Source organism: Ochotona curzoniae, unplaced genomic scaffold (assembly GCF_017591425.1).
Source record: "Ochotona curzoniae isolate NIBS_2020 unplaced genomic scaffold, NIBS_Ocur_1.0 contig_2210, whole genome shotgun sequence".
In the NCBI taxonomy this organism is placed as follows: domain Eukaryota; kingdom Metazoa; phylum Chordata; class Mammalia; order Lagomorpha; family Ochotonidae; genus Ochotona; species Ochotona curzoniae.
Genome location: NW_024465369.1, coordinates 48,032,320 through 48,320,677, shown reverse-complemented (window position 1 = coordinate 48,320,677; position 288,358 = coordinate 48,032,320). Strand labels below are relative to the sequence as shown.

Below are 288,358 nucleotides of genomic sequence, written 5' to 3'. Positions count from 1 at the left end.
GGATACAAGTCGTAACCCTACAGCAATGCCTTTCTTTCCCAAGGCAGGCTCTGCATCCTTTGTCCTTTGCCAAAGGAAATGCAGTTCTTTCATTTAAAATTTTTTTGGACGGGTTGTTAACCTCGTCTTTCGTGTTTTTTTGTTTTTGTTTTTTTCTTTCCAGAAAATTTCAGCTCATCTGGTCATTTTTCTGCATTTATATGGCATTTGCTCTTAGCACTGTCATTCAACTGCACACTTGTTAGTTTCAAATGCTTATTTTGTGTTCTCTGCCAACCCAAGCCTAAATCGTTCTCATTGTGATGGGTATAATGTAGGAACCCTGAAAAATCTTTCACATGGAATTGACTGGATTTCCAAACAAGTATCTAGCTCCAGCACATGAAAGTGTATATGGGGACTTCTGTTTTGGGATGTGAAGGATTAACAGAGATTAGAGTTGCTTCTTAAATTCCATTTAAATTAGAATTACATGCATACATGCACTGTAAATATGATTCATGTGTATACTAAAAGATTATCTTTTGTTGGGTTAACTGGTAATCTTGTTTTGCAAAATTTAGTAATGTTTCCATGGTGGATTTATCCACCCAGAGCAAAATATGGTCAAAGCTTGGTGTATGGCTGTAGTGCTGCTTTGGGGGTTTATGTAACTATTGTGAGTTAAATGGCATTCAAGACATTTTCCTCAGGAAGTTCATTGCTGATATTTTTAAATGTTAGTCATTTTTACATATTGATTTTGTATTCCGCAACTTTAGTGATGTTATCAGTTCATTGTCTTTTGTTGGAGTCTTTAGGTTTTTCTATAAATAGAATCATTATATGGAAATAAGGTTCATTTTACTCCCTCCTTTCCTATTGAAAAGCTTTTAATTTCTCATGTCTCCTTGCTCTGAGATTTCCCCTATTATGTTGAGTAAGAGTGGTAAGATTGGACATTCTGGACTCTTCAATGAAACTGTTAAATATATCTAGACAATGCAATGCTTGACTGTCTGCCATTGTCCATACCAGCAATGTCAGGGCACACTTAAATAACAGAAGAATGGACTTTTGACTGCCTGTGAAGTACTATACTATTGTAATAATATGGAGGAAATCAGTTGAGGGGAGGGAAAGCAGGGAGAGGTTTGGGGAAATCCCAGAGCCTATGGAATTGTACAATAAAAGTCAAAATAAAATAAGGGAAAAATTAGATATTTTTGCTTTGTTCCAAATCTAAGAACATGTTTCCAGGTTTTCACATTTAACATAATGGCAGTTATGGGTTGCTTTAATATATTCTTTTTTTTCCCCCTGTATATCTTTTTTTTTCTATATATATATTTTTTTATTTTGACAATTTTTACATAGTTAATTAGGGTAAAAAGGTTCAAGGGCTACAGGAAAGTGGGTAAGACTAGTATTTTTTCCATATTATTTCCTTCATGTTTAAAGGAGGGGTATTACGGGAGAAGGCCCACCCAACTTCCCACCCTTCCCAGGTCCCGGATGTAGGGCATGCTCTGAGATTCTTGTTCAAGTGGTTTTGATATTTCAACAGTTATGAATCGCTGCCAATCTTGCCACTCCAAGCACTATGAGGTCCTTGAAGAATCCACTGATTGACATAGTCCATCAAAGCTGAGATGGTTGGTTGACCTGTTCTGTCTTCTCTCTTTTCTTGGTTAGGGTTCTGAGTCCAGCATTTTGATTGGGGAGAGCTCCAAAGAAACTTTGTCTGAGGTGTTCCCAGACCAAATTCTTGTGCGTACTGGCCAGTACAGGGCCCAGCACAGTCCATTGCCCCGATCAACTGGTGGTTGCAATTGCTGGGTTGGCTCTGTTTTCACTCCCAACTTGCACTGGAACCAATGGGTATTGCAGTCCAGCCTGGTTCTGCCTAGCACATACTCGGCCCTCGCATAAGCTGGTGGGAGCTGCAGCCTAGTAGGAGCGACCCACAATAACCTCGACCAGAACTGCCCCCAATATATTCTTTATTATATTGAAATATATTCCTTCCATATCTAATTTATTGTGAAATTTTATCATGAGACAATGTTAAGTATTACAGAACGGTTTTTCTGCATCTATGGTGATATCTCAGGATTTTTATCCTTTGTTCTGTTGATGTGATGTTTTACATGAACTAATTTGCTTGCATATATTCAACCATCCCTGAATCCCATTATTTCTTCGAATATAGTGAATAATATTTTGATGTATTGCTGTATTGAATTTGGTAATATTTTATTGGGAATTTGAGCGTATTTGTTCATCAGGGAGATTAATCTATAGCTTTCTGTGCTGTTGTGTCCTTGTTTGGCCTTGTCAGCAGGATAACGTTGACTTCATAGCTGAGCTTAAAAGAATTCTATTCAAATTCTTGGACTACTTTTAAGAGAATTGGCGTTAGTTCTCTCTTAAAAGTTCAGTGGTATTCATCAATGAGGCTATTTGGTCTTGACTCCTCTTTATTGGGAGGTTTTAAATTACTGATTCAGTCTCCTTGAAAGTTTGGTAGAATTGGGCAGTGAAACCATTTTGTGCTGGGTTCTTTGTTGGAAGACTTTTTAAAATTAATGGTTGAATATTATTGCTTTTATTTGTCTCTTCAGCTGTTCAGGTTTTTTTGGTTCAATTCTGGTAAATTGTATGTGTCTAGAAATTTATCCTTTTCTTCTAAGTTTTCCAATTTGTTAGTGTATAATTGTCCATAATAGTTGCTAACCATTCCCTTCTATTTCTGTGATATCAACTATAGAGTCTCCTTTTTCACCTCTGGTTTTATTTAGTTGAATTTTTTTGTAATTATCTAAAGATATGTTGACTTTAAAAAAATTATATACAGAAACCAACAGATTTTCCATTGGCTATTCATTCCCCTAAAGCCCACATCTAGGGCTGAGCCAGGTGGAAGCCAGGAGCCTGAAACCCAAACCTCCAAATCTCCAACATAGGTGGCATTGCACTCACACTCTGGATCTCCAATGCTTCATTTGAAGCATCTCCTGTAACCTTCTAGGGTAGCCATTAACTGGAATCAGAAGTAGAGCCTGAACAAAGCCACTCTGATAAAAGATGCAGGAATGCATCCTAACTATTGTACCAAATGCTCACCTCTCAACAGTGTTTATTTTTTTCAAAGTCAACTGCTCTGTTAATTGAACCTTTGCATTTTTCCTTTAGTCTATAATTTATTTCAGCTCTGGTCTTATTTTTTTACTTCTTTGAAGGATTTTATTTGTTTTTGTTTTCCTAAGTCCTTGAGCTGCATTTTAGATTAATTACTTTAAATCTTGCCTTTAAAAAAAAAGATTTATTTATTTTTATTGGAAAGTCAGATTTACAGAGAGCAGGAGAGACAGAGGAAGTTCTTCCATCTGCTGGTTAATTTCCCAAGTGACTGCAAGGGCTAGAGCAGAACCAATCTGAAGCTGGGAGCCAGGAGCCTGTTTCAGTCTCCCATGTAGGTGCAGAGTCTCAAGGACTTAGACCATCCTCTACTACTTTCCCAGGCCACAAGCAGGGAGCTGAAAGGGGGAAGTGGAGCAGCCAGAATATGAAGTGGTGCCTACATGGGATCCAGACGTGTGCAAGGTGAGGCCTTCAGCCATTAGGCTACTGCAACATCCGGTCTTTTTTAATTGTAGATGTTTAATGCTGTCAAACTTCCTTCCCTCTTTCAGAACTACTTTTGCTGTCCTCCATAGGTTTTGGTACTTTATGTTTCCATCTTTATCTGTTCTGCAAAATTTTAAAATTTCTCTTGCTTTCTTCAAGGGCCCATTGTTTATTCAACACCATGATGTTTGATCTTCAGTATTTGCACAATTTCTAATTTTTAAAATTTATATCTTATTCTGTTTTAGTCAAAAAAGATACATGGTGTGAATTCATTATTTAGGAATTTGTTGAGAATTGCTTTGTAGTCTAATACCTGATCTATTTTAGAGATTATTCCATGTACTGATGAAAAGAGTGTGCAAGGTGCTACTGCTGGATGGAATGTTCTACAAATATCTGTTAGATACATTGACTTCGTAGTACAGCTTAGCCCTGATATTTCTTTGTTGATTCTTTTTCTCTGAATTTTTTTTTTTGTCTTTTGGTGTTTTCTTCCTTTCTTATGTATCTCAGCCATTTGGTTGTTTCTGTATTGATAAGGTTTGATTATTTTCATCATCTCTTTTGTGCATCTGCTCTTTAACAGATTTTATACTGTCACATATTTTCATAAGAGTAGTTATCTTCCTTTTGCATCAATATATAGGATTCCTTCAAGTATCTTTTGTAAGAGTGATCTGGAAGTAATAAATTCCCTCAGCTTTTACTTATTTATTTACCTTAACCAAATCTTACTATTTTGACTTAATTTCTGAAGCATAGCTTTGCTGGATATCATATTCTTGCCTGGCACACTTTTTTCCTCCCCAAAAGAACATTGACTATGTTACCTCTGAGAAAAAGAACTTCCCATAAATGTGGTTTTTCTGTTTTTAAAATTTTCTCTTTGTCTTGTAAATTTGACTATTTGACTACATTTTCTACAGTTGAGACCTTTTCTCGTCAGAATTATTTTAGGTCCACTGGATTTTCTACCTAGGTGCTTCATATTTGCTAAGATTATGGAATTTTTCAGCTCTTATTTAATTGTATACATTTTCTATGACATTTTATTTCCCTTTATCTTCTGGGACCCCCAAAGTTTAAATATTTATTGGTATCCAGAAAGTCTTAAAAGTTATATTCATTCTTTTTTTTTCTGACAGTGATATTTCAAAATGATCTAACTTTATGTTGGATCAATTTTTTCTTCTGCTTTATCTGATCTGTTATTAAGATTGTCAACTAGATTTTTAATCTAATCTTTGAGTTATTAATTTGCAAGATTTCAGCTTAGTTCTTTTTCATGATCTGTCTCTTTGCTGGGTCCTTCATTAACATCATCAGTGGCTTTTCTCATTGCTTTCTTTTATATCTCACTGAGCTTCCTTGCAATCATTCTTTCAAAACTTCTGACAGATAATCCATCAATTTCTTTTTATTTGAGGCTGGTTTTTAGAGACTTATTGTGTTTTCTATTAGGTATCATGTTATCTTGATTTTTCATACTTGTCCTTGCATTATCATTGACAAACCTGGCAATCTATTGTCTCAATCAATTTTATAAGGTGGTTGTCTATAGTGGAAAACTTTTTTCTAAAGATGCATCTTAGGACGTTCACTTGGTAGGCTGTATTGCTTTTGGTTACATCTGAGCAATATGGTATAGCCTCCCTAACACCTCCTTTTGAAGTAAGATCTTTGGGGTATGGCACATGGGAAATAGGGTTGAATCCTGTCCATCTCTGGGACTTGTGTGAGTATGGGGCACTCTAGCAGCCCAGTCAGGTGAGGTGCACATTACAGAGGGATGAGACTCCACTATGCACACACTTTAGCGATTGAAGTGGTCACATTCGGGATGAGGAATGTCATAGATGTTTTCTGAAGTACTACTTGGATAAGACCCACTGTCAGCAGTCCCTTCTAGCAATGACTGCCAAGAGCATGATACATGGGGGAAGCATTCCCAGGATCTATAAAGATGAGCATTAACAATGCCAGGAACTCTGGAAGACGCACAGGGAACCCAAAGTTGGAACCCCTGTGGACTTCTCTGCAGGCCCCACATGGATGAGCACCACTGACAGTGAGACTGCTCCGTGGGTTCTTCTGTGGTGCATGTTGATGGCAGGTGGTCCATGGGGCAGTGACAAGTAGTGGAGGTTGTGGAGCCCAAGAGATTTACCTACAGGCTAGCTCAACCTACAGTGGTATTAAATTAAAAATAAATACAAGAAAGATTTGGAAACTAGATGATACAATCAGCATCCAATCTCACTAGTTAAAAAGAATCAGAAGGGAATTTTAAAACTATTTAAACAGAATTAATGGAAATTGATAAATACTATATCCCAAATGGTAGTGTATAGCTTATGTAGTGGAAAGAAGGAAATAGATACATGTTTTTTATTAGGAATGAAGAAAGCTTGAATCAATGACTAAAGCTTTCACTGGACTCATGAGAAAAATGCAAATTGAAAGGAAACCAAGACAAAGGCACAAATCAATAAAATAGAAGACAAAAATCAATGAAGCCAAAGTCTTGTCCTTTGAAAAGATCGATAAAATTGATAAACTTCTAGTCATACTCTCCTGGGAAAGAAAGGGGGAAGACACAATGATCAATATTAGGATTGAGAGATGCAACATTATTATAGATTTTACATATATCAAATAAATAAAAAGAACATTATGGCCTGGGCCCAGCATGGTAGCTTGGCTAAACCTTGCCTTGAACGCTCTGGGATCCCATATGGGTGCCAGTTCGTATCCCAACTGCTCCACTTACCATCCAGTTGCCTACTTATGGCCTGGGAAAGCAGCAGAGGATGACCTGAACCCTTGGGACCCTGCATCCTCATGAGAGACCCAGAAGAGGCTCCTGGTTTCAGACCTGCTCAGCTTCAGCCAGCCACTGTGGCCACTTGGGAAGTGAACCAGTGGATGGAAGATCTTCCTCTCTGTCTCTCCTCCTCTTTGTATATCTGACTTTCCAATTAAAAAAAATCTTGGAAAGTCAGATTTACAGAGAGGAAGAGAGCTGGATGGGAAGTGGAGCTGCCAGGATCAGAACCGGCAGCCATATGGGATTGCGGCATATTTAAGGTGAGAACTTTAGCCTCTAGGCGACTGTGCTGAGCCCAATAAATCATCATCATCATCTTTTTTTTTTTTTGAATGAACAGCATTAAGACTAAATTTAAAAAGTAAGAAATTATACCAAGTGGGTAAATCATATACTGTCACAGCTTACTCAAGAGAAAATAGGTCAGCTAGGTAGTCCTACATCTAATAAAGTAACTGAATGTAGAGTTTAAAATGTTTCCCCTTAAAATGGAGTGGTGCAGTGTCTAAGATGTACTTGGGAGCCTGAATTCCATATCAGAGTTCATGAGTTCTAGTTCCTGTTTTAATTTCCTGCCAATACAAACCCTTGGAGGCATCAAATGATGGTTTCAAAGATTTTGGTTCCTGGACACCTGGACGATGGAGTTCCAGAATCACTGGTAATTGCAATCTCTCTCTCTCTGTCCCCTCTGTCTCCCCCATTCCCTCTTTCCCTCTCACATTCTCTTCTCTCTTAACCTCTCCTTCTCTCTCCTCTCTGCCCTTCAAATCAATAAATATAAGTTTTTTATTCCCACTAAGAAACTCTGGGTAGGGATGGCTTCACTGGTGCATTTTCTCCAATATTTAAGAAAGAAATATCAGTTCTATACAATCTCTTAAGGAAATTGATGCAAAGAAATGACTTTATAACTTATTCCAAGACCAGTATTACCCTAACAATAAAATCAATAACAAACGTTACAAAACCAGAAAGCTACAGGCCAGTATGTCTCACGAGACTAGACAACAAAATCTCTTCGGAATAATAGCACTTTGAATCTGGCAATATATACAAAGGTTACTACATAACATCCACTGGAGTTCAGCCCAGGAATCCGAGTCTAGTTTAACACTTGAAAGCAATGCAGTTAATCATATTAACAAACTAAACAAGAAAAGCCCAACCATGGCAACACATACAAAAAAACAATGTTTGACAAAAGTCTACATTCATTCATGTTAATCTTTTGGAAAAAAAAAAAACAAGGAATGAAGTGAATTTTCTTAACCTATGCAGGTGATACATAAAGCTTATAGATTACATTATACTTCATGGCAAAAGAGTGGGTGTCTTCCTCAGAGACTAGCAGCAAAACAAGGGGGTCATCTTTGATCACCCCATTCATCATGGCACAAGAAATCCTAGCTATTGTAACTAGCAACTAGAATTTAAATTTTTACGTGGAAGTTCTATTTATAATCACACACACACACATAGTATGACATAAAACTCATAAAATAAGTGTTGGACTTGTATGCGAAAGCCCGGTGAAAGGGATCAAAGAGCTAAATAAATGAAAAAGATAAACCCCACTTCTTATTGATGCTCATTCCATTCATCTCCTTCCATAATAATGTAACAAAGCAATGCTAGTCACTCAAGAATCCAAAGGAAGTGGAAGAGGTACATAACACCTTGCTTGGATCACTAGACAGACATGTGTCATCACACCTTATCACTAGGAATTTTTTACTAACTCTATGTCTCTTAAGTTTTGAGTGTTTTTTCTCCTTTTGTATTTTCCTCCTTCCCTTTCTTTCTCTTTGCTGCACTCCCCAATTTTCTGTTTGAATTGTTGCTTTTCTTCCAACCACCCAAACAGCTTAAGCCTTATCTCTGATTGACCTCACCAAAACTCTATCTCTGTAACAGTGAAGTGGAGACAAAAATTATACTTAATCCCATGCAATGCTTTGAGGATTAGGCAGAACAATACCTGTAAAGTTCTCAGTGCCAATTTTGGCATTGAGTTGGAGCTGAATAAATGCTACTGTTACTTGTAAGGGCATTTTGTAAGTTGTGATACTTCTGAGGGGGCAGTAGAGGGAGCACAGTCATTGGGAAGCAGACAAGAAAACTGACAGGACAGATATTGAATTCTTAGTACCAGACATTATGCCTGATCCATAGAGCCTGAGCAATCTACACACCTACTTTTAGAGACAAGGAGTTTGGAGACCAGATAAGCTAGGTGATTTATTTAATTTTTTACCATTTGAAATTGGCACCTCAGAAGTATTCTATAGAGTTCTCTGCTAGGATGAGGCAATACTATATTAGATGTGGGGTTTCTAACCAGGAAATTTGGAATGGGACATCATTAGCATGAAGAAGAATATTTGGGGCCTTTGTAGCAAACTCTCCAGGAATCGTAGTGTGTTGTATTACTTTGGATTTTCTTTTTCTTTGTATGGCTCTGTGGGTCTGGTGAGTTCAGAATCAGCAGGGGAGCAAGAAGTGGAAGATCTGAATATTTAGACTTGATTTTAAGAAAGAAAAGCAAAGGGGGTATAGAAATGTTCCTTTAGGGATGTCCGGCTCGGTTCATGAACCGAGGGTTTAGACAGTTTCCCTAAGAAATTGGAGAGAATCTGCAGGAAGAATTTCCCTCATGTCGCAGGCTCGGAGTAACGGTTACTGTGGGGAGGGAATGGCAGAAAGAGCAGTCTGGGTCCTTAGGGGTGGTGCCCAGGAGCTTTCTGAGGTGTCTGAGAGGCTAAACTTTTAATCTAACAATACTCATATAATTTTGCCTTTTTAGCTTTTTGACATTTGTACCAACAGTAGCAAAGCAATCAGTACTAAAATTATTGGTGTCTTAGCATAAAGCAAGAAAATGGTGTCAAATTAGATGAGTAGTCTGTGTGCTTCACTACCACACACTTAAAATTTTGACAATGCCACTTTGACTTAAAATGTTATAGATAAAGCAGTAAAAAGTATGGGCATTACTAAATGCCAGACCTTGAGTCCATGTCTTTTTATTGTTCTCTGGGATGAAATGGGAAATATGACATATCTGTCATGGCCATAAGAAGGAAAATCACTTCTGTGATGGTGTGAGTTTCCAAAGAGAAGTTTTCACTTCATGGAAAACAATTAACATTATCAATTGTGAATAATAAAACTGGAGCTTACAAACAAAAACAGGATTTGGAGAACTTATATCTGTTACCTCAAAGAGCTTGAAATAGCTTCCTAATATTTATATTGCCTTTCTGATGAGACCAAGTTGCTCATATCTGAGATGAACCTCTCATATTTGTATGATGACATGGAGCAGCATTTATACATATTCCATGGCCAATATTTTCCAAAAACTGCATTGTGGGGGCAAAACTTCCAATCAAAGTGCAAAATGCACCAGTGGATTCTAATAGAACAGTACCCATAAAGGTTAAGATAAAGTTTCAGATTCCATAATGTTTGTAGTCCTAAGAAACTACTGGCCTGTTGAGTTTTTGTTGTGGTACAAAGAATGACTACATTCAAATGCACTTACCATATTTTTCATTTTCCAACTACAGAACTATGTGACTCAATTTTCTTCAAATATTTCAACCAAAGCAATATTTTGTAACAGATCAAATGCAAAAGCAGATCTGGCTTTCTTCTCTCACATCAGACATTCGATTTTTAAAAGCATAATTCAGCAGCACTATTCTAATTTTTTTCTACTAGAAAATGCAATTGTTTTTCATAAAACACACCTAATACATAATGGGGTTGTAATGGTTAATGAATAAATATTTTCAGGTTTTTTTACCTCTCAAATTTGTTTAAATGCTGAAAAAAAATCATACAGGAAAGTAATACACAAAAATTGTTAAGGGTTGTCAACAGTTTTTAGGAATATAAAGATGTTTTAAGACCAGGCAGTTTAAGAAGTGCTGGGGAATCTCAAGGTGATGTCCTTAAAGGGAGGGAAAAAAAAAAAGCTGTGTTTCGTGTGTCAGGCACTCACCAGTTGACTACAATGATGATAAAGACATGCAAACCAGGATGACTCACACTATAAGGCAGGAAGTGCAAAATACCAAATGAGTGATATGGATCTGCCCTAATAGAGTAGCTAGGAACCACATGTTGCTGGCTATTAAGCATTTGGATAACACAGGCTATCCAAAATAAGATGTCCTGTGTATGCCAAATATGTACCACGGCTCAGATACTTAGAAATAAGAAAATGCAAAGTTTGAGGGTACTTTGAAAAGTTCATGGAAAATGGAATCAAAGGCTTATTTTGGTGCACAAATTTCAAAATATATGCTACAGAATCTTCAAGCAGCAGTTCTTGAAAATAAATACTCATCATTAAAACAAAACAAAACAACTATGCAGGACCTGATGACATGGCATAGCAAGTTAAGCTTCCCTCCACAGTTCCAGTATCTCATGAGGATGCTGGTTCGAGTCCTGAGAGCTCCACTTCTGATTCAGTTTTCTCTTGGTGTCTTGGGAAAGCAACATAGGAATGCCCAAGTCCTTGAATCCCTGCACCTGTGTGGGAGACCTGGAAGAAGTTCCTGACTCCCAACTTCAATCCAGCACAGCTCTGGCTGTTGTGCTTGTTTGGGGAGTGGATGGAGGATCTGTCTGGCTCGCCTCCTCTCTCTGTAACTCTGTGCTTCAAATAAAGGATAGATCTTAAAAAACAAAAACTATTCACGGGTTTCAGATTTTTTTTTTTTGCATTAAATGAACTCAGCTTTTAATATCATTTTCCATGAATTTTTTGAAGTACTTTTCTGTATTCAGGATATGCTGAAATGTTCATATGTGTTAGGTTAGTTACAGTATCACAATTCACTCTACTTGTTACCTTTTCCCCTTTTAAAGTTCCCTTTCCCCTTTTTAAACAACCTTTTAAAGTGGTCTTAAGATGATGTTAATTTGTGAATATGCCTTATATTTTCTCTTGGGCAGTGGTGGCTGGGTAGAATTGTAGCAAGAATGCAGAGCAGGGAAAGTTACTGTGGGGTTCTGTGTTCCAGGAACTTCGTGCAAGATGAAACAATTTCTGTAGGTGGACAGGTTGCAGGAGGACTTCCCAGTTGAAGCAAGCAAGCATCAGTAATGAAAGGTTAGATGTTTGCTTCGGCAGCAGAAGACACTTGCCTGCACAGAATCTTGTAGGGGACATGTCTCCTGGATAGAGCTTGTAGTGATTAAATTTGGACTTCCTTTTAACAGTGACCCTTCCCTAGAAGACAACTAGCCTGTCCAGTTGTTTATGGAATCACCATAAGCTCCTAGAAACAGCCCAGGGCTGGAGCAGCCAGGACCAAATCCTTCCTGATCAGTTAAATTTAGGGGGACATAGAAGATGTGACTGTGGGATTGACTAAGTTATGAAGGAGTGCGGAGGACAAGGAGGCAGGGTACATTTTAGCACATGATAAGATGTCGTATGGGACAGGAGAAGAATCCAGAACACTGGTCAGGTGAGTGGGAAATAAACCTTTTACACTGGCCTAGGGCTCTAAGCATGTATCATCAGATAGCTCTGGCTTTCTACCTAGCTTTTAGTCAGCTTGCCTTAGTCGTTTGTTATTGCAGGGGGTATTTGTAGAATGCTAGAGTTAACTACCAGCTCGGAAAAAAAAAAAAAATGAATTAACACTACAGATGCGGGAAAGCAAACAGTGGGTGCTCCCCTTCCCATAGGTGTCTTAATTTTTTGAGTCACTGTGGTTACCTTCTGCCACACAGAGCCTGCGGAGGTATTTGGAACCAGGTGCAACCAAGGTTCCTTTCAGCCCTTCTAGAACCCGCCTGGGTCACAAAGGCAGGGGCTGGGGTGGGGACACCACACCATAGTGACCAGGTACAGAGAGCAGGTCGCCTCCGAGGCCGCCGAGGCCAGTATAGGGAGGCACTGAGGCCTACACAGGGGTGGCCCACGAGGTCGCGTTCCTCCGAGCCAGCAGCTGGTGTGTGCGGCACAGTGAACTCCCTGGCTGCCTGGCCCCTGGCTGCCTCTGCTTCACCGCAGAGGAGGGCTGGGCCCGCCACACGCAAGGCCAAGGCGGCGAGTGGAGCCGCAGGTGTGGAAGTTTGCAGGGGATTTCGAATTCGTGGGGCGTGGCGGGGGGTGTGTGTGTGTAAGGCGGCAAGGGGAGCCGCAGGTGTGGAAGTTTACAGGGGATTTCGAATTCGTGGGGTGTGGTGTGTGTGTGTGGAGTGTGGAGCGGGAACACATCACTCGTGAAAACGGGAGGTGTGGGACTATACCCTTGCCTCTCCTTCGGTGCGCTCGGGTCACCTGCAGTCGGGAGGTGGCTGGAAGAGGGCGCCCCACGGAGAGAGGCGTCAGCAGGTCGGGGACCGCTCCCCGTCCCCCGCACTCCTAGAGAGTGGGTGGGCAGCGACCGAGTAAAGTCCCAAGGACTCAAACCCCTGACGCACAGGAAAGCCTCAAGTGGGAGGGGAAATGCAAATGTCCCGCCGCTGGCAGCGCTGGCCCGGCACCCTGAGGGGCGACTCCGGCTGTGGCGGGGAGCGCGGGCCCTGGAGCGGGGCCGAGGCAGCGCCGCGTAAGTAAGGGCAGCCCGCCCGGTGGAGCCGCCTCTCCCCGCGCCCGTGTGAGGAGACGGCCGGGCTGCGCCGGTGCCGCGGGGACGGCGGGGGCGCGCGGGAGGGCCTCGGGGCCGCGGCGGAGGCGTGACCGCCGGCCGGGGCCCACGTCGGGCCGTCCACTTACCCCGAGGGCCGCGGCGGCCGGGAGTTCGGGACGGCCGCTCTGGGGTCCTAGGAGAAGCGCAGCAGCCAGGGCTGTGGGCGGGTGGCTGCGCCCTGCTGAGCGCCCCGCAGCCCGACGGTCTGAGGCGGGTCGTGGCCGCTGGCAGGCCGAGGGTTCCAGAGCCCAGGGGCGTCGCTGGCTCCCAGACACAGCTCCTCTGGTGGGGTAGGAGAACCAAGGCTGTAGAGCGGGAAAGCCGAGAACAATCCCCGTCCCCCTCTCCCCACCCCCCTCACACTTGCCGGTGGGCATCTGAAGTGATGAAACAGAAAAGCTGGTCCTAGCGCCAGGCGAGGGCACCTCGAGAAGGGCATGGAACATGGGCAACTAAAGCATGTTCATTTTGGTGGGGAAAAAAATTGAAATCCTTGTATACAAGAGATTTTCAGAGTTCATGGAAAATACACAGATTTCGACTTTTTTTTTTTTTACACCAAAATATTTGTGTTTTTCCTTGAATACTTTGAAGTACTTTTGTAAATTCCGTATTTTCCCCCTCCATTTCAGCCTTGAGGTTAGCTGTGTGGAAGGAAGGCTCCCATGTTAAGGGTGAACAGCTTTTAAGAGAAGTTACTTTTTTAGAAAATTAGATTTGTATCCAAGTCATAGCAAAGATGTAACGATAGTCATTAAAATTTTAATGCAGCTTTTAGCTTTCATCCTGTGGTTTTGAAGAAGCTGATGGCACTCTGGCGGGACAGAGTTGACAGCAGTGTGGGACGGAATGCTCCACTTTACGTGGAAGGTGTATGTGTCAGATAACTGGGTGAACTTGGGAAACTTCATATCCATCCATCCCTGGAGTCATAGCATCCCAGGCAAGGATCATTTCACCTGTTTGGCCCTCATGGTTTTTGTTTGTTTTTCTTTTTTAAAAAGTGGGGAAATGCTTACCATCTGTCTTCCTTTATTCATTGTGATAGCAGGAGTGTCATTCACACTTGATTTAACAAACATTTATTAATCACTTACAACCTGCCTAGAAGTGCCATCTGTAAAGGTCTTCAGAAATAACATTCTGAAAAGTGAACATTTTTTCTTTTTTCAATTGCTTTCACTGTAAAAATATTGGCAATGATCTTCTTTCTATGCATTTTAGATCATCTACTGCAACTCATGGAAATTGTGCTAGTAGAAACCTGGAGAATAATAAAATGTATTATCTTGATGTTCTATGGCTGAAAGCAAATCTTAACATAATTGGGAGACTTATAGAAATACCACAGTTGTGGTTAATTATGTAAAAAATATTTTTCTTTGACCTAGTATTGCTGAAAAACAATAAAAATTTGGCTTTTAAAAAGTAAAATACTGGGGCCCAGTGCAGTCACCTAGTGGCTAATGTCCTTATCTTGTATCCAGGACCCATTTTGGGCACCAGTTTGTATCCCAGCTGTTCCACTTAACTTCCAGCTCCCTGCTTGTGGCCTGGGAAAGTGATAGAGGATGGCCCAAAGCCCTGGGTCCTTGCACCCACGTGGGAGATCCAGAAGAAGCTCCTGGTTCCTGTCTTCAGATTGGCTAAGCTCTGGCCATTCTGGTTACCAGCATGAACCAGCAGATGGAAGGTCTTCCTGTCTCTCCTTCTCTCTGTAAATCTGCCTTTCCAACAAAAATAATTTACTAAAACAAATAAAAAAGCCCTAAAGTTTATGAAAAAAAGTAAAATACTGCAGTTTCAAGGAGATGTCATGTTCATTTCTCTGAAAATAGGAGAAAATGCACACTTTTTTATGACAGATTACTAAACTTGTGTGGAGTCTTGCTTCTTCAAGATACTTGAGGGTTTAATCACTGTGTGAGGCATATTGGAGAGAAATTAAAGGTAGACTTTAGAATTTTGCCTAGCTATGGTAAATTATCACAGAGAGGAATAAAATATTGATTCAGAAATACCATGAACTAACTCAAAATGCATACATGAAATTCTTCAGGAAGCCAAGGTAGAGTTAGCCTAGGGCATCAGCAAAATAAAACTTGTTCTAGAAACTAGCAAGTCTGAAATTTTTAGGAAAGCAGTTTCAACTGAAGAAAGATTTATTGGGTATTTCTTACATTACAAAACCATGACAGTATTAGGAGGTATAGAAAATTTGCCTTCAAGTTCCTCCTTGTCTAATAATGCAGAAGGAGCAAAGGACAGGGAAAGAGTTTGTTGAGAGGTAAAATCGTGTGGCCAGTTGGAAGTGCATTCTTTAAGAGGAGCAAAGTCTTCCCAGAGACAGTAGAACAGAGATGTGGATAGGGCAAGTAAGGGTGTGGGCTTGGGTAGAGGAAGAAGGCATGAGGAAATATGTAAAGAAATTGCTGTATCTTTGGATTGATGTTGCTTGTTTCTGCCTTTAACGGGGGGATTATAAACTAAGAGAACTTTTTTGCCAGTTAGCAATAACTTTTGCATCATTTGAAATCAGAGAAGAATACATGCACTACAGCTATCAATCAACAGTACTCTAACCTTACTCCTTCTTTTATAGCATGTCTCAGTGGAATCAAGTCCAACAGTTAGAATTCAAGTTTTTGGAGCAAGTAGATCAATTCTACGATGACAACTTTCCTATGGAAATTCGACATCTGCTGGCCCAGTGGATTGAGAATCAAGACTGGTAGGCTCACACACACTGTGCCCTAGACATTGATGCACCAAATGTTTCCTGCTCTGTCCATGTGGATTTATTCTGTAGGAACTACCTCAAGATTTAAAAACTTTCTCAAAGGAGGGAAATGGAGATTGTAAATGAATCTTCATTGCAGATGAAAACGTGAAAGTTTTGGTGCTTCACTTTTTTTGTACTCCAACAATCATTCATATATGAAAAAAGCAAGTCAATTCACTGTTTATATCAATGCTCTATTTTACACACATTCAATGTAAGGTGTGTGTTGTGTTTTGTTTCTCAGAAAATCTCATGCTACCTTCTCCAGGAACCTCAGTCCCCTCAGAATGCTCTGTCTGCCCCATTTCCACAGCATGCTCCCTCCCTACCTTGCTCTGTCCCTCTGTACTGCTAGATTTGAGCAACTTGAAGGAAAATAACGCGCTCAACATTTGCTATGCCTTGTCAGGTCCTCTTAAGGTTTTATGTGTATGTGAAATTCCTCTCCAAAGCTTTCTTCATGTCAGACTACCCAATTCACAAATCTCCTTCAAAGCTCTGTCTGTTGTGTACAATTAATTGTTTTTTCTGGAGTCATCATTCTCATTTGTGACAAAAATACACATGTTGTAAAGTGCAGTTTTTAGGTGTTCTGCTCAGTGGCATTCGGTGTATCCATAGTGTTCTGCAACCATCACCATCACTCGTCTGTACATTTCCTTCTTCCCAACTTGAATCTCTGCACTCACTCAGCAGTAACTCCCAGTTCCTTCCACAGGCAACCTGTGGCAACACCATGTTGTTTGCCGCCTCTATGAATTGTGCTACAATAGGTACTTTAAGTGGTACTTCCCACTGGTACTGCACAAGAATTGACTTTTTAATGTCTTTACTATGAATTATTTTGTTTTTATAATAGTAGTCATCTTAATGAGTGTAAAACAGTATCTTATTGTCATTTTAATTTGCAATTCTCCAATGACTAGTGATATAGCAAGTTTCCATACATCCAATTTAATTTTTGAAAACATTTAAATGTTTGTCACTGTGGAATAGATTTATCACCTTTAAATTAGCATGGTAAAAGTGTAGATGTCTTACGAAGTTGTTTCCTGTTGTGTAAGAACACTTTATTTTTCAGGGAGGCAGCTTCTAACAATGAAACCATGGCAACAATTCTTCTTCAAAACTTGCTAATACAACTGGATGAACAGTTAGGCCGTGTTTCCAAAGAGAAAAACCTGCTGTTGATACACAATCTAAAAAGAATTAGGAAAGTCCTTCAGGTGAGAATGCATTCTCCTTTTTCAGACTATGCTAATGTTAATGTCTTAAACTCAATGAAAAAGAAAGCACCACAAATGCAAACATTGACCCTCACACAAGAGTACTCTAAAAAGTTCCTGGAAGATAGAATTCAAAAATTAATCGTATACTTTTAAAATTGATAGTTGCTCCATATCTGTTCTATGAACCTTTGAAAGATCATTTATATTATTTTCTAGCCAAGTTAAAGGGATAAAATTCTGAGTTCTGTGTTTAAAAATGTTATGCTTATTTTTATTAACCAATCTTCACTTTCTTATGAGGATTTTTTTTCATTTTAAAAAATAACATTTTTATATTCATTTTCTTATTCATGTGTACATTGTATTGTAAGAAAGTCAAGGCAAATGGCATATTTATCGCCTGTAATATTTATCATAACTTCATAGTGAGAACTTTCCAATCCTCTCTTATAGCTTGTATGAAGTGTATAAGAATACATAACTGTAAATGAAAGGGTATGTATGTATGTGTGACTTATACAGTTTATTAACAAGCTGTGATTAAATTCAACACCACTGAAGCAGAAATAGAAAGGACAGTCATTTCATAGCTGTCTTTCAGCCCTCATTTGCCTTTGATTTTCAAGCAACGGTGAGGCTTGTTCCCATCTCATAAGGAATGTGGCAGGCATAAGCATCCTTCCTACTTTGGTTCAAGTCTGTAAGAAGTGTTCAATGCTACTGCTCACCCCCATTGCATAGGTTCTCTCAAGCTGAGCCCATCTCCATGTTTCCATGGCACCCAGACATATCTGTGCACGTGACATTTAATATAGTCTGTTATATTGTTGTTTCTACATGGTTATCTTTTCCCTAAACTCTGAGGTTTTTGAGGGAAGTATTTTGTATTCACCTTTGAATTTGCAGTTCCCAGCATAAGGTAGAACTCTTACGGTTGCTGTGTAAATGTTTATTGATTAAAAAGATGAACGAATGGAGTAAGTCAAGGATCCAAAGAATGAAAGACAGGTTAATGCAGAGCTAAACCTAGAGGTGCTGTGTGATAAACTTAGAACATGGGTTGCTGTAGGAGTTGCTGAGTACCTATATAACACATATAACATTGAAAATACCTTGTGCCGTTTCTCAGTGAGGCATTCTTAAAATCACAAACATGTGATAAGTACATTTTTAGAAAATTGAATCTTGATTATAGTGGAAATGTGCTTGTTGTTACTGAGAGGCATATAAATATGGATTTTTATATTATTTGGATTGAACTAAGCCATTTTTACCCTCCTGATTACCCACACATCTGCAAGACCGTCAGCCAGAGGTAGGGAAATCACATGTTGCCATCAAGACAGGATGTTTTGTAGTGCACATCAGTTTTTCACGTTATTGTTTACCTCATTAGCTTATTATTCTAATCAATAAGCCTACGTCAGGAGTTGAGCCTTGATGGCTTGCAGTTAAATGGTCAGTGCTTGTGTTTTGTGTGACTTCTTACCAAAAGTAGATTTTATATTCTAAGCGGTTGGAGAGAGCAAACTTTTTTTTAAAGTCTATTTGTTTTTTATTGGAAAGGCAGCTATACAGAGAGGAGGAGAGACAGAGAGGAAGATCTTCCATCTGCTGATTCACTCCCCAAGCAGCCACAACAGCTGGAGCCGAGCCAATCCGAAGCCAGGAGCTAGGAGCTTCTTCCGGGTCTACCATGCGGGTACAGGGTCCCAAGGCTTTGGACCATCCTCGATTGCTTTCCCAGGCCACAAGCAGGGAGCTGGATGGGAAGCAGAGCTGCCAAGATTAGAACCGGCACCCCAAATGGGATCCTGGGCGTGCAAGGCAAGGACCTTAACCATTACGCTATCGCGCTGGGCCCAAGAGCAAACATTTTTAAATGATGAAATAAAATTTAAGAATAATGCTTGTGACACAGGATGTTTGTTTTATCTGAACACAGGCATGCTCATTGGCTTATTTTCTATGACTTCTTTTGAACCTATTGAGTTGAGAAGTTGGGACAGAGATCATATGGCCTACAGAGCCTGAAATAAAAATATTTGACTGTAGTGTGTGTGTGTATGTGTGTGTGTGCAGTATTTGACCCTTTATAAAGGGAATGCTTGCTGACCACAACTCTAAAAGTGAAGATCCTATAAATCACTGTACTAGAGGCACAGTGAAACGTAAGATAGTTAATGCATGGTCTTTGCAGTTAAAGAGGGTTTGGGTTAAAATTCTGAAGTGGCTTTGAGCAAGTCACTTCATCTTTCTGAGTCTCTAAATCTGTTACTGTAAATGAGGGTGATTTGTTAATGGCTTTTTGGAGTTGTGAGGAAGACTGTAGCTTTTATTCTGACAGAGAGCAGGCTTTCAATTAATGATTCTTATGTTCACAGGAAAAAAGCAGAATCTTCTTGGTGTAATGCAATGATCTTTTGTTCTTGGTGAGGATATGAAATTGCAAGAGGCTTCTCTGCATGTCCTGTCTGATGAATCTGGTTAAAACATCACTTCTGCCTCACTCCTTCACTGCTGGAGAATTTGTAGTAATTCCCAGTTCCCAGTCACAGTCCACTCAAGTACCAGCTCTTCTGCTGCAGTTATGGGCTCAGCATTGTTTTTCCTCTTTATAGCTTTCCTTATAGCTTAATGTATTTCCATAAACTTCCTCACCATCCCCACCTTGGCAAAATAGATCTGAGTGCTTGGTGCCAAACGTAGCATGCTCGCTGCAAAATGCCACTCAGCCTTGTCTAGGATGGTCCCATCACCAAGAATGTCCTACCATGCCCCCCAGCCCAGCTCCAGTCTATCCATAGAGAATCAGTCCGGGTGCCAGCACAGCGGGAACACCTTCTGTCTACTTCCATTGGCTTCCATTGGTTTCCATTAGTCCTTGTTCTCACATCCTGCTAACTACTAGCTGCAAGATAACTGTCATCACCTTATACCTCAATGAATGTGTCTAGTGAGGTCACAGCTATTTGAAGGTAGATTAACCACCTTTTGTGACCTTCCTCTAGTGATCTACTACACATGAGGAAATCAACCAACAATTTGATTAAGACAGTTTTTAAATCTTGTTTTTAACAGACTCATGAAATTCTATGCCTTTATGGCATACCTTGTGATAGTTCTAAACATGTATATACTGCATAATGTCCAATCAGGTTGACATATTTCCTCAAATATTTAACACTTCCTTTCAGTGAAAATATTCAAAATCCATCTTCTGTGCTTTTTAAGAGAAATGTGCAATTCATTATCATTATAGTCACCCTAATTTATGATAGACAACTAAAATTCTCATTCCTGTTGAACCGTTTGAGTTAAGCAACCTTTCTTAACCCTCCCTGTCCTTGCTCTCTTCAGCTAATTAAGATATTGGGGGCTGGGAAAAAAAACCTTGCCTTTTTCCTAGTGTTTCTGCATTTTTTATTTCATTTTTTTATTAATTCAGAACATAATAGAAAGCAACAAAGATCATTATCAGCTATGACTTTACACAGAAACAAACCTGCATTTTATGCTTTTTTTCTAACCTGTTCTATTCCCACGAAGTTTTTCTTTATAGGATAATTTTTTTTTATACGACAAGGTTCTCCTGTCTTCCACAAAAATGAAGAAAAGCTTTTATTAAGAAACTTGATGTTGTACTTATCTGATTTGAATATTTTCATCCTCTATGACTTCTTTATTTTGTTATTTTTAAAATTTATTTATTTTTATTGGAATGGCAGATAAACGGAGAGAAGGAGGAGGAGAGACAGAACTTTCATCTTATGGTTCCCTCCCCAAGCAGCCACAATGGTTGCAACTGAGCCAATCCAAAGCCAGGAGCCAGGAGCTTCTTCTGGGTCTCCCACATGGGTGCAGTGTCCCAAGGCTTTGCGCCGTCCTCAGCTGCTTTCTCAGGCCACAGGCAGGGAGCTGGATGGGAAGTGGAGCTGCTGGGATTAGAACCGGCGCCTATACGGGATCTTAGTGCGTTCAAGGTGAGGACTTTAACCCTATGCTGTTGTGCCGGGCCCATCCTCTAGGACTTCTTAACACGTAATATATACTAACAATTGTAACAAAAAGGAGCAAACTAAATGGCACCTAAGAAACTAAGTTAGGTATAAGATTTATTTGGGGGCTTTATCGAACGCTGAGGTCTCTGGTTTCAATACGTTAATTAACTGTGTTTGATATCAGTTAAAATTGGCCCAGGCTTCTTGACACTACAGAACCAATTCGTTTGAGAGCAGAGCTCATGCTAGAGAAGAGACATTTATTCAAGAGGCTACTTGTGCTAAGAACTCTTTAGTCCCCAAAATGCCTTTCCCAACTGGGAAGTTAGCAAAATGATTAAAGGAGGAAAGAGAGGTGAGGGGACCAAGGTCTCCAGTGAGATGATGGTGGCTGCCAGAGTCTCAGCAGTTCCTTTCATCCTGCTGTCATCAGTAAATCCAGTCTTTCATGTAGAGAGACAGGCAGATTACTTTGGAATTGCTGCCAATTTTCTCAAGATAAGTTTCTAGAATTTTCAGTTGAGCACTATCTGTTGAGTTGAATACTTTAATAAGTCACATCAGAATGTGAAAAGGAAGGGAAGATGTTATCATTTCAAATACGTATATATTAAATCTGCTTCCAGGAAGAATTTGGAAGGCATTGCTATGAAAGACAGCAGTGAAATGAGCACATGGTAGGTTTAAAGCAAGTTTCAGGGCAGATGCTGTGAATATCATTGTCTAGCTCATTTTGACAAACGGGGAACTGTCTCATGTCAACTCCTGAGGCATGTACTGCATTGAGTTCAAATGCTGGCTTTTCCAGTTACTTGTTACATAGAGATTTATAGTCTCTGGGCTCAAGTTTCCTTAGTTGGTTAAGAATAACATTTGTGCCCATCCTAGAGAGATGTGAAGAGCATTAAACACTCTGTTTACCAAGCATGCAATAAGTCTTTGTTAGAACATGCTAGAAATAAATATCTGCCATAGATATTATAAGAATGCTGTGCCTTATTCTGGACTATAAAAAATAGTGCAGACCTTATTTTTTGGAGGTTTTAGGTTTATACAGATATTGAGTTTTCTGAAAGTATAGAGCGCCAGTCCCCAAAAGACAAATATCATGTTTTCCTTGATTTATAGTATCTAATACAGAGTACACAGTAATATATGTGAGTGAAATTTTGAGATCGATTATTGTCTGTGCTTCGAACAAACAGTAATATTTCTACTTATTGTTGAATTCTGCATTTAGTAGATTAAACTTGTGATTATAAAGTAAACTGAAAGCATGTCATTGTAAAAAATAAGAGGAAAAAAGGAGAATAAGATGGAGAATACTTCGTACTCTTAAATAGGGTCTTATGAGATTTAAGAAATTTGCTTTTTTAAATAAATAAAAACTTATTTATAAAGTGATAAATTTTTAAATAGTTCCAAAATACTTCCTCTTCATCTACACCCTATCTGTTTTATACTATTAACTAATTACTTTTGTGTAGTATGTTTTTGTGTAGTATGCTTTTGTTTCAGTTGATGAACTAATATTGACAGATTATTAAGGATCAATATGTAATAAAATTCTACAGGGTTTAATAAATGCATGTCAGGTGTCCATCATTACAGGATCATACGGAAGGATTTCTTTGACTTTAACAACCCCTTATCTCCCACCCCTCCCTTTTTACCTAACCACCTGAAACTACTCATTATTTCCTCTTTATGGATCTGCCTTTTCCAGAAGGTCATGCAGTTGGAGTCACAAAAGAGGTAGTCTTTTTAGACTGGCTCTTTCACTCAGCCATAGGCATTTCAAGGTTCCGCTACGTCTTTTTGTGGTCTCCTAGCTCACTTCTTTCTGTAATGCTGATGTTCCCTTGTGTGCATGTACTACAATTTATTTAGTCATTTTTGGCAACTATGAAAAAAACTGCTGTTAGCATTCATGTGTGGGTTTTTGTGTGGGCTTAAGTTTTCAACTCATTTGGGTAAATCCCTAGCAGTGTGACTTATCTTGTACTTTTCTGTTACAAACTTCCTTTCCTTATTCACTTTCTTCTTTCTGGGTTTTCTTTACTACTCTATCTCCAGTATAGTAGGTACGTAATCTATCAAGTTTCTGAATACATGACTATAGCTATGCATATCACTTAAATAAGAATGGAATTGTATTGTATGTATTTTTAAAATACAATTTTATCTTTTTGCCTAAAGATGGTGTAACGTAATAACTGCTTAGAAGGTCAAATAAATGTTCACCTTAAGAAATTGTTTTCCCCAAAAGCAATTTACTCAAGTGAATTTTTAAAAAGAAACTGAAAAAACATTGAGATGAGAAAGGTGTAATGTGAAGAATTAGTAAACTTTCTGAAGAACTGTTTGTCCTCAGTAATGTAAAGTGTAATTGAATATGGAATATGACACTGTTATCCTCTTTAGGTGGACTATCTGTAATCTACGTATGTACTCCTGTATGAATCTAGATAATGAACTGGCTGCTGATGTGTTCTGATTCCTGGATTATTAGAATCCAGTTGTGAGAAGCACGTATTTGAATGCCCAGAGCTTATTTCTACTGCTTAACTTCTATTTGGCACATTCAAGGAATTAAGGAATCCATGGTACTGGAATTCAACAACATCCACCTCCCCATCTTTTTTTGTTTTTTAAGATTTATTCATTTTGGTTTGAAATGAAGATTTACAGAGACAAGGAGAGATAGAGGTCTTCCATTTGCTGGTTCATTCCCCAAATGGCTGCAACAGTCAGAGCTAATCTGGTCTAAAACCTGGAGCCTCTTCTGGGTCTTCCATGTGGGAAGAGAGTCCCATAGACTTGGGGTACCACATGCTGCTTTCCCAGGTCATAAGCAGAGAGATGGATTGTAAGTGGAACACCCATGATATGACCTGACACACATATGGGATTCTGGAAGCCCAGGGTAGAAGGTCAGCCTGTTGAGTCATGGTGTTGGCCCTAATCCACCCCTTCTAATACAAAACATCCAAGAACTCTGTTTCTTCAGAAGCTGTCACTGATATTTTTATTCCCAGGCAGGATCCTGAGCCTTCTGTGTCTTTTCTCCTGACTCTACTATTTTCTCTCCCCACCCAGACACACCACTGATCCAAAATTTGCTTTTTTTTTTAAGATTTATTTATTTATTATTGGAAAGGCAGATATACAGAGAGGAGAGACAGAGAGGAAGATCTTCCGTCCGATGATTCACTCCCCAAGTGCTCACAACGGCCAATGCTATGCCGATCCGAAGCCAGGATCCAGGAACTTCTTCCAGGTCTCCCACGCGGGTGCAGAGTCCCAAAGCTTTGGGCTGTCCTCGACTGCTTTCCCAGGTCACAAGCAGGAAGCTGGATGGGAAGTGGAGCTGCTGGGATTAGTACCAGCACCCATATGGGATCTCGGAGTGCTCAAGGCGAGGATTTTAGCCGCTAGGCCCCCCCAAAATTTGCTTTCATCAATTTCTCCCTTTTTGTTGTGATTTTACCCACATATTTATCTCCCTAATCAATAAGATACCTAGGTTTGTAAACTGATGAGTCTCACATAAATAGATTACCTTTTATTTATACACAACTTTCTTCAGAGTTCCTGAGATTTGTCCTTGTAAATGTGTGTGGCAGTATCTGTTTTGATTGTCATATGATGTTGTAATATGTGATTATTTCACAATTTATCCATTTTATCAGTGATGGTCACTTGAGTTAATTCCAATACTTCCTTGCTGTTTAGAACAATGTAAACATTTATGCATATGTCCCTGGATGTCCATGTGTATGCCTAGGAAATATACTTGGGATGAGACTGCTGAATCCTGGAATAAATACTTAATTCAACTGCATAATGCCAGAATTATTTTCCAAATAGCATCGTAGTGATTTTTATCACATGCTTGGGGCAAGGGCATTGACCTACAGACACATCCACAAACTTGTTATGGTCACAGATCATATGCCCACCTAGTAATGAATCCATCTTTATTTCTTCAGTGCATCTTTTGGGGGTTTGAGATAACTTTATTTAAATATTTGTTTACTTTCAAGTGTTTCATTCTTATGTATTCATCTAACCCTCTACATTTTTTAGTGGTACATGGTGTATACATGGATATTTCAAGAAGTTTGTAAGAAAATAGAATTGTAGTATATTTATATTTGTTTAGAAATTTTTGAAATCCATGCATAGTTTTTTTTTTCAAAATATTCATTTTATATAAACTGTTTTTCTTAAAGATTTGTTTATTTGAAAGGCATAGTTACAAAGAGAGGGAGGTACGGAGAGATATCTTCCATCCTCTGATTCACTCTTCAAATGGCTGCAACAGCTGGGCAGAAACCAGGAGCCAGGAGCTTCTTCCAGGTCTTCCACATGAGTGCAGGAACCCAAATACTTGGACCATTCTCCGCTGCTTTCTCCGGTACATTAGCAGAGAGCTAGATGGAAAGTGAAGTAACTGTGACTTGAAACAAGTGTCCATGTGAGGTGCTGGTATGAAAGGTGGTAGCTTTACATGCTATCCCACAACGCCAGCCCTTATACTTAATAAAGTGTCCTTTTCTTTAACACATAGTACTTTCATAGTTTGTGCTGAAATAATTCATAATCCTACTTTTGACTTCCATTTGTGTCAAAACTAATTTAAAGTTAATTCTACTTCAAGATAAAAAAAAATGCCAGGAAATTGTATTTCTAAATACATAAATAAGCTTAATACAAATTAAGGAAAATCACAAAAGCAAAAATTAAGAAAAAACTATAAAACAGAATTATAAGTAGGAGCTGTCATGTGGTTTGCATACATTCTTAGGACATAGAAATATGGATCATAAGTATGATAAATATTCAAAAACCAATGAGAGAACAAATGAACACACTGCCTACAAAAAATGAGAAGCAGACTTAAAGCTAGCTTTAAAACAGTAGCAAGCTACATGAAGTTAGAAACATTGCTGTACAGAGCTAGATTACAACATCTGTAATCTATATAATTCTATGCCCAGCCAAGTTGTCATACAAGATTTAAAGCTCACCACAAAGATATTCTCATAGAACAAATTACTGAAGAAAATCAGACACAAATTAAATATGCATGATAAAATACCAAAAATGCTACTAAAGCAAATGAAAACACAGTATAGGCCTTGTAGTGAAAACTTGAGATGTCCTCATCACATATTGGAGTGTCTGGATTTCATACCTGCTTCCCACTGCTAACATCATCTTCCTGCTAATGCAAACCAAAGAGACAGCAATAATGATGGCTCAAGTGAGCTGATTCTTGCCACCAGTGTCGGAGACATGAATTGAGTTGTTGTCTTCTAGTTTAAGTCCAGGGGCCATTGCAGGCATTTAGGGAATAATCCAGAAAGGGTTGGAAATCTCTCTCTCACAATATATGCATGCATACATACATATATCTATACATACATATTTTAAACAGTTATTGTAAGGCAAAATTTCTGAAAAAAAACACGAATAATATATGGTCAAAACTCATTACTTAATATAGTGATATTCTGCAAAAATTTACCTGAAAGAAGATAAAATACAAATAAAGGTGATTAAAGAAGTAGACTGGAGCTGTCTCTTAAAATAGCTGTGGATCTTGGTAGGAAATTTTTATCTTACTGCACGTATGATACAAAGCCGTGAGGGGTTTGAGTAGAGTTGTGGCAGGAGTGGATTTTTCTTTTTAAAAGTTATTTTGGTTATTAAACTGTTATTAATGAAATAGGAGGCTTGGAAGCCTGCTAGACAATTCCTTGATATTTTTTGAGAGTGACACACTATAGTCTCTTCTTTTACTGTAATTGCTTCTCCTAACTTGGAAGATGTCGTTTTATGTATTTTGAAATTGTACTGTAAGGATCAAAGGGAATCAAACTTTTCAAAATCAACACAAAATTTCCTTCCTGATTCACTTAATTTTTTCATCTTAAAATTTAATCATGTGCTTTTCATTATCAATTGGAAGTTAGTAAATTAATCCATTCTCAGCGTCAGTTTGTACCCAGTATGTCTTTTATGGATATCTTATAGCAATTTTATTATTTAGTCAAAATATAGCGAATTCTTGCTCCATTATAAGTCACATTTTTAACACTAAGAAGTCATAAAATTTACATAAATTTTCTGTATTTTGGGTTTTAAATTTTACCAACCTTTGTTTTTATTCCATGATACAGTTTCATAGGCTCCAGAATTTTCTTCTTCCCCCCTCTTCCCGAGTCCCCTTTTCAATTTCCCCCGTTATTACAATAGTATAGTCATTCACAATCAGTCCATCATTTTGCTATTTAAGTGTATCCTGACATCGCAGGCATGAAAAATGGCAGAGTCCAGCATCCTATTATCAAGATACATTCAGTAGTTTCATTGGGAGTCCATCTTTGATTTTTAAGTAGAGATGCACACTGCATTGTATCTTCACATCTGAATTTTCCCAACTTCTATGACCATTCCTCAAAAGTTAGGAAAGTAGGGGGATAGACATCAATAATCTTGTGTTATAAAAAAAAAATGTCTATCAATCAGAAAGCTCTATTTAGGGGTTTGGTGTTAACTCTGTGGTTAGTAAATCCACCACCTACACAGTATTTTTCACAGTCCAGGTTATTGTCTGTATTAGTGAGAGTTTGGACTGAGTGGGTGAGAGAACACGTGTGAATGTCACCCACACCTCACATGTCCTACCCTGTACACCACTGTGGTCTCCAGCTTGATAGTCCTTGGAGTGTGCTTAAACAAAAATATGTTTTAGAACTGGAAACTCCCTGAAAATTTGGCCATTTGGTAGATTCCTTCTTGTTCAGTCTGTAGACTTTCTGTTTTTGGTTCTGAATATTTGGTGATGTGAGATTGTTCTCATGATGAGAAAGAAAATTAACAGAGCAATTTGCAGTAACAAGGGAGGGGAAAAAAACCCTGCCAGATCTTATCCTCTAACTCATGCTGTTTTCACAGACAACTCCCCTTCCTTCCCCTCTGCACACCACATACACATAGAGGCGAAAGAGATGACCTCAACACAGACCAGAGAGGAATGTATAGCCACTTTGTGTTAATGCTGAAAAAGCTGAATTGTTCACTCATGCCACAGGAATGGCAGCCAATTTTTCAGTTCATAGCTCTTTCCTGTAATTCCTCACACACACTATTATCTGCCTATCTTAAGAGTTAATTACCCAATGTCACTATCACATTTCAAAGACAGATCTGTATGCTGTGCCATTTAAGGTGAATCAGTTGTAAAGATTTTGTTTACTGTATAGTTTGAGCTGATTAACAAAAGGTAGATGGTATGCATGTTGGCTGCTTAAAATGGAATCCAGCATGATCAGCTCAGGATCCCAACAACCTGAAATTTTGTTCAGGAATCATTTTGTGTATATTTTCCTCAAACCTTTAACCTACCCAGAAGTGCTTAGGTTGCTCTTTGTCTTTGTTGACTCTTATTTCACAATTTAGTACTAGAGTTCATAATGATTTGTCCTTACTTGATCAAATCATTAACTCATAGTATCTTTTTTAGATTCTTCTGTTCCATTCCATGAACAATAAAAATCTTCCTAGAAATAGAGACAAAGGTAGAAATACAGAGACAGACATAGACTTTATACAGTTTTTTGTCGCAACAAAGTAGAGAAGAGAATAACATAGGTGAAGTTGAAGTTCTGGGTGGAGACCTGTTGGAACATCATTGCAGTAATTCAAAGAACAAGAAATAAGGTGTTGAGCTAGATAGTGGTAATGGGATGAAAAATATGTGTTGGGATTGGAAGATAATTTGGTGAAGGCATTGACATGTAATGAGTGAATAGGTATAAATGTGTAAGGAAATGAAAAATAAGTGTTGTTTTAGAGCTTTAGCTTGGGTTATTACATGGATGTTGATGTACATTGAGATTAGGTTTGGGGGATGTCAGATAAGGAGATGAGTTTGACAAATTCTAAAGTGATGTGCCACAGGAAGCTCATAGTCAGCAACTGTAACTAATGTGTCTTTGTCTTCTGTCTCCTTCACAAGACCATGAGCTCCTTGAGTGAAATCATTTTTGTATTCACATTGCTTAACACAGCGCCAGGTGCATAATAGGAATTCTGTATCATTTTTAATAGAAAAGTTGAACTGGCATTGAAAAGATGAATATTGCCTTGTTGTAATGAGTACTCGCTAAATGGAGCAAATATCACCTCATAATGGCAAATGCAGTTTAGTTAGGGTTCCTAAGATTAAACAGATTTTCTTTTTCTTGCTGCCGTCAGCAATTTCTAAGGATAGAAGGAGTTGGCCTAGCAAGGATGTGTACTTAGAGCACACGACATGAAAGAGGTCTGGTTGGCTGGATGGGACTAGAGGCAGGCAGAGTTGAGAACACCTTTTAAAGGAAGGAGCGAAACACCTAACATTGAAAGTGGAGAAAATGCTTCACTAAGGATTGAGTGAAAGGAAGGTAAAGCTTAGACTGGACTTGTAGTTGTGTATAGGAGAGGAGTGCTGGAGGAGTGGTACTTCTAAACCAGTGCCAACTCACTCAGTCAAGAGTTCTGACTCTGGAATTTAAGAGTCCAGAGGGTTTTGAGGTTCCTCGTGCAACAAAAAACAGTACAATGACGAAGAAATTGTTAGAAGGCCTCTACTGTTTCTTTTTACTTCTCAGTATATATTTGTGGGATGGTTATACAGTCAGACTGAAAGAGATGTAGACTGAGGTTAAATATTGATGACATGTGTTTATATAATACACTTAGAACAAATAATATGATTTTTAATTTTTTAATGGGGAGAGAATATGGGAGGGAGAGAGAATATAAAGGTTGCTCCCATCCAGTTGTTCACATCCTGTATGCCCAAAACAGCTGAGATTGGACTAGGTTGAAGCTGGGAGCTAAGAACTCAATCTAGTTCTCCTGTGTGGGGGTCAGGAACCCAATCACTTCAACCATTACTGGTTCCTCCCAGCGTTCACACTAGCTGAAAGCTAGATCCAGGAACTGGAGTTGGATGTTAAACCTAGATACCAGTATGTACTGAAACAAGGGCGTTGTAACCTGCATCTTAACTGTTAGGCCAAACACTCAATCCAAGGGTGTCACATTAGAAAATGTTTTTATTGGGCCCGGCGGTGTGGGGTAGTGGCCAAAGTCCTCACCTTGAACGCACTGGGATCCCATATAGGTACCGGTTCTAATCCCGGCAGCTCCACTTCCCATCCAGCTCCCTGCTTGTGGCCTGGGAAAGCAGTCGAGGACAGCCCAAAGCCTTGGGACCCTGTAACCACCCGTGTGGGAGACCTGGAGGAAGTTCCTGGCTTCTGGCTCTGGATCGGCACAGTATTGGCCGTTGTGAGCACTTGGGGAGTGAATCATCGGACGGAAGATCTTCCTCTCTGTATATCTGACTTTGTAATAAAAATAAATAAATCTTTAATAAAAAAAGGAAAATGTTGTTATTGCTACATAATAAAGTGCATAAATCTTAGTTATTCAGCCTGATAGGACTTCCTATATTCATATCACTAACATTATGTCAAGATATAGAACATCTCCTGCAACCCCAAATCTCTTCCGTTTATCTCAAAGTGAAGACTACTCACAAAATGAAAAAGCAAACAACAAAGCACACACAAAGTGCACACTCATACAAACAGTATATCAGTTATTATGATTAATAGCACAATATATTTGTTTTGGGTATATTTCTTTAAAAAATTATTTATTTTACTTGAGAGGCAGGGTGATTAAAAATCCACTGCTTCATGTTCCAAATGCCCACAATAGCTGGGATTAGATTGGGGCTGAACCAGGATCCAGGAACACCATGTCTCCCACATGGATGACAGGAACCCAAGTAGTTGGTCATCATGAATGCCTCCCAGACAAATTAGTAGGAAGCTCATTGGAAGTGTGCAATAGACAAGACTTAAGCAGGGTGTCAGGTTTGGAATGCAGTTATCCAAAGCAGTGACTTAATCTAATGTTCCAGTGAGCTCCATATTTGGACTGTCTTGAACTAGTTATGAATAAATGGTTTTCTTGAGTTTTATTTTTTTCTACTTCTACGTTGAGTGTATCTTCTCCCCTTTTTTGAAGTTACAGTTCAGTATTCCAGTATATAAAGATATAGCAACTTACCCATTCTATGGATAGAAACACACTGTTTCCAGTTTTTGTGTATTACAAGTAGCATTTTTTGAACATTCTTGTCTGTATTGCTTAGTTGACAAACACTCATTTATTTTGACATATTCTCAGAGGTAGAATTGTTGGGCACTACAGATGTTTATATTTAGAACTAATCCCTCTAATTTGCAGTGGAGATTTATTGCTACCTGTGATGTGTAAGGGGATTCAGCTACTCCACATTCTTGCCCCAATACATGTTAATAGTGATCTTTTTCTATTTTATTTATTTTAGTGTATGTTTCATAGTATTTAAATGTAATTTTAATTTGCAGTCCTCTAATAATGTTAATAATTAATAATGAGAATCATCATCATTATTGGCCATTTTAAGATCTTTAAGGTGTCAAAGTCTTTTGCCTATTTAAAACTTATTTTTGCTTTATTGAGTTTTAATTTTTTGTATATTCTAAACAAATCTTTTGTCAGTTGTAAGTATTGGAGGCATATTCTTCAATATTTTGCCTTGCCTTTACAAATTTTGTCAAAAGGATGAACAAAAATTCCTATTTAAAAAATGTAATTGACATATTATAATTATAACTTGTATAGAGCACAATGTGATAAATCAGTGTGAGTATACTATGTGTGACAAATCTGGGTAATTTCCATTTTCATCTTCGATTAAGGATATGAAATACATGATTAAATGTATTTCCTTGGGTTAGGAGCCTCTTCCTTTTTGGTTCTTTATATAATACATAATAAATTATATAGTAAGATATAGTCACCCTACTGCCCTGCAGAACACCAGAACTTTAAATATATATAATATAAATATAGATCATATAAATATATATATGTAAAAAGCTGTAATTCAGCACCCATTATCCAGCATGCCTTTGTCCTCCCTCTCTGCTACCTTAATCAGCCTCTAAGAACCACTATTGTTTTCTTCTGTAAGATCAGTATTTTCCGATTTTACATGTGAGTGAAAACCACATGCCTTTCTTTGCCTGCCTTATTCACTTAACATAATTATCTTCAAGTTCATGTTGCTACAAATGAACTTTTATTGATTTTCATGGCTGACTAGTAGCTCATTGTGTATTTATCCTTCCTTTTCTTTGCCCATTCTTCTCTCAATGAGCACATTGTTTGATTCCATATCTTGGTTATTGTGATTAGGGCAGCAGTGAATCTCCGAGTGCTGTGTATCTTAGATAATACTGATTTTGTACCTTTAGATATATGAAAGTACTTCCAATGTTTGTAGAAATGGAATAGAATGATGTCTATTTTCTTGCAAAATTTTAAAATCCATATACACAGGTCTTCAAAAAAGTTCATGTAAATATTAATTACGAGAAAACCGTAAGTGGATCTCAAAATTTTTAAACTAAAATTTATCTTGTAACTCCCTTTTCTACTAACTTTTAGAAATGTACCCTTAAAATGCCCTGCGTTGGGATAGTTAGTTGTATGTGTTTTTAGTTTGAAGAACCTTCATATTGTTTTCCGTGGTGGATATACTAATAAATTAGTGTACCCTACCAACAGTGAAAAAGTTTTCTTTTCTCTTCATCCTTATCAACGTTTTTTGTGTCTTTTTGATAATAGCCATTCTGAGTAGGGTTAGATGACATCTCATTGTGGTTTTTAGCTCACTTCCCTGATGATTAATAGTATAGAACATTTTTTCATCTATTTCTTGACCAGTTTATATCTTTTAAGAAACACATATTCATATAATTTGTCAGTTTTGGTAAAAAAATTTATTTGAAAGGCAGGGTTGCATAGAGAAAGACAGAAGGATGGAGAGAGAAGGAGAGAAAGAAAAAGAAATCTGCTATGCACTGGTTTACTTCCTAAGTGGCTGTAATGGTTGGGATAGGGCCAGGGCAAAACCAGGAGCTTCTGCTGCTTTTCCCAGACCTTTATCAAGCAGCTGGATTAGAAGTGGGGGCAGACTGACTCTCATATGGAATGCTGACATTGCAAACAGTGGCTTTAATTGCTATGTACAATGTTGACCCCTTAATTATTTTCAAAATGGGGTTTTATTTGGTTGTTGAGTCTGTTGAATTAAACATGCTTAATTATTACAAGATCCAATTTTTAAAATATTTTAAAAATAGCTACTCTTCTTTCACTGTTTTAGAAAGATTTATTTGCCCCAGATCAAAACATACTTCTTCCTTTTCTTCTGGGACCTTTATTATTTTAACTTTTAAAATGTATGACAATGATTCATTGGAGGTAGTTTTTGTGTCTGGTGTAGGGTAGGGATCAAGGCAAACTTTTTCCATGTGGATATCCAATTAACCCAGAACCCTCTATGAAATGGTTGTTCCTTCCTTGTTGGATTGCACAGATGTCTTTGACATAGGTCAGATGAATCTCTGCTGTGTTGATCTATTTTTGCATTAGTAACACCTTTTAGTTAATTGCCATATATTCACAATATGTCTTGATATATGAAAAAAAACTGCAGAAACTTTATTCTTGTTCAAAATTCTCTTGATTTTTGCTTAGTCTTAAAAATTTTATATAAATGTTTATATTGTCAAATTCCACAAATAGTCCTGAATTTTAATTGCTATTACATTGAATTTGTAGATCATTTAGGGGAAACTGATATATTAATAATATTAAATATTCCAACCAATAAACATGAAATATATTCCTAGCTTATTTAGATCTTTAACTTTAGTACTGTTTCATAGTATTCTTGTGTATTTTACATCTTATTGATATAATTGCACCAGTCCTGCTGATATATGTATTCCACTTCTAATTTTTATTTTATCTTTATAAGCACAAAGAAATTAAAAATCTCACAAGTATCTTTGTCATTTTAAAACACTCTATTGACAGCTGTCACTAGTGTCACTAGTTCTTCCCTCCTGTGTCCTCATTTCTATAAAAAAGAAGTTAAAGAGAAACAAAAATCCTACCCCTTCCCAAGGGTCTGCTCAATTTTAAAACTGCAGTTGAACTACCTCAGTCCATTTCCTGTTACTTAATTCTGTAGGAAGCAACATTGAAATAACTGACTTTATAGCCTTTCTAAAGTCTTATTGATCATCGATGTCTCATTTTGCCATTTTTGCTATAAATTAAACTCATTTCACAATCATTCATTTATTGAACAAAAGAACTCACTGAATGGAAGAATATGTGAACATCCTCAAACAAGCAAAAAGCTCTGTGAATTTTCTAATGGAGAGATGATCTTTTTGGACTATAACTTTCCAAGTACATAAATTCTTTTTAACTCTACTAAAAAAGTTAAGTAAATATAGGTCCTAATCTCCAGCCTCGATTATAAATAGACATGTTCTTCTTTGCAAAAGACTAGTGTATGAATAACTTTGGTTTCACATCTTCTTTTAAAGTTAGCTGGCCCTGCTAAGTCATTGAACATCAAGCCATATGAGTTGTAAGCTTTGTAGGAGATTGATGTTTGAATTCCTATAGATTAGGTTATATATTTTTGCCAGTACAGTTTAGTATTATACTTAATTTAAGCAATTTATAATTTCAAAGGTGATCCATATCTAATAAACTTTCAAAAAAACTGCATCATCAAAAGGAATCATCTGTAATCCTTTTACTAATAACCATTGTGAACATTATAATTCCTGCTATTAATTTGTTTTAAAAAATAATGCTTGTATAACCTCCTTCCTGAGCTGAATATAATCACTTAAATATTCAGTATCTTTCCATGCTGTTATGTTATTTTTCAGCATCATTTTGTTCACTGATTAGTTAGACATTCATTTTTCTCCCAGTTTTTCAACAATATAAACAAATGACGTACATGTACCTATTGATAGCATTTCATTCCTAGTTGTGATTATTTCATTAGTAGAGTGGGTCTTAAACCCATGCGGCAAAATGTCTTGGGATGTTATTTTTTGGCTTGTCAAACTTATATATGAATGCAAATAAAATAGTTACTTTGTCCAATAATCAGTCAATAGGAATTAATTTATCATTCAATAAGAATCTAATGTTGATTCTTCTGGTAGATTAATGTGTGACTTTCCTTTGCATGACAGTTCAGGGATCTGAACCCCTCCTATCAGGTGACTCAGCCAGCCATTTCTAAGGGACCTGGAAACCTCTGCACACACACAGCAGGCACGGGAAGAGAGAGCACAAAGTCACAGCCACATCGTCAATTCCTTGGCCTAGAAATGGCCCATCCCTTTAGGAAGAAATAGTTGTATTGCCTCCCATGTCGCACAAGGGATGCTAGGAAATGAAATCTCTGCTGTGTTGAACCACCTCCCGCTTAGCAAAGGCTCATTAGAGAAGAAAAAATAATATTTGTGGACATTTATATATGCCTGTCACATCTTGAAAAGCTATTTTGGAAAACAGCTTGTCGATGTAAGCAAATTTGTTTCTCGATAACCTACAGAAATCTTCCCACAGGCGAAGAGGATATCCATGTAGCAGTGTTTATTACCTTATTTTTATAATAATAATAATGTGAAAATTGATTTTAAATGTTTATTCTTAAATGTTCAGAATGATAAAGCCAGCTGATGCATTTCTGCGTGTGCTATAGAAATATTAAATACTACGAGTTGAGTGATTACCCATGGAGAATAAGGAGTGGAAGTTGAACATGGAGCTCACACTGATTTTTGGCTTTTTTTTTTTTTACTTGAAATTTAAAGTACTAAAACCAAATGACATTGGTATTTTTAAAAGCCAAACTCATAGGTCTTGCTCCCACAATCTCCAGGGAGTAGAGCCTGGAATCTGTAGTTCATAAAAGCGTCACAAGTGATTCTGATAAATTGTTGACATTGAGACCACAGCTTTAGGATAAATTTTGGAAAGTGGAATTACTGTGTCAAAGGATGTGAAAAATGTTAAGGCTTCTGATAAGAATTGCCAAGTTGTCCTCTAGTAATGTACCAATTCACATTCCCACTAGCAGGGTGTAAAAGCTCATTCCATCATCAGCATTGAGTCGTGCAGTGTTTTAATCTTTGCCAGTTTGATAAATGAAAAATGGTATATCTGATTTATTTCGACAGAAAGGCTAGTTTGCTGGATTTGCTTCTCTTTGAGGGCACTTTCTGTCCCATCTGTCTTCCTCTTAAACCATGCATACAGATTCACCAGCCTCACTTGGCGTTTCACGACAAACATTATACAGAGAACTTGTTAAAAATGTTTGTTTCAAGCTCCCGCTCCCAATCCTGATTCAGCAGCTGGAAGGAGGAGTTTGGGAGCATGAGTCACACAGAATTCAGAGTTTGCAAAGTAGAGATGCATTCGAGGCAGGAGCATCAGAAGAAAAATGAGCATCGCTCAAGTTCAGGTGTAGGTATTTTGTATTCCTAGGATAGACTCTCTAGTCATTTCTTGCCATGCTGTCTGCCCAGGATGCAGTTCCCCTCTCCTCTCTTACCATCCATCAGGTTCTAGCCCACATCCCGCTCTGCTTGTCATTAAAATCCACATCGATTTCTCCCTCCTCTGCACTCCCACAGACTTCAGTGTCCAAACAACTCTTTGTGACACTTAATCACATGCTGCAATTACTTTAGATAGATGGGGATTGACTTACAGTAATAAAGATATAGTCAAACGTAAGTTTTGAAGTGTTTTTTCAGCACAAGAAGAAATGCCTGAGGATAGACTGGAAAATAGCCCTGCAGTAAATTACATTTGGCTGGTACTAAATTAAAAACAAAGGCAACTTCTAGAACAGCTAGAATTGGAATGCAGTTTTTGCTGATACAAGAGATCACTTGTTATCTTCCAGACTGAGAGAGATTAAAAACCCTTGATAACCATCCATGATATCAAGCTCAGACAAGTGTGGAAGAGGGCTGCTCCGTCATTGTTCTCAGTGTTGCTCTTCAGAATCTCTGGAGGCACAATTAAAAATCCACCACGCTCTTTCCTATCCAAAGATTCTGCTTCAACTGGAATCATTTTACACTTGATCTTAGCCAAAAGGCCGAGAAGCGATAACTGGGATCATTTTAGATTCCTCAGATGTAGCCAAGATCGAGACTCATTGCTTAAAGAAATGCAAAGCGTGTAGGTTCCTCATGTGTTTATTTTTTGCCATTCCAAATGTGTCATATTTCAGTTGTTTTTCTAGTGGAAGTGATGGAAACGTAAAGATTAACTTGGTGTCTACTGCAAGCCCCTGTAATTTCTGAGAATTTTGAGTCCATTTATTTATTCATCATTGAACAAATAAGCAATAAGATTCTCTACCTGAACACTGGTGATATTGGAGGGACACAACAGCTGGCAAGACAGAGGTGCCTCTTCCCTTGTGTGTATCTACCAAAGAAGATAAAAAAATAAAGTGATTGAAAGAAATTATACTGGAGCAAAACCTTCACCAAGACAACAGTTATCCAGTATAATCCATACCTAAAATGTATTACTTTTGTCTAAATGGGATGCAATATAATTTCACAAATAAACCTTCTGAATTTATAATGTTATTCTCTTGATTTATTACCAATTTATAGCTTTACTAGATTATATTCTTAGTCACTCAGATGTATTTATTTGTAGCTGAAATAGCATTTTTTAACTTTCCTGGGGCCTTTTTAAAATTATTAACTAAGCTGATTCTTTTTTTATTTAAACCTCCACTTACATTGTAGTTTGGCAGTCACTAGACAAGCTGATGAGGGCATGGATCCATTCATGGGTTGGAATGTGCAGTAGGCGAAATGGTGCTTGGACAATGTGGTAGCAAATCATAGGTCCAAAAGGGTTGCATTATGGAACCATTTCCCTCTTGTCAGCCCCAGTGGAAAATGGGACCATGAACTGATTATTTCAAATTGGAAATGAGAACAATGGATTGGTCCATCAGCCATGACCCTATGAACACATTTCATGTCCTAAGCAAAGTACTTTCAGGATCTTTTGTGTTTTCATATTAATTCTAGGATTGCTTTTTTTTTTTTTTTAAGATCTGTAGTGTCTCAGCTTTATTATTGTAATCCCACAAAGGCATAGCCTGGGCTAACACCTCCCTTGGTTTTCTTTTATCTCATCTGTACCTGTGAGCACTGGCTTTTTCCAGATGTGTCTCATCTGAGAGCCAGTGCTCACAGTTTCTTGGACACCTGAACTGGCATTTTCTGTGAACTTGACATCACAGGCAAGGCTTGACCACCAGATGGGAGGACACTGCTTAAGAAAGGGGAGATTCCAGGGCAGAAAACCAGCAACTTTAGAGGCTGTTGAAGAACATTAATGAGGTTAAAACTTGTCATTCCATCCAACTTAAGGATTTTATATGCATAGACTAGACTTTTCCAACAGGCTAGAAGCTACAGGAATGGAATTCTTTTCACTTCATGGACTTCTGTGTGGGTCAAGAGGCTGTTAATGCAAGTATTTAAGAGTTCCAAGATGGAAACATGTAAGTAAAAGGAAGATCTTGCTTATGCTTATTTTGAAATGAACTCTGGAGTTCAAACTGGCTTCAAAAACATAACTAAACCCTCTTCTCACCTGGCCCAAAATCATGAAGAAAAAGTCAAGGATGCAGCACAGTATTTTTTTTTTCATTTTGCATGAAGTTTTCATTTTTCTTTTCTTTTATTATATTTTTGACAATCTTTACATAGTTAATTAGGGTTAAAAAGGTACAAGGGCTATAGGAAAGTGGGTAAGACTATTATTTCTATATTGTTTCCTTCATGTATCTGAGGTAAAGGGGATATTGAGGGAGAAGCCCCACCCAGTCTCCCACCCACCCCAGGTCCCAGATGTGGAGCATGCTCTGAGATACTTGTACAGCACAGTACTAATCCAAAAGCTTTTCAGAGCTTAGAATAAATCACACTTTCTAGCTGAATTCATCCCCCACCTCCAAGAAAGAATTATTTTCATCTTGGAGCTTTGAACAATTGCTTTGTTTAAACCATGAATAAAGCAGATAATTCATGGCTGCTTTCCTGCTGTTTTCTCTATGGTTTGTGAGTTTTGGAGAACAAGCAGCCAGAAATCATTTTGATTAATGGGTTCTTGGTAAACTGATTTTCAGTGAATTGATCTGGAAATGGAATTATGTCTCCTTTGATTTTGGATCCCCAGTACCTAGTCTAGCATGTGGCAGATGCTCCATAAACATTGGTGAAATGGAAAGACAGTTGATATTTTTCTGCTGACAAAAATAATGCAATTCCAGGCTTATTATAATAATGTTTTTAAAAACAGAGGAGAAAAATAGTTACCATTTTTAGTCATACAAGCTAATGTATGAAGCTAGTTCAAAAGGTTTGTGGGAAGATAGAATTAAATGTAATATGCATTTCCCATGAACTTTTTGAAGATCTTCTGAGTATAAATGTATCAGTTATGAAAACAAAATAATGGTGATAACAACATATGAACAAAAACATGTAGAATTGTGCCAGTGTGGGGTGAGACTGTACCTTTTCACAGCCCCCACAAAATGGTGGATGGCTTCCAAGCTGAAAAGGAAGCAGTACAGGCCACACAACATGGACCCTATGACAATAAAATATTTGGTGGGAGAACCCCATGCTTTGATAGCAGGCTAATGTGACATCACTTGCGATAAGATGTACTATGATGATGTTCGTGCTACAACTGACTTAGTATCTCTACTCAGTGCTCAGCTGAAAATTATGCCAAGAGTAGAAAACACGAGTTATGCAACTGAAAGTTGTGACTTCCTGTTAAACTTTATGGGGGAGGTGAGAATAAAACAGTGAGAAAGAAACTGTACTAAATGTTGCCTTTGATATTTTGTTTCTCTCTTTGCTTGCACCACGATTCTATGCTCTATCACGTTCTGTAGCCAAGTGTCTTAGAAAAATTATACTTTTGATATGGAAGGACCATTAGAAATAAAAATAATCAGGATGTGTGCAATAAAGAGCAAGCAAATGTTGTTCATCAGGAAAGGAATATTTCGTTCACATAATCTCATTACCATGTCTTTGGTAAGACTTCAGTCTGTACGTTTTAACATGTATAGAGCAACTTTAAAAATTACACTCCATTTTAGCATTGCATTCAGCAATGCTTAAGATTTGTGCTTTTTAAAAATTTTTCATTGATAGTTATTCCTATCTCCTTCATAATCCAATGAAATTAACTAATTCTGTAAAGCTACCCAAATTGCAAAACAGTTGTAACCCAGACTAAATTATAACAGCAGCTTCCTGTGTACCACACTTTTGCTCAGACCACAACTTTCTTCAGAAAAATGTATTTAAACATCAGATGTCATCAGCTGCCAACTCTGGGAGTGTCTCCTGTCTGTGATAGCTGAACAAGAGGCAAAATAGCAAATGATTTGTATGAAAACATTTTCTCCACCAACATTACTTTCTCTATTTAAAAAGATTGTAACATTTACATAGCTTTCTTCACTGTTCTTGAGACAATTTCTACTATTGAAGAAGTCTTTTAAAATAAATATTCAAATACTTAAGTATACTACTTTCTATAATTACCTTGTTCTACACTATTTTCTTGAGACTTGTCCTAGAATTCCAATATGGAGCACTCGCTAAACTTCCTTAATCCCTCATCTTTGCAATAAAGAAAACAAAAACTAGATCTAATAGGATGTCCATTGTCTGTTTACAATATCTCTGTGTGGCCAGAAGTCTCCTGAACCAATTCAGTCTAATAAGTTTGGCTACTTTGTGTATCTTTCTGGGCATTATTTATATACAATTTTTTTTAGTCCATCGAATGTAGCACTTTTCCTTCTCTTTGATTCCTTCTCTTTTAGTAATTGTTTGCCTCCCATGTCTCCAGCTCTGAACTCTGACTTAGTTGTAAAATAAACAGACAGGGCCTGGCGTGGTAGCCTACTGACTAAAATTCTTCCCTTGAATGCACTGGGATCCTAAATAGGCACTGGTTCTTGTCCTGGCTGCCCCACTTGCCTGCAAGCTCCCTGCTATGACCTGGATGGGCAGTGGAAGATGGCCCACCCACATGGGAGACCTGGAAGAAGCTCCTAGATCTTGGTTTCGGATCAGCTCAGCTCCTCCCACTGGGGACACTTGGGGGAGTGAGCCAGCAGTTGGAAGATCTTTCTGTCTCCCCTTCTCCCTCTAAATGTTCCTTTCCAATAAAAATAAATAAATCTTAAAAAAAATAGAGTGACAAATATAAGATACGTGCAAGAGAACAGCTCAAGTTCAAAGAAGGGAAAGATGGAAGAGGGGATTCTTGTTTAGTGTGAGTTTTCTCATCATCCAAAGCAATGCTTGGTAATAATTATTATTCAGTACAAACTTGTGGAATGATTGAATAAGCAGGAATGGCTGTCAGCCCTGATTATAAGTACATAAGTGGATTAATACAGAGATAGAGATTGTCCCATACAAAGGTGTAGGTGTTACAGGTAGAGAATTCAATGTATGCCGAGAGTCAGAGGTGGGAAAGCAATGGGCAATTCGGGGAGCTTAGACAAGACAGTTTATGGATGTACTTGAGCCGCACATGTGGGTAGTGCAGGATAGGTGAGAGTGCACTAAAGTGATGGGAAAGGATTAGTGCAAGGAGGGAGCACAGTGGACTGGCAGTGGAGTGGAGTGAAATATTTTTTTAAAATAATATTTATTTCAAATAAATGGGGAGGGAACAGAGAGAGACAGAAGGATTGTCCATCTACTTGTTGACTCCCAGATGGCTGCTCCAAGCTTAGTTCAGGAATCAGGAGACAGGATCTTGCGCATGCATACAAGGGTCTAAGCACTTGAGTGATCTGCTGCTGCTTCCCCAAGTGCATTAGCAGGGAGTTGAATTGGAATTGCATTTGCTGATCAGGGAGTTGAATCAAAGGCAGAGCAGCCAGCACTTGAATTGGTGCCTGTATGGGATGCTGGCATTGCAGGCAACACTTTACCTCAACTGCCACAACGTTGGCCCTAAAAGATTTTTTTTTTAAATATCTGCTTTCCAGACCCTGTAGGCTAGTGAATAAAGTCCTCACCTTGCATGTGCCAGGATCCCATATGGGCACCAGTTTGTGTGCCAGCTGCCTTACTTACCATCCAGATCCCTGGGAAAGCAGTAGAGGATGGACCAACAGCTTGGGACCCTACAGTGGGAGACCTGGAAGAAACTCCTGGCTCTGGGCTAAAGATTGGTTCAGCTTTGGCTGTTGCAGTCACCTGGGGAGTGAACCAGTAGTTGGAAGATCTTTGTGTCTGTCTCTCCTTATCCTGTGCTACACAGATTATGCTTGTGTTAGTGAAATGTTACACAGATTATTAACTGTGTAAGTGAAAATTTCATGTAGTCACAAATGGCTGTATGTATTCATACCTATGCATGCATACATCCACAATACTATGATCTGGCTACACTGTACTAAGTGCTTTCATTTCCTCATGTAATCCTTACAACAATGCTGGCAAATCCCTCCCATTTTAAAAATGAGAGAGTTGAGGCTTGGGAAGGTCACACAGCTGCCTAAAGTCGATAGCTAAGAGGTGAAAGACAGGATACAAATATTACATATAGATAATCTACCCAAATTTTATCTTGATATTTCTGTAAAGCAACATAGTTTGTGATACTCTTTACAGTTTTATGGAGGAGTAATGAGATACAGTGAACATACTCAAATATAAAGTTTGATGGGTTTTGCCGTAAGTGTACACCCATGAAACTATTACTGTCATCAAGATCATGGACAAGCCTTTCACCCCCTAATGCTTTCCTGTGACCTTTTGTAATCTCCTCCTCTTCTGCCTCTCTGCCTGCTTCATCTGCAGGCAACCCCTGATCTGCTCTCGTTCATTGGAGATTAGCTTGCTTGTTTCTAGAGTGTACTTTGAACAGAACCATACCCCATTCAGTCCCTTTTTTTTTAAAATGTATTTTTATTGGAAAGGCAGATAAACAAAGAGGAGGAGAGACAGAGAAGATCTTCCGTCCGATGATTCACTCCCCAAGTGAGCTCAATGGCTGGAGCTGAGCCAATCGGAAGCTAGGAGTCTGGAGCCTCTTCCAGGTCTCCCACGTGGGTGCAGGGTTCTAAAGCTTTGGGTTGTCCTCGATTGCTTTCCCAGGCCACAAGCAGGGAGCTGGATGGGAAACAGGGCTGCTTGAATTAGAACCAGTGTCCATATGGGATCCCGGCGCGTTCAAGGTGAGGACTTTAACTGCTACACTATCGTGTTGGGCCTTGTTCCTTTTCAACTGGTATCTTTCACATAGCCAACTCTGAGATTCAGCCATATTTTTGCATGTGTGCTAACAGGTTATCTCTTTTTATTGCTCTGTGGTTGTCTATTGTATGTTTATACTATAAAATTTTATGATCATTTAAAATAATTCCTTGTACAAGTGAAAATTCCAAAAGTTAAAAAAAAAAGTGAGATTCCTAAAGTTGTTAGTATTTTGTTCCTTAATTTAGAGTTATTTGAACACTTCACCTCTTCATGGAATAGTAGACAGGTATTTACATTGAGAAAGAGTGGGATACGGAATTAGGAGAAAGGAGAGGAGAGGAAAGAAGTTGCCCCCAAGAGTAGATAATTAGCTTAGTAATGAAGTCATCCACATTCCACAACAGAATCTGTAGGTTGGTTTCTCTCTCCTCCTGATGCCAGCTTTCTGCTAATGCCCCGGGAGACAGCAGTGATGGCAGTGACACTTGGGTTCCTGTCACTCCTGTGGGAAATCAGGACTGCATTCCTGGCTTCTGGCCAGTCCTGGTCATTGTGTATGTTTGGCGAGTGAGCCAGAGGATGGCAGCTCTCTCTTTCCATCTGTCTCTCTCTGTCTCTTGCCTGTCAAATAAACATTTAAAAAATGTTCTTAAAGTTGTCCCTCAGATGAAATATTATTCCTGTCATTCAAAACCATATGCTGACTTTGAAATCTGAGTCTCATGGGCATGCATATAAAATCTGCAGTTTTGCATTCTGTATATGGTGTATATTTGAATTTTGAATTTAAGATTAATTCAGCGTATTATTGCATACTCTAGAAATAAGGAGTTTCAGTTACATGATTGAAATTCATCTTTGTTTTGGCAACATAGTTGTAAGCGGCCAAAAAAAATCCTCTCAGTTACATACATTTAAATCATGAAGAACACTTTAAAGAAACACTGAGAGATTGGTATTGATAGGACACTCAGCTCCAAAAAGCGTGTTAGACTCTTGGGTGCCAGGTTGGATTCTGGCTTCCCAGGCCTTCAGCTTCCCTGCCTGTAAGAGAGGGACGATTACCATCTTGAAGGGCTGCCAACCCGTGAAGTTAGCATTTGTGAATGTGTGGCACCCAGAACATGTTTGTAAATACTCTAGTTCCTTTTCCTTTAGAAACAAACAAAAAACCCACACAACTTTAGCCTTGTTGGGAACTTACGAGTTTCTTCAGCCATTCCTATTTATCACTTTTCATCTTCTCAATGTCGAACACGAAGCCAAGTACTTGAATTACTATTGAATAAAGGTTTGAGATATTTTTTTCTTTACAGTACTGGCATCAAACCAAATTTGTGACTGCACAGACTGACTAGCAGGAGAAGGCTTGTTTTGGGACTGTGTTACTATTGGAGCATTGGGGCATGTCTCCTGAAGGATTCAAACTATTGCATGCCCACATCTGCCACAAAATCATATGGAGGGTGCAATAGTTGAATGCTGGGTGGGAGGTGACAGCTTGTATTGGAAGCCAGGAATTTGCATATTGTGGCCTTTCTTTATGAATGGGGCCCCTTGAGAAATGTAACAGCTTATTGAGGACCCAGTGGTCTAGCTATAACATGTTGGCGCATGCTAGAAAAGGTAGTATTTAATAAACCATTTCCACAACTGGGAGAAGCTCAGAGAATTTGCCAAGTAAGTCATCAGGAAAATCCTATGTGACTTTAAATGCTTTGAAGTTTAACATTATTTCAGAAAATGACCTCATAAAGCTCATCGTGAGATTGTTTTTGAGGAATAGGCAACCTAAGCATTTGGAAAGAATGGTTTACATATTCAACTAACCACTATTACAGAAAGGCTTCTGGAGGAGCACTAAAATCTGGTCTGAGTTCAATGTCAACCTCTTACAAGGAAAGAGACCCAGGGAAATCACGTTACCTCGTGAATCCTCAATTATCCCATCTGTGGAGTGATGCTTCAGGCTGTTGGTGTTACTGAAAAACACCATATGAAGAAAGAATGGGAATAGACAGCACACAGAGCCTAGCACATAGCAGGCATTGATCCATGTTGAATGAATGCCTGTAGAAGACCACGTCTTCTTACGTAGATTGGAAACTATCCCTCTAGTTCCTCCCCACCCCTGCTTTTCTTTTTTTACAATTACTTTAGGAAGAATATTTTTTTCTTTTATTATTTAATGATACAGTACCATAGGCTCTGGGATTTCTCTTCTCCTTCCCTCCCCATAACTTATTCCCTGCCACTCCCCCCCCATATTATTACAATAGTATAGTCCTTCATAAACAGTCCTAAATCTGACATCCTACTATTTAAGCATATCCTGACATTGTAAGCATGGACAATGGCAGAGAGTCCATCATCCTGTTGTCAAAATACATTCAATAGTTTCATTGGGAGTCCATTTTTTATTTGGAAGTAGAGATGTATATTGCATTGTATCATCACATCTGGATATGATAGTCTCTATTACACAGTTACTATACATCCCCTTAATGAAAAGTCATAAAACAAAACCAAAACAGGAACAAAAATAGGTTTGCAACAACATGAAGTTAAATAACATGATCATAATTTTTAACTTATGTATTTGAGAGGCAGAGAAAGCAAGTAAACCTCTGTCTGGCTCTCTCTTCTAATGCCTACAATAGCCATGTCTGAGCCAGGGACAAAGCCAGAATGCAGAAACTCAATCTGGTTCTACCACATGAGTGACAGGAACACAACTACTTGAGTCATCATACACCCGGGGTGGGCATTAGCAGGAAGCTGGAATCAGATGCTAGGATTGTATGCTGAACTCAGGTACACTGATGCGTCATTTTGACGTCTTAATTGACATCTTAACCACTAGCTATACTCCAGTCCCTAATAATATTTTATACGTTTATTTTTTTAAAAAGCAATAATTTTAATCAGTAGATTTTATTTTGACCCCTTTTCATCTGTAAAACAGAAAATTCTACCTTCCCTCCAAGTGGTGCTTTGAGAATCACAGATCAGCCAAAGAATCTGAAATACTTCTTTAATAGCAGAAATGCACTAGTTCATCACTAAAACTTGTCTGTGTATGAAGAGCTAAGATCACTGGTTAGTACATTTTATAAATAGGAAAGTAAATCTAAGAATTTGTCATTTTCCAGTAGAAACCAAGAACTTTCTGTTTCTGCCAAATGGAAAAGGGTTGTCACGCAGTTTTATTTTTCAGGTAGTTTAGTAGGCATGGAAAATTCAATTAAGAAGAGCTTGTTTTGTTAGTGTATTTCTATGAAGTTTTCAAGGGCATGTACCCAGTGTTTTAGAAATTTAGGGGGCTTTCCATTAGTGAATAGTGCTGTTTTGGCCTTGACCTTTTGGCTGGTTTTAATGTTAGGCCCAACCACAGAATCAAGGTCCCAGGGTGACTTACTGGTTTTCTGTTTTTAACCTATTCATTACCTGCTTTGCTGATGCTGACCAAAAGATTTCCTTTTCTAAGAGCAAATCATCTTAATATTTACGTGCCTTGCATGCACAAACTGGTGAAGTGAAATAAGTGGCATTTCATCTGGCCCCTTTCTTCCCCTGCTGCCGCCGCCTCTTACCTACCTGCTGACCCAAACCTCCTCAATTCTTGAATCTCTTGCTGAAAACTTCACAGCACATATGGATATCTGTTCTCATAAAGTTACTCAGCTATAAAGAACAATACTCTCTCTCCTTTAAGCATATAGTGCTGGAGTTATAGTTGTTTCCAAAACACTTCTCCTGTTTCCATTATTCCTCTGTATATTGGCAATGAATCGCATTTTCCTTTTATCCTTAATGTGTTTCATACAGTACAGTACAAATTTTCTGAAAATCCTGGAATGTATTCCTTTTGTAAAATGTGGGCATGAATAAAAGAGAACTGTGAGACTTTGAATCCTTCATCCTATAGAAATTTGGGGGCTTTCCTAAATAACAAGTAACAGGGTGCTTCACAAAGATCAGAGAAATGATTATTTTTGATATTAAAAATGTTGATACCCATGCATAGTTGTTTCATAATAGAAATTTTCTGATGAACCTCTAAAGACTTCCTACTAAACATCCATTTCATTTTTTGGCATCTTCTAATTGCATTTTCTGTGAGCTTTCAAAAGTGTCTTCATACTTTCTGAAGAATTGCTGCTGTCATGGAGATTCTCTGCCTGTATTTGTTCAGCATCAGGAAGGGATGATAATAGAGTGAGCATGAAAAACCAGAGAAATTACATCCTGAATATTTTCACTTGGCCTGAGATAATCAAAACTACACTTAGTGACTCTGCAAATAAAACACTGCATCAAAGCCAAAAATGGAAACAGAATTTAAAAGTAGTAGCATAATGTGTAAGGGCACATGCATTCACAAATCAGACCCTCTGGGTTTGAAACCTGGCTCTAGTTTATTAGCTACATCGCTTCTAGCAAGGTCCTGCACCTTGCTGTCCTTATCTTCATGGGAAAGTGACCCCAGTAATACTACTTGACCCATCATCCATGGCTGTTGTGGCAATACAGTGATATAATTCATGTGACAAGAGTTTGGCATGGTGTCTGCCACCCAGGAAGCCTTAAATAAAACTGCTTTAATAATACACCTAAAGCTGAGTGTGGATTTCAAGTTTCTTTAGATTTCTAGCTAATCAGGGAAGTTATAAAGAATAAATGTGGGCTGGTGGGTTTCAAGCAATATACATGTTTTGAGTCCATACTGAAGTCAATATACTAGATTTGACAGCAGGACTAAAATGACAACCATCATGCCAAAGATCATTTTTCATTTTATTGACTTCATGGTAAGAACTACCTGTACTTCATATCATGCAACTTGAGTTTCTGCTGATGACAATGACTATGTAGCACACTTGAATTCAGTAGCACACCTGTGAAGTCCAGATATCACTTGATTGACAATCTGAATGTATCACTAAGAATGGTACATCTCACCTCCTCTGATAGCCACATTGCTGCTAAATTTGATTTGTGGTATCTTTTTCACTTAGAGGATTATGGGAATACTCTGCCCTAAAATTGAGGTTTCTCCTCATGTCGTAATGGTCCTATGGTAACATCTGATATTCTCAAACTAAGCACAAGCACAGTATCACAGTCTTGCACTGTCCCTGAAGGAAATATGTTTGCTATTCCTAAAATGATTTGTTGATTCAGTTTTTCCCTGAAAGCTACTCGAATTGGACACTTTATTATTTTTTTTTCTAAGCAGCCTCTACACCATGAAACTTCAATAGTACTGGGCATGTGTTTTGATTTGCCTTCTGTTCTGCCAAGTTGGAAAAGTTCCCAGTACCAACTGATTTATTTGCCAGAAAAGCCATAACAGCACAAATGACAACCCAAGGGTTATATGTTCTTTTTAATGTCTGTGTTTTAATGGATAGCTAATTACTTTTGGCTTAAGACATGTTGGAAGTAAAATCAAAATTTGGAGTATTCTGGTATTCTCTAATGTCATTCACTCCAACTTTTAATGCCACTGGTGAATCAGTTGAGAAGCTATCATGACTGAGCAAAAATTCCTCTGTAAGAGAAATGCTGATGGAAGCCTTGCCTTAGACCCCGTGCTTTGCCCTATATACTTAACTGCAAGTCTCACAGATACACTTGCAATATTAGACCATCCACAAGACCCCCCCCAGGCAGGTGCCAATACTGCTTCACCCCAGAAGTGAGTGGTTATTAGTCTGTTCATATCAGCTAGTAAAAATAATGAAATACTATGGAGAAATCAGGAACAACTAACAGAGTGATGATTCCACAGATGGTGGCCTGGCCAAATAATTCATTAGCATGCATATATTTAACATTATACAACAGGAAAAAATTAAAGCAAGAAGATATATCATATGAATACTTTAAAAGAAAGTATTATTTATTTATTAGACAGACCATGTTACAAAGGGAGAGACAGAGGGAAAATTTTACTGTCTACTGGTCCTCAAATGGCTGTAACAGCAGGTGATGAGCCAGATGAAAGCTAGGAGCCTGGAACTCCACCTGATTTTCCCATGTAAGTGGCAATGGCCTAAGGACTTAGACTTTCAACTGCTCCCAAAGCACATTAGCAGGGACTGGATTGGAACTGGAGCAGCTGGTCTTGAACCAGTGTTTATATTGGATGCCAGCTTACCTACTGCACCACAATGCCAACCTTAACAATACTCGTCTTTAATGAATAAAACTAAGGATCAATTTTATTTATGTTTATTTATGTTTATTTTATTTATGTATTTTAAGTAAGATTGTCTTCAAAAAGTTCATAAAATCCCATACCATCGTGCCTGTGTTCAATTTCTGTGTGATTCCTGGTTCCAGCTTTCTGCCAGTGCAGTCACTTGGAAAGAACAGGCTCAAGTCATTGGATCCTTGCCATCTATGTGGAAGATGAGTTTTGTTCTTAGCTCCTGGATTTGTTATAACTCTAACTCAGTCCTGGCTGCTACACTTGAGATCCATCACCCTACTAATGCGCCTATGGAAAGAGCAGAGGACAGCCCAAGTGCTCAGACTTCTGCAATCACATAGGAGACCTGGAAGAGCTCCTGTGAAGAGGGAACCAGCAAATAGAAGGCATCTCTCTCTCCCTTTCTCTCTCTCTCTTTCTCTTTCTCTCTCTTTCCTTCTTTCTCTCTCTCCTCTGTCTCTAACTGCCTTTCAGAAAAATAGAATCTTTAAGAAAAAGAAAAAATCATGCATATTTCAAACAGACATTTGAGGGTTTTGGCTAGAGAAATGGCATGATCCAATTTAGAAACAGGATCACTTTGCCTGCATGCTGAGGGGAGATGTTGGTGAGGCAAGACCAAAGGCAGGGACCTGAGTTTGAGAAAGGAGGAATAGGCCAAGCTGAATACAAATAGAGTTAGGGAGAAAGATTGAATTCTAACCAGTTATTCCTTTCAGTGTTAAACTTTGAGAACTGTTTTCTACAATATATGCTGATTATGTGTGAATTTAAATGACTAATTTTTTTGTTTAATCAATAAAACCTGTGATGAGTTTTTAAAAAGCTTTAGTAAGCCTTCTCCCTGAAAATAATACCTAGGCTCAATTTGCCTTTCTTTCTCAAACACCCACCTTGTTTCAACAGTTACCCCATCTCTGTGGAGCCAGGTAAGATGGGTCATTGGAACTTATCTCTGCCCAAGCATCAGGAGAACCAAGTCTTAGTCTGGGGATCTCGAACAGTGGCCGGAACACATCCTTAATAAAGTATTCACCATGTAACTGCAAAATAAAAGAATAACCGAGGTTTTGCAAAGTCAAAACTATGCCTTCATAAACATTTTATTTAGTTGAGAAGGGAGAGATCCCATGTGCTGATTCATTTCCAAATCCCCACACAAGCTCGAAGCCAAGAACTCAGCTTTGGTCTCCCACTAGATGACAGGGACCGCTCCCCACCTATGCCATCATCATTGCCTCCCAGGGTCCACAATAGCAGGAAACTGGGATTAGGACCTAGAGAGGTGAATCAAAACCAGCTGCTCTTCTGTGGGATGTGAGCTTCTCTATCAGAGTCTTAATGACTAGGCTGCATACCCCACAATTATTCCTTTTAAAGGGTAGACTGTGACTATATATATCCTAGGCAGGTTTTGCTGAGAAGTGTTTTATAAAATGATGATGCCATATATGGTGCTGCTGGTGATAGTAATGGAATATATTTTATGGCAAAATATAAATTGATAACTTTACATCATTTCAAAATTTTTTACTTACATTAAATGCCTAACTGAATAAAATAGTATTAATCTGCATAACAATGTTATATTTGCATATGCCTACTAAGAACTTAAATTTTTTGGTAATGGCATAAAAACGACCACTGATTCTAAAAATGTATACATTCTCATCCTCTCCTGGAAAACAAATGTTGTTTAGAACTGAATGTGGAAAAATCGTAAGTTAGTGATTTAGCTACTTTGGTCATAGCTTTGTTTGCTAGAAATGGTAGACTTTTCCCCTTTAGTTGTATAAATAATGCATATTGACTATAGAAAATTTCAGAAATAAAGACCCAGAGAAAAATAATAATTATCAACAATGCTATTAAACAGATCTTTTTAGCACTGTTCATAATCTAGTTATATTTTCTTGACTTTTCAAACAAAACTAATAGGTAGATGCATTTTCTTCTCAAAAATGGAAATTTTATTATTTCTTATTTAATGTAAAAAAGCAATCCTCAAAATAGCAACCTACTACTCACTGTCTCAAACTATGCTTGGTCATGAAAAATGTACAAACAAAACTACACATTTTTAATAATGGTTTATTTTTATTCTAAAGGCAGATTTTTAGAGAGAAGGAGAGATAGCAAGGTCTTCTGTCTGCTGGTTCACTCCCCAAGTGGCCTCAATGGCCAGAGCTGAGCCAATCTGAATCCAGGAACCAGGAACTTCTTTCTAGTCTCTGATGTGGTTACAGGGTTCCAAGGTTTTGGTCCATCCTATACTGCTTTCCCAGGCCACAAGCAGGGAGCTGGATGGGAAGGAAATCATCTGGGACATGAACCAGCATGCCCCTGGTACTTGAAGAGGGAGGATTAGCCAAGTGAACCATTGTGTTGGGTCCAAAGCTACAAGTTTTATAAAGACTGAGATGGTAAGAAATGTAAACAAGTTAGGGAAAAATTGTATAAGTCCCATGTCTGAACAGTTCCCGTCAAATGAAAACAGCAATTAACAGATATTAAAGACATAGAATCCCAAGATTATTTTTAAAGTAAAAAAATTAAAATAGGGAACTATGAGAAGGAAAACAGTAAATCATTGAATTGTGTTTTTTTAAAAAGATTTATTTATGTTTATTACAGAGTCAGATATACAGAGAGGAGGAGAGACAGAGAGGAAGATCTTACGTCCGATGATTTACTCCCCAAGTGAGCTCAAGGACCAGTACTGCGCCAATCCGAAGCCGGGAACCACGAACCTCTTTTGGTTTCCCACGCGGGTGCAGGGTCCCAAGGCCTTGGGCTGTCCTTGACTGCCTTCCCAGGCCACAAGCAGGGGGCTGGATGGGAAGTGGAGCTGCTCAGATTAGAACTGGCGCCCATATGGGATCCCGGTGCGTTCAAGGCGAGGACTTTAGTTGTTAGGCTATACTGCCGAGTCCTGAAGTGCTTTTAAAAAGAACCATAATTATGAGTTTGTATCATTTAGTTCTTACTAGGATGCTAGAGCAGCATATCTTTAAAATTTAATGTTTTTGGGCCCGGCGCGGTGGCCCAAGTGGTTAAAGTCCTCGCCTTGCACGCCCGGGATAGCATCGGCCGTTGCGCTCACTTGGGGAGTGAATCATCGGACGGAAGATCTTCCTCTCTGTCTCTCCTCTCTGTATATCCGCCTTTCCAATAAAAAAATAATAATAAAAATAAATCTTTAAAAAAAATAAAATTTAATGTTTTTTTTCTTTCTTGGGAACAAAATCGTTAATACCATTTGAAAATCAAATTATGCATCAGCTTCAAATGGAACAAACCTAGAAATTAGAGAGTTGGATCCTTCTAATTTGCTCTTAAAAACTCTGAAAGTTACTCTATAAAGACAACTTTCTTCAACCTGCCACAGTTCCTGTAATTCATGCCCTTTACATTGCTGTCAAAGATTTCAGATCTATAATTAGATATAAAAAAACTGTCCTAATTATTACATAAAATACACATGAGGATTAAAAGCACACATGGCATTAAAACCTAAAATGGAAAGAAAAAGCTCTGGTGACTGCAGTTAAATGCTGAAGTATGTGTAAAAACAATGTCAGTATTGGATCATGAAAGCTAAATGAGGAAAACCAATCCCGCTTTCCTTCTGAGAAGCATTGCATAGGAGAGATACTGAGAGAGAGAGAGAGAGATACTGAGTGAGAGACAGTGCGTAACAAGAGACTAGCAAGCAGCCTGTTAAGTATTTTCAGAGCAGCATTTGACGACTCCACAATATAAAATCTATTTCAGGAAACATATAGATATGTCAAACAGGAAGGTGTAGATTTTCAAAGGAGCAATTTGATTGGAATAAACAAAAAAAATCTAAGAGAATGATACAAAAAGAGGGAGACAATTACTAAGATAAAGGATTCTTTGGTAGGAAAAGAGAATAAGAAGTAGAACTAAATCCATGAAGCACACAGTTCATAGCATGGAAAATAAATACATAATATGGTAGTCACACTAGAAGTACATTGTGTGGTGGTGAGATTAGAGCAAATGGAAGTCAGAAAAAAATAGAGTGAACACAGATAATTGGTGAAGACAAACAAAATGGAGTAAGAATGACAATTGAGAATATTTTCCAAAACACTTTTCCGAGTTGACAAAAAACCAGGAAAATGTAGCTACAGGAAAAGTAGTGAAAGACAATACTAAATTTCTTATCTTCACTTAGAAATTTAAAAAGCTTAACTTTTACTCCAGACAAAAATCAGGTTTTGATCACAGAGTCACTTATCTGTGGTGCATTGTGGTTGCTGCAAGTTGAAGTGGTGAACCTGGAAGTGGTGCAAATGGAACTTGTGCATAACCCAGGGCCATTGTATCAGTGTATCAACCCACAGTCATCAGATTTTGTAGTAAATGTGAGGTTATCTGCCAGATGGTTGTGGTGAAGACTAGGCTGTGAACCAGTGGGTGCAAAAACACTTTTAAAAATGTGGTAATGAGCATAAAAACCTGGGTGTATTGCTTCCAAAACAGTGATAAACACAAACGTAAAACTGTATAGTGAAAGACAAACAAAAAGGGACAGAGTAAAATCAAGTGCACTCAGTTTGATTATACCAGACACTGCAGTGCTTGGGTTTGAGCCCAAGCTCTGACAGCCAGTTCCTGCTTCCTGCTGGTTAGTGCAGGTTAGGGGAGGCAGCAACGATGGCTGAAGTAAGTGTCTGGGTTCCTGCCACCTACAGGGTTGCATTCTGGGCTTCTGACTCATGCCCCTCAATTGTTGCAGGCCACTGGGAAGTAAACCAGTAGGTGGAAGCTTTTTGTCTCTGTCTTCTTCCTGAATAAATGAATAAATAATCTTTACAAATAAAGTTCTCACTTAGAATCAAAACACAAATATTTCTAGGCAATAACCTAAAATTAGTTTGTTAGGAAAGTTTAAGTGGTTGAGCAAAGATATGTCAATCTAATGCAATCACTATATTTTATGTTGCAATAAAATAATGAAATTGAAATGAGATATCAGAGTTGACATTTAGTACTAAGGACATGTAATATTTACTACTCATGAGGCTGTTCGATGATGTCAATTTCCAGTTCAAAAGGACAAACAATTATGATGCATAAAAGATAATTTTAAATGACTATCCATAAGCCAATATGCTCCAAAAATATTGAATCAATACATAAAGTAAAAAAAAAAAAAAAAATTCGGGCCCGGCGCGGTGGCGCAAGTGGTTAAAGGTCCTCGCCTTGCACGCCCGGGATCCCATATGGGCGCTGGTTCTAATCCCGGCAGCCCCGCTTCCCTTCCAGCTCCCTGCTTGTGGCCTGGGAAAGCAGTCGAGGACGGCCCAAAGCTTTGGGACCCTGCACCCATGTGGGAGACCCGGAAGAGGCTCCTGGCTTCGGATCGGCATAGCACCGGCCGTTGCGCTCACTTGGGGAGTGAATCATCGGATGGAAGATCTTCCTCTCTGTCTCTCCTCTCTGTATATCCGCCTTTCCAATGAAAAAATAATAAAAAAATAAATCTTAAAAAAAAAATTAAATAAAAAAGAAGTGAATAGTACTTGAGCAGTTAACCCATCAGAAAATTTGGTTTTCTGATGTATCATGTAGGCAAAAACTTAAACGAACAATATCTGAATGCTAAGGTTTAATGAGAGTTTAAGGAAGAATTTAACGAGCAGATTTTAATAGTGAAAAAATTATGAATAATTATAAAAAATTATAAATAATCCAAATGCCAGTTATGGAGAATGTGTTAAGTCTGACCAGTGCTAAAATAGTTACTCAAAAAAATTTTATTATTGAAGAATTTTTAAATCTTAGTAATCTTTTCATTATAAACTAATGAAAAGGCAGAGAGATATACATAGCATACTGTGAATTTTATGTTAAGACATATATATGTGTTATATGTATAGAGAAAATTAACGAACTGGGGTATGCTTCAAAATATACTCAGGACTTCTCCAGAGATTTTCTGATTGTTATGAATCTTAGTGACTTTGCCCTTACACCTTTTTCTGCAAAACACTTCTTAACTTCCACAATTGGACTTTAATAATTCACTTTGATATTGAAAAATCTCACGTGATTCTCACCACTGAGGATGGAAAGACAGGGTAGAGGTTTCACAACGGAGGAAATCAGAGTTGAGAGAGGTGAAGTGGCTTTTTGAAAAATGTCGTGGTTAATAACCAGAAGACTGAATCTAAAACCCTTGACCCCTGACCTCAGATCCCAAAGACTTTCTAGTGCATTATTCAGAGTAAACCATGATACAATAAAACTCCTTGTGCCAACATTGTTGGTTCCAGGTGTTAGGACCATTATCAAGGCCAGGGGTAAGAAAATAGGTAAATCCACAGCTTCATAGAAGTTTTTATCCAAGCTGCTGAGAGAGAGGAATGCTCTTGTTTAATGAGGATGAGGCAAACACATTTTGATGGCTGTTGGAGGCAGGGACAGCCATGAAGACCACAGTCAGTCAGCTTAAATAGTTCTGATATTTGAGGAACAATTTTACCCTGGTCAGCACCTTCTCTAAAGTAGCCCTGTGAGAAAAAGCCATTTCAGATATGAGCATGGTCCTGTAATTTGCATTTCAGACCAGTCCATAGACTACTGGGGCATGTTGCTCTGGGTATCCGTAACCTCAGGATTCACAGTTCTACAAGTGATTGTGGGACCTGTCTCCGTGTCCATGGTTGACCTATACATCACTAAAGCACCGACTTTCCATTATTTATGAGCTATTAGCACTTCCTTCAGTTTTTCCATTGCATGGCATTAATGCTTTCGCTACAGTTCAGATTTCAGATTTTTTCTCATTGGAAAATGTACAGGTGCACTTTGAGGGTTGCTTCATAAATGTCAACCATCTTCAGAAAATTTTCTTTTCAGACTGGAATGATTTTTCTACTCTTTGCCTTAGCAGTTTCAATTTTTTGCATATGATATAAATTAAAAATTTTTTTCCGATGGAATTTTATGATAAAAACAGCTTTATAATTTTCCAGTTTCTTAAATAATGCAAATCTTTGTAAGAATGGAAATGATAATGAAGAAAATGCATAAGAAGAAAGAGAGAAAAATCTCCCCAAATTCCACTGAAAGAACTGTCACTAACATTTTGGCCACCTATATTTTTGTATTTCTATAGTAAAGTCAGTCATACATTACTGACTGCTTTTTTTCATACAGATTCCTTTTCTTCCCACTGCTTTTCTCCTTACCTTCATCCATATCATTATCTCAAATCTGTCAGGATGAGTGTTCATCCTACCTTTCGTCCTTCCATATCTGTATCTGTACTTAGCTAATTAAGATGAAAAAATTTGTGATTTATTTTTACATGTATGTGTGAATGTTTATAGGACTTTATAAATGATGAAGTTGAGAATTTGTCATAAAGATGAAATTACTAATTTTTCCATTTTCCAAATGGTCAGAAATTTATTTATTCATTTACTTATTTAGAGAGATCAAGCATAAAGAACTCCCATCCTCTGATTTGCTCCTTATATGCCCACAACATTTGAGCTGACACCAGCTGGGAGCCTGGAACTCAATCATGGTCTCCCATATGGGTGTCAAGGACTCAATCACTTAAGCCATCTGCTGTGTCTGTGAGTATGCATCGGCAGAAAGCAAGAATTAACCCAGGGCTGGGAGCTAGATGAGAGCGTAGCCAGGAGTGGAGATCCAGTGTGGGTCATGATTGTGTTCATCGCTAGACCCCAAAAGCCTGCCACACCTTCCAAACTTCACATCACAGAAAATCCCTTCATTATATGTATGTTTTTAAAATAAGTGTCCTGGTACATATTGTTCTTTTTTTTTTTAATTTTCTGTGATATGGTTTTGTAGTTATAGGAATTTCCCCCTCAACCTCCCCTATAGTCCTTCAGTAACAATCACAAGTCCAACATTCTGCTATTTAAGTTTATCTTGGCATTGTAGATATAGACAATGGTGGGAAATCTAGTATCATATTGTCAAGATATATTTAACAGTTTTGTTGGGAGGCCTCCTTTTATTTGGTAATAGAGATACATATTGCAATGTCTTCACTTCCTGGTACGTTAGTTTCCATTATGTAGTTCATTTATGAGGATCTGTGAATATATATGTATATTTATATGTGTGTGTATAAATGCATATATTTGCCTGTTATGTGTTTGTTTTGTATTTTGCATGAGTGTTATGTCAGAGAGAACATATGATATTTGTCCTTTTTGGATTGGCTTATTGCACTGAGCATAATGGTCTCCAGTTGAGACCATTTGTTACATACAAAAGATAGGATTTCATCCTCTTAGTGTCCGAATAATATTCCATTGAGTAGATGTACCACAGTTTTCTTACCCATTCCTCTTTCAACATTTGGAAGTTTCCAGGTCTTTACTATTGTGGATTGTGTTGATATGAATATAGGGTTGCAGGTCATTTACTCATTTTGTCATAATCCTACCTAAAATTCTAAAAATAACAATAGGATATTCATTTTGCTACTACAGCAAGAGTTACATAATCTTACATGAAACAATTCTACGTGATGTAAGTGAAGGACAGACTGCTGTACCATCTGTCTTACTGCACTGTGAGCAGGTGGCAGGAACATCATTTCCACTGAAGGAACCAGTGGTACCAAAGGCAGCCTCACTACCAGTGGTGCTGGACAACCAAGGTGAAGGTTTCATCTAACTACCATCCTCAGGGGGCTATTTCAAATTCTGTCTCCTTTCAGGATTCCAGTTTCCTATCTTTTTGGCTACTAGGGACAAATAACTAATGGAAATTTGGGGAAAAAATAAAGACAAAGATCCTTACCAATAGATATCAAATAATATGCCTTTTCCCCCTTTTCCTTCAGTTCAGAATGAATTATTCTTGTAATTTACTCATCCTTTTATTTATCACTTGATAAGCATTTGTGTGAATTTGCTTTAAGATGACAGCTACTTCACGCTGATTTTTGAGAAAGATCAATGCCTCCTTTTTGCAAAATTCAATGCAGAATCAGACTGAGCCATAAAGTGTGGAAATGCTGTGCGGTAAGTCGTACAACACAAGTGGACATCAAGACCCATGAAGGAACTGGGATTTTATTCTCCTTGTAAGATACCAAGTGAGCTTGTGAGCTTGTCATAAGTGCTAGAAAGAGACAAAAGCACCTAGTGGGCACTTCGCATTCATTGTCATCACTTCTCCTATGCTCCAAGTTCTATGGGAGTGATGGCGGACCTGTCGTGGATGTCTGCACATTCAGTTGCTTGCATTGTAAGGGTATACAAAGATACTCACAGGACATGGCAGGGAGCCCCCATCAGCAACAAGTAGAACCAACAGAAGTGTGAAGACCTAAACTGTTGCAGGGAAGGTGGTTTAGTGTCCAAAAAATTTAAATTCGTTCATACTTTATTCACAGAAAATATGCAGTATGACAAAAGATTATTGTAGACTTCAAAATTATTTTTCACCAAAATATACTAATATTTAAATTTCATTTTCTATACACTTTTCAAGATGGCCTTATACCTTGAAAGCACTACTATCATTAGAATACAAACCAAACCTGTGGAGGAATCTGCACGATTAAGATTTGTAAATGGCTGGCTACATTATTAGTGTGTCAAGAAATAAATGATAAGTAGAGTTTGTTAGCTTCTACTTTGTTCGCTTTCTGAGCTAATTTTTCTTTTAATTACAACCCTGCAAAATCCCTCTGTAAGTATTGAATTTTAGTCATAGTGGTCAGATTGGAATCCACCTCTTTCAACCTCAATGACAGATTTTTTTTAAAGATTTATTTCTTTTTATTGGAAAGGCAGATATACAAAGAGGAGAAAAGACAGAGAAGATCTTCCTTCCAATGATTCACTCCCCAAGTGACCACAACGGCTGGAGCTGAGCTGATCCGAAGCCAAGAGCCAGGGGCCTCCTCCAGGTCTCCCATGAGGTGCAGGGTCCCAAGGCCTCGGGCCGTCCTCAACTGCTTTTCCAGGCCACAAGCAGGGAGCTAGATGGGAAGTGGAGCTGCCGGGAACTAGAACCGGCGCCCATATGGGATCCCAGCATACAAGGCGAGGACTTTTAGCCACTAAGCCACCATGCCGGGCCCAAGAATATTATTATTATTATTATTATTATTATCTTAATAATACCAAAGATTTGAAATAAAAATTTTAAAAAAATTCACCTTCAAATCTCATCTCCCAAAAAACAATCATTGGTAAAAATCTGATAGGCACCTCTCAGGTCTTTCATTATGGAAAACAAGTGTTTGGCCAGTGATTCTCCAGAGAAGACTGAATAAATCAGATGATAGCACTGTATTATTATTTCTGATTGCTGCAGTGGGTTCGTTTTTATTCAAGGCAGCTTTTATTAAGGCAGTATTTGTGTGCATGGGCAAGTTAGTCCTGAAGAAATACCAGGAAAGTCCCCACCATATCGTGTTGTGAAAACCCCTGAGTAATAACCTTCATATTTCTGGAATTTCTTTATATTTTCATTTTATATAAATATAAGTGTTTCCTGGAACACAGCTCAGTCCTACTTCAATAGCATTATTATAATCAATTTTGCTCATTTCTGTGAAATCAATGGGAAGATTTTTATGTTCTGTTTTTATTGATTTGCCATTTGTGAGCTTTCTAACACCCCTTGAGGCAAGACAGAAAGCTGTTTATGGAGTGCTTCTCCAACTACAAAGCTCCTTCTCAATTGATTGACACACCCCTCACAATGACTGTGTGATGAATGACAAATATAGTTATCCCAACCAATAGTGCAATAAAGGAATGAAGGTGAAGACATGACTTAGCCAAGGTTGCTTAGCCAACAACTGAGCCAAAACCCAAGCGCCCCAACTTTAAGTGTAGAGATGGCTCTCCGGCTACTTTGCATGCCAGTTGTTTGGGAGGGGTGAAGCCTTTACAGTTTAGAGGATGCACTCTGAGTTTACAGAAAACATGGTTCTTTTAAGAACTATTCTATTAAAAAAAAAAAAGCTGACAACTAATTTATATTTGCTGCCAATTACTACCTAACAGCATAGATGTACTATTAACATACATTGTAATAGGGCAAAAACATTTTACATAATTTGAGAATCTACACTTATCTTTAATCAAGAACATCTTTATGATGGAGAGAGAATTTAAAGCTAAGTTTTGAATTGTGAGAGTCAAGCATTCCTTTCAATTCATTTATTCCTGGTGAGAAGAATAGCCTAAGATTATTGTGAGAACTATAGCTTTAATAAGACAAACTAAAAAGATGATTTATTTAGATTTATTTTTAAAGTAGTCTAAGATTTACTGAAAATGGAGTAGAAAGTCCTTTCTACTCATACCCTCCTTAGCCTTCCCCCAACTCTGAACTCCACAGCAGTCTCCCAAGCTCTCTTGCCATTGGTATTATGTATTTATTGCAATTGATGAGTCAGTATAAATTCTTACGAACTAAGGTACATAATTCACACTGGGGTTAACTCTATGTGTTACACTGGTCTATAGACTGTAAGAAATGCATTATCTAGTTTCCACCATAACATTATGCAACATAGTTGCCTTAAAAAATCACCTCTATTCAATTGATTCATTCCTGCCCCTTCTCTCTCCTCAAGTGCCTGGCAACTATTACTGTACCTATGGTTTTAACTTTTGCTGAATGTAGCCTTTTCAAATGGACTTATTTCACAAAGTTACATGCATATGTGTTTCCTTTGTATCTTCATGGCTTGGTACCTCATTCCTTTTTGGTGCTGAACAATATGCTATCTGGATGTAACACATTTTTATTTAGTCATTTCCTGTTAAAGGGTATCTTGGTTGCTTCCAGATTTCAGCAGTGAAGTTTTTATGTAGCTCCTTTGGCTAAATACCAAGGAGAGGGTGGCTTGAGAAGAGTATCTTTACTCCTAACAAAAAAAACTGCCAAACTCAATTAAAGCAGCTGCCTTATTTTTTAATCCTAGCAACAAAAAATGAGAGCTTCTGATGTTCCAAGTACTCACTAGCATTTTTCAATGTTTATTTATTTATTTGAAAGGTATAATAACAGAGTAGTGACACACAGAGAAGGGTCTGTTATTTGCTGGTTCACTCAACACATGGCCACACAACCGGTAGGTCTGGGTTGGACCAAAGCCAGAAACCTATAATTTTGTCCAGGTCTCCCATGTATTTGTCCCAGACCTCCCATGTCTAGGTTTGCTTTCCTGGGCACATTATCAAGAAGCTGAATTGGAAGCAGAGCAGCCAGGACTTGAACCAGCACTCTGATATGGAATGGCAGCATTACAAGCTCTCTTAATCCCACTGCACCATAATGCCAGCCCCATTTGTTAATATCTGATGTTGTTAGTGTTCTTGACTCATTATTCTTGTGTGAACAGCTGCTGCATTTCCTTTATGCATTCATTGAAATCCCTTTTCCTTTTTGTATGCTTATTTTCCATAAATCTTGCTTGTTAAGATGCCTTGTTCATTTTAGAATTAGATTTGTTTTCTTATTGTTGAGTTTTGGAAGTTCTTCTCATATTACAGATAGCAACCTCTTTTCAGACACGCCTTTTCATTCCTTAAACATTGCCTTTTGCAGAGCAGAAAAAATTTTTTTTTCCTGAAGATTTATTTATTTTACCTAAAATAAGTTATAGAGTGAGAGAGGGAGAGATAGACACAGACAGATCTTCCATCTGCCTGGTTCGTTCCCCAAATGGCCACTACAGTCCGAACTGGGCTGACCCCAAGCTGAGAACCAAGAGGGTCTTCTGAGTCTCCCACGTGGGTATAATAGAGGCCCAAGGACTTGGATTGACCTCTGCTACTATAGTAGGCCATCAACAGGGAGCTGAATTAGAAATGGAGAGCTGAAACTCAAACCGGGTCATAGGATTAGCTGGCTACACTGCTGCACCACCAGCCTCAAAGCAGACATTTTCAATGTTAATAACATCTGATTGATCAATTCTTTTATGACACATGCCATTGGTGTTTTATCAAGAAATCATGATGAAACAAAATAGTCCAGATTCGTTTTCTCCTGTTATCTTCCAAGAAGTTTTAGACTTTTACATTTTAGATTTAGGTTTGTGGTTACTCGAGTTAATTCTTATGACGTACCTAAGCTTTGTGTCTATATATTTTGAATATGGATGACTGGCTGTTTCCGTACCATTTCTGAACACATTTTTGGGAGGACCAGCATTGTGATGTAGTAGCTTAAGCTCCTGCCTACGATGTTGGTACCCCAAAGGGGTGCTGGTTTGTCCAGACTGTTCTACTTCCAATCCAGCTCCCCTCTAAATGGCCTGGGAAAAGCATCTGAAAATGGCCCCAGTGTTTGTGTACTTACCTCCCAAGACTCCTGGCTTCAGCCTGGCCCAGCACTGGCCAGTCTAGCTCTCTGGGGAGTGAATCATCACTTGGGACATCTGTCTTTCTTTTTCTCTCTCAAAATAATAACTAAATCTTCCCCCCCCCCAAAAAAAAGAGAGACCTTTATCAAAGATTAGATAAGCACATTATAATGCTGTTTTAGAATATCCACTTAATCTATTGTTTATTAATTTCCCTCCATTTGGTGAGGTTTTCTGGTTTTGTATTTGTCTTGCTTTGTGTTTTATTGTACACCTGTCCTTAAGATTCTGGTAAGGATTGGGTAGAAGACATTCAGAAAAACTGCATGTTCAGAACAGAGAGAAAGAAACAGCAAGAAGCTGAAACTGGGTTCATGGTATATAGTGAAAATTGGCCAGTGTTTCTAATGCTGATGAAGGGCAAGAATAAAAGTGATGTAATAGTAATATGCATGGTGATAACCAGGGGGAATACCTACTCTACACTGGAAGTATGCAGTAGGTTGCAGATTATCAGTTTTTAAAAAAGCAAAAGAAAGATTTTACTTTGTAAATGCAGACAGATGCCTCATATCCACAGAGATTACAAATAAAGGAATTTCGGTATTTGGCTGCAGTATGGTAGCAAGTAGTTTAAAAATGAAAAAGCAAAACGTGTAAGTATGTTTAGCAGAAGATCTGATATAGCAGAGCAGCGGCTATCCTGTCTTCACCTCTGAGCCTTATCATTTTAGTTTAATCAAGAATTCAAACATCCAACATCTATATTGTTTTCTTCAACATAAATGTGGATCTGAAATTACGACAGTTCTCAACAAACTATTAGAGCAATCTGAGTTATGTTTAACCACAGTGAGTTCTGCCTCAGCTCACTTTAGCAAATGACTTCATAGCCCATTTTTTGCTGCTTATCTTGTCTTCTACACCTTACATTTCCACTCAAACTGTGTTTCCTGGGATTTTCCTCTAATTAAACTACTTGCACTGGCTTTATTTTTGTCTTGAGCTTTATTTCTGGAGAACCCTAAGCTAAGGCAGTTGTTCATTTTGTGTTTTCTCGGTCTGTGTCCTGGCTGCCCACACTTCCCATCCAGCTCCCTACCTGTGTCCTGGCAAGGCAGTGGAGGTGGCCTAGAACCTTGGGACCCTGCACCTGCATGAGATCTGGTGGAAGCTCCTGGATTCTGGCTTCAGATTGGCTCAGCTCTCACTTGGGAGTGAACCATCAGAATCCCATTTTGTCACTGTTGTATTTCTCTTATAGGAATCCTCTGAAATTTTCCCCTTTGTTTGACCTGAGACCCATTATAATCAACATTATAATCAGAGAATGACCTCTGACAAATCCTTCACAACTCAGAGGAAATTAGTTAAATGTTAAGGCCATTTCTCCCAGATGTGTTTACATTAAGAGAATCATTGGGAATAGAAATCAAAGGAGGGAATGTTTAATTGTGACATCCCAGGCTCTGTGCGATCTGAACGAAGGTTTATTTTTGGTAAACCATCTCACATCCATTATATCTGCTCTGGTACTTCTTGGACTATTTAGAAGAAAAAGAGCAGCATCACATTTTAATGGCAACTCAGATTTAGAAACTAAGTGCAAGGGCAATAGGAGAATTCAAAGGAAGCCAAAGAATCCTGCATAGAGATGCACAACAGAATGAAAGGCTACTCTTTGGTTTTGTGACACCTTTTTCCCACATTTTAACATCTCTGAAACCAGAATATATCTTGTAATCAGTAACACCTCTTGACTGTTATTGCACTGTGGCCATAATGTTGTCATCACATTCACATTGTCTCTAATGTGGATCTGAATCATGAATAGCTGTTTGTGTTGTTGTCACTTCAGTTGCATCATGTGCATTATTGCTACAGTGAATGATGAATTTAATTGCTGTCTAAAAATGTCATCAAAATATAAAATTATGGCTTAACATAGAAAAAAGAAGTTGTCATGAATGTGGAAAGGGGTAGACATAAATAAATAGGATACAACTTGGGCATTTTTAAATAAATATTTGTTACTGGCTGAATATCTCAAAATTTCCTGTTTTCTTAAAAAACAATGAAGTGCTTTTTAGGATGTAAGAAGATACCTACAAGTAAGTGAAGTTGTATTACATTTTATAACCTAAATTCATGTATAAAAAAGACTGCCTTTCATGCACAAAGCAACAGTGGGAAAAGAAATTGCCAAATATAAAAATGAAAGAAATCTCAATACAATAAGAGCCTGGAGGAAAAAAAAATCATGTATTTCACAGTATTATCATTAAGATGCACAGCATAAATTTATCAGAAACATCTTGCTGACTGAACAGAATGTACTTGCAACATAAAACCATTGAAGAGAAATGAATATATGTGCTTCATCAAATAGACAGTGCAAGAAAAATTGGTTTTCCTTGGCCAGATTATACTATCAGTGCAAAAGGAACTTGGAGGGGAGATCAAGATGATGGGTTTTGGTTATGAAAAGTGGATTATCACTGGGATCTCATGTCTACTTGTTAATTGCAGCAATTAACACCATATTGAACTTTAAACTGCAAAACTGTCTAAGAACTTCAAAGGTGTTGATAGGAGTGAAACATAGTAGTAAGTCTATGATAGCTGAACACAAATAGAAGATAAATTAGAAATCTTCTGAAGACAAACATCTGGAAAACTATTCTATATTGTATTTCTTGATAATTTCATGATCATCTCTCTGAACAAAATAATTAGTCTCACCTGAAATTTTAGTGACATGGCTGTTAATCTTGAGTGTATGACCAGACTACTGCAACCCCTCACCATTTTAATTAACAAGTCCAATTGACAGAAGAAATGTGAGTCCTGGTCCTAGTCTGACAGCCTTTTGAGGAGAATTTCTGGGAATATTGAGAAAGTTCCAGCAACAAAACACAACAGAGATGTTTATTATACACATTCTAAGGAAAGAATACATTACTGACATTCTTGATGATGCAAGAACATGATTATTTTAACAGAAAATTTCCCCATTTTAAACAAGTTTGGGAGTTTTAGGTAGACATTAACCAATTTACTCCACATATATATTTTTTTCTTTCTTTTTTTTGCAAAGTCAGATATACAGAGAGGAGGAGAGACAGAAAGGAAGATATTCTGTCCAACGACCACTCCCCAAGTGATCACAACGGCCAGAGCCGAGCTTGATCCAAAGCCAGGAGCCAGGAACTTCCTCCGAGTCTCCCACATGGGTGCAGGGTCCCAAGCCCCTGGGCTGTCCTCAACTGCTTTCCCAGGCCACAGGCAGGAAGCTGGATGGGAAGCAGGGCTGCCAAAATTAGAACTGGCGCCTGTATGGGATCCTGGTGGGTTCAAGGCGAGGACCTTAGCCACTGGGCCACCACACCGGGCCCCACATATACTTTCTAATATGCAATACTAATACATGACTACCTAGTGAAATAGATCAAATAAATAGAAATTCTACCTCATAGAAACAATAATGCTATCTTTTCATTTGATTATTGTTTATAACCCTGCCTGAACTCTAGAGTCTTACTTGTTGAACTTTTCATTTAATGAAACATTAAGCCTTTGACTATAACTTAAATGAAATATATTATCTCAGGGCCAACTTGGTAGATCAGAAAGCTAATTCTGCCACGGGCAACACTGTCATCCCAACTAGGCACCAGTTCTAGTCCCAGCTGCTGCACTTCCAGTTCAGCTCCCTGCTAGGAGCTGGGAAAGTAGCGAGGAATGGCTTCAGTCCTTGAGCCCTTGTACCCACATGGGACATCCAGAAGGGCTTCCTGGCTTTGAATCAATTCCAGCTGCTGCAGCCCTTTAGGGAGTGAACCTGCAGACAGAAGATATCTCTCTCCATCTCCTGTGCTTCTTTCAATAAATCTGCTTAAAAAAAATAAAATATTATCTCAAAAAGCAAAAGCAAAGAAAGAAATAAAAAGAAAGAGAAGAAAAAATAGAACAAAGGAAGGAAGGGGACACGGGAAGAACAGATAAGAAAAGTATAATTATGTTTGAAATTGTATCTATGAACTACACTGAATTTGTTCTTTATATTAATATTCCATTAACATGAGAATTGATGAAAATTACATTGTAGCAATTATGCATTTGCTGTAACCCTGAGACTCTAATAAATTGCTTGAGAAAAACAAAAGCAGAGGCCAGTACGATGGGTCAGTTAGTTAATCCTCCACCTGCAAGCATCAGCATCCCAGATAGAACCCATTCATGTCCCACTGCTCCACTTCCCATCTAGCTTCCTATTTATGGACTGTGACAGCCCAAAGCACTGGGACCCTGCATCCATCTGCAAGGGAGACCTGGAGGAAGCTCCTGGCCCCTAGCTTCTGATTGGCTCAGATCTGGCCGTTGTAGTCTTTTGGGGAGTGGACTAGTGCATGGAAGATCTTCTTCTCTGTCTTTCCTTTTCTTCCATAAATCTGCCTTTCCAATAAAAATAAATAAATCTTTTTTAAAAATTCTAAAAATACAGCAATTTCACATAACAAAAAATACCTTAAAAAAAGAAATATATCATAGTTTATTTATTTGCTTCTAAGCAAAAACCATTAAGAATGATAAAGGCCAGGTCATAGTAATGAAGCATTTCATTTGCTTGTAATATGACTTTTAGTTCTACTGGTAATATGAGTTTTATACAGTTAGTCTCAATAGACAGCACAGGTGAAAAATTCACAAAATAGATTTGACATACCTCTTTCAATAGCTGAGAAAAATAACGAAACAAGAAAAATTAGCAAGTATACAAAAAGGCAAGCGAAACACTTAACAAAGTTGGCTTAATGAAGCTATTTAAGACATTTGCCACCAACAACTTAAGAATTCACATCTTTTACAAATTCAAATGAAACAGTCACAAAAGATCCCTGTGGCAGGCTACAAAGCAGCTCTCAATACATTTAGAGTAGTCCAACTCCTTCAAGGCATGCTTCTTGATCAAAATTAAATTAAGCTAGAAATCAGTGTTTGAAAGATAAGCAGAAAAGCCTTATGTTTAAGAATTAACTAAAAGAGGCTCAGCACAGTGGCCTGGTGGCTGAAAACCTTGCCTTGCACACTCCAGGATCCCATATAATCTCTGGATCTAATCCTGGCAGCCCCGCTTCCCATGCAGCTCCCTGCTTGTGATCTGGGAAAGCAGTTGGGGATGGCCCATGGTCTTGGGACCCTGCACCTGTGTGGGATACCTGGAGAAAGTTCCTGGCTCTTGGCTTTGGATCGGTGCAGCTCCAGCCATTGTGGTCACTTGGGGAGTGAATCATTGGACGAAAGATATTTCTTTCTGTCTCTCCTCCTCTTTGCTTCTCTGTATACCTGACTTTGCAAAAAACAAAAAATTTTTTAATTAACTAAAATAGTCTTCATGGTAAAAATCCTGATGGAAGATAGAGATTTGAAAAGCAGAAAAATTCTATCAATATCTGCAGAAGAATCTATAGATGAAATTTTATAATTGCTGAAAGTTATTACAAAACATAAAGAAAAAGATTCATATTTGGCCTCATTAAAATTTCTAAAAATAATTTCAAAATTTGTATGTATGGACACTAGAAGCTTGTGAAAATACAGGCCAGAGTAGCTGGTATTTGCAACGCACATGTGTAGGAGAAACACATCATCAGAAATGAGCCTTTTCTTTTTCTCTGGCTTTCTCTTTCTTCCCTCCCACCAACATATACTTACTACATTGTTTTGTCATTGTCATTTTGAGGTTTCTGTACTTGGTGTCTATTGAAAGATGAACACAAATATGTCTTTGGTGGGAAAATAAAAGTGCTTATGTGGTATTGAATCTACACTGATCAATTTTCCATAAGATGTTTTCATCTCAAAACATTTAACTGTGAGATAATAAATTAAGGGAAAATACAAAAGCAAAATACAGATATTGTGGATGAAAACAGCATTGCTTTTTCACTTTTAAAAAGGAGGGAAAAAATGAGTAACTTACCCTCTCGAAATAGGAGAGAAGCCAAGTCTGAAAAGAAAGAGGAAAGAACTTTAAGAAAAATAAAACATGGACTTCAGAGTTAAAAAACACTGAAAGATAGTATCTGAATGACCAAGAAAATATTCACAATCAACAGAAAAACAAAGACAAATGCTGGTAATTCTTGGGATCTTAGAGAAACTCTAAGACCCGAAGCTCTTGGAGATGGTTGTCAAGTTTACATTAATAGAAGAACTTCTAAATCTTCCCTAGAGGAACCCTCTACTATTTTTACAATGGAATTTTTTTTAATTGAAGGCCAAAGGAGAAAACAAAGTTTTTGCTGTAGAAGTGAATGCAAATTACCTGAAAAAAAAATCAACAGATGGGAAAATTAACAGAAATTCTAATGAGAATTCCAAACTCAATGTGCAGGAATTAGAGCGTCAGTTTCCCTGTTTGATAGGACCATTTTTATTTCTTTACCTTCTGAGTTTCAGTCAACTCATTCTGCTTTCACTGTTGCCTCTTCTCCTCTTCCTGTCTTCTTTTTCTACTTCTCCTCCTCCTGCTTTTGAGATTTCCAATTTAAAGGGAGAAAGGGATTTTGGAAAGACTTAAGAATCTCAGAGTGTGGAACCCAGACAGTTGATATTTAATTTTACAAACAGTGTTAAGTACTTCATCTAGTATAATTGTAAGAGTAGACAAGGCCATAAATAACTGTTTACAAGCAATGGCTTCATTTTTGGATTACCAGTCTGTGAATCTACTTTTGATTCATTGTTGATTTCTGTTTTACGGATTATGTTTTTCTACTATTCACTTTTTGGTTATTTTGTGACTAGTAGTACCATCTTCAGTGAGGAAAGTATAGGGAAATTAAATAACTGCATTGTGTGCTGTGTTTTCTGTTAATCCTTCCTTGGAAAAACTCTACTAGTAAAGGCTAACAGTATTGACTCCAACAACGTTGTTGTTCAGATTAGTCCTGTAAGTCAAGGTTAGAAGCCTGGACACCTACAGATGCCTGGCAGGTAAGGTAAATGAGTGCTTGGTACATCGTTGTTGAGCACTATGCCACCAGTGGATGTGAGATGATCCCCTAACTGTGCAACTGGTTCTGGATTAGACCCACAGGCTGCTGACTTTCACTATATGTACCTTTAGATTTGAGAGTAAAATACATATGTCCGTCGATATCATGAAAATGTAGTTGCTGTAATGTGAGGTATATTCACTGAAGTATACTGAGATAGCCAATATTGACAATGTCAAATATGGACCAAAGCAAAAACTTTAAAATCATGAAGTGTAATATTAAAGTACTGGTATCATCCTGTTTCATGATAATTTGCAGATAAGCAACTTCTAAAACCTGAGATAAATCTAAAACTGAGCCCCTTGAATGTGGGTTTAACATATTCCCTAAAAAGATTCTCAAGAACAGTTATTTTAGCTGTTAAAAACGACTTTTAAAGATTCACTACAATATGAGCTCTTCTGTTGGCTTTTTTTAGAGTAGATTATTGGAACAATCGCCAGACAGTCTTCATGTTTTGGGCGAGATTATTGCTGATTTCCAGGGGCTGATGTTTCCTTATGATGTGCCTAATGAAGCTTTCATATTGTTTTGCTCACTTTTTTTTTTTCAGGGAAAATTTCATGGAAATCCAATGCATGTAGCTGTAGTTATTTCAAATTGTTTAAGGGAAGAAAGAAGAATATTAGCTGCGGCCAATATGCCAGTCCAGGTAATATCTTCTGAACTTATCTTTTTTTTTTTATCACACTGAGCTCACAGTTTCTAAACAGAAATTCTTCTTCTGATTTAGTTCCTTCTGCCAGTGTCTGTGTAATCAGCATCTTTTCAGTCATTTGTAATCAAGACCTCAGGATCCTCTATGAGTAGCTCCTTTTCCTTTGCATTAAGATAACTAAGCTTCTTTCTAGAATTTATATTTAGGGTCTTGTCTAAATATTCTTTTCTGCTGCTAATGGTCTTTCTGTGGTCCAGGATCTTAAAACTAGCCAAGGAAAGCAGCAACTACCTCTGGCTGAATTCCCACCATTCAGACTCTGTGTCCATTAGTGCCTTCAGCCTGGTAGACCAATCTTTCCCAAACTCTTCCGTAGCTTCCTATTCCTTCCTTGCAAGTGCAAACTAGGCCACAAGCAGGAGTTCTGTGTTACGGAAACTCATTTGACATTTTATCTCATAATCTTGAATGAACTCACTATCTGCCCCCTGAATACTTTTTCAGTTAATCCTTACGAAAGGGAAAAGAGTATATTAAAAATTCAGTTTTGCAAACAACATCTTCCACAATTCAGTAAATCATACCATTAATTATTTTTGAAGATTGAACAAATATTTCATGTTCAGTTCTTAAAAGTTTTCAGGTTGAGTATTAGTGAACTACGGCTGTTTTGATGACTTGGACATTGTAACTTATTAGGTGTAGAAAGATGGTATTGACTCAATCTCGGTAAAAATGAAGATGCTACTTTGAGTGTCAAATATCTCAGCTGTCCTTTTTTGTGACCTTCTTATTTGCAGTCATGTGTGTGAATGTCATTCCCTTCAGGTATCAGTCAAATTGAAACATTTGTTTCAAAGTCACTCTGAAAATAATCCGCCAAAACCACATTCTTTCACAAAAAAAAAAAACACCACTGTGTTATTTTAATTCATTTGAAAGGCACAGAAACAGACATCTTCCATCCACTGGTTTATTTCCAATTACCCTTCACAGCCATTGCTGGGCCAGACCAAAGCCAAGATCCCAGCACACAATACAGGTCTCCCAGATGAGTGTCAGAAAGTCTTCAAAAACTTGAGTCATTATCTGATCCCTCCCACATTGTACATTAACAGGAAGCTAGAATCTGGAGCAGAGCTGGGACTCAAATGGTATTTCAAAACGGGATTTGAGTGTCCCAAACACCATCCCAACCGCTGTGTCAGATAACTGGAAGGGCTATGGAGACCTAAATGAGAGAGAAGGAATTTTCAAAAGATTCTACTACTTAATGACATATGATTAAGAGTCAAGGTTCCACTTGAGATTTGTCCACTAATTGCCTTAGATTTTGATTAGGTAATAACCTTTCCAACCATGGCTACCTACCGAAGTGTAAGGTGAATGGGCAAGCTGGTAACTCGAACTCTCATTTGTTTACACCTATTGAAATTTGTATCTCAGGAAAACATTCAAAGGCACATTATGAGAGTGGCAAAAAAACAGTATTTATAGAAGTTACTTAAAATTTCTGCTCAAACAGAATAATATTTGTATTTTTTGTTTAGTAAATTAGTCTTGTTTTGAAGCAAAAATAATTTCATCCTTGCAGATGAACATTCCTAATTCTGAATATAAGCCCAAAATAATGCAGTTTCATTAAACTAATTTTAAAATTACATGTTTACTCTATAGAATGTCAAAATAATAAAGCTATATTATAGAAACTATGGGAAAATTAAATCATAAAACCATCTGTACATTTATAGTTCAGACATACTACTCTGATGCCATTTGGGGATATGATACATACTTGAGGTCGTATATCTATCCATATATCCATAAACATGTAAGCATACATCTATATACATATAAAAGCAGTAGGACTATTACTCGCACGGAGGCACCTCAACCAAGTTCACAGAAAGTGGAATTATAAGATCATATAATTTGTTTAGATTATTTGAGGCTTTTTCATGTGTGATATTTTTATCACCTGCTCTGTTCCTTAATACTGTTTATACCATTAAATATTTTTCTATAGCATTATTTTGAATGACTATAGAATTATTTTATATCACAGTGACCCAAACTTCAGTTTGAAGTATACACTACATAGTTTGGCTTCATCATAAGCCAATTTTATCAACATCAGTGAAAATAAATTCCTTTTTTTTTTTTCAGGGACCTCTGGAGAAATCTTTACAAAGTTCTTCAGTTTCAGAAAGACAGAGAAATGTGGAACACAAAGTAGCTGCCATTAAAAACAGCGTGCAGGTGAGTGATGCTCTGTAGGTAGCACCCAAATGTTGGTGTATGTAGAAATTATGGGGGGATTTGTTAATAATCTTTCAAACAATATGTCTACATTGTGAAGATTTCTTTGTTGGGAAGTTTTTTTTTTTTTTTACCCCAATTTGAACTTCATCGATTTGGGTTATTCAGGCTGTTTCTTCTTGAGCGAGCCTTTATTATTTTAAGTTTGTTCATGACATTTCTTCATTATCTTTTGAATCTGTGGAATCAAAATCTGTGGAGTCTAGCAATATCACACCTCTCATTTGACATAGATAAACTTTTTTTTTTTGGTTCCTTATCAGCCTACCTAGAGATTTCTCAGTTTTGTGGATTGAGAGAAGATTTTTTTAAAACAAAACTAGCTGCCATCATATTGAATATAAAGTAGGACAGTAGTTTTCCTTCCCAAGGGACACATAGCATTCATATCATTACTGCTTATATAAAAATAGTAGCAATTCCATAAAAATAAATAAACTGTGAACACTTAGAGATGAACTGACCCTTTAAATTGCCTGAATATAGCAGGAAGGTGGTTTACACAATAGTATTTCTGAGTATTTCCAGTTTCTGATTTTGTGATCTGCCATAGCAAGGAGGTATAAAAAGTCTCTCCTTAAGCTAGTTTCTCCTTAAGGCTGGCCACTGTGCCCCTACTTCTAACACACATCTTTCTCCTACAGACTCTAAATTAGTGCATACAGAAGTCATAGGGCTATTTGTCAATAAGTGAACATCTCTCATTCTCTGTGTTTACGCAGCAAAGCAAAACTCAGGTTCCTGGATGAGCCTGAACAAGACACTTTTACACATTGTACTGTTAAAACCAAAGGCTCTACTGACTGCAAGTGTGTAAAGGCAGGGAATGTGCTTTTATTAAAGAAAGAATAATTAGCCACATTAGTCACACAGGTAGATTTTTGCACCCATGTTAGTTCCTGCAAAGTGTGATGATAGAGCACACGCCCACATTGTGGAATGTCAACAGGACCCCTCCAACCAGGCCTGCACATCCCCAGATGCTGAAAGTGTTGGCTACTAATGACTTCTCTGGAGAATTCCTCTGCAGGAAGCCCTGGCCTATCTCCAGAAAACAGAGTTACATAGAATGAAAGAAAAAGCTAAATCCCTTGTTCAAGTCAGAGTTAATTCTGTGGCGCCTACCATGCTTGCTGAGCTTCTTAGGGCATCAAATCACAGATTCCAGCAGAGACCACATACTGGCTTAGTTCCTTCCTGCTCCTCATCCCTCTTTCGCTGTCCTTTCTCCTGAAAGCACTTGCCTAATAAACATCATGTACCTCATCCTTCTCCCAGATTCCAAATCCAGGAATCTTACCCTGGCATATAATACAAAGCAGTGTTTTCTTAAATTATTTTTAGATATAAAAATATATTTTTATTAGAGAAGTCAGAGATATATGAAGAGGAGGAGAAACAGAGAGGATCTTCCATCTGCTGATTCACTCCCCAAGCAGCCGCAATGGCCGGAGCTGAGCCAATCTGAAGCTAGGAGCCAAGAGCCTCTTGCAGATCTCCCACATGGGTGCAGGATCCCTAGACTTTGGACCATCCTCCACTGCTTTCCCAGGCCACAAGCAGGGAGCTGGATGGGAAGTGGGGCTGCCGGGATTAGAACCAGAGCACCCATATGGGATTCTGGCGAATATAAGGCAGGACCCTAGCCACTACGCTACTGCACCAGGCCCAAAAGCAGTGATTTTGATTCATTTTCTTTCCTCTTTATGCAATGACCTCAGCCTCTGTGGAATGTTTTGGAATGTGGCACTCCTGTAAAGATTTTCAGATCATTAAGGGAGCTTTTTCAGTTTGCTTCTGGGTGTTTCCACAGTTCGCTATTATAATGCTATGTGAAATGTTTTCAGTGGCTTACTCTAGCACTGACTTTTCAGTGGTAAGTCATAGAATGTTCTGTAAATTACCATTTTTTTAGCTTCTAATTTTTAGATCAGAAAGTTGAACCTAATATATCTCTGCCTTAAAACAATCATATTTTGCTACATTTCCACAATCATGTGTATTCCTGGAATTTTAGTAGTCAATGGCTTTTCACAGGTCTCTGTCTTCAGAATTTAACATTACGATAAAATGCTGCTGCCAGTGGTATTGGGGCGTAGTAAAAAGAAAGAAATAAGCAATTTGAAGCCAAAGTAGACAGCTGTGAATTTTTTTTTAAGATGTATTTATTTATTTCAAAGACAGAGTTGCAAAGGAGAGAAAGAGAGATACCTTCTACCTGCTGGTTCACCTTCCAGATGGCCACAATGGCTGGTGCTGGGCCAGTCCAAAGACCTGGAAACTTCTTCTTGGTCTCCCATGTGTGTACCAGGCCCCAAGGACCTGGTCCTCCATTGGCTGCTTTCCCAGGCTACAAGCAAGGAACTAGATTGAAGTAGAGCAGCCAGGGTATGATCTGGCACTCTCATGTTATACAGCACTGTAAGTGGAGTCAGCATATTTATGTCAGCTCCAACCCCCGCATTAATTTTTATGTTAAGTATCTATTACTGTGTAACTTTGGGACTCAATTTTCCTTTGTGAAAAATGAAAATAATTTGCTGTCAATTTCTGAAACTTAATATATGTAAGGTTTAGGACCCCATTTACTCAAAAATGTGTAGGAATCTTTATGGATGGTCACTATATTTCATTGTATTTTGTTTGTAAGGTTCATAAATATGGATAGGTCATTTCAAAGCGTAAGATGATAAATGGAGGAGAGAGGAGTAATCAAAGCTAGTGTTTGTGAAACGTGTGTTTGTGTCAGGCATCTTTCAGGCAGTTTTGGTTCATGAGATCCTCACAACACCTCCACAAGTTAGAAGCTGCTATCATCTCTTTCCTCCCCACTCCCTCCACTACATTTTACAGATGGAGAGGTGGAAGTGCAAAAGACGTTTGCTCAAGTTCCTATACCTAATAAGTCACCAAATTGGGTCACAAATTCAAAACCTCTTACCCAAAATTTGATATTCTCATAACCAATAATTTAGCTAATTAAAACTGGAGTTTATGGAGAAAGGGCTATTTGGGAGCAAATATAAGTTTCCTAAGAGAGGACTTCTTGGAGTTAGTGAGCAGTAGAAATTTTAACATGAATTAGTTATTCAGAAACAGAGATTCGTTTGAATCTTTGGGTGCTGTTGGAGAAAGAAAGCACCGAACAGTGCATTCTGAAACACTTAGGATGCTATTTCCTTGGCAAGCTTAATTGTAACAACAGGATATGTTTTCTCGTTAAAAGATGACAGAGCAAGACACCAAATACTTAGAAGATCTGCAAGATGAATTTGACTACAGGTATAAAACAATTCAGACAATGGGTAAGTTTTTGTTCTGTATATAATTCTGTATAGGGAGATAAAGACGGTGTGAATGAGACTTATTTACTGGCAAGATTGGTAGGTAAATTTGATCCACTATGCTAGGTAAGCACTGTTTTTTCCATTGGAGAGAAGATGTAGGTAATGAGTATTTATGTGGCTTTCTTTCTCTCACCATATAAATATATGTGTATACATTTTTTAAACCAACCAATTCAAAGTGGGTTACAAATTGCATGAGAAACTAACTAAAAAAAATAAAGGGGCAGATGTATGGCATGTGAGTTAAAACAGTGTCCCGTGGGTTGCCTCAATCTCATATCTGAGTGGATGAGTTTGAATTCCATCTCTGTTTCTTATCTTGCTTTCTGCTAATACATGCCCTGGGAAGCAATAGGTATTGGCTTAAGTACTTAGATTCTTGCCGCTGTTTTGGATGGCTTGGTTGGATTCCTCACCTGACTTCTGCCTCATTCAACGCTTGTTGTTGTAGGCGTTTAAGGAGTCAATCAATGGATGGAAGATCTCTGGCTTTCTCTATGTCTGTCTCTCTGCATTCAAATATTTTATAAGAGAAAATTTTCTAGTAGAATCAAAGTATTACTATCATGACTTTCTAATATGATCAAGGGGATACTAAAGTCTTCTTGAGTTTAAAAATATATATATGTGCGCGCGTGTGTGTGTATATACAGTGTATATATGTATGTATATTTACATATAAAATTAAAGTTTCTAAAAATCAAAAAGTACAAATTTGCTTAGTAGCAGAAATTTTGGAAAATAGATCCCAAGTTGAAATGACATGAAATCTAACTACAGAGAAGTACTGTAGAAAAACATTTCCTGTCAGCCATTTTTCTGTATGTTCACATTCCTATATATTTATTAATTTATTTTCAAAAAACAGATAATCTCTTGTATAGCTTTGGATGATACATTTTAAAGTCTTATTTCTAAACATTTCCTCTTGTTTGAGCCTTCAGAAATGTAACTGTATAAATGTAGACTTAAGGACACTAATTTATTTAATTATATATCTGTGGCTAAACATTAAGGACTTTTCACAAGTCCAGGATCTATAAGTAATGGCATATTGATAGCATAAAGTATATTGCAAGTAGAGGAACAGTGGACACTGGGCTGAGTGAGGCTGTCTTGGCTTTGAGGAATAAAGAACTTGGATGGAAGAGTTTCAGACTGATCTTTCCTTTGCAGATCAAGGTGACAAGAATAGTGCTCTAATGAATCAGGAAATTTTGACATTACAAGAAATGCTTAACAGCCTTGACTTCAAGAGAAAGGTTTGCACAGAATTTTAATTTGCCTTTTTGCCCATTTTCCTCCTTTTCCTAAATCTAATCCTAATGAAAAGCATTAAGCACTCAGATTTTATCCATTCCATTTATGTGTTTCCAGGAAAAGGACCACACTCTTTCTCTTCCTAGACTCACAGTGCCAGACCTCCACAGAGCCTCTGTGTGCTTTTTAATTACGGAAAACAGATTCTGTGCATCATACTTCCCTCACTCCCCTGCTTCTTCCCTCCTTCTTCAACAGTATTTTCAGAGTCATGACTTTAATCCATTCTGTATCCACGGGCTTAACTTGCTACTAATCATAATATTCAATAAGTAAAATGTAGAAAGACCACAAGATCACATTTCCACTGGAGTATAAACATAGGCTAAAAACAACAATCCTGTGCTAAAAGTGACGACTTCACCTTTTTTGTATGATCTGTTTAGCTTCCACATACCAAAGAAAACATATTTATCTTTTTGAACCTGGCTTCTTTCACTAAGCATAATGGTTTCAGCTGCAGCACTGTGTTGCAAAAGACAGGATTTCATTCTTCGTTATGGCTGGGTGGTATTCCATTATACGTATGTATGTGACATTTTCTTTATCCAGTCTTGCTGATGTGATACCTTTACTGCAGCTAATATGAACCTCAAAGTGGATCGTTTATACAGTGTATGTTCATCAGTGTTTCAGATGTGACTGAGCTGTAGTACTTAATATGCTACAATGGCTTCTGTTACATGTGGTATTTTAAATGTTACTTGAGTTTCTTTGTTTTCTCTGCATTGGGAGCAGCTCTCCTGCTCCAGCCCCTCCCATCATGACAATGGATGCTGGCTCCGAGTTTGCCTCCATTCAGTTACTAGCACCTCAGGCAGGGCTGCTGAGCTGGGCACAGTCTGCAGTGGTACTCAGAAAACCAGAGATACTCCCAGGTGAGGTCATCCAATGTTTCCTGACCTCATTTCTCTTTGAGTTAACTTGCAAGCCAGACCATCCCAAAGGACATTGACACAGCAGCCAAGTTCACTCGGGCTAAGGATGCCATGGGTGGGTGTCCGGCTCTGGGCATGGGATTGAGAACGTATTTCGGAACATTATCATTTTTTTAAAGGTTTATTTATTTTTATTGCAAAGTCAGATATACAGAGAGGAGAAGAGACAGAGAGGAAGATCCTTTGTCCAAAGTGGGGCCACCGGGATGAGAACTGGCACCCATATGGGATCCCATCTGAGGACTTTAGCCGCTAGGCCACCTCACTGGGCCCTCGGAACATCATCATTGTATGTGCCTGGATCCCATCTCTGGAGCAACAGCTCTTTATGCAATCCTGGGCTTTTCTGTCTTGGAGGCCACCCCTTTTTCCTAATGTTGGCCTTTCTTCTTTGCCATGTGAGGGAGTCCTCCCTACCCACCTTAGTTCTTAGTTCCATGCCTCAGCTGCACTTGTATGTTCCTTTTCCTTTAGCTCCCCAAGTGACCTGAGGAAAGTGGTTGGTTCAGGACTTTGAAGAGGGGAGACAAATGAATATTAATGTTATTATAAGGAAATATTTAAAAAATTTTAATAATTGGCAGAAATATATGGACTTTGTTCTACTCTGAGAAATTATAGTATTAAGCAATTTTCTGGACTCCAGAAAGTTTACTAACATTTGAATATATTCAATCTCACCAACTCCCAAGAAGAGGAATAACATTTTTTTTTCTTTAAAGATTTTATTTTTATTTGAAAGTCAGATATACAGACAGGAGGAGAGACAGAAAGGAAGATCTTCTGTCCGATGATTCAAACCCCAAGAAGCTGAAACAGCTGGAGTTGTACTGATCCAAAGCCACAAGCCTGGAGCCTCTTCCGGGTCTCCCACATGGTGCAGGAACCTAAGGCTTTGACCCATCCTCTACTGCTTTCCCAGGCCGCAAGCAGGGATCTGAATGGGAAGATGAGCTGCTGGGATTAGAACTGGTGCCCATGTGGGATCCCGGAGCATGCAAAGCAAGAATTTTAGCCGCTAGACTACTGTGCCAGGCCCATTCTTATTAAATGGAAAAAGAATGGAAACATTGTTTTTTCAACTTTTTATCTCTCTTTAAGAATAAATACAATTGATTTTTATCCCATCATTGATAAACCCCTAGTTCATATCTGAAAGTTCAGCTCCATTTTTTTTGTGTAGGAATTTCTGTGAGAACAAAAAGTACAAGGTTAATTTTTGCTCTAATTATAAAGTTACACAGTTGCATATCAGATTGTAAGCATGCAAAGTATTTATCAAAGACAAAACAAAAATCTATGCTGTGCATTTTACACATAATGTTTTAATAAACTTTACAAGTAGGGATTTGAGGGAGAAAAAGAACCTTGGTAATAATCTAATCTGTTCATGTAATTGTATAGATAAAAAGGTCAGATTCCAGCAAAGTTAAATGCTACATCTCAATTCATAGAGCTTGTAGCAAAGCCAGTTCAGAAATTCATATCTTCCAACTCCTGGACTTAACAAAGTTATACCATGCCACCCAAAATCCAGACAAAGACCTCATAAATATTAACATGAAAGGTCTCAATTTTTAGTTAGTTCATTTTGAAGTTAACATATAATCATATTTATAAAGGATAAATGTATGTACATCTTCTTTTAAAAGACAAGCACGATTTAGAGTACAAGAATCAGTGTCACAGGAGTGTGTGTATGTATATTTATACATATACATGTGAAGGCTCTTTAACAAGTTCATGAGAAATGCATATTATGAAAATGCTGTGCTTGGATTTTAAAACATATTAAATTTATTTTTAATTCATTTCCCTGTATTTGCATCCATTTATGAGACTATTGAATTGTAATCATTCTTCTTTATTTATGATATCATTTAATTATATAGTAAATTGCCTGTTTGAAAAGACATTGCTAGGAACCGCATGTGCATCCTAAAACAAGGTGTGAGGAGGGTGGTGGGCTACAACATCCACCAGCTCATACAAAAGCTGGCACGGAGAGGGTAGGCTTTGCCAGGTAAGGACCTCTAGCACCCACTGGCATGTGTGAGATCTGGGTCTGGGAGTGGCCTGAGCAGAGGAACTTGAGAAACTTCCCTTAGTGGATCTAGCTCTCGCTGGTGAGCACATGGTCCAAGTATGGGTGTTGGGCAGCCTGGGTAAGGTAGTTCCATCCATTGGGTTGGTTTTGGAAGGGGGCAGACCAGGCAGGGGCAAGCAAACATTAGGCCACTGGCAAGTGCCAAAACCAGGCTAGAGAGCAGGTCATGCCGGACTAGGCTATCACACCTACTGATTTGCATGAACCAGGGATGGGAGCAGACTGGGCAGGGCCAGGTTGCAGCACCTGCCAGCAAGAGTTGGGACTAGGGGCAAGCCGGGTCATACCAGGATGTAGCAAAGACAAAGACAGATCAGGGGCAGTGCCAAACTGGTTTAGAGCAACCACTGGCACACGCGAAATCTGTGGCTGGGAATAGGCCTGGTTGGAGAGCTAAGGGGATGGCCTAGTTGCGTTGTGGTTCCCACTGGTGGGCGCAAGGGCCAGAGCGGGGGCTGTGATCCGGTCTGGACATGGCTGCATTGTCCCTTGGTACAGGTGTGGAATAAGTCTGGGGTGCGCCAGACTGGGCCAGACTACAGCACCCACTGGTGCTTGTAAGAACCAGGGTGGGTATAGGACAGGCTGGGGTAGGTGTCTGCCCCTGCTGAGCCACACATGAGCTGTGTCTGGCTGGGCTGTAGCACTCAATAGTAAGAACTGGAATGGGTGAGGGCTGGTCAGGAAAGGCCACTGTTCCTGCTAGGACAGAATATGGACTAAGTAGGGCTGGCCCATGTACCCACTAATGTGCACAAGATCTGGCATTGGGAGAGGTTCTGATGGAGAACTTGGGGAACTCCTATGTTGGGACACAGTCCCTGCAGGTCAGCACAAGAACCAAGACAGGGAGCAGCCCAGACCGGGTCAGGTTATAGTACCCACTGGCATACATGGTACCCACTGGCTCAGGTATAGGGTGAGCCAGGCTGGGCCAATTCATATCACCCACTGGCAAATCTGAGAACCAGAATGGTATGTGGGTCATTCTGAGTCAGGCTTCAAATCCAGCCTGTTCACATTAGGGCCGGGGCTGGGAGCTGGCTGGACTGGGTTCGGTTGTAGCCTCCACCAGAGTGAGCTGGAACTGGGGTAAGCTGGGCTGGGCCAGGCTACAGCACCCACTGGCAAATGCTGAGGCGAGGTGGCCCATGCCAGACTGGGCTGCCGTGCCCAACCAATACATGCGAGAGCCTGTGGGAAGGGTGCGTACTCAGTAGGGGCCTGTGGGGGATTCCCCTGCTGGGCCACTACTTCCACTGGTGAGCATGAGAGCTGGGAATGGGAGCAGACCAGGCTGAGCAGGGCTAACACCTGCTGGTCTGCATGTGAGCTGGATTGGGGGAAAGCCAGGCTGTCCTGACTGTACCTACTGGCGCATATATAAGCCAGAGTGGATGTGGGTTGGTTGGGCTTTGCTACAGCATCATCTGGCAGATGCTGGCATGGGGGCAAATTCTCTCAAGCTAAACTACAGAACCACATGGAAAGTGCAAGATCTGGGAGTGGAAGTGGGCCCATTAGGGAAAGAGTGGGCACCCACTGGCATGAATGGAGACTGGATAATGAGGTTGGTTGGGTTGAACTAGGCTTCAATGGCCATTGACATCTATTAAAGCTGAATGGGATATGGGACAGACTGGATAGACTGTTACACATACTGGTAAGCTCGTGAACCAGGGCAGGGGGTGGGTCTAGCTGGGAGTTATTGGGGATTGCTCTGACTAGGCTGCAGCCCCTACTAGTTTACGTGAAAGACAAGTGTGTGATGGGCAGAATCAGGCTGGGTTGCAACAACCATTGGTTTGCATTGAGGAGAGGGTTGGAGACAGAACTGACTCAGCAATTGCAACCTACAGTGTGTACATAAGCTGATTTGAGCGACAGACTGGGCCGGAACCTTTATTAGCAAGCACAGACAATTATCAGATCTGGGATCACCTCAGATGAGGTTTCTTTGGGAATCCTCCCAACTGAACCACTGGACTCAAAACTTCAACCATGGAGAGAATTGTAGGTTCTACGGTCTGGCTGTGGAGTGCATGTGTCAGAGCTGGGCCTCCTCAGTGGCTTAGATGGAACAATGGACAGCATATCAGATGCACATTGAGGCTATGGCAGTACATTGGACCCTGCAGGGACACTTGGTACCATAACAGAGGATGGAAGGCAGAACATATTGATCCACTACCCCAGCCAAGCGTTGACAGTGAATACCTGGGCAAATGGAGACTTCAGTTGGATTATGTCAGTCAGTGAATTCTCGAGAGATTTCATCGTGATTGGAGTGGCAAGATTGGCAACTGTTGAATTATCAAAAACACTTGAGCAGGACCCTCGGACCATGCCCCACATCAGGGACCCTGGGATGGTTGGGAGGCTGAGTGGCTTCTCCCTTATCTTCCCCTACCCCAAGTTACAGGAAGGAAAAAAGGAAAATAAAGACAATGTGGAAACAATGGTCTCATCCACTTTCCTGTAGCCCTTGACCCTTTGCACCCTAATCAACTATGTAAAAATCATTAAAAGATAATTTTTAAAAAAGAGACATTGCTAGGGAATACAGAAACTAGTATTTTGTATAATGGTCAAAATCTTAACCAGCATCTATCACCCAGATTCAGTTGTTTTAGATGTCAAGCTGCTGCTTCTTTTCTTCAGCAACTGTCTTCAGTAGTCATCTTGTTTTCAGGAAGCCCTCAGTAAGATGACCCAAATAGTGAATGAAACAGATTTGCTAATGAACAACATGCTCATAGAGGAGCTGCAGGACTGGAAGCGGAGGCAGCAAATCGCCTGCATTGGAGGACCACTCCATAATGGGCTCGACCAGCTTCAAAACTGGTAAGACAAAGTGCCTGGAGTTTCTAGTGAAAACCACAGGAAATACAAAACTTCAGTGTTGCTCAGCCAGAGAAGGCAGCCTCAAACCAGAATGTCAGGTGTAGAGCTTATTAATGGCTTGTTAGTGGCTAGGAACTCTGTAGTTCAAAATATAGATATTTGTGTTCTTGGTTTTCACTTTTCTGGGGCAGAGGAATGAAGCATCTATGGAGTCACTTATTTTTCTCTAGAGATGTTAATTTTAAAAGACCCAAGTCCAGTTTTGCAATCAGTTATATACTTTCTTTAATGACACACAACACATAATTAGCTTCAAAAATATCTAAATATCTAAACTTTTAGAAGTATGTGACTTAAGAGCTCAGAGTTAAATATAAGTTTTGTGTCTTCAACAAAGCAATTTATTTTGCTAAGGATGTTTTTTAAGGGATATACAATTTCAGTAAGATAGGAGGGGTAAGTTCAAGAAATCTGTTGTACATCATGATAACTAGTTAATAACAGTACAATCATAGTTGAATATTACTAAGCAATCAGTATTTAAATATTATTATCACACACAAAATAAGTATGTGAGGTAATGCATGTTATTTGGATTACATAAATCCAATCCACAATTTATAAGTAACTAACAGCATCACATTGCATACCATAGATGTATAAAATTTGCATTTGTTGATTACAAAATAAATTTTAAAAATCTGTAACACAGCACAGACTTCCATATCTATTGACACACATGTAATTAAATGTTGGCATTATCTTTTGCATTAGGAGATGGAGTTTTCTATTATGCATGCAAGATAAATCTGATTAAAATAATAACTAGGAAATAGAAGGAAAATGTTCAATTAAAATTTGAAATTGCTTTCTTTTTTTAAGATTTGTTTTTATTAGAAAATCATATATACAGAGAGGAGGAGAGACAGAGAGGAAGATCTTCTGTCTGATGATTCACTCCCCAAGTAGTCACAACGGCCAAAGCTGAACCCATCTGAAGCCAGGAGCCCAGAGCCTCTTCCGGGTCTCCCACGTGGGTGAGGGTCCCAAGGCTTTGGGCCTCCCTCAACTGCTTTCCCAGGCCACAAGCAGGAAGCTGGATAGGAAGTGGGTCTGCCAGGATTAGAACCGACACCAATATGGGATCCCCGTATGCAAGGCGAGGACTTTAGCCACTAGGCTTCCACCCGGCCCCCTGAAATTGCTTTCTAAATAGCACAGCTCAATCTAAAGGAAGTATATAATACATTGAGACTCTCTCAACAAAAGTTCAGCCCTAAACAGCCTGTTTCTCAAGCAAAGTAAGGAGTTAGGCTCACTTTAAAACATGCTGATTATCTAGTCACATTGTACTTTGCTATCATGACAGCAAGATAATTAAAAAAAGAGAGAAATAAAGTATTCAGATGAGAAATAAGAATTGGACAGCTATTTGGGCAATTTTAAATGCAGGCTACTTTAATTAGGAAAAGTTGCTCTGGGACCAGGTGGACCTCTCAAGTCTGAAGGGACTTTCCACCTCCCTTGTCATTGGAGGCCCCTGCCAGGTACATTTTTAATCCTCTTTTTCTGGAATTTCTGAGTCTCTAGTGCCCACCTTCGTATCTGAAGCGAGAGAACCAGGTAGTGAGTTAAACTCCAAGCACATATTTCTCACATACTTCTCTCCAGAGAGAGACATGCTGACCAGTTTTGGTCAATCCTTAGGACTTTTATAAACTTGTCAAAGAAGTCAATTTCTTAGAGAAGAAATTGTTCTTAGAGAAGCATTCTTAATCTCATGTATGTTACAGTCTTCAGTTTGTTCTTTGTTTGCCCTTTAGTGAGTGCCACTTTCTTAGGATAGTGAGGCTTAGAAAGTTCAGGAAATTACAAAATTTGTTTCCAGGTGCTAACAAAATGTCATAAATGATGTCTGTAATAGAAGGTATGTGTGTCTGATGCCTATTTTGACAAAAATGGATTAGGAAAATAAACACTAACTCATTTAATTAGTAAGAGTTCAATTACTATTTATTAAGCATAATCAATTTTAAAATGCTTGTCTGTTAAGTGAAAAAATACTATCTCCACATTTCATTTGCTGTTCAATAGCTTTACACTATTGGCAGAAAGTCTGTTCCAACTCAGAAGGCAATTGGAGAAATTAGAGGAACAATCTACAAAAATGACATATGAAGGTGATCCTGTCCCGGTACAAAGGACACACCTGCTAGAAAGAGTCACCTTCTTGATCTACAACCTTTTTAAGAAGTAAGTAACATGTTATCCATTAAAAATACTCATTGCAGCCTCACTTCTGCTGACCTGTATCACCTCCCAGCCCAGGGATTGGATGTGTAGATGGAAAAGTGGCAGGGAAGTATCAAAGAGTAAAGGTCAAGAAGTGAACAGTCTCAGAAGTTCCAGCAGCCACGTTTCTGCTCCTCACTACTTGTTTAACACTTCCACCACTCATGAGTAAAGTTACATCATTCAGTTACAACCATCTTTCACATTTAAGAACAAATTTCGGGGATTTCTTTGTAACTGCATTTCTCAGATGTATTTTTGTGTGTGCTTAGGTGCTCATCTAAAAGGGAAAAGTAGTCATTTATACCAGAAATGCAAATATTTAGACCAAAATTGGCATGAAATTTATCTCCATTTCATATCATAGGTGATTCAAGTATAACAATCATTTTCTACTGTTACTTAGGGACAGTGTTTAGTCATTTCCCTATCTCATGGCGATTATTTAAGAGAAGTCATTAGAATGATGTGGATTTAATGGAGGTTTGAAACCCTTTGAAGTGTAGAAAATGTGGACTTCCGGAGAGGAAAGCATCCTGTTCATCTGTGAATCCCATCTGTGCTTTCAAATGACACGTTTCTTTCCTTTTCATCTAGCTCATTTGTGGTTGAGCGACAGCCGTGCATGCCCACCCACCCTCAGCGGCCGATGGTCCTTAAAACCCTCATTCAGTTCACTGTGAAACTCAGGTAGGTCAGAGGGGCTCTGTGGTCTCATGGGTTTGTGGAGCAGCAGCTGTGGTGTAACCAGACATCCCGTCTCCTTGGGCTTTACGTTCAGGTGGTCAGTGTTGACTACCTAGCACTGAGCTTGTTTAGACACCTACAGTATGAAGGCAGGAGCCCTGCTTGTCAGGAGCAAGAGTTTGCAGGGTATGAAGAAGATGTGAGGGGTGTCTGCACAGGGTATGGGATCATTGTATCAGGCACAAGATATAAATAAAGTGCAGCACAGGCTGATTTGGGAGGCGGCTGGAGACACTGGTGATGGAGAAGTGCTGCAAGAGAGAGACAACAGAAATTGTGGCATGCTGAGTCTGTTTTGTGACAGTATGAAAGGGGGACAAATAGATTGGAGAACACAGATTAGGACAGATCATGAAGATTTTGGGTATCATCTCCAGAAAATAGGCTGGCACATCTTCGTGCCACTAGTTAACTGCCTGCTTGTATTTACCAAAGAAATTTCCAAGGCTGCAATTTTCAGTAGCTCTTTACTAGGTACCAGATTTAAAGATATATGACTATTATGTTCTAGCTGCTTTGTTTTTTTCTGTGCATTGATTTTTTTCAATAACATGAGCAATCAAGCTTTCCCTAATGGCATTTGTAACAATGAGCTTAAGTTCTTATTTCTGAAGATGTCCATTGTGCCTCAAATCCAAAGGTCTGAAGCTTTAAGCTATTGATCACTAACTCACCTCTGGAAACCAAAACCACAGGTGAATACAACAAGAAGTGCTGATGTTATGCTAGAGCGCATTTTAGGGTCCTGTGATAAGGACCCGAGCTCACGCAGTACTACTGGAACTCCATTTGAAAGTGAAGGTATTTCTTTTTCAGTTTACATTTCAAAGATCCTAATTAAAATGTTTAATCAGATTTGTGTGAGTTTAGCACCAAGACTTAAGCATTGAAACCAAAAAGCAGAAGCCATTTTTATTTTTAAAATTTCTTTCTTCTCCAAGTTTCTTTCCTCGTGCCCACATGGCTGTATAACTTAGCAACAGAAACAACAAAGAGAAACGGAGTAGACAGATGGTTGACATCCCACTTTTCGTAGAGACTTTCCTGTAGATGATACAGTAAGGTTCAGATGCTCTCTGACACTAAAGGGAGAGCTCAGTAGGGACCACTCAGCAGAAGCTTCCCAGTGGACAAGTCTCTGGCTCATTAACCCCTTCTATACTTTTGGCACTAACAGCCTTTATTGTCTAGTTTAGAGTCTGGCTTACTCTTCCACATGACTGATGGGTCTCCGTCCTTCATCTCTGATCTCTGTTCCCCACTGTTGTGATAGATGATCCTTTTATAGAGTAGTCACTGTTTCCCCTAAAACTCCTCTCTATCAAAGCATCGCGTGCACTTACTTCAAGGAAAGAGTGATGCAGCATGGTGGCTTAACAGGCTAATCTTATTAAGCCACCATCCTCTATGGATGCTGGTTCATGTCCCAGCTGCTCCACCTCCAATCCTTGTACCTGCTTATGGCCTTCTCAGTAAAAGCAGTAGAGGATGAACCAAGTTCATGGACCCCCTATATCTGTGTAGGAGACCCAGAAGAAGTTCCTGGCTCCTGGTTTCTGGACCAGACTAGCTCTCTGACCGTTGTGGCTATTTAGGGAGTAAACCAGTGCATGGAAGATCTCTATCTCTTTTCTTCTGTTGCTACAGCTGCTGCTGCAACTTCTCCCTGTAACTCTGCCTTCCAAATAAAAAATAAATATTTTCTTAAAGAAACAAATTGTTATTCTGAAGTTTAATCACTTGTTTGAAGTTTGGTCTTTTTTAAAATTATGAACATTTTTTGCTGCTACTTAATGATAAGGTTTTAAAGGTTACAATGTATTTGAACTGAGATTTTTCACATTCTACAGCAAGGACTGGCGTTTCTCAGTATAATCACCATAAAATCACCAATATTAAAATATTTAGTTGTGCTAAGTTCACAAATAGATTTTTTAATAGTATAAGGATAAAATTTAGCCATAATAATAGAAAATTGGGAAAATATTACTTCTATTTATAGATTTCATTCAAATTAGATATTTAACGTATATATTATATATGTATGAATTGTATATGTGAGAGAAACATGTGTATATTTTATCTACATATGTGTATAGGTATATACATCATTTATGTATATGTTGTGTGTGTGTATATATATAATGTATATTGTGTACACAATATGTACATGCATATTCCTAACCTGGCTTGTGTACAAGGGTGCTTTGAAAATTCATGGAAAAGCAAAGTTAAAAGATAAATTTTATTTGGGTACAAAAAATGAATATAATTACTGCATGATTTTTTTTCTTTGATAATGCACATATTCTAAGAACTTTTTAAAAAGGTTATTTTATTTTCAAGGAGTTACAGAGAGAGAAATGGAAAGAGACATCTTGCATTTCCAAGTTCGATTCCTATTTGGCCGGCAGGAGACAGGAGTTTCATTAGGATCTCCCACTTGATTGGCAGTGGCCCCAACACATGAGCATCATTGCTTCTTTTCCCAGGCCCTTAGCGGGGAGCTGGATCGGAAGTGGGGCATGTGGGACACTGGCATCACAAGCAGCAGCTTTACCTGCCACGCCACAGTGCCAGCCCCTCTGTGAATGGCGATTCCTCTGTTTGACACACATCAGCTGGAGCAATATGGAGGCACTTTCCAAATGTTTTCCCAATAATGATAGCAAGTGGCTGAAGTCAGCATTGAGAAACATGGCAAACAAAAAGGGAATTGTACATTTTTAAAACACATTGACGTGTAACTGGAGATAACAGAAGCTTTCTGTGTGTGTACTGCCATGAACATATAAAAATGTATGCTTCAATATGAAAACAATGAATATATTTATATTTATGTTTTATTATTTATTGATGTCTCTTTATAGACTGCTGATAAAATTGCCAGAACTAAACTATCAGGTAAAAGTGAAAGCATCAATAGACAAGTAAGTTTTCTAATTTCATTTTGAGAAGTGAAAATGTAAAAGGTTTTAAATGAATTGTCCTTATTTCCCAGGATGATTTCAAACTTTTAAACTTACTGTTCTGATGTTCCATGTCAGTGCACTTCAAATATTTGGTTTTAAAGTTAATTTACAAGAGCCTAATCAAGACATGATGTTAAAAGCTTTACTATAAAGGCTTGGAATTGTGTATACTATCCTTGAAAATACCATAGAATACTTTTCCTAGAGCTAATACACACCAAATTTTAAAGAGTATTTTTGGTTTTACAGGAATGTTTCAACTCTAAGGTAAGGTACTTTAAGTTTGTAGAGCTTTTTGCTTTCCTTGTCAAAACTGTACCTGTGACCATGTAAACAGCTAAGATTTCCTCTCTAGCAATCGAAGATTTGTCCTTTGTGGAACTCACGTCAAAGCCATGTCCATTGAAGAATCCTCCAATGGGAGTCTCTCAGTAGAATTTCGACATTTGGTAAGTTTGACAATAAAAAAAATCACACTGGTTTCTCCTCCTTCTGCCCAGACTGGATACATCTTTTTCAGTTAGCCTTATAATCCAATGTATTTTATTTGTCAGTATTTCCTACATGAGATCAAGGACCATTTCAGCAATAAAATATGTCATCTATGAAAAACAAAAATGGTACACATCACACTGAACTCAGGAGCTGCGACTTCACAATGATGGTGTGGTATCTAGGACACAAAATAGCTGCTCAATATATTTTTATGATACTGACATAGTTAATTCATCTCATGTTGGATCAGCATTCCTGGTTTCATTTGCCAAATCTCCCCAAGGAGTGATAGCTAATAGCAACATATGTAACTGACAGCGTTTCTCATTTCAAGAGGACAGCAGGAAACAGGCTGTTCCAGAGTAGGGCAATTGTGCGGTTTGCTTTGACATGTCTAGAAAGCTCTGACCCAGCCTCCTCCTCTTGCTTCTTGGTTTTACCACTTCCTTTTGACCTAGAGTTCTTTTCCTGTCTTTTTTCTATTTCTTTGCATAGTTCTTAGATTCTGAAAGACCTTATTGCTATTCTTGCCAGAAACAAGTTACTTCTCTGGATTATTGATTTAACAAGTACCTCACCTGAATCTTGGGGCACCACTGAATCAGCCTCAAAAGATCCACTAAGATAAAATTTCCCCAGTTAACTAAGAGATACCTGCATACATAAATTTATGCTAGTTTTGGATTTGTGTGAGTTTCAGTATTGAAGAGCACAGTTTTTAATTGAATCCCTCTTGTTTGAGACTACTAAATAAATAAAATGTAATAGAGAGTCATGACTTTGTAAGTAGCACTCTTTGGTTAAGCTCATTTCCCATCCTCAACAAACTTTTTCAAATATGGGCAAAGTTTGACAAATAAGCAGTAAGAGCTCTTAACTTGGAGGTGTCTTTCTTATCCCAAAAAAGTCACATGCATAAGGAAGGGACAGGGAACATATCAAAAATGTGTTAGGTTTCTATTTCAGATGCTATGGGATATAAAATAATAAGACCTTAGTTTTCAATTCTACTCACTTTCTGTAAAGCACTTTGACATTTATTATCTTATGCATAATAATAATTGATTTTTCATACAAAAATAGATAAAGTAGAAGCAATTTTTCAATGATTAAAAATCACCTTATTACCAACACCCTGATATAATGCATTTAGCAACCTTAGTTTTATGGTTTAGAGATTTTAAAAAATAAAATATGTACATATGAGTATATTTCATAGTATGATCAAATGGTACACAATATATATGATTTGCTCTATTTTCCATTCGGTAATCTGTATCCTAAAAATTCTTGTGGCAGTAAATCTTTCACTATAATGCCACTCAGTAACTTATTTTGCCAAAGGACACATTGCCTGAATTTATTTCCCATGTCCTCCGGTTGGACTCAGTTTTGTAGAGTCTTAGAATCACACTGGCCACAGGTTGGCTAAAATAATGCCGTCCAGGCACAAATGAGTTTTGAATAGGTTCCAAAAGATCCCAGCATGGTTTTCTTTTCCCAAATGTTGGCTGAAAAAGCAGTGATAATGGTATGCCAACTTGCTCACTTATCTAACTGGGAGTTTCTAAAGTCTCATTCTGTGAAGTGAAGCCGGAAACTCCTATCTGCTGAATGTAGACAGTCGGGCCAGGTTTCAGTGAGTTACAGGTGGAGTTCCTGTCCTGGAAGTAACCACAGATAGCAAAATGGTGGCCAGTAGGTGTGCTCACCTAGATGTGTGGCCGACAGTGCTCCTCCATCTAAACATTATTGTTTCTTATTCACAGCAACCAAAGGAAATGAAGTCCAGTGCTGGAAGTAAAGGAAATGAGGTAGGTAATATATTTCCTAGACAATTTTTCTAAGAAATAATCATATTTTAGTTTTACTAATCTCTTAAACAGCTTGATTTATTTAAAATTCAACCGTGCTTTTCTGATTAGAAACATAAAGATCAAAAACCACAGACGATAAGGGGGGACATTTAAAGGTCAAAAAACACATAGGATGGCACTTTACAAAGAAAACCACTGTTAGCAGTTTGTTATGCATTGTTCCAGTCTTTGTGTTATTTTTTAAAAAGACTTTATTTCATAGCCTACTTTTTTCCCAAAGCAATGCATGACTGAACAGCTTTCCACAAATTTAAATACTCTTGAAGAACACAATTTAAATTGACCACATTAAATTGCATTTTAGAGGTATCTTGTAATTTCTTTAATCAGTTCTCTATTATTACAAAGTATCTTAAAATCACTTCTGTTCCCACTGAGATAAGGTAATGATCAAAAATCATGACACATTATGTGAAAATCGTTAAGTTAGAAAAAAAAGCTTATTACTTTGTGGTGTCAATTTCTTTGCCCTTTAAGGTTTGTGTTTCACCTGATGGATTGAATAAAAAAATCAACTGATTTAGTTCACGCACTTTCATTCATGTCCATGTGCAATGGAATGATCAAATCCTCTTTTGCAAATGACCTTGGAGTCCTTTGTGGAGTTGTCATGGAAACTAGGGCATATATTTGTATTTATGATCTGTGTATTTGAGTTTATGCTCTGAAAGTGACTAAATATGCTCTGATGGAGAATACTGGTGAGTTTTTGTTCCTTGATCAGAATAGGAACACCTGACACATGCTGCCTGAATATGTGAGATGACCAATGTAACAGTTAAAAAGCAGTAACTCTTACTGCTTGTATGCTTTGTGCAGATCCAAGCTCCTGTGAGGAAGACATTTGTAGTCACAGCTTTTTATGAGAAATATATTTAAGTATTTAGAAGACAACATTTTATAAATCAAGCATCCACTAATATCCTTTCTTATCACGATCTTGAAACCACAAACATCTATCACAAAAACTTCAGGCCCTACCACATTCCCTTCCTCAAATTATGGCCTTATTTATATAAGAGATCAGTTAAAGATCAGTTGTCGGATACCACAGCCCCACCGGTGATGGGTTCATTCCAGTTCCAAGGGCTGACGCTGTCCTAAGCAGATCTCTGCAATAAGATTTTTAATTTAAGGACACTCTAGTAAATCAGTGGGAGAGATTCTTTCCATCATGGAGAAGCCTGTACAGGTTTTCTGAACTTCCTAGTTTAGTACATTGCAAATAAAAACCCATTATACTTATCTCACTATAGAATTTTGACCAGCTATTTCCTACAACTTCCAACCTTGAATTTTATTTCTATGTCTGAACAAAGCATGATTATTCTGTGGTTCCCTTAAGCAGAATCACTTAAAATGGAAATAAATCTTAAGAGCTCAGCTCTATCAGGGCATTGTCATTTTTACAACAGCAAAATCCAAGTTTTCACTTGATTTCCCCAGCAACAGAAATCGAAGTAAATCACACTCTACTGTATACTGTCTCATTAACACTATCTACTTATACTGCCTTAAATTTATTTCCTCTTATTTTCCAGTTAATAACAAAATCGTATGGTCACATCAGAATGATTTTATTTCTTCCCCTACTCTTTTTCCAGGTTGGCTAAATCAGGTCAATTTTATTTTCAGGTATTCCTTGAGCTCCCCCTGTTGACAAACTTTTAGTATGACTTTTCAGACAAACCCAGGCAAGAATCTTGTGTCCAATATAGGAACAATTGACCAAGTCACTAAGTGTGTGAATGCAACTTTTTGTTGTTGTTGTCATTGTTTTCATTTCATACCTGTTGTTGAGTTTGTTTTGTGACTTCTCATTTAAGGGAATGTATAATGATGGCATAGTACAGACTATCATATCTAGATATGAAGATACAATGCAATATGCATCCCTGCTTCCACATCAAAGATGGACTCCCAATGAAACTGTTGGATACATCTAGACAATGGGATGCTGAACTATCTGACTTTGTACTAGCAATGTCAGGGCACACTTAAATAACAGACTCAGGGAATCATGACTCCTTATGAAGGACTATAGTGTTGTAATAATATGGGGAAAATAAGTTGTAATAATATGGGGAAAATAAGTTGGGGGATGGGGCGGTGGGGAGGAAATCCCAAATCCTATGGAATTGTACCATAAAGTTAAAAAATAATAAATAAGTCATGGACTTGGGTAACGATAACTGAGGGAAGACAGTAAAGGAGGGCAGGACAGCTGGTGACAAAATTGAGTTCATAAAACCATAAAGTCAGGGATTGCAGGAACTAATTTCAGGAGAATGAGAAACTAGAATGTATTAACCTCATTTTCAAATTCCAGAAATTTGCTGCTGTTCACAGCCTGCAAGGAGCATGTTTAATAAATTCTCATTTGATATGTTTAGGGTGTCTCAGGCCCTAACCTCGATTTGTGTAATTCCTGAGACAACACTAGAAAGGCTGTTATTAGTCAGATATTTCAGTTTAAGAGACTGAGGCCCTGGCTGGCCACATAACAGCTGGTGGTGGGAATGGGGTCATGCCGTGGTAGTCTGGATCCCACGTGCCCGCTCCTGGCTACCATGCTATGCTGCCTATAAGGGCCACAAATCTTTCCTGAATAGAGTCTGAGAGGTTATTTCTCCTCCTTGACCCCCTACCATTTTATCCCACCCCATCTATCTCCCAAAATGTCCACACTTGACTAGTAGCTTAGAAATCGGACTTTCATGCCAGAATCCCCACACATGTGAGAAGGGGTTTAAATACTTCCTTGGAAATATTGAGTGCTCACTTGACTGTCTTCCTTTGCTTCTCTCCTGTGCTTTGAGGGGGTCACTGAGTTGGGCTCATGCCTCTTGTAAGCAGATTGCCCTGGCTGCAGCCCACTTATCCACTCTTAACACCCAGCTGCCTTACCCATAGAGTGGTGCTGATGTCACTCTACACTTTCTAGGGTTGTTGTACCGCACCAAGTGAGAGGATGCATGCAGATGTTTGCAGCAGCTCTTACGGACCAGCCTTCCCTATTGTACGTAGTCTGTGGGAAGTGGGTATTACACTCGGAAACTGGCTTTAGAAAGTGACAAGTGATTCAAGACAACTGCTGATGCTCATTCTCCTCTGCCCACATGCTCAATTCTTGATCCTTTTTGAGGGACCTAGGACAACTAGCTTTTCTAGTTCCAGATCTCTGAGACCTCAGACCATCATTTATGTATGCCCTTTTATGGAATCCATAGAATCTCTGCTATCTCCCCACCATACGATACACACACAGCTTTGGCTTTCTCAGTTCCGCTATTATGGTCATAGGAGTTTGGGTGGAATAGTTACCAAATGATTGCAAACATACCAGCATGTCATAAATGATAGTTTCCCCTTAAGAGTACCATTTCAAACTGCCTTAGATTTCCAGCATCCTGTGACTGACTTTGAGATTACCCAAAAGAGATGACCTTTAGGAATGGGGAAGAGAGGAAGTTACACAAAACCCATCCTGTTCTCGTAAGATCCATAAAGACCCGCAAAGTGCTTTGGGAATAACCTCAGCATTAGGGGTTGGTGAAACATAGAACTCTGGCCCCTTACTCTGTCTATGTCAGATTTGTTTTATGTACTTAAGAAATGGGAAACTGGATGGGAAATGTACCTGCAAGAATGTGCTCCAGGCTTAGAAATAATTTAAAGTCCATCAGATCAGACAATTTCTGAAGCTCCTCAAACAAAGATTTCACAATCCCCTCCAGAAACACACATGGCAGGCTTTCAATGTTTTTAAAATAAGTTTTAAAGAATTTGCTTTGAAATTTTTCTATACCCCTTGCCAAACCTATAAAACAGTGTCACAAAATCAACATTAGCAACCACTGCATCTTTCTTCCACTTTGGTCCCTCCCTCAGAACAATCCCAGTAGCCTGTCTGGAGAGCTATCATTCTCTCGCTGTAGAGTCAACTTCCTTGGGAAGGCACCTTGCCCTGGGGGTCCTTATCTGGGCAGGAGCAGGCTCTACAGAGTGATTATTTAAGTGGGAAAACTCTTTGAAAAGGGAAGCTGCAACTGCAGCCATCCAGGTTTGTTCTGTGTCAGTGGGCTTTCACTGATAAATGACGGCTTTAGCCACCGACTGAGGTGTTAGGTAATTTTGTTTATGTGGTGGAAAGTCATGCAGCACAAAGAAGCTATTAGTGAAGCCTGGGTGACTTGATTTTCATTTAACAAAATAGCCAAACAGATGTTCTTTCAAGGTTCAGTGTTTTCAAACACAGACACACTACTCACACTCCAACTAGCTCCAAAATTCTCACAGACACCTTCTGAATTCACTTTAGGAGTTACAATACTTTTTAATAGGAAAAATCAGTGCAAGAATATCACCACAAATAGGCTTGTTAGAATGCCACATCAGTCATACTGAAGTTTTTTTTTATATGCTAAGTACAGTTGTCATTTCACAATTTTTTCTGACTAAAGACTGTCTTTCATGTTTCTGTACCATTTCCCCTCTTCACATTGCTTCACAGCATCCCGCCCAATGACCGCCACAGAGTATGTGCTCCATAGATATTCATTAGATGAACAGATTATTTTCATTGTTTTCTATTCCACTTATTTTTTTCATGTGCAGCATTATCATAAATTATAGCTTGCTGTGAAACGAGCAAGAAACTTGGATGAGAATCATCTTTATCCCTGTCATGCTTTTACTTATTGGAGGTTTGCTTTCAAGAGCTAAAGTTATTTGCTCCTATATTTTAAGTTTCCCAGCTGTCTGCTTAGGCACTGAAAAGAGGGGGGGAAATAATATAGCGGTATCTGAACCTTTTATTGGGATATATATTTTTTTTCCAGATGAAGACCCAGTCTAGTTATTTAGCTATTTTTCCAGTTTCTTAGCAGATTGTCCAGGTGCAATCCAGTCAATGCAGTTATAATATTCAGTATCACATTATATATATATATATGTGTGTGTGTGTGTATATATATATATATATATATATCTGTCTCTCCTCTCTGTATATCTGCCTTTCCAATAAAAAATAAATAAATAAATCTTTAAATAAAGAATGTGTTAAGTAGTAAGTAGAAAAGTCATTATTCCTCAATATTATAGACAGTGGTTATAAATAATAATCAAATCTCAGAGTATTACTTTTTCTCATATATGTTTTTTTTCTTTGTGTATTAGTTATCAAAAATCCAGAAAAACATATTTGTCCTTTTGAGGATCAACTTTTTTTTAAAGATGTATTTATTTATTGGAAAATCAGATATACAGAGAGGAGGAGAGACAGAGAGGAAGATCTTCCATCCGATGATTCACTCCCCAAGTGACCGCAACGGCCAATGCTATGCTGATCCAAAGCCAGGATCCAAGAACTTCTTCCAGGTATCCCACACGGGTGCAGGGTCCCCAAGCTTTGGGCTGTCCTCAACTGCTTTCCCGGGCCACAAGCAGGGAGCTGGATGGGAAGTGGAGCTGCCGGGATTAGAACCAGCGCCCATATGGGATCCCGGCGCGTTCAAGGCGAGGACTTTAGCTGCTAGGCCACACCGCCGGGCCCGAGGATCAACTTATTTGACCAAGCAAAATGCTTTCCAATTACATTTTTTGTTGCAAAATACAGGATTTCCTTCTTTTTAAAAGCTAAGTAATATTCCATTGTGTGTATAAATCACAATTTCTTTATCCAATCATCATTTGATGGACACATCTGGATTGATTCCATATTTTTGCAATTGTGGGTTATGCTGCTACAAACATGAGGGGGTTTAGGGAATTCATATGCTGATTTAATGTCTTGGGATTAATTTGCAAAGGGTGGAACTACCAGGTCATATAGTAAATCTGTTTTTAGGTTTCTGAGGACTCTCCATACTGTGGAATGATTGTGCTAGTTTATATTCCCACCAACAGTGGATTAGGATGCCTTTCCCCCCATGTTCTTGTCATTTGTTAAGTTTTTATTTTTGGATCATAGTTATTCTAACTGAAGCAATGTGAAATCTCATCATAATTTTTATTTGCATTTCCCTGATAGCTAGTGATCTTGAGAATTGTCAGTTAGCCATTTGTATTTGTATTTCCTCCTTTTAAAAATCTATATTCATACTCTTGGCCCCTTTCTTAATTGGATTGCTATTTTATTGTTGAGTTTCTTGAGATATTTTTCTATACAGGATATTAATCCTTTATCAGATGCACAATTTGCAGATCGTTTCTCCTACTTTGTCAGTTTCTGCTTCGCCTTTTTTAGTGTTTCTTTTGCAGTCTGGAAGCATCTTAATGTTATGTATTCCTGTTTGTCTATTTGTGCCTTTATTGCCTGTGCATCTGAGGTCTTCTCTAAGAAGTCTTTGACTATGCCAGGGTTTTGCAGTTTTCTCCTATATTTTCCTCTAGTAATTTGATTGTTTCAAGTCTTAGATCCCCAATCCACTGTGAGTTGATTTTTGGATATGCTTTAAGACTCCTGTCTTATTTTGTACATTTTCCTGTGTAGTTTTGATTTTCCACCACCATTTGTGAAAGAAATTGTCCTTTCCCCAGGGAGTGATTTTAGCTCATTTGTCAAAGATTAGTTGTTTGTACAGGCATAGATTGATGACTGGGACCTGTATTCTGTTTCATCGGTCAACATGTTTGTTCTTGTGCCAGCACCAATCTGTTCTGATTATAATTGCCCTGCAATATGTCTTAAAATCTGATGTTGTGATGATTCCAGCTTTATTTGCATTGCTTAGGATTGCTTTAGCTATTCAGGGTCTTTTCTGATTTTGTATGAATTTTAACATCATTTTTTTTCCAGATCTGAGAAAGAGTACCTGGCATTTTGATTGAGATCATATTGAATCTATAAATTGCTCTGGGCAGTATGAAAATTTTGATTATATTAATTCTCCCAATGCGTGAACATTGAACATTTTTCTGCCTCCTTTTTCTTTCCATGATTTTTTTTAAAAAAAACATTTTATTTCTTATGATGTTTATATAATTGGCCAGGGTAGGAAGGGTCAAGACTAAGGGAGAGAGGGTAAGAACGTTGTTTCCAATTTTTCCCTTTCTTCCACCTGCATCTGAGGGGAGGGGTGAAATTGAGGAGCTGCACCCAGACTCCCAACTGCCCCAGTACCCAGGGATGGGGAATGGCCACCTGATGTCATCCTAGGGTCCCCGATGTGGAGCATGCTCCAAGGGTTCTGCTCAAGTGGTTTTGATAGCTCTGAAATGCTGTCGATTTCACTGAAGCAAGGATGAGAAAATCCTTCCAAGGTCCATTTGTTGACACAGTCCTCCCCAGAATCTCCATTTGGCCAGATAATTGCTGTCAACGCTTGTGTGGGTTAGTTGACCGATTTAGGCTGCTCTCCCTCCTCCGCACCAGACATCCTCTGCAGATCCAGGTGGACTGCCATATCCTCCGTGGGCATTTGTGCATGCTGTCCACTACCTTCGCCACTTAGGAGACCCAGTTCTGACACATGCACTCCACAGTCAGACCTCAGATCCTACATTTCTCTCCTTGGTTGGATTTCTGAGACCAGCAGTTCAGTTGTGGGGATCCCCACAGAAACTTTGTCTGAGGTGATCCTAAACCTGACTCTTGTGTGGGCTTTTGTATGTATATATGAAAGCTATTGATTTTGGTGTGTTAGTTTTCTAAAAAAATATTTATTTTGAAGGACTGAATTAGAGACAGACAAGTCTTCATTCTGTTGGTTCACTCCCCAAATGGCCACAACAGCCAGGACTGGACTAGGCTGAAGCCTGGAGCTGCAAACTTCTGAGTCTCCCACATGGGTATAGGGGCCCAACCACTCAGGCCATCCTCTCCTCTTTTCCAGGCTATTCGCAGGGAGCTGGATTGGAAGTAGTGATAACTCAAACCCATGTTTGATGTCAGTACTCTAGATGTAGATTAACTCACTACACCGTAGTGCTTGCCCATGTGTGTTGATTTCATATCCTTGTACTTTGCCAAATTTTTATGAGTTCCAATCTTAGTGGAGTCCTCTGATTTCCTTTTGTATAGATAGGATATATTACAGAATGGTATTGTCAATACCACCATATTCCCATGGGACTTTGAGCAACTAAAACCTGACTTATGTGAAAGCTATGTGTGAAGGGAGTAGGCTAACCCATCTTTAACCATTTATTAACTTGGTTTTGGGCCCGGTGTGGTAACCTTGTGGCTAAAGTCCTTACCTTGCATGCACCAGGATCCCAAATGAGTGCCAGTTCATATCCTGGTGACTCCTGCTTCTCATCCAGCTCGCTGCTTGTGGCCTGGGAAAGCAGTAGAGGATGACCCAAAGCTTGTGACCCTGGCCCTGCACCCACATGAGAGACCTTGAATCTGGCTCCTCGCTTCAGATTAGCTCAGCTCCGGCCATTTTGGTCACTTGGGGAGTGAACCAGCAGGATCTTCCTGTCTCTCCTCCTCTCTGTATATCTGACTTTCCAATAAAAATAAGTAAAATCTGTTTTAAAAAGGTTTATTAACTTGATTATAATGGCTAAATATTTAGACACATGGTATTGAGTCTCCATCTGTGCAATTGCCTGAGGCATCTCAAATGCTCTCTGTGGGTCTATTTCATCCTGAATTCTATTCAACTCAGTAGCATGTGAAAGGCACCCATTATTGAGCATAAAAGGAAGCTGCAGTCTCTTTCATTGTCCTGGGGTAAGCACTCTGTCCCCCCACCCACAATAGGATAGTGTGAATTTTAGTTTAAAAAAATTTTTTTTGTTATTGTTGCTAGTCAACTTGCTACCTAAACACTTAATCTAATCCTTGACAAAAGAAACAATGCATTTCAGAATTGGGGGAGTTGGGGAAAGTGAACTTGGCTATTTAGTGTGTTGATCTAGCCAAAGGAAGGAGAGGAATTTTTCATTTTCCACTTCTTGCTAGACAACAAACTCCAGGTTCAATACTTTATTGGCAGTAATGTCTTCCCATTGGAATTGTTATTCTTACCATCATGTTAGACTGCGGTTTACTTCTTATATCTTAATTCAAATAGATCTCCCTAAGCTCCCAGATGACCCTCGAATTTTACCCTGAGTTTGAGTTTAAGCACTTCCAGTTCTACTTCACATGTTCCCAGGGTTTATTTTGAAAACTGTTTTATCTTTACACCTCCAAAATTTTTACATCTTTTTTTGTGACTACATGCCATGTGAATCCACCACTTTGAGAATAATTGCCTTCCAAATCCCATGCAGAGTCATTGTTGCAGTGCAAAATCTGATTCCACAAGGCTGGGGATGAAGCCAGAGAGCCCACTTTTCTAACAAGCTTTTAGATGATGATTATTGCTGCTGGTCGCAGGCATAGCGAGGTGTGCTGTAAGATTTCATCAGGGAAAAGTTTCAGTTTTCTCTCCCACTGCTTCCCACTCTCCCCAGAAATGATTTTTTTTTAGTTACAAATACTGATATTCCTTTGTTTTAAAAGCTTTATATATTTAACTCCTAAAATAATTCTAGAAAAGGTTAAGCTAAAATATGCACATTACCTGCAATCTTTATAACATCATAATGTAACACTTTTTGTTTGTTAGTATATTTAACATTACATTACTATGATTATGTATAAAATAGTTAAGAGCTGAGCCACATAGAATAGTATGATAATACTTCCATTCTTCTACCATTTCTCATTTTTCCTGGATTTAATAGTTGCCTTGAGGTTTCTTATTTAACTTATTTTACATACTTGTCACGAAAGAGGCCCCAGACTTTCCATTAAAATTAGGAAAAACTTCATAATACAGTCAAACACCAATCTATGAGTTTCTTTTTCTTGGTAACCTCCCTTTGGAAATCCTCCATGATCTTGCTCCATCATGGCTGGTTGGCCGTTAGTGTAAAATTGTTGTTTTTATTTTCTTTTGAAATTTTATTTCACCATTATCTTAGAGTCCTTGTTCGTTTACATATTGATAAGCTTTTCTCCAAAGTGATTGTACCCATTCCTATAAACAGTATGTAATTATTATTTGGTCATGTCTTTAGTGTTTCCTCGACTCCATTTTTTCTCTTTTTTTTTTTTTTCTGTAACTTTTGTTAATTGTTAAAGTTCACTCATCCAATCCCTGTCTTTTCTGTAATTTCTTGTTCCTATGATTTCTGGACAAATTCCTCTCCTCTACTTCCAGTCCTTATATTGACTTGCCTGCTTATCTTATTATATTTTTAATAATTTGTTATTATGATCATTTCTTTCTATAACATTCTTACTTCACTGACATAATAATATTGCTATCTGTGGCTTTTAAAAAACATAAGAGCTTTTTAGTGGGCATTTTCAAATATGTACAAAATGAAAGGGAAAATTGATTAACTCTCCAGTTATGCTTCACCTAACTTCATCAATAATGAACATATTTCCTGATTTTTTATGTATATATATATATAAAACCTCTTTTTCACCTAAACACATATATTTGTAAGATTCCTGAATTCCAGGTAACATGGCTTTTCACTCATTAATGAAGTATCTCAAGAATATGAAATTTTCAAAGTAATAATCATAATACCTACAATACAGAAAAAATAACTGGTTTCTTAAAATTCTTTCTTGATAAAACCCTATTTTCTTCTAAAATTTTAATCTTACATTTTGTGTTTACAGTGTAATAATTTCATGACTTCTCAAACTGTGTAATTGTTGAAATACTTGAGAGTGGAAATGCAAGTATTTGGGAAGCATTTGCTGTAAGAGTTTATTATCTGTTTCAGAAACAAATTTGGCATTAGATAAGAAGTGTGTATAAGACAACAATTTCTTTCCCATCTTTTAGGGCTGTCATATGGTGACTGAAGAACTCCATTCCATAACATTTGAGACACAGATTTGCCTCTATGGCCTGACCATAGATTTGGAAGTAAGTGTTTCAATGAACATATTCTATGCTTACTAATAACATTTGCAGGAATAGGTTGGCATTTGTAACATGGACAGTCAATGTTTCAAATTTTAAGCACATTCCCTATATTTTAACTTATAAAAACACCATTTAAAATATTCACTAAATAGTTAACATGCTATTCTGGTTAAACACAAATGGTAAAATCTCATGAATCTCATGAATTTGATATATGTTGAATAATTTGTTGCCAGGTTTCATTTTTGCTTGTTTATTTTCTGGGACTTCTTGAGTCATGAATAATCTATAGATAAATTAATATCTTTGAACTGTTTTATTTAATATGCATTATATTTTTAAAAATTCAACTCACATAAAATTTTCTCAGAAAGTTTCTGTAGCACAGTGAGCAAAGACAAAGGATAGGAACATTAACAGTACATTATTTTGATTCTTTTACATCAGTTTCCATTAACACAAAGAAATAAAAAACTTCAGATTAGATTGAACATGATTGCCTTGAAGGCAGGAAACCAATGATGCCTTATTCGTCATTCTATTGCTAGAAGCTATTGCATGCCTCTCATATAATACACACTCCATATTTGTTAAATAAATAAGCAAATGGGTTGTATGAATGAGTAAACATAATTTCATACTCCCTGAACATGACCATATTTGTGGAGTGTGTGTGTATGTGTGTGTGTGTGTGTATAAATAAATATATATATGCATATATATATTTGCTTTTATTCTTTTCATCTTGATACATATAAGTGCCATAGTAAAAATTTTCGTGGAGTCCTCCTCACTGCCTTTCCCTAAGCCTCTGTTTGCGTGACCTGGCGATTTCCCTGAATCTGCTGTCTGTTCTCTGGCAGGCAGTACTGTCAGCTGATTGGTTTTTCAGTCTGGTCTGTGAAAGCATATTTATTCCAGAAGCGTATTTAAACCACAGTACCAACAGTCTTCAACCATGTGCTACCAGACCACGGAGCTCTGTTGCCCACAGTTCATCTTGATATTTTTCACATAAAAACTTTCAGTACTGATGTTATGTGGGTTTTAGGTCATAATTTAAATACACTGATTCCTTCCAGAGGTAAATTTAAAATTCAGTTCTTCAATGTGACGTAAATCAGCCTTGTTGATTGCATTTGAGATAGTATATGTCATAACATAAACATGTGATGTCAGGGAAGGCTGCCTTACACTGCTCTCTGAAAGAATTCCAGTTCTTTCTTCCACATGCCCTTTGGGCCCAGAAAGTTCGCTGCCTTCACAAGTCATTTTTGTGATTAGGACACTGGATTAGAAGAATAAAGCTAGTTTAAGATAGCCCTGTAGAGGAAAATGTAAAACATGAGATCAGTAAGGTAGAACCTCCTGTAATAAACTTTTCTTCTTTTGAACCAGACCAGCTCATTACCTGTGGTGATGATTTCCAATGTCAGTCAGTTACCTAACGCCTGGGCATCCATCATTTGGTACAATGTGTCAACTAACGATTCCCAGGTAGAGTGTTCTTGTCTCTTCTCCTTTAACTGTATTTGTTTTATCATCAGCAGAACCCATCTGTGTGCATGTTGGATGTGTTCTGGCCTTGTTTTTTTTTCTAGTTTCATTCCTCTTGGGTCACGCGTTTAAAGTGGCATGTAATTATAAAAGGCACAGAGGGAGGCAGAGATAGAGAGACAAGGAGGCAGAGAGCTCCCATGCTGAGGCTTGGGTGCGCTAAAACCAGCAGCCCAGAACCCCACCCAGGTCTTCCGTGTGAGTAGCTGGGAGCCAACCATTTGAGCTATCACTTGCTGTCTTCCAGAGAGTGCGTTATTAGCAGGAAGGAGGTTGGAAACAATGCCAAGATGCAAATCCAGGCATTGCTATGCAGGACACAGAGACATACCAAGCAGTATCCTTACTGCTGTGCTGAATGCCCGCGTGTAAAATAACATGTTATCAGATACATGGAACCCAAGACAATTCTGGCTTGCAGACATGACAGGTACTTGCTATTTCTGAGGAGAGACTGGTTTGCTCCTAACTGTGCCTGTCACAGAGAGTTCAAGGGCCATGTAGACTGCGGGGAAATTCAACTCAGAGATGAGTAGTGGGATAGCTGTTGGGATCCAAGGCCCACATGTGGCGTAGCTGCTTACATTAAGTCTTGGGATGCCTTAACTCATGTCGGAATGCCAGGTGTGAGTCCCAGTTTCTCTGCTTCCAATCTAGCTTCCCAGAGTGCACGGCCTTGAGGGTCAGCAGGAAATGGCTCAGAGACTTGGACCTTCACACCCACGAGGCAGACCTGTCCTGGCCCAGCCCTAGGCATCTGGGGAGTGAGCCAGTACCTGATATGCTCTCTCTGTGTGTCTCTCTCTCTCTGTCTATCTCTCTCTTCCCCCTACTTTCCTTCTCTCAAATAAAATAAAAATTAAAAATCAAAACATTTTTTAAAGCTTTATTTTTTATTGGAAAGTCAGATTTATAGAGAGGAGGAGAGACAGGGAGATCCTCTGTCTGCTGATTTCACTGTCCAAGCGGCCGCAACAGTCAGAGCTGAACCAATCCAAAGCCAAGAGCCTGGAGCCTCTTCCAGGTCTCCCACGTGGGTGCAGGGTCCCAAGGCTTTGGGCCGTCCTCTACTGCTTTCCCAGGCCACAAGCAGGGAGCTGGATGGGAAATGGGGCTGCCGGGATTAGAACTGGCGCCCCATGGGATCCTGGCGTGTGCAAGGTGAGGACTTTAGCTGCTAGGCTACTGCACCAGGCCCTCAAAATGTTTTTGAAACTACTATTGGTCCCACTTTCTTCACATAGTCTTGTCCATAAAGGTAGAGATACTGATTTCAAATAAATAACCAGAATCTTCATCCATCTTGCCTAACTATATTCAGGCAGCATATATTTCTTCGTGGATTATCTGCTTTTCTTCCATCCTGGACATCAGCTGGGTTTTAATGCCATCTGGTGGTTATTGAAGATACTGACCAAAAGTTGGCCCTAAGTCACAACAAGCAGGGAACAGATGCTCTTCTAAGACAGCCAGGGAAGGGAGTGGCAAAGCATTTGAATTAGCACTTCCCCTGTTCCCCTCTTATAAAAACTCAGTGCGTTGTCCTGGAAACCACCAAGGTCTAGAGGAAATAGCTCACATGTAAACAACATTTCTTCTTAATTCAAAACAAACATTCCCTCCAAAACAACTCTTTTATCATCAAGTTTAAGAGAAAAGAGCAGACAGAATTCAATAGAGAATGTGCCTGGCCTTCAAGGCCAAGAGCAGCCAGTGCCCCTGAGATGAAGTGCAGTTCTTCTTTGGAACCTGCACACATTCAGTTTTCCTTCCAGACCCAGGACAGGGAAGGAGAGATGGCACGCTTCTCTGTCCTCCAGCCTCAACGCACAGCCTGACACCTCGCTTTCATCAGCAGCCTTCTGTAAGGATGTCGCCATAGACACACTCACCACTGTAGACTCACTCAGCTCCAGGATGAGAACCTCTGAAGACAGACACACACATATATATATACACACAGTCTCCAAAGCATGGATTTACAACCCAGTTATCAAACCAAGTTGAACAACGAACTCTGGTTTCTCCTCTTAATTCTATCGTATCTTGAAAACTCAGCTCTTAGACCTTGAGCGTAATCTGTGCAGGTCACTTATCCAGAAACAATTCTTAGCTGCAATTTCTAGGGAGGTAGCTTTCAATTTCTAGGGAGGTAGTTTTCAATTTCTAGGGAGGTAGTTTCAAAAGAAAACTACCTCCCTAGAAATTCTTTCTCCAGCTTCCCTTCCTGTCACCCATTAACGCGGAATGCTGTGTCCTCTTTCCTCCTTCTGAAATCTCTTGCTGTCCAGCTTGGTTCCTGTTCACCAGTCACCTCCTCCAGGGATGACACTCAATTCCTACCTCCTTTTAGAGGTACCTTTCTTGACTTTCACATCTGTTCTGAAAATTTGGAGTGAAGTCTTCTGTTCCATACACCCAGTTTCTGACAGATGACCATACAGAATAGATTCCTTTCTAGAGCAAAATAAGTATGCATAAGACAAAGACTGGAGCTAATCACAAATAAATATCCTAGAACCACCTTCCTTAGGCTGGGATTTGACTATTGTATTTTCAGGTGGTCTGTCTGGTCAAGGAATACTTAGTGCCAACCCATGGTAAATTCATTAGATAACACGAATAATATTTAATATGAGTATTATTTCAGAAACAAATATCTGTCCAGTTATCTGTTGGGAAGTGTTAAATGCATATGAATTGCTTGATAGTCAGTAGTCCAGGTGAAGTTAGAGATGGCAAGTGTTTCTTTTGAAAAAGGTGGAGTCCTTTATTATATTACCCTCAAGGAACAGAGGGACCTTTAGTAAAAGAATCAGTGTTAAGAGAACAATAGCAGTTGGGCTTTCGCCTGCCTGTTAGGATGTCTGTGACCTACATCAGAGTGCCTAGGTTAGATTTCCAGCTCTGATCCCAATGCCAGCTTCCTGTCACTGTGGACCCTCGGGAGCAGCAGGTGATGTCTGAAGTAACTGGGCCACTGACACTCATGTGAAAGACCTGGATTGAGTTCCCAGCTTCCAACTTCAGGCTGACTCCCAACCCTGGCCATTACACAGGCACTGAACCAACAATGGAAGATCGATATCTCTCTCTATCTCTCTCTGTCTCTCCCCCTCTCTCTGCCTCTTGAGCAAATAATAAAAATTTAAGCAAGAGTGGGATGAGAGGATATTTTGTATTGATTACTTAGATTGACCTAACAATTGTAAATTAGGAATCCTATGGACTGAGTTACTGTATTTTCAGTGTAGTTAACAAACATAATCACCCTTAATACTCCATTTCAGAATTTGATTTTCTTTAATAATCCTCCATCTGCGACTTTGAGTCAACTCCTGGAAGTGATGAGCTGGCAGTTTTCTTCTTATGTTGGCCGAGGCCTTAATTCAGATCAACTCAATATGCTGGCTGAGAAGCTCACAGGTGAGACCTGGTAGATACGGAGACTTGGCTCTGTTTTTGCCACTCAGGTGTTTTAAGAAAACAGGATGATATCACAATCATTAATTACAATGAACAGTGAGTCTATTGAGTGCCTCTTATGACACCAGGCATAGAGTTCTGTATTGTCACAAAATTTCTTCAGGGCTGCCATTATTTCACCCAAGTTAGAGATGAGGATACTGAAATACAGATGCCGAGGGACTTGGCCACAGCACAACTGGTATCTAGCACAGCCAAGTCACAGGCCAGGCCTGCCAAGCTCTAAAGCCCCTTTTCTTTCCATTCCACACTCCAGTCCCGAATGCATTCTTAAGCCATCATACTGATACGATGTGAAGCATTCATGGTGCCTTGATCTTTCTTCCTCATCTCTCAGTTGACATTAGCCAACTGGAGAATGGCGTATCCCTTTACCGGGTCCAAGGCAATTCAATAGAAACTGTAAACTACCTAGGTAATATTTAATTCTACATAGCAAGAAGGTTATAGCTTTGACTGAAATTTTTAATGTTTATCAAATAGTCATTGGCATTACATATGCCACCCATAATCTAAGCTTTGTCTAATAGAGTTTAAAATGATATTTGTATTTTGACAAGACTGAGGTAAGTACACTTAGCATCCCTAAAAGTGTCTGTTTGGATCTGACATGTTTCTAGTTTACAGGAGAATCAAAGAAGTGTTTGAGTAGCAGCAATAGAAGCTCATGTGACTTACGCTCACTTATGACACTGCGTTGCTTGCCAATTGCACCTGTTACCTGATTAATAAGTGTCTAAGTAATGTTTCAGTGCATTAAAAATTTTACTTACTGTGAACATCTTGTGGGCTTTATTTAATTCATAAATGACAATAGTAGACATTCAGTAAATCTTAATGAATGAGTAAAGCTTTTTAATATATAGTATAAATAGCAACCATAACTTTTCAGATCCTTGTCAAATTATCCTAATAATTTCCTTAAAGATTTATGTAGATTCTCCTGTGTGCTTTCACTGTTCTGGATCAAAACAGCCAACAACAACCAATTACCTAAAGACACTCTAGTTCATTCTTTTTGTCTGAATAGAGGGGTCTGTCGGTAATGTAGCTACAGCTAACTTATACAAATTTATTTTAAAATGCTTATTCACAGCATTAAGCTGTTCTTACTGTCTCTTATATGGGTCATGTTTGTGTCCACCACAACTTTTCCTACATTCTTAATTCCTAGATTGTCCTCCCCCCCCCACCTCTGACAAATTACATCCTACCTGTTCTGGTAGCTTCCCAAAGCCATTGTTAACTCCTCCATCAAAAGCTTCTTCTCTAGAGAGCAACTTTCTTAGGAGAAAGGCTGATACTTTTCATTTCTACTGCACCTAACACTCCATACACTGTGAACTCATAGCAGACGCTTGAGAAATATTTATAAGGAAGGGGAGAAATCTAAATTGAAGAAATAACTGAAAAGTCTTATTGTTGGAATAAAGTATTTCATTTTTTCCTCTCTTTTTAGTCCAGTCCACCTACAGTGATGGTCACCTGACTTGGGCAAAGTTCTGCAAGGTACAAATGGAAAGGAAACACTTTTGGGGTACTTTTTAAAATCTAATACTCCCTTTAAACCTCCCTACCATTTAGCTAGGGAGCTAAGGATTTCCTGGAGAAGGATGTGTTTAAAAGAAAGTGAAGTGTCCACTTTAACGAAAAGTTCTCCTTTTAGAACTTGAATGAGTCTGTCAATGTTACTAAAATGACCATGATCTGAGTGTGCTTGTTCATTGTAACAGGAACACTTGCCTGGTAAATCATTCACCTTCTGGACATGGCTTGAAGCAATCTTGGATCTAATTAAAAAGCACATTCTTCCCCTTTGGATTGATGGGTGAGTTACTGGTTATGGTTTCCCTGTCAGTTAATTATGTTCTTTTTTCCCATCTTGTTTTGTTTTGCTTCCTTTTTTCTTTCTAATTTAGGTATTTTTGGTGTCTCAGGAATCAAAATAGTTTCAGTTTCTGACATTCTTCTCAGAGTGCCAATATTTATATCTGCAGATGAGTGGTCCAGTTAGCACTGACTTAATGATACCCAGAGCAAACTTCAGGTGTGTTCTTTGTGAATGAAATAAAATGCAAATGCTGCAACAATGATCAAACTATACACTGTTCTGTTTTAGGTATGTTATGGGCTTTGTCAGCAAAGAGAAGGAACGGCTCTTACTAAAGGATAAAATGCCTGGGACCTTTTTATTACGATTCAGTGAAAGCCATCTTGGAGGGATAACTTTCACCTGGGTGGACCATTCTGAAAATGGTACATGATCCTACTGTTTATTCATGTGAATTTGGCATTTCTGAGTGTGGTCATTGAGATTTCTGGTTTTGTGTGTGTGTGTATGTGTGTGGACTTGCTTTCCCACGTGTTCAGTGGATTTGAATCTTAGCTGTTGCACTGCCCCAGAACAGGGTACACTGAGTTGTAAAAGCCTGCGAATCGGCATCTCAAAGGCACTTGATCTGTTCTGTCCCGACCGCAGGGCGTGTGGTGTTGCTTTCTTACTGTGACTGAGGACCGTCTAGGCAGGAAGAACGCCCACAAAGTATGTCAGTGGAAACCTGGATATCCTTGCGATTACTGTGTTTTGTTTTGTTTCAGGAGAAGTGAGATTCCACTCTGTAGAACCTTACAACAAAGGCCGCTTGTCTGCTCTGCCATTTGCTGACATCCTTCGAGACTACAAGGTTATTATGGCTGAAAACATTCCGGAAAACCCTCTCAAGTACCTATATCCCGATATTCCCAAAGATAAAGCCTTTGGTAAACACTACAGCTCCCAGCCGTGCGAAGGTTAGGATGTTTTTGTTTAATTTCTTCCTTAACAGCATGGAAAATAACCTCATCTTGAAGCAAAGTAAATGAAGTTCCTCTTATGTTTGCTTTGATCTTTGAAAGGTTTAAGGAACCTATGGTGGTCAAAGACTTAGAAATGAAGTGGTTTGTCAGCAGTTTCCGCAGAGGAACTGCTGGGCTGTCTGATTGGCAGAGTGACACTCAGTAGCTGAGTTACACTTCACCATGGCCATGGAGGTCTTTCACAGCCACTTATAGTGCTTCATATTTCTCTCTCGTAAAAAGGAGTGGCTTTGACTTCACTTTTATGAGTTGGAGGAAAGGACAAAGAAAGAAATGGTAATGATTTCATTTAAGGGTATTTGTATTTTGCCAACAAGCTCCGGGGCTTGTAAGTTTTATATTTTTTATCTTGCTGTCTTCTTACAATGTAGAGTCTATTTATTCATTTGCCAGGGAGCGTACATGGGGTCTGTATTTCATCTACCTTCTTCCCAGCCTACCAAGTGTATTCTAAGACTCAGAACTGTAGCTAGCCAAAATTAGCCTTCAGTAGTTATCTGTTGAATATATGAAAGCTCATGAGATTAGCTGTTATAAGTTCTCTATTCTGTTAATTTAATGAAAGTGTAATCACTGCTGTGTGTGCATAGGTTCTGTTTGACTACTCATGGATTGAAAATATTTTATCTTTTTTTTTTAATGTAGTTATATCTTTGAAGGGGATTGAGGGACAGTGAAAGAGACAGACCTTCCATCTGGCCTCTTCACTTCCCAGAGGGCCACTACAGCCAGGGCTGGCCCAAGCTGATGCCAGGAACTTCTTCTGGGTCTCCCACATGGATAACAGGGAATCAAGTCCTTGGGACATCATTTGCTGCTTGCCAAACACATCAGCAGGAAACTAGATTGGAAGCGGAGGAGCCAGGGCTTAAATAAGCACTCCAGTAAAGAATATTATAGTCCCAAGTCTCAGTTTTACCCTTGCCACTCCACAACAACTGCCCTTGGAAATACTGCAAATTACATCTGTACTGAATCTGTAGAGACACCTTTTGTCTTATCATTATTCCCTAAACAATATAGTATAACAACTATTTACATAGGATTTACATTATTAGGCGTTACAAGTAATCTAGAGATGATTTAAAATATACAAGAAAATGTGGTTAAGGTATAGCAAACATTATTCCATTTTATATAAAGGACATGGCCACCTAGAATTTTGGTATCCAAAAGGATCCCCGAAGTAATCCTCCATAGTTATCAGGGGCCAACATTTTATACATCTTATGCAAAATTTTATACAATTTATAAGCACCTTCCTCTTAAGCAATTAAGTCTTTTGAGTACAGTTTTATGGAATTCTCTACATTTGTTACTCACAGAGGGTGACTTGATGCCACCCAGTTTTACCCCTGTGAAACAAACACATAAATATCTTATAGAAAAGAAAACAAAAACAAAACCTGAGCCTTGTAAGTTGTCTATACATCTGATCAAATGAGCTAACAAATGTCAATACAACAAATTATAGTTGGAAAATTGACCCCAGCACTGGTTCAACACAGAGAAATCTGATGAATGTGCCCAAGGTTGAGTGCACACGTCACTGTTGCTATAGAAAAGTGTGGCACTTTTTAGGAATACTGATATTTGTGTTTTAAAATGTGTGCTATCAAAGGTTATGGTTGGTGTCCATTTTAATGAAAAGAACCAGGTTACTATAAACCCCCATCATCCAAAACATGAAAAAGCAGTTCCTGTAATTACTATAATCAAACATAAGTGCACTGTAGAAGACAGGCAGTATACTTGATTCCCAGTTTTTCTTAAACCTTTTGTGCAAATATTATGTAAAGTTGCATTATGTTGCCAAGAGATTTTTTTTCTCTCTTCTTGCATATTTTATGCCTATCTTAAAGATGGGTTCTTATACCCAACTAAAAATTTCCATAAATCACTAAATAACTATATTGTCTTTGTTGATGCTGTGGGTATTTTTCCTATTTTGTGAATATTAAAACCTGTTTTTCTCCAACATTGTCCCTTTCTTTTCTAGTTTCAAGACCAACGGAAAGGGGAGACAAAGGATATGTTCCTTCCGTTTTTATTCCCATTTCAACAATGTGAGTAACCTGAGTCATTGCAAAAATACTTACTATTGAATTAGTTTTTTAAAAAAATTGAATTATTTTAAAAGCAGAAGTAGAGAGAGGAAGACAGATAAAGGTTGAGCTTCCTTCCATCTGCTGGCTTATTCCCCTAATGGCCACAATGTAAAGGGCTGGACCAGGCCCAAGGCGGTAGCCAGGAGTTTCTTCCAAGTCTCTCATGGATGCAGGGGCCCATGCCGCTGGGCCATGTTCTGCTCTTCTCCCAGATACAATAGCAGTAAGCTGGTTCAGAATCAGAGCAGCCAAGACGTGAGCCCTTGCACATACGGAATGCTGATGTCATAGGCAGTGCTTTATCTGGTATACCATAATATCAGCGCCTATTGAATCTATTTTTTAAAAAAAGTTTCCTCTGAGAGATTTAAGGGTAAAGCAAAGAACATGTAACTGAAAATAAAGCGTACTTATGTGCAAAACAAAAACACTGCCTATCCCCTTTCAATACTAAGACTAATCTTCAGGGCACTGCAACTTCTTACTACTGACATTTTGCTGTGCTTTTATATGTCATATATCCCATCATAAGTTGAATGTTCTGCTATGAAAGGATGAATTAAGCATCTCAGTGTCACCCAAAGATGCAGACATGAGTTCCTGATGCAGTCAGTGACCTTGAGCTATTGCTTTCTAATCCTTTTCAATATTCACCTTGTTCTCTCTTCTAAGTCGAAGTGATTCAGCTGAGCCACAGTCCCCATCGGACCTGCTGCCCATGTCTCCAAGTGTATATGCTGTGCTGAGAGAAAACTTGAGTCCCACAACAATTGAAACTGCAGTATGTTCCCTTTCTTTTCCATTGCTGGTCAATAGTGTTTGCAATGAAGTTAAAGTGTGTGAATCCAAGCAACTGAAGTAGTGCCTGGGCAGAGAGAGAACCTGTTTATTGGAGCAAACATGTGAGCATAACACACGAGGTATCCGTGTGGTCCTGCATGTTGCTATCATTACAGGCATTGAAGCAAGCACCTTGACTAGTTTGAACTGCCTTAGGTTCTTTCCCTCAAAATATTCCTGCTTGCCACGCTAACACACTGGACCTGCTGTGTGATCCTTGGCTCCATCTGTCTCACTATTTGCCTAGACCAAACAATATATACCAGTAACTATTTACTAGTCTCGTGTATTACCTATCTTAACTGCTCAGGCACCACAAATTCCAATTCTTCCTGGTGGTTATGTGAATTCCTAGTCCCTGGAGCTGTTCCAAGTAGCACCTGAATAACAACCACAAGCTGCACAGTGATGAGATACTGCTGCTAAAGAACTAGGTTGTAACCTGTAATGCAGTAATGTAACCCGGGATGTATTCTTTTTGTTCGTATCCTCAACTACTGCCGGGGGTTCAAATCCACCAATTTGCATGAAAGTGAGCATATCTCAGAATAATAAAACCCTAAGCCCATGAAATTTGTATCTGTGTAGAAACCAAGTGTATTTTAGTTCCTTCTTGAAGGTTTCTAGGGATAGGGAATCTGCTTCTCTTCAATACTTTATCTCCTTGTGAATTGTCCTTAAACGAAGATATTTTTGCCACACTAAACTTCTGAGCATTTTGTAACCATTTCCTTCTGATATTTCTAATGGGATTTCTTCAGAGGAGCCTCTTACTTTAGACTGAGAATCCCATTTACTGTTTTAAATACTTAGTAGTTAATTGTTGGAAAGATTGTGCACTATTTGGCAGACAAGAAAATGTTTAGCCCTCCCTTGCCCAAGTAATGATTTATATGCAAAGCAGAAATTTTCTCAAAGATAATTTTCATTTTTTATTTTAGATGAAGTCTCCATATTCTGCTGAATGAAGGTATAAACCCTGACACCCCAAAGAAAGAAGCAACTGAAAAAGTTTAAAGACTGTTCTTTGCCAACAAAAACATTGTATTTCTTCAGCTTAAATACTGGTTTCCAGGAAATGGTTGAAGTCTCAAGCTCTCCTCTTACTGGCTTGACACTCTTTGGTGGGGAGTATTGTGGACTGAAATGTTAAAAAACAAAACTTAAGATAAATTTTCAAAACAACTTTAGGGAACCAGTGTTATTAACAATATAATGTTAATGAACAACTTGTTTGTATGTGTTTATCTCTGATTTTGTTTCTCAGATGTTACTTGCAATTTTGGCTATGGAAGGTGTAAGTTAATATTTCAGAGCAAGTCAAGAATAACAAAATTTACACCTGCATGACTCAAGCCAGCAGACTGGCCTGAGAAAAATCCAATCAGCAGGTCAGTGTCCTGAGTTCTAGTCTCATGCAGAACCAAGGTGGAAAAGATGATAAGACAATAACAGCAGCAGGTCACAGAACTCGCAGGGGTGAGTTGGGTGGATGCTCTGAATTATTGTATCAACAATATCCCAACAGTGGCTCTGCCACCACAACCAGAAACCCGTCCCATTTTAGGAGGAAGGATCCAGAGTCACCCAGGTGATAATCCAGTAAAGTGTACTGAAAATGCAGACACTGAAAGCAGGCAGGAAAGGTTAAAATCTCAGGAAATAAGGACTGGGAGGAGAAGAGCAGTTCTAGCCTGAGATACTGGTTTCCTGTAGTATTTTACTCTAGAAAAGGTATGGATTCGGTGGACCCTGTGATCTTTTCCAGTGCAAATGGTCTCTGATCTTTTAAATTCAACCTAAATAGTAGATACTAGAGAAGGGGGTTAAGAAATTCCATCCCTAGGATAAGTAGTTTGCTCTGGTGAAGAGGAAGAGCCGTGCCTGATTAAGTGGCAGTGTACGAAGGGGTACATGAATGGCAGGTCTGTTTTGATTCTTGCTGACGCTGCTGAGCCAGGGAGAAAGTCATGTTAGCAAGGCACCTGCCAAGACCAAATCCAGAAAGTCCAGAAGCTAGATGCAGTGTGAGCTGTGGGTACAGAATCAAAGGAAACTGTACCCTCTGAATAACCTCTCATTCCTTCCACCTTTGTCCTGTCCTTTAGACAAACCAAAAGCCAGAAGCTCCCGTCTGTTGTTACAGCCGACCTTTTCCCTTAGGGAGAGTCCAGCCTTTGCATCCACTTACATGCACCCAACTAGAACCTTGTTTCTCTGTGGCTAACTCTCGACATGGCTGGTTCCCATATTTCTTTTCAGGCTCCCAACAGTACCCTTAGGGTGAAGGAGTCTCAGATAGAGAATCATTGTGCATTGAATTCCCTTTAATGTGTCACCCAAGTCTAAAATCATGAAACAGTCCTCAATATTATAGGCCATCCTCCTGTTAGATGTCTCACAGAGGGAAGGAGACCTGAAGACCTGAAGACAGGGTGTAGGTAGGAGAGGCTGACCAGGGTGTGGGGAAGTGCAGAGGTGTGCTCCTTAGAATCTCATGGGAAGGTGTTTCAGAGCACACATGATCATTATCCTCTCCTGCTTCAGCTACGCTCAACAGGTCTTACAGCCCAACTGACATCTTGAATGGCCGACACAACCTGTGTGTCCTGATCCCAGTGCTGGTCAGCCATGTTCATTGACTCATTCACTCAGAAACTCTGCTGAGGACTGCTCTGGATCAGCCATTGCCTTCACATCAGGGTTTCCCATGTGAAGCACATTGCACAGTTTTGGTTTTCTCAGTTTTCCCAAGGATGGTAGACAGGAGTATAAGAGGGAATTCATTACACAGATGCCTTGTGACTGTCAGTATTAATAAATATGGTGTGTCATCAGTGTCCCATATGGGCACCAGTTCATGTCCTGGCCAATTCATGTCCTGGTTGATCTACTTCTAATCCAGCTCCCTGCTAATGCATCTGGGAAAGCAGCAGAGGCTGACCCATGTCTTTGGGCCTTTGCACCCACATGGGAGACGTAGAAGAAGCTCCTGGCTCCTGACTTCCCACCAGCCCAAATATAGTTGTTGTGGCCATTTGGGGGGAGTATACCAATAGATGGAAGGGCTTGCTAACTCTCCCTTCCAAATAAAATGAATATGCAGAAGAATAAAGGAGAGAGAGATACAGAGAATACTCACCAAGAGAAGGGTCTATTGGGAAATAACTTAAAACAAGTAGAATGGTGCCCGTGCAGCTTGGCCACAGGCACAACCACCCCCTTGGGAGAGCCAGGTAGGGAGCCAGGGTTATTGGGGTCTGCGGGTTGGGCTGTGAGCTCCCAGGTCATACTTGTTGCTTCACCTACAAGTCAGAGGAAGCAGATGCCCCAGAGCACATGCTGGTCTTGACCATGTCTGGCTTCACCAAGCGGGCCAAGGACAAGCAATAGCTTGGTGGAAACTGTGGCCCAGAAGCATGCCACCAGGAGGCAAAGTCCATGTGGCGGCCAGTCTCGGATTATCCTGGCAACCCATGCTCAGCTTGGCTGACTGCCGGTCCCAACCAGCTGCAGCTTTCTGCTGCAAGTCAGGCTTGGTGCCTGTGTGCATCCCTGAGCAACAATTCCTCTGAGGAAGAGGACAGTGAAGAGGGGGACAGTGACCATGTCCCCTTCCTGTTCACCAAGAAGCAGTGATGAGAAACAGGGGACAGGCCCTAACTTCCTTTTTCAGCTGGCTGCCTACTACATGCACAATGCACCATGTTCCTGGCCACAGAACTTCAAGTATTTCTTCTCCATTGAAGAGGAGACTCTGAGGGCTGGGGCCTTGGGTGGGGAGGATCCGGCCAGGTTAAGGAGTGATGGGGGCTGGTTCTGCACAGCATCCTCATATTCTAGAACTGTATCACATTGAGCACTCTGCTACTCCTTAGTGAGTGGAAGGAATTCTTTTTTCTTTTAAGATCTATTTATTTTTATTGCAAAGTCAGATATATATATAAAGGAGGAGAGACAGGAAGCTCTTCCGTCTGTTGATTCATTCCTCAAGTGACTGCAATGGCCCAGGAGCCAGGAACTTCCTCCAGGTCTCCCACGTGGATGCAGGGTCCCAAGGCTGTGCTTGATTGCTTTCCAAGGCCACAAGCAGGGAGCTCAATATGAAGCAGAACTGCCAGGATTAGAAACAACGCCCATATGGGATCCTGGCATGTTCAAGGTGAAGGCTTTAGCCTCTAGGCCACCATGTGGAGCCCCTGGAAGGAATTCTTATCTTTGGTTCTGATCGCCTCACCTCACCTCCCTCAGAGTATAGGTTTTCAGTGTCTGAAGCTCAGAGGGATACATTCTTAGCATTTATTACATTTTTGACTAAAAGAAGAAATAAAGGGACCAGCACTGTGGCATGGTGGGCCCACAGCAACAGCACCCTTTAAAGTGAGGATTCATAGCCCAACTGCTCCACTTCCGATCCAGCTTCCTCCCTGCTAATATGCCTAAAAAGGCAGTGGAGAATAACTCCAGTGCTTAGGGCCCCATGTCCGGTGGGAGACTCAGATGAAGCTCTAGGTTTGAGCATGGTTCAGCCCTTGCTCTGGTGGTCATTTGAAGAATGAAGCACCAGCTGGAAGCTCACTGGCTCTAGTTCTGTCTTCTCTCTGCATCTCTGTAATGCTTTCAAATAAATAGCTCTTTTAAAATAATAACAAAATGTTGAAGTGATCTGTGGTTTCTTTTTTTCAAAAAGAGAAATTCAATTCAGAGCACATACACAGGTCAGAATGGCCTCTGCCAGTGCAAAGAATAAAGGGAAAGTTGAGGTTTTGTTGTGCAAGAGAGAAGTTCCGTGAACTGAGTTGAAAGACTATTCCTTGGAGCTGGCCAGCTGGGAGACAACAGGTTTTAGTGAGAGAATGATGTGCAGTTTCTTCTCTGCTTCCAGTTTCAGTAGGCTGTTTTGTGGCGTTGACCTCGTAAGACAGCATGTCAGGCAGTTCTTGTGTAAGTGACCAGCTGCCCTTGTGCCACGAGTTGTTCTTGTGCCGTCCAGGCATCTGCTGTGGTTTGGAGAAACCACTCATAAGAGTTCCCATTACAAGGCAAGTCATGCGTGGCCTTCCCCATATCTTCTCCATGGCTTTCCCAGACTTCCTTTAGCCAGGGCTCCACCACAAAAGTTTCAAAGCATTAGGCCTAATTCCCTCTTGAGATAAGAAAAGTTCATAATATAATGCAGAGTCCTTCCTGTCAGGTTCCTCAAGTGCCATGAGGATGGCAGATGCAATGCAGAGCTTCTGAAAGCAGCCCTCAGTAAAAGCCTTAACAAGGAAATGATGACAGAGCTGAGACCTGAAGAATGGAAAGTGTGGCACCAGTGCGGTGGCTTAACTGGTTATTCCTTTATCTGTAAGCGTTGGCATCCCAAATGGGCACTGGTTCATGTCTCGGCTGCTCCATGTCAGATCCAGCTCCCTGCTTATGGTCTGGGAAAGCAGCAGAACATGGCCCATGCCTGTGGGCCCCTGCACCCACATGGGAGACCTGGAGAAAGCTGCTGGTTCTTTGCTTCGGATTGGCTCAGCTCCAACCCTTGTAGCCATTTGGGGAGTGAAGCAGAGGTAGAAGATCTGTCTCTCCTTACCTTTCTGAATCTCCCTTTCAAATAAGAACAAATCTTTTTTTAAAATAAGAAGGAAGCAACTCATGAATACAAACAAGAAAACAGCATCCCCAAAGAATACTGCATGTCTGCCAGGGACCCAGGGATGTAATGGCTATAGACTGTTAAGAGTAGAGAGACATCAGGGGAATGGAAGAACAGAGAGGGAAAAGCTGAGCGAGCAAGGCAGGGCAGCCAGGTGATACAGCGCCCAACAGGGAAAGGACCACCAAGGGCCGCTGGCAGCTGGCAGAGCCTTCCACAGGGATGAGGTGCTATGAAGTCAGCTCTGAGATGCAGTACCTGGCTGGGGCTCCTGACCCCAGCTTCCTGCTCATGCACACTCCAAGTGATGATTCCAGTGAGCACCGGAGTGCTTCAGGCAGGAAGCTGATGAGTTCCCAGCACCTGGCTTTAGTTCCAGCCACCCCTAGCTGTGGTGACACATGGGGAGTGATGCTCTAAGGAAAAAGGCATTTTAAAATCACTAAATGCAAATTTTCGGTTTTTTGGAGGAAGTAGCTGGAAAAGGGTAAATATTTGTACTTACAAAAGTGTAATTTGCCCAAGTTGTGTTAACTATAGAAATCTTAAGACAGTTTTATTATTATTTTAAATGTGGAGACTATCAAAGTACAGAAAACAACGTTTTGCGTATTAACACAAAAAAAGCATGGTTTCTACTGCTTGGATGCTTGGTTTAAGACTCTACTGCAACCCTCCTTGAAACGGATAGATTTTGAGTAAGAGATTCTACATTTTCATTTCGCACCGGGCCCTGCAGATTATTTATTCAGACCCTGCTTCCTAGGCGTGCTGGTGTGCAGCCTTCGGGGCTGGTCCCCAAGTTCACTAGAAGCTGAGCGGTCTTGGCCATCGCAGGCGCAGGGCTGGCGCCTACAGAGGCTTGAGGCCCTTCCAATCCCAGCCACCGCGCCTGCTGGAGTCACTGACATACAGGCAGCCTGCACCAGCCAAATTTGCGAAAGCGCCGTCCAGTCACTCAGCCATACGCCTCCATCACCCAGCTCGCCAGGAGAAGCAGCGAGGCCCTCCCCACCTCCCCCGGCTGGACCAGGGTCCCCAGGGGTGCAGCTTGCATAGACAGCGCTGCGACCTGGGAGAAAGAAAAGCGGAACTCCCGGCGCTTCCCCAGGACCCGGCCATGCTCCTGCCGCACGGGCGGCCCCCAGCCCCGCAGCGGCCAGGACCACGCGGGGTCCTGTCCATCGGCCACCCTGGCGGGGGAGGACGCCGGCCCAGCCCAGCGGGAAAGCCCCGTGCCCGCGCCTGCGCACCGCTATCCCGGCCCGACTTTCGCTTTTCGGTTTCCTCTCAGTCGTGCTCCTTCTCGCTCCCGGCCCGTTTCCCCGAAAGCACGTGGGTCGGCTGTTCCGAGCAGCTGCGGGCCGCCCGCCGGAAAACCTCCCGGAGCGTCTCCGGGGGGCGGGACTGCGGACTGGGATGCTGCTGGTTGCTTAGACAACACCACTCTGTGAAAGTCACCCATCACCCTGCAACGTTAACACGCCGGAATATTTAGCCTTCCTTCTTCGTTCCATCTGTGTTTCCATCTATTTAAGCTCCCACCGTGAGTCCAACCATACTGCAAAAACTCCTAAAAATGAGCGCTCCCTCTACTAAGGAAAAGGCAAATTACAACCTCAGCCCTGCTCCACGTGGAATTGGGGATAGGGTCAGGACTCAGGTTCCCCTCCAGCTGCCCCTAGGGATGCGAACCAGCAGACGCCCGCCAGATAGTAGCCCAGTGTCCAGAGGCGTGCGGGGAGCATGTGGGGGGCAATCCATTGTTCTTTTGTGGGACGGTTCTGCTGTGCTCGTGCACGCTGTTCCATCTGTCACAGCCCTGGCCCTTCCTGACACAGCAGCCTGTGCTTCCCCAGTCTGCCCCAGAACGCTGATTCTGCACCTGCGTGGCCTGATTTGCAATTTCCTAGACTCCTTTAACCCCCACAGCTCTGGAGTCTGGATTAGTCAACTGTCCCATATCCTCTTCATTAGGATTCTGAAGGAGGTTCCAGTTAAAGACCTATTAGAGCTTGCTTGAGTCTGGAGTAACTCCTACCTTTTCTCCACCTCAGGATTGAGTATGCCCTGGATAGATGGCATTTTCCTGAAGCTCCTAATATATATGTTACAACTTGGGAGGTGGTTGGGACACCCCCAAACTGAGACCATTAAAAGTCAACCTGGAGCCTAGCGCAGTAGCCTAGTAGCTAAAGTCCTTGCCTTGCCTGCCCCGGGATCCCATGGGGCACTGGTTCATATCCCAGCTATTCCACTTCCTTCCAGCTCCCTGCTTGTGGCCTAGGAAAGCAGTTGAGGATGGCCCAAAGCCTTGGGACCCTGCACCTACATGGGAGACCTGGAAGAGGCTCCTGGCTTCAGATCAGTTCAGCTCCAGCTGTTGTGGCTACTTATGGAGTGAACCAGCAGATGGAAGATCTGTCTCTCCTCTCTGTAAATCTGACTTTCCAATAAAAATAAATAAATCGTTTAACAAACAAAAAATGCCAACATGAGGATGTGATGGGCTGATTCTGTGAGCTCTGGCTCTTATAGCTGGCTTGCCTGTGACCCGAGTGTCCACTGTAGATGACGGACAGTTAATTAGGGAGACATCTGACCATTCAAACCCACCTTATCACAGTGGATGTGGTCTTTGCATGTCTGCACAGGTCCCCCCCAACACATAGCATAAATGGGTGCTGCCCACAGCCTGGTGAACTCCATCGCTTTTCAGAATCCCCTCTGCCCACAATCCCCACCCACTGTCTGCTGTCCATGTGGATTGCAGCTTTACTTTCACCCTACCACGCTGTCCTGTCTTCAGTAAGTCTTCTACTCTGATTGCCTCCTTTCTTTTTTCAAATAATAAAATTCTAAAGCAATGAACCCTTGTATTTCAACCAGTTGATAAGTGTGGATCCCTTACTTATTAATTGGAAATAGAACACAAGTTGAGCCATGGAAGTGACTGTACACAGTATTAATCTGGAGAACTACAAGGAGTTGGAAAACCCCTGTATTTCAACTCTGTCATCTTAAACATGACCAACGTGGCTGGTGCTGTTTAAATAACATCCTCAGGGTTGCATGGTACCAAGGGTTGCAGCTGGTAAGAAGGGGTAAGGCGAAATTGCCCGGAACTTCTAGAAATTTCTATTAGGTGATTTGGTTACAATGTTTCATCACTAATAAAGCATGGCTAAAATGTAATATAATGCTGGGAAGAGAGGGGGAGTCTCTTATTATCTTAGATTTATTCATCAGCTTTGTAGCCTCCATTTGCAAATAGATGAAGATAGCAGAGAAAAAAAAAATCAAACCTTTTTTTGTTGTGGGGAATTGGGAGGACCCACTGGACATACTATGCCTTGAGACTGAGACCAAAGGGGAAATGTATGGTAAGGGGAAGGTAATGGGCCTGCTCCACTTGAGAAATTCCTTATGGGGCATTTTGCTTCCCCCAAGTCCGGGTCTACCAGACATTCTTTGCTACATGGCAAAATAAACTGCTGCTGAAACTCTGTGGCCAGCACTGCTACCCTTCATCATTGCTTCTGCATCTAAGTAGGCAGAGAAGGCCCACCTCCTTTAGCCTACTGCCTCAGCCATCTGATCTCGTTTAAGTTGGGCCAAGTGCACAGGTCCAGCTGTGGCCTTTGCGATCTCTCAACATGCACAGGCTGACCTGACTTGTCATCAAAGCTGGGCGCTCAGAGCAGAATGAAAAGCCTTCTACTGGTTTCAGCTTCCAAGGATACAGCATTTCATCTGCTACATGGTACTGGTCAGACAGCTCACAGACCAATCTAGATTTAAAGACTTATTTATCTGAAATGCAGATTTAACACACACACACACACACACACACACGAGAAAAGCGAAAAAGAATATTTTCCATCTGCTAGAGCACTCCACAAATGGCCTCAATGTCCAGAGCTGGGCTAGGCTGAATCCAGATGTCCTAGTACACGAGTTATTTCCTGCTGCTTTCTCACGTGCATTAGCAGGGACCTGGGAATGGAAGTGGAGCAACTGGAACTTGAACTGGTACTCATATGGGTTGCTGGCATCAACAATGGGTGGCTTAATGTGCTATGCAATAACACTTGGCCCCTGAAGCTAGATTTAAGGCCTGAGGAAATAGTTCCACCTCTGGCTGGAAGAAACTAGAGTCACATTGCAAAGGGGTGTAGATAATGAAGAAGGGAGTAATGTTACCATTGTTGAAAGCAGTCTGCCAGGAGATGTTTTCTAATTTCATAGAAGGATGTACACGACAACATTTAGCTTTTTGCTTCAGCTTGTTGGACCCAGTGGATTCTTTGCACCAAGGGCAGCTTCCAGGGGCCCAACGCCATAGTCTAGCAACTTAAGTCCTTGATTTAAACACATTGGGATCCCATATGGGCGACAGTTCTAATCCCAGTGGCCCCACTTCCCATCCAGATCCCTGCTTGTTTTCTCCCTGGGAAAACAGTCGAGGACAGCCCAAAAGCCTTGGGACCCTGCACCCGTGTCGAAGACCTAGAGGAGGTTCCTGGTTCCCGGCTTTGGATCGGCACAGCACCGGCTGTTGCGGCTCACTTGGGTAGTGAATCATCAGGCGGAAGATCTTCCCCTCTGTCTCTCCTCTTCTCTGTTTATCTGACTTTGTAATAAAAATAAATTTTCAAAAAACAGGGGAAGGGCATCGAAAAGGTCATTTTCCATGAATTTTCAAAGCCTTCTTGTATGTCCAGTGATGAGAAGCGTTTATTTTATAAACTGCTCTAACACTGCACAAAGAGGCAGGAATAACTAACAAACATAGTGGGGCAGGATGGAGAGGTGGAATCAGGGAACGGACAGAGCAAATAAGGATTGGGAATGACACTGTCTTCTTTACTCCGAAAAGTAAATTTCCTCCACATGGGAGGTCTGTAACAGTCTGTGATTCCTTCCACTGGCATGTTATGTCTAGTTGTGAGGAACCGCAGCGCCTTCAGTGACTCATCACATCACATGGTGTGGTGACAGCTTTGCCCTTGACTTTTCTTGGACTAGACCCCAGCTCCAGGGTTTTTTGTTTTGTTTTGTTTGTTTTTGACCGTTTTTCAATGATGACTAGCAACCAAGAGAACCATTATATTGGTTGCTGCTTTAATTTTATTGAAGTCTTGGCATTTATTAAGTTTCACCTCATTGGGCTCAGTTGAGCAACACTACCCAGCTGAGCACCCTGTTGAGATAATTTAGAACTGCGATTCTGCTCTGTGCGAATTAGCTATTTCTGTGGAGGTGGGAGATTTCAGTGACATGGAGCCAAAGAGGCCTTTCCTACGAGAGGGTGTGTGGATTGGGGGCGCAGTGATTCTGCTGCAGGAGGCAGGTGAGGAGGACCCTTCTTCAGGACTCAGCCTAGGACCTGTCACCTGGTGGCACAAGTCCATCAGAAAGAACATGCAGCATCTCTAACTGAAAGGCAGGGACATCCCTTTCGTTAGCCCGAGCAAACAACACTGCCAAGACCAGAGTCAGAGAATGCTGTTGGTGAATTAGGACCTTGTTATTTTAGAGACAGTTTCCCAGATTGAGTACTGAAAAAAGTTATTCCAAGCACTTTTTGGATCTATAGATTTTTATTTTGCTTTGGGGTTGGTAACTTTTAAAAGCAGCCAATATACTGCACAGTCACAGCTCTATAATACTCATAGTTTGCCTTGCAGGAACTTAGAAGCTAGAAGGAATGGGGCTTGACTACTCCATCATCTGAACATGGGTGGTTATTGCAAAACCAATTTGTAGAAACTTTTGTATATCATATTGTTTCAGAACACGTGAATGGCTAAGGGTTGTGAGGATCTTGGAAAGAGAATATGGGATTTGGGCTGTGTTTTATAAGCTGGGTAAAAATTAGTCAGCAGGGGGAAGAAAATAAATTATAAAGGGTCAGAAATTGGAAAATTTTTAAGTGTTGGTGTGGCTAGCATTTGCCATAGAAGTTCAAGTGTCATCTAGGCTGTGTCATTCAGTGTCGGGGTTCCAGATCCCATCCACTCCTGATCCCAGCCTTCTGCTAAGGCGACCCTGGGAGGCAGCAGATGATGGTCCGAGTAGCGGGGTCCCTGTCCTGGCTTCTGATTCCAGTTTGGCTCAGTCCCAGTCATCATCTGGGCACCAGACCAGCAGATGGAAGCTCTCGCGCTCTCAGTGTCTGTCAAAATCTGTAAGTAAAAATGTTAATAGAGCTGAAGGTGAGCTTCTTTGAGTAATGGGACCATGGGAGACAAGCCTGGAAAGGGCAGGGCATTTTGTGGATGCTCCAGACTGGCAGACCACACCAATGTGCTTAGCATTAAAGCCGTGAGCTTTCCTAAGGTGGCTTAGCAGGGAATGGCTACAATAGTGTGGTGTGTTAAGGCTTGTAGTGCGAAGAAGGTGTGGAAACAGAGGGAAAAGCTAGATGAGACTAACCCGCTACACCACTGCCCCAGCTCGGGAAGTGACATTTAAACTGCAGTCTAACGCAGAGACATTGAAGATGTGGGTGCCTGCAAAGAAGAGGGGGAAGGAAGGGAAATATTGGTTTTAGGGGCTTTCCAAAGACACAACTGTTGGTGAGGCAACCTGGAGTTTGGGGGAAAGTCTGACGATTTGAAGAACAAAACTGATGAAGTAAGCAAAGGAAAGAGCTGCGCAAGCTGAGGTTAGAGAAAGTGAGAGAGGAAGGTGGACTTGACCAGCTGCTTTTAAAAGTGTGAGTTTTGCAAGTCGGAAGAAAGGCCACTGCAAGATTTTCAGTTTGGCAAACGGTACCGCCTACTTCACCATTAAAAATCAAGGCAGCGATTTGGAAATCCATTGCAAAGGTTCAGAGGGAGAGTGCAGACGCGCACCAGACAGAAGTGAGACCTGGGGAACATTTAGGAGGAAGAATCAACCAGGCCTGAGGACCAAGCGTGTGGGCGTGAGGGAGGAAGCCCTTGTTCAAGGTGACTTGTAAGGAGGCCAAGCGAACCATTTCTAGAAAAGGAGACTTGCACCGTTGGCAGAGCGCAGCAGCGAAGAGGCAACTGGACGTCGACAAGACGCAGGTGGAGTGGAGCTGGGAGGAGAGAGGCGGAGACGAAGGCCTCAGTGGGTGCAGCTTAATCCGTGCGGGAGGTAAGGGTGGACCACGGGACGGGACGCACCGAGCTCTGGGCCCTGACTCAGTCAGGGCGCCTGGGAGTGATGGTGGAGATGGCAGAGGCAGGATGCTAACGTGGCAGGAAGCCCCGGCGTCCCTCGTGCCCAACATGCTTGAGCGGTTAGGTAAAAGCGAAGGCAGCAAAGTGGCCCCAGGAATGTGGCAACGCGGAGGACAACGCCCGCACGCGTCCCAGAGGCTGGCGGGCGTTCTCAGCGCAAGGGCAAAGTCTGAGCTCTCCAAGGTCGGGCCTCTGCGTCAATACACTTCCTTTTCCGCTAGCTCCGAAGTTTGTAAACAGAAGCTGAGCCCGGCGACGTTCGGGCGTCCGCGCGCGCAGTCCGTGCCCTCCCGACCGGGCCTGCGGCGGGAGGCGGCACGTCCGCGGAACAGCCGCGTCCCATTGGCGGAGCGCCGCAGCCGCGCGCTGATTGGTGCGGGCGGCAGGAGGCGGCGTCCGGCGCGGCCTTTTCTCGCTCTGGACGCTTTCGCTTTCTCGTGGAGGTGTCCGGCCACAGGCGGAAGCGCACCCGGCACACCCCTCTCGGAGCTGAGGCGGCTCGGCGCGCCCCCGCCTACTGTCCCGGCCGCTCTCGGGGGCTGAGTGAGTGAGTGCGCGTGAGGTGCCGGGGAAGGGACACGCAGGGACAGGGTCCTCGGGGGGCAGTGCAACAGGATGCGGGGCGTGGGCGAAGGGCAAGCCTGCACGGTCCCCCGGGCAAGCCGGGCCACCTGCTCTTGGCACTGATGCTGCCCGGTTTGGCTCGCCTACCAGGAGTTGCTGAGGGGCAGTGCAGGTGTGTTGTGCAGTAGACTCAGTCCCTTCCCGGTCACCCTTTCTCTCCCTCTTCTAGCCCCTTTCCAAGCGTTCCCCATCGTTGTTTTTTGCAGGAAGTCTGGTGGCGAGTCACCCTCGCGAGCCAACCGGCGGCTGTGACGCTCCCCGCCCCGTGCACGTAGCCCTCACCGTCTTGGCGTGCGCAGCTGCGGCTTGGGCTGAAGCCTTTGCTCCCTCTCCGGAGCACGGGGAGTGGCAGGTTGGTAAATGCTCACCGGAATAAATGTTGAGTACATGATCGTATCCGTGTTGAGGACTGCAGTTTACTCTGGCTGCTTGGTTGAGCATGTCTGTATAGATGAGAGAGGAAGTGTTAAAAGCAGAGTCGCAGAGAGTGGGGCAAACGCCGAAATCTCCCGTTGCTGGTTCGCTCCTGGACCTGCATCTGGATCTCTTCTGTGGGTGACAGGAACCCAAACACCTGGGGCCAGCTTCAGCTGCTTTCCCGGTGGGTTAGCAGGGAGCAGGATGGAAAGTACAGCAGTGAGGGCTCAGCCAGTCTCCATGTGGGGTGCCAGCTTTGCATGTGGCAGCCCAACCCGCTAGCTACAACGCAATTCCAGCCCTAAATGTTTCTGCACAGGAGACAGATGTGGTCTAAATCGGTGTGCAAGGCAGGCAGGATGGATTGGGAAGATAGTGTTGGAGGCGGCTGGTCTTGGGACTGGAGAGGAAGGTCGTAACCTGAAGTTCGGGATTAGGCCAGGTGACAGGAGACGGGAAGGTCACTCTGTTTCGGAAACACTTGTTTTAGGGAGATGAAATTGGGCTTGGGTCTGCTGATGTGAACTGAACTGATGCTCCTGCCCTGGGCCAGCTGTGGATGTCCGAGCTCATCCAGCTTGGACGTGCAAGTGTTGATAAAAGAATAAGCCAGCCGAGTTCACTCAGCTCGAAAGGGATATTCTGGCAAGATAACTAGCAGACCACGGGAGAGCCTGGGGTTTGGAGGTTTGCGCTCAGGGAGCCTGTGTCTGCAGCAGAAAGCCGCGTGCTTCGGCAGGTGTGCTCAGTGGGGCTTGGCTTCCTTCTGTCGCGCTCAGGGGCTCTGTCTTCCCCTCGTGGGGTAGGCACAGTCTGGAGCCGGCGCGCGCGCGCGCACACACACACACACACACACACACACACACACACACACACACACACACACACACACACACACACACACACACACACACACACACACACACACACACACACACACACACGTGTGCTGTGCCAGGCTTGCATCCTTGCTACTCCCTGCCCTGCGGGAACGCTTTCCTCTCAGACCGGCTGGGTGAGATGGAGCTCCACTCCAAGTTGCCAGCCCGCTAGCTCGAGGCTGGAGTGAATCCTGAATCCTGTCTTGGTGGAGGGAGGCTCTTCATTGGCCTGCTAGGTGCTGGGATTGCCTTCTTCAGGCTTTCCTTGTAATGGTTCCCCTTCAGGTCTACAGGATAAGATGGACTTCACAGTTATCCAGAGGGATGCATTTTACACTGTGTCCTTTTCTTTTTTTAAGATTTGTTTTATTTTTATTGGAAAGTCAGAGTTACAGAGAGAGGGAAAGAGAGGAAGATCTTCCTGCCAATGATTCACTCCCCAAGCAGTTGCAATGGCTGGAGCTGCACCGATCCAAAGCCAGGAGCTTCTTCCAGTTTTCCCACGCTGGTGCAGGGTCCCAAGGCTTTGGGCCAGCCTCCACTGCTTTCCCAGGCCACAAGCAGGGAGCTGGATGGGAATTGAAGCAGGGCCGTTGGGATTAGAACCGGCGCCCATATGGGATCCCGGGGTGGGCACGGCGAGGACTTCAGGCACTAGGGTATTGTGCTGGGCCAATTTGTTTTTTAATATTCAAAAATTTACTTACTTGAAAGTCAGTCACAGATATAAAGATCTTCCATCCACTGATTCACTCCTCCGAGACCTATAGCCGTCAGTGCTGAACCTGAGTGAAGCCAGGAGCCTGGAACTCAGTTCAGGTCTCCCACATGAGTGTCGGGACCTGAGCACTAGGTCGACATCTGCTGCATTCCAGGCTGGGCATGCTTGGCAGCAGAGCTGCAGTGACACCCGGACACTCCCGTGTGGAATGTGGGAATCCAAGCAGGTGTCTTCACTCCTGTACCAAACCCCCACCCCAGGCAGACTTGCAAGGCCTATTGCTTGAGCTCCTAGTATGTATATCGTGGGCATACAGCAGGGGACAGGATGTTCCCCAAATCCTTTCCTTCAAGTGGTGGAAACAAACAGTAGTCAAAGTAATCAAGTAACGGTGGTGAGATAGTGGGCGCTGTGTGGAGCCTGTCTCCTAGGCAGGAGGCGGCTGCAGTTGAAATATGGTGGTGAGAGAAGGCTGCTCCGTGCTGTTGGCATTGGAGCAAAGGTTTGGAGATGTCTTTCCCAGGAAGAGGGAAATGCTGCTCCCACACTATAAAAGAACAAAAATGAACACACACCCATACTTTAGAGTGTAGGCATCTAGGAAATATATTTCAGAGACAAATTGTGTTTTTGAGTGAGCAAAATATTTGTGAGAAGCACAGACGAAAAGAAAGAAGGCTTCCTTTCGCATTGCCATCTCCGGCTGTGATCCATTGCTCTCTTCCTGTAGGATGTCTCAGTGGTATGACCTTCAGCAGCTGGACTCCAAGTTCCTGGAGCAGGTTCACCAGCTTTACGATGACAGTTTTCCCATGGAAATTCGACAGTACTTGGCACAGTGGCTAGAAAATCAGGACTGGTAAGGAGGACCGCTTTGACGGGGGAAGAAGTTAATCTGGACTTAAAGAACTTTGGTGTGAGACATTCTCAGTCATTAGGGAAGTGCAAGTCAAAACCACGAATTTCCCCTCTCTCCTGCAGCTAGAGTAACTGTGATGGGAGAGGTGGAAGAGAACAAATGCTGATGAGAATATGGGGAAAGGGACCCTTTCCACCCTCGGTGGGCGTGCAGGTTAGCATAGCATTTGTGGAAAACAGTATGCAGATTCCTCAAAAATTAAAGACAGGACCGTAGTCTACTTCTGGGTGTATATTCGAGAGAAATATTTGAAGAGATATTTGTGCTCCATGTTTCTTGCAGTACAACTGACAATAATGGGGAGCAATAGAAGTGTCTTTCAGATGATTGGGTAAAGGAGGTGGGAATATGGAATGTTATTCAGTTGTAATAAAGGATGGACTCTGTCATTTGCGACAACACTTAACAAACGTTAAGTGAAAGAATCCAGCACATGAAGACTAATACCGTCATTTTGCTCTTGTGTAACCTAAAAAAGTTGATGACCTAAAAGTTTAGAATATGATAGTGCTTCCCAGAGATTGGCCAACATATATAATATAATTAGATGAGAGTGATAAATTGTAGTGTTCCACTACAAAGTAGAATAACAGTAGATAATAAGGTATTATCTGTTGTTAAAAAAAAATAACATCCTGAAAAAAAGGATTTGAAATGTTTGACCACAATGGTGATCAATGCGTGAGAAGATAGACATGCCTACTCTAATGGTGAGCATTTTGCAATGGAAACACGTACTGAAATACCACTGGGCACCCCGCAGAGACAAATATGTGCACTTTTATGTGTCAGACATACATGGTTTTAAAAATGTGTTTGTTGATCGAGTTGGAACTAAGACTACAGAGATGAATCTTAATGGCCAGAGATTTCATCTGTTGCATAAAAGTTGATTTTACAAATGGCATCTACAAAGGTGCCATTAATCATCAAGCACTTTAATGTAGTTTTGTCAAATTTAATTACAGTAGGTACTCCTGACTGCTTTGGACAATTGAGAAAATGTTTATACCAGCCATTTTGAAAAATCCTGTGCTGAAACACAGGATGCAGACTGTTGGAAGTAATTTAAAGTAATCAAGGCTGAATTGTGGCAAATATTGATGTGAAATACCAAGAAGGCTAATAAAATTAAGAAACTGTATTTTTTTTTTAAGATTTTTTTTTTTTATTGGCAAGTCAGATATACAGAGAGGAGGAGAGACAGAGAAGAAGATCTGTCCGATGATTCACTCCCCAAGTGACCACAATGGCCAGGGCTGAGCTGATCCGAAGCCAGGAGTCCAGAGCCTCTTCCAGGTCTCCCACTTGGGTTCAGGGTCCCAAGGCTTTGGGTTAGCCTCAGCTGCTTTCCTAGACCACAAGCAGGGAGCTGGGTGGGAAGTGGGGGATTAGAACCCATATGGGATCCCAGCGTGTGCAAGGCAAGGACTTCAGCTGCTAGGCTATGGTGTTGGGCCCAAGGTGCTATATCTTAAGACTAGTATGCATTCTACTTTAAAATTTCATATTTGCTGGCTCCAAAAGTTTTAAACATGCTGAATGTATTTGACATGGACACTGATGGATTTTTTTTCCCTCTTCTTGGGAGCTAATCACTGTAAGCTCCTGCCAAGTCCCTTGGCGTCCTAGAATTTTTAATGCTAATTGTGTATGATAGAAATACTGTAAAAACTGCTGCTGCAAACATTGCCAGTTCCAGAAGGAGAAACTACTACCTAAAATTTGTTTTTCACGTTTTTCAACTATTTCAGTAAAGAAAGCAACATTTGTCTTGTTTGCTCTCAGTGGTATCTGATATGAAATACGTATGTTTTCAATCCCCCAGGGAGCATGCTGCCAATGATGTTTCGTTTGCCACCATCCTCTTTCATGAGCTTCTCTCACAGCTGGATGACCAGTACAGCCGTTTTTCCTTGGAGAATAATTTCTTGTTGCAGCATAACATAAGGAAAAGCAAGCGGAATCTCCAGGTACCACCTCGTTCTTGCCGAGCTCAAGTATTCCCGTGTTGATGTAGTTTACTTTCTTCACTCAGCAGGATCTGATGAACACGCACTCAGTGGTGCTTAGCATACAGACACAGGACATAAAGCATTAAGTGCAAGCGCAATCTGTTTTATAAATATAAAGACTTTTAAGGCTTGAGCGCTTCACCTGTAAATGTCAGCCCTGAGAGAAATGTGATGCTTACCTTCCTTGACCAAAAATGTAAACCTAAGAAAGGGACTGTGCTTTTAGAGCCTTGAGCTGGAGTGGCACTTGAAAGCTCCAAGGAACGTTCATGCTCGGTTAGGCATAGCTAGGTCCTTGGCAGGTGAGGAGCCTGCTTGGAGGTGTGACTTCCGGGAGAACCACCTGCGTTGGTGAATGGGAACTAACTTCCCTGCCCTGAGAGAGTGAAGGGGATGTCCAGGCATGGGAGAACGCACACACTGTGAACGTGTGGGGGTTCCTGAAACATGCATGCCCTTAGCCTGCCCGCCACATTTATTTACGTATCATCTCTTCCCTTTGTCAAGATTTGTTTGAAAGATAGAGTTAATAGACAAAGAGGGTGAGGTAGATAAAGAGACCCTCCATCAGCTGGTTCACTTCCCAGAAGGCTAGCTGCAAGGCCCAGGTCCAGGCCCAGGCTGAAACCAGAAGGCAAGAGCTTCATCCAGGTCTCTTATGTGGGTCTGGAGCCTCGGTACTTAGCCATCTCCTGCTTTGTCAGGCACATGACAGAAAGCTGGCTGGGAAGTGAGTGGAGCAGCCAGGACACGAACGTGTGCCAACACTGGATGGCAGCAAGTTAAGCTAGTTTACCAGACAATGATGATCTCTTTTCTTTTAATAGAGATGAAAGCTATTATTTTCTTGTTTCATGTAGCACAGCCAAACTCTTCATGCTATGTAGCTAGAAGTTTCTGTGGTTGTATGAAACCAGGAGTGGGGAGGTCAGGTTAACTTACAGATACTGCTCCCCATCACTCTGTGCTTAAGTGCACCTGTTAGAAAGAGCCCGATCAGCCGCTTTGGCAGGAAGAGCAGTAACTGAGGTGAATACTCTTGGCCTAATTGAAAAAGCATTTACCAACAGATAACGTTAATTGAGAAATCTACTGGCTAGTTTCCATGTAATTTGTATTGTCTCCTAACAGAAAATGTGGAAAGATATGAAAATAAAAATATAGAACCATGTGTGAATATCCTTTATTTTTAAATGACTACATACTTTAGTTCATTGGAAAGTTAAAACGATGTCATAATTTGTGAAAGAAATCGTTTGCTGTTGAATAAAATTGCTTATATGTAATTTGAAAAAATATCATTTGAAAGGCAAAGAGAGTTAGTTCTTTCATCCCCTGCTTCACTCTGTGTGTGCCCACAACACCCAGGGCTGGAGACAGACCTCAGTCCAGGTGTGCCGGCTGCTAGCAGGGACCGAGTTCTTGGAGTACCACTTGCTGCCTCCCAGTGTGTTTTAGCAGGAGGTGCAGTTAGAAGTGTAGCCAGAACTTGAACTGGGCACTTTGGTATGGGATACAGGTGTCCCGAGTCCTATCTTAAACTGCTGTGCCAAAAATTGCAGCTTATGTTGAACTTTTTTAAAAAAAAAAAATTATTTTCTTTCATTTTATTTGAAAAGCAAGGAGAAAAACAAATGAAAACAGTTTTTATCTGCTGATCTGCTTCCCACATGTCCTTAATAACCAGGGCTAGGCCAGGCCAAAGCCAGTAGCCAGGAACTCTCGATCTCCCATGTGATACCAAGACCCACCTGCTTGAGCCACCGTCTGGTGGTTCCCAGGATGCACATCATCAGGAAATTGGATTGAGACTTGAGGAGCTGGACCTTGACCCAGGCTGTCCAGTGTGGGATGTGGGTAGCCCAGTTAACAAGGATTTAATAGATGAGAAATGAAATTTCTCAAGGAATATAAGTAAATTCATTTCAGTTGGTAATACACTGTGGTTTAAATATCCCAGACATTCATTTGGTTTCTATTCCACCTGCTCATCCAGGACAATTTTCAAGAAGACCCCATCCAGATGTCCATGATCATCTACAGCTGTCTCAAGGAGGAAAGGAAGATTTTGGAAAACGCACGGAGATTCAATCAGGTGCTTTTTCCTAATTAGACACTAAACTTGATGATAAAATCACTGTTCATTGCTTCCACAGATGTTAGAGAAGCCCAGTTCAAAACAGAGGCGAATATCTCTCTGTTTTCGTGACCTCTGGGAATGGGGAAAATCTGATTGAGGAAATTTCTGGTCGCAGGGTTTATGGATAGACCCTGACTTCATGGAATTTCAACTGTAGTGAGGAGGGAGATGAGCAGACACTCCAGTGGGGGTTGTGGTGATTGAGAAGCCATGAGTGGTTAATGGGCTGACACAGGTGCTGGGGCTGCTGCATGAGGAATGTCTCTGCTGCTGGTGCAGACGTGGGAGCCAGCAGGCAGGGGCTTCCTGTCCCAGCCTAGGGGTATAGCCATGGATGCTTACGCTTAGTCGGTGATGATGGGAAAAAGCACAGAATCAGGTTGTGTTTGGGGCATGATGCCAAGAGGGCCTGTGTTGGGAGAATGCAATATGGCCCTGAGCGGGAGTGAATGATCCCTGTGGCTTGGGTCACTGAGAATGGAAATGCCGCTCACTCAGTCGGGACATGAGGACGGGAGGGAGGAGTGTTTCTGCAGAGCACAGGGGCTTCTAGGGAAGGGGACGAGGTCGGCAGGAAAATGGGGCTTCTTTTGCAGCAAGTTCAAAAGCTGTTCAATTCATCAGTGCATCCAAAACCTGAGTGAGCAGAGTTGTGTAGTATCAGAATTTCTAGATTTATTTGTAGTTGGAAAGACCCAGTGAGAGAGAGGGAAAAGGAGAGACTTTCCTTGCTCTGGTTTGCCCCCCAAATGCCTTTAACAGCCAGGGCCAGGCCAGACAGAAACCAGGAGAAAGGAACTCTCCTGGGGCCTCATACATGGGTGGTAGGGACCCAAGTACTTGACTTGTCTTCCACTGCCTCCTGCATGCCTTAGCAGGGAGCTGCTTCTCAAACACAGAGTGCATCAGAGCCCTTGGACCAGGTGCTCAGATCGGACTTGTGGGTGTCCAAGTGGTAGCTTAACACTGGCTGTGCCACACCACCTGCACCAAACACCAAGATTTTTGATTATGGTTTTACCAGTCCTCTTGCCAGCCTTCCTGGCAGATGGGGTTGAGCCATGTGTTTGATGTTTGCATGGCACTTGTCCATCCTTTCTTGAGTGTCACGATAGCGAGCGCGACCCAGCAGGTGGCGGTGGTACGTGTTGTTCTGGCAGAGGCAGTTCTCAACCATTGCAGGGCCCAGTGTGGAGTGCAGCCTGTGTACACTGCAGCAGCAGCAGCTGACAAAGCAACACCGTGACACTGTGGAGGGAGGGAGAGAGTTGAAGCCATGGCGGAGGATGCTACTGGAGGCATGTGTGCTGCCAGAGCGTCTGTCCTGCTCAGGTGACGGCCACTGTGCTGCCACACCGACAGCCCCTGGCTGTGAACGGGTGGACTTTCCCCATCTGGCTAGTTCATCATGTCTGCGCCAGGTGGCATGCTGGCTCCTCGGATATGTGCCTGTTTCCAGCTGGCACACACTGGGGACCTGGATGGTGTGGGATTTTCAGCGCACAGCACTAGGCAGTGAGCCTGCCTTCCCTTTTGAGGCTAGCCAAAAGCAGACAGAGCTGGCCGGACAGACTGTCCACCTTTGTACCCTGTAGGTCTGTAGGCGGTAGGTCTCCTCCCCTTAGGTCCCTGGAACCCGAGTTGATACTGGATGCAAGGGATGGGCTCAGTTCTCTCCCTTCAGTCCCATTGCTAGCTGATTTTTTTCTGTCCTGAGGCTGGCCAGCTTTTGAGGACCTCATTAAAAATGTAGGTATTCCGAGGCAAGGTTCCTTTTGAGCCACTTAGAAGGCACGTGAGTTTTTAGTGAACACCTGTGTGAGGCCAGCTCAGCTGGGGGCAAGGTGCTGGTGACAGAGTGTGGGGGAACAGGAACAGGTGCCTCCTTTCAGAGTTAGCCAGCCTCCCACTGGCGGTAGGGAAGCGTGACTGAGTGGAAATCATTAGAGTCCAGTGCACACGTGCAGTGAATGGATGTTGTCTGGCATTGACGTCCACGCACGCCCATTTGAGGGCTGCAGGAGTGAGAAGGACCGGCATGAAAGGAGAGTCCGTGAGGTGATGGCCGTCGGAACCTGGTGGTGGCTGTGTTGGGACTGCATGCAACGGGCTCCGAGCAGGCACACACTGGGAGTCAGGTCAGAGAGTTTTAGAGCATGGAATTCTGTATTGTGTTCAGAGAAGAAACTATTGCTCCCATTTTAAAAATCTTCCTGGAAGAGCTTGTAGGATAGAGTTTTGAATGAATGTCATGTGTACATGTAACTAATGGAATGAGTGTTTAGTCTTCTGCCTTGCATATCACACTGAGGTTTTTTTTTTCTTCTGCCATTGAAGGTTTTTTTGTTTTGTTTTGTTTATTTGGTGTGGTGAAAAAGCTAATTGTAGGTCTGGGAAACATTCAGGTCTCTGGAGTCCATGGGGGTAGGAGGTCATTGGGTCTGGTTGGAGGGTCTCAGGTTTCCTGTGGGTTGTCTCTGTGATCCTGAGGGCAGCCACATCGCCATACCCCAGGTGTGTGTCCTGTTTCAGGCCTGTGCTAAGCACTGTTTCAGGCCTGTTTCAGGCCTGTGATTTAGTGAATAAATGCTTTTAGGAATATCATTGATGGTAGCAATTAGTTCTTGCCCTCATTTTACTGATGAGAAAACCAAAGTTTAGAAGTCAGACATGGGATTTAAGTTGTGAGTTGTCTGACTCTAAAATCTACTCATGGGAAAAAGCCAATTTGGAGTCTTTGAATCTGAGACAGGATGTGAGGTCACTGTGCCTGAGACTCTGTCCCCTCGGGTGCTTGTCCCTTGTGCCCAGGGACGGCTGTGTGTTCAGTTGAGGACAGCAGCCTTCGGAGCAGGAGTGTCCTCTCCAGCCTGGGGTCCTGGAGAGGCTAACCTCTAATGAACACCCCCAAGCAATCCCCGTCGGGGCGCAGGGGTACGATGAGCAATGAGAGCGGGCGAGGTTCCTGGGCCTTGGAGCTGTGGTTTCACCTCCTGGTCTGGGAAGTCCAGAAGCCCTGCCTGGGAAGCCGTCTCAGGTTCAGCATTGTGGAGAGGTTGTCGTGGCGCTGTTGCTGCTTGTTCAGGATGTGCTGGTACAGAAGCAGCTGAGCCGCTGCACTGCCGGAGGGAGAGTAAGAGAATGGCAGGAACTGGAGAGGCTTGGGGGCCAGGAGGTTTCTTGGTCTTCTGCCCTGTCAAGAGGTTTTTGCGTTTACCGGGAAGGCAATAGGAAGGCAGTGCAATGGCCAGGAATGCAGCTGAGTTGGCCACTGGTCCCCAACTAACGCTTGAGGCCTGGGAAGTTGGCTCTTAGGAGCTGGTCCCTCTGTTGGGTGCAGTGTCCCTGCTGTCACAGAGCCCGCGGTACCCAGCCTCCATGTGCAGCTGGTTTGCAAAGACAGCAGCAGAGATATCCGCACAGAGAGCCGTGAGGAGCTACTCAAAGGACTAGCTCACTCTTTTTTTTTTTTAAAGGACTTTCTTTTTTGAAGGCAGACTTGCAGAGAGATGCATTGGTCTTTCAGTTGCTGATTGGCTTCCCAAATGGCTGAAGCAGCCTCAGCTGAGCTAATCTGAGCTTTTTCCAGGTCTCCCACGTGCATGCAGGGTTCCAACGTATTGAGCCATCCTCCACTCCCTCCCAGCCCACAAGCAGGGAGCTGGAGTGGAAGTGGAGCAGCCAGGACCTGAACCAGCCCCATATAGGATGTCATGCTTGGAAGTGGAGGATTTGCCAGTCGAGCCATTGCACTGGCCCCCAGCTCTTTCAGAATGGCCGAGAAGCTCCTGGTCCCTCTCGGTGACAGGCGGAAGGCTCCAGATTCTCAAGTGGTGTGTTCTTGACTTCTGATAAAGACAGAACAAGGAAAGCTGCTGTACTGCACATATTTAAGGAGTTACATTGATACTCAAGAAGTTAAATGTTTGAGGAGATGCAAATGCTATTTCCCCGATTTGATCATTGCACTTAATGTCTGTGTACAGAATTATGATGCAGTAGCATTGTATGAATAAATATGTACAGCTGACTGGTTCCCTCTGTTTATGGATTTTAAGAGGAAAAGCCTTTACTTCTTTCTCTTCATGGACGTTGAAAAGGTCTAACACAACCCAACATCCATTCCTGATAAAAGCACTTCTTAAAACAAGGTCAGTAGATTGGTTTATCGATATGAAGGGCAGAGAGGAGAGGACAGGGAGGGAGAGAGGTTGATTGCTCTCCCACCATCTGGTTCACTTCCCAAATGACTGCCATGCCGGGATTAGGCCAGGCCAAAGCCAGGAGCCGGTAACTCCATCCTGATCTCCCACATGGTTCCGGGGGCCCGAGCACTTGGGCTGTCCTCTACTTCCTTCTCAGTCCATTAGCAGGGAGCTCAATCTTAAGTGGTGCAACCAGAACCAGAACCAGCACTCCGGAGCGGGATGCCAGCATCACAAGCAGTGGCTTTATCCTGTCAACCCCAACAACACTTAATATGAGAACTGACTGATAATTCTGTAACGAGCTAAAATACACAGGTCTCAGTGCCGGAGGCAGTATCTCACTCCAGTACATCAGTAATAGTGGCAAAATGTTTCCTGTTGCTGCTGTTGGTTGACATATTTTGGTGATAATGGCCAGGGAGACAGAACGGAATTATTAGAAGTATGATAGTTAAAAATAGGGCCCGGTGTTATAGCCTAACAACTTAAATCCTCGCCTTGCATGTGCTGGATTTCCATATGTGCTCTGGTTCTATTCCTGGCAGCCACACTTCCCATCTAGCTTCCTGCTTGTGGCTTAGAAAAGCAGTGGAGGACGGCCTGGGGCTTTGGGACCCTGCACCCACTTGGGAGACTTAGAGGAAACTCCTGGCTCCTGGCTTTGGATCAGCTCAGCTCCAGCTTTGTGGTCTCTTGGGGTGTGAATCAGTAGGCAGAGGATCTTCCCTCTGTCTCTTCTCTTTGTGTATCTGCCATTCCAATAAAAATTAACTAACTCTAGTTTATTCTTAAAACTAGTTAAAAATAACAGCTTAAAGATATTAGCCATATTTGTCTTAATCTAAAATTTTAGATGTGATCACCGTGAGATATCAACAGTTTGTTTTTTAGAGCAATTTAATTCAATTTTGAAATCCATTTGAAAAATAAACAGGCAACAATAGTAGGGAAATTCTTGGAAAATGTAGAGCAACGAAGTAGAATTAATCCTATGTATTCTATAAATCCTCAATAATAAAACATGGCAAATTGGTTCAGGCTAGTGAATAGAAAATATTGGGTAACAAGAGAAAAATCTGGAAGTAACATCAGATTCCTATGAAATTTGTGCCTTGTAGCTTAAGGTACTGGGCAAAAATAGGGACTTTCCACTAAATGTGGATAAGACAAATGAATGCCTGATTGGAAATAAGTGAAAACCGAACCATACCTCATGCCGTACACAAGAATAAGCTTCAGATGTGTCGTAGATCTAAAAGTGAGACCCTGAGATCATACAGGTGCCATAAAAAATAGGTGAATTCCTTTATGTGGTTAAGTGGGGAAAGATTTTCTGAAGTCTGAGGGAAATCCACATACTCAGAGAGAGAAGGGTAAATTTGAACATATGAGGAAACTTCAGAAAGTAAAATTAAAAGTTGTGTGTCTTGGGCGTGGCAGTAGCTTAGTAGCTGAAGTCCTCGCCTTCATCCGCTGGGATTCCACTAGGAGTGCTGGTTCTAATCTCAGCTGCTCCACTTCCCATCTGCTCCCTACTTGTGGCCTGGGAAGCAGTGGAGGCTGGCCCAAAGCCTTGGGACCCTGCACCTATTTGGGAGAACTGGAAGATGCTCCTGGCTCCTGGCTTTAGATGGGCTCAGCTCTGGCTGTTGTGGCCACTTAGGGAGTGAAACAGCGGATGGAAGATATTTCCTCTCTGTATATCTGACTTTTAAATAAAAATAAATAAACCTAAACAGAAAAAATATTCTTAATAGTTGTGTCTCGGTGCTAAAATTATTGAAGACACCTAATAGTGTCTCGGTGCTAAAATTATTGAAATTCATATGTGGTCTTTTTCGTAGTACATGATCTCTTCTGAACTCTTTGAGCATCTCTCACATTAAAACAACCACATGGATTTCATGCTGGAAGGTCTTTGTATCAGTAAGGAAGATAGGCTCAGCTTTTGCTGTATGGGGATTTAACTATAAACAGAAATAATCTCCAGAATATCATCTCTGTGAACAGGGACTGTTTTGTTTGCTACTCTGAAACTCTCGGCCTCAGTGCTGCCTGACACTGACCTAGTAAGTAGGTAGTGAATGGGGTAAATCCGAGTCCATCCAGTGTGCCGAGCAGACATGCGCACTGTTGCGTCTGAGTCCTGTGCTCATCACAAGCCTGGGGAAGACATGGCTTGTTGCTTTCATTACTTAACTTCGTCCTAACGGATATTCTGCAAAGCCCTTCATGGAGTGCCTTTGGTTGGGGCCTCTGATTTAATAATCCCATTTGGGCCTGGGAGTCCACATTTACAACAAGCTTTGAAGGTGGCTAGGACCAGAGTAGCACGGGAACCACGTTTTTCATTGCAAGCCTTGTAGACAAGTACTTCCAAGTGTAACAAGAATACTCTGCATGCATAACCTTAGAAACTCTGAAATGGATTCCTGTGTGGTGCCATGTCACTGTGTGAGTTCATCGAAGCTTGTGGAATACTGTTTAAGTTAAACATGAACCTAACTCTAACCTGTTTGTGACCCTTGTTAGTAGTAGCTAGCCTTGTTCAGGGTCCCAGGGACTGAGGCCTTGCTTGCTGACACACATGTGGGATGGTCTGGATTGGAGTTCAGGGTGCAACCAGTAAGGCACAACTGGCTATTAACCACACCCTTCTGTTACAGACTCAGTCGGGGAATATTCAGAACACGGTGATGTTAGACAAGCAGAAGGAGCTTGACAACAAAGTCAGGAATGTGAAGGAGCAAGTGATGGTGAGTTTACAGCATCATTCTGGGACTGTTTCCAAGACCTTGTAGCTGAATCCAGTCTGAGTGGTGGAGAAGAAGGATTTTGCTGACGTTCCAAACAGTAAGTGAGCCAATTGGTAAGAGCAGTGATCAGATAGCTGGTGTTATAGTCCCTTTAATTTTGTAGTTCCAGGCACTGAACTTGGTAGTTTTCTTCCTCGCTAGATCCCGCGGTGTGTGTGTTGGCTTTGCCCCACTCTCCAGTGAACTAGGAGCCGCCACTCCAGGGGTCCCTCCTGTCCATGCCTCTCGGGTTGGGATTCCTGAGGTCATGTGAAGCCTCGGGACAAACGTTGCCTGTCCTCCTTAAGCACCTGCACTATTCAGACTCAGAAGAGGAACCAGAACATTTCCTGGAAAGACGTTCTGATACTTTTCTGGGTGAACTAAAGCATCCGTGAATTTTAAGACAGGACTTCCCCAGCAGTGGATGGACTCAGAAGGCTGCATGGGTACCCTTGTTGGCTTGTCCGCCTCTCCACAGCTGGGCTGTCTGGGAGGAAGACTGGGTTGCTCGGCTTCATAGGAGGCCTTCCTGGTGGGAAAGTCTTCCAGAAAACACATGTAGCTCTGCCCTGGGCCTGGGCCTGGACCCTTGGATGGCTGGCAGGGCCTGCACCGGTGTGTCTCAGGCAGCAACCTTGCTAACTGGATTCTTCCGGGGAAAAGCTTCAGTAAAGCAGAAGCCAGTAAGGCACAACTTGGAATGTCTGCAGCCTGTATTGGAACGGCTGGTTTAAGTCCCAGATTTTCTACTTGTGATCCGGCCTCCTGCCAATGTGCGTGCTGGGAAGAAGAGTATGTGAAAAAGGGACTAAACTGGGGAAAAGAAAATGATGCTTATTTGTAGGTGAGCTATATGCAATTGATTGTCCTGATTGGGAGCTTCTTGAGCAAATAAGAGAGTGATGTCATAGGTTATGCTCAGACAGCGGCATGAAGCAGGACTGACCCAGTTGCGCAGAGGTGTGGTCGCTCCGTTGCTGGGTGGCAGTGAGATTTCCCACGAACTCTTCTTTTCCTGGGAGCATCACAAGGAAAGTGTGAAATCAAGGTTCACAAATTGTGAGGAAGATTCAGAATTTAGACCATAGGACCAGGTGCGATGTGAAATCAGTATGTGTGTGTATTAAGGGATTAATACAGTAGATTCATCATGCAAATGCGTGATTGCTATATTATGGTTCTGATGTTAATTTGAGAATAATGTAGAGAGAGTAGAGTCAGTGTAGTTTATTGCTACAATGCTAAGAATGCCGTGTTGCTTCCCTTCCTTCCTCTGTCTGCCTTTGTTTCCTCTTGTAATGTTTGAGATATGTGTTTTTAATTTATATCCTAGTCAGAGACTAACGTCCACTAAACAGGATTAAGAAGTGAAAAGCCAAAAGATAATTCGAGAGGAAAATAGTCAAGGGCTGTAAGCCATAATCATATAAAAAGATGTCCATTTCATGCACTGTAAATTTGCTAAAAATCACAGATCTTTAAAGCTATATCTGTATACATTGATTACCACAAATAAATGAAAACATGGTGTTTTTCTTTTGAGGTCTATCTTATTTCACTTGGTATAATGATCTTCAGTTATATCCATTTTGCTGCAAATGTTAGCTGAGGTGTGAATCAACCTAAATATCCATTGTTGATCACTGGAAAAAGAAAATATGTATTATATATGTGTGTGTGTACGATATATAATGGAATATTACTCAGCTATAAGATCTTGTTTTTTTTTTTACTTGAAAGGCAAATAGGCAGGAGTAACTGCATACTTATTAATGAAATAAAAGTGATTGGTGCCATTATGTGGCATTTCAGATTATGCTATCCCCTGCAGCACCAGCATCTCATAGGGGAGCTGGTTTGAGTCTCAGCTGCTCTACTTCCGATCCAGCTCTCTGCTAGTACACCTAGGAGTAACAAAGGATGGCCTGGCTCCTGGGGACCCTGCACTGACGTGAGAGACCTGGAAGCCTGGGCCAGGCCTGGCCAGCCCTTGCAGCCATCTGGGGAGTCACCCAGAAGATGAAAGTCCTTACTCACTGTTTCTCCTTTTCCCTCTCTCTAATTCTGCCCTTTGAATAAACAACTTTTAAAAAAACGTTTCAAGTTTTATGTAAATGGTTGCAATTTCATGAGTGCAGTCTGTGAGGGGGCTGGAATTGCCTGCCTGTTTTCCTGGGTTCTGGAGGAGCAGTAACCTGCTGCTAAAAGACTTTGAAAGCTGACTGGTCAGTGACACACACGCGTTTATGTCGTTCTAGAACATAGAGCACGAAATCAAGACCCTAGAAGACTTGCAGGATGAATATGACTTCAAGTGCAAAACCTTGCAGAACCGAGGTGAGCGTTACTGCCGAGAGCAGCGTCCGGGAGCTGGGTTTGCTCTGCACTGTGGAGAGCAGGAATGACCGTGGCTTCACATTTGCCAAATGCTTTAGGCTCGATTACTTGGGTGGATTTCTTGATGGGCCAGGCCAGAGTTTCCTCACTTCAGGGCCAGCTGAGTCTCTTGGGGGGATTGTCCTGTGCCCTGAAGAAAGCTTGCCCTGTCCCCTCACACTTCCCGCCCCCCCAGGGGCAATGAGACACTGCTAGATGGATCTAGGGGTGTGGTGGAGACAGGAATTGGGGAGACCGCCTTCATGTGTCAGCTTGCTTAGGGCTATAGGTTAATAGGTATTTGGAAGTACCTACCCCAGATGCCTAAATTTCCTCTAAAAATCACAACTATGTATGTGCTGCCGAGAAGTATCGTTTTCTCATGTTTTAAAGCACTCCACTTTGTGCGGTTGCTTCTTCTGATAACACAACTGAAAATAAACTCAAACGGGTGCTGTCTACGATAGGAACTACTACTGGTAGCCAGTGAGCACTTGGTGGGTTAGGGTAAATGGGGAGGGATTATCTGGAAGATTAAGTGAAAAGTATCAGAGAAACCTCGGCCGCTGTTACCCAGTCATCCAGTTCTCTTCCAGAGTTATACATTGGCTTTATAGACATGTTTTTTTCTGAGATTTTGAATTTGTCATTTTTTAAAAAGCTTTATTTGTTTTCACTGGAAAGGCAGCTTTACAGAGATCTTCCATCCGCTGGTTCACACCTTCAATGGCCAAAACGGCCAGAGCTGAGCCAGTCTGAAGCCAGGAGTCAGGAGTTTCATCCAGGGTGCCAGGCCTTGGGCAGTCCTCCACTGTCCTTCCAGGCCACTAACAAGGAGCTAGATGGGAAGTGAAACATCCCGTGTACCAAACGGTGCCTTTATGGGATGCTGGTATTGGAGGTAGAGGAGTACCCAGTTGAGCTATTGTGCCAGCCCCTGATGTTGTCATTTGTATTCATTTAAGCAGTCTTCTGACAGTAGCTGATTAGTAGACAGTCCTATTTCCAATTACCCTGGGTCTCTGACAACACACACTGTATTCCAGTGTGTCTGGTTCCTATGCTCAGGGTGTTTCTGATTAGGCTCAGTAGAGATGGAAGCAGCACAGGTTGGTTGTCAGCTGTCTCCTGAGGGTATGTGGCTCTGGCTTTGATTGCTTTGTCATCTTCTGCACTTTGGCTCTTGTCACCTACCTGCTGTCTGTTTCAACCCACAGAGCATGAAGCCAACACCGTAGCCAAGAGTGACCAGAAGGAAGAGCAGCTGCAGCTGCAGAAGATGTTTTTGATGCTGGACAACAAGAGGAAGGTAGGGACTCACTGGCCACATGCAGCCTCTGCCCCAGTCTGTAAGCCACAGGTGGGGAGCACCCACCTCAGGGTGGAGCACCCACCTCACGGTCGGCTCCCAGCCCTGTGGGGAGATGCAGGACTCGGAATTGAGCAAGTCAGGCTGATTTTCAAGTTGATCATTTGTATGGCTTGCAAATGCTCTTAGAAGCATTTAAATGACCACCCTTGGCAGAAAGAGGTTCCTTAGCTCTGCGCTAAGTACTGCACTTGGCATTTATAACAGAAGAAAATGATCTTCATCACGGCTTGTCTTAGATGTAGTTGAGAGCAAGAAAATGTTTGCTCTGCTTTAAAAAAACACTTGTAGAGTTTAATTAAAAGTGAATGTGGTGGTTTTGTTTCCCTTTCCTTCCCCCACCCCCTCCTGCTTTAGGAAATAGTTCACAAAATCCGGGAGCTGCTGAATGCCACGGAGCTCACCCAGAATGCTCTGATTAACGACGAGCTGGTGGAGTGGAAGCGGAGACAGCAGAGCGCCTGCATCGGGGGCCCGCCCAACGCCTGCCTGGACCAGCTGCAGAACTGGTAAAGTGGTCTGGAGCGGAAGCCAGCTGGCTCGCCGAAGGCAGCTCTGGCCGAGTTAGGGCATTGGGCCCCTGCTGCTCAGGGCAGGAGTCTGCTGCAGTCTAGGCCTGCTTGCTCCGGAAACACTCACTTGGAAAGTACAGTGATGTTTGAGCCAGTCCAGATGGGGCCGCCTGCCTCTGGAGCGCCCCACCTGGCTGTACTAAAAAGCCAGGGATGGCTTCCTCACGGAACGCAAGCAGCGTTGCTTGTGGCAGCCAGAGAGGCCAGAGGAGCATTCCTGGCTCCCAGCAACTGGCGGGTGTGTTGTGGGCACTTACTTTGGTCCTCCCTTCAGGGGCTACTTGGGAAATCTCTCCTGGTTCCGCACACCATGTATGTCCACAAGGACAAAGAACACTGCTTGTGAACATACAGGGTGTAACGAGGAAGCAAACAGGGTAATAGGGTGTGTGGGGGCAGGTCGCAGGTGCTCTGTAGAAGTCCCTCAGAGTCCGGGCAGGGCCCCGGGGTGAGCTGAGGACGGCCTCACAGAGGATAGGGGATTGCAGAAGATGTCTTCCGGCCGGGGCTCAGGGGCTCCCTGGCTTCCTGCTTGTGCAACAGCCAGTGGTGGCAGGGCTGGAGAGAGGGCACCATGCAGGGGCAGGAGCAGGGAGCTGGTAGGAGATCCCACAGCCTGGCCCTGAGCTTACTCCCAAACTGGGGAGCAGGTACAGGCATTGCTGAAGCAGGGACTGTATTTCTCCTGGTTTTTATTTAGAAAGATCACAAAGACAGCATGAGAGAGAGAGAGAGCAGATGCAGCTGAGACCTTGTGAGCAAGCTAGTGGGGTCCACGTGAGGGACAGTGATGCTGGGCTCGGGATAACGTAGATGGGATGATGGAGAGCATAGAGGGGCTGAAGCCTGGGGCCTGTGCAGCAGGCCAGGACCTGAGGTCTCATGAGGTTGTTTCATAACATCATGCTGTAAATTTGTAAACATTCACAGCTAAATGTTCAGTCGTTTATTTTTAGAAAGGGAAGGAGAGCTCTCTTGTATCTACTGGGTTCGCTTCCCAAATGGCAGCACCAGCTGTTGCTGGGCCAGGTTGAGGCTGAGCCCCCCACATGGGTGCAGGACCCGGTACTTGAGCCATCGCCTGCTGCCTCACTGGGTTCCTGTTAGCAGGGAGCCAGATTTGGTAGTGGAGCCAGGACTTACCAGAAATTGTGCAAGGGGATGCTGGCATCCAAGCTCATATCTTTACCACTGTGCCTGACAGCCACCCCCAGCCATTTATTTTTATTCTCTGATTTGCCTGTATGTGCTCCAAATTCTCTGTGAGAGGTTCCCAGCCCACTGTGTCTCTATATGCCTTGGGAGACAGGGACCCCCCTACACCTTCCAGGTGGCCAGGGCAGCCCTTTGGTGTTTGGAGCCCCCTAGTGGTCACTCTATGTCACAGACGCCTCTTGCAATAACAGATGCACCCTCCAGGTCCCTGCCTGTGTTTTGTGCTCTGCCCTGGGCAGGGGTGGAAAATGTAGGGAAACCTCCTCCTTTGCAGCTCACTTCACCTTCACCCTCTCTGTCCCACTGCCTCTTGTTGTGAAGAAAGCCTGCATTCTCAGTCCTTGGAACTAGATTCAGGAGGATGAGGCCATGAAGATGTTTACTACTAAGAACATTTTGGTTTCTTAGTTTGTATCTGACAGGCAGAGAGGCAGGCAAAGTGCCCACTTGCCAGTCCCTTGCCACTTGGCCACAGCTGCAGGGGCGGAGCTGGGAGCTGAGTCCAGGGCTCCTGCAGGGGCAGCCGGAGCACGGCCACCTGAGCCATCACTGCTGCCCCGCGGGTCCACGGGAGCCAGCAACAGATCCAGGAGTCAAAGCCAGGCACACTGGTGGGCTGTGGAGACTCTCTTTTGTTTTCTTAATATACATTTTAAAAAGTATTTATTTTTTTATTTGAATGACAATGTTACAGAGGGTGAGCTCTGTCTACCAGATCACTCCTTAGACAGCCACAGAGGCCAGGGCTGGGGCAGGCCAAGGAACTGGGCTCTTCATCTGGGTCCCCCACGGGGGTAGTAGGTGCCCAAACACTTGACCGTCTTGGGCCCATAATAGAGAGCTGAATTGGAAATGAAGCAGACAGCTGGGATGCCAGTGTTGGAGGCAGCTTTGTCATCTAGGCCACAGGGCCACCTGTCGCAGGATGTAGACTGCTTGCGGAGTATCTTAATTTTTTTTAGATCAAATACCCACCCGTAGAAGGTGTTTCTAAAAGATTTTCTGTCCTTTCTCGGGAGAAAATAGTACTTCCAGATGCACCTGAGCACCGGGGCTGTGTTACCATTGGCAGCTGAATCTAAGAAATCTATAAACACTTGCTGGGTTCGCTTAGTGGCCCTGCAGTTTCTAGACATTGCTTTTGCCTTTTACTGAAGCAAAACTAGTGTTTGTTCTTTCTTCTACACTCTGCCCTAGGGCCCATCTGCCCTGTCTGCACTGCCCTGCAGCCTCAATGCTGCCCCTGCCTCGCACCGCACAGTGCCTCAGATGGTCCTGCCGCTCAGCATCCCATCACTGTCTCGCCATGAGACTCCTGGCAGCTCCTCCCTGCCTCTTGCATCCCCAAGGGAACCTGCCTGGCCCCTGTCTTTTCCTTTGCTCTGCACTTTTCTCTATTTTAACATATAAACTGAAAACTTGTACTTATTTTAATAATATTTGAAAGACAGAGAGAGAGAGATGTTCTATCTGCTGATTCACTCCCCAAATGCCCATTGTCACCAGGGCTGGTCCAGGCTGAAGCCAGGAGCTCGGATCCCAGTCCAGGGACTGAACCACTAGAGCATCACCTGCCATCTCTCAGGATGCTCAGTTGCAAAACCATGGATTGAAAGTAAAACCAGGCATGCCAGAATAGAATGCAGGTGTCCCAAGTACCAAACTTCTGCACTAAATACCCACTCTGATCTTACCCTTTTTATGTTTTACTTACTTATTTTCATCTTATTTAAAAGGCAGAAAAGGGGCCAGTGCCTTGGTGTTGCGAGCTAAGCCTCAGCCTGTATTGCTGGCATCCCAAATGGGCAGTGGTTCTAGTTCTGGGTGTTCTACTCCTGATCCAGCTTCCTGCTAATGTCCTGGGAAAATAGTGGAAGATGGCCTAAGTGCTTGGGCACCTGCAGCCCTCTGGGAGACTCAGAAGAAGCTCCTGGCTTTGGCCTGAGTCAGCTCTGCCGTTGCGGCCAGTTTGGAAGTGAATCAGCAGATAGAAGATCTCTGTTCTCTCGGCTTCTCTCTCTCTGCATATCTCTTCCTCCGTAACTTTCTCTTTCAGATAAATGTAAGAAATTTTTTATTAAAAAAAAAGGCAGAAAGAAAGATCTGGTTTGCTTCCGTAAATGCCTGCAATACCTGGGGCTTGGCCAGGCCAAAGCCATGGATAGGCCCAGAACGCCATCTCCAGATTCCAAATGCACGGCAGGGACACAGGTATTTGATCCCTTACATGCTGCCTCCCAGGGTGAGCTTTAGCAGGCTGTTGGATAGGAAGCAGGACCTTATCTCAAACTAGATGCTCCCCAGTAGCACCTTAACCATTGTGTACAATGTCTACCATAAAGGGGTGAGACTTCAAACGGAAGGACTTTAGAAAGTTCATAGAGAATACATATTACAGTTTTCAAATTATTACTTTTTTTTTTTTTTGCACTGAAATAAACTGACTTGTTAATTTCATTTTCCTGTGACCCTTTTGGAGTCTGTGTGTAGATGACTTAGAAGTCCTGCCCCATCCATGGCTCCCAGCCTGGGTCTCAGCAGTGTGGGAAGACTGGTCATTGAGTGTAGGGTTGTGTGTTCTTCGTACAGAACCAGCCTGCTGGATGCTGGCACGAGCCTGGTTCCCACCCCGTCTCCTGTAGTGCAGGCCGGGTGACTTCGGTGTTGCCCACAGCCCCCTGGGTTTCCATGATGCTCTTTAGCCAGGTGGCCTTGCAGCTGCTTCTGATTCAGATGCCTGTGTCTTGTACCTGTCCAGGTTCACCATAGTCGCAGAGAGTCTGCAGCAGGTTCGTCAGCAGCTCAAAAAGCTGGAGGAATTGGAGCAGAAATTTGCCTACGAGCATGACCCCATCACCAAAAACAAGCAGGCGTTGTGGGACCGTACCGTCAGTCTCTTCCAGCAGCTCATTCAGAGGTAACCCCGGGCACATTCGTTTACACCTGCTGTGATGAGTTTATCTGAAGTTCCTTGGTGGCAGCTGACTCTTCTGAACTCCTTGTGTGTGCCGCCTGCAGCTCAGGGCTGCAGTTGCCCGAGCTCGGAACTGTAGGAAAGTGTTGCTCCTCACTCCCCCAGCTCCCTCTGCGGGACCTGGAGCATCCAGCCTCGTGTTAGTCCTCCTCCCCCTGGCTTGTCACAGGTCAGGCTGACAGATCCTCCTGGAGGAGTTCTCTCGTGGTAGCTGCCGAGCAGTCTGCCTTCCCAGCCCTGAGATGTGGAGCTGCACTCCGTCCTCCTCCAGGGCAGGTCCCGAGGCAAGGAAAGCCCACAAGTGGGGCATCCGAAGTCCATCCTCCACAGCTGAGACCTGGTGGCCACCACACACATGCCTTCCACACTTGTCCCATATCCCAGCCCTCTTGCTGTTCTTAGGCTTGCAAGCACACTTCGTCACCACTCCTGGTGACCCTTCCTGTGGTTCATGGGTCCCTGCACCTGCTTTTGGGACCGTGTCCTCCGGAAGCTCTCACCATGAATCTTATTGCTTTAAATCTTGCTAGGGTCCCCAGGGCCTGGTTTTCTTTCCAAACTCTCAGAGCACGTTTCTTCTTCTGCTCTGAGTATATGATGACCTTTGCATTTGTCATCCTGTTGAAACGTGGAAGGTTCTAGAAGATAGACATTTATCAGTCACCCTTCTGCCCCTGCCAGGCCTACACAGTGGGCATTCCAGATATGCTTCATCCATGATCAGATGTCTCTGAAGGGAAGAACAGAGTTCACATTGTAAGGGTTTTTACTTTTTTATGGCAAAATGAGACCTTACTTACTATCTGTGGCTCCCTGTGGCTAATGGCCAACAGGAATGCCTGTGTGTTGGTTTCTGCACAGATTAAGGACTTCTACTTGAATTTGGGAATGAACTTTGATCCCTAACGCAGATGTGTAAATGAGCATAATCAAGCTCAGTTTTCACTGTTGAATAGTATCACAGGTCATTACAGTTACTGTGAATTCAGTTTCGGGGTTTCTGTAGATGAGCAAGCGGCACTGTGTTAGGCCCATTTCGCAGCTGCTCTCCAGTCTCCTCTTCAGGGAAGGTTGCTTGGTCTTGTGGAAGGGCTAATGTGTCTCCCTCTGCTGGGACCTGACAGCTCGTTCGTGGTGGAGAGGCAGCCTTGCATGCCAACTCATCCCCAGAGGCCGCTGGTCTTGAAGACGGGCGTCCAGTTCACCGTGAAGCTGAGGTAAGGAGAACGGGAGGCTGTTCCATGCACGACATGGTTTGCACCCCAACTTCCTTTTAGAGAGCTGCTATGCAAATAGGGTGCTTTGAGGGAAAAAAATGTTTAGTAGATGTTTTAGGCCAGCCAGGAATCTATTTTCCAGTCAAAATAGCGAGCATAAATAGAGATGTAACTGTGTGTGTGATATTTTTTTACGACTGCAGATGTTATGTATGTTCACGATGCAGAAGTCTTTGAAACTGCAGGGATGTGTATGTTAGAGAGCAGAAGTTTCCAGCAGCCTGACTGTTTTTTAGCATTGACTCGTGCCCCGAGCCCTGTGAGCCCCTGAGGCGCATGTCGTGTGTGGGATGTGGCTTTGCGACACAGACCTGTCTCTGGGTGGCTTCCCAGCTCTCAGCAGCTGAGAGCTGATGCCTGTGGTCTACCGCGCCAAGCAGCTAGTGTCTGTCCTCCCAGGATTTGGTCCATGTTTGCACAGATATCGAAATAAGTGTGAATGTGTTCCACACAGAGGCTAGATAAATAAATGGTATGTTTAAAGTGAGGAGTGTGCTGTAGAGGTTGTTTTTCTCCACTTACGGAGACGTTGCCATGTGAGAACACGTCGCTTTCATTGTGCCAACTGGCTGCTTTTGCTGTAGCTCTTCTCTGCTGATGAGCAGCCTGACCTGCAGAGCTGGGCTGGCCCTCGGGGTACACCTTGGTCCCTTCTGCCCGGGGGCTGCTTCCCTGGCACACAGTGGGACAGCACACTCTCCCAGCAGCAGGGGCGGTCAAGCCTAATCGCATGCACCTGCTGCGCTGAGTGCAGCATCCCGAGGTCCAGCCTCATGGCCCTGCCTCCCGTCTCTCCACGCAGGCGTGCAGTCGCATCAGACGGGCTCTGCCTTTTTCTGCTAGCTGTAATTTTCTCTCAGTAGGATAAACATAAGACGCAAGTTTTAGAATAAAAAAATCACTGTTTTTCACCTATCTAGAAGAACTCAAAGTAGAAATTTTTCCAAAACCCAGTGTTGGGTCAGATTATAAGGGCTTTTAAAAGGGTCCTGGAAATATATGTATTGGGGGACAAATGTGTGGATTTCAAGGTGTTTTGCACCAAAGTAAACTCGGCATTTTAATTCTGTGTGAATTGAAGTGGGTCATATTGTGACGTAAAGACTCTTCTTTTTCTTTCCAGGCTGCTGGTGAAATTGCAAGAGCTGAATTACAACCTGAAGGTCAAAGTGTTATTTGACAAGTAAGAAATGATTCATACTAGCCCAGATGCATGTGCCATCGAGGGGCTGCTGCTCGCAAGGTGGACTTCTCCAGGCCACCGCAGGTGTCTGCCACGCAGGGCAGCCTGAGCCCAGGGGCTGGCACTGTGGGGGCAAAGCAGAGGCCCCGCATAAGAGCCAGCAGGAGAGTGCAAAGACGTCCCAGGAACTCTGTCAGCACGCCTGTGCCTCTTTAGGTTGAGGAAAGCATGTCCGCGCTTGTGTTCCAGACCTATGAGACGGTGGTCATCAGGGCGTGGCCCTCCTCTGAGGCCACCCCACCCCCCCAGGGGAGAGGCCCTTGCTGGGACAAGCCACCACTCTTCAGTGAGGGGCTTGGCTTTGGAGTGGGAGCGGGCTGCCCAGGAGGAGGAGTGGGCTCCACACTGAGCAACCTCATGCCATTTTGCCCATGGTCCCTGGACCTGGACCTGGACCGACATGACCTACCAGTCATGTTTAGGAACCAGATGCCCCTCACCCAATCCTCAGACATACCTGGTTTTGTTAGCTGGTGTCACACACCTCCTAGGTTAGCAAGTTTCAGAATGACCTATAATCATTTAAAACAGCTCCACTGGCTTGATTTCATTTCACTTGCATAAGAATTGCTGCCCTGGTGGCTCAGTGTGTCTTTTTGCCTGCCTTCTTTCCTATCACTTCTCCCACTCTGTGGGGTGTGGGTGGCCCGTCTGGGCTGCACTGGCTCAGTGGCAGCAGGGTGGTCTGGCTGGGCTTACGGCTGCACACTCAGGAACAGGAATGGAGTCCTTCCCTGTGGGTCTCTCCAAGAGACCGGCCTGGGCTTTTTAAAGACACGATGGCCTTGTTTCCTTGTTTCTCCTGAGCAGGTGGGGCCCGTGCAGGCACTGTGCCTGCCTCCTCTGTGTGGGCGAATGCCAAACCATAAGCTGGTCATTTTTGGTCTCCTCTTATGCCACCAGCAGATAATTATTTGATCAGAGTATGACAAAGCGATCACCAAATTTATGTAAGGTGCAAGGTCTTTCAGCTTTTAATATCAGACTCGAAACCTGAACGTGGCAGTTTCCCCCCAGATAATTTATTCTAGCGGTTTGTGAGAGCGTTGGAGATATCAGAACCTGAAGTAAGGGCTGGGCTGTCAGGCTGGAAGGTCTAGGGGCTGTGTGGCAGTGGGGCAGGACTGTGTGTCGCTGGGCAGGGCTCAGCACGGGCCTTGTGTGAGGTCAGTAGTCACTTGATGAACACTGGCTTCCTGTGTGCTGTCGTCAGCCGTCGGCTGGTCTGCTCCTCCCAGCAGCCCGGAACATTGGTGCCGGCAGTGTGTAGTGCATGTGGGGGCGTGTAAGGCCGAGGCGGTGCCTTGATCCACCATCACTCAGTGACACACAGCCCGTCGCTGCATGGAGTGAGGGTGAAGGGCAGCGATCCTGCAGGAACTGGTCCGTTTGCTCTTTACCTGTTACGTACACACAATGTTATATTTTTGCAATGGCTTATTTCAAAGTGAACTGCCCACATAGGATTTTACATGTTTTTTTTTTTTTTTTTTTTTTTTTTTTGCAGAGATGTGAATGAGAGAAACACAGTGAAAGGGTATGTGTTGCCCTCGGCTCTGCCTTTTGCCATCTTTGCTTGTATTAGACGAGTCTCTGGCCTCTTCAGCTTTTCCACTCTTGTTATGTAGATTCAGGAAGTTCAACATCCTGGGCACGCACACGAAGGTGATGAACATGGAGGAGTCCACCAATGGGAGTCTGGCGGCCGAATTCCGACACCTGGTGGGGAACTGGTTTCTTTTCTTTTCTTCTTTTTTTTTTTTCATGGAATGAAAGAGAATATATATGTATGTATGTATGTATATATTTATTATTTTGGCTGTGCATATTCATACAGTGTGATAATTCAAAACATTCAATGTGTGAAGATCAAATGGAGTTAGTGTTTCCATCTTTACAAATTTAAATATTTCTGTTAATTGTACATGGTCTGGTGACGCTGGGACAAAGCATTAGGCATACTGGTCCAATCACAATTCAGTGTATACAGATCAGAGTTTCTCGCTGGAGTTTATCCTTACACTAGAGTAAAATATGCACACTTTTGGAATATACAAAGTCAAGTGTTTTCTCTCTTTGAAAAAGGCTAGATTTTATAAATAACTTTATTATAGAAAAAGAAGGAAAAAGGATCTTTTGTTGTGGTGCAACCCTGAAGAAAGATGCTTGTTCTAGACTGACTTCTCCTCCTGCCGCAGTGGGGACCCCTGAGTATTGAGCTGTGGGATGAGAAAGAGCAGGGACCATCCAGAGTAGAAACTGCTTTCATGCTCAGAAGTAGTCTGTGGCATCAATATCAGTCTCCTCCTTAGCTCCATTGAGTGCTAGGAGATGGCCCAGCAGCACTTTATTTAAAAAAAAAAAATTGAACCTAAATTCTGTAACCAATAATATGATCATTTGGAAAAAAGAACAAAGAAATGTAGCGTAGTGGTTAAGATGTTGCTTGGGTATCCACACGACATCATAGTGCCTGGGCTCAGATCCTGACTCCAGCTCCAATCCCACCCTGGGAGGCAGTGGCTGATGGGTCAGGCTCCCAGCTTGGGCCCAGTTCCTCTTCTTTGTGCCTGCTGCTTTGTGAAGATGCTTTGCGTAGGGCTGTGCCTGCGTCTCCAGTGACTGCAGTCTCTGTCACCTTTTGGAAGTGGAGGATGTCACCTAGAATGTGTGGCCCCTGGTCGGTAGCACTGAGCTAGCAGGGGTGCTGCAGGCAAGCTTGCCTTCCCCTGCTGCTGGAAAGGAGCTTCTGGGGGCCCCAAGGCTCTGCTCTCACGAAGCCCAGGTTCCGCTGAGCCCAGGGCTGCAATGAGGGTAAGGGCACCCTCTTCCATTGGTGGGCAGCATGTCAGCAGTTAGACTGCAGTGCTGGGCAGCTAGGTACTGGATGGGAGCCTGAGGGTGTTCCCAGCTGCACCAGGAGCACAGCCTGTCCCTGCAGCCCTGGGATAGAAGCCCACCTGAGGGCAGGCTTAGCTGGGGCAGTGAGTGGCTCATCCCAGCCTGGAAGACTGCTGGGGCAGGAGGAGGAACCTGCATCTGGGGGCATGCACCGGCTAATACAGACACGTGTGGATCGCACAGAGAAGGCTTGCACAGCAGAAGGGAGTGGAACATGATTCCGGGGCTTGTGTCCCACCGGTCCTGTGCTGTGTGCACCCCCAGGCTGCTGAGAGAGACTCCTTTCTGCACGCTGCAGGCCGTGCCACCTTCTCCTTTCAGTATATACTTTGACAAATGAGCACACCCATGTCATGATGATCATGAGGCTTACTCAGGTGTCATCTTGTTTTTGCAGCAACTGAAAGAACAGAAAAATGCTGGCAATCGAACTAATGAGGTGAGCCTTTCTCTGGATGGTGAATGGACCTTGGTCGGGAAGGTCTGTCCAGTAAAAGACAGTGGAGAGGACGGCGAACGGGTTTTGGATTTGGTGTGTCTGGCAGCAGTGGAAGCACTGTGCCCCCGTGCCCCGTGGTCATCAGATGGTTTTGCACACTGACGCATTTTACCCTTGCAGGCCCTGAGGAGCAGGCCTGGGGATAGGGTGTGTCGTTTGTCATTTGAAGCAGAAGACACAGTGGGTTTGCATCACAGTGGATTTGCAGGATTTAGCTGAAGGTGCACCAAGAATTCCGTCACAGCTGCAGTGAGGCCAGTATTAGGACTGCTGAGCTGGAGGTGCAGGGTCGTGGGGCCTCTCCTATCCAACAGTTTTTTTTGTAACCTGCCCCTTGAGCAGTTATGTTTGTGGTGCATTCCAAGGGGAGCCACAGGCCAAGAATCCAGTGTCCCAAGTTGTGTGGGTTTGGAGTGTGTGTTTGAACACATACGCCTGCTGTCCTGCCACTCACAGCCAGTAGAGGTCGCTGGAGCAATGAGGCGAAAGCTGGCCTGCTTAGAGCTGACACTTCTAGCCCGGCTGCACCCAGCTCCCAGTCTCTCAAAGCTGACATCCTTGAACTTGGCTGGTGCCCTTCTTGATGATGTGTCAGAGGCATTTCTAAGATTACATTTATCTCTCTCTTTAAAGATTTATTTATTTGAAAAATATAATTCCAGAGAGAAAGGAAGAGATTCTTCCATTCACTGGTTCACTCCCTACAGGGCCATACCAGCTCACATGAGTGGGCCGTCTTCCCCGCCTTTTCCAGGCAGAGGAGCAGGAAGTTGGATCCAGAAGCGCACCAACAGGAACTTGAGCTGGCACTCCTACAGGATGCTGGCATTGCAGGCAGCAGCTTAGCATGCTGCACATTTCTGCTGCAACCCACACATTTTCTCATCTGCCATCCTTGCACAGAGCCACCCAAAGCCCCTCCCCCGTGGCACATGCTTGCCTCTGCTGTTGCAGCCTGCACGGATGGGGTCGTGGCCAGGTGGCCAGGGGCAGGTTGCCAGGCAGGGTTAGCCAAGTCACAAAGAAGTCCAGTGGTTGCTGCTGTTTCCCGCTTGGTGTTTCCTAACTCACCATCATTTCAGAACCCCCCCTCCTTTTTTTTTTTTTTAGAAAGTTGTAATAGTGAGATCTGGGGGAGAGCACAGGCTCTCGCGCCTTCCTAGATGCAGCTGGTTGGGTCCGGGGTCTCTGCCGCTTGGTGCGGTGCTTACTACTTGGGGCTCCTGCCACGCTGGATCAGCCAGTTGCTATTTGTGCTCTCTCTTTTCAGGGCCCTCTCATTGTAACCGAAGAGCTCCATTCCTTGAGTTTTGAAACCCAGCTGTGCCAGCCTGGCTTGGTCATTGACCTGGAGGTGAGACCCACAGGGCCCCAGATGGGAGGCTTTTGTTGTCACTCCCTTTACCTATATTTGTATTTCCCGGTTGTTAAGGGTACAGGGGTACTTCAAAAAGGTTATAGAAAATGGAATTTAAAAATGTTGCATTTGGTGAAAAAATTTTGAAACCCATGCATGGGCTCTTCCTAGCATTGAATTCCTGTGAACTTTTTGAAGACTCTTTGGTTTGGCTTTAAAAAAAAAAATACGTTCTCCACCTAATACTGTCTTGATATTTACTGAAAGCTAGAGAACTGAATTCGCCTTCAGAGTCTAAATACTAAATTGAAATAGCCTGTGTTAATTATTTTTATAAAGCATGGAGATTTCTGCAAGATATTGTTAAAGAAAAAATAAACTGCCAGCAGCAGAGCACAGAGCTGTGATTTCAGTGCCGATCCGGCAGTAATGCCTGCTGCTTTGAGAAGATGCTGTGTGTAGGGCAGCGCCTGCATCTCCAGTGACTGCCGTCTCTCTGTCCCCTTGCAGACCACCTCCCTGCCACTCGTGGTGATCTCCAACGTCAGCCAGCTCCCGAGCGGGTGGGCATCCATCCTGTGGTACAACATGCTGGTGGCAGAGCCTAGGGTACGTCTCACACATCCACTGTCCTACCATCAGTAAACCGGAGACTCCCGTGCTGATGCTGCTGCATGTCTACTCTGGCCCCCTGGCGGCCGGGCATTGAGGGAGGAGAGACAGACTCGTGGCATTGCTAGGGAGCCTCAGGAATTCTGGGTGGATGACACCTGTGGGTATATGAGAGATGAGCCTTGTGAGTTTCCTCTCACGGGCAAAGTCAGGCAGCCGGGGACTTGTTAGCGCCTCTGTCACAGTGGAGGCCCTTTATTGTCATTTGTTTTCAGAGACAGTAGCAGCTGCACACACATGCTGCACCCCCGGAACGTGTGTTCTCATAGCTGTTCCCTGGATCCATGCTCCTTGCCCAGTGAACCATGTTCTGTGGAGTCAACAGGGGGACTTGGCCAGTAAATCCTGCCGCCTAGCTCCCTGGGGTAAATGGAGAGACATTCTGCCAACGTGTTAGTTGATGATCTTGTTTTTGTGTGTTTATGATGGAAGGTGCATTAGTTTTGGCTGATTGGTTGACTTTAACCTGACAGCCAGTAATGGTGTAAGTCATGACTGCATGCAGCTCCCGGCCATGTGATGGCATGTTCTCGCTGTGAGACATGTCACAGCCTTTGTGCACATAGGGACATTGGACACTTGTATGCCATTGTACTCAAATAGATGGCCCAGGAATGTCACCAAACCGCAGGGGACCCTTGGACTGTGGCTTCTGCTCAGCCTCCATGGGGAACATGAGCAGGAGAAGCTCAGGTGACTTGCTGTCCTCTGCAGAGACCTGTCCTCGGAGGGCTGGGAAAGGGCCATGAGTGTGGATTACACATGGTTACATGTCAGGTCGAGTGAGTCCCCGGGCCCACAGCTCTCCTGGCGAGGACTGTGCCTGAATTGGGTCTATGTTATGTCTTGCTGGGGCTGCAGGCTGTGCCGTAACCCCTGCGTTGTGGGTGTCTCCTCTGCAGAATCTGTCCTTCTTCCTGAACCCACCGTGCGCACGATGGTCGCAGCTCTCAGAAGTGCTGAGCTGGCAGTTCTCCTCCATCACCAAGAGAGGGCTCAACGGGGATCAGCTGAGCATGCTGGGAGAGAAGCTTCTCGGTACGAGCAGCCCACCTTTCACAGCTCTGCAGACCGGAATGTGGGGCGGTGTTGGCTCACTGTCTCTCCTCCCCCTCCGCTTTGTGACAGGTGGAAGAGGGTTAAACTTAGTTGGCTTTTTAAGCTGCTGTGTGTTTTAGCTGAGTCTCACGCCTCCCTTGCAAAGCACTGCAGACCTGATAGAAGACTGAAATGAATACTTTTCTCGTCTCCTACTAATATTTCTGAGAACCGTTCCTAAGGGAAGGCTTTGGAAATATGTGAGACATGTTGTTTGTGGCTAGGTTCCTTGGTAAGAAAGATGAAGTCTTACCAACTTTTAGAAGAAAAAAAACTTTGTTCTGGTGTAATCAGAACAAGGTGTTAGGTGCTGCCCACCACAAGGATCCACCCAAGGCTCCCGTGTCAGATGGACACACTGACCACTCCAGGAGACAGGCCTGTGCCTGCCTGCACAGGGTGCGCGGAGTGCGGGCCCTGCCAGACAATTTTGTTCAGGTCTCTTGAGGAACGAGAGGATCTGAACTGATTATTGAAAAATCAGGGGAACTTTTACCCAGACATGCTTTCTGTGCTTACACGGCCCATCCCAATAGGCCCTCCCTAACCAGTGGCCCTCGACAGAGCCTCCTCCACTCTCTGCTGTCTCAGCGGGAATCATGTGCTAGCTAGTCCAAAAGTCACACCTTCCTCCACCTCCCTGTGTGGTGAGCCTGGACAAAGCTGGCTTTCCTGTCTGGAGTGGCTTCTTTGCAGTTCTCAGGGAGAGGGTATGGGCTCGCCCCTGTCCCCAGCCTGGATGGCTGTGGTTTGTGGAACTGGTGACCCCTTCTCAGGCCTCTGGCTGGGCCCACTCCTGGAGCATGTCCTACTTAGAGGAGGTCTGAGGGTAGTGCATCTGTAATGGCCAGCAGAAGGACCATTTTGGTCACCGAGGGGTGCTCTTGGTCTTAGGTGGAACTCGGAAAAGAGCATGTAGAGTCTTTGGCAGTGAGAACTCAGCTGTGGAAGTGGGTGCAGGCAGCCGGAGATGAGACCAAGCAGGGGACCAGATGGAGGCCCCTCGAGGAAGCATGGCATGGAGGCTGTAGTTGAATGCCGAAGGCAGAGCTGGCTGGTGGTCTTGGGAGGGGATGTGACGGAAGGCAGAAGTAAAAATTGTCCTGTCTTCACAAGAGAAGGAGGGACAAAGGCAACTGGCCAGTGAGGAAGCAGCTGATAATGAGGCATCGTGAGGTTTCTGCTTTCCATAAAAATGTGCATATCGTGGTACCCAGTAGTCTGCTTTTCATGCTTCATGGACTGCTGTGTCCCATCTAAGGGGGCCTACATTCAGTTCTAGCTCCCTGCTAATGTGCACGAGGCAGCAGTGATGGCTCAGATAATTGGGAAACCAGAGTGGGTTCCCAGCTCTTAGGATTGGCCAGGCCTTTTGAATGAATTCATCAAAAGTTGAAACCAAGCCCTTGTATGTGTTTTCAGGCCATTTTCTGTGTAAGGCCCTGTGTGGGGTGTTACTCTCTCCTGTGAAAACAAGCACAGGAGCCCTAAGCCCCAGGGCAGCTGCAGACTTGCACTTTTTTTTTTTTGCTGACAAAGCCTGTTTATATTTGTTTAGGTCCCAGTGCTGGCCTCGATGGTCTCATTCCGTGGACGAGATTTTGCAAGGTGAGCACTGTGTCTTGCACTCTGTGGAGGTCGTTACTAAACGGGTTGCTTATCTTGGCGGGTTCACATCCCACCCGCAGAGCCCCAGGGGCATGCTGTTTATTTTCACCCCCACAGCGCAGGAGGCTGGTGGACAGGAAGCACCTGCCTGAGTGATAACATTTTTTCACATCCGAAGCGAGCCTCCTGTCGGCTCGTGCCAGCCCCCGCTCAGTAGCATTCAGGCCTGTCGATGAGAACTGTGTTGTGTGGGCTGCCCGAGTTTCCCCAGTGTCCTCCAGCCAAAGGGCTGGTGGTCCCTGCTGGAATCACCAGCCACGTGGCCTGTCAGCTGTCCCGGCCCTTCTGACAGTTAGAGCAGCTTGTGTTTCTTCACACTCCAGAGGTCATCTCCAGTTGTTTGGTGACCATGTGGGAGGGGAGCAGATCCCAGCTGAGGGGAAGCAGAGAGCTCCGGGTTCCGGTGCTGCTAGGAGGGGAGAACCACTGACGTCACTGCCTCATCAGTGATGCTGGGGTCTCTTGAGGCCAGAGCTGGCCAGGGCCGCGTTGCAAAGACAAGTTCAGTGGTGGGAGGGCCATGGTTGTCACTGCTTTGGATTACATGGTTCTTAACATGTACATTTGTGCACTTTCAGGAAAATATAAGTGACAAAAATTTCTCCTTCTGGCTGTGGATTGAAAACATCCTAGAGCTCATTAAAAAGCACCTGCTGTCTCTGTGGAATGACGGGTAAGGACCCCCAGCACCCCCACAATGATGGTAAGGACCTCCCAACACTGTCACAATGACATATAAGAACCCCTCAACACCCACACAATGATGGTAAGGAACCCTCAACACCCCCACAATGACGGGTAAGGACCCCCAGCATCTTCACAAGGATGGGTAAGGACCCCTAGCATCCCCCACAATGATGGGTAAGAACCCCCAGCACCCCCACAGTGATGGTAAGGACCCCCCAGCAGCCCCCACAATGATGGGTAAGGACCCCTCCCAGCACCTCCCACAATGATGGGTAAGAACCCCCAGCACCCCCAAATGATGGGTAAGGACCCCCCTAGCACCCCCAGCCCCTCACCTACCCCGTGGACATTCCCTGGAAGCCTGCTCATCGTGCAGCTGAGATGTGACCCGAACCAGCATCTGGTGCTGCCCATGGTCTGTGTGCAGAATGACCCTCACGGGCTTAAACTTCATGTATGAGAGGGACTTCAGACGACTGTGGGACAGTGGGTTCCAAAAGCTGCCTTGATTTTTGTGCAGAAAAACTTAAGTGGAAAACTTATAGTTTTTTCTATGCTATAGCGAAAGTATAAAGTGTGAAAAAGCTATGCATGAATTTTAAGTTATTTTTGTACTAACATAAACTCATAATTTAGATTCTCCTCTTGTCCATGATTATCAAGCATGTGTAATGAAAGTTTGAGTTTTAGGCGCCTACCATATTGCCCTGGGAAAGAAGGACAAGCCCTTCTTAATGTGACAAATGTTTGTTTATCTTATTCTCAGGATCAGCTATATTTTAGTAAAAACTTTCATCAAAAGTTCCCAAATATCGCAATGTAGTAGTCTTCCTCTTTGGTTAAGAGGTATGTACATTGAGGCATTTTCGTGCTGTTCACAGCACCAAGTGGTGAAAAAGGCTCGTGCCTCCAGCAGGTGCTTGTCCAGCATCTGTACTGCCCAATGATGCCAAGCTCATGGTGCATTTTCTTTTTTATGTTAGTGTAGCCACGCATAAGTGAAAGGCTCCCTCAGATGTGAAAGACCTTTAAGATTTACCCATGGGTTTCCATTTTTGGTACTCGGGTCAAGTCCCCGTCATGTTGTTGTTAACGTGACCACCAAAGCTGTGATCCAACTACAGAGGTCCTCCGTCCACCTCTGCCCATCCAGGTGCATCATGGGCTTCATCAGCAAGGAGCGAGAGCGTGCACTGCTGAAGGACCAGCAACCTGGCACATTCCTGCTGCGGTTCAGCGAGAGCAGCCGCGAAGGGGCCATTACATTCACATGGGTGGAGCGGTCCCAGAACGGAGGTGGTGAGTGAAGGGCGCGTTGAACACATGTGCCCGGGTGTCACCCGTGTGTGAAACCCCTCTGCTTCACTGCAGGTCAGCTCCGGGGACAGTGAGCTTACCCAACAGAGTCCCCCAGGTGCAGTGTCTTAGACCACTGAATTCAGGGGGTTCCCTGCCTGGGACTATTATGAAAGCAATGGTCTTCTAAAAGACAAGGTCAAATCCTTTCCTTTTTGTCCAGTTCGATATCTATGGATCAAGGATGTGAGTCAATATAATCTGCAGCCAGTCCTTGAAAGGAGTTGCGTTTCCCACACATGTAAGCTCCCATGCAGGCTTAGTCTAACCCTGGAGTGGAGAGTGCAGATGAAGACAAGTGTTGTGTGGGGAGCCCACTGGTGACTGATGTGCCCTGCGCTGGAGTGGTGGTCAGGGGCTTGCAGGACGAGCTGCAGCCACCCAGCCTTGACCTCAGAGCAGCTATGACCTACCCCTGCTCATGAACTGGCTATAACAGTCCTTAGCTGAACGGCTGCACAAACCTTGGTCTCATAAAGCAGGTGTCTGAGGATGACACTGAACAGCAAAGATGGAAACTTGAAACAACCGGATGGTTGATGTCAGTCTTTGCAGTTTGAAACCCAAAGGAAGAGCTGGTTTGTGCCAGGGACTTTTATGCTGTCATTGGGGAGATGTGACAAGATGGGGTTCTTTTTTTCTTTTTCTGCATAATTTTTCCTCTGGGATAAAGGCAGGGAGCCGGGATCAGAGCGTGGTGGAGGCAGATGTAGCAGTGTGCCCTTCTCCTCTTCTCTCTGATGCTTCATTTTCTGACCCAGCTGAGAGGTGAAGCTAGCAAACCAATGAAAGTAGAAAAACCGTTGATGTGGACTTTAATAGGTACTTACTATGACCCTTTGTCCAGATTTATAAAACTAAGCAAAGAGGGAGACGTGCAGTGTTACTGACAGTCCGCTATGCCCGTTAGCTCATATCAGGTTGAATCAGAACCATCAACAGTAGTATTCTATATTTCAGGAGACTTACTTAACTCGTCTCCTTTTTAGAACCGTATTTCCACGCAGTTGAACCATACACGAAGAAAGAGCTTTCTGCTGTTACTTTCCCTGATATCATCCGCAATTACAAAGTCATGGCTGCTGAGAATATTCCAGAAAACCCCCTGAAGTACCTGTATCCAAACATTGACAAAGACCATGCCTTTGGGAAGTATTACTCCAGGCCAAAGGAAGGTAAGTGGGGTAGCGGGGAGGGCAGTCCTCGTCCTTGGGACGTGGCGTTGGGCAGGTGTCCCTGGTGGCGAAGAGCTCGTTGCCGCGGTGGGCTGTAGTGAGCTGCGTTGGCCAGCACTTCTAATCAAGGGGAAGGCGCTAGCCAGCACAGCTCCAGCCAGTCCAAAATGCCACCCACCTCCTCTCTTTGAAATGATAAAGGGTGCTGTGAGCTCGGTACTGTTGAAATATAGGACATTATTTGGTCTGGTACATTTAGTGAGAAATGAGTGGGAAATTTTCTATATTAGGAGTGTTGCAAATGTCCATTTCTGGTGTGTGCGTTTGTTACACATCACAGTCGCTGCATGGAAAGGAGTGAAGGGGAGGAAATGTAGCCAACCAGTTTACACCTGCTTGCTTGTGCTGCATTTGAGGAGGTGGAGGTCTAAGGGAAGTGAGTTAGTTACCAGATGGTTCATTATTACTGAGTTTCTTCAAGGAGAGGCCTTGTCCTCAGACTCGGATCTCTTTCCACAGTTGTCACTGAACTACTTAGACCAGCCTGGTTTGGAACACGCTAACAAAATGAAAAGGTTTTTGGAATCAGACATGTCTGTTAGGACAGGGCCCAGTGCAAGAGCCCAGGGGCTAAATCCTCACCTTCCACATGCCAGAATCCCATAGAAGTGCTGGTTTGTGTCCTGGTTGCTCCACTTCCCATGCAGCTCCCTGCTTGTTGCCTTAAAAAGCAGTAGGGGACAGCCCAAAGCCTTGGGACCCTGTGTTCGCATGGGAGACTTGGAAGACACTCCTAGCTACTGGCTTTGGATCCGCTTAGCTCCAAGCATTATGGCCACTTGGGGAGTGAATCAGCAGACAGAATATCTTTCTCTCTGTCTCTCCTTCTCTGTGTAAATCTGCCTTTCCAATAAAATAAATTAAAAAATATATTAGGCCAGAGGACGGTTATTTTGGAAGGAAGATGCTGCCTAGATGGCTGTGGATATTCTGTCCACCAGGCTAGCATCGCTGAATCAGAGCAAACTTTGTGTAGTTGAGGGCTCTGGCACTTTGGTGGGCTTTAACCCTTGGGAAGAGCTAGCTCCCAGTCAGTCTCTTGCTGAGACCTCCCCTCCCCCATTCCATTCTCTTCTGGAGGTTTCTGTGTTTTCAGCAGTGTCAGGTGAGCTGGCAGGGAGACCGTCTCCCTGGAAACTTACAGAACTCTCAGTTGTAAAGAACCTCAGTTTTAGTATGTGAACAGTTGGTCTGTCCTTGGGTGATTTTTTAGAATCTGAAGTATGTGTAATGTGTTTGCTCCTAGCCGCAGAACCGATGGAACTTGACGGCCCCAAAGGGACTGGCTACATCAAGACTGAGTTGATTTCTGTGTCTGAAGTGTAAGTGCACGCAGAAGAGTGGCATGTTTAAAACCCCGGGCCAGCCTTGCTCCCGCCTGGGGCCTTCTCAAGATGCATGTATTTCGCCTTTCCATTAAAATTGCTATCGCCCTCACAGGTGGACTTGTTGGAAAGATCCTAAATAGAGATCCCAGTGTCACTGGTTCCCAGCATTTTACTGCCTTAAAAAGCAAACAGACCAAAAAAGTTGTATTTAAGGTATATAAGTTCTCCCAAAACGAATCCTTTGAAAAAGTATAAATAAAAATAAACGAAAAATTGATCAGAGTGGCAAAGTAGTTCTTTTCAACCTGGAAAAGGACAAAGTTCAATGATTGAGATACATTTTCCTCTGCTTGCTTTTATTTTGTTGTTTCATTTTGTATAAGGCAGAAAAAAAAATTGGAAAAGTCCTGGTCAATTATTTGGCCGGCAGCACTGGCTTGTGGGGTGAATGGATGTGTAGCCTTCATGTAAAACCACTCTGTGGAGCAGCTTTCTCTGCATTCAGACCTCAAGGTAGGGACAAGGGACTCCCCAGAAACTCCCCTGGTGCTTTTCGGTCCAGGGTCAACCCCGAGGCATGGTCATCTCAGGGTGACGTGGCGTCTGCTGACCCTGAGGTGTACAGCGGCACAGGCAGCCCAGGCTCCAGGCTGGCCACGGCTCCCTCACCTCTCCGGAGTCGAATACGTTTCTCCAAGGGGCCGGGCTGGGCACATCACCTCCCCTGCCGTGTACTTCGGCAGATGTGTGGTTGATGCATATGTGCTTACCCGAAATAAAAATGCAGAGTGCTGGTCCCAGCTCAGAGAAGACAGGCACGTGCGTTCACCCTCGCCTCTCGTTTCGACATTAACATTTGCCTCTCCTCTCTCCTGTTGTAGTCACCCTTCTAGACTTCAGAGCACAGAGAACCTGCTGCCCATGTCTCCCGAGGAGTTTGATGAGGTGGCTCGGATAATGGGGCCCGTAGAACTGGACAACATGGTGAGTACCGCGTGGGCGTGCCCACACCCCTGCCCACCATGTAGCCCTGGGGGAGTTGTGGTCCTGGCATAGTGCCTTTCCCAGAACCTCAGTGGTGCCTCCACGTTTGTCTCTCTGCCTGTCGAGGCTCTCCCTGCAGAAAGGCTGCCTCATGGGCGCAGCGCCCTTCGCTTGTGCTGCTCATGGGGTCCTTAAGCAGTACCGGGGAAGATGCTCCTGGGGTCCCACCTGGTCAGCAGTAGTGGGGACACCTTGGCTGCCAGGCATCTGAGAGTTGTGCAGGGGCAAGAGAGTCAAGGACCAGAGCAGCTGATGACTGACCGGGGAGAAACAGGAATGCAAGAAAGACTGAGCATTTTTACAAGTAGTCTAGCAGGTGGTAGCTTTTGCCCCAGGGCTGGAGGTCTGGCCTCAGGCAAGGTTCTGTTGGCTTGACTGAGGTTTTGCTGCTGTGGCTTCATCCTAAACAGTCACCCACGCACCCAGAGCTCTCCCAGTTGGCTCGGAGACATCCGGCCTCTGCTGTCACAGCAGTCTCCTCTCCGAGTCCCCACTGCCCTGCCTCCCTCACCGCGCACCTGGTCCCCTGCAAAGACTGCACTCAGTGGTGCCATGGGAAAGCCAGGAGGGGAGGCGAGGGTAGGGGTGGTACAGCCCAGTGCTGGTGACACCTGCCCATGCCCAGAGGAGGAGTGAGGTGTTTAGAAAGCACGCAGCTCGTGTGACAGTAAATTGTGTTCTTATCTGCCTGGGTACACTGGGCTCGCTCTCCATGGAAGAATGCGTCCTCTGCAGAGATGTGGTTTCCAGCACTTTTAAGCCTGGTACAAAAACGCAGCCAGTGTGAAGGCCGCTGCCTGTGGGGTTTGTGAGCAAGCTGGGGTCAACAGCCCTGATAGCTGGCCGTGTGTGAGTACTGGCTGTGGGCGGGGCATGGTGTGGGCAGTGACGTGCCAGGTCCTCACCATAGTTGGCCAAGTCGGCCATGCCTGCTGTTCCCGTGTTCCCAGATGAGCCACCTCACCTCGTCCCTTGTGTAACTTGGCTTTGAGTCATGGTAAGTGAGAGGAAGATGGTTTGTACCTGGCCCGTGAGAACCTGCAGGACCTGCTCTGCCCACTGCCCTAGGCAGCCTCCCAGAAAAGGCTGATCATTGCTGCACTTGGGGTGTGTGCCCCGTGGAAGCTGTCTACGCTCAGATCCAGTGTCTGGTTCTGACTATCAGGAGGCAGCGTGGCTAGCGGACTGGAGGCCTGTGGGAGGATTTGGCGGTCAGAGTTCCAACTGTCATCACCATTATTCCCCTCTGACCTTGAGAAAGTAAGATGGATTAGTTCTCAGCAGTGGGGGCTGCTCATGATGATGCTGTGAGAATTCGCTGTCAGGAAATGGCCTTGTGCTCTTTGGCTGTACCTCCTGGTAGCCATTCCATTCTGAATGATGGCATTCATTTCATTTGCAGAGTAAAGCAGGTCTTTTGCACTGCACATACACACCGCTGAATGAATAAACTCACAGAAGATCTCAAAAGCCGTATGAGGCTGTCGCATATAGGCATAGCACTGGCTAGACAAAATGCGAGCTGGCTCTCATCCCTAACCTAGGTTGACAGCACCATAGTGTGCTCTGTCTGCAGTCATGACCATGGCTTCCATTCAACACCCACTGCTGGAACTGGGACATCTGCCCTGAGAGAACCAGCTCTCCAGGTGAGCTGGGCCCCACCAAGCCTGCAGGTTGCAGCCCTGGGCTTGGGGGGCACCAGGAGTGACTCTGGCTGCAGCCTCAGGAATCATAGACCAGATTCTCAAGGAAGTTGTCCAGGAGAATCCAAGTGCTGTGTTTTCTGTAACCTGTGGGTTTCTGTACAGTTCACTTGCCTTCTGAACTGTGATGGAACAGTCTAACTGCCCTGGAAGCCTTTGGCCAGAGCTCACAAAAATAGGATGATTTATTCATTGTCTGCTACTTTGACATTGTTATCCAGGCTAATGTAATGGAACAGACCTATCTGCTAGGTACTGCCGGCCTCCCTCTGACAGACCTTGTGTCTTAGAATGTTGAAGTGGTCACATAATGACAAGCCATGGGGCAAGGCTCGTGCCAGAGTCAACCGTCTGAGTTACATGTGTCCCGCAGGATGGATAGGAGCATGCAGGTGCACTGCTCACCATGCTTTTCCTGCCACAGTACTTCTCCCAAGATTCCCCCCGAAGTGCTTGGGATTGAGCAGAGCTCTGGAGAGGCTCTACAGTGGGTGTCTATGTCTCTGCCCCAGGACTGCTGTTCCTTGGGTCTGGGGGTCTCTTTGTGGTGGGGCTGTCCCTAACCTGTCCCCAGTAGCTGTCAACCCCTCCACCTCCACAGCCGGTCATCACCATCAGAAATGGCTGTGGGCACGGCTGGGCCCGGAATCGTCCTCAGCTGTCCATGTGTAGTTTCAGGAGAGAGGCCAGCAGGGGGCTCAGATAGGAAGTCAGGGAGAGGCTGGTGTTCCTGGCGCCATCTGCTCATCACATGGTGCTCTATTTTGGACAGCGTGCCAGAAGGCATTGGCTGGAGAGATGCAGAGGTGGTTAAAGATAATCTGCATCTCGTGGGGCTAGCCCCAGCATCCCACGTGGGCGCTAGTTCGTGTCCCAGCTGCTCCTCTTTGAATCCAATTCCCAGCTTATGAGCTGGGAAAGCAAATGAAGATGGTTCTCATGACCTTGGGTCCCTGCAGCCACATGGGAGACCTAGATAAAGCTCCTGGCTTTGGATAGGCTCAGCTTGGCCATCATGGTCATTTGGGGAATGAACCAGCAAGTGGGAGATCTCTGTCCATCTCTCCTCTCTGTAACCCCCTGCCTTTCAAATGAACATAAATTTCTTTAAAAAAAAAAAAAAGACTTATCTGTTTCTGAAGCATGTTGAACATCATTTACTTTACCTCTTGAGCGACCTTTAAGGGAAATGGATCATTTCCCTCCTGTCTCTCCCTCTGGCTTACAGCTCAGTGAAGCCTCCCCCTTGTTTTCCATGAGCAGATTTGCTACGTTGCTGTGTCCCCAGACTTGCATAACAGCAAAAAGCTTTATGCAGCCTGGATGGATTCACAGAATTAACCCAGGCAAGCTGTAGAGTAGTAATCCACCAGCTTAGGTGAGATAAAAGGTCTTGATTAGTCCAGGAAAACGGGTAGTGTGTGCTATGGGCTTTAATAATAACACGGCCCAGGGTGGTACTTTGCTGTGCAAAGTCTATTCCTATTGCTGCATTCTAGAATGGCTAAGTGCTGGTAAGTATATAACAGCATGTCACAAGACCAGTTCAATACAAGTCACTGCATTTTTATCTTTCCACAGATGAATGTATGAATTTTTCTCATCTCTGGTGACGTTTCCACTTGCCCTGTGTGAACCCCTCCTGCTACTGTGTTCCTTCGCATCCCGTGTTTCTAGGGCAACGAAGGGCGGCCCAACGAACCTGCTGCCACCTCTTGATAGTAAATGGACAGTTCTCTAGTTCAGAAACGTGTTACTGAAGGGCTGCATGCATCTTACTGAAGGTAAAATTGAGTCACTCTCTGGGTTTTGCAAACAAACAAAATCACTCAGGTCTACCCAAAGCATCAGGACCAGAATGTGGGTCCTTTGGGAAAGATGAAAGGTTTAGCAGCACCCAGCAAATGTTATGCCTGAAAGCAGTACCTGTTACCAGTTAAGTAGATCAGCCACTACTTGGGCACTTCTCATACAGAAATGGTGAATTCTGTCCTTGAGAATTCTTTCATGTTCTGTCTTGAAGAGGACTAGAAGTTTCCCACTGGTTTACTTGTGAAGTAGTCCAGAGCCCAGTGTCTGTACAGTTACCCCACCCTTTCCCGAAGGCAGCCGTCCAGCCGCGGGGCAGGGAAGTTGTCTTCTTGATGACGTCTCTCCCACACTGGCCGTTTATAACGAAGCACTGGGCCTGCTGTTAGCTTTTCTGCTTGGTGGGGCTGAAGGACGCTGGCTGATAGCAGTAGAGGGAAGTACATTTTTCTAAAGTCATGAATAGTATCTCATTACCCAGACCTGAATATATTCTGCATTTATCTTGGTCACCAGCCAATGAAATCATCTTTGCAGTTCTCTCAAAACAAACCACCATTTTTTAAAATCTTAAGTTAATCATGAACAGATAAATTCAGATATTCAATTGGTATTTGTGAAATGGGTTTTCTTTATTGTTATTAGCTGCTATTTAGCCCATTAGCCATAAAGAAGGAGTTGGAAAAGTAGTAAAGGACATCTTGAACAACCAGAGATAATGAGGAACAAATAATTTCAAAACTCCTGTCTGCTGTAACTGCATTGAGAACTGCATATTTTCCAGTGAAATGTATTTTCTGACAATTACATGTACAAATGGTTCCAAGAGCTCTCCTGTGCTTTTTCCAGAAGCTTTCCTGAATGAATGCTGTTTGACATGGCTTGTGTTTCTCACCTTCTCCACTCATTAACGCAGACAGAGGGACGAGGCCTTCGGGCTGGGCAGGCCAGGGGCGGGGCGCACACCCCACAGCACACCATCTGTGTGGCTGCATCACGTTCCCCCACCCCACTGCCACCACACCCATCTTGTTATGTAAGCGCTGTACTACTCTGGGGTGGTGAGATTTTCTTGAAATTGAAAAATTAAAATACATGTACTGCATTGCAGTGTCCTGTGAGCACAGTGTGTGCTGCCTTTTCTTGGTGCAGCATGCATCTGGAGGCCTCAGGCAAGGCAGGAAGAGCCTAACTGGATTTGGTGGATTTAAGTGGAAATGATCAAGAGGCAGGACAGCATTGAAAAATATTGTTTGTAATGGGTTTGACTATTTTTTACTTTTGCCCTTTGACAATGAGTTAGAATGATTTTGTTTTACTGCAGTAGCCAAAATATTTTAAGAGGTATTAAAATTCTAGTAGTTGTCTTGCCATGATCTTAGAAGGCAATGACATGATGAGTCGGCTTAATCTTTCTCACTTACGTGTGGGTCCTTATTTTAAAATAAGATTAATGACACTATTTTCCTAAGTGTTGTGCTCCCTTCACCTACATATAATCAGAATTTCTGTGGCAGATTTAAGATGGAAATATAACTGGAAAATGCTCTGACAGGTGCCATTAGAGAGCTAACCAAACACTATACTTTTGTAACTCAGGACCACAGCTGTCTCCAAAAGCACAAACATTTGGCACTAATCTTAAAACAATCTGCGGTAATACTAATTTGGGGCATTACCCCAAATTAACCGTTTTCATCTTTCAAATACATGTGAAATGAGACTGTCTTCCAAGGCAACCCCGTAGGAGCCATTGTCACCTTCAAGTGCGAGCTCTTTCGCAGGATTCAAGTCTTAGTCCGGCATCGTGCCAGGCATCTGTTCCAACTGAACAAGGCCTCTGTGCCTGCCAGAGTTCCCTGCCCCAAGGCAGATGAGCAAACCTTCAGAAAATTTATTTTCCACACAGTTTTGTTTATATACATGTATTTATTATGCTGTAAAAAGCAACACCACCTGATTTCATTTAAAATAAACGTTTCCCAGTTTCAGAACACTTACAACTTACGGTTTGAAGACTAGATTCACTTTGGGAGATACTAGAAGCAAATACATTCATAGCTGTGTGTTCCCCAGGAAAAATCTAAGCCCCATACCAGGTCTTTGAGTGGCTGCCAGGCAGACAGTGGCATGGAATGGTCGTGAGCCACGTGGCAGCAGCTGGGGCTCAGCAAGTGACCACAGATGAAGCCATCCGCACCCAGTTTGGCAACAATAGCCATGCGTGTGAATCTTTAGTACACACATGTCCACACAGAGCTCTCATGATACAGAAAAGCACACATGATCCTAAAGCAAAAACGAAATCTTTGGAGTTTACTAATGGTAGCAGTTTACAGCACAGTCAACAAGCTTTTAAACCAAGTATACTCACTATTACCAGCCAGGGTGCACAGCCAAGCAGGAGCCAGGGCAGAGTCATAAATAACAGCGGGGTAGCTCAGGGCACGGTTAACTAAACCACAGAGATTTCACAGAACGGTTTGGATCTGAGAAAAGATACAAACCCCTTCTGTTCCCAAGCCACAGAAACTCTGCTCTTAGAGAAAAATGTCCAATCAGCAGCAGTCTGCGAGCTATAAATTTGAACTGTCCTAAATTGCATTTTATCATACAGTAGTACAGCAAGGTTAGCACAGTGGACTTCAATAAAAACAAATGCATCCTGCAATGTCTTTGGAAGTGATGCTGTCCCAGGCACCATCTTGCAGAGCCCACCTCTGAGCTGTAGACCCTCAGAGCAGGAGCATAGTGGCCTGGCTGTTGCCCACCCCCATCCTCCAACAGCTTCATGCTTGGTGCAGCTAAAGAGCACTGGCCATGGCCTCAACAGAGAAGTGCTGTCCAGGTAATGGAGGCAGTGGCTGAAGCCACTGACACACTGACAGCCAAAACCCAGCCCAACCCAGCGTTGCTGGAGTCGGGTCCCATCAGGCATAATAAAGCTTGGAAGCAGCATGTGCTGATAGGAAAAAAATACCCTTATCAATATGGTAATAACTAGCATTAGTGCAGTCTGTCCTGCTCATGTCACCAAACACAGCTTCAAAGAAGTCCGTGTGTGTCTGTGTGTGCGCGCACTTGTCACCAGAAATCCTCTACCAAAGATGTAAGACAAAATTCATGTGCAATTCCTAGAAAATTCCATTTTGAAGTCCCTTTTACCCACCTCCTACATCATGAATGTCTCTCTCCCGCCCAAGATAGAGCCCACCCAAAATTACACAGCAGAGAATTAACACTCTGCAGTGGCCCAGTGGTCCAAAAGAGGACAGGTATCTAGGATGCAGAATTTCAATGATGGGTTTCAAAATAAGCATTATTGTAGCTACTTCAGGGTAGTTCTGGTAGCTTAGAGCACTTTTAAATTTGTATCCTATAAGTTTAAAATATATTCAAGAGTGGGAGAGGCACAACCCTTCTCTTTCTAGACTAAGGAATTTGACTAGAAATGACTCAGTGATTTTGTCTCTGGTTCATCCTTAGACACATGGCACCATTCTAGCTTTGATGCCAGGCATATGAGGCTTGTTCTGACTCACTGTGGAAAACAAGAAAACTGCATAGTATGCCAGCTCTCTCCTTCCCAGCCAGAGGGAACACAGAAGCAGATACTAATATCTGAGAAGAGAGGCTGGACTAAGGGGATATAAAAAAAGGAAATTTTTTCAAAAGTATTGTAACTATTACATTCGCAATCATGTTTTGGTCACCAAACAGAATCAGATTCCCTGATAAAGTCCAAGCAGACTCACTCTACCCTACTAACAGTTGTTCGCTGTCGTCATTGTCCCACCATGAAGCTAGGGTGGTGGGAGACTTATTAAACATACAACTCTAACTGCATATTGGTTGTTCACACATTCAAACTAAATCTATGTTCAAAGTCTTGAAAAATCACACTGTTTGCCTCTAATAGCAGCCTTGGCCCATTTGGACAGACTGTTCAACAAAGCTTAATTTCTAAATGCATTTCCACACTTCATCACCATGAGTTGAAAATTCACAAAACATACAAATCATGAAGACCACACAATTACTTATGCTAGCATTGGTAACTATTCTTTTACATCAAATTGTTCAATGCACGAGGTAAATATTGCTCACATTATGGAGGGAGGTTGTTTTATTTCTATTTTTTCCCGAAGAGATCAAATTTGTCCTGTGCGCACAAGGAAGAAAACTCCAGTAACACTGAAATGACAAAGGTTGTAAAATGTACATCACTACCAGATAGAAATACACACGTTCTTCATAATCATTTCCACAATTACATAGGTAAGTGACTTCAATCCTGGGACTTAAGACCATTACAGCAATCCATCAAGGTTCTTGTGGACGGTTTGATTTTCCTTTCCATTGTCAGAGTCTCCTTGAGGTGTGTACTGGACTTGGTATTCCTGGAGGATTTTAAACACATCGTGGTGTCCAAAGTGCAGTGCTTCATCCATGGGCGTGTTGTTCCATCTAAATAGCATGGACAGTCATTAGGTAATCGCTGTACAAAACCAATTTCCCACCAGTTCTAGGTCTTAATGAAGGTTAAATGGCCATGCAAAAGCCATTTCAGCAATATTACAAGTCAAAATTCATGGTCAAAATGTGGAAAGAAATTTGTGATTCAGTAAGTGATGATGGGGACAAGTTGGGATAAGAGAAGGAAAAAGGACCTTGTTGACACATGCAAGTGCTTATAAAGGGACTTTGCAAGCAAATGCCTAGTACTGACACGTATTATAGTCATGGAAAGCCCAAAGTATATTCTTTTGAAATACAATGTTCAAAGGAAATTCAGCCATATTATATTCTTAATCCTGCCTTTGACACACAATTTTTGTCCTCATGTACTTTTAAAGTCACAGTAAGTCTCAAAAATCTAGAAATAATGTCACCCTCATTAGGGCTGAAACACACATTGGACAAGCAAGACTGGGCCCAAAGTAAGCAATATGTTCATCATCTCTGATAAGGATGGAAGGTTAGGGGCTCATGGGACCCCTGGGTGAACATAAGAATTCCCTGTCCTATTCCATCCTAAGTGGGCTGTTAGGCCTGTGCTATATGAAGATTTGAAGACAAGAACTGAAGAATTGCCAGTGCCCATTCATCAATCACTAAGCCATTTGCAACAGCAGACATCTCTGTGACACAGCCCAATAAATGATGGGGTCTGATCCTCAACTGCCTCCACATCCCTTTGACTTCTATCCTCCATGCTACCCATCCTTCTTATTCCACTTACTCTTTCTTATGCTCTTCTTCCCATCTCTATCCCCTCTTAATGGTGTCCATATGGGTCTAAAAGGTTTTAAAGTTTCGTGGTTTTAGCTTTGTAGTTAGCATTTATGAAGTTGGTAGTCTCTTAAATTTTAAAATCAGGTAAGTAACTTTACACATCTTTGTGTTTCTTTAAAAAAAAAAAAAAAGCCAAATTAAATGGCTTCTTAGGCATCAATTAGTTTAGGGACATGGTGGCTCTAAGGACTCCACAGTTTCCTCCACAGCATGTGACTGTCTTCCGGGGGTGAAAAAAAGGAATGCCAAGTGCAAGTTGCTTTTTTCAAACGTCACTTTCTGTGAAGTAACAAAAATACCAACTTCAAGAATTCACTAATTTTGCTCCACTACTTTACACTTTTAAATGACTATGACTCTGAATTAAGACCAAAACAAAGTTATCGTTGGTCTTTAGCTTCAATTTTGGAATAGTTGGCAATTTGGGGATAGTTGCTTACCAAATTAGTTGCTTAATTTATCTTTACCTATTGGATATTTTGATTTCCACATTCCAAGAGGCCAATTTTGAGGGGAAAAACTTATTCAGGTCTACAAGGCACAGTAAATACTTTAAGCATGTATTAAGCAATGTTTCAGTCAAGATCACAAATGAGCAGGGAGGGACTCTGCAATTTCTTGTTCTAGAAAGAGCTGGCAAGATACATGGCTAGATTATGACTTCAACAGAAGCGTTTTTAGAATACTACCAATCAAGGGCATCTTAATCACTATTTTTTTTAATCAATTACAGGAAGAGCTGAATAAGTAGTTACTACTTAGAAACTTGCTAATGATTTTTAGACACAACTTTCCTGCATTTCTTACAAGGTAAATCAATAAAACTCAAACAGTATTGCAAAAACGGTTAAAGAAAGCTATTTAGTAGTTAACGCTTGCAGCTAGAGAGGAACCAACTTGCTCCAAACTGTAGCTCCGAGGCATCATCAAATGCACGTTTAACATACACACCAAGTCTCATCAGGCTTTTCTCCTTATTCTGAACTAGTCTTCATTCACTGACTCATCCACTCCAGTAAATGATATTCAAATGTGTGAGTATAGTTTACTGTACATGTCCACAGTTCAGCTACAGTCTGACCCTGGCCTCAATTCCATATAGACTTCATCTGCCACAAGGTACCATATGGACCAGAAGGGAGAGGAAACGAGTTGACTACAGGCAAAGTTCATCCCTGAAGATGAGTTTCTCCACTATACCTTTAAACCTCATCTCTTGCCCAAGCACTAATCAGTTCAACGTTCACAAAGCCTCCACAAACTGATTCTACTGAAATACCGGAATCCCATTTTGAGGTTCTCTAATGGCAGGTCTCCTACGTATTTTGTATATGCATCTATAAATGTCCACTTGGTCTACCTGTGTAGTTAAAATACCCAAATATCCTATGTTTCCAAATACAAGGAACCATTTTGTTATACAAAATAGAAAAGGCAGTCCAACAAATCTGAAAATTCCCAAATAAGGTAACATTAGGAGACAATCTCTCCAATAGAATAAGATTTATTTGTTTGTTTGTTTTTATCAAAAGAGAGTCCTAGGGGAGTGGATGGAGAAATCCCAGACACTATGACATTGTATCATGAAGAAGAGAGAAAGCCTTAGTGTACTGAAACATTCCATAATGGAGTGTCAGAGCCCTCTATGGCAAAATGCTGACTTACCAATGATGTAAGACGGTAAGGGACTTGCTTACCTGTCCTTAGGGAAAGGATTTACTTTGCAAGCTTCCAGCAAAAATTTCACAACTTCAACATGACCTATAACCCATCCCCAAAGAAAAGGGCAGAATTTAGTAATGTGAATAGAAATTTTGGGGGAAAAAAACATAGGATGAGTGGTTCACATATTACCCTCTGCAGCAGCCACGTGGAGTGCTGTTCTGGAATCATAGTCCCGCTGTTCCATGTCCATGGCTGACAAAGCAAACCTGAAAATGTTTAAGCATTGCTATACATTAATACACACCCTATTTACCCCACCCATTTAAGATTCTCTTGAACATCCTCCTTCAGCAGGCTCACGAATGGTAACCACAGTCCCATTCAACCACTATACAGGTATTCTGGCTAAATATGATTTCACTTCTCTTCATTACCCACCCAAGCACCTTGGGGAAACGATGAAACATTTACCATCTTTCATATTACTATTGAAAACTCCAGAATAATGACACTACTGTGTTTCTCAGAAAGGCAAGAAATTGATACCTGTAGGATATTTCTGTGTTTTCACTTGGAGTCCCATGTTTTAAAAAATTTTCCTTTCTTTAATAGTGGGTGACAGGATTCTGGGGTTCCACAGGAATGGTAGTGACCAGTCTGGAGGAATCTGTCTGAGGGGTCCTACAAACCAGGATGCAGGTCCTCCAACACACTGCTCAGACGAAACCTATGGGGTCTCACCTAAACTTTTTTGGCGTGTCAGCAGGCCCTGAGGTCACCAAGGGTGACATAACGGTTTTCTTAGGCCATAAGAATCACCGGGGACAAGCTGGTAAGGAATGTCCTGGGGTCCCATTCTTTAACGTTTTGTAAACTACAGTTAACAAGTAATAGGCTTTAAAAGAAGAGTAAGAATTACGCAGGCATCTTTCACTTTAAAGACAAGCTGAGTGGTGTTCAATGCCATGGTTAAGATGGCACTCGGATGTCCACATGCTAAGTTAGAGCGCTAGGATCAGCCCCAGCTCTGTCAAGACCAGCTTCCTGTTCACATGCACCCTGAGGGGAAGCACATGACGACTCCCACCCATGTGGGAGACAGAGTTCCTAGCTTCCAGCTTTCACTGACTCAGGTCAACTGCTGCAGATGTGGGGGTGGGAGTGGGGAGTGAATCAGAACTGTGCGTGAAGTAGCACACATGTACACTCTTACTCTGTCTCAAAAAAAAAAAAGACCAGCTGCAGTTCTATATGAGAGACCTTACACTGGGCATATCACAATATACAGCCTTTCTAATCCTGTTGTGCCATAAGAGACCAAACACTCCTATTTGCCTCCTTCTCCTACCAAACATGTAGGCAAACAGTGGGTGGGTGGAGAGTACATGCCCTGTAACACTAAAGCACTGATAGCAATTTGATTAGACAGTTACTACATTAGGCAGTCATAGGCTTTAACAGAAGATAGAAAAGGACAAGGCCTGAGACCAGGCTTACAGCATTTCGAATGGAGTTTTATCACAAATTTTATTTATTTGGGGGTGCCTTTCACTAGAGGGAAATGAAGTGAGACCTCTGCCTTAAAATGGATGCTCTCACCCAGCAGCAACATCCAACACATCTACAAACCACATGTCAATGCACCCCGATAACATACCTTCGAAGTGCAGATACATCTCCAGTATATGCAGCAAACAAAAGATTGATCACTGACTTTACCTGTGAAGAAAAGAAAGTTCAGCCATCCACAGGGGAAAATAAACATTTAACCTGTGCAGCTGTACAGTCTTCAGTGATTCCCAAGTGCTTTGAACATTTCAGCTAGATCACACAAAGATATCTCAAGCACCTTTCTTCAATCAAAAGAACATGCATGTAGTATTTTTCTTCTTTTAACAGAGTAAGGGAAGATACAATGGTAAAGATAGACGAGGGAAGGAATGAATAAAATACATCCACTGTCACAAAGGAATGGTCACTTGAAACCTTTTGAAATTGGCATAGTTGAGGCATCTGAAAGTTGTTTATAACTCTTCCCACTGACCATATCTCAACAGGGTGAGCAGGTCTGCAGTGACAGAATTCATATCACATCATCATGATCAAAAACAGGATCATGCCATGGACTCATCAATGCCTAATCCTTGTCAGAAGTCACTGTCCTGGCCAAGCACTGGTGTCCGCATGGCCCACATCAACACTGTTAATCATCTAGACTTAAATGGAGGGATAGACTTATGAGTGTCTTCAATTCAGTGTCTGTGTCGGAACGAATTAGGGCAGTCTAGAACCTGTGACTCCACCTCTCCTTAAAAAGTAGGTCAACTCCCAAAATACTGTCACCATTGAGTGTCAAGTACCCACTTTTGTTACTATTATTAAAAGACAACTTATCCTAGAGGTTTCTGGATTTTGATCTGCTTTCATAAGACTTTAAGCAACCCTGTTTATGAGAAACTTTCAATGTTTGAAAGTATTTCATAACATTTCTATTACATGACTCAATTGCTACTGGACTCAATGATAGAAAACAAGTTTAATTGGAGGGATGGGAAGTGACTCAGCCTCCCTCCAAGCCCTGAAGCTGTACCTCAAGATCTTGAACAGACCTTCTCGCTTTCAAGTTGTGAATTTTGAAAACTATCTGAAACAGACCATTGTTGGATTTTCTTAATGCAACATTTCCAAAGTGTGCTGCATAGAAACTTGTCCACATGTTGCTACATTAAAATAAGGGTCCTGTGGTCAGGTATGTTTTTCAAATAATTACCCTCTTTGGATAGTCATGAGCACATAAAAGGTTCTGCAAGACTCCAACAGAAATGTGTCCCCTGAGTACTACTGCTTACTAGCATGCCCCCTAACTATTACTGTTTACTAGCAGGGTTGCAGTCAATCGCTTCAAAACCTTCCTCTCGGCCTCCAGGCCACTGGCTTCCTTTCCAGCTGCCCTCTTGGGCTCCTGCTCAGCCTGCTGCTGCAGTCAATCCTAACCCTAATAGCCCAGCACAATTGTCTTGATGTGGGCAGGAGAAAGAACTTCACCCAGAATATTCTAAAAACATACGCACCTATCCTCTCACTTTGAGATACCTATACCTTAAATGGATACAATTTAGGGGAGGGAAGTAGATATGATTTAAACAACAACACATAGTTTCATCCAGAAAGCTCTAAAAACATATGCTCTCCTCTCACTTTTAGAGTCCTGTGCCTTAAATGCATACACTCTAGGGAAAGAGTAGGCACAACTGTTGTTACAAGTCTCCAGTGATGTTGACATGCACTCTCTTGATTTGAAAGCCTGACATTTTTAGTTGGTATTTTGAGAATCTTAAACCTTGAATACCAGTGGAAACCCCTAACAGATAAATGATCTTGACTACCAAATTTACTGAACAGATAAAAAAGAAATCTCATCTCCCCCAAGTCTTATGCAATATGCCTTCTAATATCTTTTCTCTCTTCTCTCTGCCCTCCTTTCAGAATTTATCTGCTGAAAGTCTGTAATTCCTTGCCATTTACTTTCACATTCACTGTGAAATCTAAACAGTATCCTTAAACACTCTTGGCAGTTCTCTTGAGCCACTTATCACAACGCCCCCCCTTTATTCCCCCTCTCTCCAAATTTGTCTTCTATGCCAGTCATGCTGATCTCCCTGACCCGCATTCAGTGCCCACTTCCCACAGCCCATGAACACGCCAAAGATAATCTACATCCTTCCTGCTTCTCAGTAACATTCCTCAAAATCTCTGGCATTTCTCTGGGTAAAATGACTCGTTATAGAGCACTGTTCCCAAACACAAACCCTGTAGCTCCACTTGATTTTTATGCTGTCATTTTCAACTCAGATTCAGCAGCCCTCCACCTAATACTTGTCCCTTGCCCTGGCTTTGGAAGTCCTAGCCACCTGCTGTGTGGCACTGACTTGGGATGGCCAAAATTTGAATTTGATTTAATCTGCCTTTCTCCACCCACAGTCCACTCCTGGTCTCTCCCATTTAGGAAGAATAGGACAGTTCACCTAGTTGAGTAAGACAAAAAGTAGGAGTCACCCAGGGCTGCTACTTCTGTTTGTACACGTAAGTTCTGCATAAAGTTGCTTGATTCCATGGCCAAACAAGGGCATCCAGCCCGTGTTCTTCCCACCACCGAGTCTCCGACTTAATCAGCAAGTCCTCTTGCTGTACCTCTAAAATGTATAGACTCCCACTTCTCATAAGCTCTATCACCACTGCCAGGGTCTCCAGTGGGCCACCAGCCTTTCTCACCCCAAGACTTTAATAAGCCCCTTGGTACTCTGTCAATCCTGCTGACCTTTGCAAGCCACCCAAGCCCTCCCTCATGACTTGCTATCACATCTAGAGTGAGGCTCTATTCCCTGCTTCCCTCCTGTCTCCCTCCCCCTTTCACTTCTCCCCCCCACAGAGGCAGCCCACCATCTCACTGTGCTGGCCTCAGGGGCTCTGCTTGCTGTAAGCTGGCTCTTTCCCCAGGCAGGGCTCTCCTTTCATTTATACCTTGGCTCACATGTTATTTTGAGAAAGCTAAAACAACCACCCTCTTTCATCACTGCTTATGCCTTACCCATTTTTCCCCTCCCATTCAGGTAAGTTGTGATTACTTGACATTTACATCGTGTGCATATGTCTTTCACTCTCCACCTCCCTTAAATTTTTTTATCTTCAAATATGGTGACCAGATACAGGCAGTCCTTTTATGGCTGCCCCTACTTCCAGTCATCCTACCCTCCAAAACCTTCACACTCACTTCTAATGCTCTTCTCAAAATATTGTTTTGATCACTAAAGGATTCTAGGCAGTCATGAGATCCAGAGATCATTCCTGATAAAAATCTAGAGCATGTTATAGCATGATAAATTATTTTACTGAAAGCATTTCTATTCCATATGGATTTTTCAAGCTAATTGTAAAGCTTTTCATAAAATCATTTTTAAAAACCCTCAAATCTTTACCTTGCATTCCAAGTCCCTCCATCTGGTCTATTTCTCTCTCAACCTGGTGGGGGAAAAGCAGTCTTCCTTCCTTGTCTTGTCTCCCTTTGAGAATACCAGATGCCTCACCAAATCCCTCCTTTCTCCCAAGGGCTAGCTGGGAAGTCCTGCTGCCTGCCTTCATCAGGCCATCCTAGCCCCACATTCATTACCCAGAGAGCTTGTTGCCTGCTTGCATACAGCACTCTCACTCTGCCAATGCATATGCCAGGAACCCAGCTCCTAGTTAGGTACCTCTCCACCAAGGCCCTGAGTGTACCTTCTACTCCTTCAGACCACAATATGTACTATTCCCTGGATGGATCCTCGACCCACTTATCCCTGCAGTGCTATCCTCACCCCTTCCCTCCAGGAACGGCACTTCAATTCTAGTCAGCAGCAAGCTCCTTTTCCTACTCCTGCCTTGCCGTGGCATCATCCCTCATATCCACTGGTCCATGTACTTGACTACTGTATGCATCACTATAGAAAAATTTAGATTCTAATATACACACCATCAGCATATTATCTATATTATTTTAAACATACTAGTTGGGCCTGGCACAGTAGCCTAGTGGCTAAAGTCCTCACCTTGCACGTGCCAGGATCTCATATGGTTGGCTGGTTCTAATCCCAGTAGCCCTGCTTCCCATCCAGCTCCCTGCCTGTAGCATGGGAAAGCAGTCGAGGATGACCCAAAGCCTTGGCACCCTGCACCCACGTGGGAGACCCGGAAGCAGCTCTGATCTCTTGGCTTTGGACTGACTCAGATCCAGCCATTGCTGCTACTTGGGGAGTGAATCAGCAGACGGAAGATATTCCTCTCTGTCTCTCCTCCTCTCTATATACATATGACTTTACAATAAAAATAAATCTTAAAAAAAAAAAACTAGTCTTTCTAAGCAACAAATCCTAATCTGCTTAGATGACAAAAATATAACTGCACTGTTTTCCTCTATAACAAACAAACCTGAATATAGACCAAACAGGTTTGAAGAGATTATAAACAGTCTATACACCTCTTAATTGCTTAAGTTTTCAGTACCTTAAAGGTCCTAAAATGAAATTTCTTGGTAATCAGGCCCATGAAAGGTTGATTTTAAAGCATAAGAAGTTTAGAGTATATTACCCTTCATTCACAAGCATTTTTAACTCAGAAATAAAATAAGATTAAATCAGAAAACAACAGTTTGTGACTAATTGTAGGCTGAAGGTGGGAGTGAGGAGCATTAGCTTGCAATAACAAAAGCTGTGGAAGAGAACATGGAATTCTGGTGTGTTTCCCTTGAAAACAGAAGGCAAGATTTGGACTAGGCCAAACCGGAAGATAGAAATTTGGTGCCCAAACGAGGGTCATTCTCTTCAAGGCGGAGAAGCTGTAGGAGGTGGTATATACACAGGCATCATTTAAAACTAAAACCACAAATGCTTCCTCATTGCAGCAAACAGCCACTTAGGTATTTAAAGATTGCATATATCATGAAATAAGTGCAGGAAGAAAATGAAACATTGAGACAACCAATGGCATGTCTCATTAGTCCCTATTCTCCAACTGACATGCCTTCTGGAATGTCTACTGTGGCAACAAAGTGACAGGGAGGTACATTCTAGGTGAGACGACTCATTTGCCTCCAAGACAACTCTGGCAAAGGATACAATGTGCTCATTCTCCTAATTCCCCACTGGGTTGTAGAGTTGCACTCCTGGTAAAATACCTATTACAATCAAGATCCAGAAAATAGCGGGTTAACAGGAACTGCCATAGGCATGAATCACACAATATGATTCACCCCTCAGTACAAAGACCCAGACTATACACAGCAGCACCATCAATTATGGACTCTGCTGTTCTTTCCAGAGGAAGGAAAACCACACTTGGGCTGGTAGCCATTAAAAATTTATAAATTAAATGTGAAGTTTCCCCTTTATCCTGCAGATTTTTTCCAGTACTAGGGCATTTTCCTTATCAAAACTCTTCATCAGAACCTGCCAGCACCAGACAACCTTATCTTAGTTTATTTGTACAAGGTCATGACAACCAACCGTGGGATGAAAATATCGCAGTGTGCATGAGTTTATTTAACGCTGGCATGCTTGGCTTATCACAATCTCTTTTTCCAAAACAGCTAGAAGCAGGTGGAGATTCTATCAATTTTAGAAACTAGTATATGCCTTTCTGAAGTTCTTCAAATCTATCATCCTATGCATTGTGTTTTAAAAAGTGGAATTATGATGACTTTTGTTTCTTCCCAAATGCCTTTATAATTGAGTGCTGACAACTAAGAAGCTATTGTTAGAATCATGTAATCACATTTTATATAATGGTCAACCCTAAAAATCTGACATTTTAAATAGTTATAACTGTATTTGAAAATCCTGAAAGGCTATATTTTCCTCACTGCCATCGCCGAGATTAAGGTCAAGGGTTTTGGCTCACATGAATTGGTGATGTAGCTGGGACAGAGCTCAGGTATCTGGAGCCTTAATTCTCTACTGCCCAGGACAATGCAAGTTGATAACTCATTTGGTTGCTATCCAAAGTAAAAAAGAAAACCAAAGAATTAAACAGCCACTTTAATTAAAAAGGTCTTCAGCTAAATGTTGGAAGGAAGGAGAAAGGAGGAAATAAAAGGAGAGGAAAGGAAGGAGGTGGAGGGGGAGGAATGACAATGATTTTATTTCTACATCAAAAAACTGAGGCTTCCTTTGCTTTCCATCTTTAGTATCTGTCTTCATACGAAGACTAATTCAGTTATTTTGGAATGATTTTTAGTGGAAAAAAAAAGCCAGTCACTGAAACCCCATCCTCCTGTTCCTGCCCCTATAGGCTGACATACCCTGCTCTCTCATTTCCAGCTCACTACGGTGTCTGGTGGTGTGGAATGGATATCATCTTCACCTGTTAAATAAACCATGTGGCTCCAGATCCAATTTTGTACTAAAACTTTATCCCAGCTTGGCTGTTTACAGCATTCAAATGTAAATAAGCCTCTGCCCTTCTTTTATAAATGTTTTTAAGGACATGTGAAAACCTAGGAATGTATTTTAGTGTAGCTGAAGAAACACTGCAAGTTGCCAGCTTATGAATAAATTAACTACTTTGCAGATAATAGAAAACAAACCTGTATTTTTTCATGTGTGATTAGAGGTGTTTTCTCTAGCCTTTACTCCTGAGCTTACTTAATATTGGTAAAGATATACAAAACAAAATTACAGTACTTTCATGATTAAACAGAATGAAACCACATCCTAAGCTTCCCGATGATTTACTCAGTTATTAATATACTATATATAGACCATACTAATCCAAAACATGATCACATTAGAGGATTAGAGAAAAGCTCTTTACGGGGAAGAACAATTCAGAAATTTCACAACCACACTTTCAGATGTTTACACAAATGCAGGTTATCATGGTAAATTCTTTTACCTTACTTTAAAAATACAAACCCAAAACAGCAGTTCCAAATAGTACATTCTGCTCTTACCAGATAAAGTACTTAAACATATACCAGTTCAACATTTCAGATTAATCTGAAATAATTTACAACACAATAATCCATGAAGATATTAAATCACTGTCAACCAGTTCATAAGAAGCATCTATTCCCATTGAGCTAAACATTTCAAATGCCATTATTGTCAATACTGCTCAAAGAAAACTAAAGGCTGGCATGTTTACATAACTTGATGAAGATGTCAGGGCTGCTAAGTGGTACAAGCCAACCAGACAGCAGCATCAGTGCCCACAATGAGGATCTATCTATTGGGCCATAATTCCTATCGAAACCTGAGATTTCCCCCACATTTGTCAAGACAAAAATATACTGTGACAGGAAGTTAAGAAATACTTTATAGGGAAACGAGAGATACTAAGCACATCAAGGTCTCAAAATTTTAAGTGAAAATAAAAAGATAATTTGGCATATCAATACTACAAACAATTGAAAAAATGTTTTTTCCTTTGCATTTGAATCTCAGCGAAACATGCACTTTTGTTAATGTGACTGAAAACAAACAGGAGTGCTAAGGCGTTGCCAGCAGTTAAATAACTTCTTATCTCAGTGGCTCAGTTTTCCAGGCACTGCCAATAAGTGGGCTACAAAGATGCCAACGGGACTAAGCAGCCTTCCTTTTACATCTGATAAAGATGACAATACATCCTTGTGTGGTCCGACAAATACCAGATGAAGAGGGAGTGCAGCGTGGAAGAACTGCACAAAGGTGCAGCCATTTCACTGGCCAAGACAGTTGCACTTTTTGTGTGGCTGACCTGAAAATTTTGTATTGCACTGACAACTGCGTAAGTTCCTTATTCAGGCTGGCATTTGGCCTAGCACTGAAGATGCCTGCATCTAATAATCCAAATGCGGAGTTTGAGTGACCCCCAATCCCAGCTTCTTCCCATACACCCTAAGAGGCAGCAGGTGTGGCTGGGTGTCTGCAGTCCACATGGGAGGCCTGGATTAAGATCCTAACTCCCAGCTTTGGCCTGGCCCAGCCATAAACAGAGGATATTTGGGAATTAAACAAATGGGTCGTAGTATTCTGTCTCAAATAATTTTTTGTTTTTTCATTCACTACCTTCCTAGTGTCCAACTCACATAACCAAACAGGTGCAAAACCTCATGAAGGTTAGCCTACATGACACAAGGTCTCACAATTCCTAAATGGTACTGTTACGCGTGAGCACAAAATGTTGGTAACTAAAAGACAAGTGCATAAAACTCAAAAGTCAAAGAACCAAAAACAAAAACCCCAAAACCAAAAGAAAAAACGAAAAACAAGAACCCCACAAAAAACCAGAAATAAAACAAGTTACTTGTCAAAAACTATATGTGAATACATTATTACTTCAAAGAAAAATGTCACAGCTACTGGAATCTAAAGATTTTTTTGAAAAGACAATGTCTTGTATAATTTATAACCACAAACAAAGCCCCTGAGAGAGATGGGGTTCTCTTTGCTGAACAGCAGTTTTGGCTTCAATTTGCAATTGAAAGATTCATTTCTTTCAGTATACTAAAAGTCCTGCTATTTAAGAGAGCAAGGCACATGGACATGAATTTTGTAGTAATCGCAACCATAAGACAGCCTCACTGACTGCTATAATGTTAAAGAATCCCGCTTTCATTGGTCTCCCAGGAGATAGACTTAATTCTGTTCTCTAGTGTTTCTTTCACATTGTGTTGTGAAAGGCCCAACTTGTGTTTTATGAATCACATGGCAAATTCCAACATTTCCCTAGTGCCATACACTTTGCAAATCACTTACAAATAACCATTCTCATTACTCAGATTATGAAAGCAAGCTTCTCCAACATAAAACACAGCAATTGCTAGAGAAAAGGAATTTTTTTTTCAACCTTCAAAAACAATGAAATCAGGACCTGGCACAGTAGCCTAGTGGCTAAAGTCCTTGCCTTGTCCATGCAGGGATCCCATATGGGCACCAGTTCTATTCTGGCAGCCCTGCTTCCCTTCCAGCTCCCTGCTTATGGCCTGAGAAAGTAGTCATGGATGGCCCAAAGTTGGAGACCTGAAAGAAACTCATGGCTCCTGGTTCTGGGGAGTGAATCAATGGATGGAAGATCTTCCTCTTTGTCTCTCCTCCTCTCTACATCTGACTTTCCAATAAAAGTGAATAAATCTTAATATATATATAAGTAAAGGAATCAAATGGGATTGGGGACAGCAGTCCTGACATCACTTGGGATGCCCATAGCCCAGGCCCGGGTCTCAGTCAGGGCTTTGCTACCAAGTCCAGCTGCTTGCTAACTGTACCTCCTGGGAGGTAGCACGTGTCGGCTTCAGTATATGAATCCCTTGTGTCCTGGCCAACCACAGCTATGGAAAAAAATGTACTTCTGTCTCACCCTGCATCTTTTTTTTCAAATAAATAAAAATTTACAAAACAAATGCGACTTTATACGTGCACATCCTTGCACATGTACATCTCGAGAGTTTTGCTTTGTTATTCGTACAAAATCACTCCGGCACCATCCCCAGAGCCGTATCAACTGATTTTAGCTAATTTAAAATTTATATTAGTAATATTATATTCTGTAGTCCAGATTGAGCATGGTACAGTCATACACAGAATTTAATGTAATATCCATTAGCTGAAAGCTCTCAATAGAACCAAAGCATGAAAGGAAAACAAATTCTAAAAGCATGTCTTCTATGAAGGAAGGTGCACAAACATAGAATTGTACAGCCTAGAGTTAAAATTCATCTCCATAGAGTGGAATGGCCGCTCTGAGACTGAGCTGACACTCAAGAGGCCTAAGCCCAGGACATCAAAGCTTAGGAAGCACAGCTGACGTTTGGGATGGCATTATTCCTAATTTTTTTTTTTAATTTTAGGAGGGGGTGAGGGAGATTGTTAAATCAGAAAAAAAAAAAAATCTTCCTGTGTGTACTTTTATTCAACCTCCTATAATTAAACAGACCAGGTTACATAAGCTAACACTGAACTAATAATCTCTTCCCATGCGCCCAATGTCACTAAGACCTTCTTTAACAATAATTTCATTTCTTCATTGTCCAGGACACATAATATAACCCTTGTGTTATAATTTTGGTTCTATCTGAAGTGATTAAAGCAAAAACAAAAATTTAAAAAAAAAAAAAACCACATTTACAAAGACAAATGTGGGAGGTTCTAGGCAAGTGTAGAAAAATGTCATCTTTATCACTGAATCCCTCAAGTTTGGGGTTTCAAAAAATCAGATTCTAAAAACAGTAGAGATGAACAAAATAGTCATCCCTGGATAAGGAGGTTCCAGGTGAGCACCAACCACTGCCACATATTTACAGGACGAATAAACATTCCGAGCTCTCTGAAATGGTGTGAAAATCAGAGTTGATGAAAATGTTAATGAAGTTTAATGACACTCAAATGGAGTACAAAGGATTTAAAATACGTATTTTAAAATAAATAGTTAAGCGTCAGAATTTGGTGCCAACATGTGCATTTGTATCTGAAGTTATGAGAATACACACACATTTTTTTAAGCACTGAAACCAGGTACATTTGCAGAACAAAATAATAATGCTAAGATTTGGGGCCGATTTTTCTTCACAATGAAGTAATATTGCAGGTAATTTTCCTCACCTATGTGAATAGCTAAAAACATTAATTGTAGTGTCGGAACAAGTCTGATAATTTTCAGCAATGTGATCTTTGGACAAGGATTTTATTTCTGCAAGTGAAATATACATGTACAAGTTAAAGTCCTGAGACCTTAATGGTACACACTGCAGTTACTCCTGTACACCATGTGCTGTAGCATTACATGCTATGTGCTATATATTCTGGGTTTTAGCCAAACTCAAGTAGACACGACTGTATATGAAGTTTCCCTGCATTCTTATTTTCTTATGGCACTTATTAGTCTTACTTTTCATGGGATATCCCAATTTTATTAGCAAAGTGACACAGATTGTTTATTGTATTTTACAATGGGAAAACTATATTGTCTTTGGTCAAGAGGATGGTTAATAATCAAAATTAACTGTGTGTTAATCCAGAGTCTATATGCCTCAAAGCTCTATAACCTTAGAGAAGTTCCATGGCCTGCCTAGGTCTATACAGTGTCTATGAGGATTGCAGAGTTCCTGAAATCACTTGTCCCTAGTGACTGACCCAAGTAATAAATGTTATTGTATTTGGTGTCCAAAGGTATGCTATTTAAATTTTTGTTAATTTTCAGATGATTTGTTAATTTTCTGATAATTTTCTGATGTATCATGCTTTCCTTTATACTGCAGTTGACATTAGGCATCTATTGTTAACATTAGGCGTCTGCTGCACATCACCCTGAAGATACTTGAGCTAATGATTCTGCAAGGAAGGCATGGACTGACTAGCTGCTGGAAAGACAAGGGAAAATCTACAGCAATCAATGAGATATCCCATGTTTGTAATTCCTGTATCTTTGGGAAATGAATATTGTGTACTTAGTTCAAGTCTGCCCACTGCACACAATCTCTGTGATAAGGGGCTGACCAGGAAACCAGGTCTTGCACAGTCTTTGATACAGGCAATAGACATGGATAAGAAACTGCCATTTTTAAAAAGCTGCCAAATTCAGGCAGGCATTTCAAACTGATGACTATTTAGAGAATAACTGTTAAGCTTTTCAATATGTGTCTGAGTGACAAGTGTCGTAAATAAAGTACCTCTTCTTGGACTCGATTTTACTCAGATTGTAGAAGAAAACCTTCAGTCCCAACTCACAAATCCACAAAATTTCAAAATATTAAAGCAGGTAAAATAAAGCAGAACAATATTTACTAAAGATTTCAAGAAGGAAAGATGTTTATGGTATACTTCATACTAGACTATCCACTTAGCACTCATCCATGCTATTTAAATTATAAAAGATAAAAAGTAGCCTGAGTTTTTAACAAAATATCCTGTACCTTACAATGACATTCTATAGAGCAATATTTGCAGAACATAATATATAAACAGAACAGCAGTTCTGACTCCCCAGCTACACACAAATGCACACAACCCCCCTAGAGTACAAAATAGATATATCAGAACAGGAGCAGAGACAATTACAAGGCAAAGTCCAACTAAGTAACAGGCTCGTCTGTTGATTCTGTGTCAAACAGGAGATACAAAACAAAACTGCGCAGTAGAGACTGAATAAACATAAAAGCTCCTCCCATGGTCATTAGTTAGCTAAAACCCAGCTAACTAGTTGTCCTTCATCTTGGCTCTCCTTCAGGTAAAGAATGAAAAAGACCATACATTCTCTAAGTTCTGGTAAAATTCCATATTTCATTGAAAAAAGAAGAGATAAATAAAAAGTCAAGCTTTACTCCTTCCCTCCCCTACCCCTTCCTTCTTAAGATCATTCCTTGAAGTTTCCCTTCTGGTAAAAGATACATTAAAGCAGGAATACTTTATTGGCATAATTAAACAAAGTTAACATTATTGGTCACCATAAAACTTCAACATGAAAAATAAAGAATTAATATGTATATGTTGAGCAAGTGAGAGTTGACAAAAAAATCCAACAAAAATCACATCTTGTAATTCATCAGAATCTCAATGGAATCTTCATTGTACAGAAAATGTAACATTTACTCATTTCCATTTAAATAACCACCTCTAACTGTAATACTATTTATTTCACTTTGATATAAATCTTGTGCATGTGCTCAAAGGGGTCCATAAAGTAAGCTAAATTATACTAAAGAAATCAGTATTTGTAAATGTCATTAATATTAAACTATCTAGAAGTGACCAAACCAGCAACATAAATAATTGTAAATAACCCATTTATAAACAGATTTTAGTTATTCCATTTTCACATGATTCTGAATTACATAAGAAACAAAAAATAAGTTAGAACCTAAAATAAAGATAACATATTTTAACTTTTTCAAAAAGGACTTTTAATTTTGAGTGACTATGAAAAAGACCAAATAGTCATCTGTGCCATAATTTTGCACAACACCATCAACCTCATTTAATGCAACGTCAAGACTTAAAGGTTAAATATGGGCCCTTCAAAGGCATTTTGTAAACTGCCCCCTGGGATTTGTGAAAGGCAAAAACTGTTAATGCTAATCCAGGGATCAACAAAAGTTTAAAGACTTAAGACTTAAATTTGGACTCCACAATGCAAGGTTCAAATATTAGTAATCATACCTATATAACTGATGCTAGTATTTTAGAAGCATTCTTAAGAAAAATAAGAAAAACAAAAAGCAAACGAAGCTTACAGTCTCATAAAAGCTGAGGTTCTATTAAAAAATTCAAATTCCCATTTTAATATTACAGTTTTAGAATTCAAAAACCCATACTTTTTTGAGAGTAACAGTATGCCTTTATGTTTCACAAGTTAGCAAGGACTCTAAAAAGGTAATACATTTTAAGAACACAATATACAGTATTTTCCTTCATATTGAAAATAAAAACCCAGAACTAACATGTTAAAAGATAACATGTAAAGAGAAAAATCTTTATAGAACTTGAATAGCTTTTTCTTTACTAACAATTTTACTTTAACCCCCAAAGAATTTACTTTACAAGTGGCACAATGTTTCCTTTAGAGTAACACTTCAGCTAGGCTTTCTTTCAAGGACTCTATGGCAATAATTCTTAGAATTACTGCATAACAGCAATGTTTGCTTCCAGCTCTGCTAGTTTTTAAGAACTATAGCACATGACTGCTGTCATTAATTGTAGTTAAATAGTTTTAATAAATGTGGATGGTAATGTTTGCCAAGTAACTGATCACCGATTACTGCAAACCTCAATCTTAGGATTCAAAAAAATTATGAAATTATGACAAAAATCATATGCCAAACACCTATAAAGGTGGAAGTTTGATTAGAAAATGAAAAAAAAAAAAACATCGTAGCTTTAGAGAATATGGATTTAATCCTAGGTCAGGGTTCCAAGTACAACTATTAGGCAGAAGAGACCACCACTGTATAAATGAAACTTCACCAGAAACTTTACAAGAATACAGACATTGTAAGGCTATTTCAGGTAAGAATTTTTCCTTTCTAAAGGTAAGATTTCCAAAAGTTAATTTTCAATCATTTGGGGCATTAGATAGATGAAATGTATTTCAGCAATGTAAATACCTAGTAAAAAGGAGAACATACATTTTAATAATGCTGTGCCTAAAAAAAAATATGACCTCAGATATTAAATTTGGCTTATATACAAGTACACCAACTTGTTCTTTACCACTGAGATTCGGCCTATAAGAAATTTAAGCAAAATATTTTACAATTAATAAATGAGATTGAATCAAAAGTTTTACAGTGTTGAGATCAAAGTCAGATGCAGCAGCAGAGGCTAGCATTGTGGAGTAAAGTAATGGTGCCAGTTCATGCCCCAGCTGCTCCACTTCTTATCCAGCTCCTTGCTAGTGACCTAGGAGAAAGTAGCAAAGGATGGCACAAGTGTTTGACTCCTGCCACCCACACGAGAACCAGATGAAGCTCCAGGCTCCAGCTTGGCTCGGCCCTGGCTGCTGTGACCATCTCAAGAGGGAATAAATGGAAGGAAGATCTCAATGTCTCTAAGTCTTGCAGCTCCTCCATTCTACTGTAAGCTTTGTGAGGGCTAGAACAAACTTTTTTCAACTAAAGAAATAAATGACAGTTTTCAACACTGATTTATAATTTATCACTCAATATAATCTATACCAAAACTACAAACTGTACTCAAGTTCCACTTAGTACTCTAACAATTCTAAAAGTAAAGAACCCAAAAGGCAAAACAATTACAAAAAGGTCTCATCAACTCTTGTACATGACACATTTTTATCTATTAGCTACAACGTATGCAATTCCAATTTCTCTCCTTTCATGTCCACGAAATTTAAAAACCATATCAATAAATGATGCATTAAACAAAGATTTATGATCCATCTACTTAGCATAATTTTAATAACAGGTACATTTTCTACTATTTCAGAAGAACTCTAAGAAACATGAGCTCCAATACATTTTCTTCAGCTGCCCTTATAGTTGGCTGAATTTTTTCAAAGAACGTGCTTTTTGGAGTGTTTACATAATTGACCTACTGGGAAGAAGGAAGGAAAAACTGGTTCCCATGCAATTAAAATTTCTCCCAAGTTCTAAACATGTAAGAAAAAAATGTTTAAGTGTGCTACAATCTGGCATGTAATAAATACTTGAAGCATTTTGCCCTGAATTCCATGACGGAGGATGTCTACATGAAAATCTGAGCGGAGGGCAATGATGCAAGGTAGGAAACGTTGATTTATATACTGCATCCCCAATACCTCAGTTTGGTTCTATTACATGCTATAGAAATGACAATATAAAAATGGTAGACATGAAATTGAAAAGATACCATGTGAAGCAGATTGATCATAAATCTTTAGAAAAGCATTTTGGCATTTTCAAGGTTATTCATGAGAAAAACCAAAGTTTTAAATAAATAAACAGCAAAGCAAATTCTCTATGGTAAAAATTATGCAAAACAAAACTAGTCCACAGACTGTTCAACCTCCAAAGTACACTACCTAGTTTAAGTTCCATATAATCACTCTTCAGATCATATTTTTTTTAAGATTCTAAAGACAAAGTCTACATAATACTGGAGTTTCCAATGCTGTTATTCTCTTCTCCTGACAATGCTGGTACAGAATGGGGGCAGCACCAGAAAGCACAATCTTGAACCACACTCAATCTGAATACGTAAAACATTCTATTTTATGAATTCTGGGGCAACAAAAATATAAGTTCTTTTATGGCAAATCTTGGAATATAAATGTAATAAACCAATGAAGCATTTCCATAGATATAATCTAAGGAAAGCACTAGGAGTCAAGTTGAGAATGTGAAGATGCAGATGTTTACATACATAAGGACATGGACAACACATACTCATTGTACACATGATCAGGATACAGACCGACATATCCATGTATGGCCTTCCACACTCACATGTCATGAAAGGCTACACTAGCAAATCGCCACCAACAAACATTTTTCTTCATGTGTATTAGGAAAAAAAATCCCAAATTAATAATATCAATTTATGTGAATAAACGTATGTCTCTTTTTTCAAATAGTCTTTAAACTTGTACAGTGCATTTTAGAAGCCTTCTTTGGTATTCATGAATGGCAGTTTTAATTGAGAAACATAAATTAATGTATTTGGTCTAAAATGCATGAAGTCTCTGTAATTTGGACTATGCTCTGGAAATACACAGGATTTCCTTCTGAAAATTAACTCCCTTAAGAAAAGAGCTGGCGTGAATTTCTGTATAATGCCATTCTACTCTACATTCTATTGGTATTAACAGATTTACAAGGGTGGGAAAATTTCCACCAAGGGCCATTTGGATATTTGTAACATCACTTGTGAGCGATACAAAATCATCACCTGAAAAATTAGGCGGCTTACTGCCTATTAGGTGGCCCATGTATGGCTGGCAGATCTGACATTCCCCACCCAACACACACTTCAACTGAGCTAGCAATGTTCTTCCTATTCTTTCAGCAACAGACAAGATGAGAATTACATATAAATAACATCAATCATATTCTTCCTCAGAAAGCAGGAAAAAGATCTACAAATTGGGTTGTGTGTTTTTTTCAGTTGTAAAATGAAAAAAACAAACAAAAAATTTGGCAGAAAAGTCTTTATTCAAATTCTTCTAATACAACCAATAGGAAACATCATTTGCCCCCAAATCCCACAATACTATACTACATTTTTAAAAAAATCAAAGGTAACCCTTTTGGATATATGCCATCCCAGTATGGTGCAACCACCAAATAACACTGTAATAGTATCTTGATAAAAGATTTTTTTTTCTAAGAATCCCAACTGTGTTGTACTAAAAATGTTGGAGTTGCTTTTAGAAAAAGAAACAATAAAATCAGCTTAAAATAAATTTATTATACAATACAAAAAGTAGGCATACTGAAAAATAAAGGTACATTATTAAATATACAAAGCAAACAAAAGAAAGCCGAACAACACAAATGTTTTAATCCAGCCACTAAGATAAAATGTACAACATTTATGCCAAACACAATGTATTTCAGGAAGAATATGCATTTCAAATGAAATGTTAACGATGCCAAAAAAGAGAAAACAAGAACTAAAATGCTATCTTGTAAAATACTTGAATATCAAGAATCAGTAATGACATGAAAGATTAAACCCAACAATACTGGGTACTTTCCAAGAACTTTATTTGAAAAGGCATTAAGAATACTGAAGGAATCAAAATATGCTGTTAAAACAGACAAAGCTTTCGTTTTTAAGCTTGAGGACCTATTCACAATATCTTACCTCTTCTTCCATTTATACCATGCTATAAACATCGACATTCATTCTAAACAGCAGTCTGCAAAAAGAGTAGCTTAGATAGCCCTGCTTCAACTTAAGTATATATTAAGCCCTATCAACACTATGTCAAATGGCAAATTAGAACCTAACTTTGATGTCTACACACAAATATACATAGAAAACTAAATCTTCATTTTATAAAGTAAAATGTCCACAATTAGGGGAAAAAATAAAGCCTTTTTAAACCTTAATTAAGGCATTCAGTCACCCCAATTACAACTGGCCCTCACAGAACTAACTCGGATGCCCTGCAGCAGGTGCAGGGCATAAGCATCTTCTGAGGATTTGAACAATGGAGGGCTACTTAAGAAAGCACAAAATCCTCTTCAAACTCCTATGTGATTCTGAGATTTAAAATTTAGGTTACCCCAAAAGGGATTCTCCTCTCCTAATATCAAAACATTTGATCAAGAATTTCTATGTTTACACTAGTATTTCAATTACTCAATGAAATCCGTTTTGCTAACATGTTTTCTTTTACAGACTTTGTGCATTCACATACATTGCTATCATGCTAAAAAGCCATAACTTTCCTTCTAAACCCTACCTACCACTAATTTTACAAATTTATAAATAAATTTAAAAAAAATACTTGAGCTTATGGGGAGAACCAGAGAGGTATATGGAAGAAGAAAGAAATGTGAATAGGTCCTGCAGATTTTCACAATCACTTTTGCCCAGACTTTGCAATACTTTGAACAATTACTTGAATTCAGCTTGTGTAGAACCTAGAGTTCCCTTCACAAACAAGTTTTGATTCTCAATATTGCATTTTTGTAACCAAACAAAATGATTCAAATCTAACAAGATATTTTAGTAGCATTCTTAATACCTTCAGATTAAATTTATTTCCCAAGTACTGTGGAAGAGCTTCAACAGAATTTTATGTAATAATTTATCACAAAAGCATTTATGAAATTGCTAAGATAAAACTGAAAGCTAACAAACCAAGATTTGCCATTTATACTTAAATATAACAGAAAAAAATTATATGCACAGTATGAAAATAAGACTGTTCAGGGCAAACATTCCATGTGGAGACATTCACTGTCTCTCCTTCTGAGTAACTAACCATTATAGCTTTATAACCATGAAACATGCCATTAGCTCCCAGCTAAAATTCTTTGGCTGAAATGTTTCAGTAATCTAAGACACTCTCACAGACAATATTGACAGAACACAGGAGTTGCAAAGTAAAAAAACACATCTGACAGTGTTGGATTGAACTTTAAATTTTTAAAAATTAAAACCATTCTCACACTAAAAATGGCATCCATATAAATTTAAGCTAAGCTTATAATCTTACTTCTATTTTAAATAAAGCAATTTGGGTTAATTATTTTGCCTTTTAATTTTGTATTTAGCATAAAAGTTATTTTCGGTTGCCACTATAAGCATACCAGTTTTAAACTAGAAAAAACAAAATGCAACAAAATTAACTCAATTTGTGGGTCTTAGAACTGAGAAATTAAATTTTCTGCCACTGTTTTAAAATGGAATTATATGACCGCATAGTTAAAATTTTTATTACATCAAGAAATTTAAAAAAATTTTCCTTTTTGAATTATTTCAAAAAAAAAGGAAATTTGCTTCATTTACTTGTAAAACTTTCAAAAATTAACAGTCACTTTTAACCTAATGTCCTTCACAAAGATTATAAAGGGAAAAAAATTTATGGCTCCAGCATTCAAAATTGAGAACACAAAAAACTCAAATAAATACTTGCAGCTTGCAAAATATATTTGAAAGGTTAGACGGAGAACCATTCTGAAACTAGGACCCGTTTCTTTAGCTTTTCTCTCCCAGACTTTCCATTCTATACACTACAGTTGTGGAGATGTCCTCATTTGACTCAGGTGACACTTTTTTCCATACTGTCTCTTTTAAAGCAAGTTCTTGTTGGAGACTTTCATAGTCCAATGGTCCAAAGGAATGCTAGTTGTTCAAGCAACATACATAATTTATTAGTGCACTTGAGTGAAGAAAGGTCCAAGCTATAAAATGGTATTTTTCAATGAACGTTATTACAATCTGTTAACATGTTCACCCACCATCATGACAGTTTGTTCCATGCCACTCACATTGATTCCCAGATTCCTATTCCATCAGCTTTGAATAGTTCCTACACTATAAGAGGTTATACTTTGATCCAGGTCAGCAACATTTAAACTGGAGATAACTAGGGAAATTTACTTACAAAAGTTTCATAGTAGCTTTAAATCTAAATTATTCTCCTACAAACTTTTTTCATGTAGAATAGAAGGGAGGAATTAAAATCCCTGATACAAGTTCCCTGGTTCAGTGAAAAACAACTTAGACAAAAAACCAAAACAAAACAAAAAGATTCTTAATTCAATACTAGCTCTAAGGAAGTATGTGTGTGTGATAATACAAAGCCAAATGCACTGATAAACAAACAGGACTTTAAGGGTCTGCGGAATGGTATATTAAACACTTCAGGAAAAAATTTCCTTGTTTGCAGCCTATAAAGCATGACAAAGCTTCTTAAAGTCTCTCACTACTAATATAATCCTCCAAACATTCATCTGTACAGCTGGCAGAGTTGAAATAATTCAGGACCATAACTGACAATCTTAGGAGTTATAAGGATGTTTATTTCTGCAGATTAAAAGTATGTGGCACATTTCAATGTCTTCTCTTAGTGTATTGCAGAAAATGGTGGGGTGGCGTGAGGCGCCAGCTAGGGAGCTAACCAGTTCCAATTTCAGTAAGAAAACAATACTATCCGTATACTAGTGACAGTGAACCAGGTTGAAAATAATGTGTTTATACTCATTTGTGATTGGCAAAGACATAAACACACTAAGAAATTTACTTTACTCAAATAAGCAAATCTTATTTTCTCTTAAAAAATTAAGTAACAATTCTGCTTACCCTTTGATCACCACCTTCTCTTCGAGGATCAAGTTTTTTTGCAAAGTGTCTCAAATTATCATAGTTATGGAAATTACACAGGGAGACAAGATCCTGTAAAGTCACAGAATTGGCATAATAAGTCAGCTATTAATCCTATTCATATTTTAACAGATTCAATTTACACTATTCAACCACAACAATTACCATCGCATGGAAACCAACACTGTGTGCTAATAAAGCAACAAAAATCAGTAAGGTGCAGATGCAGGCTTTAGGAACACTGCTTATTAACACAAGCAAAGAAGCCACTCAAACTACCTTTCACCTTCTACAAAAGAGGGTTTTTAATGGCTACTGCTCTGGCATGGTGGGTTAATCTGTGTCCGCAGCACCTGCATCATATGGGTGTTGGTTTGAGTTCTGGCCTCTCCACTTCAGATCCCGCTCCCCAAATTAACGTGCCTGGAAATGCAGCCGAGGACAGCCCAAGTGCTTGGGTCTGCCAATCAGGAAGCATGGAAGCAGCTGCTGTCCACCCTGTATATCCTGCCTTCAGCCTGACGCAGCCCCTCACTGGCACCATCTGGAGAGTGAATCAGCATTCAATCTCTCTCCTCTAACTCTGCCTTTCAAATAAATAATGAAATCTTAAAAAAACAATAGGATTGGGTGCAATGCAATGGCTCAATTGGCTAATCTTCCCCTTCTAAGTGCCAGAATCCTGTAGGAGTGCTGGTTTGTATCCAGGCTGCTCCACTTCCTATCCAGCTTCCTACTTATGGTCTGGGAAAGCAGTGGAGGATGACCCAATGCCTTGGACCCTGCACCTGTGTGCATGATCCAGAAGAAGCTCCTGGCTTCAGATCAGCTCAGCTCCAGCCACTGTGGCCATTTGGGCAGTGAACCAGCAGATGGAAGATCTTTCGCTCTCTATCTTCTTCTCTCTGTAAAGCTGCCTTTCCAATAAAAATAAATGAACTTTAAAAAAAATTAAAGTTTATAATATAAGGCCACAAGAAAAATGCCTCCATTGATTAACTATAAAGTTTCATACATATAAAAATACGTATTTTAGTTATAATTTCCGTTATATGTAGCTAAATATAATCTCTAGTTCTGGAAGACAAAAAAATCAGATTTCTAATTGAGAAACTCTGCAAAAGATCATGGTACTTAAAATGGACTCAAGGACATAAAATCTGCAGTACACTTAAATATTGAACTATTACCAAGAACTGGATGACAACATAATATTGAGCTATGAAGCACAGCAATAACTTTTTTCACTTTTATTATTTACTTTGTTCATAGTCCTTAAAAATATTTTTACTTAAATGTAGCAAGTGAATATATCCAACCACAATAAATCACAATTATTGGAATTTATTGGGTTTGAAATTAATATCCAAGTTTAAGATCTTCTGTTGAGCTTTTGAAAATTAAAAATTATACCCATCAAAAGTAAAACACAAGCAACATTTAACAAATGTGCTTTTTGGTGAGAGGCAACTTCAAGTTCCTCTATAAATACTGCCTTGGCTACCAGGTAACTGGTATATTAGCAAGCTGGGTGTCAAGAGTCAATGAACAACAGAAAAGGAAGCCTTGTGTAGCTCAATTTCTGCACTCATCCTCTCCAGTAAGAAAATATGCTTGGGGCCAGCATGGTGACAAAGCACAGAAAGTCGCTGTCTACAGCGCCTCAACCCATATCATTCAAGCCTGGGCTGCTCAACTTCCAACTTGGCTCTCTCCTCATGGTCTGGGAAAAAAGTGGAAGATGGCCAAGAGCTTGGGCTCTTGTACCCACATGGCAGACACAGAAGATCTTGTTTATGGCCTAGCCCATCCCTGGTCATTGAAGGCATCCGGGAAATGAAGGAGCAAATGAAAGCCACCTCTGTCTTTCTAACTCTCAAACAAATAAAAAAAATCTCTTTTTTGGAAAATAAGAAAATATACTCACATGACAGAAGTGAATTCCTTTAACACTGTTGCCCATCTTGTCCAGGGGAGGAGACCAGCACATCATGCCCATGACATTGGGGACAACTAAAAGAATGCCCCCAGCAACTCCAGACTTTGCAGGAAGACCAACCTAAAAATAATTCAATAAAGAGGGGCATTCATGTGAACATTTAAAAAATAGACATAATGTGCTAGCAACATGTTATACCAAATGAAAAGGATAATTACAAAGCAGTTGGAGATACATGACAATCTAAATTTTTAAATTACATGTTCCAAGGAGATAACAGTGCTTATGTCTGAACTGTGGGACTATTTTCTAATCAATCTAAAGTAAACGTGTGTTACTTATAAATTAAGATATTTTCAAAAACATTTTATACCTAGAGAACAGTGAGAAATTTTACATTCTCAAAGGATGTTCAATGGGGGCCCCTGCTATGGTGTAGTGAATAAAGCTGCTGCCTATAATGCTGACATCCTATGTGGCTTCCAGTTCTAGTCCTGGCCGCTTGCTCCACTTCTGATTCAGCTGCCTGCTAAAGCAGCGGAGAATCACTCAAGCTTTTTGGGGGTGAGGGGGTCCCTTCACCAATATGGAAGACATGGAAGAAGTTTTTGGCCCCCCGGCTTTGGTCTGGCCCAGCCTGGCCACTGCGGCCATTTGGCAAATGAATTATTGAATGGAAAATCTCCCTCCTTCTCGCTCTGTACTGACCCTCAGAAAATAAAAGATGCTCTACATTTGTAACATCAGAGGTATGTTCTATCAGAGAAACTTCTGAGCAAGAGATATATTGTAATACAAATTAACACTTTTAAAAAAACCCTGACAACATTAATGGCTTACTAACATTTAGATTTTAAATACCTCTTGACAGAAATACTTTAGGGTATATTGATAAAGAACACCCAAATTAAAGTTTCCAATTTGTGGGAAATAAAAAGGACAAATGAATTGATATAATCAGCAAAATCCACACTGGAATGTACAGGATAAAATAACCCAAGCTTTTCTATCAAATATAAGAAAAATAGACAGCTGGAGATTAACACATTAATAAACACAATTGCTAACAACTCAACATATTTAAAAACTGAAAGGAGACACATCTAATCACAAAGTATGGTTCTTATTTGCATTCCAAATCAAACTGTGAAATAAAAATTTATAAGATAACTCAAGAAAATGAGTACTCACAAATATCCAGATATTAAATTTTATAGTGATATTAAACCACTGGTAATATTAAAGTTTTTATACATACTATTTCATTTTTAGCTGAAGGAGTGGTAGTGCTATGTTTTGTTAAGGATTCTTACCCTTCAGAATTAACACAGAAATACAAGAATGTATGATAGCTATGCATACAGATAAAACAAAGACAAAATTGGTCATGTGTTTATAATTATTGAAGCTGAGTAATGGTTAAAATTAGCTGTACCTTCCCATTTCTGTATGCTTGAAAGCTACCAAATTAAAAAAACACTATAACATGAGAATTTATCTATATTCTCCAGTGCTAAATGAAAAATTGTTTAAAGAAGCAAATTTTTATTAGTTTTAACAAATATACTTTAAGTCTTTTGAAAAGAAATCTATGACTAATCAAAATTTAATTGTCACATGTGAACTTTAGGATGTGTTCTGAATTTCAGGAATTCTTGAGTTATGTAAGCCCCGGGATACTAAATAGTAACAACTGAAAGTAAAAAGTAAGCCTGTCCCAACCTGGACCACTAAAATGCCTTAAAAGCAAGACTGGTGAGTTCTATAAATTGAATGCTCAAATTCTTAAGAACATCCGGAAGATTGCTTAACCCTTTGCCTTAGCATTTTTGTAACAAATTAACCTTGAAAGTAATTCATTCTATCAAGAACTAATGTACAACTTTAGAAAGTTTAAACTCATATTTAAGAACATCCATCCAGACCAGTTTTTCCAAGAGAGAAGCTTCAAAGGTTACTTACATGGAAGGCAAACTGCCCGGAGAAATCATACATGCCACAGGAATGCATCAAGCTCAGCGTGTTTCGAACTGCCTCGGGGCTTAGTACTCTCTCGCCAGTGATTGGGCAGAAGCCGCCGTTCGCCAGGGTTGCTGCCATCACACTAGCGGATTCACAGGTCACTTCAATGGAACACAGCTACAATGAAAAACAGGTTGATTTCTTAAACGGGTTATCTATCCTTTAGTACTGTAGCTAGCTTCTAAAATAATGTTTTTCAGTTTGGTATTTCATCCTCCAGATCTAAAACATTTCTTTCAAAGGGGTTATCTTAACAAAACCTAGAATAAAATCCTAAAGATTCTTATTATATCCTCTTTAAGATTTTTCTTGACTGATTTGGAGTTATTGCCAATTCACAACCACCAAAGTCGGGGGAAGAGGACAGACAAAAGCAGGAGGATGACTTGTTTCTCCATTTGAAAACCCTCTATACTCTTATGAAAGATCTAAGAGCCACAAGGGAGCTAGCAATGTGAAAAGGAAAAGTGAATACAGCGAATCAGAACACCAAAGTATGAGTGAGTCACTTTTTCTTGTCAACTTTCACTTTTGCCCACTCATACTGAAATATCTTCTATACTGACACCAATGCTGTGGTGCCAATGCTGGCATCCAAAATTGGCACTGGTTCCAATCCCAAATGCTTTACTTCAGATCCACCTCCCTGCTAATGTGACTGAAACAGCAGAGAAAGATACCACATATCTCTTACTGCATCCACATGAAACCTGGAAAAGCTCCAGATTCCTGACTGGTTTGGCCCACCACCAGGCATTGCAGCCATTTGGGGTGTGAACCAGCAGCTGAAAGCTCCCTCTCTCTCTGTCTCTTCTCCTCCTCTCTGTAGCTCTGCCTTTACAATAAAAAATAAACATAGTTCTTAAAAAATCTATCTTCCTATTGCTTTTCAGCCTGCTGGCTAATATCAAGTACAAAAAAAGTATATTTTCTATTGTATTAAAGTTACAGAATATAATTACTACATTATTCCAGGCAGTAAATGATTATAAAAGAGTTTTTTAATCTTGAAAAGCTTTTTAGAAGAAATATGATTTAAGGTCTGTTACTTCCTAATATATACTTCATATTAACTAGAATTTTGCCATATATTTTGTTATTTTGACAAAAGTCAACTTCTAAAATACTGTTTGTGTTTCATCAGCTTGACAAGCAGTGTGACAGAGGGAGAGAGGGCAATCTCCCCGAACTAGCTCCCTCTTTAAACGCTGACAACAGCTGGAGTGGCAGTTCAAAGCAGGAGCCAGGAACTCCGACTCAGTTTCTCACATTAGTGGCAGGGGTCCCAACACTGATTCATTCACCTGCTTTCTCCCAGGATGCATTAACATCGGATGATTACATCAGATGCGTAAGTGCTAGGACTCAGAGCAACACTGAGCACCCACTGATGCAGCGTGGGGATACTCCAAGCAGCAGTTTAACGTGCTGTGTCACTATAGCCACCCCAAATGCAAATGACCAGGAAGACAATCTAAACAAACCTATAACAAGCAATGCTCCAAGACCTGATGTTTAAACTATTGAATGCTACAAAATGTTCTTGAGAGGCAGTAACTTCAATACTTAACAAGATTTATTTATTTTTATTCGAAAGGCATATTTACAAAGGAGAAACAGAAGATTTTCCATCCACTGGCCCACTCTCCAAAGGGCAACAGCCCAAGCTGAGCTGATCCAAAGTTGGCAGCCAGGATTTCTTCTAGATCTCTGATTTGAGCCTCCTCTGCAGCTTACTCAGGCCACAGAGAGCTTAACTGGAAGTGGAGCATTCGGGACATGGGATGCCAGTGGCCACAGGATGGAGGATTAGCTTGTTCAACCACAAAGCCAGCCAATATTTTTCAAAATATTGAATGAAATGCAACTAAAGACAGCACAAAAGAAACCTACAGCCCTACATCCTTAATGAAACAGATGCAAATATTCTCAGAAGACAAGCAAACTGAATCCAAAACCATACCAAAAAGATCACTCATCATGATCAAGTGGGATTTATCTGAGAAATGCAGGGGGGGTCTCAACATTTTGAATCAGTAATCATAAACTACATCAACAGAATAAAGAACAAAAACCATGTGGTCATCAATAGATGTAGAGAAACTATTTCAATGCACTTACTGACAAAAAGCCATCACACATTATATATAGAAGGAATATACATCAAAATTATTATAACGTTATATTTCACGTTATATTTCATGTATCATACTAAATGAGGAAATGCTGAAAGCACTTCCTGAGATCTGAAACAAGATGAGGATGTCTACTTTTACTACCCTTGTTTCAATTAGTACTGTGAATTTCCATCAAGAGTTGTCAAGGAGGAGAAAAAAAATAAAGGAACATCAAAACGCAACAGAGGATGTTAAATTCTCCATGTTTATGGATGATCCAGTGTTGTAAGTGGAAAAAGCTAAACATGTCACCAAAGAGGTGTTGGAACTGATATAGCTAATCAGGAAGGTTCCAGGTTACAAAATAAAAAAAATGCACAAAAAGCACTAATAGTGAACTCATTGAAACAGAAATCAAGATAGAAAGCCCCTTGACAACAGCCATTGAAAAACACGACATAATTGGTCTAGGAATAATTCAATCATAACTGAAAGATTTCTGCAGTGACAATTACCATATCCCAAGTTTGTCAAGTTTAGTAGATTTGTATGCCCTAGGCTCTAATACTCGAAGTTAAATACGTATTCTAAAGAAAAGAAAATTTTAACAGATAAACTTTACAATGGTTTAAGGACACAATAAAGATAACTAAATAAAAAAGTAAGAATTAGGGACTGGCAGTATGGTGTAGTAAGCTAAGCTTCAGGCTGTGGTGCTGGCATCCATGTGTGCAGTAGTTCAAGTTCCAGCTGCTCCACTTCGGATACATTTCTGACACAAACTAGAGCCCATATGGCTTCCAGATTTATCGGTTATGCTGCAACTCCAGCTGCCCAATTCACAGTTCTTCATGTTGGGCCAACGACATGCTAACACATGGACTTTAGGGGTCGGGCTGTGGTGTTGCATTGTGACTTAGCAAGCTAAGCTTACAACTGCAGAGTCAGCTTGCCACATGGACAGTGGTTCTTTCTCCAGATGCTCCATTTTTGAATCAGCTCTCTGTTTATGGCCTGGGAAAGCAGTGGAGGATGGGCCAAATCCTTGGCCTCCTATGCCTATGTGGGAGACCCTGAAAAAGTTGCTGGCTCCTAACTTTTGATTTCAGATAAGCTCAGTTCAGCTCTAGCCACTGAGGCTATCTGGGGAGTAAACCAGCAAACAGAAGATTCTTTTTCTGTGTGTATCTGTCTCATCCTTCTTTCTGGAACTCTGTCTTTCAAATAATTTTTTTAATCTTAAAAAAAAAAAACACATGGGTTTTATCAAAATCAACCCACTATCTACTTCTATTTTACATTGTATAAGATTCATGAAAGATTACTTTTCAAGAGCAGAAAAAAGGCAAGTATTTGGCACACAGGCTAAGGTCCCATGTGAGACATGGCCATCCCACATTACAGTGTCTGGGCTCTACTCCTGGTACTACTCTCCAACTCTAGCTTCTTGCTGAGGCACACACTGCAAGCAGCACATGACAGCCCAAGCAGTTCTGTCCTTTCCACATGTATGGAAGACCTGAATTCACCTGCAGGCCTCTGCCTCAGCCTGTCCCAGACCTAGACTGTGAAGGCATCTGGAGAATGAAACCAAAGATAAATTTCATTTCCTTTGGCTTTCAAATAAGCAAGTTAATAAAAATTTTTTTAACCAAGGACAGGCAGCTATAAACTAGACACCAATCACATGGCCAAATGTTTAGCTTCATGCTACAGTCTGAGTGGTACCAATGATATTAATTCTTTAAAAATAATGGAACTGAAAAGTGAGTAACGGGTAGGTAGACTCTTTAAGAGGACTATGCCTTGAGATTCATACCGCAACAGATTGTGCATGTTCCTTCCAAACCTTAAATATGAAAAGCTTCTCTTTGAAGAAGACTCAACAATGACACTACAGAAATGAGCCAAATTATTCTCCTGGCAGCCATTTAGCTGGGATACAATGGCAACAAACATTACAAAGAGAAAACTTACACGTTAAAAAGTTGAAATAAGTATCCTCTGATAAAAGAAACCAATAGGTTTTTCCAAACATACTTTAAGAGCTAAGAAAAAAAGAGTTCAAAGAGGCCTATTTCTAAGATTGTACACTACTTACTTAATATAGTAATGTCTACAGAAAGTTTCATTTATCACATTCTGAGGCATGAGTTTTTAAGTAATTCAGACATGCATTAATGTTTATCAAAAGCCAATGAAAAAGGTATTTCCTCAAGGTCTAGAGTTAAGATTTGAGACATATATAGTATGCAAAATCGTTCGATAATTAAATTACCTGGAAGTAGAAGTCTAATATACCAACCATGTCTGTGCCTTCTGGAAAACACTGAAAAAAAAAAAAAAAGAGCAGAAACAATCAAAAATATATACACAGGGTAGAAATCACAAAAGTAAAAAAAAAAAAAGACTAAATTTAAAAGGTATAAAAATGTTCTGTTTCAATTAAGAATAAAAAAGCAGCATGTAACCAATAAAATGGCATAAATATGAAATAAAACTACACTGAATTATAAATGTCTAATAAATATGAACTGACAATAAAAAATCGATTAATAATTAGACCAGCCACTTAAAATAATCAAGGGCTATAAACACTAATAATGCATATTTTCAAAAAGCAAAATAAATCTCAAGCAGCATTTTCACTAGTAAAACCAGTGAAATATTCACACAATTTCAGATAGCAATCAACATAATAATAAATTTTATAACATTGGTTAGTTTTATAACATTGGTTCAAGCGTTATTTTGTGGATATTTATACACCTCATGCAGTAAGCATATGTCTTCATTTATTTTATTCAAAAAAACAATTTGAAACACACAAAAAAATATTAAAACCTTCTTTTCTTTTAAGTAATATCCTATGGCAAAATTTCGGTCTCCACTTTCTCTTTCAGACTGAAACCTAGAAGATAAGGGGGAGAAAATTGGCTCCATTAATATGCATTCTGTAAAAATGTGATTATTCTTTATTCTAATCAGTACAGTATATAAAAGACGAAAAAATAAGACTCAGGACTGCTAAATTCTGCCTCAGGTTAGTTACTTGGCCTTGCATCCAGTAATTTCAATGATAAACAATTCAAGTCTTAATCGTAGAGTGATTGTAAAGAAACTCTGGTCCTTCCTAGTTTGCATATTTTGTGAACAAAGAATTTCACTTCTAAATTTTCAAATATTCAACCACTAAAATATACTGAAAAATTGCTGCAACTTCTGGCTCCCTGCAAACATAAGGAAATGCATGGAAATTTCATTGAGAGGGATACACGAGACCAATCTTAGCAGATTTCCAGGGCAAACCTAAGTAGTAGCAAGACCCATGCAGCATGAACAACATTCCAGAGGTACCAAAGGCACAGCACAGCAAATCAGTAAGTGCGATAGATTACAGTAACAAAACGAAGGATAAAAAGCCCTAAGATGCCACCCACCCTCACCACCATCATTCAACATAATTTTGGAAGTTTTAAGTTAGACATTAGGCAAGAAAAAGAAATGAAAAGGACACAAAACTGGAAAGAAGAAAGTCAAATTATCTCTGCAGATGATATGAAGCAAAACTCCACTTAAAGACAATGGAAACACTGTTGAAGGATATGAATAAAGGAATTGCAGAATGTAAAATCAACACAATAATTAGTAGCATTTCTATGTACCAATAATGCTCTGGTTAAGAAAAACCAGATGAGTTCCATTCACAGTTACCAAAAACCCAAGCATGTGAAAAATCTCTAAAAGGCAAATCATAAAAACATGAACAAAACAACATTCATATTCAATATTCAACAATAAAAATGAAAGCAGAATGCATCAGGTTACCAGATTTCAAGACATACTAGAGGGCCATTTCTAATCAAAAGAGCCTGGCCCTGTCACAAAAACAGACATGTAGACAAAAGGAACAGAATAAATATCCCAGAAATCCAGGCATGTACAAACAACTCGTCTTTCACAAGCCAAATCAAATCATCCCTTGAGAAAGAATGGACTCATCGAGAAAGAATGGACTCATCAACAAAAGGTGTTGGGAAAATTGGATTTCCATATAGCATTAGTTATATACTACACAAAAATATCAACTCACAACAGATCAAGAATCTAAATTTAGGGTCTAAAACTATCAAATCACCAGGGAAAAACACTGTAAGGCACAGACTTAGGCAAAGATTTCTTGATCAAGAGTCCCTAAAGCACAGGCAATAAAAGCCACACTAGACAAACAGGATGATAGACCAAGCCAAGAAACTTGTACATTGCAAAGGAAACAACAAAGTGAAGAGACAACCAACAGAATGCGAGAAAATATTTGCAAACTATGTCTCTACTAAAAGATTGATATCCAGAATATAAAAAGGGTTCAAGAAATTCAACAAAAAACTACTTAAGAAATGTGCTGAGGGGTTATTAAACAGGCATTTGTCAAAGGTGGCAATACAAATGGCAAAAAAACACAAAATTTGCTCAGGATCACTAGCTATCAGAGAAATGCAAAATAACAACCACAATAAAATATTACCTCACTCCAGTTGCAATGAGTATTATTCAAAAATCAAAAAGTAACAAATGTTGGCAAGGTTGTAGAGAAAAGTACTCTAATATACTGTTGGTGAAATGCAAATTAGTATAATCATTATAGGAAACATTATAGTCCTCAGAAAACTAAAAATAGATCTACCATTCAATCCAGCTATCCTACTTTTGGGAAAATACTCAAAGGAAATGAAATTAGCATATGAAATGGTCACCTGTACTACCATATGTTTAACTCATAATAGCAAAAATACGGAATCAATCTAGACATCTACCAACTGTTGACTGGATAAGAAAAGGAGGTATACAGCCACAATGGAGTATTACTCAGCCATTAAGAAAAAAACGAAATCCTAGTATTTGCAACAAATGGATGACTGATAGGCTAAATATTCACCATTTTAATTAGGTTTAGAAGCAGTCATGAAGATGGAGTGCCGATGATGGGATTGGTGTTCAAATCAGAGCTCTATGTCACTACACCTTTGAAGTGACTAAACACTCAAAATACAGTTGTTTAAAATAAAATAAGATTTGGGCCCGGCGTGATGGCACAGTGGTTAAGGTCCTCGCCTTGCATGCCCGGGATCCCATATGGGCCCCGGTTCTAATCCCAGCGGCCCCGCTTCCCATCCAGCTCCCTGCATGTGACCTGGGAAAGCAGTCGAGGACGGCCCAAAGCCTTGGCACCCTGCACCCGTGTGGGAGACCCAGAAGAGGCTCCTGGCTTTGGATTGGCTCAGCTCCAGCCGTTGCAGCCGCCTGGGGAGTGATTCATCGGAAGGAAGATCTTCCTCTCTGTCTCTCCTCTCCATATATTCGCCTTTCCAATAAAAATAAAATAAATCTTTAAAAAAAATAATAAAATAAGATTTAAAAAGACTAGCATTGTGGCATAGCCGGTGGGGCTGCCACCTGCCAGGCCAGCATTTTACATGGGTGTTAACTGTAGTCCTGGCTGCTCTGTGTCTGGTCTAGCTCCTTGCTGGCGCAGGTGGGGGGCAGCAGAAGACCCAGGTCCTTTGGCCCCAGCATGTGGGTAGGAGACCTGGATGGAGTTCCTGGCTCCTGACTTTGGCTTGATCCAGCCCTAACTACCATGGCCATTAGGGCAGTAAGCCAATGGATGGGAGATCTGGATCTCTCTTCTATGGGTTCTTTCCATTCAAATAACTAAATAACTAAGCCATTTTAAAAAATGTCTAACTGAAATAAAACAGAACAGGAGACAAATATCAAGTTTTTCATATTTGCAAAAGTTTGCATATCAAGTATAAAAATTATGTGGCTGTCATATCAGAGTAACACTGCATCATGCCATATAAATGATGATATATCCTTTCCCCTTGTTATGATCAGTCATGAATCACTGAATTGTAATATTAATATCCTAAAAATATGGCTATATGTACATATAATGTCTACATTTGAAGTGAATGCCAAAGCATTTTTAAGAAATGTTAAAACTGGAAAAGATGAAAAAGTCAGAACTTCACTAAAAAGTGGCAAATATCCTGATGTATCTGAACAAGGTTCATGGAGAAGAGCAGAAAACTGCAAAAAAGTAGCAAAGGAGATGAGGACCAAATTATCAAGACCAGTAAATGTCAAAGACTATAATGGCTTCTGACTATTCACAAAACAAAAGCCTGAGACTTGCAAACAAGTTGCCTTGTCAGATCCACAGTTCAGAAGGAGAACGCTAATACCAGTCTGGTAAAGAGAAAGGGTGAATGACGTATTAGGAGATTCCTATTATGCTTCAGAAAGCCTGAATTTAGGATGTGATTAAATACCAGGAGGATGGACAAATCACCATCCTGCTGAGAGAGGGGAGAGTGAGGATAAAGTCTGATACTGAGCTTAGATTTCAACACGCCTATGGAGAAGATGTATTATTACTATTATCTCATAAGAAAGCTTCAGAAGTAAACTGGAAGACATATCACTACATCCAAGTCATAAGGAGATCTGAGTTAAACAGTGGTAACTGGGCAGGGACATAGAGGAAATTTAATAATCATGGAACTTAATTTATTGAGAGTACAAGAAATTTTTCATTTGGTCAAAAGATTTCCTGATCTTCCTCTCTCTTCTCCTCACTGCATATCTGATGTTGCAATAAAAATAAACAAACCTTAAAAAAAGAAAAGATTTCCTAGCAAAGATACTTAGGCTAATGAATTAATGTTAGTAAGGCATACAACCTAAAAGTGTTTAACCCCAAGATGTGAAACACAGATACAAATGTAACAAAATACAGAAATAAAGGGTAAATATTTATGCTAAAACTTTCACATTTTTTAAAAACACCAAGCTCACAAGGAAACAAGTAAATTAAAGATGGAGATTATCCATGAAACCTATGGGCCAGACCTGGTCTGTTACATGCTTTAATTAGTACAGTGTTATTGAAACAGTCTTACATTGTCTATGTCTATTAAAACAGCAGAAATGAACACGTGCAAAGAGTTCATGCAGCCCCAGAAGCCTGGTTCTTCAAACTAGCCAGTCAATTCCTGCTCTAAGACACAAGGGACTGGACGCTTTTCAAAAGCAAGCAAGCAATCAACCAAAGCTCTGTTACTTTGAAAAAAACCAAGATTTTACAACATGAAAATTACGTTTTAACCAAAACACAGTCAACAAGTGTAAAACTTCAATTAGCTCTTCAACTAAATAATAATAGATACACAGGGACAACTGGAAACATTGACAAATTAGTGTCATATTTTAAAATTAATTCTTTTCTTAATTGTGTGAAGGTATTACGACAACCTAGAAGAATGCTGCTGTACACTCGTACACGCAGATGGATTTAAAGATAGCATGTCATAGTATCTAGAACTTTATTTCAAACAGTTCAGCAAAAATGAATGTAAATTTACATTTATGTGTTTTTAGATACATCTATTTTTATCAATAGAGATTGATAAAAAGAAAATGAGGCAAAACATTAAAGGTAAGAAAAAGATATTTGCTATCCTTTGCTTAGTCTTGGTTCTATAAATTGCCCAATTTCAATAAAAAGTTGGGGTAAAAATCAAGTTAGCCAAAAACAAAGATATAAAAGAGGTAAGACAGGTATTACAGGCAAAGAGAAAGTTGAATAAGTGCCAGTAATTTGAAGTAAACAGAGTCCTTTCTGATCTACGGTCAGCTAAACAATTTTATTAAGTACTAGTTATTTTAAGTGTTCTCAAGCAATTTAGATAGCAATCATTTACTCTTCATCAAATTTTAAGTATTTATTCACTGAAATAAGACCTGGGACCTACCAAAAAAATGAAAAATTAAACTCTAAATATAGTCTACACACAAACACACAAAGATCTGTGTGCGCATCTATAGGTGAAGTTGCAAACCATTACTTAAAATCTTCCAATTTTTATTAAAAAGGACCGACCAACTGTAAAAACCTAAGTCACAAATTAGACTCACGTTGCATTACTGAATCCAACATATTCATTACCAGCCATCTTATTCAAAAACTGCATCACCTATAAACCAAAATTACAAAGTATTAGTGAATGAAAAGAAGAAATACATAAAGAATATGGCATAACAATTGAATTCTATGTTGCACTTACGTAGTCAAATTTCTCAGCATTATTTACGCCTTGCTGCAGAGAAATAAGAAATAAAAATATGTTAATAGGGTACTACCACAGTTAAATTCCAAATTAATAAAAATGTTAAAATCCCAAACAGCTACCATTATAATTAAAACATTACACAAAAGTACTAAATCTAGGAAACGGTTCTAAAATAAATTTATATTTAAATTTTGCACGTGCTTTAACAGCCACTTTTGAATGCTCAGAACTACAATGAGGATACTTTATTCTAAGCCTATCGTTACACCCAACCCAAAATTACAGAATTTTAAACACAAGGTACACTTAAATCCCCTTATCCTCCGCACATACAATTAATCTGCCATATACATATAATTTAATTTCAAATTTAAAAAGTGTAATTTCAATCTAAAAATTAAATATATACAAATCATGTTCAATCATAAAAACCTTAAACCAATATTAGAGTTAGAAAAATGAGTTATGTTGCAAAAACTAATCTTTTGTAACTGTAATATATACAAATATTCTGGATGCATTTTACTAATATGTGAAGAAAGCGGTCCCTTAAATCTCACTAATTTTCAATAATACTTCTACTGAACAAAAATTCTACTTCATAATATCTAAAAATCAGCTATATTAGTAGTTAGCATAATGCCAATTCAGCATATGAAAGATGTATTGTTTCATCACTTCTAATTCTGGCATGTTATCTACTGCAAATGTCAATAGGAAAAACCTATGTAACATAGATCAGTTCAAGTAGCCAAATGGCTTCATTTTACCTCGGCGAAGTTTACAAAGCAGTAAGTGGTAGATCTGAAATCAAACGTATTAATTGGTGATATGCACCCAACAGAAACAATACATCTCTAATGTCTAAAGCAGGCTTAAAATAATCTGACAACTAGTTTTCAAAACAACTTCACCCCCAGAAATTACTTTTGAATTGTAATTATGGGGCACAGGGAGAAGCAATCTGCATCACATTATCACTGAACTGAATAAAAGCCAGGTCCATTCTCCACTCTACAGAATTAGGTTATGGTTGATAATATATCAAACTCTACAACTTATTTGAGAAATATTTACAAGCATACATATACAATCAGTAGCTGGAAGGAACACATTATTTAAATCAAAATTACGCATCAACAAAACTTGAAATAAGTATAATTTAACTACAGCCAGATTGTAACCCTTATTTTCTCTAAAGCACCCTTTGACATGTTTTAAGTTCTTTTCTTATGATATACCAGAAATCAAAATGTAGAAATGAAACTCCAAAGCTGTTCAATGAAAAATAATTAAAAGAAGAAATTACCAACTTCATTGAACTGTTGCAGTTGTCAAAATATTCCATAGATCCTAATGCTGTAAAATATGTAACAACATTTAAGCCACAAAAACCTTTTTAATCTTTGAAGAAAAGCACAAAACCCCAACTCTTTTGGAAAAGGATGTCAGCATTTGCATTGGGATGTCACATGGAAAATAACTGATTATACAATCAATGTATTAAACAAGTAATGTTGAACATTCATTTTCTGTCCTAAACTGTATTTTCTGTCCTAAACTGTATATTGCAAAATAAAAATTTTCCATATTGAGCTGTCATTTTAACATAAAATAATAAAAAGCATTTCAACTCTAGATTGTGGTCACATACTTGATATATTTTGTGGCTCAGTAAATTAAAGCACAATTAAGCTTTGCTTTTATATGTTATCTTAAAGAAATAACTGATATCAGCTAATTCTGTTATATGATATTTTGGGTAAGCAACTTGAAACACTCAGGGGAAAACTTGATAATAGTAAAATAATAGTAAAATAATAGTAATAATAGTAAAATAATAGTAATATTATCAAATACTTGATAATAGTAAAATATTGATTGACTCTGTTAACTCAACAATGCCTCTCCCCAAAACATGGCCATTTAAATGTAAAGACATTTGTTTAATGTTTCTTAATCTTTAATCTTAATAGTGAAGTGACATTTAACCTAAGTCAATACAATATATTTGCTCCTTTATCTCTTAGATTTCATGTTCTTCAGGGATACATAGAAACTAATAATCATTAAGATGCCATGTTATTTTATTTGTGAAAAACAATTTAAGCTCTTAAGGAATACATATAACACTACAAAGCCAGTCATAATCATTGTGGAGGCATGGAGGAACAGATTTTAGGAAAATTAAAGCATGGGGACAGGTATATGGAGGCTGATTCTTCTATTTATTTTGCATATGTTTGGATTTTTTGTAGCCAAAAAGGCAAAATGTTACTTGTTAATCATGTCCCACACTACTTTGCAAGATTGCTTTGTTTTGAAAATTTTCCATTTTCTTTGAAATTGTAATTGATCTTTAGTTCATGTTATCAGTGGATATTTTTCTGCTGGTAGCATCACAGATTAAATCCCTTCCCAGTATTTTTTTAAAGTTTTACATATACTTGACTTAAGAAATCTTGCTTTCAATAGATGTGAAGTGTAAAAGCAAGTTTCAGTCCAGCAGTGTCATTTTTTCCCATGCCTTTATCTCATTACCTGCCAAACATCATGTACTAAATCTTTCCTCACAAATTACACTAATCCTCTTATTGACTGACAATTGCCTTGATTAATCCTCTTGCAGTTGTGTCCAAACCAAAGAACTAGAACAACTGAAGATCCAACAGGATTTATTCTCAGTCATCATAATGATTCACATCCTGTACACTACTTAATTCAGTATTTCAAAATGTTCTGTGAGGGCACGATTAGTGCATGAAACGTTTGAACATTCCTAATAAGTGCACCGTAAGAAAAACTGGGACACAAGAAAAGGATGCCTTTCTTCAGGGAAACAGGAGGACATTCAGACCAAAGGAAGACAAACTTCAAGAAAGGCACATCTGGAAATCAGATGCCTTCAAACTGTTAACGCCCTCCTTTCCACCGGAAAGAATTTAGATCCTCAGGCATATGATTACTTTTTAGAAGATTATAGGATAAGCGTTTAGATGTCATTTTAATTTTAAAAAGTTACAATAATTCATAGCAAATACAACAAAACATTTTTTAAAGAAACTAAGCTGGACAAAATATATTGGCCAAAATTTCAAATTAATTCAGCAAACGACCATGCTGTGTTTGTAAATGTCAGATACCTATATCAGAAAATGACACTTTTATTTTTCAATAAACATATACCTATCAGTTATAGCTTATATGCTTTAAATAATTTAATGATTTAATAATTTTAATTTGATGAAAAGGCACTGATTCAATCTAACCCTGATGGAATGTTTGACACTGTTTCTATAATACATTCGTGAAATGATTCTTACATTTTATATTTTAAAGGTGAAAACATCACTGCTATTATCTTTCAATAACTTCATAAAGTCAGTGCATGAAGCAGTTATTTCATAATCTGATTCTATTCCAAGTTTGTGAATACAAAGCTATTAAAAGTTAGAGATCATACAGGAATGAGGCAAAGTACTACCTAGCATGAGTAAATAAAGTATTCATCTTTCCATATAAACTGTTTTAAAGTGAAATAATACAACAATAAATAAAAATATATACTGCGGGACATATTAACAGAACAATGAATTTAGCTGTCAATAAATAATCTTTCAGTTAAAAAAATAAACCTTTAATACGCACCAATGATAGAAAAACATGAAGTAAACAGACCAACTGCTTGTTCAGAATGTTATCAAGTCCAAAGCATCATCCATCACTCCCCAGTCACAGACTACATAACAAATGTGACTTAAGTGTATATCTAACAGGTTGTTGCCAATATGATGAAAGGAGCAGTACATATAAAATGACTAAACTTGTCTTGATTTTCATGGACCATGACTACATTATGCAAAGAGAAAACTCCATTTTCTAAAATAAAAAAATTTCATTAGAATAAAGACATAACAATATAGAGTATAGAATAGCTTTCTATTTCTAAAATAAAAAGCAAACTGTGACAATTATTTTGCAGTATGTTGTTCTTAATTTCCCACCATAAGCCTCAAATCAAGTCATCACCCAAATTTAATCTAGGTGAAATTCTTACCACTGAAAACAAAGATACTGTCATTTCATTTAGATGTAACTGTGTTTCAAATTTACTTTTATCCTTTCCTCTAAATCAAGCAATCACACATTATCATCATCAAATATAACAGACTGTAACCAGAAGTATTCCTTGAAACTGAGCAGCTACCATAAAGAGGAAGTATAATAACCTTTATGTTTTGAATTATGTTCATTTTAAGCATAAAATGACATGTTTTTAAAAAGGTATTTACCTATATAGCTTTGATTAAAATTTTAAATATTGGAGTTTTCCTATAAGCTTAGTAGTTAAGAATTTATGCAACAGGTTCCTTCTGTCCAAATCCTCCTTTTTTCCACAATCTGCTAATCCTTTTGAACTTTTGCTCTGCCTCTTCCCCCATTTCCTGAGGATCACCATCAATCCTACAAGGAAAAAATATCAATACTACAAAATTAAGAAATAAAGAGTCTCACTAAAGACTCTACTTAATTTTTTTTTAGGGGGAGAATAACATGAGTAAAATTGTTCTAATGGCACCATTGCAAACTCCTGAATTTTGAATTAAAATAAAAGTCACAAGTCACAAATAACCTTACGGTCATCAACTTAAAGAGGTAAAAACAATTACATCTAGCAGTCATAATAAAGAACCTACACAGATGCTTCAGTAAGGAACTTGTTTCCTTACAGAGAGCAGACACTTGACTAATGTCCAAAGAATGACTACACACACCAAAAAACTGATGCAACTTTCAAGCCACATGAATTGGTTACTTTTTGTATGAGCTAAAGTAAAGAAAGCAGTATTTCTGCTTTTTATGCATAATGCTAATTAAAATTTTAAAAATCATCAGGAGAAACAGCAAATGCCAATATTAAATATGGCAGAGTGAATACTAATGAATAGCAGAGAGACTACTGGATCCAGTACAAGCCCATTTCTACTGCAACTACAATTTTTCCAGTCTTAATTTCCTCACACACATAAAGTCAATAGAACTGGGCTTGAAAATCTTTTTCCATTTCAAATCATTAATTTATAAATACTATGTAATCAATCATATAATTTGCAAAGATCAATCACATAAAAGCACTTACACATTATGAATTTAAAAAGTTATATACTCCATGCTCAGTTTTATATGGGATAATAATATAACTCCTAAGATCTATTATAAACTTAACTTAATAAAATAGTTCTCATGAAACACATTCTAAAAATAAAACAAAAATTCCAGTGACCTTAAATATGAATCAACACTCAAAGTCTCATTTCCAACTTGGTCAGTAAATCAATCTATAAATTTAAAATCACACATCAAATCAATAAATACAAGATGACTCAGTTAAATTTTTGCACTACTGAACACTGAATCAGATTTACATTGTATGTGTGTTTTAGCTATTCTAATTGCTCATACTAATGTGGCTCCATGTACAGCTAATGGCTTATAACAGAAAATGGTAAGTGAAACTAATGAAATGACCATGATATGACAAGACATGCAATTTTCACATGCAATATTACATCATAGTCCATAAAACCTATGAAGTATTTCACAGACTTTTGGCTGCATGCTGTTAAGGAAGTCCCCTATTAATTATTTACATATGCTGGTTGTTTTGTTTGCTTTTTGAGAATACTATTGGTGTATCATATTGATCCTTTGCCAGTATAAGAATTTTTAAACTGAAATTCATTGATCAGATTCAATGAAACCCCTTAAGATTATGGTATGTCAAAATTCTTCAGAGAAGATTCAAAAAAGGTTCAGAACCATCCCAATGTTTATTTCAACATTTTATTAAATGAACATTTTATTAAAATAATTTCCTTGATTCTGATTCAAGAAGCTTATGTAAATGCTTAATTAATGAGACATTCATCACAGCATTTTTAAAACTTCATTATAAAGGTTCATTTGCATCATCATAAGGGTTCATTTGCTTGAATGTATCCCATACCTAACTGCCAAGCTGCCTAAGGGCAGGATTGCATCAACAGATATTCACATTGTCATTTTCTATAGTCAATTCTTTCTTTCATCCCAGATTAACCCTTCTCTTATGTAATAATCATAAATAACTAGATGTTATAATGGGAAAAACAAAAATTTCCACATCCTATTCAAATTAGTTATATTTGAAAACACGTGGCTATACTTTCTTCATTGATACTAGTTCCAAGTAGTGGATGAACCAACGCTTATAGAGTAATGAGTAAACGTATATATTCTTAACATTTTTTTCAAGTTTTTTTCTCATGATATATATAAGTAAGAAAATATTCCTAATATGTAAACTTTAATAAATTGGACCAAGAATATGATTTATACCCAAAGATTCTTTGTAGTAACTAGTTATCCTGGTGATTTTATTAACAAAGCCATACAGTTATGTTCCATTCTAATATGGAATAGGTAGACACATTTTAAATGAAGAAAGTATATAAATGTCCCAAACACAAAAAGAAGTTTTTAATAAAAATCCATAACTGGAAATTAAAATCTAAAATTCTCTAAAGTTATGAGATTTTTATATCACAATAACTCTTTTCAAATGCTTGTTTCAAAAAAACCTGGAAGTTTCCAATTATTAAGGCAAGCCAAATAATAAAAGAAAATCAACACACAATGCAAACTTCAAAGCATAAGAAAAATAACATAACTTAATAATTGGAATAAGCCTTACTTCAATCATGACATGATTTCATCAAAAGCAAACCGAGTTGAGACGACAGGATTCCAGCTCATGAGAGTACTCAAGAGTAAACAAAGTACTAGTTTGGTCCTACATATATTAGTATTATACAGTAAAACACTTTTAATTCTGTTTCCATCTATTAATTCTAGAAGAGCCAAAAAGAAAGTAAAAGTTTTTCAACCTTTAAGGAAACGCTCTATGTCTATTGTTCAGGAGACTCTCTAAACATTTGCCAGATCTTCAAATCAAGAGTCAGTTAGCCACTGGAATGGAAATGTGTCATCTATGCTTAATCCTGACCTTGAAATTATTACATCATTTACTTTGAAACAAATATAAACAATTGCTTCTACAAAGTTTTTAATATCAAGAGAAAAATTTTCGTAATTCTATACGAATAATCCAAGATTCATCATTATTCCTTAATTACTACAAAAGTTACTAGATTAAAAGGAAATATTGACATTTTACCTTTATTAATGAGGTCACAACAATTGCTCCAGCATTTACCATAGGATTGTGTGGTTTATCTGTAAAATTCAAAAGTAATGACATTATTTCAAATAAATGGGATCATTTCCTCCAATGTACGGCTGCACCTCATCCAACATGAACTTGGGTTTCTTTTTTAAATATGTGCCACTGTTACAGCAGGACTTTGCTGAGGGAATTCTCTTTTCAAACTTAAATTTACATACTAACCTTATAATTCCATTGTAGGATAATGCTCTAATAATCATCAATCAGACAAGGACTCATGCACAAAATACAGCGTAAGTAATATTTCCATCTAATACATGGCAAAAATGCCATACACACAATTCTTGAGGAACAGTAAAAACATAATTGCAAGCATGCTTCCTCACTTATCTGTTGGAGTGATTTACTTCTTGAGGAATGAGTTCTTATCTAACTTGACAAACTGGCACAGCATTTAAATTTATTACATTATTACTCTCCTAAAATTTAACAAAGGTATATTCTGTCAGACAGGCTTCCAGTTTAACAACTCTGCTCTGGAAAAGTCTAGCAGGTCCCCAAAATGTTAAACATACATTTACCATGGGACCCAGTTATTATTCTACTCCCAGGTACATAACAACAAAAGTATTCACACAGAAACTTGTATACAAATATTTAACAAGATTTATTGATAAAAACCCAAAAAATGGGAACTCAAATGTTTCATCAGCTGGCAAGTGGACAAATAAACCAAGGTATAAATTCATGCAATATGCCATTATGAAAAGGAGTGAAGATACAACACAGATCAACCTTAAAAGCATGAAGCCAGGGCCCCAGAAAGGAGTTAAGCCACCACCTTTAACACAGCATCCCACTGGATACCAGTTTAAGCCCTGGCTGCTCTACTTGTGGTCCAGCTTCCTGCTAAAGCACCTTGGAAAGCAGAAGATGTCGGCCCAAGTGCATGAGCCTGTTTTCCACATGGGAAACCCAAATGAAGCTCCTGGTTCCTGGTTTTGCCCTTGATCAGCACTGGCTTTGCAGCCACCTGGAGAGTGCACCAGCAAACTAAAGATTTGTTTCTCTCCCTGTAACTTTCAAATAAACAGATACCTTTTTTTGAAACTAAGCTAAAATAAGCCAGTCCTAAACACTATATATCTGATTCCATTAACATGAAATTCTTTAAACAGGGAAGTCTACAGATAAAAGTAAGTTACAGAAAGCAGGGTTCTTTTTGGGAGTTATTGGGAGAAGCAATGTGGTGAAGGAATGTTAAGACTGGCACTAAGCCTTACTGGGTTAAACCACTGCCTGCAACAACAGGCACTCCATATGGGCACCTGTTTAACTCCTGGTTGCTCCAATTCTGATCCATATTCCTGCTTAGCAGAGCTCCTGGCTCTGGCCCTACCAGGTTCTGCTGCAGTAGCCATATGGGGAACAATTAAAGTTAAGGAAAAGTCAGAAACCCACATTATATACTTTTACACTATATTCCACATGTGGTTTAACTCTGAAGTGAGCATTTGCATTTTCTCCAACCAATTTCTACCTTTTCGAAATAATTCAGTTCTGTTACACTCACGTAAACTAACTCCTTTCTCAATTCTAATAAACAGTATGTAATGCTCAATACTGTCCTCCTGACCCACAAACATAAGTTATTTTTTAACATTTTACTTATTTAAAAATAGAGTTGGGAGGATAGAGTTCTTCCAGCTACTGGATCATACCCCAAATGGCTGCCAATAAGGGTTGAACCAGATCAAAGCCAGGAGCTTTTTAGGGGACTCTCCAGGGCACTTGACCCATCCCTCTGCTTCTTTCCCAGACACTTATGAGCTGGGAGACAGATCAGAAGAGGAGCCCCTGGAATCTGAATCAGTTACCATAGGGGATGTGGGCATCACAGGACAAGTTTTACCTGCTATACCACAATGCCAGCACAGAGAAGTATTATTTTTAGTATCGATAGCCCAAAATGCCCTCCAAAGTTGTTAACATATAGATAAGAAGGCTGTACAAATATTTGTTGATTAACCTAATCTCTACAAGGTTAAAAAGCAAAATTAACTTACAAAAAGTAACTATTGACTCACTAACAATAAAAAACATTAGCCAACTTCTACCACAGGATCAAAGCAGTTTATACTGTAAACATTTTAAAACTTCTGCTGTTGAAAAACTTAAACAATTATTATATATATATTCATTATACTCATTTTAGATTTATCATTATTTTATAAAACTTGAATAACACTAAATTTATCTTATAAATTCTGTAATGCATGAGGGGAGGGCACAGGGAGGGATTGGGGGAATCCCAGAACCTATGAAACTGTGTCACATAATGCAACGTAATTAATAAAAATAAATAAATTTTGTAATGGTAAAGACACACATCCACATACCTTCTAAGTAAATAGTTTTACCATAAATGTTCCCTTGACATTTTACATAGAAAAGATTTTCAAACTGCTTTTTGCTAGGGCTGGTATAAACTAAGACTCAAGGGCACAAAATCTACTTAAAACTTAAAAAGTGAGCACAATAACAAGGCCTTTATTTTAACATGATTTTCAAAACCCCCGTAGTTGACTCATTAGGAAAAAGATTAAAGACGAAAATCTTTTTTTTTATTAAAATTATAAAAGTGCTAAATTCCTGAGTTTCTATAAACTTTTTGGGATGTATTTATCTAATTTGAAAGGTAAAGTTATTTTTCACCCTCTGGCTTACTTCCCAAATGGCTGCAATGGCCAGGACCAAAGCTCCAGGCCAAAGTCAGGAGCTTCCTCTGGGTACCCACCAGCCCACTGCCTTAAGCAATCCTCCCCTGGTTTCCCAGCTGCATTAGCAGGGAGCTAGATTGAAGTGGATCAATTGGACCTGAATCGGTTACAGACAACATCACAACCCACTATGTCACAAATGGGGACCCAATGATTTTTTTTCTTTGGTAGACTTTGCTACCAGCATTCCTTAAATCATGAATATACATGGCAATAGAATTACTTAGAGTTCTTTACTTCAAGTCCATTTCATTGTTTTTATGCCTGGAATACTTAATGCCTATTTCCTGTGCTTGTTACTTTCTAGTCTTTAAACAGAGGTCTTAAAAATCATTGGATTCATCAGGCTCAAATATATTATTCTCCTTTGCCCTTCACAAGTAATGTTATTTTTCTTGAGAAAGTAATCCTGCTAGACAGAACGTTAAATGTGGATGTCAGTGAGCCTAACTCTAATAAAGTATTCATGCATGTGATGCCCTTGCCAAAGTTGCTACTTTATAGGAATCTCCATGAAATGTAGCATCAAGATACAAAGATTATGGTAAAATAGATTGTTAAAATGTAACTAAAAAAACCACAAGCAGTAAGTCAGCAGAGGAAAAATCAGAGCTGCACCTTCATTTAAAAAGGTAGTAAGATGGGGAAGATGGGGCATGTGCTATGACTCAGTAAGTTAAGCCTCCATCTGCAGTGCCAGCACCCCATATATACATGGGTAGAAGATCCAGCTGCTCCACTTTCCATTTTGGAATCAGCTCCCTGCTAATATGCCCGGGAAAGCAAGACAATGGCCCAAAGTCCCTGGGCCCCTACATGTACATGGGAGACCTAGAGGAAGCTCCTGGCTCTCAGTGCTGGACTGGCACAGGCCTGGCAGTTGTGAGTTGTGGCCACATGGGGAATAAACCAGTGGGTCAAGGATCTCTCCCTTTCTGTAATTCTGCTTTTCAAAGAAATAAAATGAATCTTAAGAAACAAAACACTAGTAAGGAAAAATAAGCACAAGGCAAATTTCACTTTTCATCCCACTGAAAGGGAAAAAATATATAAGCATCTTTTCAAAAACCAATACTGCAGTCTTCACTCTTAACCTTCATAACTGTATCTTAATTCACTTGTACAGTAACCTAGCATATACTCTGAAGATTAAAAACAGAAATCAATACACATAACTGAAGTTTAATCTAGTTTATATCAGATAGATTCTGTTTATGAAGAGTAATATGAATACCAACATAGAATAGTTATGGAAAAATGGAACTAAAGTTTTGCTTATTCAGACACACACAAAACAATAAGGAATAAGGTTAAACAATCAGTGGTTTTCAATACACATTTTCCATATGGGCATTTGAAGATTTTTTGTATACTCATCACTTAGCAGCAATAATTACCCAAACCAATACTCATATCCAACACCCTGAGTTGTCTCCACTAAACTATCTTCAAGGAAACCTCAGAAACCTTGAAACTTTACAAGATATTCCCAAACTACAAGGTTAGAGAGAGAAAATCTTCCTATGTGCTCCAAACTTCCCTCTAGTCTACTCTAATGATATAATGTCTAAAATAGCCATTTTTAAAAGTAAACGACTGAAATTTTTATAGATTTCACAGAATTCATTGACCAATTCAAAGTACAAACATTTTCTTCAGAGTCAAAATAAAATTACTTAAATTTACATAGAAAACTTATTTTCTTTCCAAACATTGTCTGTATAATTCTTACCATCTTCATTTAAAAACAATTTGTTGAATCTTAATCCACTTGGCTCTTTCCCGACATATCGATGTACATATTCAGTTCCAAGGTCATTGACAGCGATGGCATATTTTAAAGGTTTAACACAAGATTGCAGACAAAAGGGAACTTTGGTATCACCGATAGAATGCCTATTTAAAAGCAGATTTAAAAACTAATTAACAGTAACAGAAAAAAACATAAATATATCACTTGTTAATCTTCAAAGATGTTAGTTGCAATTTACAAAGATTTCCCCATAATTGAGGCTCAAATGTTTACTTTAAAATTAAATAAACACAAATGTTTACAAGACACGTATCACAAAAGAAAAAAGCTTGAAAGCACTCAGGTAATACAGTGATGATTCTAAATTACATGATCGTTACTGCGGACCAGTATTGTGTTGCAGCAGGTTAAGCCACCAGATGGGACATTGGCATCCCACATGGGAGTATCAGATCGAATCTCAGCTGCTCCACTTTCAAACCAGCTGCATGCCAACATGCCTGAGAAAGTAGTGGATGACAGCCCAAATACTTGGGATCCTGTCAGCCATAAGATCTGGATAGAATTCCTGTCTTTAGCCTGGTCCAGCCCTGGCTGCTCTATTGCTTTAGGAAGGGAACCAGCAGAGGAAAAATCTCAATCTCTTCCTCTGTGTCACCATGCATTTTAAGTGATACATCTTTTTTTAAATAATATTTAAAACACTAAGAAAAGCACCCAAGAATTAAGTGACATGCCTGGCATGGTAACCTAGTGGCTAAATCCTTGCCCTGCATGCACCAGGATCCCACATAAGTGCTGGTTTGTGTCCTAGCTGCTCCACTTCCCATCGAGCTCTCTGCTTGTGGTATGGGAAAGCAGCAGAGGATGGCACAAAGCCTTGGGACCCTGAACCCATGTGGGAGACCTGGAAGAAGCTCCTGGTTTCTGGCTTCATATGAACTTAGCTCTGACCATTGTGGCCATTTGTGAAGTGAAGCCGAGGATAGAAGAGCTTTCTCTCCTCTCTGTAACTCTGCCTTTGCAATAAAGATAAATGCATCTTTAAAAAAAAAAAAAGATTTAAGGGATAGCATTAAAGTCAAATATAAAAGTTATGGGAGTTCTCAAAGGCACTGGAAAAGAAGCCAAGTTCAAAGATGTAAGTAGTAAATAATAATTGAGAACTTCCATAACATGGAGAAAGAATTGGCCAATAAAACACAGGAGAGGCACAGAACTCCGAACAGTCAACCAAAAGCAATCCTCATCAGCACACAACATAATCAATCTCAGTTCAGCTGAACATAAGGATATTTAAATATGTACATGAGAAAAGTCAATTAACTTATACAGAAAACCAGTCAGGTTCATAGCTGACCTCTTAGAGGAAAACCTATGGGCCAGAAGAAAATGGAGTGACATATTTCAGATCCTGAAAGGAAAAATTGTCAGCCCAGAAAAGCTTTCCTTTGTCTTTGGAAATGAAATAAAAATACTTCCACAACAAAAGCTGAAAGACTTCACCTCTACCAGACCTGCCCTACAAATGTTACTTAAAATGTACTACAGAGAACAGCCAACTACCAAATCCAAAGATAAACATGGAGAACATTAAAAAAAAAAAGACCACAAAACCCATAAATTAAACATGAGTACCCACTGCTAAAATATCAGGACCAAATCACTACCTGTCAACATTAACCCCGAATATAAAAGGTTAAACTCATCAAACATATATTACCAACTAGATTAAATAAAAACAAAACAAAAGAAATAGGACCCATGTATTATCTACAGGAGATCCACCTCACCAACAAAGACACTCATAAACTGAAAGTGAAAACTTGGAAAAGGATATTCCAGGCTGATGGACAGGAAAAAATGGGCTGGTGTAGGAATTCTTATATAGATTCTGATGTGAAAAGCATTAAAATAGATGAAGAACATCATGTAATGATCAAGAGATTCCATTTAGCAAGTAGAAATCACAATAATATATGTATACACACCAAATGCCAGGGCACTTAGCTACATGAAACAAACACTAACACATTTAAAGGGAGAAACAGGCTCCAACACAATATCGGGGGACTTTACTTCTCTAACCTCAACGGACAGATCAAGAAGACAAACTCGGCAAGTAAGCCACAGAGCTCAACTCAAATAGGCAAACAGACCTAGTTGATATCTACAGAGCCTTTCATCCTACAGACACAGTATACAAACTTAATGAACTTACAGTCTTAACAAATTTATGGGAAAAATTAACATCTGATATAATTCATCAAGATGCACATTCATTTATAGTTTATCTTATTTTAGTTGCATTTGAATTTTAAAAGAAACAAAACCCAAAAAAGTGGTTATGTCTCAGTCCAGTTTCAAAGTAATGGGAAAAGAATACTGTTTTCTTTCTATTACAGCATAATTTTTCTAACCAAGCCAAATTATAACATGATACATCTCCGATTCCTAACAACCAAAATGATGTGTCTAGCCAAAACATTCCGTAATTTTACTACTTTTTCCAAGGACTTCTTCTCATTCTCTTGTTTCAAAATCAAGTCCTTCTCTTTGAAGTGCTGCCATCACTATCATTTTTATACTTCTGCAAGTTTCTCACTTACCAGCAGCTACACTTCAGAAGTGAACATTTCCGACAGACAGTGCCCATTGGCTTCAGGTAGCCCTGCCTGTTTTGTAGTTAGCTTTTCACTTTGCATATAACTGGTGGACAATGAAGTATGCTATACTTCACTCTTAACTCTCACCTAATTTTATCAGGAAGTTGAAGGAACACAGTCATAAGGTGAGTAACCAATGACAAGCTGAGAAATCGGAGGTCGATTCATTAGACACTAGTCATCTTTTAACAACTCTACCTTGCCTAGGCCAATCTGTACATGCAAACTATAACTACATTTATATATACAAAACACATAGTAAAACACTGATTTACCATTTTAACCTTTTAAAAACTGCATTGAAATAGTAAATTCTTTACCTCTCTAAAATTCCATCTTCTATGAATAATTTCTTATAGTAGTCTTCTTCACATTAAACACATGCAAAATTTTAGGGTTAGAATTGATCTTCATAAATTTGAAATAAACTTACCTCTGTCCATCTACTGTACAGACAGACACACCCCACAAATCAGGACTGAACTTGGCCAGCTGAGGAATATAATCTGCAACCTATCCAAAATATTAGAAAGAAATTCACAAATATAGGCAAAAATATGTTATCTCCTACCAAAAATATTGTTATCTCCATTTGCCTTCGATTCACTCGTATTTTATACAACCCAGCAGTTTTGCAGTCTTTCATTAACAATGTTTGAAAAAATAACAGGGCTGGTGTCGTGGACTGGCTAATTCTCCACCTTCAAGCACTGGCATCCCATATAGGCACTTGTTTTTGTCTTGGCGGCTCCACTTTCCATTCAGCTCTATGTTTATGGCCTTGGGAAAGCAGCAGTGGAAGGCTCAAAGTCTTGGGACCAGGTACCCATGTGGAGACCCAGAAGAAGCTGCTGCCTTCAGATCAGTTCAGCTCTGGTCATTGCGGCCATTTGGGGAGTGAACATGCAGAAGAAATATCTCCCCTCCTGTCTCTCCTCCTCTCTAACTCTGCTTTTCCAATAAAAACAAATAAATCTTTATTAAAAATTTGGCAAGTCGGTCCCAGTGTGGTAGCCTAGCAGCTGAAATCCTAGCCTTGAACGAGCCAGGATCCCATATGGGTGCCAGTTCTAATCCTGCAGCCCCACTTCCCATCCAGCTCCCTGCTTGTTGCCTGGGAAAGCAGCGGAGGACGGCCCAAAGCCTTGGGACCCTGCACCCGCGTGGGAGACTCAGAAGAGCTCCTGGCTCTTGGCTTAGGATCAGCACAGCCACAGCTGTTGCAGCCACTTGGGGAGTGAATCACTAGACAGAACATCTTTCTCTCTGTCTCTCCTCCTCTCTGACTTGGCAATAAAATAAATAAATCTTTAACAAAATTTTACAAGCCATCTTGATCATCTGAAAATCAAAGATTTTCAAATCAGATGCTCTTTTCATAAGAAATATTTGAAATAATTAAGGGTACTAAATCTAGCAGATTAAGCTTCCTATTTAATAAAACAGAATACTAAACAACATACACTCTGTGCCTCAAGTTGATCTGTTTATTATGTGACTGGGTTAGGAAATAATGAACATCAAAAACATTACCTTTCCTCCTGACTGTTTTTTAGCACTTTCATATAACTCATCGATGTGTGAGGTAAAAGACATAAAGTCAGGAATGACAAACTTTCTTCTAAAAGCTTGTGTCAACAAAACAATGTTGCTTTGAACACATCTGTGAAATGTGAAAAAAATTAAGAAACTCAGTGCTTTCAAACATTAGTACTTGGCAGTAACACTCCTCATTACAGTATTAGGCTCGTATTAGGAAAAGAGAATTTAATCATTTTAGACAATTACATAAATTACATTTCCTATTATTTCCTTTCTTTCCCGCAGTCTTTCGTGTAGTTGATTCTACGCTGTTGAAGAAGTTAGAATTAGTTGTGCCTAAAAACTAGATCAAAGATTAAAATGGAGCATTCCACTAGGTTAAAATATTCAAAAAACATCTAAAATAATTTCCTACCCTATCGGCAGTGAAACATTCAGCATCTTTCGCTCACTCTTTCAAATAAATATTTAAGTTTAAATAATTTAAAAATACATTCAGCATGACAAGATTTTTATGTCACAGTTAAGATTTCTGCTTACTAAACAAAGAAAATGGAAAAAAGATTGTTTTTTCTCAAGTAGCCTCAGAAATGCACTTCCTGGTTTCTTTATTAACACGTACATTGCAACATTTTTCCTGATTCACTTTTGTAAAACTTGTACTTCTAACTTAGAAAAATCAATTTTAGCCATATTACTCAAATGAATTTTAAAATATTTATAAAATTATGCCAATTTTGTATTATTTAAAATACCAAAATACTAAAATTTTCTTTTTAGACATGTATTAAATTGCCAAATAAAAAATATTCCACTGCAAAAAACTATTTAGCGGCTGTTGTTTTGGCATAACAATTTAAGCCTCTGTCTGCAGTGCCGTTATCACATATGGGCACTGGTTGAAAGACCCAGCTGCTCCACTTTCAATTTAACTTTCTTCTAAGGCACCTGGGATAACAGAAGAAGATGGCACAAATCTTTGGGCCCTTGCTCCCATGTGGGTGTCTTGGAAGAAGCTCTTGGCTCCTGGATCTGCCCAGCTCTGGCCATTTAGGGAATGAACCAGTGGGTGGCAGTTCTGTCTTTCCTCTCTAATCTGTCTTCTAAATTAATCTTAGAACACAAGGAAATGAAAAACAAAAACCGTAACTTTTTAAAAGAAATGATAAACTATTTTGAACAAAGTTGAATATTGATTCAAATAGCATAGTTTATCTGCTCCCACCTACAGTTATTTGGTTAAATTTAATACACATACATTAAAAATAAAATCCTAACAAATTATTAATACCGGGGCTAGCATTGTGTCAGAAAAAGTTACGTTTCCACCTGCAATGCCAGCCAGCACCTCATATTGTCACCATTTGGATCCAGAGTCCCAGCAGCTCCATTTCTGATCTAGCTCCCTGGTGATGTACCTGGGAAAGCATGGAAAGATGGCCCACGTGCCTGAGCCTCTGCTCCCATTAAAGCTCCTGGCTCCTGGTTTTGGCTTGGTCCAGTCCTAACCTGGACAGCCATTTGAGAAGAGAACCAGCATATAGAAGGGCTCTCAGAGTATCTCTAACTCTGCCTTTCACATAATTTTTTTTAAAAAATAAGCAGTCAGTGTTTCAATGATAAGCCACTCCCCATTACAACGTAAAAAACTGCAGTCCCAAAAGACCACCAATGTGAGGCACAGTATCAACATCCTACTGCTAACAGAAAATGACTTCAATAAATTTTTTGTATTTTTATGTTGATGTAAAAGAAAACAAACTATGTTACCATATCTTTAGTACTTAATGTTTTGCATAGATCCTAAAATTCAATTTTCAAATATGAAGGCTGCAAAGGATTTATACCAAAGAACACTTTTCTCAGTGGACAAAAATTAAGCTAATTCCTGTTCTGAAATTTATACCTACATACACATATCAAATTAACTCTACCTCTTTGTTTTTCAAGAAGCAATAAATAATACAAGAACTTCCAATTAATTTATATTATCTATCAATATTCAACAATTCAACATTTAATAGTTTTAAAAATGGATATATACAGTCATCAAAATTGTGCAGTCAGACTTTGGATGGCTTTTGCTTTAGTGGCTATAATTAGCAAATGTGCACTGGTAAACTACAAGTGAAAAAGGCAACCTCATCACTTACTACCAAAGGGAATGCTCCTCAGTACTAAGTCTTTGACGTGCTTTAATACATATATCACAAGTCTAACTAAAAAACTAGACACCATATAAAGTGAACTCTGAAGAAGAGGCACTTATGATTTTCAGCAAGTCACACCTTTGCTGGTTCAGTTTTCTTAGGTGTAACTGAAATAACCACGTCCTGTCCTTCGTTAAGTATTATGACAACTATCAATGTCTTGCAAAATATCTTGTTAATTTTTCATCAGTAAAATAACACGTGAAATGTTTTAGGAAAATTAAACAATAATGCAAATACAGACTGCTCACTGTCTCAAAAAACACAAATGCTAAAAAAATTTTGATTATACATATAATAAAAACATTCTAACACATATAAGACTAAAAAATATATGAAAGAATTTTTCAACACAATTTTTACTATTAGTTTTATGATTAGCATTAAAATGATTGATTATATAGATGCATATAGGCAGTCTCCAACTTTCAAACACCTTAGTCTACCAAGAATACATAGAACTCATTTTTCCCATGTTAAAACAAAGAAGTCACACATATTAGTTGCTTCTCAGGTTATACAAAGGCTAAACCATTAACCCACAACATCCTTTTGGGTAAAATAATGTTGACATCAACTAAACCCTACCCTCTTTATAAATATGTCTTGGGGAGAAAATGAATATTCCATGTTTTAATAATTCCTTCCCCACTGCAGGAAGGTGACATAATTTATCTCTGGCAAAGTAAATTCTTACATTTGAGAACATAAAAGAAACTTCCCTGGCAGAAGTTACTATGCTTCAGCCTGCTAATATATACCAGTAACCACTTGTCAAGTTGAGAACTGCCTGTATTACAATCATATGGGTCCCACTGCCCTGACACACACACAAAATTGGCTTTGTGCTTAAAATCATGGTAATTATTATCTTCATATAATTACAGGTAGAAAAGTTTATGATTGTGGTTCCTTGCCTTCATAATCAGAGTAAATTTCTTTTAATTTGATAATTAATATAACACAGCAAACATGCTTAAAAACTCCAGACATGTTAAACAACATAAAAATTGTGTAAAATTTTGCTTCTTAAAATTTCAAAGCCAGTCCCCCACACCTGTAACCACTTACCTACCTACCATTTAACAACTTCATTCACAGATAAATCTGTGATATTTAGGTAAATCTAAATATCTCCATAGAAGTCACAATAGTCAGAATTTTCAGCATAAACAGTTCATCAACATTTTAAAAATAATTCCTACTGCAAAGCTGCAGGTAACTCCACAAGTGAGTTACTTTCCTCCATTAAAAAAAAAAAAACCCAAACAACAACAACAACAAAACAGATTCTGGAGATTCTGGAGATTTAAAATTCTTAACAAGGACCTAACATCTGCAGTTCATAGTCAGCTAAATAGAACCAAGAATCTCTTGGTAAAAAAGTTCAAAACTCAGAACTCTCTGGAATGCTTCATGGGATACCAGAAAAACTTCACAGATTCTGTTAAATACTTAGATCTTCAGATGACTTAGTATTCTAGGACATTCTATGGAGATATTTAGAACCATTCTATCCAGAAGAAAAGTAAAGCAAAGGTAAATGCATGTATACCAGTAAAGTAGATGCAGAAACTCTGGGTCCATCTCAACCTAGGCCTATAGTCTTTTAAAAAATGTCTTATAGTGATATTTCAGTTTTATACTTGTTTCCACTTAAATAATAAAATGCTTCTTTTAACTCTGAGATCCATTACAAACTGTTCAATAAACTGTCAAGTAAACACAGCAACAACTAGTGAGAAAAAAACTCTAACATATGCAAACGTAGGAACAAAAATATCCTCATTCGAGCAAATCAAGGCTTTAATGTCCAAAGCTCTCTTTAGTTCTTAACTGTGTTCAGGGAAATGAAATAGTCAAAAACCTTATGTATTAATATTTTTGAAGAGAGGAGAGAAAAGATATTGCAGATATGTAAATCTAGCGAAGAGAGCTGTCTGAAGTGCTCTCTCTTTTTGATGTCATCTAAATCACCTTATGAAAAAGAACTAGAGAACCTGCTGAGAGAGCCTGTAGAACATGACAAACTGGAAATCAGTAAGCCATGACAGGCTAAGGAGGTGCTCAAACTGAACACAATCTCCAAAGTAAACCGGAACTATCAAAAACTATCCTCAGAACAGACTTAAAGACGGCACACTCTTAACTCAGTGTAGTAGAATCATTTTCAGACAAATGTTTGTAAATCTCTCGCTCTCTTTCTTTTTCCAGGAAGCACTGGCTTTCAAAGACGCAATTATGTTTTAAAAGCAAAATCATCATATAACATAGCATATCACCATTAAAGGTTTGGCAAAAATTTTTACTTTTTAAAAAGATCTTTGTCTAGCATGACACCATCTGATGTTGTTTGAAGAGTTAATCTTAACATATCCATACACTCTTTCAACCTGGGATCAGACGTTCGCAATCCTGTAGATTTGAGTGCCTGTTTTTAAAAAAATAAGAGTTTGTAAATATATAGTGCAAATAATGTATATGCTTATTCCAACTACAAGTTTTCATTCCTGTATACAAAAATATCTACCCAAGACTTCAGTATGTCTACGGCATTTTAGTGTCACTATTAGCCACTTTCTGGACAAGTTTCTCATTGTTCCTTTTTTTTCTTTCATTGATTACCTTGAAACGGGCATGATAAAAATTCAAAAACATAATAAAGCAAATGGTGTCAGAATCTACATGTGACATGAACTTTTAACACTACATTTCAACAATACTGAATTATTCATTTAGTGTTACTGATTATTTTTAAATGCTACAGTAGAAAGAAATAAAAACTTACTGTAATGAATTTATGAACAGGTATTTTCTCTTGTCCTTCTGCAATTGTATAGAACAGCAAATCTTCCAAACTAGGTAGCAGACCCTGTTTTACTTTACTAAAGAGGGAGAAAAAAATACAAAATTAATCCTTTTCTGAACATTCTGATGAGTTTAAACTCATTCGTGTTACCACCTTGCCATCTGTTACATCTCCTACTCAACCCAATACTAATTATAGAGCTTAGGAAAGAGTCAATACTTCAGCTGATTTTGTTTAATATGATGACTAAAGTGCTATTTAAGTAGTTAAAAAGTGATTGTAAAATCTAGGAGAAACCACAACTAACCACTGGGCTGCAATGAAGGTCAAATGTACAAGTTGTTGAATTCTGGCTATGGTATAGTACTAGCCGTGTAACCTTGGGTGAAGTAACTAACCTCCGTGTAATTCAGTTTCCTTATCTGAGTAAGGACAATTGTGTCTATCTCACAGGGTTACTTTGAGATCAGTTGATTCAATACATTCACTTCTTTAAAAACTGCCAAAGACTGTTCAAACAAATTTTAATTATTTCTAGTATGATCCAGGTTTACATGTACAAATTACATTTCATAAATCCTAAATGCTTACTATTTTACATGTACTATTAAATGTACTGTAATAAAAAATCTTGGTAAACTAAACCGATATAAGAAGGTGCTATAACCAAACTTTTTAAAGCAGGAATTTTCTCTTATCCATTGAAAAGCTTTCAATTAAATAAACTGTTATGAATCTTTTCTTTGCTTTGAAACTGAAAAGAACTCATTTCATTATTCTGAAGATCAACAACTGCCCTAAGTGCTACTGCTAGGTAACACACCTGAGGGAGACCAATCTACCATGGTGCGAGAAAACGGTGGTGGGAAACATACACATAAAAACATGTATATGTAATCGGATAAACACATGTGTGTAACAAATACTTAGTAAAAGTCTCAGCCTGTATTTCAGTAAACCGAAACAGAAAAAGAGAGGAAGAGGGAGTATTTGTTTTCTTAAGTTAGTTTTAAAGTTGATTAGATGATCCTTGACTAATCACAAAAGCTTTAAAAAATACACACACATACTCTCTCTCTTCTTTAAAATAAGAAAAGTAAATGGGCTAGAATCACTTGATCGGGTCCCAGCTGCTGTATGTACTATGCAGCATCTGGCTAAAGTGCCTGGGCAAGCACAGGAAGACAACCCAAAAGCCCATATCCACCTGAGAAACCTAACCGCTCCGCTTCCACCTACCCTAGCCTCAGAAGTTAAAGCCACCTGAGGAACAAAAGAGCAGATCTCTCTCCTGCCAACTTTGCTTTTCAAATTGGAAAGGTTACGCAGCATAAATGTGTATAAAGTTATACTTCTATGCTGCTGAGTTTTTCTAGATGTTTAAATATTTCCTGAATTATCCAATGTATGAGACCACAAGTATTTAACTATTTCCTAATACAATTACATCCCAAGTTAGTGATCTATCCCAGGGCAGTAGCCTAGTGGCTAAAGTCCTTTCCTTGCATCTGCCGGGGTCTTATATGGCTGCCATGTTTGTATCCCAACTGCTACAGTTCCTTTCCAGCTTCCAGCTTGTGGCCTAGGAAAGCAGTAGAGGATGGCCCCAAGCCTTGGAATCCTGTAACCACGTGGGAGACCTTGCTTCAGATCAGCTATCTCTGGCAATGGTGGCCATTTGGGGAGTAACCAGCAGACAGAAGTGTTTCTCCTCCTCTCTATAAATCTGACATTCCAATAAAAATGAATCTTAAAAAAAATAAAGGGGGACCCGCGACGTGGCCGAACAGCTAGAGTCCTCGCCTTGAACGAGCCAGGATCCCATATGGGCACCAGTTCTAATCCCCTCTGCTCCACTTCCCATCCAGCTCCCTGCTTGTGGCCTGGAAAAGCAGTCGAGGACGGCCCAAAGCCTTGGGACCCTGCACCCGTGTGGGAGACCTGGAGGAGGTTCCTGGCTCCTGGCTTCAGATCGGCGCAGCACCGGCCATTGCACTCATGAGGGGAGTGAATCATCGGACAAAAGATTTTCCTCTCTGTCTCTCCTCCTCTCTGTATATCTTTGTAGTGAAAATAAATTAATCTTTAAAAAAAAAAAAGACAAATAGAATTGGCTTACAAACCATGTACATTTATACATACACATAAATATTTCTAAAAAATATTGACATTAATATCCGTTATATTCAGTTTTTGAAACTGTTACAATCTTTAGTTCTAAAAATCAACCTTAATATTTGATTTCTTGAAGGACTTATGACTATTTTTGAAAGACTATACTATTGTAATAAAATAGGGAAATCAGTGGGGGTAGGGGACTTTGGGAGCAAGGAGGAATCCCAGGGCCTTTTGAACTCTATCATAAAATTAATTAATTTTAAAAATTGTGAATTTCACACCAAATTTTAAGAGCAACAATGAAGTGGCAATACAGTTTTAGAACATTTATATCAAGGAAGTTAATTTCAAAAAGACATTCTAAATATTGTTTACCCTTGAACGACATGGCCTAGAACTCTATGGGCTGTCTTATACATAAATTTTCTTTTTAAAGATTTACAACAATTTGGAAAATCTTCTAAACAGGGCATTCTAGATATTTAAAAATACCTAGGTATGGCATAAAATAGATGTGTAATTTATCATGTGCTATAGTAAAATATACATACAACTATTCCAAAGTTAAAATTTGTCAAAACTCATGCACACAAAGCACGTGTACCTAGCACCATTTGAAGACAAGAGAAATGTTAGCAAGTGTAAAAATGAAATAGTAAGTACAACTGCATGAAGCTAACTGGAATACATACATTACCACTGTAATAAGTTTGCCACCAACTCATATTGCTGTAGCGGTGTTCTCATATGTAAAGTATACACTTTAAACGCCCTATGGTGCTAACTGTCTCTATATAAACAGTAGTCTCTCTTGTAGCTTGTATATGGCAGTAAAAAAAAAATGATTTCTTCAGCTCTCACTTAGGAAGCAGACACATATAACATACAAAGTATGTGTTAAATCAACTGCTTTATGTGGTCAGTAGGGTTCCAGTCAACAACAGGTTGCTATTAAGGTTTAGGGGAATTGGTTATACCTGGATTTTTAACAACCATAAGGTCAGTTCTGCAAATCCTAATATTGTTCAAGAATCAACCATGTAATCATCCCCTAAATCAACCTGCTCCGATTTTAAAACCATCCACAGCATGTGCTAGTGCTAAGTGTTCTGCATGCATTCTAATTTTCCAGTGCAATTAGAAAGTACTATTATTCTTCAAGTTATTTTGATTCCTGGTATACAACATAACCTCAACAAATATTTTTATTGTTTAAAAGGAAAGAATCCTTCCCCCCCCCCCCAATCACAGGTGAGGATGCAGGCTCAGAGGGGTTAAGAAACAGCATAGCTACATGGCAACAAAAGAAACTTAGAATCCCTGCTTCTCTGAATCCAAAACCATGTACCCCAAAATGCACAAGCTTTCTAACATGATGGCTAGTTATTACTTTCATAAGGTACAGTTTTCTACTTCTTACCCTGTTCTAAAACCAGTAAACAAAATTTAACACTACCAATGATGTAATATCCAAAGAAAAAATTGAAGCAGCTGTCAGGTAAGTCAGTAGCTAAGAGTATACTAGTTATTTGCAGAAAATGGATTGTCAGATAAACTTCAGACAGTGGTGGTTTATCACTTTAAAAAACTGCAGAATAAGCTATGTGTTTATCACATCAGTAAATGGTATTTGCTCTGCCTAAAAGCTATGTAAATAACATCATAAGAAAAACACCTCTTCGGCTTATGGTGCACAGTACAAAACATTAAAATGATTGTTATTGCCACAGCTAGGGGAAAAAAGATAAATATTTCCTTACTTTTGGATAGGAAACTATTTTCCATCAATAGGAGAAAGAATTTAAGCCATCTCTTAAAAAATAGTCTCCAAAATAAATTATAAATGATAAGAAATTACTACATACTCAGCACTTAAAAAGCTCATAATCTGTCAACTTTAATAGTCCAATTGAACCAAGAAAACAGAAATGTTCCTCTCAAAATCTAAAAAGGTTAGAAATGATAAAAAACATGAAAGCTTAGCCTATGCTCTTTATTCTCCCCTAAATTCATGTCTTTACTGGCAATGTTTTGCACTGATGTATTTTATACTGAAATTGAAAAGATAAAAAAGTAAAAATATCACCATACTTTTCGGCAACTATTAAGAAGTCCTTGAAAAAAATATTTGTTTTACTAACAAAAAGGATAATTAACCTTCCGAATCACATCAACAATTATTGACAAATCCAAGTGAGTTCTACAGACTCCTTGGGGGGGAAAAAAACACCAAAAAATGGGTATGACAGCTACTAAAACAGAATCTACATAGAAAAGAACAACTATGGCCTGGCGCAATAGCCTACTGGTCAGGATCCCATATGGGCACTACTTCTATCCCAGCAGCTCCACTTCCCATCCAGCTCCCTACTAGTGGTGTGGATATGGGGAGTGAAGCAGTCAAGGAAAACCCAAGGCCTTGGGACCCTGCACCTGTGTGGGAGACCTGGAAGAGGCCCTGGACTTCTGGCTTAGGATCAACACAACTTTAGCTATTGCAGCTGCTTGGGGAGTGAAACAGACATAAGATCTTCCTCTCTGTTTCTCTTTCTCTATGTATATCTGACTTTCCAATAAAAACAAAATAAATTTAAAAAGAAAGAAAGAAAGAGAGCATCTGAAAAAGAATTCTTGTTTTCTATTCCTTCCCTAAAATTTCTTTTCTCATTTCCTATCTTCCCCTTTAGGATACTTTTTTTAAAAAAGATTTATTTTTATTGGAAAGGCAGATATACAGAGAGGAGAGACAGAGAGGAAGATCTTCTGTCCGATGATTCACTCCCCAAGTGAGCGCAATGGCCAATACTGTGCCAATCCGAAGCCAGGAGCCTCTTCCGGGTCTCCCACGCAGGTCCTCGACTGCTTTCCCAGGCCACAGGCAGGGAGCTGGAAGGGAAGCGGGGCTGCCGGGATAGAACCGGCGCCCACATGGGATCCCGGGCATGCAAGGCGAGGACCTTAACCACTGCACCACCACGCCAGGCCCTAGGATACTTTTAATATTCTACTGTTTTACCTTTTTTCCATTAGCCTCAAAAAGTAACAAAAAAAAAGTTAACAGAAATCACGAAAATAACATGTATGCAATGATATGTGAGGCATGTTAGGCACTGTTGTAATCTGGAAGGGGAAATAGAGAACCTGTACATAACAACAAATCACTAAAGGACCTATGGGACGCAGGGAAGGGAAATCGACTTCACTGTGAACTAAGAGCTAAGGCTTTCTAATGGAAGTGCAATTTGATCTGAGCTTGAAACATGGGTAGGAACTGGAAGCATGGCAACAGAATGGGCTTTCTGGATGAAGATAAGTATCCTCTTCATATTTAGAAAGAACAGCAAACAGATGGAGTATAGCCTGTGCAAATTTTAAGGTATCTGTTTCTACCTTTAAAACATTTAAACACCCAATTCTCAGAGCTGGAAGAAATCCATCTAAATCACCTGATAAACTGAGAGACCGAGAAATATGTGAAATTGAAATCTGGAGCAAACTTCTGCAACACAAAAATAGACACTTATTACTATATTAATCAACCAGATTCCTAATATTAAAGGAAATTCAGACTTCCAAGTGTTTAGTTCTGTGCAGTTTAGCTTTGCATCACCTACTGCTAACTTACCTCTTACAGCACTCCAATAGAACTTGCTAGACTAACCTGTAAATACAAGGCTAGTTTTCTTTTTTAAGACCTATCATATATTCTGCTTAAAATCTTCCTCTCCCTAAATATCTAGGAATCAATCACCATCCCAGTTGTTTCATAGGACTTTGCCCAACTAGGTTCTCTCTTTAGCACTCATTTGCTGGCACTAAGAAGTTTTGTACTTTTCTTTTATACCTTATTATCTACCAAGCAATAGGGATATAAAGAGGAATAAAGATTGCTGTCCAGAACAGATAACATCACAGAAATGTGATAGGTTCTATGGAACAAGCATTAAAAAAAAAAAAAAAATTGGGAAGTCCAGGGGCAAAACGCTTACTGCTGAAATGAAGGGCATCAGGAAAGTTTAGTTTGCAACTAGAGTAATATATCAAACTCCCCTTAATGCTTCTGAATCTATTTGTTAAGTATCAAAGGAGGAAAAAGAAAAATCTTACTGAGAACCACAAAATTAAAGAGGAAAACCTATCAGATCACCAAAAATATTTTTTACAACTGGGATACATACAGGCTGATCTCTGTATCTTCATTCAAAAATAATGACCCTTACAAAGATATTTCTGATGGTTTTTAAACAGCCTACATTTTGAAGTCAGTATGATCTGACAGCAAATAGCCACAGAATTACAAAATTAGTGGAACAGACGACCCCTGACTATAAAAATATCAACGTACCAGAATGAATCAAAAGTGTGATAAAGTGACAACTTATTCTCATCCAAGTCATTAAGCCCTAGGCTAATCATTGTTTGAGAAATAACAACTTACATTGATTAAGACTGTTAAAAAAGCATGTTTCATGGAATCATGTTTCATGGAAGTGCACAGCAGTTGAGCCTCTACCTGTGGCACTGGCATCCCACGTGCTCTGGTCCTGGCTGCTGCACTTCCAATTCAGCTTCCTACTAATTTCCTGGGAAGTAACAGGGGTTGGTCCAAGTGCTCGGGCCCCTGCAACCAGGTGGGAGAACCGGAGAAGCTACCTGGATCCAGACCAGCCCACTTCATTTGAGTGAACCAGCGGATGAAGCACCAGTCTCTCCTGACTATGCCTTTCAGACAAAAATGAATAAGTAAATCCTCTTAAAACGTAGAATGTCCACTTTCTATTGTCTTTTCTCAATCCCTTTTGAAATAAATTAAGGTGGGTTAATTATTCCCAATTCATTAATTAAGCTAGAGTCTCAAAGTCAAGCAATCTGTCCAATGTCACAACTCTTTGAGTGGTTGGCACAGAATTAGTCTCCTAAAGACTTGTGCCTAGCCACAGATCCATCCTGCTGTGCCACACCAACTATGCTCAGCTGTCAGCACTCTGCTTTAGGAGAAATCCGTATGAGCATCCAACCCTTCTGAAGACTTTGTAACCCAAATGACAACAGGAGGGTTATTTATGCCAGACGACTAATGTGCTGTCTGGCTGAAAACTACACTCTGAACAAAGCAAGGATGAGACTATATTAAATGAGAGCTGCTGTTCTGACTGGACTGAAGGGCAAGTACCAAAGTAAAAAGCATGAAAGGCTACTTCATGTGACGAAGTGTTTGAGCTGTTCACGTAAACGGATGGCAGTTGGTTCATATGTACACACACAGCTTAGGTAAGAAGTCTAATCAGGAGGCACTCTGCCCTAGATGGAAAGACCAAGACCTAGGCAGCCCTAGTTCATCACTGTGCTATCCTTCCCAACAAACTCCTTCAGTCCTATTTTATTTAGTAAGTCATTCTAGCTGGAAGAAATAGACATGAATTCTGTCATTACAGCCACTTTAATACGAGCACAGATCGAAAAATAGTAAGGTCAATTTCAGCAATGTGTCAGCTGATTTAAAAATGCTTTATTGAATTAATTTTTTTAGGTTCAGGTTCCTTTTACTGCCTCTTCATTACACTCCTACAGGTTATTATTCATCTCCTCTTTAACATTTTTCTTTCTTCATAGAAAAGTTTACTCCCGTAGGCAGCCCATTCCATTTTCATATCTGCCTTGTTCTTCCTGACACAGCCTAGTCCTGGGCAGTGTGAAGCAGCCGACAGGAGCTTAGGCTCTTGCTGTGCCTATTTCTTTCTCTGAAGAAATCTTAGCACTAAACACACTCTGACATAGCAGCTGGCAAACTACAGCAGGGCAATCCATTTTGGCAAATAAAGTTTTACCGGACGATGGCACACCTATTCATCTGACTGTCTATAGCTGCCTTGCCACCACAGCTGACCTGAGTGGGTATATGGTTATGATTACATAAAGCCTGAAAAATAAAAATAAAAAATACTTACCATTGGGTTTTTCAGAGAAAAAGTTTGCTAGTATTTTTCTTCATAGTAATGTTTTCTATTACTCTGCTACATGAATATTAATAAACATAACATCTATTGTTTTACTATTTTACTGTATTATGTTTTATTCTAGAAAAGTAATATGCTGTGCTTCTCACAAGGTCTTACATCATGAATAGAATTTTTAGTTTGATATTTGAGAACAATAGTGACTATAACTGGTTAATGCTGATAAACGCGAAAAATACAAACTAATCCATTATTTTTTCACTGTAATTGTGCTTATACAACCAGAAATAGGATTCATAACAGCAAAACAGGTAATAATTTACAAACTCAAATGTCTAACAGATGTACCTCCTCTGATTTTAGAAATGATGTTTTCTATAGTTTAGAAATTCTACTCATAATGTGAAAGCTTAGCTATGAGACAGGAAACAGTATTCATTCTCAAACCAAAGTAGCTAATGTCATCTCGCCTTACTTGTGTCTGTAACTTTCTCTAAACTTCTCTCTGCTCCCCACCCCCCAAAAATCTTTAAGGTCACTGAAGATCATCCTGCACAGGAAACTTTCTGTATTTTTTAAAGATTTATTTATTTGAAAGTTGCAAAGAGAAAGAGACAGATCTTCCGCCACTGCTTTACTTCCCAGGTGGCCACAATGGCCAGTGCTGGGTCAAGCCAAAGCCAGGGCTTTCATCCAGGTCTTCCACATGTGTGGTAGGGGCCATCTTGCCCTGCTTTCCCAGGTGCATTAAAAGCAAGAAGCTGGATTGACAATAGAATAGCCAGAACATAAACTATCACCCACACCAGCATTGTAGGTAGAAGCTTAACAGGCAGTGTCACAACACCAAGCCCTGAAAATTTCATATTCTAACATTTGGCTTAACATTATATTTCCTTACATACTTAAGAAGCACCTGTGTAATTCAACTGCCTAAGAAAACTCTCAAAAGGTGTGCCATGAGTTACTTAAACATCGCTTTAACTTTGAACTCAAGTTTTTATCCAATATGAAGAGTCTTAAAAACACTCATGAAGGAAATCAGCATTATGAAAAATTATGCATGAATTTCAATTTTTTTTGCAGCAAAATAAACTTACCTTTTAATTCTATTTTTCCACAAACTTGTTAAAGTACCCCAGTGTACCTAACATTGTACATAAGGTAACAGGAAATATGGTAACTTTATTCTGTAAGCCTCAATCTCAAAGGCACGATTATTTTATAAGTTCATCTCACAGCTTAGAAACTGCTTTTCAGAAAAACTGCATTCTTTTAATAACTCCCATCAACAATCAGAGGGTGCAGCAAAGTATCTTTAGCAAGAAAAGTTCGAAAATCTTTTTTGGAAGCCTGCACCAGAAATTAACAGGCAAAAATACATCCTAAAATCCTGAAAGCTATCAACTTTTTATTCATTAGGCAACATCATCAGTTCTGTTTTTGAAAACCAGTGTTTTCCCTGTGTTAAGCATCTGTAAGCAATAATCAATGTTCCACACCAAGCAGGTCATTTGCCATGGAAACAAAGGCGTGCAACACTCTGCTATAGGTGGGCAGAAAAACCACTGCGCGCAGGGATCAGCCAGATGCACGATGTATTAAGCCCAACTATTTTCCAAGGTAAACTTTGACAAACCATGGCTCTACCTGAGAGCTATGTACCTCAGGGTTACTGGTAACCAGCAGCTGTTCTTACTCTGTTCACTGAGCTTTTCTTAAGTATTTCTCTTACCAGCAAATGACTTAACGTGAAATGGCAGACAGGCAACCATAAAACATAACCTTTGTTTATAAAGGATTCGATGTGACTGAACTCCTAAAAGAATGCAAATTTTACAACTGGACTTTGAGTGTCTGTAGTCATAAGTTTCCTTAAAGTATTAGTGTTGCATGCATTTATGGAGCAGGCCAGAAGGGAGAACCTTTGTGACTTTCTCAAGTCATTTTTACAAAGAAAATAATGCAGGCTTTTACTGATTTATTTTGATGGATTACTTTTTAAACTCAAAGAAGCCTGTAAATACCTTCAGCAAATTTCTCTGCAATTTGATATGTATGTTTTTCAGATTAAAACAGTACCCCAACATCTTTTCCCTACACATTACTAGTCTCACTTTTTGGGGGAGTCGTTTCCCAAATCAGCCAATTCTGAAGTGGGAACACATCTAACTCTTGCCATTTCTGTGAACTTGACCTAAATACTAAGGTCAGCATATAGTTTTCTTTTTTTAAATTGCAGTTCATGTGAAAATTTACCAACAGCTAATGGATGCACAAAGTTTAATACTGATAAGAAAAATGTTATAACATAGTTATTGGCACTTTAATCCATGTTTCATTCAAACTGATTATCATGACCCAGAAAAATCACAAATAAATGAAGAAATCGGGCCCGGCGCGGTGGCGCAAGTGGTTGAGTCCTCGCCTTGCACGCCCGGGATCCCATATGGGCACCGGTTCTAATCCCGGCAGCCCTGCTTCCCTTCCAGCTCCCTGCCTGTGGCCTGGGAAAGCAGTCGAGGACGGCCCAAAGCTTTGGGACCCTGCACCCGCGTGGGAGACCCGGAAGAGGCTCCTGGCTTCGGATCGGCATAGTATCGGCCGTTGCGCTCACTTGGGGAGTGAATCATCGGACGGAAGTTCTTCCTCTCTGTCTCTCCTCTCTGTATATCCGCCTTTCCAATGAAAAAATAATAAAAATAAATCTTAAAAAAAAAAAAAAAAAAAAAATGAAGAAATCACAAATAAGTCAGGCATTCACAAATCTCTGGGCCATACAATCATCTGGGAAATTAACAACCAGACAGAAGATCTGTTTCTCCGTTTCTACCTCTGCCTTACAAATTAAAAAAAAAAAATACCTATACAAAGATGTGAAGGTCAAAGTTAAAAAGAGAGGTATGCTACTGAGAAGCTGAGCCAACAGGAGAAAAGCAGAGGCATCAGCTTGTGGGTTTACCTTGGGAGGAAACCCAGAGTCAGAAAATTAGAACAATTTAAAAAATGAAGAGCCTCAGGGCTGATGCTAATCCTCCCCCATAGGGGTGCCAGACTGTCCTGGCCACTCCACCTCCCATCCAGCAACTCCTTGGCCCGCCCAAAGCCTTGGGACTCTGCACCCACGTGGGCGACCCGGAAGAAATTCCAGGCTACCGGCTTCAGATTGGATCAGCTCCGGCCATGGCTGAGCCATCTGGAGAATGGCGGCCATTTGGGGAATGAACCAGCGGATGGAAAATCTTTCTCATTGTTTCTCCTACTTTCCATATCTGTCTTTTCAATAAAAATAAATAGATCTTTAAAAACAAAAAATGAAGAGCCTGGCAGTTGGTTTTCAAAATGATAGAATGACTTGTAACAAAATTAAATAATAACCTAAGGAGAACTGGGCAAAGATATTCCATTTTTTTCTATATAATAATAATGTATTAGTTGGTCAATTTTAACCTAAATTATACTGAAGTTATGTGAAGGACAGAGTAGTCACGGGTGACCTTGGTTCACAAAGTTCTTCTAAAATAGATTAAATATGGGCCCAGCGTGGCTAAAGTTCTTGCCTTGCATGCGCCCAGGATCCCATATGGGGACTAGTTTGCAGGTTTGTTCCTGTTCATGTTCCGGCCACCTCACTTCCCTCCCAGTTCCCTGCCTGTCGTCAGGGAAAGCAGTAGAGGATGGCCTAAAGCCTTGGGATCTTGCATCTGCATGGGAGACCTGAAATAAGCTTCTGGCTCCTATCTTCGAATCAGCTCAGCTCCAACTGTTGTGGCCACTTGAGGAGTGAACCAGGAGATGGAAGATCTTTCTCTCTTTCCTTCTCTCTATAAATCTACATTTCCAATAAAAAAATAAGATTTAAAAAAAATTAAAAGATGAGGGCCTAGCACAGTGGCCTAGCGGCTAAATTTAGCCTCACCTTGCACATACTAGGATCCCATATGAGTGCCAGTTCTAATCCTGGTGACCCCACTTCCCATCCAGCTCCCTGCCTGTGGCCTGGGAAAGCAGATGAGGACAGTCTAGGGGCTTGGGACCCTGCACCAGTGTGGGAGACTCTGAAGATACTTTGGGATCCTGGCTTCGGATTGGCTCAGCTCTAGTCATAGCGGCCACTTGGGGAGTCAATCATCAGATGGAAGATCTTCCTATCTCTCCTCCTCTCTGTATGTCTGACTTTCCAGTAAGAATTTTTTCAAAACATCTTAAAAAGAAATAAATAATAAAAAGATGAAATACAATCCTAGCTTATACTCCATCCCCTTCCAGAATGAGATCAGTTAGTAAAATATAGAGAAAGAAAAAAGTTAGAAAAGCAAGTATAACCAGCCACACGAACTGACAAAGTTTCCGTGGTGAAGAATTAAATTCATTCTAACTAGCAGGGCAAAAAGGTAAACAATGCAAATCGCATCACTTAATAAAAAGATGGACAGCGGTTCCTTTAGAAGAACTTGGCGGACATTAAAAAGGCGCTTAGTAACACTGCACAAAATCTGGCCAGGGACTGCCTGCGCATGCTGAGCATTACCGAAGATAACAGGATCCAGTAGAAGCTTACTGCCCAGGGCGAAGAGAGATGTTTGTCAGGGGAAAGACCAAAATGGAAGGAGCAAGGGAGGAAAAGTACAACTGGAAATCAGATCCTTCAGGAAACAGAAACTGATCAAATTCAAATGCTCTCCTCACAACCTGGAGGCCAGGTGCTCCTCACTTCATATGCAAATGGAAGACAGCTGGAGTTTGGAACCTGAGTCACGAGGGAAAACTGAGGATTAATATATTTAACTTGCTCCAGAACCAGTCTAGTCATTACTCTAAACTTTGGTGGTTAAAAAAAAAAAAGAAAGTAAGAAAAAATACAGGTAACAAGCCAATTCATAAACTTCTCCCTTGAACCAAAGTAAACAAGGTTATCCTGGTGGTCATTCAAATTCCCAGAGCACTGAGCAAACTTTCAGGAGATTCCTCCCCAGACTGGTTTTCTTCCAGGGGCTGCAGAGGAGGGAAACAAAATGGCACATTAGCCAAAAAACCACGTTTGAAAGTTATTGCTAGCAGATGACTTTTTTTTTTTTTTTATTAAGAAGGCCATGAAACCAGAAACTTCTGCAGAACAAGTAAATCACAAACACAGATCATTTTCCTATCTGCCAAAAGGAAGAAAAAGAGGACACAAAAGTCACCGAAGAGACACAGCTCAGAAGACCTGATTTTAATGGGAAGCAGTTTTGAGCCCTTATGGATAACTTCTAAATGGTGGCAATAGCATTTTGCACCTTTCTAAGTCTGGATACATTTAAGCTCTTATTATGTGCCTGATAATGTTCCAGAAGAAATAAAGCATATACATTCTAGTCTGGAGGAATTACAGAGAGGGAAAAAAAAAAGTCTACCCATTTGATCAGAGCCATCTAATTTAAGATATTAAATGATGTAACCCATAAAATCAAGTCATCTGCTCATAACCTGAAAGCTGTGATCTGGCACAAAACCATCAACAGAGAATAACACAAGTTTTCCCATCACCAGGTGTTTGTTATTTTTAAGTAACTTTCTTTTTCAGTCTGGGAAACAACTTATTAACTTGGAATGTTCTAGGAAGGTCCACACTTCAATTACAGGAAACATCAGACGAGCCCGAGATTGAAATTAAGAATCACACTTTCAGTTTGACTTAAAATACTCTAGGGCTAGAAACCTTGAACAGAAAAAGAACACGAAACAGACAGCTAGGTCTCAACACAGAAACACAGGAGGAGTAGTTTTCACTTGTCAGAGAGAAGAGTTTGTCCTTTTATAGGACACAAAACTATTCAGGAAATTGTTTCTCATATTAAGAAAAAACAATTCTGTTTTGAGCCTCAATTCCTCAGGATGAGTCAACATCCCATCTTAAGGAACTCATTACAATTATTTAACTCCCATTTTTCACTGCTGCTGTTCTATGGCACATCTTTGCTATTTTTAATTTTTAAAATCCTGAGCCATCTGAAGAAACGTGTTGGACACCTCAAAGTGGGTTCCCCCTCACTCCCGTCCCCCTCTCGCGTGCAAATAGGTGGTCTGCACACCCCATCCTCTCGGCCACGTGACCAGATTCCTCCTAATCTCATTTCTGAATCATTACTTCCGGTGCCCCAGCCGGCTTTTCAGTTGCCTGAAGCAGCTAAATCAAAAATACTGATGACACTAACACATCTGGCTCTCAATGGGATGGACACAGAGACCCCCAGAGGGCCGAGCGAGGCACGGGCTCCACTCTGCGCCCGGCAGCTAAATGTCACTCGGTGGTGATGTGCACGCGGCATCACCCACGGACGACTGTGCGGGCAGGCGGCCAGGTGCTGCAGCCTCCGAGCCGGGGCGCGGGGCACGCGGCGCCCCTGGGAAGCGGCTTCCCTCGGCCGGAGAGGCCAGGCCAGCCCCTCAGGCTCCCCGACGTCCCACCGACGTCCCACCAGGGAGAGACCCAGGGCACGGGCAAGGCCGGGGAGGGGAAGTGGGCTCCGGGCGGGGAAGGCGCGCGGGCGGGGCCGGGCCTAATCACATGGCGCAGACGACGCAAGGCCGCCCCGCATCTTTCTTTCTTTCTCTTTCGCCAACCTGGGCTCCCATCCCTCCCCACGCAGGCGCTGCCTCCAAGCAGGCACTTCCCCCCAACCCACGGGGCCCCAGAGACACGAGGCCTTCTCCGCCTCACCCAGAGACACTCACTTTTCGCCTGCGGCCACCAGCTCTTTCCCCTCGCTGTTGGCGAACGCGTCCGTCTCCCCCGGGCCGTCCTTGGGGCCGGGCGCCTGTGGGGTGCCAGGCGGCGATGCCCCGGGCTGTGGCTGAGTGGCCCCCTTGCCTCCTAGCTCCTGCAAGATCTCCGAGGGGGAGCTGGACAGCCCCCGTGCCAGGGGCCCTACGGGCCGGCCGCCCCCGCCCCACCACGGGTGGAGCCGCGCGGCGTCCACCAGGCCCACGGCCGGCCAACCCCCGCCCCGGGAGCGCCGGCACAAGGTGACCAGGGGCTGTGCCCGCCTCAGAGCCGCGCCAGCCGTGGCCGGCGGCCGCAGGAGCAGGTCCCGCAGCATCGCTGAGCCTCGCAGCCGCATCATGCCTCCGCGTTCCTCAGGCGTCCGCTTGCCAGGGGAAGATGCTCTGGGTTTGGGTGGCCGGCCCTGGAAGGGAACACGGTGGGCTCTGTCGGAGGAACGGGCAGTGCCGTGGGTGTGGTTCCGGCTCTCGCAGGGGCTGCTCTGGAGGTGCCCGACGATGCCCACGGTGCCCAGGGACGATCCTCTCCTCACCACCGGAGGCTCGCGACTGAGGCGGACGCGCAGGGGAGGGCGAGAGACATTCCGCGCTCACCCACCCGGGGGCGGGACGACGCTGCCAGCCTGCCCCTTTCGCCAGCTCCTATTGGCTCAAATCTCGACCTCTCTTCTGATTGGTGAGTCGAGCAGTCAAATTTCTCTCAGTGCCGGGTACGCGGAAAGTCGGGTGGGGGACTGGCGGGGGGAGGGGAAGGGGTGGGAGGAGAGTGACGAGGAAGGCCCGGAGGGCTGCTGAGTAGCCCCTTGGCTGGTGCTGTCTGGGACTACGTTAGATGGCGGCTGCCGGCTCAAAGGTGTCACCTTGTGCCCAACAGGGGCGCTCCCTCTGGACTCCGGAGCCTTGAGCTGTTGGGGAGACCAATGGACGAGAGCTCCTGTAGGCAAGGGCTCGCGTTGAGCCAGCTTGGCTGGGCCAACCTTGCCGTGCCCCACGCCCACCCCACTCCCTCTTCGCGCCGCACGCTGTGGGGACTGCTCCGAGAGCTATGGTCCTGCCAAGGCAGCCCGAAACGAGCTTCAGCCTGCTCCTAAACGTAACATTCGCTTGAAACTTTCCATGCTTGGCTACTCCCCAGAAGTGAAGTGTTTTGGAAAAAATGAGCAAAATCCTTTGAGCTATGAGACTTAAGCCATTTAGAAGGCTGTGGTGTGGAGAAGGCCAAAGGTGGAGAAATATAAACTTTCCTCCTCAAAAAAAAAATTTTTTAAGTGGATACTGATGCTTCAAGATTCATATTCTATTAATGTTAATAGGATTGAAAGCCAAAGTATAACTACTTTTCTGTCTTAAAGGCTACTTCCTTGTTTTACAACAGAAACATCCCAATACTGATTCTGGAAATCTTCAGCATTCCTTTACCCATTTATCCTTTTGGACTTCACTGGAGAAGAACCATAGATCTGATACACCCAGAATTATTCCCTCAAGCTCCATAGGGATTCTATTCCAGGACAAAGATGATTTTAAACCATTTCATGAAACAATTAAAGGCATAGACTCCAAGGTGCATATGATGATGTTTATGAAACGGAAGGGCGTGTGACAGGTGCGTCATGAACTTGATCACTAGATTTAGTAATCTACTGCATCTTTAAATATCTCACTAGATTAATAATTAGGATATCTAATTATGACCTAATTATTGCATGAACTTTAGCATACCGCCCAGTCTTACTGTGTTAAGTTTCTACCTGCTCTTTAACTGGAAGAATATGGAAAATGCACTCATGAACAAAGCAGTTAGTCAACCTTTTAAAAAAAAAAGCTGTTAGGATAATTACAAATTACTAAAACAGCTCTTATTACTGCTTAATATTAATTGCCACAAACATGTTAATAAGAAAAAGAGTAATGAAAAGGAACCCCAAGATTTGGGGTAAGAAGCATGACTGATGTTTAACCTTTGTAGTCTGAATTATTAATGATTCGCAAACCTTAATATTGCTCTTTCACAGCAAGTAAGCAGTTTTTTTTTCCTCAACATCCAATCCAGCTACTGTTTTCCTCCCATTTTTCCCTGTGAAAGTCTTTGTTGTTCAAAGGTTTAAATGACTTCTAGTACACTGAATAAACAAGAAAGCTGACCTAGTAATGGAAGGTTATTTTCTAGAGTTTATACTTAGAGGGGCAAGCTGGCGAGGATGAACAGATTTCACTTGTGACATTTAGAAGAACTAAGAGACCAGTGAAGTTTATCCCCTTTGAGAATTCTAATGAAAAGGCTGCAGATAATAAATTGATGCTATTACAAAAAGAACAAAAATATGACTCAGTACTGTCATCTGCTTTCTGAACCATATATTTTTTTCAATCTTTAGTGATGCTTTATTCATACAAGTTTGGAACTATGCACTGGAATCCAAATTATATTAAGTGTAATCAAATCATCATCTAAAAGAAACCCTTCACTATGAAAATCTTTTATTGTCCTTATAGTAGTCCAGCAAAATATCTGCCATAGAACAACGCTGTCTGGATGAACACGTGTCTGGGTTATCAGAGCTGCCCCTACACTTCCCCGTGCTGATTAGCTCAGTGCAGCTGTCCTTGGATGGGCCAGGGTCTCACAGCCATCCTAAAGTAATCAATCATTCAAAGAAAACACGGGCACTCATGTGATTCACTTCCATTTAAACAAAGAATTTCACTCCTGAGCCTTCATTTCTGAACTTCTGTGCTGTTTTAGAGCATGGAGAAGGCAAATGTCTCAAGATTGTCATGTAACCTGTAAGTAAATCCTGGCTCTTGCCCTTCATAAAAACTGAAATATTATTCGTTGACTCAGAACTAAAGGGCAATTCAGTCTGTTTTGACCAACAGCTTGAAAGAATTGCCTTAAGAATTTGTTCATTCAGAAAATAGTGTAAGGCTCTAACAAACTCTGGCTGCTGCTTCCCCTTCTTCAGTCAGTTTCCTGCTTTTACTGGCCAGCTTCCTCACATCCCTGATAGGCCTTACCAAACATGACTTATTTTTCCAATGATAATCTTAGATGAGCATTGAGGCAAGTATTATAAATCCCTCTTCCGTAAAATGGGAATAACACTAAGATTTATCTCATAGAGGTTGATGAGGGTTGAATGACCAATACAAGTATAGGAGTTATGCCAGTGTTGTGTTAGTTGCATTTATTGCATACAATGGATGAATAGATTTTGTTGTGCAGAGTGCTTATTTGTCACATTCATCATTGAAAAGCTGAACTAGAAATTGTTTTATACCATCTAATCATAAAATGTTTAAGGAGAAGCTAGTGCCCCCCAAATGAGATTGTTTACTGCATTTTTGAAAAATAAGCCAGTAATTCCCAACATATCTTAAAATAGAAAAGGACTGCTACAGAAACACATTAAACAAAGCTAGGCTCAGTGCCCACGGTATGTGCAATTTACAAATAACATTTGAAAGTACTGAAGAATAAAGAATCACTAGGGGGGAAAAAAGGCAAGCTTTGAGTGTAAATACCACATGTAAATCCACTAACATTTGGGAAATGTATAGATCTATCTCAATCTACTTAATCTAAAAATCTATTGTTTACCATCTATACAAACAAAGTTGAACAACTGTTTATTGTGACATCACACAGAAAGATAAGATCTTCATAAGATTTAAGCAGCATTTTTCAATGATCTGTTGATGATGGGGGCAGACAGATGGGGGTTGGGGCATAAACAGTAGACATTGTGCCCAAATAGATTAAACCACTGCTTGGGACACCTGCATTTCTTATCATAGATCCTGGGTTCCCATTCCACCTCATTTCTAATCCATCTTCCTTGCAGTGCACCTGGCAGACAGTAGAGGATGGGCCAAGTACTAGGGTCCATGTCATCCACTGGCTCGGGGCTTTGTCCTGGCCTTTCCCTGGCTATCTTGGGCATCAGCAAGGTAAACAAGAAGCTGGAGCTCATTTCTCTCTCTCTTGCTCCTTCCCTCCCTCCTCTATCCTGTCTATCCTCCTACACCCTCATCAATTTCAAATACATATGCATATCAATAAATGTCTTTAAAAATTGAATGCTCTGGGGACTGGAATTGTCACACGGTGCATTAAGTTGTGTGAGTGGCAGTCCAAGTCACAACTTCTTTGCTTCTTATCCAATTCCCTGATAGTGTACTGGGAAGAAGATGGTCCAAGGACTTGAACTTCTGCCATTCACATGGCAGACTCAGATGAAGTTCTGGAGTCCTGGCTTCTGCCTGGCCCAGAAGCAGCCACTGTGGTCACTTGGAGAGTGAACCAATAAATGAAGAATCTTTCTGTATATTTATCTGCCCCCTCTTGCTCTCTGTAATTCTGCTTTTCAAATAAGTAAATCTTTTTAAAACCCCCTGTTTGAAATACTAATTACATGATGTTCTCTTTAAGGGTTTCCTGATGGCTGGAATGGGAGAAAGGTAGATACAAGTTATTTTTCTTCATTCAGAGTAGCATGGTTAAGGTTTCAATTAGTTGTAAATTAATGTTGTTTATACTCCTAGTTATATTTAGGGAACCTCCAGATATTCATTCATTTACAAAGTGATTTTAATTGTTATTGTTCTGTGGATTCATAGAAATGAAACCAGAATACATCTCAACCCAGAGATGAATCTTACTTGTACATTAGCCAACAAAAACTGTGAACAGTTGAATATCACACAGTTACCTGCTGGAGAATGAAAACCTCTGTGGTAGATTGTGTTACTCTTCCCAAATGTTTTTGGTCCTCCCACTGGGAGGCAGGCTGTTTTTCGATGACAGGCTTGACCTTCACTCGTTCAATGAAATGTGAGGGAAGTGATATGCCAGCATGGGGTGGAAATTCCTAAGTCATCCCTTGGACTGCCTGCCCTTTTACTTTTGGGAAAAGAATAGCGTAACTCAAAGATGGGATGCAGCTTTACCTGATTCTTCAGTGGAACAAAGCCAAGGGTCACTGCCTGAAAAATAACATACAAACAAACCCTATAGTAGGTAATTTAGCTTGAGAAGCTAGTGTCATAAATGACTCTATTTAAACTGCCTGATACACTATCCAGCTTGGAGAGTTGTGGCAGCTATGAAGCCAGTATAGATTTTGAAGAACATTGGTGATCTTTGAAAAATGGGCAGTCCAACTTCAGAGCTGCTACAACCAAGTGCCAGGGACAAGATAGTAGGATTGCTGGACAGAATAAGCATTCACTTTTAGGAACAATTAAAAACCAAAATTCAGGTAGGCAACACTTGATATTTTTATATGGCATATGTATTTGGACACTACAAGTAGAACTAATTAGCACTGATTTGAAGCATGAGTCCTGTATTAATTATGCTATGGCTGGTTCTTTGTTTAAGATCTAGTGTTGGTTCACATTTTACAAACCAGATAAGGAAAAGAGAAACAGGACATTTATCTATCCATGCTCATCCAATGGTATGATCATAATGCCAATTCTGAAAGTAATTATTAACTCCAATGAAACCATTATATATGGAGCTAAATTCAAAAGTCAGAGTCTACAGTAACACATTATCATGTACGAGGATGAAATTCATCCTATAGAAAGCACTCTTTCATTCAAACTTTATTTTGGCCGAAAGACATCTTACATTTACAATAAGCATCTGGTTCTCCAGACTGATTATTAGGCAGAACAAACAACTCTACAGAACATAAGGATTGATGTGGATTGAGCTGCTTCTGATATGAACAGTATCGTGCTGTGTTCTAAAGCAGAGCTTCATTCATATGCCAGCTGGGTAACACAACAAACAACATGGTGTGTTTAGAAATCTCTGTAGAAACAACCTAAATGCTTTTTAGTTGGAGAATGGATTAAAATATTTCCACATAGAGTAGTAGCACACATCATGTACAAGTAATCATTTCTAGATTTGTGTATTAAAGTAAGTCTCAAAAACAATTTTGAGGCACAAAAAAGGAGTTAGAGATAAGTATATAGAGTATATGTGCAATATCATAACATGTTAAAACACACAAAGCAATGTACTATAGGTTGATACATAAGTAATTTAAAAATTTATGACATGCATAAGAAAGATAAAATCAAAAAGTGGTTTTTGTAACCTCTGGGTTAGTATGTACATATACACATACATTTATAAGGAAGGAGACTGAAGTGCTCTACAGAGTGCTTCACCTATGTAATGATTGGCTTTTTAAAAAGCAATTTTATTAGTCTGCAAACATTTGTTGTACTTTTTCTCAAAATATTTTATGTTAAAAGCTGTATTTCAAAGTAGAAAGCCATTACTACTGGCAATTACTATATGGGTAGAAAATATTTCAAACCCAGTATTAAATTTTAATGTCTCTTTCTTTTTTGCCTAGTGCAGCTATCCTGTAAATACTATCAAGAGGGTAGTTATCCTGTAAATATTTATTAAGAGGAGAATCTACAGACACTTTCCTTAAATATAAGGTTTTACCAAACATAAGAATGAATTAGGTTGAGCTGAAAAACTTGCAGGAAAAAAAGTATTTGATTCTTGGCTACCACAAACACAAATGTGAAAACAACTCCTTCACTAAATTCAAATATGAATATTCTTTTCTTTGAGAGTAAAGGAACTATCTGAGTAACAACTCCTGGTGGAGATAGGTATCACTTGATAAATTGTGACTAAAGAAATATAACTTAATAAGCACACAGGACAACTTAATAGTAAAGCTGAAGACACACTCCCCAGATGGCCACAACAACCAGAGCAATCAGGGCTAAAGCCAGGCACCAGGAGCATCATCTGGTTCTCCTGTGAGGGTAACAGGGGCCCAAACATTTGGGCCATCATCTGCTGCTTTCCCCAGGCCACAGCAGGGAGCTAGATTTGAAGTAGAACATCCAGGACATGACCTGATACCCTTATACGATGACTGCAATGTAGGTGGCAGTTTTATCCACTATATCACAACACAGATTGCAGAGACTTAAAAATTTTTTGAGAATAATTTGTCCAAGTGTGAGAATGGACAGCTAACCTAAGGAAAGCAGATGTGTAATACTCATAGAGAATGATGACATCATAGTAAATTGGATGTGGGATGCCCTGAAGGAGCTGTAACTAATCAACTCCATTCTTGCTAAGTTTCAGCTAAGGAAGAATGCAGTTAACTGGACCTTTAAAGTCTTCAAAATAATCTAGATTTGCAATTTAAAAAATAATAATAAATAAACTTTGGCTTTTCAGTGTTAGGTAGCTCATTGAATTTTCTCAAACACAATGCCATTAGAAGATTCTGCAAGAATGGTTACTTTTGTAGACTGTCACATGTCCAGCTCTGTCCTGAACAGATGATGATAGCACTATCACATTCTTTGAGGTTATGCTACTCCAAATTATTAGTTCCAGGTGGCTGTAAAACTCCTATTCCTCTTCCAACTACTACAGCCATCATGCTATTTGGGTGGGAACCAGTCTTAAAGCAAAACCAGCACAAAGCCCACAGATTGGAGAGATAGGGGAAAAAACCCAAAAACCAGAAATAACCAACCTGTAAAATTCCTGGCATTTTTGAGCTACTACCCGAACCAGTTTTGTACCTGTTCTCCTCAGGCTGGGCTTCCATTAAGACATCACATCTTAACTGATCAAAACCACTCCAAAGAAGTTTCTCCCCGCATATGTATCTTTTTCTTTGCCCCCAATACAATTTTGCTCTCATTTTTTTAACTCCACTGAATTATGTATCTATTTTTTTAACCTGTTTATGGGTTATATGATTCCCATGTATGTCAAAGTTTTGCATCATTTAAAAAGAAAGATAAAGCTAGAGACAACGAGCAATAGGAAACCTGCTCCATAGGGCCAGCAGGATGGCATGGCAGGGTAGTCCTCTGCCTGCAGTGCCAGCATCCCATGTATGTGCTAGTTCTAATCTCGGCTGCCCCACTTCCATTCCAGCTCCATGCTTGGAAAGCAGTAACAGATGGCCCCAGGCCTTGGGCCCCTGTAGCCACATGGGAGACCTGGAGGCGAATCTTGGCTTTGGATCAGCCTAGCTCTGTCTGTTGTAATCATTTGGAGAGTGAACCAGCAGATGGAGGATCTGTCTGTTCTTTCTAACTCTGACTTTCAAGTAAAATAAATGACTCTTAAACAAACAAAAAGGCACTATCCAAGCCTCTCTTCTTCCAAGAAACATTCAGCTATTCTGAGACATATTCTGTGCTTATACCTAATTTGTTAATATTTGAACCTTAACCTGTTTTTCTTTATTTTTACCAGAAGGATTGACCTTCCTTTCCCTTAGCATAGTTTGCTCTTTGCAACCTTGGCTTTCAGCCTTCTCTCCACCTCTTATGCCCTGGACCCCTTTCTCTACCATCAAAATTCTCCTGAGCCTGCCCAGTCTCCATCTTACACATTACAGTGCTCTCCAATTTCACAGTGCCTTCCAACAGTCATTTAAGATGGGCAGGTAAAGGCCCTTTTGCAAGAAAGCGGCATATGGCAAGATCAACAGGGGGTAGTGTGGGAGGAAATGAGGTTGGACAGGCAAAGCCTGGCTGGGACAGGGTCTTGTAGACCAGAGTAAGTTCTCTGAGTGCTAGGAGAAGCTATAAGATTCTGTTTTATTCTTTAATCAGAGAAACAAAATGTTGTGATCTACATTTGACATGTGATGGTTAAGTAATGCAAGCAGAGTGTTTGTGCAGTTCAGAATTTCAAAATATTTCAAATGCTTGCACATTTAATTATGGGCTGTGTTAGCTTTTGAACAATCCATTAATTTTCAACATGAAAATGAATAATCAAGGCTGTGTAATATAACAAGGAAATTTATGTGGAAAAATAAAAAAATAGAATAAATGAAACTTTCATTGCTTTTCAGTCTTTTGGCTAAAATCAAGTGTAGAATAAATGAAACGTTCACAATTTCATTTGAATCTAGGATAAATTCCTTCTCCATTTCACAAAGAGGAGAAAGTTTATTAAAATTCAAACTATAGGGCCAACATGATGGCATTACATACTAATCTTCTGCCCGTGGTACATGCATCCTGTATTGGCTGCTCCACTTCCACTCTAGCTCCCTGCTAACAGCTTGGGAAAGCAGCAGAAGATGGCCTAAGACCTTGGGACTCTCCATCCATGTGGGAGGCCCAGGAGAAGCTCCAGGTTCCGAGCTTCGGATCAACCCAGCTTTGGCCATTGTGACCATTTGGGGAGTAAGCCAGTGGATGGAAGATCTCTGTCCAACTCTGACTTTCAAGTAAAATAAATTAGTCTTTAAAAGAAACAAACAAACAAACAAATAAAAGCCTCAGTCAAGCTGAACAAATAATTAGGATGATTTAGAAAAAATTCAAGTTGTAAGGTTTTAGGATATTTTCACCTTAGGGGACTATCTACTGTATCAACCACTCGGAATTACACAGGTGAATTGATGGGTCTTTTAGGCTTGACGAGGAAGAAGAGGCATAGTTGATATATAAACTTTTAATTAAAATACAGCATTCTATTATTTTATCTTGAAAAAGTGTCAAATTCTGTCATTTGCAGCAAGATGGATGGAACCATAGGTCATCATGCTAGGTCAAATAAGCCAGGCCCAGAAAGACAAATACCATATGTCTTGATTCACATATGGTAGCTAACAAAAAAATTATATCAATTATCTCAGAGAAGTAAGGAGTAAAAGAGTGTTCACCAGAGACTAAGAAGGAGAGAGGGAGATGGGACAAGAGGCAGATTAATAACAGAAAAATACAGTTAGTGGGGAAATAGTTCTAGTGTCCTATAGCACAGTTGTTGTAAACTATGGCTTTATATAAAGACCAGAAATAAAATGCTATCTATTTTATACAAACTAAAAGAAAAGGTAACAAGGATTCCAAATGATAAATATTTAAGGTGGTAAAAATACTATTTACCTTAATTTGATTACATTATTGTATGTTTCTGATAAATCTCTACAGCTATATGGCAATTAAAAATGAATATTGAAATGTAAAAATACATTCTTCAAATGTTATAAACTTGCACAAATGTATATATCAAAATGATAAAATATTCAAACTTTCTATCAATGATTAGGGAATATTCTAAAAAGAGAATAACACTTGGTAGTTAGAAATCCAGGTGTAGAAAGATGGCAAAGGAACTCTTTCAGCAACTTAGGAGCTAGGAGGATTCAGGAAATTACAAGTAATCTGGTGTGGTGCTACTGGCACCATTCGCTAAATATTTCCAGCCTTCTGTGCAGTGCTGCACGTCCCTGCTCACTTGAAACTGATGTGCTCATGTGCTTGCCTTTAGCCAGAAAAATATTGCTTTAAGCTTTAACAACCAATGAACAATTTTTTTTTCCCATTTTCCCTCTGCCTATAGATATTGGCTGCTCTGTCTGCCTGAGTCCTTTTAAGATGCTGCAACTTTGTGGTTGGTAGTTTCCATAGAAAAATGCATCCTATCCTGACTGATCCATTTAATCTGAGAGTAACTTTGCCTTGCAAAGAAGCAATTTTGAGAATGAGAAAGAGAAATAACATTGGGTTAGAAGGAAGCCAGTCCTACTGGCAATAGTATATAAAAAGGTCAGCCCACAAAATGACCATTTACGTAAGCACGAACACACAAGATATTTGAATTGGTGAATTCAAGTAAACATAGTTTATACTTTATTAAATGCCATTTCTGACTAGCTGTTCTTATTTCCCCCAACTAATTCCAAACTGACCACTGCAGTTTGAGCCAAGGAAAAGATGTGTTCACAAGCTATCCATTATTTAAGCCAAGAGTGACATAGTCAGTGATTTGCATATGCTAGGTGGAGAGCAAAGCATCCAAAGGCATCCGCACCCATGTAAGATGCTGGCTGGTTCGGGTACTAAGCATCAGATGCTGTTAAATTTCAATCCAAGATGCACAAGAGAAAATCATTTGACATGGAACAGGCTCAGAGCTGAATTCCAGCAGGGAATACTCCCTTCATAGATTGTGCCTCCCAGATATAAGAATATGTTGATATTTTAACAAAGAATGAGGAATAGAACAAGTTCTAGGCTTGTAGGATTATCCATTGCCCTAAATTCTAAGTGTGCAAGGAAGTCCAAGGGTCCATGAACACACTAGGATATATATCTTAAAATACCAAAAATGCTGAGAACGGTAAAGGAAGACATGGAAGCAAAGTTGGAGATTCTGCAGATAAAACTGGTCTCCTTCATTGTTGCTTTTCCTCAGTAATTTATTGCAGGCCAAGGAAAGTGCCTGAAATGTGTGCAGCTGTTATGATCTGTTCAGATGTCAGGAGGAAAATCAGGCCTCTGTACAGTGAGATATTTAAGACAGTTCCGAAGAATAAATTTATGTTTCTTTTAGAAGTTTAATAATAGAGTTCTCTGAAGTCTTCTGAATCAAGAGTCAGAAGATTGGAGTGATAGCTCTAGCCTGGCCTTTACCCAGCTGATTGCCCTGGGTAAATCCCTTGGCCTGTTTATCAAAGTCTCAGTTCTGAAGTTTGGCCTAAATGACCTCAAAGACGCTACCTCCAAATCCCCTATGATTCTGAACAGTGGTTATTTGCCATTGTGGTTTTTTAAATCTAGAGATTATTAGACACTGATAAAAGCTCTTGTCTGTTTTTACCCCCAGATGTCATGGGAATTACAGGTGACACGCTGGAAAGATCCAACAAAGATAAAGAAGGTTTTAAAGGAAGTGACTAGACAAAAGCTGTAAACAATATAGCATACAGCAGTTTTGCAAGAGCAATAAAATTCCACACTTTTAGGATAATAAGCAGAGAGAAGTTATAAGACATGTTATGAAAAAAGGGCAAGAGGACACATAGGCAAGGGGCCCAACACCAAGAACCTCAGAGTCTGGATAGGCCCTTGACCCAGGGGATAGAACCACATAGCCTGGTTGATAACACATCAATCTCAGTAGGTTTTTCCCTAGTGGTAGATATTCTCAGAATACCCAGGAAACTCGATCTGAGGGCAGTTCAGGTGCTATGCAGTCAGCTGGCATTTACACACACGGCGGGGACTCTGCAGCCACAGAGTGTTCACGTGCTCAATGTTATTAGAGACAGCTCTTGGCTCTAAAGAGCCCTGGCAAGCAGACTCCTCCAGCAGTCTCCAGGACAGTGCTTTGGTGCAAAGCTTACCCAGTGCTTTCAGAGAGTCATTAGAGAAAGGAGATAACCAAAAGTAAACAGAAAGCAGGTGGACTGGAACGAATGGTGTCACAAAAATAATTTTCAGGTCAATTACTATACGGTGGGGGGGAGGTTGCTCTTTTTAAAGAGATGGGGTATCTAGGTTCTACTTATCTCTAAATAATAAAACACTTTGACTCCCAGCAACCACTTCCTGGAAAACAGCCTGATGAAAAGATCAAAACAGCAAAAATAGGTCTTTCACACATGTAGCAATAATAAGAGAAGTTTTAGGAGCAAAATCCTATAATAGCTTCAATCATACATGGCTGCATACAGGGTCTGTCAGATAAACAACCAGGAGTTTGAACTTCCTGAGGACAAAAAATATGCAGAAACTCTTTCTAATCTCAGCATTCTGGACATGATCACTGTCTACCTGCAGAAAGTTACAATAAAATAACCACTGAGATTTTACCTGGTGCATAGTATGTCCTGTGCAATAATGATGTAACAATAGGAGAAATTGTATGTTTTTCCTTGCTTTGCCTGTGCTACTCTGAGCGATGTATATAACCTCAAAGGGGCTTGGTGTCTTCACTTGTAAAGTGAAGATTCTAGTACACACTGTTCAGGAGTTGCTGTTAGAAGTAAATGAAGTAATGTATGTACAGTATCTAGTTCAGGAATAGGCACTCACAGACACCCAACAGATGTTAGCTGCTTGTCCCTTGCAATCCATTTCTATCCAGGAGTGATCTTCTTATCTCGGATGTTACTCTTCAGCTTAAACCATTAATGGTTTTCCATTGCACTTAGGATTAAATTAAAAATCTGTACTCTTCCCTACAGGGCCCCTCTGGCTCTGCCTGAAATGTTAGCTGCATCTTCAGCTTGTCTCCCACTGAAGTGCCCTGCTCCAGCCACAGGTGCATTCTTCAGATCTTCCAATATGGCAGGCCTATCTCATGGCTCCTGCGTGGCAGCAGCACAATGAGAGATTGAGGGGTTTTTTCCTTTTTAATATGCACCAGTCTATCCTTTCTTCAAATGTATACTTTTTATAAGTATCATATTTGCTATGCAAAAGCAGCTTTGAGGGGTGGCATTGTGTACAATGGTCTAAACTGCCACTTGGGGTGCCCATAACCTATGTCAAAGTGCCTGGAATGAAGTCTCACTTCCACTTCTGGTTCAAGGTCTTGCTGATGGACCTGAATGGCAGCAGACCAAGGCTCAATTACTTGAGTTCCTGCAAACCTCCTGCGAGAATGAAGTTCCCAGCCCCTGACTTTTTAGGCGCATCTGGAAAGTGAGTGTTTCGACAATCTCTCCTTCTGTGTCTATCTCTCTCCCCTTCGTCATTCTGCCAGTCAGTCAACTGCTGCTCCAAGACCCTCCTCTCTTGTCATTTGGGAACTTGAACTGTTCTTACACATGTGGTTCACTCTGCCTGAAATCTTCATTGTTCCTCTTTGCTATTGGTGAAAACTTACCCTGTACATTTCAGCTGAAATGTCACCTTTTCAGTTTGTTTCCTTGTAAAGAATGCTCATAGCACCCTGTCCTTTTAGGCAAATGAATAATTCTGTAAGACCGTTTCTCCCCCACTGGGCTGTATGGTTCCTAAAGGGCATGGAGAGTGCTGTTGTTTCTGTTAGTGCCACAGTCTGAGTTGAGAAAGCAAGCCAGAAAAAGCTTGTTATTGAGGCTCCAGATGGACTAACCAATGAAGTCTCCTGAGTGCAAATAATGAAAAATCTACTTTAGCCCCATTCTCCCCACACATGGACTAGAGGTCATTGCTCAGACCATCTCATAACACATTTTGGGTTGGGGGTCTGTTCTAAGCTAGCATGCAGGAGCAAAAGAGAAAAATGCCTCCTTCAGAGGCTGTATCCTCATATCTTGGCCTTTTCCTACTTTCTAGTCAGTTCAATTTTTAAAAAGCTTTCATTGTATTTATTTTTTGTTTGTTTTGTTTTTTACATAGTTGATCTGGGTGGGAAGGATCAAGGGTTAGGGTAAAGTAGGTGAGATCACTGAACCCAGATTTTCTTTTGCTTCCTCTTATGTCTGGGGGAAGGGGAGAGACAAGTGGAGAAACCACACCCAGCCTCCCAACCTCCCTAGTACTTGGGGATAGGCAATATTCATAGGTGTCAACCCAGGGTCCCTGATATGGAACATGTTCCAAGGGTTCTGCTTAAGTGGTTTTGATAGTTCTGAAATGCTGTTGATCTCATCAATCCAAGGATGAGGAAATCTTTCTAAGGCCCATTGGCTGATGCAGTCCATCTTATAGTCTCCCTCACCCTGTCATCACTTGGCTGGGGTAGTTGTCCAATTTTTTTCCTGTCCCCCCTCCTCTGCTGTGGTACTAGATGTCCTCTACAGCCCCCAATAGCCTGTCATATCCTCTCTGTGCATCTGGACATGCTGTCCACTGCTCTGTCTTTTCCACTGAGGAGGTCCAGTTCTGACACATGAACTCTATGGTCAGTCCAACAATCCTGGACTTGATCACTCAGGTCCCCACATGCCCCCACCTTCGCCATCCAGACCTTCATCAAGCACACACCCTCAAGCCTCTACAAGCATGCTGTCAGCTGGGCTATGGGCTTCACCCAGCACCACTGGTACCTCAGACTGCCTCACACAGGCTGCACTGGATCTAGTCTGTTGCAAACTGGCCCAGCTCCCATTGTGCAGGCAGAGAAAATGACCCCGGCCATGCAACTTGGGCCCTATTGCACACCCTCCTCACCCAGGACTCCCAGACCCAACTCCTATTGTACAGGTGGAGCAAGGGACCCAGGCCTTGCAACCCAGGCCCCACCGGACTGCCTGCCCTCAGTTCACTTCTGTTGCAAGTTGACCAAATTTATCCCAGAAATGAGTCAGAGGCAGAATCTTAGAAGCTCAGCCAGCCCCAACCAGTGGACTGTCCCATTCCACCACATATGGAAGAGAGAAGCAGTCCAGATCAGCCGTATTCAGGAGTTCTTAAGCAATGATTATCCAATCAACTAAAAGAACACTGGCACATGTTATGAATCAATCAACCAAGCTTACATCAGTGCACCACACAAGCGATCCAATCAATTGTAGTGCCACGTAACACAGATACTAGGTTTAAGCCCCTTTAGAATGCTGAGTCTCAAGTCTCATCGGACTTCCCCCTTGTAGTGTGATCAAGATTTGGCATGTGCTTTGTCGGAGGGTTGTTGTGCTTTTGGTTTGCTCAGAATGTCCAGCCTCCCATGGTTAAGCTTGCAGGTAAAACAAGTGCTTTTCTCCTAGATTCTATTGTGTATTTCGCCTCCTGAATAATCTAAACAGAGAACAGACAGGCTGTCTAAGTCCTATTTATATGTGCTCTGGTTCACTTGCATTCTTTTCACTCCCTCACTCCAGCTTGTTCTAACATTTTTTTTTTCTCCTCCAGGTTTAAAACAGCTGTCTGAAAATGTTTACAGAAATGCTTTATATATGACTGCAAGAAATTAAGAAGGGATTTTCCAGGCATACAGCTTCAGTTTTCTCTTTACAGAGTTCAAGGTTCTGTCATCCTCCTGAACACCTTCCCCCTTCTTGAATGTCATACTGAAGTGTCCTTGACTTCTCACAGTTGTGCCACGTAGCATCTGCTTGCTTGGTCCAGAAGGCAGCCCTGCCCCATGCTGATGTTCCAGATCCTCCCCTGCGGTTTCTAAGGTTCACCTCAACTCTCAGGACACAGTAGTCTCTTTCTCCTAGTTACAGAAATGACCCACTTCTACCTGAATCTCGTAAAGGCAAGCAAACCCACGTTTAGAAGTGAGTGGGGAAGGACCATCAACCACAGACCAGGGTTTCCATTAGTTAGCAAAGAGTAGATCAGAAAGGTACCAGAGCTTCTCTATCTGCATTTTTTATATTTCACCCTGATGGTTCCTCTTGTAGGATCTTTAGTATGGAAAGCAGGATGCCAAGAAATCCTTCCCATATTCCCCAGACTCAGATGTACAGTATGTAAGATAAATACGTGCTGCATCACATGTATGGCAGAAATGGAATCACGTAGACTCGAGAAATCCGATCCACTTCCCCATCTGCTTTTTTGAAAAAAATCCTTCATACTGACCTTCCAGCTACAGTTGTTTCAAAGTGAAAATTTTAAGACAATGACCCCAATACTAAAGCTCTGATTTGTCTTTCTCCAAAAATGCCCTGCAGGTGGCCCACCTCCAAGTCACCTGGGCCACTGCTGAGTCATTGCCTCTCCTGTAGCATCCTGTGACCTCGGCTGCAATCTAACACTGCAGCCCAGAGGTTCTTAGCCGGTTCTCAAGTCCCATGAGACTTGAGACTTGGCATTCTGAAGGGACCGGCCTGGGCAGTTGAGCAGAGGACCAAATTTCTCCCCCAACTTCAGCAGGGCTGTCAGAGGAGCTTGCAGGTATTTGGACCAGAACGTGGTAAAACTGCTACTACTAACTTGCCCTCTCTACACTCCGAGCCACCCAGAGAGTTACCAAAGCTGGCAGAAGCATAGGTCTCTGCTTCCCCTGGAAGAGGAAAAGGAGTCCCTCCCAGGACCAGGGAGAATGAGAACAGGCAAAATATTAATATTGTGCTTGGTACTGGCCAAATCATGTTCCAAGTCCTCTGGTACTATATCTAGGTAACCACACTAAGGGAGAAAAAAAAAAGACTTGATAAAGTATTAATGAAAATCTGGAGAAAGTGATTTATCAAGAAGTAAATTATGCTAGCCTATGGGAAGCACAGAATAGCTTGTTTAAAAATAAAAAGCATGAAGATGGAGAAACCAGAGCAGATAGAGCTGAAAACAGAGAAAGGAATTCAGATATCATCCTCAATGCCCTAAATGAGCCTTTAGAACAATTTCACCATTGCAACCAAAACAGAGAGCATATTTTTAGAATGAGGAGGACTGTGCAATATTTAGGCAGTCTGCGCCACTCTCCCTCTGAAAGAGGCTCATATTGAGCATTCCAGAAAATCATGCAGACGCTGAGCTCAGTGCACAAGAGTTGGCTGTGTTGAAAACGCAAGAGCCAGAAATGACACATACCTAGAAAATGAGCAAACACTCCCAAGGCAAGACAGAGGAGGCCATTCTTTCCCCTTCAGGGGCAAAGCACTGGACTATTCCTCCCTTAACCTCCTTTTCCTGCCTCCTTCTAAGTATCAACCTTAATATTGTAATTCTCAATTTTTTTTTTTGTATGTAATAAGGTATCGTGGCTGAGACTGAACTTTAAAACATGTGTGTGGTTTTTTTTTTAACGCTTTTCATTTCTGTTAGTATTTTTTGGTGTTTAGTGTAAATGATTTCTGTTTGAGAGAAAATTCACTGGAATGGGTTTTTGTTTTTGTTTAGTTATACACATATGAGGCAAGTACCATTTACCTAAATGAGGCATTGTTCCAGTTTCATAATGGAAATGGCCCACTGGGTCATGTGGGGCCAGATCCCTATTCCCAAGTACCCAATGTGAGAGAGTGTGCATGTATATTTAGTTGTCTTTTAACAGTAAGGAGAGAAAACATTTTTCTTAGACATATACAAACAGGAGATGGAACCCCCTGAGAATTGCTGCTGCTTACTATGGTTGAGGAAAGGATCTTGCTTACAGATGCTAAAGAGGCAAGGAAGCTCTGGCAAGAGACACAAGGTGACGACTGCAGGACCCTGTGGTCCAATTAATGCAGAGAGGGCCTGCTCCTTGTCCTAGGGGATTGGCTGTCCAGGGTTTCCCCATCTTTGCACAAGAAAAAGCTGAGACATGAAACAAAGTGAGCAGTTTAGCCAAGCTTAATGGGGAGAAACCATGCACAGACCAGGCAGCCATGTTAGTAACGAACTGGGAGCTCAGGCTGCGTTCAGGCTGGGATTTTTAAAGGATGTTGAGTGTGGGCACTCTTCCTCCTTCTCCCTTTCTGGAATATTGCTGGGCAGAGGGCTTTCTATATGTGGAATAGTCTCCTTGGTAGAGGGCAGATGAAATTCCCCTAACCTGCCCCTTGGAAGAACACTGGGACCCACCTAATCAGATTCCTGAATGATGACAATGGTTCAATGCACATTGGCCTCCTACCCCACAGAGGCTTCCTTTTTTTTTTTTTTTCCTTTTGCTCCTTACAGAGGTTCCCAAGGCTTCTAAGTAAAGGCAGTTTATCTAGCAGGGGGAATGGGCAACCTTAGCATGCATAGCAGAGAGCTTTTTCTGCACAGTTGGCCAGAGGTTCTGTAAGGGCACTTCAGTTGCCCCTTGACCTTAAGCAGATATTGGCTAATGGGATTCCATGTAGAAAGACCTGCTGTTATCTTTGCATGAAGAAACCCCTCTTGCTATTTTGTTATCAGAAATGACAGGGCAATTTCTAGGGTAGGGGAAGTGGTAGGAGATGTGCTCTGTCATCCTGAGACATTCAAGCCCATACAAATCCACTAAAATCCTGTGGGAGTTCCAGGGGCAAACCTTGCCAGTCTCTCCCAGCCATCATCTCCCTGCCCCATGTTTGCACATACATTGTTAGGAGAGTTACCATTTGTCAACTGCCCATCTGTCCCACCAGGTGGCGAGAAAAATGACACCTTCAATTGGGCAATGCAGGAATTGCCCAGCCATTTCCTAGTTAGAGACCACTAATGGGGAAGGTTTTTTCTTGCAGATTCCTGCTCAAACAAGGAGGAGTCCAGGAACCCTTAAAAATCCAAGACACTTCTGGAAACCCCAACGTCTCCATCTTTCGTTTCAGGAGACATTCTATTTCTCGGTACTCTCAACAAGGTGCTTTCCCCTCCCTTCTTTTCATGTCACTTATTCACTCCACAAATAAAACTCCTCTGGCCATAGTCGATTCCCGACTTTTTATTTCTATACTAAGCTGAGGAAAGAACCCACAGAGCTTTGCTGGTAACAATCCTAGAATTGTCCTGAGAGCATTGAAGAGAAGCACCATGTGGGCTCAGCAGCCCTGTGCAGGGGTGTCCTGGTCAGCCTGCTGAGCAAACCTGAGTCCTGCAGAATAGCATGAAGAGAACAAGGACCTGGGCACAGGACTGTTTGACCCTCAGTTGGGATGGTTTTGCTCACCTTGCATAACTTGTTTGCCTTTGAGAATTAAGGGAGACTTCTGTATAAATTTAAGTATCACCATGTGCTTCAAAATCCGAAACTTTTGGAGTGTAAAGCCACAGCCAGGAAATTTCAGATTTTGGACCACGGCAGATTTTGGATTTCTGAATATGGTATGATCAAGTGGTAAAGTTTATACAAATACTCCAACACCTAGAAACTCCAGGTATGAAACACCTCCATGCCTAACATTTTCTAAGATTTATTATTATTATTATTATTTTTATTGGAAAGGCGGATATACAGAGAGGAGAGACAGAGAGGAAGATCTTCCGTCCAATGATTCACTCCCCAAGTGAGCGCAATGGCCAATACTGTGCCGATCTGAAGCCAGGAGCCTCTTCTGGGTCTCCCACGCGGGTGCAGGGTCCCAAAGCCTTGGGCCGTCCTGGACTGCTTTCCCGGGCCACAGGCAGGGAGCTGGAAGGGAAGCGGGGCTGCTGGGATAGAACCGGCGCCCATATGGGATCCCGGGCATGCAAGGCGAGGACCTTAACCACTTGCGCCATCGTGCTGGGCCGCCTAACATTTTCAATAAGAGCTCCTCAGCCTGTAATTAACTCTTCCTTACTAAGATTCTGGGTTTGCCACCCTCCTTTATTCCAGGTAATTTAAGAGTGAATGGAGGACTTGTTTACACTGCTCCCTTTTCCCCAGAGGGTGGAGGTTTATCTTTTGGAAATCTGTAACATTGTAGGCACTCAATAGAACCACATCTTAGAGACCTGCAGGTATTGTTTCAGTACTACTCTAGGGCAAACACCTGAACCCTCTAAAGTTGTTTCTTCAATGTTGATAACAGTACTTAACCCATGAGGTTGATTTGAAATGAATGAAATAAATGAATAATATCATATGCCTGGTATATAATACATGCAGATGGGTGAGAGTTGCTGCTTTTAGCCATCAGATTTGGTTATACTGAGGGTGATTCAGAGGGAGAATTACCAAGGATTGTGGCTCTTATATTAGAATGGCCTTCTCTGTGCCGGTGACTGTGCTCAGAAGAAAGGACAGAGAAAACAGAATATACATGACCTTAGTACTACATAGGACCAAACACATGGGCCATCAGGGAAGCAACACAATTGGATTTCATTTACCAGACTAAACAATTTTATCAACTATAGTGTACACCAACATTATCATGTACAAAATTCTCATTTAAATAGGCCCAATCTTACCATTAATATTGTTGCTGCTTAGGGTACTCAGAAAGCCACATCCCTCCTCACTCTCCCCTCAAAGTTTCTAAATGTATTACAGATCTTTTTTTCTTTTCATATAAATTGATTAGGGGCTGGTGCTCTGGGGCAGCAGATAAAGCTGGTGTCTTAAAAGTTGGAATCACACATGGCTACCAATTCAAGTCCAGCTGCTCTGCTTCTGACTCAGCCCCCTGTTAATGTGCCTGGGAATTGAGCAGAGGATGGTTGGTGCTTAGACCCCTGCATCCATGTGGGAGATCTGGAGCAGGATCCTGGCTCTGGAGAGGCCCAGTTCTAGCCCAGTTCTGAACCAGTGAAAGATCTCCATCTCTCCCTTTCTCTGTGCAACTGTCCTAGAGTAAGTAAATAAATCTTTACAAATAGATTGAAAACTGGGTAAAAAGAGAGATTGAAAACTGTCTTTATTTTCTCATTGTGTTTTTTAAGCATTACCATAATAGTACTGTTTATATTCCTAAGATTTGTATGCATCTATCTTTTTCTTTTTAGATGTATATATTTTGTATGCATCTATTTTACCTAAAGGAAAGCAAAAGGATTTTATTCTCTAATGAAACTTTTATGAGCCCTGTAACTGATTTGCTCACCCTAAACTGGCAATGTGAATATTCTGTGATGATGGTATATAGTGCTTATTATTCAAAAAAATCCAAGATTGTGAAAAGTTAATGTCAAATTTAAGACCACAGTGCTCATTGTTATCTTATTTGTTTTTGAGAAGGAAGGGAAGAGATAATAACCACAACAACTTTGGCTGCGACAGGGCAAAAGCAGGAGCTTGGAACTCAATCCAGGTCTCTCCTATCAGTTGCCAGGCCCCAACTATCTGAGCCATTATCAGATAAGTTGCCTCCCAGCCTATGCATTAACAGGAAGTTGGAATTACAAGCCAAGTTGGGATCAAACCCAGAGACTGATAGGAACTGTGGAGGTTACAAGTAGTGGCTTAAAAATTGAGCCAGTCACCCAGGAATTTATTTAAAATAAATATTTTAGTGTGTTACCATGGTATGTGATAAATAGAAATCCCACTCCAATTCTTTCTTATGTAGGATTCTTTGCAAATGACTTTTCAGTCATGAGACAGACTGTGCTTTAGTTAGATGAAATTCTGAAGTTGTGCTACCTCCAAAGGGAACAGTTTCTTTAAAGAATGCTGTCACAATATTAGAAATATCAATGTCAAAATGCCAAACTAATCCTCACCAAGCTGCCATCCCAAGGAAGCCTTTACTCTCAGAAAATTTTCCCATTCTTTCAGTCTGGATTTCTCACTTGTGGCAAGATTATTGTCAGGAATTCAAAAGATGTCGAAGCAGAAAGTCAATGTCTGCCTTTTCCCAAGCATATATTGTTTTTCTGAACAAGACAGGGTCATTGGAAATTCAAGATCACCCAGCAACTTTGAAGGTGAGGTGGAGCAGTTCTGTTTCCTGCAGAAATGGTGTCTCATTGGGGCAAGGAGATGTTGCAAAGAATTTAGTGGGGTAAGACCAAGATGCTCAATTTTCATGTCAGGTAGTGGTGTTATCTTTTTAAGCAATCCCTCCCCCCCCCCCCCAATAGGAATTGCAGAAAGTGGACACGATTTGTTGAAATGGGGATGTTTTCAGCACTTCAAATGATGTATTTGTGGGGCACTTAAAGACCCTTCATGCATCATGTGTTAAATCCCTACCATTGAAATCACTTCTATACATTAAGGTATTATCCCTAAAAAGGCAGTTTAAACATTATTCAAAGGAATAAACTCAGAGTATAGCTTAGCATGAATTAGGTGACTAATCAGATAGCTGTCACTTTGGCAACTGGTTTCCACGAAAACTGATAATATGAGCATAATAAAAGAAGAAAAACCAGAATATAGATAAAATGGCAAAAAAGAGATGTCAAGAGAATAAGAGGGAATGCCTCTGCTTTGCCTGAGCTTTACCCACGTGGTGTCTATTATGAACTTTGAGATGTATTAAATTCCAGAATAATCTAGTCATTCTGAAGGTAGAAATAATCTCTTTCCTAAATTCCATAATGCTTTGCACAATAAACACTAATTCTTCACAGTTAAGGAGTCACAAAAATGCTATGTGTTAAATGGTCTTGTCAGAAAGCTATCAAATTCCAGGTTCAATAAAACACATACTCACACAATGGTTGGTTTGTGTTTTAAGTACACAGTACAACTTTTACGAACATGAGCACTCAAGTTGTTTTCTTTTTGCCTGAAGAATGTTTCCAGGTGTTTCCGAGGAAATTGAACCTGGATGAAAATGGAATGAACTTTAAACTCCATATCAGCATGGTGTATTTGAAAAAGATTAGGCCACTATTTTATTATTTAGGAATGACAAATTTGGACATTTGAAACAATGTAAGTTAGTCTTTTTAAATAAATGGTCAGGGATTACATAGCAACTGAGTGAAAATAGAATATTAAGATGATTTTTAAGACACTACAGTACAAAGATAAAATATGTATATTTTATCTATGTATTATGTCTCAAATGTTGAACTTTTTAAACTTTTGAAAGGCAGAGTTATAGAAAGAGAAGGAGAAGAGAGAGAGATCTTCTCTCTAGTTCACTCCCCAGATGGCTACAACAGCCAGAGCTGGGTCACTCCAAAGCCAGGAGCCTGGAGCTTCTTCTACCCCAAACGTGGGAGTGGGGACCCAACCATTTGGAACATCCTTTGTTGTTTTCCCAGGTGCATTAGCAGGGTGTCAGAAGTGGAGCAACCAAGACTCAAATCAATATTCATGTGGGATGTAGACAGCGCAAGTAGAGACTCAGCGTGCTATACCATGGTGCTGGTCCAAAATATTGACATCTCAAAGTAGATGAAAGATTTAAACTTTGCATTAGAAGCCAATTGCTGTATTTTGGGGCTGGTGCTATGGCATAGTATGTGACTTCTGCCTATGGTGATGGCAGCCTACATGGGTGCTGGTTTGAGTTCCAGCTATTTCACTTCCAATCCAGCTCCCAGCTAATGTACCTTGGGTCCCTGCACCCATGTGGGAGACTAGAAGAAGCTCTAGGGTTCTGGCTATGGACCAGCCAACTCCAGCCAATGCAGGCATTTGAAGAGTAAATGGGCAGATAGAGGGTTACTGTGTTTCTGCTTCTTTCTTTATACATCTGCAGATCAAATAAAAACAAATATTAATCAATCAATCAATCAATCAAACAAACAAACCTATTGCTGGGCTGATGTGATAGTCTAGTAGCTAAATCCTTGCCTTGCATCTGCCAGGATCCCATATGGGCACCAATTTGTGTCCCGGCTACTCTGCTTTCCATCCAGCTCCGTGATTGTGGCCTGGGAAAGCAGTCAAGGATGCCCCCAAAGCCTTGGGACCCTGCACATTTGTGGGAGACATGGAAGAGGCTTTTGGCTCCTGGTTTCAGACTGGCTCAGCTCTAGCTGTTACAGTTGCTTGGAGAGTGAATCATCAGGCAGAAGAGCATCTTCTCTGTCTCTCCTCCTCTCTGTATATCTGACTTTCCAATAAAAATAAATCTTAAAAAAAGTGAGTGAAAAGGAAGAATCAATGAATATAAATAAAACATTTAAACTGATTTCAAGACTGGGTCAAGCAGCAGTACAACTATTTTCACTGTACTGAAAAGTAAAAATCGGTTGTAAACTGTTGATATTTTCACATTTCTCACTCCTTTGGGGATGATTCTTTTGGAGGTAGTTCTAGCAGACAGAAAATGCTGAACTACAACAAATATCTGGCAAGGAAGCCAGGGAACAGGGCTGGCTTCTCCCTTTGTCAGTCCTTGAAGATGAGACCCAAAACCTAGGGAAGAAGGTTGAATCCATCTGTCATTTGGGGTTGCATATCTTACTGATTTGAAGAGCTTTTTAGGGGACTGGCACCATGGCCCTTATGTGGGTACTGGTTTGAGTCCTGGCTACTCTGTTTCTGATCTCACTCTCTCTTGATGCACTTGGGAAAGCAGTGGAAGATGGCCTAAGTGCTTAGGTCCTTGCACCCATGTGGGAGACCTAGAAGCAACTCTCAGCTCAAGGCTGGCATACCTACTGTGGCCATTGTGGCCATTTGGGGGAGTAAACCAGTAGATCAAAGATCTCCTTTTCCTTTTGTTAACTCTTCCTTTTGAATAAGTAACTTTTTTTTTAAAGTGCCTTTTGACATTTTAAATTTTCTAGAAGATTTAGATTCCAAAAACAACGGAATGCTGCTCATTAAAAGTTTCCCAGAATATGGAAGGCCTTCTGGGTGCTGAAAAGTCAGGATTCTTAATATCTCAGCAATGAGTTTTGGCTATAGCCTTTGTTTCACCCTATTATGAAAAACCCACACAGTTTCCTTATGTCTTGGGGTATAGGAGGGTTGAAGGAGTAAATAATACTTCTTGCTATGCCATCAATGTGTTTTACTGTGGTTTTGTTTTGAAATCCTGGAATTTATTATTACATATTAAATATAGTACAAGAAAAATTATATTTGTCCAACATTCTAGCTAAGAAACATTTGGAATTTGAAATACAGACTTCTTATTCTCTTTTTATAAACCTGAACCATTCTATGTCCCTTTAAAACTCAAGTCTTAAGTCTTGTTTTGGCTGAGCTGATATCTTATTTAAAAGGCAATATTTCTAAGGTTCAATTTGCCTATTCAATTATTGATCAATGAAGGATTCTACATGACAAGTGATTCCTGTGATTTGGGAAAATTTACAATCTATGTGCTTCTATAAAATTGAGAATAGGCAATAGGCAAACCTTTGAGAAGCAAAGATGAAAATGCTGATCATCTGATTTCTAACAATATATATTGTCAGATTAGACGAGTAGGTACCTTAGTTCAGTGTGCCTTGGAAGCATTTTCCAAATGGTGATTTTTTTCTGTTTTACAGTGTTTATACTTTGCTTTCATCACATACTGATTTGTTTACAATAACATAATCTTCACATTAGGAAGTAACGAGTTAATAGTATTATCCATATTTTATAATTGAGAAAATTGAACCTCAGAGTACAATTATAAATTATTTGCCCTAGGACACTCAGTAAATATAGTAATTCAAGCCAAATCTTTCTGATTCAAAGCTAAAGCTGTCTTTCAACCCAAACCTCTTTGAAACAATAGTAATTTCTCTATGAATCAGTAAATTGTTTGACTCTAAACTGAGGACAATTCAAGCTAGTAAGAGAAATGTCCTTATTGCCACACCATTCCATGACCTTGGAAACTATCTCTTGCCCTGTCTTAGATTGCAAATGAAATTGGGGAAGAACAGGCAAAAAGTAGAAGGAGTAGAACTTCTTATCGCCTTTTATCATTTCATCCACCTGCTAACTAAAGAATGGATTAGATGGGGCCTGGTGCAGTGGTCTAGTGCCTAAGTCCTCCTTTTGGACATGCTGGGATCGCACATGAGCACCAGTTCATATCCTAGCTGCTCTGCTTCTTGTCCAGCTCCCTGCTTGTGGCCTGGCAAAGCAGGAGAGGATGGTCCAAATCCCTAGGACCTATACCCATTTGGGAGACCCAGAGGAAGCTTCTGGCTCCTGGTATCCGATCAGCTCAGCTCCAGTTTAACTCTGGCCATTGTGGCCACTTGGGGTGTGAAACAGTGCATGGAAGATTTTTCTCTCTATTTCTCCTTCTCCCTGTAAATCTGACTTCTAAATAAATAAATAAATAAATAATCTTTTAAAAAGAATGGGTTAGGCAAGATGCCAAGAAAACTTCCTCCAAGTAAGCTCTTCAGGGCAGCCATATAATTCTTTCGCTTACGAATGATGAGATTCCAACTTGTTTACAAGGTGACAAAGTATATTAGTCATGACAAGAGTGTCATGAGTTCTGCAAGATATGATTCCAGGACAAACTTATAAACTTCTATTTTAGTCAGAGAAGAACAGTTATAATAAGTTTATTTAAAATAGTTTAGCATTAGTGGAAACATCAAATTATACTTAAAATACTTTGATTTCTGTATTAAATGTTCAGTCACTGAATTCCCTGATGATGTAATGTCATTTTGTTTTTGTTATTGTTGGAGAGAGGGAGATAAAGAGAGGAGGTAGACAGGGCGAGGTAGAGGGGAGGCAGAGAGATATGGTTAGAGCTCCCATTCATTGGTTTACTCCTCTAGTTCTAGCCAACAGTTTGTCTAAGGCAGGCTGAAGCCAGAAGCTAGAACTCAATCCAAGTCTCCCACGTGGATTGCAGGAACTGAATACTTGAAGCATCACTTGCTGTCTTACAGGTTGAAAATTAGCAGGAAGCTGGAATGGGGAGCAGAGTGAAGAATCAAACCTGGATATTCTGATGTGGTGCACAGTTACGCCAGTCAGCATCTTTAAGAATAAAGCAAACAAAAAACCCCCAAGCAAACCTATTTTGAAAGAATTCCAGAGAGAAAAAGTTCTTCCCTCTACCGGTTCACTCCCCCAAGACCAATCATTATCTTCACTATAGGCCAGGCACCTGTCTCCATAACGTTATTTTTAAGTAACAACATTAACATTTTTTGCTTGAGGGAATCTAGAAGGTTGTGAGTGTCATCTTCATACTTGCTGCAAAGATCTGTTTGTAGATAAGGAATTCTACAAGCTCAAAAGGCTGCAGACACTAGGCAGTTTACCTGAGTAAGCTGGGTGCTGCTGAATGTTCTGCCATGCACATGGGGCATCCGGATTTAGATACAACAAATAGTTACTTTGAAAAAATCCAGGACCAGTAATTGCTGGACCTTCTTATTTTTCATGAAAAACTGAAAATCCTTATTTTTATGTGCATACTTCTGATCATTGAATGTTGGCTCAAATTTAAAATGAATAAGCCAACATCTATTTGAAACAAGCAAAATATGTCTGGACACCAATTTGTTATTTCTGGTTCTGACCATGTGATAAGATATATATTGCCCCCTGGTGGTAGATTTCCTCAATTCTAGCCATACTTCTAAAAGATGAGAGAATTGCAAACATATTTCTAAGTTTGGCTACTTTATTGTGAGGAGAATGGCCCTGCTGGGTGGGCAAACTGCCCATTTCCAACATGCATGCCAATGCTTCCTTAGATTAGTGCAAAGGGCCAAGGCAGGCTTTGTCACTGAAATGAGAGTTTGTGATCCAAATAATAAAAAGAAGCATTCATGAGCACAGATATTTGTATAAATCAGGACAAGGTGGGATTCTTGTTGAGGCATCTGTTATACGATATGCAGGATAGACATTGGGCAGAGTTAAAGCACAGAGTGCTGAAAATATGGCATGATTGCCTCGAGTCCTGGTGGCTGTAAAATCAAGCATCTAGACCGTGACTCATTCAGGCAGTTGTCCAACTCCCAAACTGGTGCTAAAAAAGATCTAAAATGTGGTTTTCTCATCTGCAAAACAAGGGGATAATTAGACTACCTTCCTCAAGGCTACCAAGGCTGTCTTCAATATAGATCAGGGAGCAAATTCCTCCAGGTCCAGGTATATGCACTGTAACCAAACAATTGCCATATCCGAGGTCATCAAGACAAGTAGAGAAGACTAGCTTATCTTCTATGCATACCTTGCCTCATTTTAGGTGTGGCATTCTGGAATTTCCTCATTCTTTTAAAGCTGATTTTCTTTTTAAAACCTGAGTTTCAAGATAAAATTATTTGGTGCCAAAAATGGGAGAGTATGATTTGGGTGAGGTTCCACTCCCAACTCCGGTTTTATATCATAAAGAAATATATCTTCTTAAAAGGAGTTTCAACACAAATGTGCAATGGAAAATTACCAGAAAAAAGTACTTGAGTACAGTCTTTCACACATGAGGTGAGAATGCCTTCATATGACCCTCATTTGCATTTTTAATTTGAACACTGAACCACAAAATCTTTAAAGTTCCAAATAATTTGAAGCCAGGAATTACTGCATCTGGGAATTAGAAAAAAATAAATGAAAGAATCCCTTAACAAAAATTAGAGATAATTTTCATACCTAAATTTTGAGACTATAATGAAAACAAAGCACTGCTAAAACCTAAATTATACCAATTTATGAGAACTCCTTAAATCAAAAATATTATTTCCAAGAGAAGACACAGTATAGGATATTAATACAATACAAAGTGAGTTTATAAACAATGTGAATAACATTGTAAATAAATATTACATATTCAAAGAATTTGGCAGAAAAAGTTTTGTGCTTGTTTCCATAAAAGTGCCAACAAGTCCTTGAATAATCTTTAGGTCCCACTCTGAAAGTTATTCACTTTGTACTCATGCTTGCTATTGAAATCTCAGGTGATAGTGAGCTTGACATCTGATTGTTATCAGAAGGTGACCTTCAGGTGCCAGGAACAGTTAAGTAGGACTTAGGGATTGAAGCAAGTTTATCAGGAAAAGTAGAGGAATTAGATGGAGATGGGCAGCCCTAAATTAATCATTCATGGTGATTGGAATAACTATTTAAATAACAATAGAAATGTCATGAAATTTTTGTGACAAAAATATTTTTTCTATCCTAAAATAATACTGCAAGCAATATAGCAAAGCAAGCACAGTTCAAATCAATGCAGTGCTTTAATGAAAGGAGGCAAGTGAGAAAGATGTTTGGTGTTGTGCAAAAACATCACCGTCTTGATTAAGAAATATGGAGCAAAGTAAAGCAAGCTCAACTATTAGAACAGATGGACCCTTCCCAGGAGAGAATCATGAGCAGAATTCTCAGCACCTTCCTGGAAAATTCTGAATGCATCTATCTTTGCAGGTTTTTTTTTTTTGAGGGGAGAAATATTTATGAAATTATTTGTATGAAGACTGGCTGCCATCCAGTTTCTACAGAGACAAGCTGCTTATCTAGTTCCTGTCGAAAGGGAAGATGTTTTATTAGTGGAAATTGTACCAACTATCCAGTGGTGCCTGTTTTCAAAGGGAAATCAAAGATCTTGAGCAAATGTCTTGAAGACATTTAATTCCACTGAGTGATTACATATTTGTCTTATCTGCTTACACATACACACAGCAGAGAGGAGGAAGTGGGGAAAGACATATGCACATTTTCATAGCAATGAAAGGGAAACTGTTAGCACTCTTGAAAAAGACCATCTTTGTAGTTCTATGTAAATAGTAACAAATTTAGGATTAAAAACCCTCATTTCAGTTACAAATAGGCACGGAAATGTTGCCCGAATGTCAATTTCTGCTATAAAATGATCTTGAGATTGGTTTCAAAAGTCAAGTACCCTGTGCTTCAATGAAGACCCTTAGTTCCAATATATAAAAGATTGCAATAGCTTCAGAAGAGTAAACAGGAACCTTCCCTCATGTGTAGATTTGTGTCTTTTCAGAAGGTCATCCTTCCTGAGGGTCCTGACTGGTACATGGGAGACCATTTCCCTCAGGATGGTGTTTGAATGATTTGTCCTGAAAGCATCTGCTCTCTTGTCCTTCACATTCATCTGCCACTTCCCTGCCTACTCACTCAGCCTGGTGCAACTTGCCGGCAGTGTTCCATCAACTTGGCAGTTTACTAGCTGGGAGTTCCATGTCACATGCCACTTTGGAGATCTGGTGCATATGCTCACCTCTGAGTCATGTACCAGATGGTTTCATAATAACCGTGTAGAGCCCATCCCTGTGCACTCTATAGCCTCAGTCTCTATCCAGACATAAACAAATGTTAAAGTGGAAATTTTGGCTGTGATTCTCATGTGAAAGTATCAGATATCTAAGTAAACCATAAAATTATGAACCTTTGAGGTGATGGGCATAAAATAGACATGATATTTTGAGAATCTATGCTCACCTCAAGGGCAAAGAAGAGCGATTCCACTGGTCATTTATTCAAGTGGTGTCTTTTGTAAAAAGAAGAAAAATAGTGAAGTAGCATCTCCCTTTTTACCTCAAGTTAGAGAATCTTAAGGTAAGTCCTTTTTAGGTAAGAGGAAAAAAAACGTGAAGTTTCTATAAAGAGACAGGGAAATATCTGATCTAGTGGAATAATTGAAATTGTCCATGGAGGAGAAACAGTCATATTTCTGATGACCTCCTGCATGTCAGTGCTTGTCCAATGCACTGCTTACACACGCCAGCACCAAATAATTCTTACCCTCAGTGCTTGTGGAGCAGTTCTTTATTCATTTAATATTTTACAAGGCAATTTTTTAGTTTTTACAATGTTTTCAGTACAGAATCTTAAGGACTTCCAAAAACATTATCTCTACTGTTATGTTCTTATTAAGATGTTTGATTTTGCTAAGAAGTTTAATACATCACTTGGATATGATTAATCTATTAATGCAATAAAATACCAATGTTATCTGTCAATATTTTCTACCAGTATGTTAGATGTGTGCAAGCTTTCAGTGATCTTAGACCCCATGGTAGATTGTGAATCATTAATGCTTACAAAGTTAAGGGTGCTGCTCCTTCCTCCCCTTTTAAGTCATTTAAAAAAAAAAACAGAATAATATGGGAGAGTCAGAACAGAGGAGGTTTCTGAGAAGGCAGTGGAAAATTTTTAAGAACGAACATCAATATAGGCAGGTGATGCAGACATGTCAAAACAGTTTGGTGATTTAGGAAACTACAAGTGATTTTACTGAATGAAGTGGTGAAATGAAACTCAACAGTACAGAGAGGTAAGAAAACAAGGGGTGAAGAAGTGAAGACAATGATATATGGTGCTTTTTCAAGACGTTTGTCACTAGAAGACAGAGCAGAGGGTATGTCTTTTATGTAAGGAAAACTTGAGTCTCCTTGGAGACTGAGGAAAACAAGTCATAGAAAGTAAATGATCCAAGATGTCTGAGTGTAAATTTGGTTTAACTAGACCCTGACCGGTGCAAAACAAGAGGAGGAAGAAAGCGCATAGGGAGATGCGGTCATTCGGGAAAGGGCAGGATACTGCCAAGATGAAAGCAAACCTGAGTCAGAGAAGAGGGAAGCTGAAATGCCCGTGACTCCTGGGCTCTAGTTTTCCTTCTGCAGTAGTTGGTACAATTATCTGTGGAGTATGTGTATAGATATAGTAAGGTATGCCCTTCCAAAAAGAAGATGGAAACAGATTCCCAAGGGCATGCCTTTCTCCGGTTCTCACAGAACCACCTTAAGAATGAATAGTCTGATAAGCAGTGAACTGTTAGGAAAATACTTTGTAAGGAGTTATCCTGCAAAAGGCTGACTAAATTGTTGTAGAAAATCTAAGTATTCTCATAATGTGCTTTAATTGCTTTAGCTTGGTTATTCTGAAGAAAGCTTGACCTGAGAAGGTCCCAGATCATCCCCAAAACAAGGCATTAATTTGTGCTTACATTTTCACTAGAATGTAGTATCCCTTAGCCATTTTTGACAATCTCTTACTATTGATCTTGGAGTTCTTTAATGAAACTTTTGAGTCTTTCTGATATGTCTAAATTGTAGTCGATACATTGAACATTCATGCTACCGTGATGTTTCTGTGAAGGTCATCTCAGCTTTTGAAGGTTGCCTTTTCTCCTATGACATCCTCTTTTGTAATACCAGGTACTTATTCAGGGTATTGGGGGGGAGGTGGAGCAGGGAGGAGAGTCAAGAGCACTGTAGAAGAACCTGGCCTGATCTTTCTATCCTTGGTTTGATTAGTTTTCCTTCTGCTTCAGGGTTCTTTAAATGGCCTATTGTTTTATTTATATATATAAATAAACAATTTATATATCATAAATAAACAATGCCTACATTTTTTGAATAATCCTTTATGGAAAAATTTCCTTTTCCCATCAACCTGTTGAATCATTCAATATTTATCTGGGGACTTGAGACATTCAGTAGAGGAGTCATAAAAAGGTGTGACAGGCAGAAGGTGTGACATATGTCATACTAAGCAAGGTTCAAAGTGTCTTGCTGTGGGTTTCACATGGGTCTGTATTACTGGCAGCCTGGGTGTTTAGAAATGGTGGCAGCTATACCTACCCCTACATGTGATTGGCCATGCTATCAAGGCCCCAGCTTCCCTAACTTCTTCCATGGCTGTTTCATTCATGGAGCTACTGTAACAGTTCTGAGATTTCTGAGATGACTAACACCAATCAAATTGCTGTCTCATCAACAAGCCTAGTTGTTTTCTCTACTTTGTTATTGAATACTTATTTCATGGTACATGTTGTTCTCGGGCTATCAATACAAAAATTCTTTGCACCTAATGCTTCCTCCCACATTTACCCATTATGCCCTTGTTTGTAATCTTTCAGAGCTTTTCCGGAGTTCTTCATCAGATGGCCAAGTCATGGGCTGCTACCAAGGAATTTGCATATACTCTCACCTAACATCACTCCTTATTTCACATAAGGTTAGATTTTAGGTGCATTGTCATAGCTGTACCTACTGGTCCACCATCTTCCCTGTCCACTGTCTTTCAGGACAACCCCAAGTGCACCTGAAAGCCAGTCATCACCCACTTTCAGCTTGTTCTCTACAGTAAGCCAACTCAACCAAGCTCAGATTCTCTCCCTACTCTTTTACGTATCAAACACAATCATCTATGCAGGCACTAACGCAACTGTAATGAGCATCAAAATATATGGGCTATAGAATCATGGCCTTGTTCCACATCCCAGGGCTTCATGTTGTGACTGCCTCTTTAGGGCTTATCATCAATATCATTCTGTACTTTCCCCTTACCTCTGTTACTGCCAATATCACAGTTTTGCAAGATCACATGGCCTAGGCAGCACAGCTGAATGTGTCAGCGTCTAGACCCTGAATCAGACTCCTTTTCTTTCTGCTAAGGGCCCCACCAGAAGCTGGCAGCCTTTCATGCCATCAGAGTGATATTGCTAGGTATTGAATGTGTAGCCTCCAGGACATTAAGAGCCCTACTAGACACAGTGATTTTTTTGCTTGTGGTAGAGTGTGTTAAGATTCACCATCTCTCTTTTACTTTGGAGGGGGTACCTTGGGATGTCCCTCACCATCCGACCTCTATTACACAAAAACACAGGCCTCAAGTCGCCAGGATTAGCCCTCCACCCCTGGACACACACATCTCAACATGGCCTCTAACATACGAGTCATCTTTCCCTCATGTCTAGTCATTATGATGTCACTAATGATTCATTGCAGGATATGCAGGTAATTCAGATGAAATTATGGCAAAGGGTAAGAGTGTTACCGTGGCCCATCTCACACGATCCATTTTACAAATGGTTTTTGATCGTCCTACACTTGATCCTAATGAAAAGGCCTAGTAGTGGTTGATCTTCCTTTGTAACTGGAGAAAGAATGCATTTTCCAAACCAATGACTACATACTGTGTACCTGAAACTATTAATATGCTTAGTAAATATCCAGCCTGCACAGTGATTTCTATTGCTGGGCTTACTGCTGAAGTCTGTGATGGTCCAGTTACTCTCCAGAGTCTGATTTCTGCAGGGGATCCACTAGTGAGTTAAACAGAAATAGAGTAATTACCATTCTTGTGTCATTTAGCTCTTTCCTGGTTTATATCTTGGTTCAGACCTAGGGACACTTTCAGAAATTTCCAGTTAGCCTTTTCCACTATCATTGTTATTATCCACAAGCCTAAGAATTAAACTTGTAGGTTAGCCCAACTGGCATGTCAATTGCAAGAATATTCTCAGAAGGCAAGTCTGAGCCAAACTTCAGCTAACTCACTTACTACCTGACCCTGTAGACCTTGACTCTTGAGGGAGAAATGATGATAATGGCTTAGATCTTTTGGATATCAGTCTCAACTGTTTTTGTATATTTATGTTGAGAAAGTTGGATTCTTTAAAAGCTTCATTCCCCTCCCCATCCTAGCCCAAACATAGGCTTTGTAAGTACTTTTGTACTTGTGTCAATCCTGCTACAGCATCCCACCTCAACACTGGTATTTTCCAAGATCAGCGTATTATCCAAGGTCAGCAAGAGTGAAATCTAATAGTACTCTTCCCAGGTACTATTCTGTCCTGCTTGCTAATCAGGATGATATCCTCTTCCTGACACGTGGCAGGAGCCAAACCTAAATTCCAATTTTGTCATAATCAATTCTCAGTATCACTTGTGTTTATGAGTCCTCCATGAATCAGACTTGAAGGTGGGAGTGCAGGGGCAAGAGATTATTAGGACAATGCCTTGAAGAGAAGAAGGTAGAATGGAGAACAAAAGGCTGAAATAGCTGTGGGACTGTAATTCAGGTTTGACCTTGGATGAGTCAGAGAAGGAAAGAAGGAAAACTTGAAAAGTGCTTTAGACTTTGATTGAGTTCTAATTAGGCTTGACAAGGTCAATGGGAAATCTCAGAGTTCTAGTGGCCAGTTAGAGGTCTATGCTGGTCAGGAGCAGACTGGCCTTGATATCCCTGCCCTGTTTAATTATTGACCAGGAATAACACATAGTATGGCTTTTGGCGGTAATCCAACATAAGATTTCAGAGACGAGCAGATTAGGGTACCCACAGGCAGAGGTCTGAGAGGCACAGTGGTGTGCCTACCAGAGGGCAGAACAGTTAGGGAATAGGGAGTGTGATAGTTCTCTGTGCAAGGTAACACTTAATGGAGACAGAACAGATGACAATGATGCTTAGTGAAACAAGTTGCTTTATCTTCTGCATTGGTTGGTCAGTCCCAGGTTCACTAATTTGGAGCTACTGGTTGAAATCTTGCTAACCAGTGAGAGCCTATTGGGTTACTTGGACATCTGGAGGGCAGAAAATGGAGATCATGGCACAGTCCCTGAATGATAAGAGGGTGGAAGCAGAGACAGCAGCTCTGCTGGTATAGATCACAGGGGGTTTTCCACCCAGCATCAAGCCTTGGTCTATGTTCTTGAATCTAGACAGTAAGTAAGCATGGTCTAGAAAAAAAGGCTTTTTTGAAATTAGACTGCAAGATAAATTTGACATCCATGAAGAAGAAAAACTGCTAATTTGAAGAAAGAATATGTCTCTGAATGTAGAGTTAGGATTTCAATTTAGAAAAAAATATCACTTTTTAAGAAAATCAGTACTGTATTGTACACTTCAAAAAAATTAAGAAGATCTAGCTTGGAATAAATCTCATTGGGCCTGAAAACTATTTTTGACTGATACTTTTGTATCATCCTAGGAGAACATTCACAGAGAAAGGCAGGCATGGAAAACAAACTGGGCAGTGAGAATTCAGGGGTCACATTTATTACATGCTTGGAAAGAAAATGTTAAGAGGAGTGCTGCAATGGTTGGCGATTTTGGCCAGATCAAAGCAAAAATTCAATCCAGCTCTATCCTGTGGGTGGCTGGGATCCACAGTGATTCGAGACAACACAACTGCCTCCGCTAGCGGGAAGTTTGAATTAAGACTAGAAACTCAGACTGAACTCAGGAATTCTGATGTGGGATGCAATCATTCTAACCAGGGTTTTAACGACTATGCCAAATACTGCTCCTCTGGTATTCTTCTGAGATTATAAACTTCTGACACTTGATTAGTATTATTTCAGAATGAAATCATTTATTTAGCTCTTTAGTTATCGATGAAATCCTACTGTGTCAGCTATGTAAGTCCTTTGGAACGCATCCTTAAGAAAAAGGGAAGTCCCAGCCCTCTAGAGGCTCTCTGAGGCCCTGGATGCTCTATCCTTGAGAAAGGTCATCCTTGAGAACCAGACAAGGAATGAAAGTTTTCCCTATCCTGGCCTCAGGGGCTAGGGCTTCAATCTGGGAAAGTAGAATGTGCTCAGGAAAACTCCCTAACACAGAAGCCAGAAGCCAGTGACCCAGCTCAGGCCCGGGGCTAATGTAGGAGCATGTCTGGCTGAGGACTCTGGGAGCTGTTACATCTGGCAGGGCTTTGACTACCAGAGAAGTTCCCCTGTGTGACTCACCAACACTTTGGGGGAACTCTCGTTAAGCATGCCAGTCTGGTTTCAGCCGTCACTGCGGGGAGTGAAATGAAGGGCCTGGAACCTCCAAAAGGGGGTTTCAGCAGCTGATAGTCACAATCTGGAGAGCCAAGCCTGCAGATGAGATGAGTAATCTCAGGCAGGCTGCATTTATGGAATGAGGAAGTTCTCACCAAGATTTCTCAGGAGCACTAGAAGCCAGCTCCAGAAGATACTGGGTGCTGTGTGGTCACAGAGTAGAGATTTGGACTGCTTTCGATACCCTCTGTGCCTCTGTGCCTTTCCAGGCTGGAAAAGGCTGGGCCCTCAGGGTTGGTTAGCCTCTGGGGGTATCCAGGGAACACAAGCATTGCTCCTGTGTAAGTTCTAAGGAAGGCCAGAGCATGAATTACAGAGTAGAATGAAGTCAAACAGGGTTTGGTCAACAGGGTTTTACAAGAAAGTTACCCAGGAATTCTTTGTCTAAGTGTACCTATGCATGTTTTTACTAAAAATTGAGATGTCTGTTGCCTAATAGTTCTCTTGATGGTTTCTCTACTGAAAGACCACATATTGGGTTCTTGTGCACTTCTGGCCACTTGTAAGCATGCGAGGTGGTGAGGCGTATCTCCCAGAAAGAGCCAGTGAAACCAATTACCAGACGAAGTGCACTGACCCTAAAGGGCATTGCCAGATACAGAAGAAGTTAGGAGTGCAAGATTTGCACAGTCCAATCTTCATCATTCTTTCCTAACTCCTAGTTAGGCATATGGGAATCCTAACACAACCCCACAAGTATCAGCACAAAAACAAATCAAGTGCATCTAGTCTTCTACATTAAAAGGAATATATCACCTAAATGACAGGAATGGAAGCATACAGAACATTGTCATGCATGTTGTTTATTATCCAACATCTTCTGTTCACCTGCTTAAAGTCTGGTGCTTTTACCCTGTGTAAAAGATGAGGGTACCCGGACAAGATGAGGGTACTTCAAAAATGCAAGGGAATTGGAAATAAAAGACATTTTGAAGGACCTGGTGTTGTGACACAGTTAAGCCTCTAGCAGCAATGCTGGTATCCTATATTGGACAGCTAGTTTGAGCTCCAGATTTGCTGAGTTTCTGATCAGCTTCCTGTGTCTAGGAGGCATCAGATAATGAACCAAATGTTCAGGCCCTTGCTACACATGTGAGGAACAAAGAGGGAATTCCAGCTTCCTGGCTTCAGTCCGGCCCAGCTCTGATTGTTATGGCCATTGAGGGAATGGACCAGCATGTGGATGATCGATTCATGGTCATTCTCTCACTTTGCCTTTCAAAGATGCTTTTTTAAGAATGGCTCATTTATTTAAGTGTTTGGATGCAAGAATCTTAAAATCTGTCGGGTTTTTTTTCTTTATTTTCTGTGACTTTTGAAGGGCCTTTCTATTGGAAGCTAAAAAGCTCTGCCAATCTGCTGAAGGTGTTACAACTATAGAAATGTTTAGCACAAAACCCATGATGCTAGGATCTCATATAGTATGAGGCCCGGATTCTGTAGCATAGTGCCCTGGACTCCTACACCTCAATGATGTTTTTGGTCACTCATACTATAACCCAAATGTATGGTTTCAAGAGTTATAAAAATCAGATGGAACTCAGAAATTGAATCAGGCCATCTGAACAGTATCATGATCGACCCTAGAACAATGAAATTTGACCAACATTTGGAAAAGGAGGGAGAGAAGTAAAACAATAGTCTACCCTCATTCTTGTTGCCATGGATTACACAAAATGACTTCAAAACATTGCAACTCCTTCCATCAAGAAGCAGAGCCTATTCCTCCACCCTCAACATCAGGTTGCTCCTGTAATTCACCTGGGTCATGGTTGTGATGAAAGTGCCATGTCATGATTTTTGAAGAACATAGGAGCAAGAGACCTTGCAACTTTCACTTCTGCTGCTCTGTGCATCAAGAAAACATATGGAGCTCAGAGCTGTTCCAATAGAACTCTTTTAGGCCCACCAGCCCAACTACCTGCCAGGATACCACAGATACCTAGCAAGCCTGTCTGAAAGATCAAGAGATGTTGGTCAAAGCTGAAACCACCAAGCTGGCTGCTGATTTGGACTATGCAGTTCAAATTGTCAAACAGCAATTTCTGTTAAGTCATTAAGTTTGGGGGTAGTTTATTAAACAGAAAAAAGTTAACTGAAAGCTCTGTGTATCTCTATGAGTCAGACAAGCTAGAAATGTCATAATATTACTCAAGCAAGTGAGAGTCTAATAGAGCAACTTAAGCCACTGCCAACCCATCAAGATATAAAGAGCACCTGTTCATCAGGAAGTTCTTTCCACAAGGACACCAGGTGAATTCAATGGTCACATTGTGACAACAGCTATTCCACGCTCTCATGAGAGCCTCATAATAATGCAAATTGATAACAAGTTCATGGAACAACTTCCATCTCTGAATCAAACTCATAGTAGTGACGTAAGTCATATGGTCTAGATTTTGTTGCTGCTTTTGTTTAGAGACCAATAGTAAAGATTTTGAAGTTTGTAGATGAGATCGTTTCTGCCCACTTTATCACTGCAGTACAGAAGCACCCATAGACATTGTGTGAAAAAACTGACAAAGATTTATTCCTATTAAATCCTACAAAGGGGCCTGGCATGGTACCCTAGCGCCTAAAGTCCTTGCCTTGAACACCCCAGGATCCCATATGGGCACCGGTTTTAGTCCAGGTGATCCCACTTCTCATCCAGCTCCCTGCTTGTGGTCTGGGAAAGCAGTTGAGGGTGGTCCAAAGCTTTGGGACCTTGCACCCATGTGGGTGACCCAGAAGAAACTCCTGGCTCCTGGCTTTGGATTGGCTCAGCTCTAGCCATTGTGGTCACTTGGGGAGTGAATCATTGGGTGGAGGATTTTCCTCTGTCTCTCCTCCTCTCTGTATATCTGACTTTCCAATAAAAATAAATCTTAAAAAAAATCCTACAATGATCAGGAGCTGGCTGGATTTTGTTTGTGGGCCATACCATATAGAGACCTCTGAATCATAAGCCATTTCTGTGGCTCATCCCCAAAGCTCTTGATCAGGTCTGACTTTTTAATCATATCTAAAGAAAATAGGTAAGAGCCAAAAACAGAGTTGGAGGCCCTCGTCCTTAGAGAGGAAAAATAAGTGTCTGAGTTAGTTCAGATGCCCTAACTCAAAGCCAGAGGATTAAAACACAGAAATTCATGGAATATAATTTTTTAAAATGGTAAATAAAGTGAACAAGTACTGACAAGTAAGGCCCTTGGCCAAATCTGAAGAAAAAAAATATTCCAAGAAATTGTGAATACATTGATGCCTTAAAGATACAGACAGATTTAGCAAGAAGAGGCTGGAGTATTCCTGCACTCATTTTTCTCTTTCTTTTCCTTTTATCCTCTCACAGAATCCCCAAGGCACCATTGAAAGCAATTGCTATACCTTCTTGAAGTATCATTTTTTATGAGCAGCAGTTAATAACTTTATGGTTGATTCTCCTCCAGCAAGGTCTAGTAACACATTTCTGGGTCATTAAAAA

General features: G+C 40.6%; 3 protein-coding genes and 1 long non-coding RNA gene across 21 annotated transcripts; 3 read left to right on the top strand and 1 right to left on the bottom strand.

Moving 5' to 3' along the window:
• The first annotated feature begins 12,874 nt into the window (after positions 1-12,874).
• Positions 12,875-114,939, top strand: STAT4 (signal transducer and activator of transcription 4). Of its 6 annotated transcripts, none has more exons than XM_040971891.1 (25): positions 12,875-13,020; positions 15,704-15,832; positions 16,965-17,109; positions 70,612-70,710; positions 72,883-72,975; positions 76,262-76,340; positions 77,559-77,644; positions 83,440-83,591; positions 85,686-85,844; positions 86,481-86,573; positions 89,501-89,560; positions 89,852-89,869; positions 89,958-90,051; positions 91,867-91,911; positions 94,919-94,993; positions 102,780-102,863; positions 104,262-104,360; positions 107,711-107,846; positions 109,366-109,415; positions 109,640-109,734; positions 110,026-110,162; positions 110,508-110,696; positions 112,762-112,828; positions 113,543-113,651; positions 114,652-114,939. In XM_040971891.1, the coding sequence occupies exons 2-25, from the start codon at positions 15,705-15,707 to the stop codon at positions 114,676-114,678; spliced, it is 2,319 nt and encodes a 772-aa protein (XP_040827825.1). In that variant the 5' UTR covers positions 12,875-13,020; position 15,704; the 3' UTR covers positions 114,679-114,939. The 6 variants fall into 6 exon arrangements, 5 of the variants coding, with proteins under 5 accessions (XP_040827825.1, XP_040827824.1, XP_040827827.1 ...); XM_040971890.1 differs by having other exon boundaries at positions 12,884-13,020; positions 110,505-110,696; XM_040971892.1 differs by lacking the exons at positions 12,875-13,020; positions 94,919-94,993 and having other exon boundaries at positions 15,262-15,832; positions 110,505-110,696.
• An 11,252-nt stretch (positions 114,940-126,191) lies between these two features.
• On the top strand, positions 126,192-170,506 carry STAT1 (signal transducer and activator of transcription 1). Of its 6 annotated transcripts, none has more exons than XM_040971878.1 (25): positions 126,192-126,485; positions 127,402-127,547; positions 129,945-130,073; positions 131,962-132,106; positions 134,145-134,243; positions 141,163-141,252; positions 143,553-143,631; positions 144,888-144,979; positions 145,397-145,548; positions 149,585-149,743; positions 150,925-151,017; positions 152,201-152,260; positions 153,828-153,857; positions 153,949-154,042; positions 155,619-155,660; positions 156,991-157,074; positions 157,588-157,686; positions 158,652-158,787; positions 160,406-160,455; positions 161,094-161,188; positions 162,356-162,501; positions 163,548-163,733; positions 165,040-165,115; positions 166,003-166,105; positions 169,453-170,506. In XM_040971878.1, exons 3-25 carry the CDS (start codon positions 129,946-129,948, stop codon positions 169,462-169,464), a joined length of 2,250 nt encoding a protein of 749 aa, XP_040827812.1. In that variant the 5' UTR covers positions 126,192-126,485; positions 127,402-127,547; position 129,945; the 3' UTR covers positions 169,465-170,506. The 6 variants fall into 6 exon arrangements, with proteins under 6 accessions (XP_040827812.1, XP_040827811.1, XP_040827814.1 ...); XM_040971877.1 differs by lacking the exon at positions 126,192-126,485 and adding an exon at positions 127,009-127,114; XM_040971876.1 differs by lacking the exon at positions 126,192-126,485 and adding an exon at positions 127,011-127,118 and having other exon boundaries at positions 127,402-127,539; positions 129,939-130,073.
• Positions 170,507-171,594: 1,088 nt separating this feature from the next.
• Positions 171,595-248,983, bottom strand: GLS (glutaminase). 8 transcript variants are annotated; one of them, XM_040971881.1, is made up of 18 exons: positions 248,410-248,983; positions 233,597-233,693; positions 233,118-233,239; positions 228,590-228,719; positions 227,490-227,569; positions 224,370-224,533; positions 219,849-219,907; positions 212,627-212,659; positions 212,478-212,536; positions 207,342-207,408; positions 206,776-206,826; positions 202,321-202,497; positions 200,347-200,478; positions 198,399-198,491; positions 178,298-178,359; positions 176,830-176,906; positions 176,673-176,736; positions 171,595-174,147 (listed from the first exon to the last, which is right to left on the bottom strand). In XM_040971881.1, exons 1-18 carry the CDS (start codon positions 248,796-248,798, stop codon positions 173,991-173,993), a joined length of 2,013 nt encoding a protein of 670 aa, XP_040827815.1. In that variant the 5' UTR covers positions 248,799-248,983; the 3' UTR covers positions 171,595-173,990. The 8 variants fall into 8 exon arrangements, with proteins under 8 accessions (XP_040827815.1, XP_040827818.1, XP_040827820.1 ...); XM_040971884.1 differs by lacking the exon at positions 248,410-248,983 and adding an exon at positions 239,182-239,905; XM_040971886.1 differs by lacking the exons at positions 233,118-233,239; positions 233,597-233,693; positions 248,410-248,983 and adding an exon at positions 232,364-233,079.
• On the top strand, positions 177,756-198,875 carry LOC121150737. The gene is made up of 3 exons (XR_005883021.1): positions 177,756-178,643; positions 188,015-188,017; positions 198,865-198,875. It is a non-coding gene; the product is annotated as an uncharacterized LOC121150737 (long non-coding RNA).
• Positions 248,984-288,358: the final 39,375 nt, after the last annotated feature.

Coding starts and splice junctions, on each gene's coding strand:
- STAT4 (XM_040971890.1), top strand. CDS start 15,705: ATGTCTCAGTGGAATCAAGTCCAACAGTTAGAATTCAAGTTTTTGGAG. Junction 86,574..89,500: donor CAGTTCACTGTGAAACTCAG/GTAGGTCAGAGG, acceptor GTCTCTTTATAG/ACTGCTGATAAAATTGCCAG. Junction 94,994..102,779: donor ACGGACCAGCCTTCCCTATT/GTACGTAGTCTG, acceptor CCCATCTTTTAG/GGCTGTCATATGGTGACTGA.
- STAT1 (XM_040971878.1), top strand. CDS start 129,946: ATGTCTCAGTGGTATGACCTTCAGCAGCTGGACTCCAAGTTCCTGGAG. Junction 155,661..156,990: donor CTGGCAATCGAACTAATGAG/GTGAGCCTTTCT, acceptor CTCTCTTTTCAG/GGCCCTCTCATTGTAACCGA. Junction 158,788..160,405: donor GCTGGGAGAGAAGCTTCTCG/GTACGAGCAGCC, acceptor ATATTTGTTTAG/GTCCCAGTGCTGGCCTCGAT.
- GLS (XM_040971881.1), bottom strand. CDS start 248,798: ATGATGCGGCTGCGAGGCTCAGCGATGCTGCGGGACCTGCTCCTGCGG. Junction 233,240..233,596: donor CTGTTCATAAATTCATTACA/GTAAGTTTTTAT, acceptor TTTTAAAAACAG/GCACTCAAATCTACAGGATT. Junction 228,720..233,117: donor GACAAAGATCTTTTTAAAAA/GTAAAAATTTTT, acceptor CACATTTCACAG/ATGTGTTCAAAGCAACATTG.